The 288,358-nt window shown below is 44.6% G+C and overlaps 4 protein-coding genes and 3 long non-coding RNA genes across 11 annotated transcripts in view; 2 read left to right on the top strand and 5 right to left on the bottom strand.

The window, feature by feature from the left end:
• The window catches only part of PTK2 (protein tyrosine kinase 2), a 191,183-nt gene extending 173,739 nt beyond the window's left edge, over window positions 1-17,444 (bottom strand). Inside the window, exons 1-2 of one of the 2 annotated variants that reach the window (XM_064643988.1) lie at window positions 17,303-17,444; window positions 2,325-2,383 (exon numbers count right to left, since the gene is read on the bottom strand). The gene's annotated coding sequence lies outside the window, so the exon portion shown is untranslated. The remainder of the gene's footprint in view (window positions 1-2,324; window positions 2,384-17,302) is intronic. The other variant, XM_064643996.1, reaches the window with a different exon arrangement.
• A 28,786-nt stretch (window positions 17,445-46,230) lies between these two features.
• On the bottom strand, window positions 46,231-81,981 carry LOC135408803 (uncharacterized). Its single transcript, XR_010427864.1, has 5 exons — window positions 76,059-81,981; window positions 74,994-75,197; window positions 67,591-67,828; window positions 66,141-66,298; window positions 46,231-46,857 (listed from the first exon to the last, which is right to left on the bottom strand). It is a non-coding gene; the product is annotated as an uncharacterized LOC135408803 (long non-coding RNA).
• A 12,934-nt stretch (window positions 81,982-94,915) lies between these two features.
• On the top strand, window positions 94,916-126,746 carry DENND3 (DENN domain containing 3). The gene is made up of 23 exons (XM_064643515.1): window positions 94,916-95,109; window positions 100,055-100,319; window positions 100,872-100,987; window positions 101,495-101,634; window positions 106,879-106,990; window positions 108,090-108,209; window positions 108,955-109,173; window positions 109,467-109,588; window positions 110,071-110,226; window positions 112,363-112,459; window positions 114,473-114,576; window positions 114,857-115,041; window positions 115,638-116,159; window positions 116,651-116,913; window positions 117,379-117,549; window positions 117,719-117,848; window positions 118,326-118,433; window positions 119,254-119,393; window positions 120,545-120,705; window positions 121,658-121,791; window positions 121,956-122,071; window positions 122,179-122,316; window positions 125,259-126,746. Exons 1-23 carry the CDS (start codon window positions 95,026-95,028, stop codon window positions 125,457-125,459), a joined length of 3,804 nt encoding a protein of 1,267 aa, XP_064499585.1. The 5' UTR covers window positions 94,916-95,025; the 3' UTR covers window positions 125,460-126,746.
• Window positions 126,747-129,076: 2,330 nt separating this feature from the next.
• Window positions 129,077-216,450, bottom strand: SLC45A4 (solute carrier family 45 member 4). Of its 4 annotated transcripts, XM_064643636.1 has the most exons (9): window positions 193,726-193,824; window positions 191,961-192,096; window positions 165,978-166,598; window positions 141,166-141,354; window positions 138,635-138,814; window positions 137,447-138,522; window positions 137,246-137,345; window positions 136,032-136,243; window positions 129,077-135,215 (listed from the first exon to the last, which is right to left on the bottom strand). In XM_064643636.1, the coding sequence occupies exons 3-9, from the start codon at window positions 166,219-166,221 to the stop codon at window positions 134,853-134,855; spliced, it is 2,364 nt and encodes a 787-aa protein (XP_064499706.1). In that variant the 5' UTR covers window positions 166,222-166,598; window positions 191,961-192,096; window positions 193,726-193,824; the 3' UTR covers window positions 129,077-134,852. The 4 variants fall into 4 exon arrangements, with proteins under 4 accessions (XP_064499706.1, XP_064499736.1, XP_064499649.1 ...); XM_064643666.1 differs by lacking the exons at window positions 191,961-192,096; window positions 193,726-193,824 and adding an exon at window positions 216,259-216,450; XM_064643579.1 differs by lacking the exons at window positions 191,961-192,096; window positions 193,726-193,824 and adding an exon at window positions 215,669-216,177.
• LOC135408751 (uncharacterized) lies at window positions 193,869-196,530 on the top strand. Its single transcript, XR_010427827.1, has 2 exons — window positions 193,869-193,975; window positions 195,767-196,530. It is a non-coding gene; the product is annotated as an uncharacterized LOC135408751 (long non-coding RNA).
• A 31,075-nt stretch (window positions 216,451-247,525) lies between the features above and the next one.
• Window positions 247,526-248,896, bottom strand: LOC135408161 (uncharacterized). The gene is made up of 2 exons (XR_010427327.1): window positions 248,584-248,896; window positions 247,526-247,766 (listed from the first exon to the last, which is right to left on the bottom strand). It is a non-coding gene; the product is annotated as an uncharacterized LOC135408161 (long non-coding RNA).
• Window positions 248,897-262,715: 13,819 nt separating this feature from the next.
• GPR20 (G protein-coupled receptor 20) lies at window positions 262,716-273,481 on the bottom strand. The gene is made up of 2 exons (XM_064643716.1): window positions 273,316-273,481; window positions 262,716-264,092 (listed from the first exon to the last, which is right to left on the bottom strand). The coding sequence occupies exon 2, from the start codon at window positions 264,070-264,072 to the stop codon at window positions 263,011-263,013; it is 1,062 nt and encodes a 353-aa protein (XP_064499786.1). The 5' UTR covers window positions 264,073-264,092; window positions 273,316-273,481; the 3' UTR covers window positions 262,716-263,010.
• Between the last annotated feature and the right edge of the window lie 14,877 nt (window positions 273,482-288,358).

Below are 288,358 nucleotides of genomic sequence, written 5' to 3'. Positions count from 1 at the left end.
GCCACCACTATCACAGCCAACTTAACAGGAAAAATCCATCCTGTAAGAGGAGGGCTTGAACACTGCCATGAATAGACAAGGATATTTTGGGACCAAACAGGTAGTGGTTCTGTGGAACAAAGTATGTGATTGCATAATGGAAAGACTACCGTGACACAGGTAGGAGCTTGAATTTTTGCAATACAAATCCAAGGCTTAAAATAACAGTTTATAAAGCAGCTGAATAAGCAGGAGATTCAGTACACTTTTTCTGTCATTTCCACTGCAACTGTCATTCCAGTATTTGCATATACAACACCACTTTCAAAGAATAAGTAGCACTAATCTCTTGGTCCTACCAAATCCCCAGCCAGAAAAAAATTCACAGATTTAACATAAACCTGACAAGTCAGAAGTACTTGCAATTTATATTTAAGATTTTTCACTGTTTCCTCTACATTGTAATTCACAGCCTTGTTGTGAACCCTGGGCTGGTTTTCCATAAAGTCTTATCTAGGCAGGTAGTGCAAGGTATTTACCTAACAAACTAATAAATACTTGGTTGTCATGGTTTGACCAGGATATGACTCACTTGGAACCACAGATCCCAGAGAGCAAATGGCTACAGTTCACAAAACATACAAGTGTGCTTTTTTGCTTATGACATCACAACAGTCAGAGCTGTTCCTTTTAAAAGGTCAAGCAAAATTAAAGGAAGCACCAAAAAAGGCCTGAAATCACAGGTCTGATTTGGAGGCCTTTATATATGATAAAGTGAAGAGGGGCCTGTCTTGCTCCCACCATCCCCTTCCTTGTTTTCTGGATTTCCCACGTTATTAGTCTTTCATGTTGAGAAAATATTTTTAAAGTGTCTGGGTTTCCATACGAATCATAAGTCAATTAATATGAGACATAAGGCAACAAATTTTAGTCCTAATTGATAAAAATATCAGTACTGGAGCTTTTTGTTCCAACTGAAATACTTTGGGCTTTTTCCAATTTAAATGACAAACAGAAGATTTTTTTAAACCATTCAGCTTGTTCTTTGGAGTAGTGACAATAGATGGAATTTCTTGGAAAAACTAATTGCATAATATAAACAATCATCATCCCATATCAGAAGAGAAAAATTGGAAAGGAGAAACAATTAGTCACCATAAACTTGAAAACTGAAGTTTAAGAAAGGCTGACTACATCCAGAACACTCCTGAAGTAAACTACCGAAGAATAAAGATATCTCCCCCTGCAAATTTAGATACTCAGGAAACACTAAGTGACCCTCTGCTGATTCCTGAAGATGCAAATATGGGTCCAAGACCACAGTCTGAAGTCCCATTAGGGGTCTAGTCTACTTGAAATGCAACTACATCTTTGTTCTCAAGTGCACTATACTCCAGGCAAGAACATTAATGAAACTAAAACAGGTGATATCAAAGTTTTAAATAAGGGTAATCACATCCACAAGTTAGATTCAAAAGTGCACTTGAAGTAGCAGATTTTGTTACCTGTCAAAGCCTCAGCAATAGGAAAACAAGTAATGTAATAGAGGCTCCCAAACCACCAACCACAGGGAGAGCTGTAGAAAGGGGGGAAACCGAACCACAAACAAACAAAAAAATCCAACAAGTTATTCTAGCCACACTCAAATGTAAGAATATTCCAGACATCCACATATATCAGCAGCAATAAAAGCAGAAGTCAGAAATACCAACTACAGTGAGGAACAAAACTGAAGTTTGCAAATATAACCATTCCCCCTGGGAGAAAGGGGTGGGGGGGTGTCAAAAGCAATCAATAAGGTAGGGAGACCAGAAATAAATTCCTGTAATACAAAAAATACTGTGGCTATAACTTCTTTACTCCTGCTTACAGCTAATTACTTGAGATTAGGCCAAGTGCCCCTACAGCCAAGATGTGGCTTAAGACAAACTTTTTATGTGCTACAGAAAAGCAGAACACGAGATCAGATAATTATTAACATTCTGCTTCAAAGGCAGCAGGTGGGACTGGTCAGACAATTTCCAGCTGAGTGGTTTTGGTAGGTGAGCAAACACCTCACAAATTCCTGCCCTGCACTGTAAATGACTTGCTGCACAGCTCTGCCCACCTCTGTACCCTGGGGCTGAGGGAAGGACCAGGGACAGCCTGGCAGGAAAAGGCCAGCTCCAGGAGACCCAGGGAAAAGACAAACCAAGAAATCCTGTTATAACACCCATTGTTTAATAATCAGGATTTTCAACAGTAATAACAAGGAAAGAAGAACAACTACAAAAAATCTCAGCTTGACCTGTTTTACCTCGAGTAAAACTCCGTGTGACAGTGAAATCATTAATTGCTGTACATACCCTAAGTAGACTTTCCAGCTCTCAGCAGCAAGTGCTCAGTACAGGGTAAAACATGAAATCTGAAATAAACATTTAGAATTTATTAGGATATTTTCTTAAATAATGTCAAAGTAGTCAAATATCCAAGAAACTGATATCCAAATAACTGATATTCTTGTTATGAAGACAAGATAACCTTCCTAAGGAACAAGCTGCAGTACACACCTTACTTTAAAAGGGCAGATTATTTAGCTGAAAGTCCTTAGGTAAAAACAAACAAACAAATAAGCCCCATAAAACCAAACACAAAAGACGTTCATAGAAGCCAAGGACTAACATTTGAACTCAAACCAGACATCTTAAAAAGCAAGTTGCCTGAAATCTGGTTTCATGTTTGCATGAAAGCAAACTAGAAATTTCACAAGTTATATGGATTTGTTGTTTTGAAGAAGGAGAAGGTTTAAAGAAGGATTCTGAAGTGAACCTTTAATAAAGTTAATATACACTTAATGGCAATAACAATTGAGCTAGCATTGAAAACCCTGATGAGTGATTCAGAACGTTAGCAGCATCCAGATCTAGAATTAGAAAGTGCTTCCCTGGAAAATAAAAAAATGTGTGGGAGGAACTAGTGAAAAGCATTTATTTCCTCAGGGCATGTGCATCACAGGGCAGCCAAGCCAGTTTTCAGATGAAGTAACAAATATACACAGATATTGCTCAACACACACGTAATACACCGTCCAGAAAGTTGTCATTTTGTCCCTTAAAGGAAACAATTGATCTGAAAGAATTCCAGAGCCAAATAATCCAGAGCTGGGTTTGCTACCTTGCTAGTTGTTTTTGTTCTTTTGCCTTTCAAACAAATATATACTATAGGGACAAAGGCAGCACCAGGAGAAAGCTCAAGCTTACGTATTATGCACTTAAAACTGGAGTTCTAAGAACTGTTTCTGAACCTTTATTCACTTTAGCTACTTAATTCTCCCCACACACAAAGGCCACCAAAATACTTCCACAAGAGAATCTGATGAGATAAAGCGAAACAAAAAGTTAAAATAATCTCTGCAGGGTTTCTTTTAAGAGTTCATCTAAGCTATAATAAACTGAAAAAAAATAAGAAAGCCAAAAAACTTGAATTTCTACATGAAAGCAAAAGAAAAAAAATGAGTCACAGACACCTGAAACACACATCCATACCCTTGGGAAAAATATTACTTGCTTTTATGGTGGTACGCCAGATGAATGGCACTGCCTCAAAATACTGATTTTACAGTTAACACAGAATCTGCTAGTTCAGACTGCTGTCCCATCCCCTCTGCCAGAGCGAGTGCAAAACGACAGCTTTCCCCAGAATCACGTCTGCTCGGAATGTTTTTATGGAATTAGTCATGGTTTGGGACAATTCGTGAAAACACCAAGGATTAACACAATGGGGATGATATCATGACAAGTCCTTTATGGAAAGGGAAATTGCTCATGAGACTGTTTCTCAGACTGAGAAACCTGTGCAGTTTCTGATTTAACTAAAGATGTTTTCTGATAAGGCAAAAGCTACTTTTAATTTCCAAGGCCAATAGTAATGATCTTTCCCTGCTCTGGGAAGTCACGTCATTAGCACCCTTAAAACATTTGTTAAAATAATTGTGTGTGTGACATCAGGGGACTCACACACAACATCAAAAATGTACCAAGCACAAATAATAGAAAAATATTATTTTAATTGCTGAGGCATCAATAATGCAAACACTTACAGGCATGTTAAATTTTCCACACAAGTTATCCCACTGATTTTCAATAGAACCACCCATGTGTGTAAAATTCAGTGTACAAATGCATGGCACTGTGATTTGATTTGATGTTGGATGGCAACCCCAGAGGACAGATAAAGGGCCTCTCGTTTGCTCATTAGAGAGTAACACAGAGATGATCCAAACACAGGATCATTTCATCTCCTTGATACCAACAGCCATTTCCAGGCACACCTTCCCAATATTTGTTTTCACAGGTTACTTACTGATTTCTTTCATTTATCAGTTACTTAGGAAGCAAGTGGTGACAAGAACTCTCCCATGCTCGACTCAAGTTCGACCAGTTGTAACACTTCTTAAAAAAAAACAATTAGTCTCATTCTAATGGGGATAAAAGCTGAGAGATTGGAAAGTGGTCAAAAGGAGAGTAAATGTAAAAAGTGGTTTGGCTTAAAGTATTGTGCTTATTTCAACTTTTTGTAAAAAAAAAAAATCTATATGTATTACAGGTTTTTTTTAAAGTAAAAAAATCAAATACATCTGCTCAGAGGGGGGAGGATTTTTCATAGCTTTTGTAATTTCTCTACCTTTCTCCACATGGGAAAGGTTTTCAGTAAGGTCACAATATTTAATCGTTAAATCTAATACATTTTTTTTTAAACTATTCCATTTGAAACTGGCTCTAAGTACCTGTTTGATGCAGTTTGATTTGTTTCCTTATCTTGTCCTAGCTGTATTTCAGTTAAAAGATAAAGCATCTTATCTGGAGATCTAAATGCCCGAAATTCTAAGTTTTGTCCTCCAGTATCATTCTATTCCCTCTCCAGTTTGCTGCCTTCACCAAGCACACTGCTGAGCCACAAGCTCATGTCTACTATTTGAGAGTAAAAATCTTAAAATATCTTCTAGGCATGGAGCTCATTCCTCAGCTTCCTTATGTTTTTCTTCAGCTACCTTTAAAGCTCCTCAGTCATGCTCTTCAAGAAAATTTGTCCCCTTCACTCTTTTTTCATCACTACATTAATTTAGTCTTCACAAATTCCTCTCCTCCCAAATCCTCCTCTCCATTTCAACACAGAAATTCTTACAAAGAATTCAATGTAAATTCTTACACCTCAAACCTTATAAAGCTAAAGATGGACTACTAAAGACCAACATTATTTGTTTCACTTCCCTCTCCTAATTCTGATTCTCAGCAACAAAGCAAATAAAGAATTTTATGCAATGCATCCTTTTTATCCTTATTTTATCCTTTTTATCCTGGTCTCTAATGATGCCCCCTTGGCACCACAGTAAGTCACAGGAAAACTCCATAAAGATCACAGTAGACAGGAAAGACTTCAAGAGCTTTGCCAGAGCAGAGACAGAACAGAAACAACTGCTGGACAAGTAATATTTTCTTTAGCAGAGATGAGACAACTATAACTAAGTTATCTGCAGTTATTATTCCTGTTAGCTGTGCTCTCTTGTATCTTGCACAAACAACTGAATCCAGTGAACTTTGGCAGTCACGGAGCAACCACAAACTTAAATCTGTATTAGGGAATTGTACACTGGTCATTGGGAATTATTCTCCAGTCACCTGTTTTTAAGAGGCAGAAAAGATCTAAGCTTTAATTTTTTAAGAAGATAGCAAGGGAAGCATCCCATAGGTCTTTTGAGAAAATGTAGTCTGGATGAACATATATATTTCAGACACAAGGAAATGGGAAGAAGCAGCATTAGAGCGAGTTCAGACTGGACATTAGGAAAAAGTTCTTCACAGAGAGGGCTGTCAGTCACTGGAACAGGCTCCCCAGGAAAGTAGTCACGGCACCAAGCCCTAGTTGGACTCAATGATCCTTACAGGTCCCTTCCAACTTGAGATATTCTATGATTCCAGGTATATACACAGCTCCTCTACATCTCAAGCAACGAGGGCAACGGATCTGCCCAGAGCACTTTCAGCAGCAGCACCAAAAACACACCTATGCCAAAGAATAATACACCACAGCCCTGGGTACCATCTATTACCAAAGGACCTCTGCAGGAAAAGCCCCAGAACTGCCACTGAATTGTAGACTAACTCAAAAGCATGGTTTGCATGGACACAATGCTGTGAAGATTTGATAATCTTGTTTCAGGATAACTGGTACACAATTACTGACTTCATCTTAACATTGCTTAGTGGCCTGGACACCAGAAGAACACAGTCCATAAAGCAGAATTTGGTACAGACTCACTGGACCCAAACACAGATCCTAAGCATGTCACCCCAAAACACACCCACATGGCCACCATCAGCTGCACCACCAGTAGTTCTGCAGAACCTTTTAACCAAATTGTTGTAATTTAACTGGGGAAAGTCAAACTTCAGTAAGATATCAATTCTTTATCATACTAAAAACACACACACAAAAAAAGGAGTCCATACTTACTCTCACCTCCTATTCGTAAAACCCATCACACAAAATCTGCTATAAAGACATGGGTTTAACAGTGCAGAACACAAGTTTCACATAACACTTAAAACTGCTGTAAGACAGACTCAGTCCAAAAAACTATCATATTTCAAGCAACAGCTGTGCATTAAGTACTCACATTATATGCACATGGGCACTGCTCTCCCCCTCCCCACTTCACTTTGACTGTGCTCCAAATCCTCTCTCAAACTCACCGCTTTCATCTCGTCTTTCCAAAACTGAGCTGGACTCAGCAACCCACAAGGTCTTGCCTTGTTTTACTCCTTCTAACAACGTCAAGAGTAAGGTATTAAAGGAAATGTGCTTTATGTACATTTATTTTCACAACTTGCTGCAGCCCTCACCCTTTCTGTACTTCCACTCTCTGATCTCTTCCTTGGTATAATATGATGAATGTTCCTGCTCCCACTTGAGAATACTGGGGTTCAGTATCTATTTCAACAGAGGTAACAAAGGCTTTTGAAAGAAAGAACTTCAATGCAATCCCCATTCACGTCCAAAAAGCCACACAGATAAATATGTTATAGAACTCCAAAATTTGTTTCCTAGGAAGGGAAGTTCTGCTTAACACTCTCTTCAGAGTGTTAAACTGTGGAACAGTTTAAAGGTTTTGTTTGCCTTTAAGAGAAGAAAAAGCTGATTCAGTTGTAAAATGAAGCCAATGATACACGCTCCTGTCTTGAAGAATTCCCTCTCCTCCTCTGATGAAAGGAGAGAAAGGCATAAAACTGGCTGTTGAAAGCCCTGGAACAGCGTGAGACGAGCAGTTCTGCCGTCACACAAAGGAACTCCCCCCTTCTGCCGAGGCTGAAGGAGCAGGGGTTTGTAGCCTGTCACACAACTAAACTTCTGCTTCACTTAAACCCGCAATTCCTCATCTGTGCTGCACACCATCTTCTTCCAAAGGGGCCTAATCTTCTGAGGAAATTCACCTGGTTGTTTAATAAATTCATGTAGGTAACAAATTTCCATCAACAAGAGAATAAAATCCAGAATCCTAAAGCTCAGTTTCTTATATAAATGAAGCACTGACATGAACGAGGCAGGAAATGGAACAGAGGTGTATTCCATGTTATACCCCACTCCTTCTTTTGACTCCATTCTTTGACTAAGTTTTACAGAGGTTCTGACTGATATTTTTGTTTCCATCCACAACCCAAGACATACAAGTACTAAACTTAATCTAACATTCACAAAGTGCTCAAGAAGAGACCATGCCAGAATAATTCCACACATGCCATATACTTTTTTCCCCCTATTTCTCCTATAAACTTTAATCCTTAAACTGTATCATCAAAATACATGGGCAAAATAAAAAGAATATTATTCACTTACGTAAATTTTTCCTGATAAACACTGATTAATTAATATGTCTAAAACAATCTCTGTACATAAGCACTGAGGAATGCAATAACACTGAAATCCTCCTCCCTGAAGGAGATCCACCCCTGTCACCAGTCAAAATCCCACAATTTACAAAGAACTAAACAAGAAGTCCATGTAAATCTGAAATTATTATCCCGATAATGAAGAGTTAATATCCAGTCTGATTAGGTGTTTTTATAACTGATTAAAGAGACTTTAACACAAATTACAACATAGGCGTTTTCTTAAATGTTTAGTTCCCCAGACCACAGCAAACAGCTTACAGAAGTTCATACACATTGCACAGATTCTTAGCTTTACATTTTAGCTTAAAGGCTCCTTGAAAACTCAGATGCAGCACTGTTAGTTTCAGCAGCTTCGACCCCTATTTTTTTTTTTAACATAGTGATTAAAAAGCTATCAGCTCCATCCATTTACTCTTTCATAAGGATCATCTCAAATGCAGGCTGCTTCACTGGTACTGGTTGCCAGCAGCAGCTGGACCAGGTACAGCCAGCCATGATTACCACATTTTGTCTCCATACACATTTCCACTAAAGATTACTTAACTCTGTTTCCCAATCTCAGTAGTGACTTACTCCTTCCGTGACAAAATGCCAAGAAACAAACCTTAAGTCTGACTTACTTTAAAAGAGATTAATTTGAGTTATGATTAAGAGGAAGCATAATCATCAAAACATCAAAATACAAATTATCATATTCAAGAGTGAAAGACTGTCAGAGGAAGAAAGTATAGAGTCACCAGAAGTTCCTATTATTCTAAAGCTCAGTTTCTTAATATTTAATAATATATAGTTATTCATATTCCTTTGGTAATTACCAAAAGGAATAAGAAAAGTCATCCTAAGGCCACTTTATTAACTTGCTTACACGGTTTACAATTCTTGCATGTTTTCTGCTGTGAAATTTGTAAGCATATGGCAAAATGGCAACTAATTGTTCTAATATCAGTAACCAGTTCATAATTCTGTTTTCCAAGCCACATCCAGGTAGCATCTGCATGTACTGAAGAACATGACAGTTTCATGTACAGAAAAGTTCTTCTCTCCGTGACCTTTACAGCCTTCCACAAAAAGGAAAACAAGCTACTTTGACTACAGCAAATTCACATCAAAGCTGCACAATCTCAGGCAAAACCTGCCAAGATAACAGATAGGATGTGGTTGCACGAGCTCCGAGAAAACTCTCAGTTGCTGGGGATACTGTCAACCACCTTCTGATTATCACCATCAACCTGGAAATAACAACCCCACATTCTTTACCTGTTCACATCACTAAAATCAGTGGATAGGACTTCAGAGGTCACCTTGTCAAGCTGCCCCTCCTGACGCAGGAATAAACAGCAGGAATAAACAGCATTCCCTTCCTGACAGATGTCCAGTTTGTTCTTAAAGACTGTCAGGGACGAGTCCCTTCTCTAATCTACAATGGTCTGTTATTCTTAGCATTAGAGGTCTTGCTCCTTAAGTAAAGTAACCCAAGTCTTCAGTCCTATTATTTAAATCAACTAATTCTCATTTTAGTCCCCTTAATCCTTTATCTTCTTCATCCTTGTAGCAGCCTAATGCATGTGAATAACTTAAAGACTACAAAGAGATAAGAAGTTAACATCTTAATTTGTTCAATTCTTGGGTGTCATATTCTCAGGCATCTTCTGCTACTAAAAGCATCCAAAAGAGGAAAACCCTTCCTCAATGTCCAGTGCCCCAAATTCACAGAATTCTTACTAAATCCTACCAGTATTGAATTCAGCAGAACAACTACCTAAAGTATTTACCCCCTTGCTATACCACAGCAGAGTACTTCTTTTTCTGCCCCAGCAGAACAAGGTTAACCACAAACTGAGCACCCATCAATGAATAACCTGCACACCCCAGTCTACTCAGCTCTTGTACAACTTCAAAGGCATGTTTTGAGCAGACATTTGAACAACAAAATTCAAAACGCACTAAACAGTAGGAACAGAGGCTGCAGAGCTGAACAAGTACAGAAAACAGCCAGCTTTGTGATTTATACAAACTGAAGTGGAAATGACAAGATAATTAATAAACCAATTGAAATCTAGAAGCCTCTAGGATACAGTGCTTAAGCCTGGAATAGAAAATGAGAGCTGATAAAAATTCAGAATTACTTCTTTAGCCATTAATTAACAGCGTTCCCATAATGGAGCTGTTAACACCAGAGTAAGAACTGAAAGTGTAATTTGTAACATTTGCAAAGAGCTTCACTGAGAGTGAGAGACCAGCACATGTCGGCAGTATGTGAGGGTTGGCAGTGGAAAACGAGTTAAAAATGTAACAATATTAAATAGTGTTCAATACAATTAAAAATGGAATTTAAGCGATTAAAACCCTCCAACTTGTGGTTTATTACCTGGGACTTACATTTTTCTGTACATGTTATCAATCAGCCTTTTTTCCTTCCCTACCTGTGAAATAAAATACCTTTTATTTAGCAAATGCAGCTCTGAGTGAGGCATCATGAGCACAATGACCACGTGGATTAACTGCAGTGGCCATGCCAAGGTTCATTCCAAGCAGTGAGATGGCACCTTAAATTAACAACTCAAATCCAACATCATGGGTTCTACTTCTCCTTGTGATGGGCACTTGAAACCCCTTCCCAGAAAGCGCTTCAGAACTGACGTGTTTCTGTGCCAGGGTTCACTGTCCTTATTTTAAAGGGGAATAAAAACCTGCACAGCAGCTGAATTAGTTCTGCCATCAAAAGGAAAAGGAGAAGCCACAGAAGAAATAGAAACAAAATTCTTGTCTCAACTTCCGATATTGTGGTTGTATCAGTGTTTCTCATCTCTCTGCACCACTGGTTGACAAAACCAGTGCTATCAGGCATGAAAGGTCCTGGGCAGTGGCAAAAACACAAGAATACCTCCATCAAGTCCTGGAACTTGCAGGGGGAAAGGGGGAAGAAAGGGAGGTAAGGACTAATAGAAGATTAAAGCATGAAGTTCATCTCTTCACACAAAGTTAGTTCCAACAGCTGTTGGAAGGTACCTGTTACACATTACTTTTGTGTGCTACTGTCTAGACTGTAAAATCCATTGTGAACCTCTGCCTTTAAACAGCTTCCACTACAGAAAAGCATCAGTAAAGCAGCAAAGAGGATAAAGGAGGAGACTGCTAAAACCTGAGGTACACACAGGCATAAAAGAACCACAAGAGCATTCAGCCACCAGCAAAAGGAATTTCTGCTTGAAAAGTGTATTAGAAACAGCAGGGGGAAAAAAACTGGTAAACAACTTGGTTGGTTAACCAAAAATAAAAAGGAACTGTACTCTTTTAAACACTAACTTTATTTTTCTTCTTTCTGTATTAACCTTTACTTGAAAAAAGTGAGCAATAAAAATTCCAGTATTCTAAACCAGAACACAGACAATTTTCCCCTCAAAGGACAGGAAGATTAGAACTGCCTAGTTCAAAAAAATGGAAATCAAGAAGAGATACCTATGTGCAAATAAGAAAATGGTGGTAGATTTTATGTTTTCATGCTATCTTTCATAGAAAAAGAATTTAAGAGATTGCCTAAAATCAGTAAGAGGAAATTCTCTTTTGAAGATCACAGAATTTCTCAATCTCAAAGCTACAGAGTATTACTGAGAACAAACTTGCCTCAGCATTCACACTGAACATAAAACCTACAAAAGACAGGATGAAACAGGTATTGATTGATGTAAATCTCCACCACTGGGTGTAATTCAGACATTGGGATTTATAAGTCTCTCACTAGTACCTTCAATAGCAGTAATGTTGAAGGCACTGCTAGGAAATTATTTATCAAATGCTGATGGAGCAGAAACCTTTCTGGCTACTGTACATCCCATGGACTGTATCAGTAAACACTCCATGCAGTGTTAAAGGCCTGGGAAAAGAAGTAGGTACCTGCATTCACAGCTGCAAAATGTTTCATTTAACTCATTCTGAGCTGCTCCTGAACTAGACTTCTGGTACCCCCCTGCAACCCCATTATTTGCAGCAAGAAAACAGGAAAGACCAGCAGCTCCTCCTTCCCTTATTAAGGAAAAAAAAAAAATCATCTGCTGCTTCGAATCCTTCCCAGGAACTTCAGTGGGACTAAAGGAAAAGTTATCTCTGCCTTCCAAAGACACTTTAGAGGCTCAGATGGTTTGCTCCCTCTGCCCTCCCCCAAATCAAAATAAAACAAAAGCAGGAATTGCACATTTTCATGTGTGGATAAACAATGCAAGGCCCGGGTTTGGCAGCAGGAAGCAGGAGCAGCTCAGAGTCAGCAGAGCCCTCTGACCTCCTTCTCACTGCCCCAGCTCTGGGAACAGCCTCAGTCACCTCTACCTCTGCAAAGGCAACAAGTGCCTCATGCAAGGACTCCTGACATACACACTGGCTAAATGCTTCCAGATTTATTGTTCAGTGTACCTGGAACAACAGCATTGGCACAGAACATGTCATGTGTCACTGCTGTCTGCAGGACACTGATGCCCACATTTTGTTTATACGTTTTTGGGACAAAGGAAGGAAATTAGTCCAGGGTCTCGGAACGAGTTAAATTATGGTTCCATGGGCAGGGAAAGGGTCAAGATTAATCTTAAGGATTAACTCTAAACTGACCTATATTACATTCTATCAAGTTGGAACCCTGCAGCAAAAAAGACACTGAGCTGAGTGTTTGTCAGGTCCCCTTCCCAGAGGGAAGCAATAGGAAGCTAACAAAGGCTACTTAAACGTCTTCCTTATGCCCCTTCTGCACTGAACACGACAAAAAAGGGCAGAGGAACAGTGCAGAGAGAGAGAAGGCAGGGAAAAAAGTCTTGAAGTTATAGGGGACAAAGGAAATCCAGTCCAGGAGAGTTTTACCAGCTCAGCCATGGACTGCTGCAGAGCTGAAGAAAATTTAAATGCACCCAAAATTCACATTAATGCAAGTGAGTCAGATGTTCTCTAACAAAGCCTGTTGTCTTCAGCATTTGTTATTTACTTCTTCCACTCTGATTTTCACTTGACAGAAGTTGCATTCAAACCTTTTAAATCAGATTTCAGAAACTATTCTGAATTTAATCCTAACTGACGAACCACTGACACCATCACTGATCTGCATCTCCACATTTCATCTGGCACCTTCAGAGCCACAGAGCATCAGTTCTGTGGTTCTCCTGCCACCTCTGATGTGCTGAAAGGTGTATGAACTGCTAAAATTTGCAAGGGGATATTTGGAAAGCTCCCACACACCTGGGTAATCACAGCTGTCTCTCTTGTGTCTGCTTTAAATACAAATCCAGAAAAATCAGATCAAGCCAGCTAGAGTTTTTTGTGCTTTTGGTTTTGTGATTTAGGTTTTTTTTTTTAAATAAAAGACCTAACACTCAGAAGTCTGCCCAAACACAAGACTTGCATCCCAGTACCAGGAACACTGAATGCTGAATAAACAGCAAACACCTATCTTAGGAAGCCTACAAGTGGATAGAACACAAGTTACAAAGAAATGGGATAGGGAAAATAAAAATTGAAGCTTACAACCCCAAATCTGCAGGTTTTAAAGCTGTTCAGTCCTGAAATAGCCACTTTCTTCAACAGCTTTTTTGATTAGCTACTAACCATTGCCTCAAGATGGAGAGCAGGACATGAGTAACGAGAGCTTTCAGAAAGATCTACTTGATCATCTCCACAGAAGTTCTTCCTCTCCTACACCAGAAAAACCTATTTAAAACCAGAGAGTTATCAGGTTTTCCACTTAATTTCCCTTTCTTTCAGCTTCATGTTTTTGTAACACACACAATAAACCACACTCATGGAATACTGTGGTAGAACACACTGGATTTCCAAGGCTCCTAAGAGGACTCACTTGAAATTGCTAACAATTTACAAACTCTAATCTTGCATTAATCTGCATTCAGTTCTGGGGGCTTTTTTTTTTCATTTGGAATAAAAAAGACAGCTTTTAATACACAACTATCCTGCAGAAGTTACTATTCAAGGAGACAAGAATCACTTTAGCTCAGGTGCTAAATAAATGCATTCAAAACTGACTTTTAGAGTGTTCCCGTACCATTTCTGCTCTTATTCAATACAAGAGCTCAAAGTCATACAGTAAGGGTTTGTTTGTTGCAGTTTTTAAAATCCTGACCTCTAATTAAAACCTTCCCAAGAAATTAAGTCAGTATGTCCATGTTTTCAATGGTACTTGAAACTTCAGAATTGCACTAACGCAAGATAAGAGGAAACACACATTTAGTCTGAAAACCACATCTGATGGAACTAAATGTCAGTCAAACTTCACTGACAGCTCTCCCAAATGAGGACTCAGAAGCTTTCTGGTAAGAAGTAAATAAATCCCATGTTTTCACTGCTACCATCCCAGAGTGGCAGCTGTAACACAAGGAAACAGATACAGAAGATGAATTCTAGCACAAGAGTGTCCTTTTTAATTACCTTCAGCCCATTTACTAAAATTTATCCAGAATACGAAAATACACTTTTTGCAGTAATCTGCATCAAATGTAAAGGTACAAATGTTCAATTTAAGACAAAAAAATATGCAAGACTATTCATGTCTTGTGTGGTTTTATATAGATTTAACAGCAAAATTACAACTTATTAATAGTTACTAGCATTCTTCAAAACTGCACTTTGAGAAGACAGAAAGTTCTCTCTCTCATAGTGAAAAGAACTTTTCCATAAATCCCAGAAGATATAAAATGAATGGGAATAGCCTGTACTGTTACTATGAATGTTATATCAAAATAAAGAACATATTGCTACACACAGCAATGCCTACCAGGGGAAGAAAAATATGATCATTTTGTTATACAAATGGCAAGAAATAAAACTTATTGATTCTTGAGTTACTCTCTTACTGAAAAAAACCCCTACCACATTTATAGATGCATTTAAAAAAGAACCACCAAAGCCACCTCTTTTACTACTTAATCTCTAAAAAGCACTCCTGCTTTTCTCTCCTGTCATCCCCCAAAATATTAGCTTGGTGGAGCTCACAAAACCAAGGTCCCCCATTCATTAGTCATCACGTGGTAAACCATTGTATTAGCAAAAATAAGCCCTTTCCACAACACGTAACATATTTTGGAGCAAAGTCACATCACCAGATACCCAGAAGTTGAAACCATTTTTAACACTATTTCAGCAAATTACACATTCAAGACACAAGAGTGCTATTCTAAGAATATTCCTTTCTGGATGAAGTATTCCAATACACTACTAGTTGATTGCTGTGTCACTACATATACTTAGTATCTTTAATAATACCCAAGGCTGAGGCCAAATAAAGCTTAGAGCTTTTGACAAATAAGCACTATGTCATTTTCCTTTCATGTGTACATTTTAACCTTCCTGAAAAATAAAAGGTCAACCAACACAAACATCAATCCCAGCCATGTTCTACAAAAACTACATTTAAGACATAACAGCACAAAAGACAAATTAATTTCAGGACTCTTTTCTCTTGTTGAATTGCCTGTAGAGTTTACAGTCCAGTTTACAGTCTCCTCCTTCTTTGGTTTTTTTTTTGTTTGTTCTGTTAACAGGACACCTGATTTTAGGTCCATTAAAATGGGGCGATTTCAAAGGTACACACACACACATTCTGTACAGAATCTCAGCCACAAAACTTGATTTAAGAACTCCAAGGGCTGTGGTCCCCATCCCAAATCACACCACATAGGCAAAGGTGTTCCAACAAAGATTGGAGGTAGGATAACAACCTGATTTCAGGGGGTAACAAAAAAGGGGCCAGGTGGAAAAAGGAAGTGGTGGAATTTTGGACAACATCAGTGAGATAACAAACTGTTCCAAATAAACAATATAACTTCTAATATTTCTGGCCCCAATCCAGTTGTGCTCTTGACCTTACCCAAGTTTAACAGAACCAGAGACGATAAAGGCAGATTAGCTTTGAGGAATGTGGGACTTTCCCAATTAATACAGTGGAAATAAAAAAAATATACCAAACAACCAAATGCCGAAGGAGTGTGAATTTTAAAGGGACACTGCAATACCATTTCACTTTTAAGCTAACATTTACATTAAATAATTCAATATGAATCTCCAAGTGTTTCTCCTTTCAAGTGAACTTTTTATTCAGTGCATTTACTAAAGCACAGTATCTTACCCCAATGAAATTGCCAAAAACTGAGCTGCAGGCTGATGCTGCTCCAGTGCCAGGGCCTGCAGGATACACTCAGCACTGGAACAGGATTGACTGCAAGCCAGCTAACACAGAAACGATACAGGGAACAGCGCTTCAGCCAGCAAACAACAAAAAAAGAACGGGAAATCAAAGAGAAAAGACTCCCCCTTGTTCCAAAAAAGCATCATCTGAGTACAGGAGGTCTGGGAAGAGAATGGATGTGAGAACTGGCAATGTACAGCACATGCTTCAGAATTAGTCGCGGGGATCTGGAGGAGAACGATTCCCTGTTACAGCTGCAGGAGCGCAGTTCTCACTGTACTCCAAAAATCAGGTTTACAACCGGATAAAGAAAAAATATCAGATTTCTCCAAGAAGTGCAAAGGCTCCTCCATCTGACCCAACTTGTGTGGCACCAGCGAGTCGCCCAAAATCCACGCTGAGGGAGCACTTGCTCCCCTTCCCCGCTCCAGATGCCGGAGGCTGTGCCTGGGTTAAGGGTTGGGGACCAAAGCGCTGCCCCCGATTCCCTTCGGATCACACCGTCCCAGCGACAGCAGTAAGAGAGCAAACCAAAAATAAACCCCCAAAACCCCCACACACCTAAAAAAAAAAAAAAACCAACCAAACCCCCAAAAGAAGGAACCTCAACCACTTCCCCTGCGCTCCCACCCCGGCTCCGAGCGGCAGCCGCGGATTTACGCGCCCGCCTGGGGAGGGGAAGGGGCAAGCCCGGCACAGCCCGGCTCCGGCAGCGAGGGGACACCTCCTCCTCCTCCTCCCTTCCCTTTCCCTTTGTTTACTTTGCGGACCGTCCCGCTCCACCTCACCGCCTCCCGACACATCCGGTGGGACCGGCCGGGAATGCGGGGCGGGCAGGGCGGAGGGGGCGGCCGGGTCCCCCCCGGGAGGGGGACGGGACAGGCGGGGCACCACTGACCTCTCCCCGCAGCCTCCTCCTCTCCCATCCCCTTCCCAGCCTGCCCTTCCCGGGCAGGGAAGCGGCTCTGCCCGGAGACCCCCCAGCCCACCCTCCTGCGCCCCGGTGTCCGCGGCGGCCCCTCCCCGGGGACACGGGAACGGGCGGCACCGGGGACAACCTTCCCTTCCCTGCGGAGCCGCCGCCGCTCCACGAGCCCGGGTGGGTGGAGGGGGAGACAAGGAAGGAGCCGCCGCTGCCCCCGCTGCGCCCCCTCCCCGCGATGTAAAACCGGGGCCGCTCCGCCCGCCCCCTCCCCGGGCAGCCCCTGCCGCCCGCACTCACCGCGCTGCGGGCACGGCCGCCTCCGGGGCCGCGGCCAGGAGGAGAAGCAGCGGAGGAGGAGCAGGACGAGAAGGCTCCGGAGGGTCTGCGCGAGCAGTGCCGCCTCCCTCCCTCTTTCCCTCCCTCCCTCCTTCCCTGTCTCCCCGCCCTCCCGGCGCGCTGCACCATGGGATGCGCCGCTGCCCCCCACAACATGGCCGCGGGGGGGTCACGGTGCCGCCCCTCAGGGACCGGGGCGGGGGAGGGTGAGATGTCCCGTCCCCCGCCGGCCTCATGGCTCTGCTCTCACATACTCCCTCCCTCCTTCCTTGCTTCCCCGAGGCAGCGCGGATCCTGGCGGGATCTGGCCAATTCGCTCGGGAAGAGGCGAAGTTTAACCCCTTGTCCTCGCTCAGTGGCACCAGCTGGCTCAGTTGTTCTCTTGTTCCTAAGCTGGGATGTTCCAATTGTGGAGTTTCCCTCGTTGGAAATATTCCAGAACTGTCTGGATGCAATCCTGTTACATGTGCTCTGGCATGACCCTGCTGGAGCAGAGAGGTTGGATCTACTGTGGTCCCTTCCAACCTGCCCCATTCCGTGATTCTGTAACTTCAGACTTAGGTTACTGAATATACTCGATGACCGATGAGCACTCAAACTTTGTGTTCCTATTTAAGTAAATTTTCCTTGAAAGAAAATATCACAGAATCACGGAATGGGTCAGGTTGGAAGAGACCACAGTGGGTCCGACCTCCCTGCTCCAGCAGGGTCATCCTGGAGCACATGGCACAGGATTGTGTCCAGACACTTCTGGAATATCTCCAGTCAGGGAGACTCCACACCTTCTGTGGGCAACCTGTTCAGTGCTTGGTCACTGCACAGTAAAGAAGTTCTTCCCAATATTCAGGTGGAACTTCCTGGGCATTAGTTTCTGCCCGTTGCCTTTTGTCCCATTGCTGGGCACTGCCAAGCAGAGCCTGATCCATCCTCTGCCCCCTCCCTGCAGACACTGACAGACATGGATGAGGTCCCCTCTCTGTCGTCTCTTCCCAGGACTGAACAGGCCCAACACCCTCAGCCTTTCCCTGTAAGAGAGATGCTCCAGTCCTTTAATCGTATTTAGTTGCCCTCCACTGGACTTGCTCCAGGAGCTCCATGTCTCTCTTGTACAGAGGAGCCCAGAACCGGACACAGCACTCCAGATGAAATGTGTGGGTTGTCCTCTTTTCTCAGGCAACCAGCAACAGGACAAGAGGAAATGGCCTCAAGCCGCATCAGGGAAGGTTCAGGTTGGATATCAGGAAGAACTTCACGGAAAGGGTTGTCAAGCATTGGAAGGGGTTGCCCAGGGAACAGGTTGGATGTGTTCCTGGATGTGTTCAAGAAACAACTGGATGTGGCTCTTAGTGCTGTAGTTTAGTTGCCAGTCACAGGCTGGACTCGATGATCTTAGAGGTCTTTTCAAACCTGAATGAGTCTGTGATTCTGTGAAATAGCCATTGAAATGTCTCAGTCTATCGCTTACCTCTAGAGGCAGCTGAACTTGGGATTTGTTCTCCTGAGATCAGGAGATCTTCTCAGCCCCAGGCTGCTGGAACTTGGGCGGATCCTGAACCTCCACCTCTGGAAGTTACAGGGTATCTGGACACTGGAGGGACCCACCAGCATCATAAAGTCCAACTCCCGGACTGCATCTTGGTTTGGTTTAAACCCATCTGCAGCTGAGCCTACTGGGCAGCCTTAGGGTTGATGGAGAATTAGTCAATATAATCGATGGCACTTGGGATGTGATTCCACTGATCAAACATGGGCAGTTTACTTCAGGGTAACCAAATCACACTCCTAAACTTGCCTATGTTTATAAGTTTTCCAGGCACTATAAAGAAACTCAAGGTAGAGATCCAAAACAGGTAGGGATCTGGACTGTGAATACAGATTTTCAGTTGAATCCCACCTAAAATCTCTCAAGCCCCTCCAGCAGCGAAACCATTGAGTAAGCTCTGGATGTGAAACAAATGCATTAAGCACCATGTAAAAATAATTCCTAGAAACTCTCTTTTAAACAGCAGTACAGTATTCCCATCAATCCTTTATGGAAATGCTGGGCCATTAAAGGAGGGGCCTCCAACCAGCAGGCTGTTGGATATCCTGGAGACAGGATAGAAAATACACTCTACCCTTTCTACTGAAGCTGGACCACTGTGCAGAAATGAAGGAAGGAAGGAAGGAAGGAAGAATGATTTCAGTTATTTTATAATTATTGGTCTTGGGATCACTATTGATGCTCTTGCCAGAAAAGATAGAAATGTGCTAATTAAAATTACTGATGACAGAAAGTTGGGAGACATCAATAAAGAGGATGTTCATGGTAACACATAGGAAAAATCAAATGCTCTTGAGGACTGGGATAGCAAAACTGGGAGGAAATGCATGAGTAAAACAGGAGCCTGTGTTCTGATTAATATACAGGGAAGGGGTGGTATAAATACTGGAAATATAAAACAAATAGAGAAAGTAGATGGGAAAATGGAGTTTCATAAATTTTTATGATACAGTTGTTAACAACAGCAGGGAATTGCATTAAATGATCCTTCCCAGCATTTGATCCCAATTACTAATCATTTCTCCTCTGTCTCAGCCTTCATCCAAAGATGTCAAGCCTCTGAGCAAACTTGAGAAGCAGATAGTTGTCCCCATTTTTCACAGTGGAAGGCTGAGACAGTATTGAGTTGCCAAATTCACACATTACTCAGTGGATGAACAGGCCTCCTCTCCAGAGCTGTATCCTACACATTCAGGAGGGCAGCAATACCTCCTTTGTGTCATGCACAGTATGTCCTATTGATTTTATATGCAGGTTTACTAAACATTCTTCATTTAGGTGTCTTTTCAAATGTCCTTTCTTTAATAAATAATTATTATTCCTGTGTTCTTAGAACTTCATGCTCTGCAGTTTCTCTGGGCAACATCAATGTACCAATTCTCTCCAGTTTACAGGTGGAAAAACTATTCAGAGATATTTGGGTGATTTATGGAGGAGACAGAATAAAGCCAGAGCAATGGTAGCGCTGTGAATCTGATTCTTAAATTCTGTTCTGTCTTTTATATTTACAACATTTTCGTATGGAAAAGAAGGATGCTGTCTGAACTCCCTGGAATTCAGCTTTCCCATTGGTTTTAATGGGATGAAGGCAAGCCCAAAATAATCTATCAAAATGATGGTTTGTAGCAATTCCTGAAAAGTCTCTGTTTCAGGTCCTGGTGACAATTTTTCATTGGTTTCTTATTGCGTCCTTTCATCAGCAAAATGCTTGTAAAAGCAGAAACCTTCAGCAACACACTGATAAAAATGCTAGGGAATCTTTCTCATGTTACAGAATGTAATTTTTAGTTCCATAAAAGCTGATGATTTGAGCACTCAGCTGGGAGAGGCGAGCTGTGGTGATGTCCAGTGAAAAGTTACTTGATCATCCAAAATGTTAATTTCAGCAGAAAGGAGGTGTGAGCAGGATGATAGTCACGGCTTCTGGAAGGACTACCAGGCATCCAGATACAAAGCTCTGCCTTCTTTCCCCCCCTCCAACTTCAGGACCTCATCCAAACTAATGAAAAAGGCACTTCCAGTAGCTCTTCCATCTGTCCATCCATCCTACTTATTGAGAATCCAGTGAATCACTCTCTGATTACCCCTATTTTTCTCAATTAACTAAGGGAAAGCCTTGGTAATTAACCTAAATCTTTACACAGCTAAACTTTTATAAGTTGTGACTTGCCCCTTTGTCTTCCAAGATTCTTGTTTTCTTCTGATTCCTGAGAACCTGTGCAGAAAAGTAAAATAATTTTCTTGCCTGCCCTGTCTACACAGAGGTTGTTGGCAGGTGGAAAAGACAACTATCCCTATAATTTAGGATGGAATGATTAATATTAAGGTAAGACATTCAGTTTAATACTAGTGGTATTATTTGTGCAGTCCATGCCATTACCTCATTTAATTTACAGTGATTATTAAACTTGGGCTGTATTGGTATAAACAAAAAGGTAGGAAATTTCATTATAGTGTGGCATGTATTGTCTTTCCTTTTATTAAATGATGGGATTGGGGGTAATGGCTCTGAAGACATCGAGTTCTTTCCGGTGTTTGGGAGCACAGCTGCAGTCAGGCATCCTCCACTCTTCTGCAGGATGGTAAATATTCATTAAAGCAACCAGAACGAGCAGGTAGCTCTGAACTGCAGGGCTATTTCAAGCTATGCTGATGAAATGCAGGGGGATTTGGGAAAATTAAAAAAAAAAAAAAAAAGGCAAGGTGATAAATATTTCAGAAAATACACAGTAACATCCTTCATCATAAGAGGATTTATTTCTATTTTTTTTAAATAATCTGAATCAGCCTCAAATGAAGAAGTCAACTGCAAACTGCATATGTTAGGGGTCTACATAGCACTCTGGCACTGGTGAAGGAGAAGTATATAGTAAATACAATTAAAGGCACCAAAATATGAATGTTGATACGTCTCTGCTTCTCTTTGGATTTAGGAAAAAAAAAAGATTAAGCATTACATCAGCATTTCTGGGCAGTGTCTGGAGTAGGAGCTGAATGGAAAGTCACCAGTGGAGGTTTTTCTAATTTATTAAACAAAACAAAACACAAAGAAATTCTTAAGAAAAGTTCCAAGGGAAATCGGCAAACTTACACAGGATCAGGAAGGAATTTTCAGGTACAAAATTTGGTGTGGAAAAAACTAATTAGCAGCTGGGGGACCCACTTGATGAGTTGCTGTTATTAACTAAGACCTCCAAAGCAAATGTTAATGTGTTAATTAGAAGCAGGGTAATAACCTCCTAGATTTCCCAGTGGGAAACAAAACAAAACAAAAACAAGGCAATTTTTGTTCTGGATATAACTGGCTAAAACCAAACATGGCAGGAAGGGAACCCTCCCAGTGCTGCATCTTCATTTTCTGATGTGGGTTTGCAGCATCTCTGCCCTAATGTCCCCTGACTTGCCCTACAGGATGGCGACCGGCTCGAACCATGGGATTCAGGAGTTTATTTATCTTTCTGGAAAATCAAACAAAATCCTTGTCCTGACTGCTAGCTTTGATTTCTAGAAAGAAAGGAAAGATCCCACATTGACTTAGAATTGTCCCAAGGAAGAACTGAAGTCAGGACACTCTCAGATGGAGCCCTGGTGTGATGGCATGGGAAGTAAGACTCGTGATCTATCCTACAGGGCTGTACTTCCCATCAGATAGGCTTTTCTTCTCATTTTATTTTGGCCTCCAAGATTAAAGTCAACTTCTTGGATGTTTTTTCTTTCCCCACCACACCTCAGGCAAACTTGTTGCTGAGCCAAATCAAACCATATCTTTTAAAATTGCCTTCTCTTGAGACCCAGCAGCATAAGAGACAGACTTCTTAAGGACATTTAGAAACACTTGAATTCTTTGACTCACCTTCTGCTCTTTTCTACCATTTTGCTGCACTGAGCCGTGGTGCCCACTGCTCTCAGAAAGGCTCAGGAGAGAAGGAGGGTGTTGAGGATGCTCAGGAGTGTGCACTGTCAGTGGGACACACTCCTGGGACATCCAGGGTTGGAGCTGCAGGGCTTACATTCCAGGAGTGCTTTCCCAGTAAAGACACAGCCTTTAGGCTTGTTCAGTTCTGAGCCAACTCCAGATCCTCTTATTTTTATTTATTCAAACTGGTATTGAATAAGCTCAGTTTTGTTTTTTTTTTATTTTGTCCTTACACAGTTCCAGTTCTTTGTCTTTAATCAGATCAAGCTTTTTGCAGGGACTGTGACAGTCACATCATCACTCTGTTCCCTGTCAAATCCCTCCCAAAATCCCTCCAGCTGCTTTGGAAGCTCCCGCTTTTCCGTGGAGTCCCTTGATGTGTAAAATGTGTGCGATGTTTTGATCAAAGGAGTTCTTGTACTTAATGCAAATTTCAGCACACGTATAGCAGTCAGATGGGAAGGTATGGATTTAATCCTCTGGATCTTCACTGGCCCCCCGGGACACCAGTCCAGCAGGCAAGGAGGGCAGGGATGCCTGGGGAGGAATACTTTCACTTCCTTATTTTTAAGACTGTGTTAAGGTTTCTCCATTTATGATAATTATAACTAATATTCTGAACACCCACCAGCTAAAAGGTTACAATGACCACATTTAGGAAAACTTATGTTTTTTTCCTTTCACATTTTTTTCAACATCTGAGCAAATGGAAAAAAAAAAAAAAACACACAAAAAACCCACCAAAAAACCCCACCCAAATCATCTTCTTTCTGCAATTCTTTTGGCCACTTCAAATGACATTTTAGTTACCAGAGAATCATTTTCTGAAGATTTATTTTCAAACACAGACCCAAATACATTGAGCAGGGAGACTGTTATATGTGGGAATTAATGGTCATTGCTGACCAGTCTCATATTCAGTGAATGATTTTGAATGTATGTGAATATTGATTTTGAATGTATGGGAATATTGATTCTTCTAAAGTTTTCTTTATTTTCCAGTCTCTGTCTGTTCATCTGTGCTATCTACAGATTTGTTATATACCCAATTTTAATTCTAGGTGTAAGGAGTTCTGATGAGACAAGGTGACAGTCATTTTGGAATCTGCCCTAAAGTCATGAAGACTTTGATACTACTTTGATTTGGATGTTAAGAGTGGGATACAGGACTATTCTGTGTATACATCAGATTCTTTCACAGAATCACAGAATGGTTTGGCTTGGAAGGAACTTTAAAGCCCACCTTGTTCCAACCCCCCTGCCATGGGCAGGGACACCTTCCACTATTCCAGGTTGCTCCAAGCCCAGTCCAACCTGGCCTTGAACACTTCCAGGGATGGGGCAGCCACAGCTTCTCTGGGCAACCCGTTCCTGTGTCTCACAACCCTCACAGGGAAGAATTTCTTCATGATATTTAATCTAAGCCTGCCCTCTGTCAGTTTGAAGCCATTACCCCTTGTTCCTATCACTACATGCCCTTGGAAAAAGTCCCTCTCCAGCTCTCAGGGGTGAGTCTTCCTATCCTGTGTCCTGTTCCAGAGACAATCCTCTTGCATTCCATTTCCCTCCTGGCAAAAAGAGTTACTCTAAGTTATAGGCAAGATACTGCTGACCTGTATGAATTCATTTTACAATGGCTGCACAGAGAGTCCCTGCTGTCCACATGAAGTCATTCCTTGGGAACCACTGAATGAGTGACCTCAGAAATTTAAGTCAGCCAGGAGGCACAAAGCTTCTGGCATTCCTCTGATTTGTTCATCCTGTGCTACTTTGACAACTGGAATAAAAATGGAATAAAAGAGGATTGTCATTTTCTTGAGCTCAGGTCTTTGCTCTTTAGTTGCCTAATTAAAAATTCATTGTTTGTCTATATTTAGGATTCTGCAGAAAAAGGATACTACTCTTGCACCAAGTTTTTTGAATAGAGCCTCTGGAAAGCGTAAAATATGGAGGTAACTACCATACCAGGTATGGTTAGAAGACATGGTCTTCTTTTCCACGTTGCACACACTGTCCTGCCCTGCTTTTCTCAGTACAGGCACAACAACTCTGTGTCTCTCAGGTGTTCTGTGAAGTGCCTTTGTATCTGGCTGCCTCAATACCTCACCTGAGGTTATTTACTTTTTAGGAAGAATATGCACACCAAAGAAGGTAAGAGAGAAGACCTATGATTTGACTTAGAATCGTAGAATGTTAAGGCTTGGAAGGCACCTTACAGATCCTCTAGTCCAGCCAGGTGCATTTCAGTTTGCCCTGAATTTTTGCACTTTGTGGCAATCTAACATTCTTGCACCAGTGTCACTACTGGCCACTGAAAAGTGAATTGACAGCAGCTGAAGCATCTGTAACACAGCTTTTAATGGAATTTGTTCTTGAAATGTTACTCTATTTATTTAGAAACATTTTTTACATATCACAATATTAACTTTGTAAGAGCTTTACATCTCAACATAACACATATACAGGATATTTAAGTCACATCATTTACAAGTTAAAGCAGCAGTGCACTGTTAGGTCTGCTCTGAACTTCATTTGAGATTTGATGTCATTTAGTGTTTTGATGCCTCCGGTTCTAGTCTGTAAAATCAGTGTAGTAACGTGACCCTATGGGAAGATACCAGGAGTTACAATAAGGAGAGGTTCAGAAAAGAGACTGAAGCTGCTGAACATTGAAAACAAAGTGTACAAGCCAAGTTTTTTCTCTTTCTTCATACAGTTGTTGTTTTTCCAGCCCTCTTATCTGTATCCTAATAAAAACCCTCCTACAGTTTCAGAGAGGAACTGAAGTTGTGTGTAACAGAGAGGCAAAATTTCCTTGCTGTTTTGTTTTGATGTTGCTAGATCAGCTCTAGTGTCAGACTGTTTTGAAAATCTGTTTATGTTGAGCTAGTTACAGGCTGAGCTGCTGTGTTTATTTACCAAGCAGGTGCAGCAAGTGTAGAGATTTCTCAAGCTCCTGTTAGTTTATCCCAGTGCTGTCTTTGACTGTGATTTAAAACAGATTAATGTGAACAAAGTGTAATAAAAAGAAGCAATAAATATGTTACAAAATATGTAATAAAAAAGGACTGTTAAGACATTTGACAGATTTCACGCTTAAAAAGCAAATTGTTGTCTGTAGAGGTGTGCATTCATAAAATCATGGAATGGTTTGGGTTGGAAGGGACCTTCAAGATCATCCAGTTCTAACCCCCTGCCATGGGCAGGGACACCTTCCACTATCCCAGACTGCTCAGAGCCCCATCCAACCTGGCCTTGAACACCTTTAGGGATGGGGAAGCCACAGCTTCTCTGGGCAACCTGTGCCAGGGCCTCACCGCCCTCACAAGTAAGGAATTTTTCCCTAATATCTAATCGAAACCTGCTCTCTGTTAGTTTAAAAACATTCATGGTAAGTTAATACTCTTATTATATAAAACGTTATCTTTTCATAAAATTAGTTACTAATTTTATAGTTGTTGCTATTTTGATCTCGAATGCATGTGTTCAGTCTTACCGTTGGATTTATCTTTGGGGGTTGGAAAGTTTCAAAACAATTATTTTATTTTTTTTTCTAAGTGTGTTCTATCCCCCCCAAAAAGTCTATTTTGTGCACAGAGTTGCTGTCTTACACTGCTTGCTTTAATGTGGTACCTGAGAGATTTAACCACTGAGCTATTGGAAAGCAGTGTTGTCCTGGAAAGATAAAAAGGTGAATTTTAGATCCATGAAGTTTGGCAACAGAGCTCCTGGAATTTCAAGTTTATCTGTATTTTCCCTGCAGTGCAGACTACACCCTTTCTCTGGGGCTGGTGAGGAGTTGCAGCAGTTTTATTTATATCTAGTGGAAATTAAGAGAAAGTTCTCAGCACTAGTTCTTCTGTGGAGAGATCCAGTCCCTGTACTCTTCCAGTCAGTCTCTGCCTAAGAAATAGCCCACAGGAAACAAAACCAAAGAAGAACAAATTCAATAGCAATAGGACTGTTATTTTTAAGCTACTGTGCTGAACAATGTCCCCCTCAGAAAAATAACACAAATGCATGACTATTGACCACAATAAATGAGGAATTGAGGCCGCTGTTGTCTTTCTTATGCTGCAGCTGTAGTGTGAAGTGCTAGAATTACCGGAAAGTCACCTGTGGAATATCTGACATCCTTAAACACAGGCTTGATGATGTTTATTTTTAAGTACACAGAGCAACAATCCTTCATTATTTTGCCTTTTCACTCTGAATTAAAGCATTTGTCTTGAATTTCAAGAGACAACTTGATACATTCATTCATGAGCTAAAATAAACTGCAGTGAGCCCACAGAGGAAGAGATTCTATAGGAGAATGGCTTTTTCTCTCTTAGGCTGGCCAAATATTTGCAGCTTTGCAATGACTAATCCTTTTGCCTCTCTTCTTCAGCAGAATTTTGGAAGAATGGGCTAAGGAAGGAGCTAATGGTACTCCTAGAGCAAAAGATCAAGTCCTTTTTTGGTGCTTAATTTTATCAGAACCAAATCCTTCACTGCCGTAGTGTGGCCACAGAAGAGAGCAGAGCTGCCCCTGTTCATCCCACTGAGGACCAAGCCTTTTATCTTCTGCTTTTATTCATATTTATTATTTATTTTACAGTAAATGTTACTCTTTAGCATCCATTATTATTTTTATGCAAGGAAATACTCAGGCCTGGGGATATATCCTGATAAAAGTTTGCAAATATATAGATTCGGGTCATCCTGAAGGTTGGGATTAAAAGGAAGCCCCTGAGTCCTGCTGTCACCAACCACCTCATGAGCCTGATCCTGAACTGGTTGAATTCAAGCACAAAACTGTCTGCGATGTTGTGTTTGCCTTTTCCCCCAAATTGTACCATAGGTTAAACAATTCTTTTCTTTCTCCTCCCTTCTTTTCACCTGTTCTGCCCTCCTTGCATAGAGATCATCTGCTGTGGCAGATAAATTTCCCATCCTTAGAATTCTCAGGGTTGCATTTTCCTGATGAAAGAGAATCCTTTGGAACAGGGTTTTAAGATGCTGAGTCCTCAAAGCAATGGTCAATTAAATGCTCATTCCTGGCTCTTCACTCCAGTCCTGTGCACTACAACAGTATCAGTAAAGACTCCTGAAGGGCTGGGTTGAGAGCTGGACTATGGAGCTTGTCTGCCTTAAAAACACGTGTTTGGTTCTCAACCATTATACGGTTCTTAAATACGATTAAAAGTTGTAAGAAAAATGTCCACAAACACGCAAATCAGTTGTGGAAACCAGAAGGGAGGAAAAAAACCCTTCCATTTATTTACATTTTGTCTTAGTCACAGTTAAATGGAAGCACTGTTTTCTAATAAGATAAAAGAATATTCATAGAACTGTAGAATGGTTTGGGCTGGAAGGGACCTTCAAGATCATCTCATTCCAACACGCCTGCCATGGGCAGGGACACCTTCCACTAGCCCAGGTTGTTCAGAGCCCCATCCAACCTGGCCTTGAACACTTCCAGGGATGGGGCAGCCACAGATTCTCTGGGCAACCTGTGCCAGGGCCTCACCACCCTCACAGGGAAGAATTTCTTCCTGATATCTAATCTAAGCCTGCCCTCTGTCAGTTTGAAGCCATTTCCCCTTGTCCTGTCACTGTAAAATAAATAGTCTCTGTCCATCTTTCTTGTAGCTCCCTTCACATATTGGAAGGCCACAATTAGGTCACCCCAAAGCCTTGTTTTTTCCAGGCAGAACAATCCCAGTTCTCCCAGTCTTTCCTCATAGGAGAGGGTTCCATCCCTCTAATCACCTTTGTGGCCTCCTCTGGACTTCCTCCAGCAGGTCCATGCCTTCCCTGTGCTGACAACCCCGGAGCTGGAGGCAGCACTGCAGGTGGGGCTCACCAGCGTGGAGCAGAGGGGCAGAATCCCCTCCCTGGATCAGGCCACACTGCTTTTGGTGCAGCCCAGGACACGATTGGCTCTCTGGGCCATATTTACATATTCGGGGCCATATTCTCATTGCTGATCCACCTCTGCATGACCAAAAGAAAAAACCACATTCAGCCTTTGTGTCCAGGGTGTGCTGAGGACAAATCCTGCACACAGGCAGTTGAGTCTGTGAGCATCATTTCCAGAAAGATGTTTTCATCCATTGCTTGTACCCGCGTGTTTCAATAACAGCTGCAGTTCTGGGATGTTTCATCTAAAGGGCTCAGAGCATGTTATAGGTTCAGGTTTAGCTAATTGATAGCGGTCACTGAAAGGCAGGAAGGATTCCCATCTGCAGGCACACCAGGAGGCACCTCAGTGGATAAAACATCCTGCTCAAGGTCAGAAAGACGAGTCGGTGGCAAGGCTGGAGGAGAACTTGGAGAGGTGAGTTAATACATCCTGATGGCAGCCAGCTGCCTCACTGCAGCTGTGCTCAGAACATTGATCTGACTCTTGGTGATACCAGGGAACTTCTCTAGACAAAGAATCTCACAGAAAATCAAACCATTTATCAACCCTCGACAGAAGCGAACTGTGAAGGGTTGGGCTGTCACCACTCTAGTGCAGACAGCAATTGCTAAGCACTAAAGTGCTGATGTTTTCCCTCTCCATCCTTGATGCCTGTTTCCATAAGACCTTGGTCCTGTGTAAAACTATTTGCTAGACTCTGAGCTTGGTGAGAGAGTATTGTGATCACAGCCTGCAAACCCTCACTGCTCAGGCTTTTTTAAATGCAGTATTCAAGGATCTCTCCATTTTGACTTGCTAGTCATGTTTCTGGAAGCAGAAGCACCTAAATTAAAACTCAGTCCCTAGAGGCACAGCTTCAATACCTGCAGTGGAAGTGCTGTGCCTTCAGAGCAAACCTGCAAACTTGGCAAACTAGAGGTAAATTAAAAACCAGTGAGTTAAAAAACTTTGGATAGTGTCCTTAAGATAGGCTTTAACATTTGGACAGCCCTGAGGTGGTCAGGAAGTGGGACTAGGTGTTCATTGTAGGTCCTCTCCAACTGAAAATCCTATCCCAGGTGGGTAAATATAAAAATGACTGCAGGAAGGGGTGAGCAGTATCTCACTGCCCAGAGCCAACCAGAGCAGAGAAACCCCAACCTTCTCTAGCTCCAGCTGACAAATGAGTCTTCTTGGCAGAGCCAACAAACCCCATCCCACCGTGGGGTCATACAGGGGAATGTATCAAAATGAATAGATCATCAAGTCTGGTGAAATACCTCAGACGGTGAAAACTTATTTCCCCATGGCTGATCCTTGATTTTATGTCATCTTGAGGTGCCTTTTTTCCTCATCCTTTCTTACACAAGACCACAAGTAGCTTCATCTTCCCTGCAGGGACCTGAACGTATTAAAAGGTCACTGCTAGATCAAAATGAATATGCTTTTAAAAAGAAGTATTTCCCTCAGTTCCCAGTCCTGTCACAGTAAAGCTGTAATAAAAACATGCACAGTTTACCTGCATGATTTTTATAATTTTTCAGAGCACAGTGAAAACCAGAGTAATTCTTCTCCCCCCTAGTCACTTGTTCTTGCTAGTTTTATACTCACTGAAGCAGCAATAGTGCCAAAGCTTGCAAGAAAATATTTAAACACTAATTAACTTCTTAATTCTGTGTGTGGGCAGGCCCCTTGTTCCATGTGGAGCACAACTGATTTTCGAGATATTTGTTTGGGATTTCAGAGTGTTTGCATATTGTGTATGGCTCCTGTGTATGTGCTGGTATGTGTGTGGGATGCCTCTGGCTGTATTTGCCTGCAGCTGAGCCTGCACCACATTCCCCTTAGAACAGGCAAGTTTTCCAATATGAAAGTTTAAAAAAACCCCAACCCTTTCCTATTTTATTTCACTCACTGGATAAAAGGCAGCAAATTCCATGGAGCTGCGTTGCAGTGGCACAATAAATGCTTGTCCCTCCTGGCTGTGGGGTTCCTGGGGAGATCAGTTTTCAGCATCTGTCCAACAGCAGACCAGCCTGGAGCACTCACTCTCCAAAGAGGTTTTCCTTTTCAATTTTTCCAATAAACAGATCTGCATGGTGTTGCTGCTAATGCCAACCTGATTTTCTCTGGGAAGTGGTTAAGCATGTGGCTAGGAATTTTATTAATGGTGACTAAAATTGCTGGTGTTTCCATACTCCCTTCCCACTCCGCTTCCTCTTTGCAAGTCCTGGTCTAGTAGGAGGTGTCCCTGCCCATGACAGGGGATTGGAAATGCTTGATCTTTAAGGTCCCTTCCAAACCAAATAATTCTAAAAGTTACCTCTGCTGTGGCACATCAGAAATGGCTGGGAGAGCAATATCAAGACTCTGCACTGAACCTGCATAGCAAATACACCCAGGCTGTGTGTTTGTGTGTGTTACATGAGAAACCTCCACAGAAAGAGAGTTCTTAATGCAAAACTCACCCCCCAAAGCATTAAAAAATACTGCTACTATGAAGAGACTTTAAAATGGTTAGTTTTGAACAATTGTGGCAATGGCTGAGACTCAATAATCCAGTTCATAATGTAGCCCTTTCTTCCCCAAAGCTGCCTGGACAGAGCAGGGGTGAGACACAACTTGTGCACACCCGTTTGTAGCGGTTTCTTCTCACCATTAAAGACCAGGGCACTTCCAGGTCGAGAAACAGGCCAAGGCTTTGTAGCCAGAAATCATGGAGAAGCCAGGGACATTAATACACAGTTCAGGTGGAATTGCTGTCACTGAACTTCAGTGCAATAGTTTTATTTCTCAGTATCGGGGGAAAGATGTAAGTGCTGTGGGGACAAGAAAGCCATGGGGGGCCCTGGGCTGCAGACAGCTGAATTTGGGAGAGGTAAGTCTCACCCTTTGGGACTGAACCCTGTTTCCAGCCCCAAGGAATGCCTGGGTAGCACTGAAGTACTTGTTGCTTCACGCCTGCCTGATGGGAGGCTGGAGGCACATGAGAGTAGATTAAATCAGCCCAGCTGTGTTATCTCCTCATGCTTCCCCTCAGAGCCCAGCTGGTGTTATCTCCTTCATGGATTCCCCTCCGAGCAAGAGCGAGGTGCTGCAGGGACTCTCTGTGCTGCAGCCTCCAACATGCAGCCTCCTGCAAAGAGACTCACCCAGATGTTCCAAGGTACAGATGTGCCCTTTGCAGGGGAGAAAACACCCACCTAGGACTTTTAAATCAGTTTTCCCTTTGATTTGCTTCCTTCTGTGGGATTTGTCTTAACACTTCCAAGAGAACTGTGTATGTAACATGGGTAAAGCCAAGAATTAACCTTAAATGTTTTTTCTCCCCATTATGTTGCACTTAACAGTGCACAGTTACACTTCCCATGTGCCGAGAGAGCAGGGAATTACCCAGTAAATGTTAGCAGAAGCCAACGTTTAGGCTTTTATTATCACTTGATAAACCCATGTAAACCCCATTAAGGCTGAGAGGAGTTCTGTGTGTGTATCAGGGGAAAAAGGGACCATTTGCTCTCGAGTGCATGTAACTAATTAAAAATTTAAACGCATATAGTACATAATTATATTAGACTGTAGGTTAATGCTCCTGAATGAAAAGTGCCAGATGAGCTGAAATACTGGTACAGAACAGGAGAAAAACCCTGGCTGCCTCTGTGCAGTGAGATTGCGTGCTCTCCGTGAATAGTCCCAGTATTCCCTGCTCCAGGGCTAGGGGCTGACGGAAACAGCCTGTGACCTTGGTCAGGATCTGCCAGGCAGGAAACAATGCAGGGAAAGGCAAGAAGACAAGTCCTGGCACCTATGAGCCTGTTTCACATCCTCTGCTGAGCCTGTTTCTGGTGGTGTCTTACTCTCCAGTGCCAGCAGCAGTGTCTTACTCCCCACCTTTCACCATGGACAGCCTGTTGTAGCCATCAGATAAGCCCAGGTTTAAGGCAGGCTGCTCCCTTGGGAAGAGCCCAGTGCCATCAGACTCTAAATTCCTGTTGATACCAACCTCCAGAGCTGCTACAAAAATGTGTGCCTGCAGGAAGGGTGTCCCCTCCCTGAGGGCACAAAGCCACCAGCATGGTCCAGATAGGATGCTTATGAAGGGCTCACCTGGAGTAGGGAAACACAAATCCATACCTTCTGCTTCCTGTATAATTATATTTCAATGCACAACACTATTTTAGAGCCATGTTAGAGTTAATGTAACTGTAAGTAGCCAGTGATCTTTGTTAAAGACACAGATAATTGAAACAGTTGCAGCAATTACACAAAATCCCTTGTCCTTGACTAAACAAAGGTGTGTGCAGGATACCTGGATGGAGAACGGCTGCATGGAGCGAAAAAAGAAGTCCCAGCCTCTGGCACAAAGATGATAAGTACAGTCCCAAGGAAAAAGACCATGAAAGAGATTTTTTTATTGATTCTTCTCCAGATTAAGGAAAAGAAACCTCCAAAGTTTGTGTAAATAAAGAGAACAGGACCAAAGAAATACCCAGCTCTGCTACAGGTTTCCTGTCCACCTAGAGAAAACTCACAGGGAATTGAAACCTCATATTTCAGTTAATATGCATTTCTGACAATCCTTACATTTTATGGCAAGATGAAAGTCCACGGGCCAGTGCACAGCCCAACTTTTTAGTGTGACTATCAGCTTATTCCCATTTCCTTATAATCCTTCTATGGGCTCAGAAAGCCCCAGCAACACAAAAAACCCCAAACCTTTTAAGTTTCTGTCATGTGATTTACACCCTTACAGCTGCTGCTGGTTTGAATTTCACATCCCTTCTGGAAGTGAAAGTTGAGCTGATTTTTTTTTTTCTTTTCCTTTAACGATAAAAGAGCAGCCACTGAATTAATAGTGGGTCAGTGTGAGATATATTAGAGCGTGGTTTGGCATTTATGCTGGGAATCTCCTGCCGTCCCCACCACCACCCACAGACGCCATAGCAACCACGGCGCAGAGGGGCTCAAACGCCACTCGCAGTTGAACGTGCTGGTACATGAATGCACTTCTTGTTTCACCATTGTGATGCTGAATTCATCTCAGCTGCAGTCGCTCCTTCGTGGAAAGCTTCGTTCCCGCTGAAGGGAAAATAAACAAACAGCTCAGATTCTGCCTTTTTGGAATGTGGCTGTTGTGTAGAATTCAGCTGCGTGGGCAATTAGCGAAAGAGACCTCAAATTATGCGTCGCATTTGCACTTGCATGGAAGCTTTTGGAGGTGCTGCAAGAAAGTCGTCTTTGCAGGGACCACAAGGTTCAACCAGAAGAAGCAACAGTTTGCTGAGAACTTAATGCAGGACAATACTTGTTTATTCACCAATGTTTGAATATTAAAGTAATTCGTGCAATTATTCTGAAGTATAACGGCCTGAGTTTCACCAATGCTGTGTAAAGCTTGTGCAAGTCAATAATTTGCTGCAATTAAAAATATGAGCTTGTAAAAGGCAGGAACATTGTTTTTAGCACATTCTTATAATGTGTTAAGGACACTTTAAAAGTGTGCTAAAGCATCCAACTTGTTCTTCAGCACATACTTTCTTCACAGTTTTTTCCCCCATGAAAAGCTACCTCCAATGGTGTGGGCTTTTCTCAGCTGCTGCTGTGATCCCACTCTGTTCCACCCACTTCCAACTTCCCCATATCCCTCTGTATCACTTCCAGGCACTAATTACTCCATACTCCTTGTAGGGATCATTAGTCAAATATTTCACTCAAAACACTGCCTTACATACTGTCCATAGACAGCTCTAAATCCAAGAACAAATTGTTCCTGTTACGTATTCACCATTTTTGGTTTTTTTCCCCCTCATTGTACTTCCAGCCATCTCCCAGTAGAGCTGAGAAGAAAACCCCCACACAAAGGGAGGGGCCGCACTCCAGGCAGGATCTGCATCCAGATGGATCATCCTGATGTGAACCACCCCTGTCTGACCTTTGTGCAACTGTCTTTGGCTACTGGCCTTTGAAGTGATGAGATAAGAGGTCTCCGAAAGGGCCAGGTAGGATGAGGGAAATAAATGCTGCTGATATATGGACCCAGCAAAAAGCTTATTTTTAATGTCTTTCTCATGTACAGCATTCTGAAGTGTTGCTGCTCTCCAGCCTTTCCCTATTTCTCTTGCTCGAGCTGGTCAGTACATAATCCTTCCTTCCTTTTGGGGGAAAAGGCACAGCAGTTCCCTGTCTAAGCTTGTGATCTCTGTCCCTTAGTTTAGCCTCTCTCTTGAGAGATCAGATGAGAGCCTTGGAAGAGCCTGTCCTGAGACAGGCTATGCCACCAGATTCACATCTCTCAAACAATGCAACATTTCCTTGGCACTGGGATCAGAACAGAGACAGAAACCACAGAATGAAAACAGAGCTGGAGGATCCCAGCCCTGAATTCTTTGGCCACATTCACACTCAAAATCTGGTGCACAACAGGCTCCCAGTCCTGGCTTTTCTGGCTGGGAGGACCTGCCAGAGCTGCCATAGCTCTGGTTGGGCCAGGCACCTGGATTTCTCCTCGAAAGAAAGGTCAGTGTGTTCCCCACCTAAGGTGGCAGGACATGACCAAGGCATGTACCTGGTGAGGGAACTTGGACCAAGGCTGGTGACATGGGACATTCCTGTTGGCAAGGATGAAGACAACTTTGGATACTGGATTTCTCCCTGGAGGTTCTTGGATGTGTTCAGCCACCCCTTAGCTTTCTTTTGACATGCTACATGGACTAAGCTCCTTAAATCTCTCCCTGCAAATCATCTTTCTCAGACTTGTGTACATTCTTGTGCCCCTTTCTTGAATTGTCTCCAGCTTTTCAACCTCCCACTTGCTTTGTGGACATAAGATCAGGGCACAATGGGTTGGCAGCAGTTTCAAGAGACGGGGAATACCCAGACAACATTATCATCCTCTTCTCCCTGGATTTCATCTGCTTATACATACAAAGATTAGGGTCAGTTCATGGACAGTTGATTACTCATTTTGACTTGCAACCCTTTTTTTGGTCATGGCTTTCCAGTGTAGAACCACCACAGCCCCCACCAGGCAAAGTTCTTCTTTCTCCGATCTTGTGACTTGGTTGCACTTGCTTACCTTCAGATTGCCAATTACCTGTTTGTATCAGTGACCTGATTTCCTTCTTTTGACCATTTTCCCAGCCTTTTTCATCTGAAAAATCTGTTGATAATGATTTAAAGGTTTTTTCCTAAGTTGTTGATAAAATACAATAGTGTAGAGCCAAGAACCAGTCCCTGCGGGATCTATCCAAACACACACCCACTCAAAGAAAATTTCTCTAGTTATAATTGTATTTAAGACCTGAAGTTAGCCAACTCTTAATCCATTTAATATGTTTCACAGTGGTTTTATATTGTTTTGGTTACTTCATCAACATGCTGCACTGTTACAAGACACATTTCTTACAGAAGCCCAGCATCAATTCCCTCATCAGCCGGACTGGAAATCTAACACAGAACTCCCCCAAGCTGCATTAAAAATGGGGTAACGGGAGATACAGTGTTCAACTGCCACATTTGGGTATCAGCAGCAAGGTGGGCACACCAGCACAGCACTACCTAAACTATCTTTGCCCCCCCAGCCTTGCTCTTGGCAAGGTGAAAAGCTGCTACAGACGGTGCTGGTGTTTCAGGCTCTCTCTTCAGAAGGTGGTTATACGATCCACTGAGCCATGTCCTGGAGGAGAGTCTGCTTTTTTGCCACCCCTTTGAAACCAGAGAATCTCTTGTTTGTAATTCCATAAAGGATTTGTAAGCTGAAGGTGTTAAAAAAAAATTTCTGGTGTGTTGGAGGTAACCTCAGCCTTCCGTTGGGATATCGACAAAGTGCAGTCCCTCTGTGGCTTCTCGAGCACTTGGAGGGCAACGTAGGTAAAATGAGACTTTGAGGCAGGATGTTTATCCTTTCTCTCAGAGTGTTTGGCGCGATTTTTATCAGGGAATAAGGTTAATCAGACTGTCTTTCCTTTCTCCAGCTACAGCAGCATCTGCACAATATGCTCCGAATGTATTTGCCCTGTTAGGAATGGATGGAATGGGGTTTAGGTTGTGGTACATACTTTAGTGACCTGTACATGGTATGGTCAGTACCAATTCAGTCATTTTCCTGGATGCAAAGAGGGTAATTAAAAAAAAAAGTCCTTTTCAAGTACGCCTTTTAACCTCAAAGAAGGGACCTGTGGAAGATGCTGGTCTGCTGTGGGAATGAAATTCATGTATTTGCATTAGCCTTGTATGTCTTGACTTCACCAAAAGGCAGACAACCCACAAATTATATATACACACAAAATGAAACAATTGTTATCTGGATTTAGATTTGAGAATGAACAGGATGTTAATGAGATAATGTCTAGGCATGATATGTTCTCACACCTTGGCACAAGAATGTATAACCATGTCTTCTACACTGCCTGTTTAAGAGGAGAGACTCCAGTGATACCTTTTCAGTACTCCATACCTATTCATTTCTGTACTTGTATTAGGATTAGATTATTTATAATTCCAATGTTTCTTAGTGTAACTAAATTCTGATTTAATGCTTACAAATAAATGTAAAGCTTCAAAGACAATGAAAAAACAGGAAGCACTGGGAGAGGGAGGTAACTCAGCAAGGGCAAGCTGTTCCACTGGAAACTGTATCTGCTGCCTAAAATGGACTCGTTTGTGGTGCAGCCCAACACCACTTTCAGGTTTGGTTTGATCACCAAAGTGGGGATTTTTCAGCAGCAACTGCCACAACAGAAACCATTGCAGGGATGAAACAGGGAAGCAACATCCCTGCAGCCAGGCTTTAATTCATGCTAATGTGCAATTAGGGGAGGCTGTGATTGCAGGACCATGTGCCCAACCACATGCAAATCTCATTCCCACCGTGGCAGCCGCCTGACACGAGGCGGGTAATGGATGATCCGAGTTCTTATCTCCCAGCAAACTGTTTGGGGAGGAGTTTATTCATATAAATAGCAGAAAAGAAAAGGAAGATCAGCTCCAAAGGGGTGGGTCACTTGTGAGATGGAGCAAATCCTCTCCTGGTAATACTCTCTGCTCCTGTAGCTCCCACTGGTGTTCCAAGAGCCCAGCCCTGCTGAGAGCACGGAACACGAGGCAGAAATTCTGACTGAGCTGCATTTTTTCCCCTCCCCTGATCTTCAGAAAGGATTGAAAAAAATTGTGGCTGCTGCTAATCATTAATCACTCTGAAACCAAATCTGGCCTTGCAGAACTAACTGTGGCAGTCAGAGCACTGGGGAAACTGGAGTGAGGAAGAAAGTGTTCAGATGGTTTCTAGATGTCTCTAATTTGGGGGTTCCTGTATTTGGTTTGTGTGCTTATTTTTTAGTGTCTTAAATTACACTGTTGAGAAACTTTTCTTTTTGCATCATCTGCATTTTCCTTTGGACAATTACATCTGAAATTAAATTTACCATTCCCTGCTCACCCCTGACTGTAATGATGTCCTTCTACTGCCTTGTCTGTCTGCTGATTCAGTCTGTTCCAGCAAGGACTGAATGAACCTGCATTGTGCTACCTAAACCAGGAGAAAAGTCCTGGCTGCAAAGCCTCCATGCTCACCACCAGCACTGAAGCCCCTTCACTGGGGCAGGCAGGGAACCTTCTAGAAAGCAGAAAGTCCCAGTATAAACTGGTGAATGCAAACCAAGGATGACAGTCAGATGCTGAAATTTGTCTCTGAACCCTTGGGCTTTTTACACACTTTATGTCCTGTGATTCCTCTGTAAAAGTGTCACTTAATTGGAGCATGAGGTTCCATTTGCTGATCCCTATCCAGGCTCCTGAAGGTGGGGGTAAAATCACCCAGGTGGTCAGTGATGCTGAGAAATGTCCACGATGCAGCCTGTGCATGGCATGGTCCTGTTTTGATCCCACATTTGCTGTCAGAGGGAAGGTGCTGGACCCTCAGGACAGGGGGCTCCAGGTCCTTCCAGACCCACCTTCGGGGCACACTCCTCACCTCCACACTCAGCTTCAGGCTCTTTCACTCTCTGAGGTTTTCAAAGTTGTGAAACCAAATCTTGGCAGCTGAGTTTTCCTGACACTAAAAACTCCTGAATCATCTTTTTTAAGGCCCCTTTAGCTGTCATTTTTATACATCTTTTATGCATCTTTTTAGTTACTCCTTGGGGTCTTTGCACTGGTGTAGTGTTGCATCAACCAGCAGTCGTTTGTGGCTGGCACGGGCATGTGTGAAGGAAATGGAGAGGAACCCTTGTTTGGAGAGGAAATAAAGGTGAACAATCACATGGACCTTACAAACATGTTGGAACACAATAAAACACAAATGGTTTCAACTTTGGCAGTGAGGGAGTAGCATTGTTTAAACACAGACATTTAAAGACCATACAGATAATTTCCAGAGAGGAGAAGGACAATCCTGTGGTTTACTTTGCAGCTTGGACATGCCTAAGTCTAGCAGCAGCCCCTCCCTGTGTGTAGGACTGCCTTGCTTTTTGGTATCTGGCAGGTGAGTCGCTCCCTGCACTGGGCTGCCTGTGGGATTTTCCCAGCTGTAACTTTGAAGTTGGCTGTTTTGCCCATTCTGTGATGTGGTGATGTATGTTTATAGTTTGTGAAGCACCTCGGGGTGAAAGGCCTTCTGTAAATGCTGTTATTCATCAAGAAATAACGGGGCCTGTCCTTTAACTGTGAGCTGGAACCGTTCCCAAACCCCACCACCACACTCAGCTGTTTATTATTTTTCCTAGAGCGGTGCCCAAGAATGAAATGGGAATGGGGGTGCCTTGTGCTGAATGCTGTGTGAATGGAAATGTCATCTTCTCACCAAACAGAGAGGAAAAGGCTGTGGGAAGGGAAGTGTTTTACACACTGTGCCTGAAAGTCTTTCTTTCTCAGCTCAGCAAGGATGATCAGAGGCCAGAAGGTCTCCACATTTTTCCTCAGACCGAACCTAAAAGTGGGCCCCTACAAGCACAGCCCCATCCGAGCAGCTGGACAACCCTTTCCACTGATGATGGCAGAGACTCATCCCGGGGGCAGTTCACCCAAGCAGGTTCAGACACCAAATTTAAGATGAGATGAACCACATCCTTCCTGAACCTGTTTCTCTCCCCTGACTAAAAAAGCAAATCATAAACCAAATCCAGATGTAGGCACTCACAGGCGATTTGCAGGTTGGGATGAGAGGAACACCCAGGGAGAGAGACTGGATGCTCCCTGTGGACAAACACCACTATTCCACTCTGTACAAATGGAAAGGTCCCTCGAGATACCTTGCCCCAACTTTGGGGCTGAGCCACACACCAATCGATCTCCAGCACTGTCCCCTTTTCCTTTCCTTTTCAGGAGATGAAGGAATCAAAGAAGATATGAACCCTCCCAGCCAGAAGGAGTAGTGGAATGGTTGGGAGTGTGTGCATCCAACCAGAGTGGGACAAGTAGAAACACTGCAGTGAATTAGATGTTGTACGTTTGACAAGAGACCAGTCAAAGCTGCAACAAACCTCCATTTATGCCCCTGGGAATGTAGCATGTCTTATAGGATGCCAAGGACAGTATTCATGTTAAAAACAAATAAAAAAAGGTCTTCTGTGTGAAATTCATACTGAATGTGTTAGTGCCTCACAGAGGGATTTGGACTCTCTTAGGATTTTGGGCTGTGGATATCTCAGGGCAATTTGTAGCCTTGGTAAAAGTGCACCTGCTTAAAACTGTGACAGATCATTATGGGTCTAATGCAGATGATTAGGTAAAATCCAGCTTCCAGAGCCTGCACTTTGGGGCTGGAACTTGTGCATGAACAGAAGTGCCTGTGGCTTCCCTGCTTCCTGGCTCCTACTGACTCAGAAAGGTTTCAGCAGAGCCTCTCCTCCTTTTGGCATTTTAACATCCATTTTTGGCAGGGCTCCACTGTATCAGTGGTGTATAAAAATACAGAATAAACCAAACCTAACAGAAGGAAATAATTTTGAACAGCACAAGAGGCCCTCCCCATGAAAACACTGGGAGGGACACCTTGTTTAAAGATCTCACCTTCAACTCTCTTACCTGGCCCTGCTGCCCATTCATTTGGGTTTCACACACGTCCAAGCCTCTTCACTAAATTGAGACCAATTTCTTTGGAGTTGAGCCCAGCCCAGCTTCAACAAGAAGCTGGTTGGAAAAAATGAAGATATTAGATAGGTATTAAATATTAGGAAGAAATTCTTTACTCAGAAGGAGGTGAAGCACAAGAACACGTTTCCCATAGAGGTTGTGGCTACCCCATCCCTGGAAACGTTCAAGGCCAGGTTGGACAGAGCTCTGAGCAACCTGATCTAGTTGATATCCCTGCTAATTGCAAGGGGGTTGGACTGGATGAACTTTAAAAGTCTCTTCCAACCCAGCCTGTTTCATGATTCTGTGAACTGCAGTGAGATTTTAACTCTTCCTGGGTTAGTCAATGTTTTTTTCTGCCAAGGGGGAACCACTCCCCACCACAGAGAGGAATCCCAGTACACCGTGCAGTGCTGGTTTGAACTGGTCCCAGTCTCTTCTTGCTGTGTTTATGAAGAGTGTTTTCAGAGACTTTGAGGAAGTTTTGGTTATTTTAGGAATGGCTGCCTCCTACTCCTGGAGCAATTACTGGCTATGCCTCCTCCCTGGCCTGTTTACATCTGCCTGGACCAAAAATCTGTCATTAATAAGGTGGTGTTTTGTACCACCATGTGTGTCTTTCCTCCTCTAAATCCCATGGACCTGCCAGTGCTCAGCTTTGTGAGCAAACACCACTGCACCAAGTGTATCACCAGGCACAGCCTTGCCCTGTTACCCACTAGCTTTGCAGCACTAAAATTTGTTGCATCAGTACAAAGTGACATTACCTTATTTTCCCACCATAGTAATTTATTCTTGGGACTTGGTGCTGATATTTAAAACACCCAACAACCCAATGTAAACACACACTCTGACTCAGTCCTGCTGTACTTTAAAAGACACAACCTATAAACATCCCTTCCTGCTGACGCCCAAACAAAGGCAGAGGGCTTTCCTCCAAGCAGGAGCTGCAAGGTTGGCTTTGAACATCTTCTGCAGATGCTGCAGAGTCCCCTGCAGCTCCCTGCTTTTATCCTATTTCTTCCATGAATTTTATTTATTACTCCCCAGATGTCTGACTGACAATGTTTAATAGCACTCCTCCATCATGCTGCCTGGTGTAGCAGGGCAGAGGCAGTGGTTTGCCTAAGAGCACCTTCCAAAATGCCACTGGCAGATTTGTTTTATCCATCGAGGCAGATCACAGGCCCAAGCAAATTGTTTAATTTCCGGTGGCTGTATGAACACTTTCCTCCTTCATTCTTCATGCTTCTGACAATGGCAGGAATTGAAAATGTTTGTTAACTAAAAGAAATCTGATACAGTTGCCAAAATGGAGTGAGGGGAGGCTGATTTGTATGACTGAAGCATTTAAACTGCTGAGTACAACGTGTGTGTGAACAGCAGTGTGTGCCCAAGAGAAAAGGCAGAGGGGAAAAGAGACCGTGACCCGTTTAGCTGTTAAATACAGAGATATTAAAGCTCTGACTATAGAAGTTGGGAGGTATAGAGAGAGGTGAGTGTGTGGTGCCTGTAAAGGGGATTACAGACCATGGGTTCACATTAAGAGGTGAGCTGCTTTTGGAGCTTTTATCCGTAATAAATGGAAAGAAATACCGGGTAATGGGAGATTTCAATCATAAAGATGTATGCTGGGAGTCTCATATAACCAGAAATAAATCTCTTTGAAGTTTCTCAAATGATGTGTGATCATTTTCTAGCCCAGGAGATATTACACCCAACACGAGATAACAGTATTTCAGATTCCATCCTGACAGATTGGTCTGTGTGTTGGAAGCTGACAGTGTCTGAGGAGCATATGGCTGGGACTCGGATTCAATAGAGGCAGGAGAGAGGATAGAGGATGGACCAGCACAGTAATGAATATATTGGGTAGCTCCAAAGGGATAATTTCCCAGGACTGAAGCAGCATAAAAAGAATGAAAGCTGGGCTTTCTATAAGAGGATTTTACCAGCTGACCAACCACCTTGATTTCACAGTGATGTGAGAGGGCAATTTCCATTAAAATCCCATCCTGCTAAAAAGGGAGAATGTCACTCACTGCAAGACACACGACTTAATAAACTGATTTGAGCAAATAAAATCTACCTTAAAGTGGAGGGATGCAAAGCTGTGCTGTCCCCCCACCGCCAGGGCAAGCTGGGGGGCAGCCTGGGGGGGAATTTTGGCCTTTGGTGGTTGAAGCGCTGCAATCCCATTGTGTGTTCAGGTTTAGAAAATGTTGGAGGCTGGGCTGAGCTGGTGTTGGTGGGAGGGAGAAGCTGGAGACAACCCAAGGACTACCAAAAAATATTTTGTAGCCAGATGTAGGAGCTCTGTCTGTTGGGTTTATCCAAAGAAGACCAAGGGGTGACGTGGTGCCTGTGCCTGTGGGCTTTGTGGGGGAAGCACCAGGTCACTGGGTTGAGAGCAGGGCTAGAGGAGGAGGCTGTGCTGTGTGCTGTCAGAATTGAGCTGGTGGTTCTTCCTGCCTTTAAAAAACCTCTGAAGCTGCAAGATGCTGGTAAGGACACTGATTATACAAGTGGTGTTCCACACCATTTTCTGGAATGATGCAGCGTTGTCTGTCACAGGCAGCAGACTCAGCGGGGTGCTGGGAAAGGCTGGTCCCTGCAAGATACACTTGAGGAACAGTGTTCAAAGGCTCTCTGCTTTTGGATGGAGCCTCATGAGCTATCAACCCCAGGCTTGAGCCAGTAGATGGGAACTTTGGGTCCTGGAGTCCTGGCATGCTAGCAGGAGAATGGGAAAAATAAGTTCGAAATCAGAATTACTGTGAAATGGCAAAATATTGTGGAAAAGGCTGAAGGTTTCATGCAAAGCTGACTTTAGCTATGCCAATACATCCCCCTCAGGGGACCCATCTCCTCCTCTTGCAACAGGCGAGTCACTACCTTCTCATGTGTCCATTGCCTTGGCTGCAATACAGTATTTCACAGAGCATATTGGCACCTCCAGTGCAGAACAGCTCTTTAAGTGCTTGCTGTTACAATTATATTATGATTCCAAAGCAGGAGAAAGTAGTTTCTTTCCCTTTGCACCAATAATTGAGCTTATCTAGAATGACAAATTGATGGGCTCTGGAAAGACAGCAGGAGTGATGTCTAAACTGGCCTGAAATTCAGTCAACAGCTTGTAGCATCTCTGAGAAGCCTCTGAGTACTTGTTACTGTGTCTTCTGTCTTCCAAATCTTGAAGGAAATCAAAGACAGAAATCTGTGAAGTCTTTGCAAGTGGTCAGATGACTTTATTTCTCAGGAGTTCTCTGGTAACCAAAGCTTTCCTACCTTTTCCCCCCCAAACTGCAGCCCTCTTCTTGAACTCACATATGAGACTGGATAATCTATCTCTTATTGCAGTGCTTTCTTGGGGAAAGAAGGGATAAAAAGACACTTAGGATCTATCTGGCATTTCAGAAGGACCGTTTCTCAGTGGGTTGACAGGTCTATTTCAGCAGAAAACTGGAAGAAGAGCCTTGACCTTGCTGAAACTCATCCATCTGCAGAGCTCTGTTCCTGCAGGTGTAGGAATCAGACCCCCAGTAAGACCTTCTGTGCTCACAAATCCCTCATGGTCCTCGTGCAGAAGGGCCACTGTGATGAGGGGCAATGAAATCCTTGTTCCCAGCCCTTCTGCAGCTGCCCTGGATTTGAGAGAGAGGAAAGAGCCCCAAAAGACTGAAAACACCATGAAGTGCAGCGGGGAAATAACTCACAGAAAAAGCTCAGCTGTGGCTGTGAGATTTAATCCGTTTGAACTGCCAAACATGTCCAAACTCACTTATTTTGGCCCAATACCACTTTTTTAAAAATTTCTAACTCGAGAAGGGCACAGGGACTCTTTGTCTGTAGTAAGTATTATGAAAGTAGAAATAAAAAGGAGAAGAAAGACCCTTTCAGCTCCCCGTGGCTAATCAGGTATTCACCTTGAGCAAGTACTAATGAAACCAGCACCACATCAAAGGGGAAGCTGGCTCTCCAGTCGAGAAGGTTATTAAAAAATTGAAGAGTACCAGGTAGCCCCCAACCAGCATCAGTGACTGCACTTCCCATTCTGTTTTGTACAGAAAAATGCAGCCCTGTGCTTGTCCTCTCAGCTGCCACCTGCTCAGGGGTTATGGCCATCAAAAAGAGGCACTGGGGGAACTGTCCTTGCAGGCAGGGAGGGTTTTGTGTTCAGGGACTCGGTATTTCTATTCCATTCTTCACACGGTTGAGTTACCAGAAGGTACTAATGCGAGCCAAACCCACCAGGTGCTGACTTGATTTTTGATGTAATGGCAATAGCAAACTCTTTTCTGTCACAAAAGTTAAAATATGTTAAATATTCTGAACTAGGAAAGAAACCAAAACATCCCAATTGGGAACATAGCAGAAGAAAAATACACATAATTTTGTGATAGCAATTCACTGGGAATGGGATGCTTCCAGTTTGGCCCCCAGCTGTACACAAGTGTAAAGGGTGAAGAGGGAGTCCCAAGCTGGGATGGAGCTATTCCAGTGCTTGTAGGTGGCTTTGCTGCCACAAAATGGGTGTTTATATCAAATACTGCCGCAGGCGAGGACCCCAACCTGCCTCTTTTCCAGAGGCAAAGACAGGGCATCTCCATATCCCTCTATCCTGAACTGCAGGATCGTGCTCCAGACCTGTTCTTTTGATGACAAGACCATTGAGATTTCTTGCTGTATAGGCATAAAGGAATCTTTTTTCCTCCCATCCCAGAGGGATTTTCCACTCGACTTCAACAGCATAAACACTTACCTACATGCTTGAACACTTGCAGATGGGGGTAAGAATTCTTCTCACAATAAAGACTTAAAATCCTTCATTTTTCTACTGTTTTGGACTCCTGTTACCTGACATGAGGCCCTTTGAGTGCAAGCTGAAAGCATCCAGGGTTTTATCTACAAATTATGGCACAGCTACCTGCAGCTAAAGTGATGCCTAACATTGGGCTATTCCTTCAGCCAAAACCTCCCCTGTAGGTCATCAACAGCCAGATTTCAGAGTAAGCTGATGCCATATGAATCCACAAGAATCTGCTCCAGTGCACATCTGAATCATGTGATCTTACAAAATGACAGAATTGAAGCAGCCAAACACCTCTCAGCTCCTAAACAAACCCTCTGACATTGCTGTTTTAAAGGGACAAGTTCTGTATCTGTGGAGAGAATTGGGGTTGTTCAGCCTGGAGAAGAGAAGGCTCTGGGGAGGCCTTATTGACCCTTCCAGTACCTGAAAAAGCTGGAGAGGGATTTTGGACAAGGGCATGGAGTGACAGGGCAAGAGGAAGTGGTTTAAGCCAAACCCATTACTAAGCCACCACTGGGGAAGATGTGTGTTGCCACATGAGTTCAAAAGGGGGTAAAAAGAACATGGTAAGAAAGAGAAAGTGGGAGCTCTACTGTAAATGGGGAGGCAGAGAGAAGTGCCTTGCAATGCTGTTTGCAAGAAGAAATGCCTTTGGCTCTTGCTGAACTCCCACCATGGAAGATTCCAGGGACTGAAATGATAGTCTGAGAGTGTGAAGTCCCTCCCAAGTTACACAGCAGGAGATGTCTCTGGTTGTGGTGGCTGGTTTGGGGGTTCTGCTCACTACTATTTCATGACAATGTCTGTGCCTGTGAAAGGGAGGCAGGAAGGCTCCAGAGCAGCAAGAGGAGGCACCAGGCACCACCTTTGGGATGGACCAGACAGAATTCCCAACAAAAAAGGCATTTTGGTACCAGGTGACAGGGAGGAAATAAAAATAGAGAGAGCAATGACAGCCTGCCAGTTTTGTCTCACCTTGCCATGGAAGATAGGAGTTTAACTCCACAAATACACTGGATTGTGCCAGTTTTACCTGGCTCTGTCATCAGTTTCTTTTCCTGAGTTTCAATAACCACGTGGTTTGTATGAGCTGAGCATTAGCTCACTTCAGTCTCCCCACGGTGTTGTGGTTTACGTGGTTCACTGATTTCCCAGAGTCTGGCTGAGGTGCAGATATGCTGATGTTCCTGACCAGGAATAAACCAGGCCAACGTGCTGCAAAGCAGTTAATGTATTCATCCACTCAGTATCCAGTGAGGTAGACAAATGGGTTTTCCATGTTAAAGAGGGGCTGTGGAGTCCAAAGGGGAAAAAAAAAAAGTGTTATTGAGTGGTACAGAACTGCACACAGAATATATATTTGTGCATTTCTGTATGTGTGAGCTTTCCTAAATTGATGGATTTGGCTCAGAAAATGTTGTTTAAAAAATCCCCACTCAGTCAGGAAGTTGAAAATTGTGGCTTAAAAATTACTTTTAAGCAGAGGAGTCAGATTAGAGCGGTGGAGGGAGTCCCTCAGCCCAGGGCTGGCACGGGCCTTGGTGGAGGCGGCCTCTCTGCAGCACGAGGGGCTGAATCCCAGTGGTCTGAGAGCACTGTGAACCCCATCCTGCAGGAGATCTTGTAATTCCTTCCCCCCTGGGCTTGGTGAATCAGTTCCCACAGGCTGTGCAGGGTCTCACCCAGGAAAGCAGGACCAGCACAACCCATGACACTGACCTCACCGGGGGTTAAGGAAGGAGCCCTGACCTCAAGCGTCCTTTCCCCAGCTGTGAGACCTGCCTTTGTTTGAGACCTTTATTGTTCAAGTCCTGCAGAAGAATAGGCTGTCGCCAGGAGCAAGAAGAAGAAAATTGCCACACAGGCAAAAACCATCCTCGTGTCCTTTTTCCAATAGAACTGGAATTTTTTTGACTGCCTGGTTTCAATAAAAAGCCCAGAAAGGAAGAATTGAAGGGGGCATTGCTTTTCATGGAATGCCAGCAAATAATTGCAAAAAGTTGCTTGTTTTCAAAGAATTGCACGACTGGGGACAATGCAGGGAGCCCAGGGCTGCGCAGACACGCCACATTTGCACCAATCCCGGGTTGAATTCTGCTGCTTAACTCTTCTCCTTGAAAACTCCTGATCTGGGAATTTATCTTCATCTCTTAAAGCTTCTCCTGCTGTTGGCTCTAGCAAGGACATGGAGAGTGGAAGCATTAGATACTGCTCATCTGCTCAAGGGAGTGTTGAGCCACAGTGGTATTTCTGTATGAAGACTGATCCTGGCACTTGACACATCACACAGGCATTGGGGCCAGTGCTGATTCCCTTTGGCCACTGGAAGGTGATGCTGTGTTTGGGGTGGAATTGCACCAGCAAACCTCCACTTCCACTTCAAATGTCACCCAAGTTGGGCACTTTCTGTCTCTAACAGCCCCAAAATAACCCCAAGACAAAACATTGCCAAAACATTACAGAAAGTCTTGAATTTATGACTGTAAAAGTACCAGGCATACAGATCAATGTTATACATAAATCATATTGAGTTTTTTTCTCATAATTTACCCTTTTTTTCCAGGGAGCACTGTTTGTTTTGTACTTATCTGCTGTATTTGTACAAGGTTAAAGCATTCTGGGTTTTGTAGTCACTGTCACTCAACTAGCAAGCCCCTCAAACTTTTCTGCCTTGCACCCCATGGTAGCTCTTCCCAAATTCCATTTCCATATCTATTCATGCCACAGAAAGTATCACACCTGCTGGCCTCTGGAATGTGTTGGTCATGATGTTAAGGAGCTTAGATTCCTCAATGTAGGATTTTTTTGTTTGGGTTTTTGTTTTTTTTTTTTCATTTCAAATGCCACTCTTTTGGAGCTCTTAGTCCAGACTTTACAAGCTATAGACAATGTGCTGACACCAGAAGCATTGGTGTGGATTTTTGCCACTGAAATTATTCTGGTAGGTTCACTGGCCCTGCTGGTTCCCTCAAAGGGTCAGCAGGTCCCACGACACTGGCAGTGCCAGGACAAGGCAGGATGTTGGACCCCACATCCCACAGTGTGTCCTGCAGGGTGCCCTTGCATAAATGTATGATATGGTTTGAAGCTGGCTCCCTGCCAAGTCTCCAAACCTTACCACAAGAATTCCCCCCCGCCCCAAACCTCAGGGAGAAGAGGGAAAAAAATAACCAAGAAAACCAAAACGAGAGAGAGAGACAGCTAAAGCAATATATATATAAGTATATTTACACTTATGTTACAGTTACATACAATTAAAATATATATACAATTTTCACAAGGGAAAAGGAAGGGGGAAGGGAAAAGGAACAAAACCAAAATAAAAAATATATATATCCTGATTAGTAGCCCAATATCTAGCAACTAAAAGAATTAGCAAAGAAATATCTCACTACTCTCCTTGGGACAACTGAGAGTCGCTCCGGAACGATCACTGGCAACCTTTGTCTCCCAAGGTCGACAAGGCCTAACCAGGCCTCGCTCCCCAACACGGCAGACTCAACAGCAGGGAGCCTGCACCTCCAAGTCGCTGGAAGGAAAGAGAGCAAAGGCCTTCCCTCCTTTCTTCTTATAGCCTGGCTTATGTAAAAATCGTAGGGAATACTGGGTAAATCTGGGCCCTTCCTTGGTTACAAACTGGTCACCAAGGAAGGCCCAGACCACAACGTATGAAAAAATTTTGGAGGAATTTTCCATCAAATCTCTCTGTTTCATCCTACAGCAGCTCTGTTTTTGTGTTGTTCTTCCACTTTGCTACAGAGGCCTCGATGTGGAGTGACCGTCTGAGAATCGTCTGCATTGTAATCCCAGGAGAACACAGTTTCTTCTCAGCAGGATCAGCTGGGAGGGTCCTGAGGGCAATGACAGGAGAGCCTACAAATACCACAGGCATTTTCCCCAGTTTGGGGCCAGATGGGGTAATGCAACCCCCTCAGTGCCAGTGCAGCTCTTCTTCCTCTGAGTTCAAAAAGCTTTGTCAAAAACCCCGGAAAAACTTTGCAGAGGCAGAGGAACAGAGAGCAGAGGGATTGCTGCTGGGGGCCTGCAAAACTGCTGTTCCCACTTGGTGGGGAATTGCAACAAAACATACCAAAGTCAGTTGTTTTGAGGAATCTGTAGCCACAGGTGCCATTCCAGCTTTCCCACCCACGGCTCGTGGTTTCCCACCCATGATTCCATCATGAACCACCCTACAAAGCACACCCTCTCTTTAGAACAGCACAGGGGGAGTGGGAGGAAGACTCCTGCTGTGTATCCTGGACCACAGATAAATAGAGATTATAATAATAGTGATAAATAGTGATAAAAACAGTGATAAATGGCAAAGAAACTGGGCCAGGGGTAGGTGGTAAAAGGCAGCAGAAGATAACTCTGCGCTTGGCCTTTCCCACCCCGGACACAGAGGAATGTGGAAAGCCTTGAAGGCAGCACTGCTTCATCCACCACTCACAATGTGCAGCCTCTGGGTGTTTTTAACCTCCCTCCTCAGGAAGGGGAGGGCAGATTGCAGGAGCTGGGGTGGAATATTCAGGATAACAAATTGCTGAGCTTCTCAGAGGCAATCGTGGGCTCATACAGAAAAAGAAGACGACACATGAGGGAGGTTTGTGACTGGCTGGACCTCGTCCTGCTGCGCTCCCAAAAACTCTGACTCCAGGGAATGGCGTGGGAAGGTGTCCTGCCGTAACGGGAGAAATAAGACAGCTCTGCCTTGAAATGTCTGGGCAGAGATTAAATGCGACTTGCTGGAAGAAGACATCGCTGTGATATTGTGCCAACGGGCCGCAGAGCTGTTCGTGTTCGGATGGATTCTCCCTGGGAGCGGCAGGGGCCCCGCTCCTGCCAATTAGTGAGTTTGGGGAATGCATCCCGCGCTCCTCCCCGCTCCTGCAGCAACGCAGCTCCCTGTGCCGCTGCCCCTCCTGGGGCTGGAGCGTGTTCTGTTCTTCCAGGGGCCGGGAACTCATCGCTCCATTTTTTTTGTAACATGATTTTCTTAGTTCAAAGCAACCAGTGCTTGTTTTAATTAACGAATATGTTTCTCTTTTCTTGCTTCCTGGCTCCCTGCCTGCTCCTGCGTTTTCGTGCCTCGAGAATAAAATGTTTCATTCAAAATAGAATCCTCTTTGTCCCTGTATGGCCGCTGCTCAGAGAGGTGAGGGAGCTGGGGAGGCGGCAGCAGTTTCGATTTTGGGGGGTGGAGGAGCAGGGAGGGAGAAATGGGCCGGGTTACAGAAAAACTGCCAAGAAAAGACAAGTTTTGTAGCACTCATCTCACTTAACTCTTCCCATTTTTCCAAGAGCCGTGGCAAATCCCATTTATGCAAATCCTCACCTTAGCAGCTTTCAAATATTCTTAGAGCCACTGGTGTGAACGAAAGTGAAAATTGGAAGTACATAATCCCAGCCAAACCCTACGTACCTGTGGAGCTCACTGCAAAATGTGTGAGTAATGATGTGGCACATTTCACTGGTGTTTGCTGACCGCTGCCCCCGGCACCAGCTGTTTTTTCACCGCTCTGCTTTAGCTTATCAGCCCTCCCTGATATTGGGCTAAATTCCAAATAAAGCAGGGGAATCAGCTGGCAATTCATTTCATGTGTAGCATTTTTTTCCTCCACACTTAATTGAGCATTCCACTTCGAGTAATCCTTGGCATTAGATTAAATCTCTATTGATCTTGCTTTAATGAGCTCACCACTGTGACCAACAGCCCCTTCTCCCGCGGCAGATGGAGACGTGGCCATCCAAACGTGTGGCAGAAACACCTTGTTTAAGAGGACTGACACCTCCTCTGTACAGCTATCCTTGGCACCCCTTTGCCCTGGAGTCTGCGGACCCAAAGCCAGCAGATATGCCCTGTTCTTTGCACCGTGCCTTTGTGAGACTCCTATTGCAGGGAATTTCTGCATAAACACTGCCAAGAGCTTCCTGCCTAGAGATTTCACCCCTGAGCAGGCAATGTCCATGTCCATCAGTGTGAGGGCAGGTAGCTGGAGGCTCTGTGTGAGCTCTCTCCTGTACCACAGGGAAACCAGGAATACTGCAGTGCTTGCAGCTCTCACTACCTGCTTAAGGGGAAATATTGCAAATTCAGGTCTGGGCAAATCAATCTTGTGAGCTGCAGAATTGATTCCAGTCTTGCATTTAAATTTCTACTTGAGGTTAAAATATAAAAAGAAGGAAATCTCCCTTTCCTCCCCTGTGATGAAAAAAAGAAGTGATTAATGAGTAAATCCTAATGACAAACGCATCCTAATGATCCAGCACTTTATGATTTGCTGCACTGTAGCATTTTGTAGACTTCATGGCCCAGCTGATCTTTAGGGTCAGCTAATTGCACCTTCTACCTGGCAAAGGTCATGGGCATTTCCTGGGTGATTTTTGCATACAGCCCAACAGCCTGTGTTGGAACTGAACAGTTTAACCCTGTTTGAAAAACCCTGATGTACAGATGGCAACATGGGGGTGTTCTTGGGGAGGGGGTGGGGACCAGTATAGTGCTATGGAAAAGACAGTTTAATTGAAATCTCATTCCCACATGGTTTAAGAGCTTGTATCATCAAAAGATGTCATATACTAAATAATGCATTAAGGCTCTACGCCCAGTTTTGGTGGTTTTGTGACAAGTGGTGTTGCTCAAGCACAGCTGAGATGCAGCCACCAAGGCAGGGATGTTGTCTCATCTATTTTAACATGGAGTTTGCAACGTGAATTTGCCAGCACTGCCCATCATCATTTTCAAGTTTGGTTATTGCTCACTTGCTTTTTTCCTCTTTCTTATCTACAAGACACAATATGTCTTGCATCAGCAGATTGTGATTAATAGTCATGATGTGTAATGACATTAATTAGCAATAGCTATTGCTAATGATTAATAACAGCAGCTAAGTGAAACCTTGGCTGCAATGATTTATTTTGGTACTTTTATTGAGCTGTGCATCTGGCAATATTGGGATGCCGTAAGGGCTTCAGGGGGGAATGTCTGTGTGGGGGTGTGAAGAGCTGAGAAACACGTCGAGTAAAGCAGATGTGTGGACTTGTCCCTCCTTATCCTTATGATCCACTGGGAAATTCAAGTGCTTCAGTGGGATGGAAGATGGAAGTTCATCAATGCAATGAGGCTTCAGCACAGGTCATAGAATCATGGAATGGTTTGGCTTTGGAAAGGACCTCAAGACCATCTGGTTCCATCCTTCCTGCCGTGGGCAGGTACACCTTCCATTAGACCAGCTTGTTCAGGGCCACATCCAACCTGGCCTTGAACACTTCCAGGGATGGAGCAGCCACAGCTTCTCTGGGCAACCTGTGCCAGGGCTTCACCACCCTCACAGTAAAGAATTTCTCCTTAACATCTGATATAAATCTCTCCCCTTTTCATTTAAAACCATTCCCCCTTGTCCTATCTCTATGTGCCCATGTAAAAAAGTCCCTCTCTTTTTTATAAATTTCATTTATGTCCTGTAAGGCACTCTAAGGTCTCCCCAGAACCATCTCTTCTCCAGGCTGAACACTCTCAGCTCTCCCAGTCTGTCCCCATAGCAGAGGTGCTCCATCCCTCTGAGCATTTTTGTGACCTTCTCTGGACTCGCTCCAACAGGTCAATGTCTTTTTTGTGCTGGGGGCTCCAGAGCTGGATGCAGTGCTCCGGGGGGGGGGGGGTCTCACAAGGGCTGAGTAGAGAGGGAGGATCACCTCCCTCAACCTACTGCCCACCTAGGTCCCCTATTAACCATGAACTCCAAAAGTGGTCAGGGAGAAGGCTGTAATTACTCATGTTGGAATGAGAGATGGGATCACCTCTTATGGGGTGTCACAGGATTTTTAAGACACAGAAACCCTGTCTGGGCTGTAGGAGCTTTCGTCCTGGTGCTGAATCTCTGTATGCCCACCTAGAGAGGAATTGCTCTTTCCTTCCATGAGATGTTGAGGCCTCTCTTCAGGAATGATGAACTGGAGCCAGGTTTGGATTCCTGATGAAGTCCTGCCTCAGAGACCAAAATGTAAGTTGTGTTGTACAGATTTTATGCAGCTCCTTCACAGGGAAATGCTGTTTTAATGCCTGTAACTTTGACATTGGATGGGAGACAAGCCAGAAGCACAAAGCAATAATCTCCACTGTTGCTAGGAAGGACCTGAAGGAAATTCCATCTTGAATATCCCTGCACTTTGGTAAAACAAATTGGAAACCAGAATTTGCAATATGGGAACATAATTGTTGTTTATTACTCAGCTGAACAGAACGGGCCCCTCTTCAGCATGGCCTTAGTGCTGGTTCCACCTTCTGGGACAACTAACTAGCATTTGGATTAAATACAATTATTCTTTTTTTTCTCCTGCTTCCTATTAATTATATGCAATTTACCCTGAAAAGATCTGTTACTGTGCTAATCTTAGCAATCGCTGTACTGCAAGCGAAAACATTGCACAACCCTCTACGTCTGTAAGTGCTTCCAGAGATGAAATTTCAAATTAAAAAGCAGCAACAAAAATATCCTGGACCACTGCTACAGTTTCCTTCTGTGGCACAAAGGTTTCTAAGAGAAACATTTTCCTTTATTTATAGCCACTCCTGCTACCGCTGCAGTTGTTCCTGTGGTCTATTCTTTCTAATTTAAGTTGCAGTACCCGGTTATTTGATTTGTCTCCAGTGAGCCACGCAAAGGGATGATGCAGGCGGTGTAATAATAGTCTGTGCTGGGCAGGGACTGACAGTCTGGGTTACACAGAAACGTCCCACAAGCCTGGAGGAAGTGTTGGGCAACTGAGAGCTGAGGGGCTGGAAACCTTTCAGTGAAGAGCTGATGGCTGGAGTCCAACTCCAGGTTAAGTGTGATGGAAAGATGGTTTCTGAGTGTTGAGAGATTCTGTAGTGCCTTGAAAGGTGCAGATGAGAAAATGAGTATAGAATGGAATGTGAAGGGGTGAAAACCCATTCACAAAACCCCCAGAAAAAAAACCCCAGAGAGCACAGCTGCCAAAGTTTGACTGACAGGAGTCAGAGGTGGCTCCTGCACCACAGGCTGACTTTCTCTGCAGGCTTTGTCAGAGCTTACAGACAAGGCTGCAGGAGGGAACTCTGATCTCCTGTGGGCCATGTCAGAGCATTTTCAGGAGCACTGAGCTGGCAGTGGTCAGGTAACTGCCACCCACAGACATAAAGGGCCAAGATGACCTTCTCCTCTGACGTCCAAGGAGCAAAGGCCTCTACACTAGAACCAGTAACTTGCAAGCCAGTTCAATCAACTATTTTAGAACAAGGCACTGTCTTTGTAGTGATCTTTGTCAAGTGCTTTGAAGCCCATTACAAGAAACATCCATTTTTATTGCCATCCCATCTCGTGATAGTCTGTGACCTGGAAGGTCCAAAGGATCAAGCCAACAATGAGATGAAGTTAGAGCAATGATCCTGGTGGAGTTGCAGTCCAGCCAACCTGCTTAAGCAGCTACCACATCCTGAAAATTCACAGGCATGGGTTCACAGAATCCCAGAATATACTGAGCTGGAAGGGACCCACAAAGATCATCAAAGTCCAAATCCTGTCCCTGCACAGGACAGCCCCAAGAATCACACCTTGTGCCTGAGAGCATTGTCCAAATGCTTCTTTAGCTCTGGCACTCTTGGTGCTGTGACCACTGCCCTGGGGAGTCTGTTCCAGTGCCAGGATCCGTCTGACAATCTGTGGATGTACAGTGTGGGTCCTGAGAACTCACTCGGGTCACTTTTGTAATCAGTAGGGTGAGAGGCACCTCTCAGTTGAACAGAGGGTGTAACTAATGTCCATTTTGCAGCTCACGGGCTGCACAGAATAGAATGGGTTGAGTTGGAAGAGACCTTAAAGATATACTGGCACAGCCACTGGTTTTGTGTTTCCTGTTGGTTTATTCCAGCCAACCCCCAGGTCAGTGCCTGTGGTGTCATGTTGTCCATACAAAATGCCTTGCTCTCTCCAGGGACTGCAGAAGGGTTTTGGCATCCCTCACTGGGCTTTTGCACCCATGGTGGGACCAATTTTGCTGAAGGTTTTGTGACACTTAAAAATAGGTTGTGCCTGGAACAGGGCTACAACTGGAGTGAGAGTCCGCGGGGCAGAACATTCTCTGATCCACGCCTGATGAGACTTTGCACTGAATTTCCATACCACAATGTGTCTAGTTGACCCACAGAAGTAATTTGAAACCAACTTTCAAATTTATTCCCTTTTGCTTCTGGTGCAGCCTGGTGTGCAATTTTTCAGCGGTAGCACTGAGCTAAGTGGAGTCAATGAGGGTTAAAAGGGCTTTAAGAAGAAAGAAAGGAAGTCATGTTTGGTCAAGTTATTATTATCCCATATTGATCCCTGCAGGATTTATTGGGCAGCCCATGGAAAGTTGTACTGACACAACTGAGTGGGCAGCACAAGGAAATGTTGGGATTGCTTGAATTGACGTAGTAGCTAGAGAAAGTGTTTGACAGCCTATGCATGAAGAGAAAGGATTCCTTTAAAGTGAAACTCAGTGGAGTGACTTATCACTGACATCTACTACTGACTTACCCACCCAGAGCACCACCCCTAGTGCAGTAAAACCAGACTAAAAATAGGAAAAGACCAGGTATTTTTTAGGTTTTGTTTGAAAGAACTCGATGCGCAGAGAAGATGTTCATAGAAATGCATTGAAGACTTTTTGGTGGATAGTATTGGAAAACTATCAGTAAACTTTTCAGCACCGTTATTGTGCACAGAGATGGAAAATGAAAGGTGGGAATGAAAGGCAGGCAAAGCAAGACAAAATTAAATACCTTAATGATTAGTAAAGCTTCTGTATCAGAAAGAATAAAGCTCGTGATTGAATAACTGAGAAGTCAGAACTCAGCTGTTCACACAACTGAGACAGGCTGAGAGAGATGGCGTCGTTCAGCCTGGAGAAGAGAAGGCTTCAAGGAGACCTTAGAGCCCCTTCCATACCTAAAGGGGCTCCAAGAGAGCTGGAGAGAGACTTTTCACAAGGGCATGGAAAGATAGGACAAGGGGGAGTGCCTTTAAGCTTGCAGAGGGCTGGGTTAGATTAGATAGTAGGAAGAAATTCTTTACTATAAGGCTGGTGAGGCCCTGGCACAGGTTGCCCAGAGAAACTGTGGCTGCTCCATCCCTGGAAGTGTTCAAGACCAGACTGGATGGGGCTTGGAGCAATCTGGTCTAGTGGAAGGTATCCCTGCCCATGTCAGGGGAGTGGAACGAGATGATCATTAAGGTCCCTTCCGACCCAAACCATTCTATGATTCTAGCTGAAATAGGTTATCTCACATCATGGGGAACTTCTGGGAACTCAGGAGCTCATGTCTGTGACTCTCAAGGGAGCTAAAGAAGTAGTTTGGCATCTCCTTTTTCCACCAAGCAAAGTGCTGAGCCCCGCTGGCTGCTGTTAAAACCTCAGCCTGTGTTTCTTATTGCCACTCTCTATGGAGTGTAGCCCCAGTGTAAGTGTAATACATTGAGCTTATTATCCTCATTTTCCAGCACAGTAGAACTGAATGCAGTTACAAAGCCTCTTAGAGGTGATTTGACTATGCAGATGCTCTGCAGCCTGCTGCTTTTGCAGCCACATTTAGCGCCTGTTGAAGAACAGAAATCCTTCTAGGCTGATATTGCAGCCATCTGGTGATGTCTTTTTCAGTCCAGTAAACACTTCTGGGTTCAGTTTAGAGGATGTCAGTATGTAACACCTTATTTAAGAACCAGAATGGATGAATAGAGACTGGGTGACTATGAAGAGCTCGTACACCTTGGGAATGATGCAAGTGATTATTCCTAACATTAATGATAGACAGGAGAAATCTCTATTGTTTCTCTTTGAGCGTGGGTTAGGGGATTGAGCAGAATTTCAGTGGCATCTCTGGAAATGTCAGTAAGCCTCCTATTTTGTGGGATGACTTGAATGTAAAAGTGTATCTGCATTGAGTGGTATCCTGCTGTACTGCTTGGAGCAGAGTAACACCACAGACCCAGTGGGCTGCAGAGGGAGATGCAGCACGTAAAGGATGCATAGTGTTTGTTATACACATGATTATACACATTGCTCCCCTGGAGGTGGTTTTTATCACCACACAAAGCTCCTGGCTCAGCACCATGTCCGATGGAAGCAGGTCACCCAGTCCACCTTCTTCCTACACCCTGGCTTTTCTTTAGACCATTCCCATCCATCATGGGACCAGCCTCACTCCACGGGACTGGCAACCTCTCCTGAGCTCGTACTGGCTTTGACTTTGGCAGCTCCTAAACTGCCTGTTACAGGCCAAGGTAATTCATGCAAACAATATGACTTGGTTTGGACAGTGATTTAGAAACAACCTCTTTGGATGGTGTTTCCGAAGAACAGAAAGGTCTTTTTGTTACTGGGTTTTCTCTTCACTGAAGTGCCTCTCTTTAACTTGTATTGCAACTGTGACGGTTCCAGGAGCCCGTTCACTAATCGATAGGATCCGTGCTCATGCATCCAGCTGCTCACATCCCTCCCTGTGCCTCCAGGTCAGTTGTTCAGGCAGCAGATGTGTCCCTGTCACCCCTCCTTTACAGACTGATTCTCTATGCTTTGCTTTCTGCACACCTGCAGCAGCACCAGGCTGTGCTGGGAGCCAGGAGGGTACTGCAGATTCCTCCAGATTCCTCTCTAACAGCTGCCTTTTCCCCACCTATATCCACAGGGTGAAGCAATAGGGAAAACTTCCATCAAACTTTCAAACAGATACTCCACTGGTCCCTTCCCTGCCAGACATGAGAGGTTTTCCATCCTCCCTGTCCAGCAGATCCCTCCACTGTGCCCATGACTGAGCCACATGGTGGTACCTGTTGCCATCACAGCTTCGCCTGGTGCCCTTCATTTTCTCTTTTCCCCACAGTGGCCCTGGTGCTGCCAAGCCTTAGTGAGATTGCAGGTTCCCCTGGTGGCAGCCCTGCCTGTCAGGCTCTGCTGCAAGGCATTTGCTGCTTTCAGGTGGTGTCAAGCCATAACTAATACTTTTAAAACCAACTGCTAGAGGATGAAGTTTTGAGATGGTTCACAGACATTTCATATTATGAGCCATATTTTATGGCAGAAATTAATTCTCACAGTCATTCACAAGTGCATGTTTCTTCCTCTTACAGCCCTTTGCTTCTTCCCTGGCATTCACTGTTGTTCTCTGCATGGCTCAGTGGTATGAGGAGATTGAGAGTGAGATTTTATCATATTTTTGGTCGTAATTAGTGGGTAGGTGTTGTTGGAATGGGTGGTCAGGCTCACCAGACTGCACATTTCCACTGTTGCCCTTTTTGTTGGTCCTGCTGCATTCTGGCGCTGGGAACTACACGAGCGAAAAAAACCTTCCAGGGCACAAAACCTGGAGGGCTCAGTGCTGGTTTAGCTCCCTGGGCTGGCACTCTGTGGGTCAGGGACACAGCAGTGAGGTGAAAGGGAAGTTGCAGGATGCATGCTGGGGTCAGGGACAGCGCCAGGGAGCCGGACATCCTTCTTGGCAATGCTCAAAGGTAGGTTGGCTCCACTGTATAATAAAATCACAGTTACCCAGACCCCTGTGGAGCTGCATATCCTGTAACAGCTGCCCTTCAGTTCCATGTGAGAACTGAGGTATTGGAATTTGTTCAACAAATGCAGTCTCTTTTCTTCTTCAGGAGCTGATCAATCAGATGGTGTTCAGGATACCTCTGCCCTTCTTAAGGGAATGAGATAAGCAGTAAAGGCAGTCTTGAGGCTTGCCAGCCTTTATCTCCCATCTCTCTCACAGCCTCCCATGCTTGTCCTGATCTCAGAAATCTTCAGAACAAATCAGAGGCTTCTTGATTTGGTAATCTGGGAACACGCCAAGGCTGCTGGGAGAGAGGTAGGAGGCATGGTGGGCAAGCATGCCTGGCTTCCCTTGGTGCAGGCAGGTGGAATCTCTTCTCCATGACAGGGGACAGTGGTTCCCATTCAAAGTACTGGGAAGCCATAACACAGATGCCTGAGGTCACCTATCCAAGGACACAGGGGGTTGCACAACCTTATGCATCACACCCAACACGTCTGTGCCTTCAGGTGTCGCCTGTGATCACCTGAGTTACTCAGCCTGACAAAGGTTGGCTTCCTGCACATCTGTGCTCCTGCCAGAAGCACTCTGCAGAGTGAGTCACTCTGCAGTGTGGCAGCAGCTGGGTCCTACTGGTGTCTGCTAAAACTTTTACACCTCTTGAGATTTCCCAGAGAGGTCAGCTTTGTGCCGTGAGCCCAGTGCAATATGTGGGAATGGGTTTTGTGAAAACACTGAAGGCATCATGTTCTTTGGGGTAGCTTAGGGCTCCAGAAAGATCTCTGCAGTCAATGGAAGTCCCAAAAGTGCTGGTGTTTCACTTCATTCAAAAACTGTTCAAACCTAAAGAGGGATGAGATGTACTCCTCATGAGAGGAGAGCATGCTTGTTTGCCTTTTGATGGTTTATTTTTGAGGAAATGACCTTTTTGAGCTGTTCAGCAGCTGCTCTTTCTCCATCATTTATTTTGCTTTCAATATTTTCCAAAATGTAAAGAAGAAGTCATAACCCCACCACCCCAAGAAGAAGAATGGTATGAGACAGCTTAGATGATTTAGCCAGTCCTCTGCTTTTCCAGGCAATCAGTGCAGATAAATTGATTGATGAATCTGCGCCCTCAAAACCAAAAATCATCACTGATGTGATCAGGGAATAATTCACTTTGTCTTATTCGATGAAGCCAGACTGTTGCCTGCGTGAAATTCCCTCTGAAAAGGGAGGGAGGGGTTCGTCTGTCTGGGAGTTGTGACCGTGCTTCTGATTCATGGCACAGACTCATTCCAGCTCACTCCAAATAACATCTTTCCCTGGGGATTGACTGCAACGGGCAGCTGCCAGCAACCAACTTGTCTGGTGCCTCCTCCCCTCCTTGGCAGGACTCCCACCCCCAGGTTTTTGGGAGATGTGTGAAAAAAGGGGCATTTCCTGCCCCTTGGAGATGTAACCAAAAGGAAGTCAGTGCTTCTCTTTCAGTTCTGACAACATGGAGGGGGCTGACCAGAGCAGGGAATTTTGCACGTAACATTTTAGAGTAGGTAGAGGAATCCTGACTGAAACAACAGTAAACACCAAGAGGAAATTCTGGAAAAAATATCCCAACTCCTGCTCTTCCGGCACCTGAAAGTCACGATCTGGAAAATACAGGTCCAGTGGGAGCACCTTTGTCCCAGCCTTTCAGCTTAATGTGAGGTCTCAGCTCTTCCAGCAGTGTAAGAAGCTCAGTGCAGGTTGGTATTGTGCTGTTGCTTTGTAGAAAGTTGGAAAAAAAAATAAAAAATGGAAGTTGTGGACCCAGAGGTAATTGTGATGTGCTGTGAAAGTCAGCATGGCTTTTATAAAGGGAAGTCCTGCCATATGGTCCCACTGGAGTTTTCTGAAGGTGTCAACAAGCCTTTGGATAAAGGATATCCTGTTGATATAACCAGCTTGTATTTCCTGAGAGCTGCAGACAGCATCTCTCACCACAGGCTTTTAAGGAAAGACAAGGCGTAAATGGGAAGGTCCCTGGATGAATAAAAAGGGAATGAATAAAAAACCCAGGAAACAGAGAGTGAGAGCTCATGGTCAGGTCTTGTGGTGGAGGTTGATCAGCAGTGGTGTCCCCTGGAGATTTGTGCTGTTTGCTCACAGAATCCTTCATGAGCTGGAAAGGAGGAAACAGTGAAGTGACAAGGTTTAGTTATGATTCAAAACTACTCTGGGTATTAAAGATGAGGAAAGACTGGGAAGAATTGCAGAATCTCAGTGACTGGACAGACAAATGATGCCCAAGGGGAAAAGCAGCCCTCAGCTCACAAGTAGCTCTGAGATGGCTGTTACCAGCCAGGAGTGAAGAGTTAGGGCTATAACAGGTAGTTCCATGGAAACATCAGCTAAGCATTAAAACAAATCAAATGTTGGGAATTACCAGGAAAAGGACAAGAGAGAAAAGCAGAGAATGTTACTACACAACTGTATAACTCTATGGCTTTTCTAGCTGGAATCCTGTGTGCAGCTCTGGTCCTCTCACTTGAAAAGGAAACAATAGATGTAAAAAGATTCAGATGAGGGTTAAAAGGCTGATAAGGAGTCTGTAACTACTCGATGTAAGGGAAAACTAATAAGTTACTACTTCAATTGTGGTGGTTTGAACCACCACAAAAATTCAATCTCTAAGCTTCCCCCACCTTCCCACAATTTTACCTCAACACTGAAGAGAAACTTTCAGGCAAGCACACCTCTGTAGGGGGAAAGGGAAGGGAAGATATAAATCTAAATGATAAATCTATAACATCATGAACATCATGGGGAAGGTGAAGAGATTGATTTTTCATTGCACTTTCCAATAACAGAAGAAGGAACCAGTGATTTTAAGTAGGAGAGGACACGCTCAAAGCAAACGGAAGGAAGTGACTCTTCATGCCTGGAGTTAAACTTTGGAACTTCCTGCCACACTGTGTTGTGGGAACCAAAAACTGATGTGGCTTCAAAAGCATCCCTTCAAGCAGCCTCTTTGAGGAAGAGAGAGATTGAGTGTTATTAATACACCAAGCCCACCTTTTCAGGAAGGGCCTGAACTGCAAATAATTGCAAAATGGGAGTCTGCTTTGTCCAGTTCTTACTCCCTTCCTGAGGCATCTGCTTTGGCTGATGTCAGAGAGAGATTCTTAGAGACAATGGAGATTGGTCCTTGGGCTGCACTGAATCAAGGAACAAGCTCATGCACTGACCATCAGCCCCTTCACAGTGGTTTGAGTGTCGCACACTTTTCTCAACATTGCTGTGTATTTTAGACCTTGTCATGGTTTAATCCTAGCCAGGAACTCAGCCCTACACAGCCCTTGCTCGCTCCTCTCTGGTGGGAGGGGGGACAGAACTGGAAAAGTGAGAAATCTCGTGGGTTGGGACAAAGACAATTTAATAGGGGAAGGAAAAGCTGTACACACAAACAAAGCAAAACAAGGAATTCATTCACCACTTCCTACAGGCAGGTGTTTGGCCATGCCCAGGAAAGCTGGGCTCCAGCACATGTAACAGTGACCTGGGAAATCAAACACCATCATGCTGGATGTCCCCCCTTCCTTCTTCTCTCCTCAGATGCTGAGCATGATGTCCTACACTCTGGAATATCCCTTGGGCCAATTGGGGTCAGCTGTCACAGCTGTGTACTCTCCCAAATTCCTGTGCACTCCCAGCCCACTCACTGGTGGGGTGGAGTGAGGAGCAGAAAAAACCTTGACTCTGTGTTAAGCTCTGCTCAGCAATAATGAAAACATCCCTGAATTACCAACACTGTTTTCATCACAAATCCAAAACACAGTCCCATACTTGCTATTATGATGAAAATTGCCTCGGCCAAAACCAGCACAGACCTCAAAGACCCAACCTAGGAAGCAGACAAAGCAATGATATCAGACATTCTATCTCATTTTCATGAGCCTGTGCCTGCCTCACTGTCCTTCAGCCTGTTATCTGCAGATTTTCATTTCTCCTCTTATGGGAACACCACTTGCAGTCATTATCAGTTTGAGGATTTTGCAACTATCCACTGCATAAAAAGGTAGAATGATCACAAAAGATGTAGATTCTTAGTATATTATTTTAAGTGCTATATTTAACTAAATTACCCCCTCTTTTGGAATTGTTTGTTATTCCTTTGGTGATAGAACAGCATCCTGTTTGCCTGCACATACTGCAGCTGCAGATTTTTAGTGAAATCCTCATGGGTTTCTTGAAATAGCTTTAGAACTGAAACCTCCCAAACACTGCACTGCACTTCCAATTTATTTAACCAGATCCTAGAATAAAACAACTGTTCCTATCCTATTGTTGTTCTTCAGAAGGCATGGACACGGTGTTTGTTTAGTGCAAGTGCTTAAAAATACCCCTGGAATTATACAACTTTATCTTTATTAAGCTATATGACCTCAGATTGGGAAAAGTCCAGAAGGTATGTTTGCTTCCATAACCTTAACTCAATTATGCTGCACATCCTACGTGAATAATCCATTGTCAGCCACAGGAAATGCAGATCTCGTTGAACTACCACAACCTGATTACAGACAATGATCCATAAACTGGTAGTTCTGAGTAATATTAATGACTTTCCTGAACATTTGATTTAGATATATGGCTAAGTAATTTAGATACATGGCTAAGTAATTAATTCAGCACTATAAATTTGGAGAGTTTGTAAGTGTTAAGTTGTGCTGCTGTTAGGACAAACAGCTATGTGTTCCAGCAATATTCCTTGCTTTCCAAATTCTACAAGTATTTCTCTTCCTCACAGGGAGCTGGGATTGCTAATTACTTTTCAAAGAGGTGATCTTCACATGAAGGTTTTGTTTTGTAAACACAGAATAGGACTGAGTCCAACCTAAAGGAGGCTTATGGATTAAGGTTCCTGGTGTTAATTATGCCTAATAACAACTGTGTAGCTTTGGAGAATATTCAGAATCTGAACATCTGCTGCTAAATAACAGCCGAAAGCAGAGTTGAAAACCTAGCTGGTAAAAGATACAGATGAAGTAGCCCCCAACTAATCCCTGGGAGATGAGAGACAGATCGGACAAACTGCCAGTGCCAGAGGTTTCACAGTCTTCCCAGGCACCTATCCACTGTCTGTCCTCTAACAAACAGGGTTCTGCCATCTTTAACTTAACTCTTTGGTTTCAGTTTAAACTCCTTATACCTGACCCTCCCCAGGGGACATGGAGAGTAGTTTACAATCTCCCTTTCAACAGGCACCTTGCCCACTGTCATATAAGATTCTCTGAGCAGGTCTGGGCAGGAGAACTTGCCTTCCTAATAAAAAGAGAAATGAGGATGAAGATGTTGGCTGCAATAGAGTGACTGTCCAGTATGTTGCACAGATCTGCAGAGTGACAGCTTGTGGCTCTTTGGTTAATAGTGTAAAGCTAAAATTAAAAGCACAGGTGTGGCATATCTTTTATCCAGACTACTCTCCTTACCCAAGATGATGTTCCTCAAAGGTATCTGGACACTGGAATGATCTTCATGCAGAGGTTCAAAATTACATCAAGAATAAAATTAATAAAATAGCAACATTATCTGCCCGAAGTCCAAAAAAATGAACAGAGGCACTGGAATTTTGAAAGTCACCAGAGAGCTCGCTCCATACTGGCACCATCATGGCAAATCAACATTCTGGGTTCAGTGGCAGCGTATTTCATCCAGGAGAGCAGAAGGGCTTCCTAGAAAGGGGAACTAATGATGATGCCTTCTGCATGACAGATGATCTCACATATGGAATCCATTTGGCCACAGGCAGCACCACCCATGGAGCAGATTACAATGATCCTCTCGGCTCCGCGGCTTGCGCGGCTCCAGCCTCTCCGCCAGGACAGACGGGTTTGCACCGAGCACTTAAATATTCATTACCCTCATCCAGCAGATTAGAGGAAAAAGAGCAAACCCTGGAGATACAAGACACTAAAGCAGCAGCTGACAATACAGGAGATGCTTTGCTTGGTGCATCTGTTGCACAGATTATGGATAAGGAGCTGTGCTGCCGAGCCACAGCTTTTCTAGAAATTCTGTGTTTGGGGGACATTTCCCATGTGACAGGACCAAATCCTGCATCTCTTTGGGAATGAGGGAGCTGCCTCTCTTCCTTCTGGCACCCTTTTGCAGTGCTTAAAGATGTTGTTTGGGGAACAACAGTGAAAACCAGAAAGACTGAAAAGGGTGCTAGGCTTCTGCCTGGAGTCTCATTGCACTGTATACACAATCAGGGCACTGTATATATGACATATATACAATATATATACAATCAGGCACTGTATATATGATTAGGGCACCATACCCAGCGGAGATGGGCTTCTCTGTGGTTTTGTATATAAATCTCTTAACCTTATTGCTCGTCTTACCCTGCCCCTTGTTTTTCTCAATGACGTTGTGTTGAACTTTGTGTTTTTCTGCATCTAATACTTGGGTTTTTTTCCACCACTGACACCAGTGTTGCAGAGCAGGAAATCCCAGTGAGTGCTGACTAATCAGGATTAGGTGGCACCTTTAAGAAGCTGGTAGAGACAAGGCTCAGACCAAACACATCTGCTCAATAATTCACTCTGCACACAGGTGCTGCCCTTGCCTCTGACTGAACTTCTAATGAACCGCAAATTGCAAACAAGGTTACCAGCAGCTTATCACTTGCTGAGGATAAAGAAGGTTGCAAGGAGTTGCTAAAAATACAGGAAGAGACAGGAAAAGTGTTCCATTGAAACAATTTAAGGGCAAGGAGAGACTGTTGGTTTCTGAGGTTACCCTAAAGGGTTTTGATGAACTGCAGCTCCTAAGGGGTGGTATCAATTATCTACTTCTTGCCTGGGCAAACTGGTTGCTGTGTCAGCTCAATGCACAGACAGTTCTTCTGATGTCATCTTAATCCCCATTAGACCAGTCATCTCTTCCTTCTCCTCTTCACCTCACTCCTCTCCTCCTCTCACCAGCACAAACCTTTATTTACGGTCTGGGGTTTTTTTGACTCATCTTTAACATTTCTCTCTTTTCTGATCCTCCCCTTCCATTACCTCTGTACACTCTCATTCCTTTCAGCCATCTTCCTCCTGTCCTCCTCTTTTGGTCAAGCTGTCTCTGGAATCCTTCCTCTATCACAGGCCATCTCACAGCTATCTGAGATAATTTTCCATCTCTTCAAGTCTTTAATACCACATCACCTCAGGGAAAGCTGCCATTTGTCAAAAAGGGAGAGGGCAGCAGGTGAAATTTAAGGGTCGTGCTATACAGGACATAAAATCTAGTGGTCATGTCTGACTCTATTTCTGGCACCTTTCTCCCTCCACTTTCTCAGAGGTCTTGTCCTCCTCATCTCACAGTTTTTCTCTTACAGGTACTTCCTGCTGGCACTCCCATCTTGTATCAGAAAGAAAAGTGTTCAACTTATTCTCTACCTGCTGCCTTTAACCCCCCTCTTTTGAACTCCTCCTCCCCTTGATACTCTTCTCCCCCCACCTTCCATTAGTTTTCTTTTTTATCCATTAAGCTTGTCCATAGAACTTATCCATTAAGCTACTTCTTATCTGTAACTGTCCAGCTTCCCTCCATCACCCTTCTTCTTTTATTTAATTTTTTAATTTCAATTTTTTCTATGTTCCATTTTTTCCCTTTGTTTCTTTCTCCGCAACCCCCCCACTTGGTTCTCAGTTAATTTGTTAATTTAGATGGGGTTTTTAGGCCCAGACTTTCTAGAGATACCAAAACCAGGACAGCCACAATCTATTTTTTCTTTTTCTGATGATTTTCAGAACAGATGTTCAGTTCACTCCTTCCTCATATTGATTTCCTCAGCAGCTATTCACAGGGTTTATTTTGTGAATTGATTCAACATTAGGGCTATGTTATTTCCACCTAGTTGGAGAAGTAATGTGATGCTGTTTTCATTCCCTGCATATTCAAGGGCAGAAAGATCAAGCATGAATATATATCTGATCTTAGCCATTCATCCTGAATGTGAAACATGCTCCCTATCAATGCTTTTACCTGAAAATAACCTTATAATTTTCAGAGATATTGTCTTAGACATTAAATATAAACACTGACTTTTCCACTGTTACATCCAACATTGATTAAAATTGGAAAGAAATATTCAGAAGCAGTTATTTTTCATACTATTCCCTCAACTGTAATTGCTTCTTTCTCTACCCAGTCAATAAATCCACAGCAGAGATGAGAGTTTCATGATTTTCAGTCCACAGACACTTCCTTCCCATGTGTGTAAAAGAATTAATAGAAATTGGAGAAATTTTGTGGCTTTCTTGCCTAAATCAGGTAGGTATGAGGTATTCTTTGAATCTTGAGTTGTTTACCTCATACATAACAACCTTAACTATCCTGACATATGGACTGGTTACTAAGGAAACAACTGGGAAGCCCGGGTTGGGTCGGACAGGTTGCGAAAACAAAAATCTAAACCAAAGCTTGTGTTTAGTCCTAATGACTACTTGGTCTGAATGTGTTTACCAGAAAGATCTCTGTGGAAACCTTGCCTGCAGCCAGTCTCCAGTTCCACTTTGCTTCTGGGTTCCCTCAGGCTGGGCTGCCACCGTGGTGGCCTGACAGCAAGTGTGGGGCACAGTCAAACTTCCAGCTCTGGTGCTTTCTTCTACCTGTGTTTCCTCCATGAGTCTCTTTGCTTGGATACTTAATGGTCTCCAGCTTCTTCTAAGTTGGACAACCCATAATCTTGAATAGCATCCTCCTGCCAGTGAAACAGGGTGTTCTTATTAACCTCATTCTATCAATGTGAAAGTTAAAGTGACTCTCCTGTGGTCACAGGTTTCACATCCCTCACAGAGCAGGGACATCAATTAAACCAGTGCAGAAAAACCTTGTGGGGACTCTGAAGTGGATGGCACTCCATAGAGAACAGTAATTATCATAATTAATGAGGGTGGTCATGCAGAGGAGGCTGTAACTCTGCCAGCTTGACCAGTGATCATCCCTGTGGGAGTGTGCCCGGGTAGTGGGACTCCTCCACTCGGTGCCTGAGCTCTGGGAGGAAAGGAGGATGTTGAGGAGTATCAGGGAGTCTGAGAGAGAGACAGACTGCTGGAATCACACCCTGCCTTCCCTGGGACAGGCCCAACAGGCAGACAGGACACAGGACACAGAGGATTCCCTGTCCTCACTCTGCCTAGCTGAACTGAGAGACTCAGGGGACAAGGGGCAGTGGCAATAAGCTCCTGTCTGGCGTAGCATGTGCATCTCCTCCGTGACTGCCCCACCTCCCCAGGCACCCCAGAGTAACAGGTATGAGGGTCTGCAAGGGGAACTGAACCCCCAGGTGCCCCAGAGTAACAGGTAGGAGGGTCTGCAAGGGGAACTGAACCCCCAGGCGCCCCAGAGTAACAGGTAGGAGGGTCTGCAAGGGGAACAGAACAATGACGAGGGTGATGGTTCCTCTAGGTTAGAGGTGTTGCTGAGGTTAAGTCAAAGGTGCTTCCATAAAGAGATTAAGATGGGTCATTGTCATAGGAGACTCCCCTCTGAGGGAAGCAGAAGGCCCCAAATGAGAAGTCTGGTAGACACAGTCCCTTGGGAGGCAGTCCTGAAGGGCAAAGGGGACCAGGACATTCTTCAAGAAGGAAATCTTAAAAGAACAGGAACAGCCATCCCCATATGCCAAAAGACAAGATAGCAGGGAAGAGGACCATTTTGGCTGGACAAAAAGCCTTGGCTGGAACTCAGAGGGAAAAAAAGTTTATGACTTTTGGAGGTTTTGTAGGGAGAAAATTTCTAATTTGGGCCAAAGCCCAACTAGAACTTGATCTGGTGGGTGTTGGTCTCTTCTCCCAAGTAACAAGCAACAGGAGTAAAGGAAATGGCCTGAAATTGCACCAGGGGAGATTTAGATTCAATATTATTAAAAATTCCTCCAACAAAGGTGGTCAAGTATTGGAACAGGCTGCCCAGGGCAGTGGGTGAATCACCATCCCTGGAGATATTGAAAAAATGTGTAGATGTGGCACTCAGGGACAAGGTTTAGTGGTGAACTTGGCAGTTAATTAGGTTAATGGTTGGACTCTGTTATCTTAAGGGTCTTTTTCAACCTAAATTATTCTATGATTAATCCCTATTATGTCCCATAATCTCAGGACTTAGATTGTGGTTGCATAAATTTGTCATTAGAGTTTTGTAAAACACCTTGGGATTGAGGGAGAAACTTGGCCACTAAATATCATCCCTTAGAGCAGGATAAAATGGGGTTCTGGTCCGAGGGGCACCTAGCACACATAAATCTGAATGAAATCTATAATTGGTGCAGTTTCCCAGCTTCATGTAACTCACAATGCAACTGGAGAGCAGCGGTGTGCTTGGTAGCAGAAGTGCTTTCAATGTTCACTTTCTTCTGGGATGGGTTTGAACTGCCTGAGTTCCCTCTGCCACTTTGTCAGGGCAAACCTGAGACATCCACCTGGGGGAATGAGGGACCCACAGCCAGGTGCAGCTGCCATATGGCACAGATGTGCATCTGGACTAAGAAAACTCAGCTCAAAAGGTCTGGGCTGGATATGAACCAATGGTAAATCCAGGAAGGAGCAATCTGACCCGCCCTGCAGTTGCTGAGTCAAACTGATGCTCTGGTTGGTGTCTCAGCAAGGGCTGCAGGGGCTGAGAGGAGCCTGAGGAAACCCCTTGGAAAAGCTGCTCTGAGATGAGGTGCCTTCAGCATCTCAATGTTTCCAGGGCAACCAGAGATAGAATTCAGATTTGATGAAAGTTCACCAAATCTGAGCTCCTTCAGACATAATATTTTTCACTGGCTGAACTGACATCTTTGGAAGTTGTTTGTGAACAGTGGCTCCAGTGTGCATGGCCATGGCAAGTATCAGCAAGGGCACAATAGGCAGACGTTACACGTTCCTGGAAATAAGAGGCAGCTCCTTTGCCTTCAGTGCTGTTATTGTTCCTTGGGAACACAGACATCACTATACTGTTGGATCCATGGTCATTTGGTGGGATTGCTTGTTTCTGAGAGGGTTTAGTAATGGAGACATCAGTAGAGGGTGGAGGCAAGCCTTGATATCTCTTTTTCCCTGATGGTGTATTATCAATCCCCTATATATAACAGATACCAAAGCATTCATCTCCCTTCTCTTTTTTGGGTTTTATTTTTTAGCTTTCAGTGTTGCAACTGTATACGTTCCTGTTACCACATCAAGATTTCCCATGTTCTGTGTTTTCAGTAAATTCCAGAGCTCTGTGGTTTGTAAGGATGTCGAGGCAAGTGCTGCTGTAAAACTGTAATTTGCTATTTCTCATCTCTTCAAATGACACTTTGCTCTTTTATTTTATGAAAGGGGAAAACAAGCATTCTTAAGCCACATGTCCTAGACTGCTCATGGTTTGATTTATTGCATCTTACCCTTCCTTCCCAGATAAATGGCTCCAATCCTTTACTTGTTTTTGTTCATCGCTGTAAGAACGCCGCTCGTCCCTGAACTCCCCAGTCCTGTTATTTATTTTTGAAACAGACTAACAAGCACTGGAGACCATCTTCCGCTGACAGCAATCACATACATTGTGTAACTGAATTATATAACCCTTCAGCCCATCCTTTATATAGCCTTGTCTACGTTTGCTTTTTGGATGCGGACACACAGTGAACGCAGTTCTCAGCTGACCTTTCTCCAGTAATAGCCAAGGACTTTTCCTGAGTCAGTGCTTGTACTAATTTATTGTGGCACAGAGGCACAGTGAACTATGACAGCTCTGTGGTGTAACTCCCAGCTGTGCACACGGATGCCACAGCAAGGCTTTCCACAGAGAGGAGTTACCCCAAAATCTCTGGAACAGTCTCCCATGTAGATAAGTCCTAATTTAGGACTAATTTAGGACTTATCTATACATTCCAGTCTCTAGAGTCAGTTTGGGAAGAATCATGGAGCTGAGTCAAGGAAAAATAAATGTGTGAGCCATGAAGGTTGCCATGGATAGTGGAGCAGGGAGAGTACAAGGCTGGTGTGACAGGGTGGCTAAATAAAGTGGAAGTGACACAGTCAAAGACCTTGAAACATGCAGCACAAAATAAAATATTTCCCCAAAAGACAGATCACTCAATTAAAAAAAGAAAAAAGCCTCATTTCTAGGCAGAATGAGCTGTAAATCTCTGTGAGAATAGAGACAGCAACGTTCTTCTCAAGTTACAGTGAAGGGTAATAAATCTGCAGGTAATTCTCGGAGCGGCCGTTCAGCACGATGACGGACAGAGGTCTGCAGGGCTCTGCAGCCTGGCTTGCAGCTCCTCCTGCTCGTGGATTTAGCTTGGGGAATTATATACCAAATCAGGCTACTGGGATTGCTTTAGGGATTGCAGGCTGGAGACTGCTGCCTTGGCAGATGGGGCCTGTGCACTGAAGATGCAGGTGATGACAAACATTTGTGCCCTGCCAGTCCCAACAGACCGCTCACCAGAAATTGAAGAACTGAAGGTTTCAGCTGAAGCATCTCTGGTGAAACCCAACAGAGCTTTGACAAGCACTGTAGCTGCTTTCACAGCATGTTTAATTATCAGACGTCATTTAAATGTCTGGGGAGCTGCAGCTGGAGGAGGAATCAGTGAATCTCAGGCAGACAATGGGGTGTTATTGCCTTGGGAGCTGCTCAGGACTGAATTTTTCTTAACACTTGTTAAACATGCTGGAACTTAGTGTTACCACACTCCTCTGTGTTGCCCTCAGACTCACAGCAGGACAACCCTTTCTACTGTAATTTGGAACCTGAGTGAAAATTTTATTCTCTTGGGAAGATGGGAATGGTGGGGTTGGTCCCTTACATTGCTGTAAACCAGAGGTGGTCTCTGGGGCTGGGAAAACTCCATGTCTGAGTCCAGAGGCCCTGCCAAAGAGAGAGGAGAGGAACTGATGAACCTGGAGGGTTTCTTTCTATTGGCCTTGCTTATTGGGAAGCTCTCGGTACAGCAGCATGTCCTTCAGCAGCTGCAGTAATCCTGTCCCAGCCCATATCTCCAACACAATCTGCTCCCAAAATAGCCTGTTTCTCTGCACAGAAGTAAGAGGTCTCATTTTCAAAGCATTTCCTCTGCTGGTAGTCTCCCAGCCTTTACTCACAGCGCTGGTATCCAGTGCTGCTGCAGTGGATGGGCAGCGATGCCTATGCAGAGGGAGGAAGGGAAGGGACCTCAGAAGAGTTTAAAAACTGCTTCCCTCTGTAGTATGGGAAGCAGGGAGAGGCCACGTGCCAAAGGGCCACAACACAAAAGGCAAGAGGTGCTGCCTTAAGAAGGGTGAATGTGGGGGCAGATGGTCTGGCAGGTACCTCAGCACAGCCTGTACAAGGTGCTTCTGCATTTCGTGTGGCAGTTCACAACCAGGAACATCAAGTGCTGCATCCTCCAGGACCTGTCTGAAAGCCACACGAGAGGGGAAATGGGGTGCTGCAGGCACAGAATTGTTCAAGGTGTGTGGAAAGAAACACATTTGCCACCAGGAATAAGCCCCCATGCTTACCGCAACAGCTCAGGCAGCAGACTGCCATCCCAGCTGCAATGGAAAGGGTAGTCATGCCCAGCCATGAAATCTCCCAGGTCTTGTCCTGATCCAGTATCTTTTCAGGATCTCTAGCTCAAATCCTTACTTTCAGTCACCTTACTCAGAGGTCACCTTACTCACCTTGGTCCAGAGTCACTCATCCTTGTGCAGCCCATTTCCCTCACCTCATATTTTCAGTCCACTTCATTACAAAGTTTAAGCAGTTTAAGGCTATCACAGACTGTGATTGCCACCTCTCCAAAGTGTAAATCTTTATATATATATAGCTGTAGATTCTTGTCTATATGACCACACAGTTCCTGATTTCAGCCCTGAATTTCAGGAGCGAATTCCCCAGCACTGCACAGGACTCTGGTAGATACACCCCAAACAGCATTTATCTCAAGCCCCTAAAAAGCACAGGGACACAAATTAATATTCATTACTAAATTAATGTTAATGTTCTTCCTCTGTGATGATTTATCTGCATAGACCTGGGTTTGGCACTGTCCTTTTCCCTCACTCTGGGATCCATCCCTTGTTCTCCACCTGATTAATGTGTTGATATGAGGCTTCAGGTAAACGGCCAAACTTTAATTTATCTGTCCTTAAAACTAATTGTTCCTTCGTGGCTATAGTTCTACTTTTATTATGAAAACTTGTGGTATTCTGTGCTTTTGGGGCATCACTGCTGGCTAAGCATTGCCTTCATACATCATAACACCAAAGAATGTGCAATCTTCCTTCTGCATCTCAACTCCCGTGTCCTGGTCCATCAGGACCTCATCTCCTCCTTTCCCATCCACCTGCACTGCATGTTGTAGACAGTGATGGATTATTCTCCATGGGGAAGACAGTGTGAAATTTTGAGCTGGCCTTTTTTCTCACTTCCTCTGCTAGAATGATCATTTGAAATATTTGTATAAAAAACCAGCCTATTTCCCCAGTTGGGTTTTTTTTGGTAGCAGAATCACTTTGTAGTAAAGCGCATCTTTAAAACTGAGTTAAGGTTTTGCCAGGCTGTTTAAAACCAGTCCAGCTGTCAGAAAACAAACCTTTAATAAAACTATTAAATCCACCACCTCCTTTCCTCCTTCAGAGTCCCTCTCTGAGCAGCATCTGGAAACAGTCTAATTACTGGTCCTGAACATAACTCAGTGAAATCCTTCCTTGGCAGGGTACTAGAGCTGGACCATGAACTGGTTTCCTTGCTGGAGCCAGATCCTTGCTCATCCCACTGCCTGGGCAGGGCTGAGAGAGTTGCCCAGCAGCGTTTTGCTCCCTGTAAAACCTGAGAGCAGCCTCAGCAGTGAGGCTGCTGATGGCACTGGAGGAGGATGAGGAATGGCGTAGGAAGCAATGGGACTTTTGTGTCACACCAGAGCCATCTGCAAACCAGGGGAAATCCCACCGGGGGTGAGAAGGTGATTTCCTTCCTGGCAAAATATCCTGCTCCAGCTGCAGCGGTGTGGCACGAGCAGTGAGAGGTGGACACCTCTGGCACTCCTGTGAGTCCTTTCAACCTCATCTGTTTTTGGCTCACAAGGCCTCCCCACAACCTGCAAAAGGGACATTTCCCTCTGGGTTTCCTTCCCTATTGTACCTTGGGAGGTAAGGACTTTGTTGCAGACCCACGCAGCAGGAAAATGTTTTAGTGATACAAAAATAGACTGATGCATAAAGAATATACCTCAGATCCTCAAAGATTCCCTACGTTAGAGGTAGACATGGGCTTGAACTGAATTTTCCAGAAGAGAAGTGATTAGTGTAGAAATCATGGAAAACAACTGGGGTGTGAAGCACTCCAGAGCTCCTGGTTGAAGGGAATATCCAGCAACTCTGGCTCTCAAAATGTAAATAGGAAACAGCCACAGAATCTTATCTGTACTTTGCAGCTAATGAAAACACTAGTCTCTCCTGGGAGCCAAGTCTTTGCTCTAATTTTAATGCATTTTCTTAGGTTTTCCTTAGCTGTGACTAATTTCTGCTGTCAGGTGTGCTTTTTTTTGAAGTTAAAAAGCATATCTGAAGTGCTACAACCTCTAGCCAGAATATTAAATAGCAAGTGTCCACATCTCAGAGCCTGTCAAGTGAGAGGATGGCACTCAGCTCCCCTCATGCTCTACTGAGCCATGGATACAACCAACCTCTGCTCCCATGGGAGCCTGGAGGGAATTCTTTCCAGGTGAAGTGTAGTGTGCTCTGCTGGCCCCTTGCACTGTTTGGGATGTGCACAAACAGCATTTGGACTGTCAAGCACAAAAATTTCACAGCTGGATCTTAACAACCTCCTAGAATGAGTCTAAATATCTATAATTACATATATTTAATTATAACTCTATTGTAACATATAACTTTAAAGACTTCGCCCACCTGCTTACTGTGGCTGTGTTCAAATCACGTATTAAACCTGGCCCTGCTGATTACACCACAAGGTACCCTTTAGCCAAGGGTCCAAGGCTTTAGGAGACCCTGGGGTCAGAACCTTGTCAGGAGGGCTGGGATGGCACTGAGCTGCTCCTAATTGCTGTTCAACTGCTGCTTCCTCTGGTTTAGCTGATCCCTGTGCTCAGTGATCTGGGGACAGAGAAACGAGAGGGCTGGAGAAACCAGCAAGCAGACTCCAGCCCCAGCTGGGCAGCTCACCCTCCATGGCAGGCATAATGTATAGGGTGGGCATCCCTTATGGTGTCAGTGACAGATGGAACAACAGGGTGTCCTGAGTTCAGGAGGGCAATTCAGGCCACCTGCTACCCATGACTGCTAGCCCATAGGGGCCAGGCTCTGCCAAGCCTGGCAAGAGGTATCTGAACTGTTTTTAGAAGTAAAGATGGTCTGGCAATGTGGTAAGATGCTTAAGTGTGCTGCCTTCTGAGAGTAATTTGGGACCAAGAAGGCTTTTCCCACCTGTGTGCTGGCAAAGACCAAAGTGGTCCTTTACTTCAGTAAACTAAAGAGAGTTTCAAGTGGGGTAGTCAGTGCGACCTAATGCTGTATGTTTGGATATGGGAGGGAAGACAGGGATTTGGACAAGGGCCAGAGATGAGATTGCACATGATTTACACTTAATGTCAGGCATGTGACTTGCTGCCCACAAGAGGAGGAGTTGTTTGCACATAACTGTGTCTGCATTGTCCCTGCAGCTGAGCAGAAACAAATGATTCTGCACTTGTCTGCAGACATTAACCCTGCAGAGCAGGGAGGGTTCCACCAGAGCTGGGTCTGCAGCAGCCAGTATGAACTCCTGGAAAAGCATAGGAAGGTGTGGATGTGTGTGGCACAATTAATATTGTGACAGTGAATGTTTTTCTACTGAAAATGTAGCCAAAGGAGGCTTCGCGCTGTCTCCAGAAAGTTGTCAGCCCTTCTCTCTGTGCCCCCTCAACAGAATTTATTTTCTCTAAGCAGGGAAATAAAAAGCAGATTTTGCAAATTTACCTGTCTATTCTTGCTTTTTTGCCACGGAGATCAGATAAAGACCTAGATGCTTCCTGAGTACAGCAACAGTATATGCAAACTGAGCAAAAAAATCCAGAGGAAAGGTTGCATTTGGATGTTCTGTGCTGCCTGGAAAGAGACCTGCACAGAGAGTGGAAAAGTTGTTATTTTTTACTGTCAGAGCATTTTCATTCTGTCTGATGACAGCTGTGCCTTCCTGTCTTTCTCTGATGCTGGCTGGAGTTTAATTCCTTATTTTCTGATTGGTTTCATATGGAGACTTGCAGAACTACGGCACCTGATGGATTTTCTCATCCTTTCTTCTCTTGCTAATAACATTTAAATCTGTTTTCAGTCAAATAAGACAGAAGGACAAAATCCTGAACAGAAGTTCATGCCATCTCTGTGAAAATAGGAAGACAGGTAGAAAAATAAAGCACCTGTAAGCAAAGCTACTGAAGTAATGGCTGGAAACTCATGCATCATCAGAGAATTCTGGGTGGGAAGGACATCTTGTAGGTGCTGCTATTCTGGGAAAACCTTCACTTGGTGATTTTGCTTGGGATGCAGTCAATCGGGGTACAAGGCTCCAGGAAACAAGGATTCACTGGTGCTGGTGCTCAAAAATTGCTTGTGCAAGTACATTACAGGTTTTACAGGTTGCTCCAAAGTCTTCTCTGCACAACTGGTTTGAAAAAACCTGGTGCACAGCCATGTCACTGCTTCCTTTTAGGAAAGGTCATCAGTGTGTCAACACCACATGCTACAAATGCAGACTCATCTTCGAAATAAATCACATACTACTTAACAGAACATCCAAATTTACCCCCTCAGCCTGAGGGTCTCAAAGCACTTTGATTCAAACCCACATCCAGACTGCACACCCTTGTGCCACACACTTCACTAAAGATGCTTTCAGTGCTACTTCTTCTCACACATGTTTGGCTCACACCTGTTGAACTCTAAACCTCATGGGACCAAATTTCATCTGTAGGTTATTCAGGTGTTCATCAAGTTCTGCTTCTTTATATGAGAAGTGGCCAGCACTGCAATCCTGTGGCATCACACAGAAATAAAATACCTCTCAAAGTGTCAACTAATTAATCCTCCTCGTTCACATCTGTAGTAGGCTGGGAAATATGGGATGATGGGTTTCAGCTTCCAGGGAGGTGGCCAGTGGAGTGAGGCTGTTGAAGCTGCTATAATAAATCACACCTATAACATCTAAAAATTTGTATATGTAATTTTAAATGAAGATTTGTTTATTATTGACTTTCTTGGATAGTGAAAAAGTGAACAAGAGGTTTGGCTTCTAAAGAATTTTCAGGTGTGTGTGTGTGCAAACTGGTTAGACTGGACAGAATTTGATTGAGGAAAGTGGAAAAGATCAGCATTTTTTGCATTAAGCTCCTCATATTTTCAGCCTGTTTGGTAACCAGGCAGTGGACAGACATTCCAGTCATTCTGCAGCAGACCTGGTTTACTTTTCTAGAGGCATTTGGGATATCTGAGCTTTTAAATGGTGAATATCACAGGAGTGCAAAATGCTCCAAGAGACACATTTCAAGCTTTGCAAGAACAAATATTTAAAACAATCAAATACCAAATGTCATCAGGTTTTCAGGCAAATCGAAGGCAAAAATGTATATTAACTCAGCAATTAACAATCCCAGCCAAGCCATGTTTGCCCCTGCTCCAGAACTTTGTGGATCCAGAGCTTTGTGAAAACAGGATGGGTCGTTGATGAGAATGGGCCTTTCATCCGAAGTGACTTCCTGAGAAGTCAGCGTTGTAGCTACAAACCCCTCTGGAATCAGAAATGCCTACAACCCTCTTTGAAAACATTGTCAAAAGTTTCTGTGTAAGATTCAGTAGAACCACTTCCCCTCCCTCCAGCTCTGTCAATACTGGCTGTCTGTGCAGGGTGTGATGGGATTGCACTGGGACAGCAAGGAAAGCCAGACTGGACATAGAGCATGAGCTTTAGACTCGGGTCAAGCTGGGGCATGTTGATCCTTCCTGGGCATCTGGAAAGCTCAGCAATCCCAAACGCAAGTATGGATGAGGTGTAGGTGACTACAGCATCTCGCAGCCCTGGATGATGGAAGATCTTCACAGCTTGGACTCGACTTGGAGGTCTTTTCCATCCTAAATGATTCTATGATTCTGTTCCCCTGACCTAAATGCTAAAATTTGCCAGGTCCGTTACAGGCGGGAGATGGTCTGAATACGGCTCCTAGTGGTTAAAGACACCCATGACACGTTTTAGATGAGCTTAGCTCATTTTCATAGGAGCTTTTGGAAAACTGGAGGAGTTACTCTTCCCCTTCCCTAGATTTACCCCTGGTAATCTTCCTTCCTTTTTTTAAATTTGATTTTTCATCCTTGCTAGAATGCCTGGAATTCCCCTTTAAGGAGAAGGATGACAACTGTGAGCAAAAGGATGCAGACACAGAAAGATGAACAGTGCCCTGACTCCCAGCTTTCACAGGATATTTTGAGCATTTTGCCTTTCCCTATCTGTCTCCTCATTTGTTCACTACTGTGCACGTTGCATGTTGGATTTCAGTCACAGAAAATGATCCCATTGTGACTGAAGCAATAAAAGTCTGAAATGAAAAGCTAATCCTGTCCCAAATTGCTTCTGAGGTATAAGACATGAAACAACAGATGGGTACAGTCACGGAGGGGAATTTAAGGCAATGGTGAAGCAATCCTGATGAGTGTGATAGGCAGCCAGTACAGGGCAGGAGCTGTTGCCAAGGCTTCTCTATTGTGGCAAAAGAAATTTTAATGAAGGATTTGAGAAAAGCTAATGAGAGAGCTCTGTAAATATTTTTGTAAGCCCAGAGCATGAAAGAAAGTGTGAAATTGATTGTTTGAACATCTAACAGTAACTAATTTGTGTAGTAAGTATGACACTCATGAATTCGTAATGGAGGTTATGAAGGTTAATTCATGAGCATGTCTAAGTGCCTTTAAATACCATTGAAGAGTGTTGTTAAATGAATCAGTCCAGGGAAAAGTCTTAGAATCATTTTAAAGAAAGGCAGCGTGACTTTAGACAGGCAGTGAGTGCAGAAATTGGAAGCTGCCAGGCCATAACCTTCTGATATCAGCAGAGGAGGTCATTAAAATGAAAATTGCCAAAGGGATTTTTTAGCGATTGCAGCTTCTGCCATATCAGATTGGGTTTTATTTTCATTTTCAGTGGCTAAAATACTGATGGTGGCTGCTCTGACTTCAGCACAGTGTGTGTTGATTTCGGGAAGTAAAAAACATTTCACTGGGGGCGAGAAAACTCCTTATGTGTGTTGGCATGGGGAGAACTAAAATACACAGCAAGACTTTGAGCCAGCACGTTCCTGTCGAAGCAGTTAGCCCATCTCAGCACAAGTGGGGAACTGTAATGAAGGAAGCATCATGGCTAACCCCACATAAAATTTGATCTTGAAACTATTCTTTGGAACAGAAAATAACTTCTAAAGTAAAAAGAACTCCAACTTTTAATCTCACAAAGCTCCTCAGAGGCAATTCCTGACACAGCCCACTGACCCTGAACACTCTTTGCAGTCTGCAGTGAAGACAACTGGGAGAACCACTCTGAAAAAGGCTTTGTATGAAGTTACAGTTATTTGTGATATGCAACAGCAGCTAAAGTGTATTTCCTGAAAAACAGATCCTCTGGGCTTGTATCCTTTTGAACTACTGCAAAGATTTTATCTATTACAATTTTGTAAACTTACGATATTTTCTCTGTCCTAGTTTAAAGAGTTGAATTTGAGGTTGTCATATCTGATCTCTCTCAAGAAGCCTTTAGAAAGATCTTTCTAATGTGATTTGGATGAGATGATTCAGGCCTGAGCAAATGTGACCCCTCTGTGCCCTGTTCCTGCCTAGATAGAAGCAGTCGCCTGCAGCTGTGTCCGTCTTGCCCTCAAAGGGTTTTTAAAGTGCCACTTGACACACTGAATGTATTTGAATGAATATTTTCTGTCATTATCAATTGAAGTGAGTCCTGCCTTCTCCTCATGACCTTCAGAGCTGGAGCCTGTAGAAGAACAGCATTGTTCCTCTTTCAGACAATTATGTGTCTGATCACCCTATACCAAAAAGGAAGTTTATGACATGGGAAGTATTTCCCTGTCCTTGAGGGAGGTGGTGGTCTAGATGATCTGTGTAGACTGATGTTAAACTAATTTAACAAGTCCTGAGCTCTAGTTTCAGGTAAGCTCAGACAGCAGCTCACTCTGTGGCTGTGGACACACGTGTTGGGGTATTTTATTAAGTCAAATTTTTTAAGTCTCTGTGAAACCTAAAATAGGATTGTTGAGTCTCAGTGAAAATCAAACAGACAGTTTTCCTGGGGAATCTGGAACTAGGCCTACCAAAAGTTAAGTGGCTGTGGACAAAAGGAGCTGGGGTTTTCTCAGCTGGAAGACACTGCACACAAAAAGGAAAATAAAAGGAGTACTTTGTGGTGGGGGAAACCCCAAGCTCAGTTATAGGAAACAGTTCACTCCAAATAGGTCCTTCGGGGAAGACAGGATTTTGATTTTACACAGTGGCAGGAACAAATAATTATAGCTTTTTCTCCTCTGTTATCAGCAGCGGAAGAGAAGGGATGGGAAGTCCACAGTTCACCAGCATTTTATCTGACTTCTGTTTTTCAGAGAAAGGGTAAGTAATTTTTCCCAAAGCTTCCTGAGAGGTGTCTTTGGCTGCCAAGAAGCTGTGATGGCCATACACATCCAATTTATATTGAATACAACCACAGAGATACAGCATTGCTGAAAATGTCTATTAAGCTACTCCAAACTCAATATATAAAAACATAGTCAAAATGAGTAGCTACTTCTGAAATTCCTTGCTTCCATTTGGGATGTTCTTATATTCCAAAGAAAGAATGAAAGAAGGAAGTATGCTCTTCATCTGCACCCGAAAGAAGTCCTTGTTTATTAAATTTGAAGATCAGGAGTTGAATAAAATACAACAGAGGTAATTACCTCTGTATACATCCAGTTCAGCCTCTCACCTATCCCGTTCACAATGTTTGTTTGCTTTGAACAGATGGAGCAAGGTAAATAAGCTGGTTAAAAATAAATCCCGTGGAGCTTCTGTACCTGCTTTTTCTGCACAGAGGTGAAACAAAGGAGGAGGGAGTTCAGGTCCTGAATGTCAAGGCATGATGGCAGCCGGCACTGTTGGCCTGACAGAGAAGAAAGCAGTGCACTGATTTCCCCATGTGGTCTTACAGAGGTCGGTCATGGGGAAGAGAGGTGCAGATACAAATATTTTATTTATAAACCAGAGGAACCAAATAACAGCATTACTGTGCATCACACAGAAAATGCTGCTGGAACTATTCAACACAAGTGGGCTGGCAGGGAAGGGAAATCCATCGTGTTGGTTTTTTTTCATCTGAATTATAAACTTGGGACTAATCTTTCAGGCAGAGTCATTTGCCACCCTTAGTAATTGATATCAGTCAATAAAAAGCTGAAAAACCCCTCCATATCACCTTCTTAATCATTTCAATGACAGTCTAAGCAGTGAACGTGCAGATGACATCGAGTGTGGGATTTTTTTGCATCAGTTGTAACTGGAAAGATGCAGACATGCAAATGCTTCTTGAGAAATTTGCAACTTCCCATATGTATTTATTAGTCATTCTTGTGTTTCTGTACTCTTATTACAACAATTAATCTGAGGTTTATCACATCAGTCTTAAGGTACCAGCTGAAATACCTAAGCCGAAATCCAGTGTAAGCTCCTTCTGTTCTCAGTGGTGTTCTTTCTCACCATCCATCTGAACCCTGGTCTAAGTTTCTTCCTTGTTACGAGCAGGAAATACACTTTCAAAAGCAATTGATCATCTTTATATACTATGTCCTATATCCTTATACAGATATAGATAATCTATCTATCTTATATAGAGATAATGCTTATATCCTGTAAGCAGTATCTACAGGCCTGAAGCATGACGGGCTGGAAGGAAGACTTGCTGTGGCCTGCTAACATAAAAAATTAGTGGCAGTGATGCTCTCTGTATTCCCAAGACAGCCAAAAAATCACTGAGAGAGGTTTTGCAATGACATCAGCTAGTTCTTGGAGGATTCTAGAATGAATCCCATCAGGCCTTATAGATTTGTAGGGATCCAGCTGGAGCAGCAGATCCTGTACAATTTCAGGGTCTGGGAGTTCATTCTCACAGCCATAGTCCTCCAGCTGAGACTCCCTTGGTCTGTCATCCATGCTGAAGACAGAGGCAAAGAAAGCATTAAATACTTCTGCCTTATCTCTGTTCCTGTTTGTGAGGTGACCATCCTCATCCTGTAACAGGCCAATGACATTTCTATACTGCCTATTGCCATTGATGTATTTGAAGAAATTCTTATAATTATCTCCCACATATCTGGCAACTTCAACTTCCAGCTGAGCTTTGGCCACAGGAATTTTCTCCCTTACAGTCGGAAGCAGCATCTTGAAATTCTTCCCATGTCACTTGACCTTGCTTCCAACTGGGCATACACCTTCTTTTTTTGCCTTATTTCCAAGAGAAGATTCCTATTCACCCAAGCTGGCCTTCTGCCTTGCCTGCTTGACTTCTGACATTTGGGAATTGTTGCTCATGTGCCCTTAGGAGGTGCTGTTTAAAAACTGAGCAGTGCTGATGGACCCCAGCAGTTGCTTGGGAAGTTCGGTATCTGCTGTTCGGTATCGGGTTTGACCTTGGCTGGCTGACAGACCCCACCCAGCTGCTTTCCCTCCATCTCAAGAGGATGGGGGGGAGGAATGAGACGGAAAAGCTCAAGATGAAGATAAAGGTCATGATAAAGACAGAGACATCCCTTCTCAGTTACCATCATGGGCAAGACAGACTTGGAGTAAACTAATTTGATTTTTCGCCAGTTAAAAATAAGCTGGATAGTGAGGAAAAAAGATAAAACTAAAAACACTTTTCTCCCACTCCCTCCTATTTCCCAGACTCAACTTCGCTTCTTCCTTCCCAGCTCTTCTACCTCCCCCCTCTCCTTTCAATGCAGGGGAATGGGATTAGGAGTTGTGGTCAGTCCATAACACTTCCTCTCTGCTGCTCCTTCCTCCTCATGCTCTTTCCCTGCTGCAGCGTGCAGTCCCTCACACAGGATATGGCCCTTCACAAACTCCTCCGGGGTGGGTCCTTCCCATGGGCTGTAGCTCTTCAAGAACTGCTCCAGTGTGTGTCTTTTTCATGGGATACAATCCTTCAGGAACAGATGGTTCCAACATGGGTCCCCCACAGGGTACAGGTCCTGCCAGAAACCATTCTCCTGAACAGGTTCCTCTCCCCAGGCTGCAGAGTCCTCTAGTGTGGACTCTCCATGGGTTGTAGGTTCCTTCAGGGCACATCCACCTGCTCCAGTGGGGTTCTCTATGGGCTGCAGGGGGAAAATCTTCATCACCATGGTCTTCTCCATGGACTGCTGACTCTGAAGCAGGGGCAGCCCCTGGACTCTTCTCTCAGAGACCACTCCTGTGGTCCCTCCACTCACAACACCTGGACATGGACACCCAATGAACCTGCTCTTATAAAATGTAGGATCAAAGAAAAACTCCAGTTGGAAGAGATCTCTGGAGGTCTCTAGCCCAATCCCCTTCTTGAATCAAGGCTAACATGGAAATCAGATTAGGTTGTCCAGGAATGTGAATTTCACCACCTCTCTTTATCAATTAGAAGAAATTAGGACAGGATGGATAGATGATTGCAGGAGAGGAGACTAGGACCTACTTGCAATTCAGACTTAACCATTAGTGAGGGTGGCTGAATGTCCTGAAATTAGTTCTGTGAAGAGAACTCAATGTTGGCATCCCAACAGTTTGCAGTGGGAAGTGTTCACATGACAGCAATCATGTTACAGGTACCACTAACTGCTCCCATTCACCCTTTGGGGCAGAATATGAAATGAGGGTAAGCAAGGGTGGAGAGAAAACATTCCCTAGGGCAAAGACTTCAAGTTTATATTGAATTTAGCAGTCTGGATCCAGATGGCTTTAGGTACCACTGGAGTACAAGTACTAATGACTTCTGTGGGAACCATTTTGAGCTCCATTGCCAAAGGTAAGGGCCAGGCAGTCTATAAACTCTGTTTAATTGAAAAACCTGATGACCTCAGCCTCCTTCCTGACCTTTTGTTTTCACAGAAACCTGGCACATTCCCCTGCTGCAAATTAGAAAATGTCTGGTACATGACAAAAGGAAAAATGATTCATTGGGCATTTCCATTTCAGTGGTGCTACAGCCACAGGGTGAAAGCAACATGAACAAATGTTAAGCACTGAAACCAGAGGATACCAATAAACCCCCTGTTTTTCAGGCATAGACAGTTCAGGATTGCTGTGGTCACAGGCAATCTGGACCCTGCCATCCTAAGGTGTGAGAGCAGATGCCTGACTGAGATTAAGCAGGGAAACGGGATGAAGAGGTGAAGGAGAGGACCTGAGGTAGAAAACTCATGGGAAAGCTGTGAAGAGCTGGGCATGCTCTTTCTGCAGTGAACAGAATGGGAAAGCAGAGGTCAGTAGCTGTTGCTTATGCACTGACAACCTCATGAACCTGCTCCTTTTTCCTTGCTGGGTAAGCACAGCTTTCCAGAGCTCTGCCACAGACTACAGAGGTAGCCATGGATGTTCTGTTATCCCAGAGTTGGCATGTGTTGGAGTTGGCTTTGCTGCCTGAAATGAGACAGGTAGTGAAAGATAATAAGGAGCAAACACTGCCTGATGATGTAACTGAGATGCAGTCAGAATTAATATGGAAGCAAGGACACAAACTCTGCATATTTATGCAATCGCTTGTCTGGAGGACATGGCTGTTATATTTAAGTTCTGATATTTATTTTAACTTAGCAGAACCAAACGCCATCTGTACTCAGAGAATAAAGGCAAAACAAATCCATGCTGCTTGGCTGTGGGTTCTGTGAGCTCTTTGGAGAGAAGACTGGGGCTGGAGGGCACCAAGCATCCAGGGTGTTACAAGCCCAAAGGGGTATTTAGGTGTTAGGAAAAATAAATTCAATAGTTGGCTCAGTGCTGAATTAAAAATTCCACTTAGTGCCAAAGCTTTAGTGCTGTTTATGTTTAAGGTTTGCTTTTTGGCTGAGCTGAAAAACAGAAGGCTTGGCTGTTGTTATTTGACAAGATTTAGAAAGGTCCAGATCACTTGGAAACTCGAGTGTTGCTTTCTCCCAAATAAAATTTACTGCTTTTTAAAGACGTTAATTTTGAAATAAACGCAGCCTTTATAGCATATTGTAACTACACACAGCAGCACAGTGGCCTGCAGCACTTTTCTTGGCACTGCTTTATTAATAACCTCTTTGATTCCTTCCTGCTTAACTGATTGATCTTGTTACAGTATCTCTAAAGACTTCCATATTGAGATTCAGGTTTTGCTTCACAAGAGACTTAATGTTTCTGGACAGTATGTAAATAAATTACCTTCTTTCCTTTGAAATCTTTATCATAATTACATGATTTGCAGAGGCAATCATGCATGTCATTATGAAGAGGTGATCGTATCTTGTTCAAGTCAGTCAGCTCTCTGGTGCTGCAATATACTGGCAGCAAATCGCTGTAAGAAAGCTTCTGTGAAAAATCTTCTTAAACCTGGGAGAAAACCCAGGGAAATATGAATTATAGAAGAGGCTTGGCAGGAAAATCTGTTCATAGATTCATTTATGAACTCGGCTAATGTGCTTTCTCAATTAAACAATGTTGCTTTCGTGTAACTGCAGCCAAAGCAAGACACAAGGAATTTTGTTGAACCAGCTTTTACAAGCAGCGTGTACTCTGGTCATCAAAGACACATGGATTCTATCAGTGTACGATCACTTTTTCACCTCTGAGCAACTTAACCTGCCCAAAGAAAGGTCTGAAAGGAAACGCCTCACATGGTTGTGCAGAACTACACATTCCTAACATGCTTTGAAAATCACCTCTCCTTCGGTGCAACAGGGACGGCGCAGAACGCAGAACGAGGTATTTCCCAATTTATATTACCATCCCGTCCAGCCATGTTCGGTGAAGGGGCCAAAATGCAGCCTGCTGAGAGATGTAAACCAGCTTCCCTCTAAAACAATGGAGAACTTCAACAAGGAGATGTCAGAAAGCAGTCGGTTATTGTGCTGCTTCCGCAGCCTTGGATCGGTGCCTTGCTCTGCAGGGTAACTGCTCCACACTCGGAGAAACGCCTCCCGCCCTCGGGCATTCCCAGTCTCAGGTTGCAGTGCGATAATGAGTTGCGTGGGCTTGATCCTGAGGAAAAAAAATGAGGAGCTGAAGGCTTAGTTTTAGAAAAGATGCAGCAAGTGAAGTTGCCGATTAAAAAAATATAGTTAAGAACAGAACTAATAAGAAAACGTTGTTGTTTAAGCCTTCAGTCTGCATAACAGGAGAACTCAAAAGAACCTCTCTGTTTTAGCCAAGACTTAAAAGTAACTACTATTCTCTGTGGAAGTACTAATAAATTTGTTTCCAGCTCAAGCTTAGGCTATATCTATTTTTAGTTTTTCACACAAATGTACTGAATACAAACTCTGAAAATTCTCTCTGTATTTTATATTACATCCTTTACCCTCAGTAGGTGAACCGTTTATTTATTACAGACAATACTATGGAAGCTGTGAGCAGTGTTTTCTGAGTCACTGCTTCTCTTAATAGGAAGCTTTCCCAAATCACATGACAAACTCCTTTTCCACTCCAATAATTACCTTTTCCTTCGTAACAACTCTTGATAAAAGAACTCTTTTTTTTTTTTTTTTTCACAGTCACCATGAGCACTCCTGTAACATTATAACAGTACTTGGCAGCTGACCAAACTGGACTCCTGGTGTTGTGTGAGCTCTGCAAACACAGAAAACTTAGAGCCACCCTTCAGAAGGATCATCTTGCACTAGGAAGGCCAGATGTCATAAATGGTTTGCTCTTTCTGGCACTTGAAAATCAGACATAAGGTTAATCTTTGTAGAATACGAACCCACTTTTATAATTTCTGGTCATTTCCATTTATGTCAGGTTATGTTACTTCCCCAAGCTGAAAAGTTATATTTTGGTGGGTTTCTCCTACTTGAAGATTTGAGATGAATCAATCCTGAAAAATTCTCCAAACACCAAAGAACAATAATTGAAATAAGGAAAGACAACATTAGATTCAGCTGTGCCAGAAAAGAAAGCCTAAATTGCTCTAAAAACTATTTCTTAAAATATCTTTGATGAATAATTCACCTTGTAGGTGTGATATTCTCTTTGCTCTTCAACTAACTGGATGCCCTCCAGAAAACTGAAACAGCCATTATGGAGGAATAAATAAGAACCATAGAAAGCAAAACAGTGGGGGCACGCTGTCAAAATTAAATTTTCCAACCCAAAATTTGGTAATTTTTTTAACATTAGGAGAAGTGCAATATGGAAAACAAGCACAGACTGTTGGGTGGTGTTTGTATAAGTGCCCTTTTCTCTATATAATCAGCTGTACAGGATCCTCCTTGGCCTGCCCTCACAGCAGAAGCTGGCCATGATTAAATAGGAGTTAATGATTTATGAGGTTATTTTCTGTCCAGTTTCAGTCATACATGACACAGCAACACGTGCCTAATTACTGTATTTGAGATGCCAGGCAATGTTTAAATACACTCCTTTTATAGTGCAATAGCAGTACACCTAAAAGTAAATGATATGTTTAGCCATGCAAATGGTTGAACTTTGTTCTCTGTCTGCTGCACTGCTAAATCTCTAAGGGCTCTTGGATGCAAATAAAGCAATATGGGTTTAATTAATTATAGAATCACAGGCAAGTGTTGTTTAGAAGGGACCTTTGGAGGTCTCTAGTCCTAGTCTTTGCTCAAAGCAGCAACAACTTCAAAGTTAAATCCGGTTGCCCTGCTCCTCATCCAGCCAAGTTTTTTAAAAACCTCCAAAGGAGATCACATTGGCTCCCTGGAGAACCTGCTCAAGTGCTTAATCACTCTCAGGGGGAAAATCTTTTTCCTTGTAATCAATCAGAACATCCCCTGTTGCAACTTTCAAGTGTTGCCTCTTGTGCTCTCACTGTGTGCCCTGAGAAGAGTTTGTGTTGCTCCTCTTTACAAACCCTTTTCAGGTGGATGACAGTTGGATCCCAGCTTGGATACAAGGATGGGGGGGTTGTTCTGTGTCTTCTGTGCTTACAAATGGTTTTCATGAGGTTTTGCTGCACAATGTAACAGTGCCTGCTGGGGAATGAGGAGCACCAGCATGGAATGCTGACAGGTCAGGATGGTCTCATGTTATCTGCAGCCCTACTGGCTCATGCCCATGGATTCTCTACATTAGGCTGCTCCAAAGGATACTCTCTCTATGCTGCTTTTTTGTGGTTCTTCTTTATGCATTTTTTATTCTGGAGATAAACAGAGGTCATTTGGAAGATGGTTATTTTATGTGGTATTCTGGCTGGATCCAGGCCTGGATTAATCTTCTTCAACAGCCTTGTAATGTGAATATTTGAAAATGAACAACCTTTTCATATATAAACAGATCCCAGCTTAGAGAATATTGTTTCTTATATAAAAAAGCTTTTTTTTTTTTACGTACGCTGTTTTTCATAAAGAGAGTGATGTAGGGGCAGCTATAAAAAGATCAAGAGGGAAAGTTTTTGTCTTTTAATTAGTATTTCACTAAGCTAAAATGAGGAATGAAGTTTACTATACTGTGCTTTTATTGAGCTATGAACTTATGATAGATCTTTTCTGAATACAGTGGAGCATCCTAAGAGAGTGTTCAGATTCCAGGGAGAAAACCAAGCATACTTTATTAAATTAAGAAAAAAAAAAGCAGTTCATAGTTATGGATGATGATATCTGTGCTGATGTATTTTAAGGTTTCTTACAGTGATGTTTACAAGAAGCTATTACACAAAACCTGTTCTATCTGAAATTTTATTTTCTGCATCTGACTGTCCATCTTTGTGCAATAACTGCCCTCTCCTCTCTCTTGTCCCATCACTTCATGAATTCTGAATCTGCATTTCTTTTACAGCAACGCTGTAAAAGAACAAATGTTATGAAATCTTAATGCTGCTATAAAAAGCAGCTGCAAAATCTCTTTGACTGCCTGAGATTGTGCCAGATGGTAAATAATTGGAAGTATAATAAATGTCATGTTAAGCCAGCCAGATTTGAGGGGCATGTTATGCATCCCACATAAATAAAACACTGCTAAAACTGCCCCTAGAGTGATGAGATGCAGGAATAAGCTCTTCTGTAGCCTCAGGAATATCTCACAGCTTCTACAATGCAAAGTGTTTCTAATATTCGGAGCACTCACATTAGTCTGGTTCTTTGCCAAGACCTGACAGCTCAGTGTTGCTACATTTCTCTAGATGCAGGGGCTGTGATAAAGCTAATCTCTCTTTTTTTTCCTCCTAGGATTTTCAACATACTATTTTTTTCTCTGGAAAATAAAACTACAGCCAGCCTTCTTATCAGAAATACAGAGATGATGAGGAATAAGTGTTGCTTTGACACTCAAAGCTATTTCCTTGGGAATCAGTTATCCCATCACAGAAAAATTGTGTTCAATTGAAAGGTCATTGACTGTACAACTGGCTGGGGATTGCCCCTACTTTGTTGGCTGTAATTCTAACATTTTGTTCCCTTCACACACAAATTTTTAACCCTCTCGCTGTGTTTGTACACAGAGACCCTGAGAATGACAGAATCATCCAGGTTGGAAAGGATCTTGGGAGATCTCTCGTCCAACCTCCCGCACAAAGGATGTTCAAGCTTCGTGTTCAAGGAGAACACAAATTCCATATGCTGACATGTTAAATGCTGGTGTTTAATAGGTGTATTTTTAAAGAGATACATGATAAATGACAGTTAATGTTGCAGAAAATTTGTATCCTGTAATACCTTAAATGGTGTCAGCACAAACCAGACAAGCCAAGTGAAAAAGAAAGAAGATGCAAATGAAACTGTTAATAGACACAGATATCCCTGAACTGTCCTCCTCCCCCTCTGACATGTTTATGCTCAACCTGGTGACCTTTCATGGAATAATTTTGGGGCCAAACCTGCAACAATAAAGAATTCTCGTAGTAGGTTTTTGTAGCATTATTAAGAGTGGGAATAAATTCCTGAGACACACTGAGAGAGGAATTTTAAGTCTGTGCAGGGCCCTAATTTGAAAATCGTTATTTGATTTGCATAGTCAGTGGTTGCTTGGTTGCTAATATCAGTATAATTTTAGAAGGTGAAGTGTCCTGAATGAAAGAAATGTTATGTCTGTCAGCAAAGATCTTTCTCTGCAGATTCACAGAACTCTCCTACTTCATTATTCTGGAAGACGGAATATGAAATAAGAAATGCTGAAGTTGGAGAGAATATGTCAAACTGACTCCCTGAGTTTTGTTCAAAATAAATCCTCCTCCCTGTGAATGACCTTGATGACAAGAACTGCGCTTAGAGACAAGGGGTTTAAAATCCTGAGTTGTGGTGCTTTTTCATTGACTTCCAAACAGCAAAGAGTTGTCTGATACGTGTTAGAGCAACACAGTTCACGCTGTATGTCCTGTCTTCTCTTTGGCTGGAGCACACCATTCTTACCAGACAGAATAAAGACTTCTCTATGCAGTCTTGCTTAGCACAGACACAGAAATCAGAATCATAGAATAGTTCGGGTTGGAAGTGACCTTTAAAAGTCACCCTGCAATGAGCAGGGACATCTTCAACCAGATCAGGTTGCTCAGAGCCCTGTCCAACCTGAACTTAATGTTTCCAGGGATGGGGCATCCACCACCTCTGTGGGCAATGTACAGTTCTGTGAGCCAGGCAGTGGAAGGAAGCAGTGCTCTGAGTTTCAGTTCTCACCTGCAAATACTGCTGTGCCACAGCCTTAATCATAAGCCAAAGACACACTATGTAACTGAGCAGCAGCATCAATAAACCTGCAGAACACAAGTGATGTCTATATCCAGCTTCAAAAGGAAAATTCCTGCAGTCCTTACACCCATCATGGTGAAACTCTGTGAGAGTTCATGTACAAGCCCTGAGTTGGCCTGTGTTTAGTTCTCAGCTCTGTTTGGAAGGGTGCACAAGCAGGAGTGAAAATTAGCCCTCTTCATGTTTTTCTCCAGCTGTCCTGTCTTATTTATCTCTGTGTGTGTGTGTGTGTGTGGAATCTTTCTTTAGTCTTCCAGTTTTGGCCAACATACCTGTAGAAGCCCTTACTATTCTTCACAGTCTTTGACAAATTCAGCTTTCCTGATCCCATCCCTACATATCCAGGTAGTGTCCCTATATTCTTCCCAGGATATATGTCCCTTGTTCCACTGCTTGTTCCATTTCCTTCTTACAGTTTAGGTGGACCAGGATGTCCTGACTGACCCCTGCCAGTCTCGTCCCGTCCTTGCTTCATTTCCTACACATGGGAATTAATCGCTCCTGCACTCTAAGAATAATGTCCTTAAAGAGTTGCCAGATCTTTCCAGCTCCTTGAATGTAGTTTCCCAGGCAGTCCCATTCACTCATTCCTTAAAAAACTAAAAGTTTGCTCTCCTAAATTTCAGGGTCCCCACTCTTCAGTTGGCCCACATCCCTCAGGATTGGGGTGTTCACAGTGGAGGCATCTGCGACTCAATGAGTCACTCAGAGCTATTTTATCACATCAAAGAAACACCACTTGTGAAATTATTTTCTCCCCTTAACAGAGGCGGTCTGGCTAAAACAGGAACACTGCATTTGGAAGGTAAATGAGATTTCTACATCAGGGGAATCTTTAATTATTCAGATACGGCCCTGCAGGTCTGATAAAGCCTTTCCTCTGTTGAGGACATATCAAGAACAGCAGTTTTTTTCTGCATAGATCTTTAAGCAGCCCAGTACCACTTCAGATAGTGAACAAACAAACATTTACCGTATTTGTGACCTTAGAAAAAAGAAAACACACATTAAAAGCTGGCATTTCTTCCTCAGATGACAATTTTTCCTAGGAAAAAATTACTCAACCTCATGAATCTTTTTGTAGCACAGAGGGATTCTTCTCACTGTGAATTACTTCATCTCTCACAGTGACCCCCATATAACAAGTTCCCCACTTCCAGGGTTCTTAAGATTCTATCAGATTCACATTAGTACCTTTCATCTTGTAGTTCTGTTTTGATAATAACTTCATCCTTGCTTTGAGGGCTACATTAATTATGAACAAGAATAATCCAGTATTTATCATTGCATATAGCAGAGAAATCAGAAAATAATCATGATACAGATTAATTAACTACAAGGGTGACCTGAACTGCTTAATGGCCTCTGTTCATTTGTAATTTTCTTTTAATATGGTCAAATGCTCAGTCACAGTCATAGGTCAAGCAATGTAAGATGTAGGACTGTCATGTTGGAAGTAATAACCCTAAGAAAACCATACAGGGTTGCAGTGGATAACTAATTAAACACTACACCCTTTCTGAATGATTCATGTATCTGTCTGTCTCTGTTTTAATTAGGTGGGGATATCAGTCTGAAACAGCAATGTGATTTACCACTGTATATTCAGCAATAATAAGGCTTGGTTTTGGCATTCATAATTCAAAAATAATATTAGAAAATTCTGAGAAAGGATGCACACAAGTGATTAGGAAAGGAATTTTAAATGTATGAGTTGTATAATCTTTTAGAAATAGACATTAATAATCTTGAACTCTGCAGGGAGAAATCTTTTCGTAGTAAAGAGTCTGTTCAAGCAGCAGCCAAAGTAATGTGATCCAGTGACAAAGAGCTGAGCTAAAAACTTGAAACTAAAAATGAGATGCCCAACTTTTAACAGTGAATGTTAACAATTCCAATTGCATGGCCTCAGCCAGAAGTTACAGAGTTAACACAGGAATCACTCTGATTCTGGGAGCTGGGCTACACAGGCCAAACAAGATCATTTTAACAATCCCTTATGACCTCAACATTCATGAACATAAATCTTTGAGCCTATGTTCTTCTACCACTTTGAAGAAGTGATCTCTGAACTTCCAGGTTTTCAAGAATTTCCTTCTTTTAGTTACTGCTATATAAAGAGTTTCCTACATTCTGCATGTGTGTCTTCCTCTAAATTTGAGAACACCAGAGGCCACATAATCCTGAGCTTTAACACCACAGGAATTCAGATAATAAAATCCCCACCTGCTTTGTGCTTTTTTGAGGAAGTCTATTCTAACCCCTGGCCTGAGAAGAAACCTGAGAAAGCCTGGAACCATTAATACTGGGATTTTTTTGCATTTAAAATACGTGAACAACTAGTCCACAAAAAACCATATCTGTGACTGTGATGAAACTACATCTTGTACCTTCATTTTCAGAGAAACCACTCTCTAGTTTCAGGTACTGGTCCCAGAGGAAACACATTCTCTCAGTGAAGGTCTGCAGAGAGCCAATACATACAGAGTGACTCACAGTGTGTTTAGATTAAACAGCTCAAAAAGAAATCGTGGAGTTCCCTGTGCTGTGTCTCTGCTGTGCAGGCAGCCCCATTGCTCTGGAGGGGAAAGGATCAGCTCTGTGCCTACAGCCCACTGAAACTGTGACCCATGGTAACATAAATAGAAGACTCTCACGTAGTGGCAGTGACGCAGTCCTGCTGAAGTGACACAGTCCTGCTGAGTCACCCGGAGCAAACAGGAGTTTGCTACACTTATGCAAGTGCCAGACCGTGACTTCACCCATGTCTGACAGGGCGATCGGCAGCCCTGAGGCACCTCAGCTTCTTGGGGCCAACATCCCCTCTGGGAAAACAGCCCATGGAAAAAAATTAACTTGCCCTTGGGTCAGGAAACTTCTTTCCCTGGGGCTGTCCCAGTGGGGCAGTGAAATGCGGTGCAGAAAGAATCACGGAATGGTCTGGGTTGGAAGGGACCTTCAAGATCATCCAGTTCTAATCTCCTGCCATGTACAGGGATACTTTGCACTAGGCCAGGTTGCTCAGAGACCCATCCAACCCGGCCTTGAACACTTCCAGGGATGGGGCAGCAACTGCAGACTCCTCTCATTCCAACTTTGGTCTTCAACTTGTTGCTTAAAACTAGCAAATCTTATAGTTCTTGGTCATGCCAACCTGTAAATCACATGACTGTAAATCACGAACTACATCACTACGGTCTTTAACAGGGCTGACAGTGCCTCAGCCCTGCACCCTCAGCCTTCAGCCTCTCAATCCCCATCCCCTCATCCCTGAGCCCCTCAGCCCCCAGCCTTCAGCTTAACCTTCAGCCCCTCATCCCTCAACCCTGAGCCCTTCAGCCCTGAACCCCTCATCCCCCCAGCCCTCAACTCTCAGACCTCAGCCCCCAACCCTCAGCTGAGCCCTTCAGCCCCTCAGCCCTCAACTCTCACTCCTTGGACCCCGGCCCCTCAGCCCTGAACCCCTCAGCTATCAGCTCCTCATCTCTCAGCTCCTGATCCCTCAGCACCTTATCCCCTCAGCGCCTCAGCCCCTCAACTCTGAGCCCCTCAGTCCTCAGCTCTCAGCCTCCAGCCATTAACCCCTCAGCCCAAGCCCCTCAGACTTCAGCTCCTCAACCCTGAGTCCCTCAGCCCTCCATTCTCAACCCCCTAGCTCGAACTCTCAGTCCCCGCTCCTCAACCCGTCCTCTCTCAGCCCCCAGCACTGAGCGCCCGAGGCCCCCAACTCTCATCCCTCAGCCTCTCCCAAAGCCCCGCCTCTGCCCGCCCCTCCCACGTACTCCTGTTCCTATTGGCCGGAGCTCCTCAGAGCGATGGGAGAGGAGACCAATTAGCGTTCGCATCGCCGTGACGAGCTGGGAAGGGCGGGCTCTGCCTCCGTTCCGCCCGCGGCACGGCCCGGGCGCCGCTCAGGGCGGGACGGGGCGGCCGTCCTGAGGGACAGGCGGACGGAGCCGCCACCGCTGCCGCCGTCTCGGGGGAAGGAGCTGCCCTGTGCCCGCCGTGCCATGGAGGACTTGCTGCCCTCGGGCCTGCTGGAGGTCTGCCTGCTGGTCGGTGCGCCCCGGGAGCGGGTGCGGGCGCTGCTCCAGGTGAGAGGGGGTTCGGGTGTGCAGGGCAGCGTCCGTGGGGCAGCGTCTGTCCGCGGATGGGGCTGAGATACCTCAGCAAAAACTTGTTTTGACAGGCGGACGTCAGCAGAGCAGGGGGAGTTTGGTAGCGGTGTGAGGTGATCTCACTTTTCCAAAGGTCCGAGTGTAGATGGAGAACTCACTGTAGCTTTATACAAGCAGGGACAGCAAAACGCGTATCTTCGACTGGATGATAATCCACGTCCCGTCTTCCGCTGGAGATCCTGAGGAAAACACGAGTTCTAAACACCCGTGAGCTCAGTGCTCTGAGTTTGGCACAACCGGCGCCGCTCGGATGCGGTGGGAGCCGATGGGTTGGTTTCCGCTTTGAATGTGCGGTTTATAACTATATAATTATTCACGTGCGAGTTCACAGTGAAAGCCCTCCTCCTGATTCTGCTGGGTTCGGATGTGCAGAGGGCGTTGGTTCCCGTACCCACGAGCCGCCCCGCTGTGGGAAGAGCGCTGGGAGAAGCTCCGGGAATTGCTGTGGGAACTGCCGCGGTGCCAGCACGTGCGGAAAAGCCAAAACAGCTCCCAGGGATCTCGGCGCTTATTGCTTGAACTTGAATTTGATTGCGCGCTCTAATAGCATTAGATAAAGAGGTCTTTGTTGGGCTCGTTCCTTGCTCGCCCGCTCAGGAGGCGACTTTTGCTGATGTCAGCCTCTTAAGCGATAACAGCCAAGCAGAGCTTCGCATTCCAGGGTCTCATTCATGTGTACATTCAGCATGGGAATACAGTTCCTAAATGTCACCACCAGACTTGTGAAATCGGGGGTGTATGTGGTGTTTCGTCATCTGCCTGAGAAGTGAACCCATAAGAAGGGGAATTTCTTATTCGTTCCAGTTTGCTCAGTTTGATCTCGTTGCTCTCAAAAAAACCCCCGTGGAACAACAATAAGAAACTGGCTACCGAAAGTAAAGGCATTCTGATATTCTGATCACACAACAGGTTTTGAATTGTTTCTTTGCTCAAGATACAAAAAGGTGTCAGAAAAGAAAGTAGTCCCTGTTGTTATCAACATCAATTACAGTAAGGTTCCTACAAGCTGTTGCACTGCAGGCATTTCAATCACTGTCTTAGGGCAAGCTTATAGATTTACTCCACTTCCTTTTCCTTCTGCAACACTATCTACACGAGGAAAGGGTGGAATATGTTTTATGTCTAATTTTAGTGAATGCAGAAAGAAGAGACCTTATTGACAGAAAATGAGAACATTTCAATGGAGAGTAGTGGATCTCTGATGATATTTACAGTAGGTAAAAATCTTGATCGTGCTTCAAATCTTGGTCTTGAAAGCATGTTGTGCATTCTTAACTTTATTGCAACACGGAGTGATAAAGTCAATGAGAATATTACAGATCTCGCTTCCAAAGTAAGAAAAGCCTTCTATGACTGGCCTGTTGTCAATGGGGATTCCAGGAAAAAAAGTACAGTTTTGCACTGAAGCTCATGAAACAGAATTTTCTGGGCTGTCATCCATCAATTGTCCTTATTGCCAAGAAGACTGTCACCCTGAGATTTCAATTTGAAGCGATCAAAGGCATCTGTTTTCAGCTGGAGGTTTATTTTTTAGTGTTGAAGGTGTGTATTTTGTAAGAATGAAAATAGACAATGTGAAGCTTCTTTCCCTTAAGTTATCTGCAGCTCTAAAGCTCGGTTTTGATTTGGCAAGTATCATGTGCAAACTGTCTGTGACTTGTCTCAGATCTTCCTGTCAGCTCCACCGTTGGGTTCTGTATCTACCCACCACAGTGAGTGGTACAGAGCTTGTCTCTGAAGTAAAGGAGGGTCATGAAGATGATTAGAGGGGTGGAGCACCTCTCCTGTGAGGAATGACTGAGGGAATTGAGACTGTTTAACCTGGAGAAGGTTCTGTGGTGACTTCATTACAGCCTTTCAGTACATGGAGAGGCTACAAGAAAGCTGGAGAGGGACTTTTGACAAGGGGGGATGGTTTCAAACTGGCAGAGGGCAGGTTTAGAGTAGATATTAGAGAACTGCTGACAAGCAGGAGTGACACCAGCATAAACTGAGCTACGTGAGGGCTGGGGCATGAGAGGGGAGTAATCTCCTTCCTGAGAGACTTCTGAAACTTCACTATATGAGACCCAAAGCAACCTGATCTGACTTCAACATTATCATTGCTTTGAGCAAAGAGTTCCACTAGAATCTCCAGAGGTCCTCCTAGAGTGGTTTGGATTGGAAGTGACCTTAAGGATCAGCTTGTTCCAACCCTTTCTACTTCCACCTTCCACTAGACCAGGTTGCTCAAAGCCCCATCTGAGGTGGCCCTGAACACTTCTGGGATTGGGGCATCCACAACTTCTCAGGGCAACCTGTTCCAGGGCCCCTCACCACCCTCTCAGGGAAGAATTTCTTCCTAATATCTAATCTAAACCTGCCCTCTGTCAGTTTAAAGCCATTTCCTCTTTTTCTGTCACTGCAACCTAATTGTCAAGTCTAACCTAATTTTTATAAGTCTTCAGACTTTTCCCTACGCAATTATTCCTTAAAGAAGCTGGTTCTTTCATGACATTCAAAGTGAAATCAACTTCTTAAGTCATGGGAAGAGGAGAATGAGATCGAGGAAACACCAAAAAGATGAGGTCATGCTCTGATCTGTGATTTCAACACACTCCTTCTTGTTTGTGTCTAAATACTGCAGTCACTGTAAAAGTCTGTCTCATGTCCATGTCCTTTACGGCACCATTGTTATAGGAACACAGCCAGTAAATGGCGATGGAATAAAATCCTTGACTTGTGGGATTGTGCAGACTCGCGGGAAGGAGAAGGCATTAGTGTTTATGGGGTGTGTGATGCAAGGAGATTTGATAGTAGAGAGCAACAGAAGAGAAACATTTCAAAATGAAGAAGTAACAGTAGAAGCAGAGACAAAGAATAGCAAAAACAAGTGGATATTGTTCTGTTGCTGCCCATTCACTATCCCTGAAGTGAGGGAGTAAGGAAATGTGACTTTGGCCGAGACATTAATATGAGCTGGCTTGAGTGCTGGTGACTGAGTCACTGGGTCAGAGACTGTGCTGACAGTGCTGTTCTGTGAGAAAAAAATGGTGTTTAATGCCTCTGTTGTAGTTCAAGACATCAAGGACCTGCCATTTCAGGAGCTGTTACACTAAGGCCATTAAGTTGCTGGCTGTCATCCAGCACTTTGGAGCACAAAGATGCCTTCAGTGTCAGTCAGGGATTGCCCTGTCAAAGCAGCTCTGTGTGAAAACCTCGGCGGGGCAAATCTGCCAAGCTGAGATTGCTCCTGTTTGAGTGGGTCTGTGCTTTTCTTGCATAACAGCCTCGGGGGTGAGCCTTAATTCTGAATTTCCTCCTGAAATATTTAGCTGCATGTTAGTTTGAGAGTGATCATGTTGGATTTATCTGTGTTTCCAGACCAACTAAGGAAAATGACACCTCAAGTTTTTAGCATGGGAGGATGTGGATCTCAGTACCCCAATTTGTGACGTGCTTTTAAAGGTCATTGCTAACTTCTGAATATCCCAGTGGATACTTATCTGAACTTTTATCTTATTCACTCCAATTTATTTCTAGTTCACGCTCTATGTGTTCATTAAAGAGTATTTTTTCACTCCTTTTTTTTAGTCAAGTAGTTTCTTTTGAGTATTCTATTATAACTACGGTGGAGTTTATGGAGCTTAAGGTACAATAACTAATATATCATGAAGTATTCCTTCTCATTTTTCCTATGCTGCTCAAATGTGAAAAAAGCTATTGGAGGACTCATCTGTTAAGATCTATGAGCTGAGACTTGGACAGTGGAAGACTGGCTTCAGTGAAGCAATACAGCTTTGTATGTTGTAGCTATTTTAAAAATTAGGGAAATGATGAATGAGGCCAGCAGTGGTTCTCAAGGAGCATCTTGCATCATGTCTGAAGGTAAAAGCAGCACGTAGGCTTCATCTCCTCTGATTTTGGAGCTGTTAGCAAAAAGCTGAAAATGAAACAGCTTTTTAGCCACAGTGGGACTCGCCTTTCCTGTTTCCAAATATCCGTTGGCTAAGCAAAGCTTTTATTTGTTGTTTTGACCTTGCAGGAAGAATTACAATTGCAGTGAGGTAATTGAAAAGGCAACTACTTGCCTCTACTATATGGTCAAGAATACAAAAAGTGCTCCCAAGCACAAGGAAATCTCTAGTTGCTTCCTCCACAGGTTTTTCATTGCAAGGCTGTGGGGGTTTTCTGGCCAGTTGTAAAAATGCTGTAATTTCGTTCATGCTCTTGGGATGCCTCTTCCACTCAGTCTTCAGTACATGGAGAGGTTTTCATGGCTTCATGTTTTACAGTGTCTTAAAATTGTGTTTATTGTTACAGTGATTGTGATTTTTAATTGCACTTTCTTTAATTGCCTTATAAAGTTAAAAGTTGTCTTGTGAAATCCTGTGTGGGTTTTTTTTCCCTTTTTTTTCCTGTAGGTTATTCTGAGTGAAAATGTAGCTTTTCCTAAAGTTGAACAATGACTTATCTGGGAAGTTCTGCTGTTTTTCTCTATTTTCATGTATTTGTTGCCTGTTTTCTCTTACTGCCAGTATTTATTTTAAGTATAGCTTAAGTATATCCCAACACTGCAAAGGAGGAAATACCGTATTTCATATTTGTTAGTTTCTTTTGCCCAAGGCATAATGTTGTTATGGTCCATTTTGAATGATGAAAATGATTCCTTGCCTATTGAAAATTCAGAGTATTCCCCTTGCATTAACATACGTAAAGCAAAAAATTAGAAGGAAAAATTAATTATTTAGGAAGAAGAAAAAGTGTATTCTAAACCCACAGTTTTAGGAGTAGAGAGAAAACAGGGTTAAAAGTCATTTTAAAAAAACCTATCAGGATGAGCGTCAATTTAGTTGTTGTTTGTTTGGTTTTTTTTCAATAGGGCACTCAAAGAAAACCCAGAAGCCTTGATCCAGAAGTCCTCTCTGTATTTGTGCCTCCATTTATCAGCAGAGATGATGTTCAGGTGCTTCATGGTGGCAATAACTTGACTAAAAGTAAACGCAGGTCCTTCCGGAAGAAGAAGGAGAGACCCAAGATGGAAAACGTCAAGAGCGTCAACGGGGAGCAGAAAGCACCTGACACAGAAGATGTTCCAGTTCCCAAGGACATTGATCTTGTTGCTCTGCCACAGCTGTGCTTCCCAGGTACATGAGGGCTCACTGAGAACTGTTTTAATGTATAGATTTGTTTTACCCATAGCACAGCCAGCTGTATTTTTTGGCCCTTATTGGGAAATCTTGCTTTGAGTGAAGTGCACACATGCACACACTTTAAAGATTATTTTTTTGCCCCCCAAATGGCTGAGAACTCCCTCACTTTTCATTTGGTATTTAGGTATATCTGAAGTAGTGAATGTTCCCTCCAGGTTTAATTGCAGAAATTTTAGTATGCATGTCACTATTACAGACCTTATTAGCATCTTGAAAGGAAAGAAAAAAAGGGGAAAAAGCCCATTTATTGTATTTTGCCACTGAAAATGCAGAATAATTCTATTTTTGCTTGTTCAGTAGTGTGCAGTTTGCAGCCTCTGTAACAATCCTTAGATCAAATGGACTGTATATGTGCATTTTAATCCCTTAAAAATGAGATATTTCTCTTGAAATGAAGTGGCCATGTGCAGTATTTGTCTTTAATTGCTTTTCAGGCAGCTACAGTTAAATATGCAATTAAAAAAAAGGTTTCTGCTTTCATTTCAGGAGGACTTTATGTAACTTCTGAATCAAAAGAGGACCACATTCATTTCCTGGTCTTCACTGACGTCTGTGGTAACAGAACATACGGTGTTGTTGCACAGCACTACCAGCCCATGCAAGTATGTTATTTAACTCCTGCTTTTGTCAGAACATATGAAAAGATACAAAATAAAACAAAGCAAAACACTTGGAGAGTAATGTTAGGTTTAATTTACGAAATTGGTTAACAGATATGTTTTTATGTTAGAAGGACTACAGGGCAAATCATACTTTACATTGCCATTGTGGATTTAATTATTTTGGAACACACTGCATTAGGAAAACCTTGTTACGGATTTCATTTAGGAGATTTGGATATTTAGGAGCAGACTTTATCCCTTGGATGTTTTTTTGGTGAAGACTGTACCCTGTGTTCTTTCTAAATACATTTTGTGCTGAAATTCTTTTTAATACTTATGTTTCAGTCTTGTAGGCTGACGTTTTTCTGAAGATCTTAAGGGAGACAGACATCCAAATCCCTTTGAAATTTAGAGGGAATTGGGTATCCTACCTCTAAGGTTCTCAAGAAAATATCAGACATAAATTAATGATTGCCATAAACCCATTAAGGTGTAGTTTCCTTGCAGGATGGCTGGATCTCCTGGAACAGGCAGGCCCACCGGGAATCGGCACAGACTGGGAAGGTGCCTGTCTGTTTTGTGCCATTTGCTGTTTGTGTTATATCCAGATATCCATATTTTAATGCCCTCAAGGATTGTCTCTCTAGGTAAGATTTGCTGTCCTGTGTGTTTCTGCTGGAAATGACTGGGCAGGTTTTAATGCATGAATTTGCATGATGTGGTCAGGAGAGCTGTGTAATGCTAGAGCAGTGGTTAGTTTTATGTTAAGGTAGTGTGGGATGTGTGGGAGAGAAAAAGAAGAAATTCTGTGTGAATATTGTCCAGACAGAAAGTGAAAATTTTGAATGTTGTCTCCACGTTCTTTGAGGTTTTTGCTAAGTCTAGAAAATACTAATGTGCAGGGAACAGATTTCTCACAGATACTGTTTTTTGGAAGAGGATTAACTGTAATTTTCACACACTTGTGAAAATCACTTTCAGTGCACAAAAAGCTCTTTATAATGCACCAAATAAATGTCATAAGAACATGAATATCTGTATTAGTAAACAGTTAATGACACTTTAAAGAAATAACCCAAGTCAGTTGAGGAAATACAGTGGTTACTTGGAGAGAAATTCTTGGGATACACTGGTAGAAACATTCAAATACTCTGCAGTGTAGATGATTTGGAAGGTGAGTGAACATGGGTCTATCTTGTTATTTAGTAACTTCACTTACTTTGAGGTTACTTTATTGTTAAATTGTTAAGATCTATGTGCATCTGTTATGGATTAAAACCTCCTGAGGCCAGGGATCTTGTCTGTGTGCATTCGATACTGGGTGTCTTAACTTGGAGAGGTTTTCTTCACTAAATTCCAGTCAAGCTTTCTAGAGTCAAATTTGAAGCCAGGTGTTCTCTTTCTCACAGAATATGCTGAGTTGGAATTTGTTCTTATACATAAGTTGAGAGATGTTGGGGTTTTAGGTTGGAGCTTGTATATTCCCGTTTGTTGTGCCAGTGATCTATCCAGAGGAGATGAGCAAGGATGTGCTCCCTGGCTGCTGGCTGAGGTGCATCACTAGGCCCTAACCTGGCTCCACTCCAAGATGAGACCTGAGCACTCATTTCCCCCCTCCACACACTGCTTCTTCCCCATGCTATGGGCTTGAATCTGTTGGAGCACTGACTGGCTTTCCCTGGTGCAGAGAGCCCTGAGGAACAAAGCAGTGCCTTTCTCTTGGGCAGTTGGGATGTTGCCTCTGGAAAAGCTGTGAGATCAGGAATGAGTCACTCTGGCAGCCCTTAAGGGCTTGGACCTCTGCTCTCTCATTTTCAAAGCATTAGTGCAGGGGTTTGATGTGGACAAAGGACTCCAACAGGATGGAACATTGATATGTTCAGTGAAATAAAAAGGAAATATTTGTTTTCCTTTCTCTTTTCCCACCCAGATCACTTTTTCCGGTCTTTATATTTAAGTCCATTACATCAGCCCTTGGTATTGCAGGAACTCATTCATTACCTTTTTATAGTCTCAATTCCCAAGTAAATGCTGCTCTGCATGTGGAGCTCTTTCAGCTGTGTACCTGCTTTTATTCTGTGAGCTCAGCTGTGTCAGGGCTCACCTCACACCAGCTTTCCATTGGGTAGGAAATAGTATGGATTCAGCTTTACAGTTCCAGTGCTCATCAGTGGTTTTTGTAGTATAGTCATAAATGAGCAATTTCCTCTCTGAAGTGAGACATCTCTGAGCTGGGAGAAGCAGTCGATTGGCAAATGGGTTTTTTAAGAGGCCGCTGAAGGAGAAGTGGGAAAATATTCAGGAGAAGCATGGAAAATTCCAGAAATTATAAAAATGTTTCTAGGCCTCGTATCTGTTTAGAGCAGACAAGAAGCAGGTGGAGTTAACCCTCTAGAGGGGCAAGCTCCTGCCTCTGGGTGGGTATTTTAAACATTATAATTAAACACCTCTGCCTTGGTCACATATAGTAAGGTTTGGCACCTATCTAAGGCGTTAATGTCCAAGGTTACTACCATGGATGGCTTTTCCCTTTTAACTGAATCTGTGCTTTTCCCTTTTAACTGAACCTGTGCTGGACTCTGAGGGGAGCTCACACTGATCAGTACCCTGCCATCTCAGCTTTGAGTGATCTGTAAATAGGTGAATAATTATAGGGGAGTTCAACAGGACAATAACCTTCTGTGTGAGTCCTGTGTGTTGTCCTGGTCTCTTAACAGGGGAATTTGTCACATAGTTGCACAGCTCTTTTGCTTCTGCATCTGTCAGATGTGTGTGTGACTGGGAGGAAAGGGAGAGAGTGAGTGACAAAGCTCATTTGGTGTTGCCATTTCCCACTCTACTGGAAACTCAACTGATGAAGTTTCCATTAAATTTTCTTCTGGAATTTTTTCTAAATCTCATTTTTCTTGATACTACTTAATGGACAGTTTCAGAGTGTCTGCCCTTCTGTTTTTAGTGTTTGGTTTTTGGGGTTTTTTTTGGAAAAATATTTCACTGTACACTTGGGCAGAGGGAAAGGAAGGGGTGAAGAGGTACCAGTTTTCCTTATTTTGGTTGTGCTACTGAGGTTCTTTCATGTGTTATGAAACAACTCCTGGGATGTGTGGATGTTCTGAATGCAGTATAAGCAATTATAGCAAAGACTCTAGGATGTATTTTGAGTGTAGTGCCCTGTACAGCTGGAAATGTTTCAGCTTCTTGTAACATGACAAAGCATCGACGTTTTGTCTCTGCAAAGCAGAAAGGGAGTTACTGTGTGTAATTTGGGATTCCTTAGCTGTAATCAGGTGGCCAGTGGGTTAAAAATCTAATAAGTGTTTTCATTGACTGAGTGTCCTCAAGTAGCAGTGCCTCCTGTACTAAACAAATAATAACACCTCCAAGAGCACACTGGAATCCTTGGAATGCTGCAGTGGAGTTTTGCAGGATGCTTCCACTGATTACCCATTCCTAAGTCAGGGGATTTGAAAACACTTGCTGGTGAACCTCAACTACCTAGTGTGTAGCCCTTTCCTTGTGAGAACTAGTGGAAGAATGCTGCTGCTCCTGAAGACCTGATGTTGAAGTAGCAATTAAAGGGGTTCTGCTTCCATTCAGGACTTTTTTTTGCAGCAAAAGGTTTCCTTTTACTTTAGAATTCTGCTGTTCACAGATTATTTTCTTCAGGACCTGAGTGCACAGAATTGCTTGTAAAGGGGATGGTACTTGTTTTCAGTCAGAACAGTCATCAGTGTTATTCTATTGTCATAATTATTCCCAGATAAAATCCAGGTTCCTAAACTTTTTCAAGTGGCAAAGTATGGTAGAAATCACAGCTGAAAACTGAGATCAGACTGAGATTAAAAACTGAAATGCACAGGCAACATCAAACTGTAAATCCATGTAGGTGCTTTGAATTAGAAGGGGATCTTGCAAACTATCATCATAGTACCAAAGGTCTTTGTATTCAGTGCCAATTATTTTATAACTAATTCCCATTTTACTAGCACACAGTGCTTCCAAATCCAGAACAATTTGAATGGAGTGTGTCTGCATGTCTCCAAAGCAAGCAGATGTGCACATAGACCATTTCACAACCCAGTGGCTGTTGGATTATTCTACATTATTTGAAATGTTCAGTTTTAACTTGAGAGGTTTAGGCACTTTGCACAGGTGGTTTTACCTCAATTTGTTACACTGCATGAGAAGTGAAATATTCCTGGCAGTAATCTCCTGGATGAACTCCTGTCTTGGATGGATGAATAGGCTCCATTCAAACAGTAAATCTTCCAACCTGTGTATTAGTCCTTGCCTTCAGAAAAGGTGGGAGTGTGCAAATAGCTCTCAGCATTGAGGCAGCAGAGGGGGCCTATTCTGAGCTGTTCTTGCTTCCTGAAACACCTGTCTGTGGACAGTTAATAGCAGTAATGACAGGTTCATAAACTCCTTAGCTCTCCACTTGAGTGTTTCAGAGATGACTTCATTTATTTCAGCAGAAGTTTGCAGTGCAGGGCTGTCAGCTGCTGTTAAGTTGCATTAATGGGCCCCGTGTCCTGATTAGGGAGCTCTGACTGCCCTCTCTGTGCATCTGCTGCTTTTTCAGTCACATTAATTCTGTTGTGACATTTACTGGATCTCTTGATACCAGATTTTTGTCTCAAAAGAAAAAAGCCAAAACAGGTCTACCTATTCTCTTAGGTCACACCTAAGGCATTACCAAGTGTGACAGAGTATTTGTTTAAATTGATGAATCTAGTGTCTGTTTTTCTTTGATAATTCTTAAATTCCGCTTCTCTGCTCCCTCTGCACCCGTGAACAGCTGATGGGCTTTTTGGGGATATATATAACAGCTTAGTACTTAGCCCAGGGCTTTTTCCAAATAGGAATATAGTGAATTTCAATATCTCATTTAGAAGTGCAGTAATATATGACAGAATATCTTTCTTCTGGAATCCAAATGCTATACACTGATATGGTGTCCTGGGTTCACATATATCTTTTGACCTATTCCGTTACTTTCTAGACCACTTTCTTCCTGAAGAGCAAGTATTCTGCAGGAAACCAGTAAAACTGCAAACTGAAGTAAAACCTCAAGGGAGAAGATAACCATATTCAGTTCCTAGTTTCTGTATGTATAGGTTTGCAGGCCTAGGTTTCCCATTTTGTAAAGATTTGGGTTTTTTGCTGCTAACATATCCCTGAAATTTATATTGAATGAAATGCCCTCTCTGACTACAAATATCCTACTTGTTAGTTGTTACATTTCAGAAATGCTGTTGGACTTAAGTTTGCAGTCTTAATAGTTTGTATGTTTAGATGCTCCTGAATTGATTTGGTGCATAATATAAACCTTGATAATATAAAAATGACCTTTTTTAGGGTAATACAGTTCTGAAACAGAAACATTTGGCAGGTTTGCACAAATGTTCTTCTTTGTGTGAGCAGGAATGACAGCAAAGAGCAGGGTTCATCCAGGCCTAGGCCTGCAGCTAAGTATGGCTCTTGCTTCACATTCCTCTGCAGTCAAGCCCATATCCACAACCTCTTTTCCTCTGGTGCTGTTTTCCATCCCAGAGCTGGTGTCTGATGCTTGGGGATGAAGAAACACCAAGGCACTGTGTTGCAGCTGTGGGTGTTTGGTTCCTCAAGCAACCTCTGTAAGACACTTCCTTTAGATGCAGCAGTATTTTGTGCATGGAAGTAAAAAAAAAAAAAAACCAAAAAACTGCTTCTGACACAGCAGCATCATTAAAATTAAATGGAGCTGCTCAAGTATCTAATAAATTAGAAACTAATTAGTTGGAATAATAGCTTCATTGCTCCTAGTATTGTTTTTCTAGATTATCAGCAAAAAGGCTTTTTTGTGTTTGCATGTTACTATTGATAAGTAATTTCTTATAATTTAATTACAGCTTACTGGTGCATCTACGACCTTTCAAGGATTTAGATGTTGAGGAGCACATAAAAGAATTTGCAGCAAAGCTGTTTTTAATCCCCAGCCCGCCACCAGGACCACTCCACTTGGTAACTACTCACCCTGAATTTCATAATCACTTCAACATTATGTCTTATAAAATACCAAGGCGCTGTTTTCTATAAACTGGGCAACATTCTTGAGTGTCAGGTCAGAGATTGTACCTGTTGATGTGAAACTGATGTTAATACCTGTGCTTTAAAAATCAAGCTGTGCATTATTAGGTCAGAAAACAACAGTGTGGCCAGGGTCAGGCTTGAGCACTGGCATACCACTCATGTTCTTTACTTTGCATTATTCCTCTAGGGAGGATTTGGCTCATGCCAACTCTTTGTGGTCTGAGATGATGCCTGGGTAGGTCTGGGAACAGCAGAACAGTGTGTGGTGGATGAAGTGTCCTGGGTTGGCTGCTGAGAGGGGAAACTCACATCAGCATTTGTATTCAGGGCTGGCTGTATTTTCTTCTTTCTGACCCTTTGCAAGTCAAGCCAGAAGTCAGTGATATCAGCACACACTGTTTTATCTGCTGCAGTGGGGAAGCAGTGCTTTGGCCATGAACTTCTCCTCATCTGCTTTCCCTGACCCTGGGATGAGGGGTTGGGAGTGAAGGAAAAAATAGCATAGTTGGACAATTGCCTGCGTGATGGGCTAAACCAGCTGGCAAGTGCTGAAATATGCAGCACATGCAGGATCTGACCCCCAGAGGTCTGAGCTGGAGAATTTGAAACACTGGCAGAGCTCATTCCTTTTGGCTTGTTTTATTTCCTTAGTGTGGCCACCTAAACTCACTTATTTTGTTCATGCTTTTTCTATTTTCTGTTTTGGATTCCCAGTTGTATCTACAAATGTAAATTCAATTATTTTGTTATGCTTTACAACAAAGCAAGTTTAATTCTGTTAAAAGATTTTGTTTACTGACCAAACACCCCTTGAGAAAGAGAGGAGACAAGTCCATATTAATCTTTCAAACCAGTTATTATGTTTTTTAATATTTCCCTCTTTTTATTTCACTTTTCCGTGGTATGCAAATGCCTGTCTTCTTGCTCTCAATTAACGTTAACATTTTGTAGTTGGAACTAAAATCCCAAATTAAATGTTCTGTGGGAACATTTTCTTTAAGGAGTAAATGGAAACCTTGTGTTATTACAGGTATTTAATATGAAACCACTTCAGATAATAATTCCTTCACGAGAGGATCCGGACAGTCCAATTATTGACTTGGATCTTCATCTTCCATTGCTTTGTTTCAAGGCAGAGCAGGTGCTGCAGGTAAAACCAACTGATGCTTTAAAATGTTTTAGAGATTGACAGTACTGGTAACTTGTGGTTTAGGAAGAAATCAAGATGTTTATTTACCAAAAAAACTTTATAAACCCAGGAATTCATAATAGTCTTAGTTCTGAGATACAGCACAGTAAAATATACTTATTATTAAGAAGTTTTGTTATTTATAGACCAGATTGGATTAAGGCATATTGCACTCTTTTCCCCTGTGGTTTAGAAACAGGTGCTAAATTTCTTAAGAATATATTTTAAAATGTAAATGCCCAAGCTGATTGACAGGTTTTATTTTGAGTTCTCATTACATGCATTTCATGTGTAATTTCGTGTACTTTCTTCGTGTGTGAGAAAGGGACCTGTAGGAAGGATTGAAAACAGTTGGCACTCTCATACAGATAAAGTGTAAATGGTGTAGAAAGACAGGAAAATAACAAAAAGCTGTTTGCAAAGAATTTTTTCCAGTGCTTCACAGAATCTTACAATAATTTTGGCTTGGAGTGTCCTTTGTAGGTTTCCTGATCCAATTCCGTGCTCCAAGACCACCTGTGGAGTTAAATTAGGTTGTTTAAGGTCATCACTGTTATTGGTGCCACTTCTCCTGAAGAACCTCCTCAGCCTTTAGGTAGCTCTTAAAAATCAGAATTTGTGAGGCTGAGTTTCAGAAGCAGATGCAATATTTGTGTGTTCCAGATAATCCTTTTTAAACATTTAACATTTTGGGTTTGTTTTTCAGATTATGACCTGTATTTTGACTGAGCAGAGAATAGTTTTCTTCTCTTCTGACTGGGCTCTGCTGACACTCGTTGCTGAATGCTTTATGTTGTACCTTCACCCTCTGCAGTGGCAGCACACTTTTGTGCCTATTCTGTCTCGTCAGATGCTGGATTTTGTGATGGCTCCAACATCTTTCCTTATGGGATGTCATATTGATCATTTTGGTGAAGTCAGCACAGTAAGTTTTAGACCATTACACTCTTGCTGTTCATTTGCAGTGCATTTGTCCCCTTACATGAGGTTACTAAACATTTATGTGCTGAGATTAAAATCTATTAATTTAATGACATTATTTTTCTTGGAAGTAGTTATTTATCCATACAATCTTCAAGTTGTGGAAGAAATTTCCATCCTTTTCTGGTTTAACTCCTTGATGAAATCATCAACTGTCTGAGGAGTATGCAAATGAGAAGTAAATATTTTTTACAATATAAGTATGTTTACAGTCATTCTATTTTCTTTTGTTAAAAGGAAGGTGAAGATTTAATTCTAATTAATATAGATAATGGAGATATCAGCCATTCAAAAATGGCTGAAGAGGAACTTGAGATTCCAGATGTTCCAGCACAAGCAGCGGAAACTTTCATAAAAAGGTGACAAGATTTTGAAGATATTTTTATCTTAGTGCCTAAATCTTTGCTAATGCTTTTTCTAAGGTTTTTATTTTGCATTATTTATTATTATTTCCTTCATATAAACCCCACTGTATTTTGTAAGGGCAAATTGAAAATTTCAATTAATTAGTATACAAGTAGTCATATTGCATATTACAGTTAGTAATTGTCACAAGATTTTTTTTTTTCAACACCTGGAATGCTTTGTTTCTTTTTTTTTATTATTGATACTGATTATTCTCTGAACTTTACTCTTCCTTACAAAGGAGACTGAGTGCACTGTGATTTACATGCACTAATGGGGCTCCAGGGATCTTGTGAGCTTGTCAGCACTTGCAAATCAATCTTGCACTTCTCTGGCTGTGAGATGCACGGGGCCTAAATGACTTTTTTTTTAAAAAAAGGTATGAAAACAGTGGTTGGTGTTAGGATGTAAGGTGATAATTTTCTCCTCCGTGCAGAGTGGAGAGTCTCCAGCTGCATTATGATCTGGAGCTCTGCCACCTCCGAGCCAGCACAGACCTTGTTGAGCTCCAAACTCGCAGAAGGGCTTGGCAGCAGAAACTCAACATGGAGGTTCAGCAAACCACCCTGCAGTTAATTGTTAATATCTTCAGGTGAGTGGATATACTATTTTTTATTATAAGAGCATATGGTACTGATTAAGACCCTTCCCCTGTTACTCAAAATATTTTCGTTTTGTCTTATTTTAGAGATATTTTGCAAAGCTCTTTGGTTTTGTGAGGGAATATGAGAAGGAGGTATACATTGCTGGAACATCTTAGATAAAACTATTCTAATGTTGAACTTGCCTTTTGTGTGAAGATTCCAGGCAGAGAAGTGCAGTCCTTGGAAAAGCTGAAGGCCCAGTAGGGATGTCAGTCAAGGACACAGCCTTGGCCACTCTTGTTAGAGGAACGTGAATTCAAACCAGGACAGGGTAGAAGAGCTGAAAGCAGGATCTGGAGATCAGAACACCTGGATGTGTTTTGGCTAATTGAGCAAATGGCTGAGAATGGATGAGGAGGGAGAGGAGCTGTTTAAGCTCAAGGACAAAGTGTTCGACCTGATCCTTGTGGGTCCCTCCCAACTCAGGATATTCCATGATTCCATGATAAGAGATGCTGGGTGTTGGCCGTGTTTGGGACTGACATTGTAACAGTGATGTGGATTAGGTTTTGTTCTTTTTTTCTATATGCTAATTTTCCTTGCTCTTAATCTAATTAATATGTTGATACCCACAGCTGCCTTATCTTATCAGTCTGAGTAATGGTTGTAAATCCTGCTGTTACTTGTTTATATCTGGGGAGAGAATGAAAGTGTGCTGGGTGGGTGGGTGATTGCTACAAAAAGGTGCAGAAAATAGGTAGCTGGTTTGCATATGCTTACTTTCTTTTTGCATAGATAGTAACATACTCAACCACGACAATGAAACTGCCTGCCTGGTATTCCTAAAGAATCTGATTACAGGGACAAAGTTCTGCAAAGAGCTGGGCAGAGTAACCATCCCCAGCTATTCCTTGCCTCCTCTTGCTGGAGATGGTGCTGCCCTTTGCATGAGCTACCAAACTGCTCACATGGATTATCCCTGACATGTTCAGTCAGAAGGTGCTGGGTTAATTGACTGAGAGCAAATATCAGGTGTGTGTTATTGGATCAGCTTAGGGAGTGCTCCTACAAGTGGCTAGGCCCTCCTGGAAGGACAGTAGCTGCTGGATGTGGGGAATAGAACACACTTTACAGACAGCTGAATGTGGAAACTGAAATGCATTTACAACCTGGTGTGTTTCTGCTGGGAGATTTGGTGGATTTTAGTGTTTGGCAACAATAATTCCAGACAAAGATGAGGAGAAATGCATTTTGCTCATAACAAACTTGAACTCTTTAATACACTAAACATTTGGCTGCAAAAAATGAACAGATGCTTTGCTCTCTTAAGAGATAATATGTGTCACAAAGGGGTTGATTCTTCTCTTGCTTTTTTCCTCCTTTCCTTCAAACTTTCTTTCTTTGTTCTCTTTTTCAGCCTTGTTTCTTCTATCTTCTAATTCTGCCAGCGTCCAGGAGGGAAGGAAAGTAAATCTCTGATGCAATTGTGCTGCCAGTTGTTCTGTCTTCAGCAGTGATTTTGTGTGCATGGAGGTTCCATGTTTAAAGCAAACAGTGCTAAATGATGTGGAATTACATAGAACTATGTACTTTTATTAACCATCTTTTTCCCTGTGCCCCTGTGGCCTGATAAAGTGCTAATAAGATGTAATAAGAAGAGCCCTGTATTTCATGTGCCTGTTACAGATGCAGTGTGATGGGACAGTGTGAGGTCAGGTCACATCTTTCAAATGACCTGTGATGGGTACACTTGTCCTTTTCGTGCTCCAATGGGTGGTTTGTGATTCAGGAACTGTGTATGTAAAAGTAATTCCAGGATTGGAGCCTAAGTCATGATTTATGGAGTCTCCTTCATGGTCTCCTAAATCCCACAGAATCTAAGTGAATTTGCTGATTTGAAATGGCAGTGGCAGCAGGTGGCCTGCCTGACTTCTTATAAGAATTTGAATTCTTTTGCTATGATTCAGTAACTCAGACTTGTTCATTAAAGCTGAGTTTTCCTTCTGATACTGCAGGAGATTTCTGTTTTGTCTTATGATACTGCAGCATATTTCCAGTAGTACCAGTGGGCTGCTGCTGCAAAGTACAACTTGCTTACAAATCTCCAAGCAGATTTATCTATTTATTTTTTTTTTTTATTCCAGGGAGGTGAAAGACCATCTAAATTATGAACACAGAGTGTTTAACAGTGAAGAATTTCTGAAAACAAGGGCAATCAGAGACCAGCCATTTTACAAAAAGGTAAATGCAGTGTTGTGGTTCTGTTATTAATAAATCTGTATTTTAGGATTAAGGCCAAATATTGATAGAATAGTCACAGTCTGGTCTGTGTAGTGGTGTTGAACAACCAGCTTTCACAGAATGCTTTACCAAATTTATTTGCTACAAACAGATAAAATAGTAGACACAGTTTTGGAGAGCAAGGTACTATGTAATTCCAGAGCAAATTAAATAATTCCTAAGGGGTGAGATTATCCTATGGCAGATGGTCAGTAAAGCTACATCTAAACTGTATTTTAAGCACAGGCACTTGTCCAGACTGGACCGAATTCCATTCATAGACATGAATTTTCAGCAAGTCTGTGCTTTATTAAGTAGCTTCTTACTGTAACCAACAGAAAGACATGTGGTGCTGTTACTTCAGCTTCTCAAAAAATAAAATATTAGTGTTTCTTCCCTTTTTTGGTGATACTGTAACTTGTTTAACAAACCAGTGGGTCAAAGGAAAGGTTTAACAAGGAATGTAAGGAAATGCATCTGCTGTTTTATATTTGCTTTTAATTATTTTCCATGGGTGCATGGGAAAACTACAGAGGTTTTCTTTGCTCTCCTTTGGCTCTCTGGAGTAACTGTTTTATTCCTGGCAAAAAGATCTGATCATTAACATCAACTGCTTGTGGTTTATAACACCTTTTTTGTTTCCTGCTTGAAACATACCCTAAAAATTTCTAAACATACATTTAAATAGGATGTCAGTGTTTAAGGAAATTTTAATTAAGTAGTAGTTTCCAAACTTGGCAGAATATCTGCCAATTTAAAGGTTACAACCTGATGAATCCTAAATGGGAAATAATGTTTGTTGGATAAAGCTTCCAGCACTAGCAAACATTCTCAAAAACAAACAAAAAGGAAAAGTTAAAAAGAACCTATTAATGTGTCCTCAGGAGAGAAATTAATTGGAAATGTTTTGACTGGGATTTCAAATGAATAGAAGTAATTAAAATATTTTCAGTAGCAATTTCTAATGCTATAAATGAAATGGTGGCGATTTTATGAATTGAAATTTAAAAATAATTTAAAACTGAGATGTGCATCCTTAAGAAGAGATGTGTATACTTAAGAGCTTTGAGTGGTTGACTGACTTAAATATTAAACAGTAAAGTGGCAGGTTTGCTTTCAAGTAAATCTTAGAAAATAACACAGTATGGAGTAGTTACTAGTGGTATCTGGAATTATACGAAGAGAACTCAAAAAAAACATTAGAAAGAACTAAAATTTGGCATCTCCTGTACATACAATTGCCAGCAAAATCTGCCATCTACTGGAGAAATACTGAAAATCAGGAATCTTAATGCTTTGGAGATGCTGTTTTACACAGTACATTGCAAATGGATTGATAAGAGGCATTTGAACATTTATAAAATACATGTTGTATTGCCACAAATCCCAGCTTTTACCTTGTTTTAATGTATAGAGGTGGAAGATGGTGGCTTTCCCCCCTTTTTAAGTCATACTTGGCATTTTTTTTATGGTGTCCTAAAAGTAGCAATTTGACCTTTTAGAAATTATTTCTGGATGACACCACAATAATTACCTGAGCAGGGAAAAAGTTTTTGGGGTTACCAGGGGAAAAGATGACTCACTTGTCTTTTCAGTATGATGGCATAATGTTAATTTAGAGTGCCCCAAACTTATTTTTTCACACTATAGACAATATTATCAGCACTTTGTTTAGGCAGAAAATATATTAATCTCGTAGCTGTGTTTTGCTCAGTACTTCTCTTCTGTGTTTGGTTTCATGTATTGGAGGGCAGTCTGAGATTACTGTTTGCCACTGAGCAAATACCACCAAAGCCTGGAAGGTGAATGGAAAGTGAGTTAGTTTTCTGTTGAAGCTTTCCAGTCCTTTTGTGTTTGTGATTGCTAAATTGGAAGTTCTGCTTTGCATATGTAAAGGTAATAAAAATGAGCAAAACATGCTAATAAAAAAGTAATTTATGAAGGATCCACAGTTAACCCCTTTGTGTCTCACAGGTTTTAGAGACCTACATGTTTCACTCTTTCCTGAAAGCTCGTCTGAACAGGAAGATGGACGCCTTTGCTCGACTCGAGCTGAGCATCCAGTCTGAAGAGGACGGGTAAAGTTTTCTCATTCCTTATTCTTTTTTTCAGTCTTCTGTTGGGATCACTGACAGAAGTCCTTTTGACTATTGGTATGAGATGAGGTCATCTATAAATAATAGTTGTCTAACTGACAACTCATTTAATTAAGATTATTGTAAGAGAGTGACATGAACCACTGGCTGTTGACATGGTAGATTTAATACTATTACACAAAAAAATAAAACCAAGCACTAATTTAGTGTGTGTGTGTACTGAGTTCTAAAACCAGTTCTGTACTATTTTCACTTTTCTCAGGTTTGATTTGGTGTTTCACACCCCCAGAAGGCTGACGATGGAGAAAATGGCTTCCAAACGCCTCACTCCGGAGCAGAAGATCAGCCGGCGCATGGTGATGAGTTTGCCCAACCTGCAGGACATCAAACTGCCAGAGGGCCCCACCAGAAACTCCTCACTTAGAAGAACAGGAACAGGTGTTGTGGGTAAGGGAAGAATGTGTTGAACAAATACAGTGTTTTTTTTCTGGTGTCTCTTTGAGTGACATCAGTGAAAAAAATTCATAGAAATGGTGTCAGATGCTGGGAGGAAATGGTGAGCTGGGTCACTTTGACCCGGGGCCTGTCCATGCTTGTGAAATCAGTCTGGGGCCTGCTGTAAGTTTTGCTACACCATAAAAGAGTCTTTGGTCCCAATGGGATTGATACTGGAGGAAGGATTCCTGAGTCAGTAACCATGCCCTGTCCTCATCCACCTTATGTCCCGTTCTCCACTACCTTTAATTTAAACACAAACTTAACCTTTCGCTGTTTAGAAGAAACTGAATGGGGTTTTTTGAATCTTTTGAATCCTTTTTCTTTCCCAGGATTGATATTTTCAGATTAGAGAATATTCTGATAATAGGGACAATGGACACAGAACTGTACTTGTGTCCCTGGCACAGCTGTAATTTTACCTTTTTCCTTGCAATTGCTTGTTGCTGTGGTGGGGTGTTCCTTGTTTTCCGTGTTACTTGTTATGAAGGTACTCCCACTTTTACTCCTTACCCTAATCAAAGTACTCTTCTGGTGTTTGTTTCTAGCTGTGAAAATGCCCTCCAAATCCATCAGCACCTTCAAAATCCCAGAAATCCACTTCCCTCTGATGTTCCAGTGTGTTCACTCCTACTACACAGACTTCTACAACCACCTCAGCAAAGCCATCAACACCTCACCCCCCGAGAACTCCGCGTTGCTGGCAAGGTACTTCTACCTCCGGGGACTTATTAGCTTGATGCAAGGGAAACTACTAAATGCACTTTCTGACTTTCAGAACCTAGAAAAAACAGACTTAAGAATTTTCCCCACTGATCTTGTAAGAAAAATAGTGGAGACCATGCCTCCCTCGGAGTGCTTGCAGGCAGACCGCAAACCCGAGCTCAAGAGGCTGATAAGCCGAGTGATGGAAAAACAAAGGGAAGTTCTGAAAATAGATGACCACGTGAAAAATTTTGAGTTGCCAAAAACACACATGCAGCTGGATGACTTTGTGAAGAGGATCCAGGAATCTGGGATTGTCAGGGATATAGACACTATCCACCGGTTATTTGATGCCCTGACAGTGGGTGAGTGTAAGATTGGTGTTTTCCTTTTTTAATTACTGGTTAGCACTGCTCTGTGAAAAGGGGATATTTAGTCAAACCCTTGGTGTTTGATTAGTCTGCCAGTGCCCCAGAAAAACTGAGACCCTTGTGACTGACTAGTCTGTGAGTGTCCTCTTGTGGGGACTCTTTGCTGAGCAGCTGCTGGATCAGAAGGTGGTTTGACTGCCCTTGCTCAGGGTCATGTGCCAAACAGAGAGACCCCTCCTGGGTCTCCACACCATCAGCAACTGCAAGCACCCTTGAAGGACTCACATTATCAGTTTACAGAATTTATGGACCCTTTTATTTAATTAGGATAATTATGGAGAATAGGTTCTATGTCTAGAACGTCTCTAGTTGCATGTGCAATAAAGAGGCACAATTTGAAAGTTACTGTCTTTTTTGAAGCCACCCTTCTGTGCAAATCTGTATAATAGTTTCTCATGGTAAAAGGGTATTCAAAATTTTTTTAGGACAGCAGAAGCAAATTGATCCTGAAACATTCAGAGATTTCTACAACTACTGGAAAGAAACTGAAGCGGAAGCTCAAGAGGTGAATCTGCCACCAGCAGTGATAGAGCACCTGGATAAAAATGAGTGTGTCTACAAGTTATCCTGCTCAGTGAAAACCAACTGTGGGGTGGGGAAAATAGCTCTGACCCAAAAGCGCCTGTTCCTGCTGACTGAAGGGGGGTGTCCTGGCTATGTCCAGATTGCTGCTTTCAGGGATATAGAGGTGAGCATCAACTTCCTGCTCTCTGGCATGACCATGGATATTGGCAGTGTTCCTTTCTGCACGATGATCTGGCTCTCAGTGTAAAGTTTCAGTAAGGAGAGTAGGAAACATTGCTTAAGTCAGTAATGAGTGAGTGATTACATAACCAAAAATTCCATGACCAAAATTAAGATGTCATAACCTCTGGATGCAGAGAAGTGTGCAAAGTGCAGTACATCAGATATGGAGTAGAGAAGTTTAATAACAAAAGCATTAAGTGTGACTGAGGTATCAGCTTGTATCCACTGTGGAACAAAATCTGTGTGATGCTGTTTAGAGCTTTTATTTTCATAAAACCATCTCTGCTTAATGGTGTGTATGGACAGTTGAAATAATCAGCTATAATTAGAGAAAGTTGCCCTGTAGGCTGAGTGCTGGGATTGCATGGTACATCCCACTTGTTTTCTCTTTTCCATACCTTTCCAGGACGTTAAGAGCACGACTGTAGCTTTCCTTCTGTTGAGAATACCTACTCTGAGGATTAAAACATTATCTAAAAAAGCAGTCTTTGAAGCCAACCTTAAAACTGAGTGTGATCTCTGGTACCTGATAGTGAAAGAAATGTGGGCTGGAAAGAAAATGGCAGATGATCACAAGGTATTTGTAACCAATTAAGTTTGAAGTATGTGCTTTCTGTCTCTGTTCTAAATAATCCATGCACTGGCTGGTGTTTGTGCTGGGCATGACAGACATTCTGACTGCTGGGCATGATGACTTGTAAGAATAATGAGCAACAGATAAACTACAGTAAGGCTTTTGTCTTTAGGATCCTCAGTATATTCAGCAAGCACTGACAAATGTTCTCCTGATGGATGCTGTGGTTGGTGCCCTGCAGTCCTCCAAAAGCATCTATGCAGCCTCTAAACTGTCTTACTTTGACAGGATGAAAAATGAAGGTCAGTCACACAGAAATGCTCCAAAGCCTTGCTGGTGTGTCATCATCTGTCTCTGCTCTTTCTGCTCTTTTTCAAACTGGTTATAGGTAGAAATACAAAAAGTATTTTTTGTATTTTGTGCCTAATTGCACTTTCACATTATGTAGTTTATTAAATAGTGTTAATAGAAAGTTTAGGGTTTATTAAGGTGTGTGTGGGGTTGTTTTGGTTTGGTTTTGGTTTGTTTTTTTGCTTCTGTGCATTGGAACCTTCTGTCTCCATGTTGGCTGCTGTGTTTTTGTCTTGCTTTTTTAGTCTCCCTGGGTGGTGGATCCCTCTGCTACCAGAATTCATACAAATGGTGTTTGGGCTCTACTAGTCAGCTAAGGCTAGAGGGAGAGAAAAGTGAGAAATGGGAATAAATAGTGCAAAATAAGAACCACAGATCTATTTCAGGCATAAGTGTGCATTTCATGGCCTTCTGAAAATCTGTTTTAGTGCCTATGATGGTCCCCAAAACAACTTCAGAGACATTAAAGCACAAGATCAACCCCTCAGCTGGAGAGACATTTCCACAGGCAATAGATGTGTTGCTTTATACTCCAGGTAAGGTGATGTATTGCTCTCCTTAGGCTGGCCCAGCTCTAATTAGCCCAAAAAGCACATTATCTCACAACACCTGGGATTGTGCCTGCCTGATGGTTCCCATTCTGATGTGCTTTGGTTGTGTGTTGAATACTAAACCAGAAAAGTCATTAAAAAAGAACAGCAATATTGCAGATTAAGGCACTCCAAGGCATAGTTTTCACAGCCTTAATTTGTCTTTCTGTGTCATATGTGCCATATCATAGACTTCAGTTCTGTGTTAATGTGCTCATTAAGACTTCTGCCTCACTTAATTGAGCAGGGTGGGTGGGTGGGTTGATGATGCTCCACCCTTCATCAGTGTTCACTGTTATGTTTTTATTTTTCAGTGGGGTCATGTGGGAGTTTGAACCACATGTTTGGTTGAACCACAGTGCAAGGAATAGTGTGGGGAGTGTTGGATTCAGTGGTGTTTTTTCTCTCTTCATAGTATGAGGCTTCCAAGAGAAGCTCTAATGGAGCAGACACAGAGTTGATTTATTAGTTGAGTTTCACAGGGCTTAAAATAGCCTTCCTGCAATCCCAGTTAGCTCAGCACTTAGTCATCAAAGAAAGGGATTATCCCTGCTCTGAATAACTTTGGAGTGTAAGATTAAATCATTGGCTGAACTCAAAAAACAGATGAGAACTTGCACAAATTCACTGTGCCAGCTGTGTCAGTCAATAACTGGTGATGCAAGTCCCAGAACACACATGTGCTTCTGCCTCATAATGGTTTTCCTGCAGGTCTCCAGAAGTGCTTTTTCTTCTACCTCTCTCATCTTCTCTGCTTCATTTCTAGGGCACCTTGACCCTTCAGAAAGACTTGGCAACGCTCACCCAAAACTCTGGTGTGCTTTAAATGAGGGGAGGGTGGTGGTCTTTGATGCCTCCACCTGGTCTATCCAGCAGCACTGCTTCAGGATGGGCCGCTCTAAACTGGTAAGGCTGGCACAGGTACCACAGTTCCTGCTTTGGCTGGGTGGGTTTGTTGCTGTGGCCCTGAATCACATTGTTCCTTAAAAGTTGTTGAGTTGTCTGGGCTTCATTTAACTTGGAAAGATGGAGATTTTTGAGGAAAGGAGAAAAGAGAGGAAGTGGATTTGTAGTAAAACAATTCAACTGGTGAGAAGTGATGGACTGGATCTGGGAGGCCCCGATGGGTTCTTGGGCCAGGAGGGCAGGTTTGAAACAGCTCAGGAGAAGGAATAAAAGAATCAATGTGAAGAGAAAATGAGAAGAGGAATCCTAAGAATAGACAAAAATGTGCAGAAGAACTGCAAATTAGGGAAAGGTGTAAGGAGGAAAACAAGTAGATGTTACTGAAAGAGATAGAGAGGTAAAAGAAGGTGACTCAGCCAGCTGGTGAAAGAGTCGCTTGTGAAAGATCAGCTGAAAGAATAACTCTTGATGAAAGGGAGAACTGAACCAGGAGTGCAGCCTGAGTGAAAAACAGCAGAGAGAACACACAGGAAAAGGGATTGGATGTGTCACTTGTGTGAAAGATGAAATACATCCCTGTGGATGAGTTTGAAGGAGAGTCAGAAAGGGAGAGGTAAAGCTGATGGTGAAGAGAAAGGATGGAATTCCAGAAGAGTTGGATACTGAGCTGTCCTAAAGAAGAAAAAAAAATTGCAACTGATGGGACTCTGGAGGGAGATAAATGAAGAGCTTGTGATTAAGGGAAGGACATTCCAGAGACAGTAGAGGAGACAGTATTTTCTTAGACACTACTAACTAAAGTAGGAAATAGGGTTATATCAGGCAGGTAGCTTGACTTCCAGTCCAGCTCAGAAGCTGTGGTTCCCCTGATGCCCTTTGTAACTTGGTTTGGGCCAGGAAACACACCTTTGAGTCAGTTCCCAAGAGAAATTATTAATCCTATTTTCTGAAGGATAGATTTGGCAAAGAGATCTGACCTCTCACATTATTTATAGAGCAAAGCAAAGGACAGAATACTGGAGAGCCAGGTCTTGATCTCTTGCTGTGATCACCAGAAAACTGTAGCATCTGAACACAGCCTTTTGCCATGTTATATTAAAGAATGATTTTTTTTCTTCCAGACTTTGTTTAACCCTGCCTTTTCTCCCCAGACTTGTATGGTCATGGTGGAACAGAGCCAAGTGTGGATTGGTTCTCAGGACTCCATTATTTATATAATCAACACCCACAGTATGTCCTGTAATAAACAACTGAATGATCATCGCTCTGATGTTACAGACATCATTGTGGAGAGCAAGAATGGAACACCCAGGTACATCTAATTTGATTTTCCTAGATATGGAAAGAATTTATCGTTTCAAACAGGGAGGCTTATTCTGCTAACATAAGCCTTCATTTAGCCCATTTTTGTATCTCCCATATTGTCCATGGTCAACTAGGAATTTCCTTTTTAAATAAGGAGCACTGTTTAATGTGGAACAAAGGGGATAAAGGAATGCTCTTTTGGATGAGGATGAGAGCATCCAGGAATTGGCAGCATCCAGTGATGAATCAATACAGATGCAGTTTGAAGGCCACTTCACTTTTGCTTTGAGCCCATCATTGCCCAGATGTTTACAGCAGGCTCCTGGATTTTTCTTGCCTGTTTGTAAGAGAAATAATACATTTACTATTCTGTTCAGGCAAAGTGATTTTGATATTTTGGCAGCACTGGGGAAGAGTGTTGGCTGGAGGCCTTACCCTGCTGTCTTCCCATGGGAACAGCAACTCCAAGGTCAGGCACAGTGGTCAGCCAACCCATGGTGCAGCAGGTGTAACTGGGTTTCAGGAAGGATTTGTTTAGGTGTTCTTGGAACATCCTGAAACAGGTTTTGTCATCCTAAGGCAACAAATGATAAAGGTAAAAAGAAAAGAGATGCTATAATTTGTTTTCTGAGGTGCAGTAGCAAAGAAAACCAGTTTTGAGATGTTTTTGTCTTAAGAGAAAAAAATCCCATCAGGCAACAACATTCAGAAGAATTACAGGGAATGTTTTGTTGTAATCAGCTGCTCATGCACGATGTAACACGAGCTCTGAGTTAGCTTGCAGTGTTTCCAGTGACTCAGAGTTTGTGAAGGATAATCTTGAGAAGAATTAAAAGGGAACATTAATTTATCTTACTGTAAAATTGTTTATTTTGCAAGTATGTCTCTTCTATGTCTGCACTCTTTTCTAAACATGAATGCACACTGTACTATTATTGTTTTTTAATCCATGCCAACAGTGAAGCTTACTCCAGCAGTTTAGATGGAACAGTGATTGCTTGGAACGTCAGCACTCTGAAAGTGAACCGTGTCTTTCAGCTGCCCTGCCAAAATCTCACCTCTATCAAGCTGCAGAATGACCAACTGTGGTGCTGTAAGTCCATTCCTCAAATAATTAAAAAAAAAAAATCATCTTCAGATAAAGAAATAAGACAGTTGTTAGGTGCATCCATTTTATTTTACCTTTTATCTCCATGTTTTGTGGAAATGAAAGAAACAGGCACCTCTGTTACTAACTCTTTATCTTTAATGTTGAAGGTACCAGGAGTTGCATTCTTGTGATGTCAACTCATGAGTTTCAGCTGCAGATGAAAATCGAGCATCACCTGGAGGATGTGTGTGCCTGTTTTCTTGGCTTCCAGCTCTTTCCTGAGGTATTACCCTTACAGGAATCATGGCCATGTAGCTTTACAAGCCCTAGTTACTGCCACATATTTCCTGTCAGCAGTGCTCATGTCAAACATATCTTTCTGTGCTTTAGAGAGATGAAATGTGGGCATTTTACTCAGGGAGCAGTGACCTATACATTTGGAACACCAAAGACCTTTCAAGTACCCCTGAGAAGATCCATCTTCAAGATTGCTCTGAAATCACTTGTATGATAAGAGTTAAAAATCAGGTGAGAAGACATTTGGGCTTTTTTTAACCTGTTGTGGATTTCTTGACTGGAGTTTTGTTTGTTTGCAGCTCTTGTGGGCTGTAATTGCTTCCACACTGGGGGTGTGTGTATGTACAGGTTTGGAGTGTTCATTACTCTTTGAAATCAGAGGAGTTAATGCCTTGTCCAACACAACTGGCTATTACAGATGTACCCCAAAATGTATGTCAAGCCAGAAGCCTCATCAGTAATTAAATGCATGGTGGCATTTATCAGTCATTGACATTTCAGGGAACTGTAGAAGCTGAAAGTTTACATCCTTTGATATTTCATCTCAGGGCTCCTCAGACTAAGCCTTGAAAAAAGGTTAACAGACAAACAATAAATGCCAATTAATTGGCCTGTTTTTGTACATGACCTTTTCCTTGGTTAGTTACCACATTCCTAATTCAAGAGAGACCAAAGGAGCCAACAGCTTCCTACCTTGGCATCTGGTGTCCATGTCACTGTGGGCCTCTGTGTACCTGCTCTTTGTATGGTACCAGTAGCTGTGCAAATGATTGTAGTTGTGCTACCACATGGGCAGGTGCAGGGTTGATATTCAAATAAATAGCTAATGTATTTATTTATCTACTGGGAAAGCAACCTTCAGAATCTTTTTCTTAGATTTACCCTCCTTCCTTCCTCAAAAATGACTTTTTTCATGACATGCCTAATGAAATAGGGAAGCTTTCTCTGTATTCAGCCCTTGGTTAGATTTGTGAACTAAAATGGAAAATCCTTTTAAGATACTGTTCCCCAAAGCAGAGATTGATATCTTTAACCTTTGCTTTAAGGGAATGAGAGGATTGTTTGAAACCCCCAAGCCATTAAATTCTCTTTTTTGTTCTACTGAAGAACTTTGTTCCTTTTCCCTTACACTTACTCCTCATTCAGCTTCACTTTAACTAACTTTGTAGTCCAGCTCATTGATACAAAAGTAAGGACTGGAAAATATCCCTGTATGCTCCATCTCCTGAACCTGTGTTCACTGTGCCATCTTTCCACCTGCCAACAGTTTGGCAACCCTGTTTGTCCACAGGGGGAGTTGGTGGAGTAGGTGGAGTACCCATATTCCACAGAATCACAGAAGGGTTGGAAGGGACCACAGTGGGTCATCTGATCCAACCCCCCTGCTCAGGCAGGGTCATCCCAGAGCACAAGGCACAGGATTGTGTCCAGATGGTTCTGGAATATCCCCAGTGAGGGAGACTCCACACCCTCTCTGGGCAACCTGTTCCAGTGCTCAGTCTCTGCACAGGAAAGAAGTTCTTCCTCATAGTCAAGTGGAACTTCCTGGGCATCAGTTCCTGCCCATTCCCTCTTGTCCCATTGCTGGGCACCCCTGAGCAGAGCCTGGTCCATCCTCTGCCCCCTCCCTGCAGACCCTGACAGACATGGGTGAGGTTCCCTCTCACTGTCTCTTCTTGAGGCTGAACAGCCCCAGCTCCCTCAGCCTTTCCTTGTGAGAGAGATGCTCCAGTCCTTTAATTGTATTTAGTTGCCCTCCACTGGCCCTGCTCCAGGAGCTCCATGTATCTCCTGTACTGAGGAGCCCAGAATTGGACACAGTACTTCAGGTGTGGCCTCACCAGGGCTGAGTGAAGGGTGGGATCATCTCCCTTGTCCTGCTGGTGATGCTTTTCCCAATGCACCCCAGATACCATTGGCCTTGGCCACAAGAACACATGGCTGGCTCGGGGACACCTTGTTGTCCACCAGGACCCCCAGGTCCTTCCTCACAGAGCTGCTTTCCAGCAGGTGGGACCCCAGTTTGTCCTGGTACATGGGGTTATTCCCCCCAGGTGCAAGACCCTGCATTTGCCTCTGTTGAATTTCAGACAGTTCTTCTCTGCCCGTCCCTCCCACCTGTTGAGGTGTTGAAGGGCTGCACAGCCCTCTGGAGTTTCAGCCACTCCTCCCAGCTTTGTGTCATCAGCAAACTGGCTGAGCAGGCATCTCCCCCTTCATCCAAGTCATTGATGAACAAGTTAAGCAATACTGGGCCCAGTATTGACCCTTGGGGACAGCACTGGTGACAGGCCTCCAACTAGACCCTGTGCCACACTCACACCCCTCTGTGCCCTGCCAGTCTCACTCCTCCACAGCAGTGCAGTCACTGACTGTGAATTTGCAGTCTGGTAAAGGCTGACAACAACACTGGTAGGGCTGTCAGTCACAGGCTTTAATTAAAGTGTTTTAATTAAAAGCAAGCCATTTTTCATCTTTAAGGCTACTACTGAAGTGTGCACCTCAGCCTCGCTCTTTCACTGTCTGCCCAATCTCTGTGGCTCTGATTTAATTTTCAACTTGCTGGTGCCCCAGTTTCGTGGAGCAGCAGGTTCCTGAATTTCACTGCCAGCCCTGTACAGAGAAGTAATTTCTTCTCAGTGAAACTGAACTCTTACTGGTTCCCACACATCCCTGACTTCCCTCATTCTGGGACGTGTTGAGCAGTGCTTCTATATTCTGCTTATCTGCCCTTCTGTGATTTTGTAAACCTTGATGAGATCCCTCCTTAGATGCTCTCCAGCCTAAGGAGTCTTGACTTTTCTATCTTTCCTGTGAGGGTGGTGAGGCCCTGGCACAGGTTGCCCAGAGAAGCTGTGGCTGCCCCATCTCTGGGGGTGTCCAAGGCCAGGCTGGATGAGGCTTGGAGCGACCTGGTCTAGTGGAAGGTGTCCCCGCCCATGGCAAGGGGGTTGGAATTCTATGACCTTTAAGGACCCTTCCAACCCAAACCATTCTGGCATTCCATGACCTCTGCTCACATGACAGCTCTTCCTGTCTCTGGGCAGTTTTAGTTACTGCAGAGGAGTAGGTAAAACCCTCACTGTACCAACCCCACATAAATCTCCTCACCCGTGTCCTGGACTGCAGTGCAAAGCAGTGGAAGTGACTGTGGGTTTGTTCTGTTCCCCCAGCTGTGGGTTGGCAGCAGTGGGAAGCTGCAAGGCAAGAGCAAAGGGAAGATCTACGTGGTCAGTGCCGAGAGGAGGAGCGTGGAGAAAGAGCTGGTCGGCCACGCGGCCGCGGTGAGGGCGCTGTGCTCGGCCGAGGACAGGTACGTCCTCAGCGGCTCTGGGAAGGAGGAAGGCAAGATTGCCATTTGGAAGGCTGGATAGACAAGCTGGTCCAAGTGTGTCTGCCTGTGCTGGGAAAAGGCGAAGACCTCGGGCTGTGTTTACTCCAGCATTTGGCGTCTCTTTCAACCACCTGTCAGTGTTATTGTGTTGTATTTATTGAGTTATTTCAGTCCCTACATTGTTGTGGAAAAAGGAAATCGAACCAAATCTCCCCTCACACCTGGTTCTGCTCCTGCACGTTTGATAAAGGAATGGAAGTGTGAGCAGGGGGGTCACTGGCTTCAGACCAGACACGAGGTGGTGTGGAGGGTCAGGGTTCCAGGCCAGACTGCCTGGTGCAGGTCGTGTTGGGAATGCTGGAGCCAGCTCAGCAATTCCATGGGAGCTCTCTCTGGGCAGTGCAGGGTTGCCTAAAAATGGGATTTGATGCTGGCTTCACAGCCTGGAATAGCTGGAAATGGGCACTGAAAGGCAAAAACCAAGTGCACTTGTTGTACTCATGGAATTGCTGTCAGTGCTGAGCTCAGAGCTGTGGCTGGGCAGAGCATCCCTACCCTTGGTGGGATTTATGGGGCTGTTTTGTTTAAAATGCAGACACTGACGGGCTCTCCCCCACAGCACTGAAAGCTCCTGCAGCTGATACAAGATACTGGGATATTTTCAATGACTGTTTTACTTCTTAAACTTGTTTTTCCTTTAAAAGCAATGCACAGCACTTGGTGTTTCTAAAAGTTTGTGAAACTGAATATTTTTATCTGGAGCACTAATTTATTTAATTCCTGTATATATTTGCTTTTGGAAGCACCTCTCACTCCCTATGCAAACCAACCCCTGCCCCTCCTCCCTTCAGTCCCTCTTTCTGCAACTGGAGGAACTGCTGTTATTTTGGGTAGAACCTGCTTCATTTTTGAATTCTGCAGGGTCCTCAAACTCCTCCTCCACCCCTGGAGTGAGCACCACTGGGCTGCATCCTGGGGGAGTCTCCAGAGCAGCGTTCCCTGATCCCTGCCTGATGCACAGTGGTTTTTCCACGGATGACAAATACAAGTAAAACAATAAATACGTGCAGAGTAGTTTTACCTGTATCAGTGCTGAGTACAGTGGAAAACAGTGTTTAAAATATTGTAAATAGAAGGACAAAAATGGGCTGCTACTTTTGTTAATACAAATAAACCACTGTAGGGCTAATAGAAGGGTAAATGACTGGAAATGTACTCCATGTAATATTTCTGCTGATAAAAGTTTTTATCATATGATGGTAACCTGAAATTCTACTTTTTTAGGGTTTTTTTTATCAATGTAAGAATATTAAACACTATATTGATACTCTGGCCTCTCTTTGTACTTTGTTCTTTTTCCTGTGTAACTCCATACCCGAGTGATGATTTTAGCACTGACTTTCATCCTCTGTGTGCTGTGAAGAATAATTGCCTGGTTTTATTCTCTGCATATTCTCCTTTCTGAAACAGCTTCTGCTGTAACATGTCCCCTTTGAGCCCCACATCTGTGACTTCCAGGTTCCTTCTTTCCTCCCCTGGTGCTCTCTGGCTGTTGGGGGTGACAGGAATTATTTACCGAGTTCAGAGATTTCTCTGCACAGACACACGGGGGCTGTTAATGAACTTTCCCTGGCTGCAGAAATGAACCAGGAGCACCAACCTGCCGCCTGCCTGTCGCTGCCTTCATTGGTTTTTATTCCTGAGAGAATTTTTAAACCTGGTTTCGCTTTCTCAGATGGTTCGTGGGTTGATCAGCCTTGTGCCACTGTGCCGCTGCCCATTTCTTGGAAGCCTCAAGGCTAACGTTTGTTCAGCTCCTTTTTGCTGTTGATTTTTTTTCCTGGTCTCCTGAACTGGGGGAACCTGAAGGGAGCCCACGACGCTCTTCATCATGTGGTTCAGTTTTTGGTAGTGCTGTGAGGGAGTTGGGACTTGATGGGTCCCTTGCGCCTTGAACTGTAATTCTACTGTAATTCTACGCTCAAACCAAGGGATGGCAGTGTTTGCTTCCAGAAATAATCCGGCTGTGGCGATGGAGCTGCTTGGAAGTTCAGGCTGTCGTGTGCTGGCTGTGATCTCCCCGCCAGGGCCGCCAGGACCGTACAGGGAGGGAGGAAACAGCCCCTTCCTCTGCTTCCCAGCCCGCGCTCCCGGGCTGCTGGGGGGGGTCTGTTCGTGGGACCAGGCCCCTTTTTCTTTCGGCCCGGTTGAATCCTGCCTGTCCCTGTAATCCTTTCGGAGCAAAAGCCCATTCTCGCCCCTTGCCGAGGACTTCTTACCCCTCTGCATCCACTTAATGTGCCACTGTCACCTGCAGCATTCCCAGGGATCTGGCTCCCCTCTCCATGGGGAGTTTTCCTCTCCCACTCAGGTGTCAGGACGGGGATGGTGCTGCACAAATCCCACTTGGTGCAGCCCCCTGGAAAGGAGGGAAACGCTGCCTGCTCAGGGCTGGAAGCTGGAGGAGCACATGCCACCCTTGCCCCCAGGATTTGGGCCACTGTCCTGCTGCCCCTCCCCTCGGTCCAGACTGGGAAGTGGGGGCCGCGCTGGAGCAGCTCCGTCCCGGGCCGTTCCCAGCCGCTCCAAGGCCCTGTGAGCTGTTCTGTAACGAACAGCTCAGGGAGTGACCCAGCCCCGCTGCCCTCACCCCCTCCCCGGCCAGCCCAGACCCAGCAGCTGCTCCCAGCCCCAGGAGGGACCGGGTGCTCCGGACAGGGATCGGTGTCCCTCTCCGACGGCCAGGCATGGGTCACATCCCCTGAGCCGAGCGGGGGCTTTGGGCTCTCCAGGTGGAGTTTCCCCAAGATGAGGAGGAGCCCAGGGTTTGCTGGGAGAAGTGGGGCCAGCAGGGGAGGCTCTTGCCCTCGTCACTTGCTCACTTCCTAGTAGCCCTGTAGTAGGTACTACAAAGTAAATCAGCTCTATCCACTCAAAAGCAGCCTGGTCTGGGTGTCCTGTAGGAATCTGGAGAGGCTCCTTCCCGTGCTCTTCCCTCGGTGCTGGTGAAAAAGCAAGTTAATAAATCGGCTGAAAGCTGGATTTACTTTATGTTTTCAGTTCTTCCTTAACCTCAGTCCAGTGACAAGATGCTGGCTGAGCCGTGTTAAGTCAAAAATAAACCAAACTCTGGGTAGGCATTGACTTGGCACTGAATTCTTGGAGCTGCCGATACTGATTGTGAGGAATTTCCTTCAGGAGAAGTCACAGATCAAATCTGTCACAGAAAGTACGAATCAAACGGGACAACTGAGCTCTTCACTGCAAGTTTAACCCTGTCAGCTTGTGATCTCATCCAGGGGTCCCTCCGGCTTTCCCTTCTTGTCACTCCCAATGGCTCAAGAGGTTGATCAGTTTGGATGGGAACTGAATTCTCTGGAAGCTGCTTAGGGCTATGGAATCATGGACTTGCAGATGATGCTTCTTTCCTCCGAAACACTCCCAGGCCGTCCTGTGCCGAGGGACCCCAATTCACCAAGTATTTGTGAACTGTGACACTTGATTTTTTTTGCCAGGCAATGTTTGTTTGGCAGGAGCGTTTTTGGAAATATCAGTGAAGCTTTGGGGTGCAGGTGAGTGTTGTTTTGGACAGCTCAGGGACCGGGTGTCCTCCTCCTCCCCTTCCCTACAAACACCACAGGGACACGAGCCACCAACTCTTACTGAAATGTTTATTAAGATCGAACTTCGGAACAACAGATCGGAACACAATGTCTCGTGGAGTAGAATATCTCTAAATTGATTTGTTTTCCTTTTCTATGCGTAAATGAAAAAAAAAATCAAGATTATACAAAAAAGAACAGAAAGTGCAGAACACAATAAAACAGTTCTCATGCAACAAATCTTTTTTTTTTTTTGTTTTAACCTTAAAACAGAAAATAAGCTCAACAGTGTAGAAATAAAAATCATACATACATTATGCCGTCTACGCACTCAAACATTCATCTGTGACATCACTTTTCTTTATCCCTTTTTCCTCATAAAACAACATTATGTGTTTAACACATGCTTATAAACATTGCTAAACTCAGCAAGAGCTATTATAGTGCCCCAACTTAATAAGTTGATAAAAAAGTAGTTGTCATATGGCCAGTTCACAAAGGAACTAAATATTCTCTTTTTTTTTTTTAAGTTTTTTTTAATTTTATTTTTCCCCGCTATGAGATGCCTATATGCAGCTTTCTAGTAATATGAGGCATTTAAAATAAGCTGGTCATTTGGCTACCGAAAGGGCTTAGTGTTCATGTTACATCAGAAGAACCAAATTCACGTGGGGAACTGCCAATTTGTTGAGAGAAAGGTCTGGATTTTGGGGTTATTTATTACAATTCGGCTCTTGCCAAGGACTGAGAAGATCCAGAGTTTGGCTAAACGCGCCCAGAGCTTCACCCCCAGCTTCCAAGTTTAAGAATGAATGTGCCAGAGCATGTCAAATTGAACTGTGTCCTGGGTTTTCCCTAAAATTTTTGCAGGTCACAAGGGCATCAAAAGCCCTTTAATTATAGCAGATGCTTCCTTTTAGGGGGGATCGTATTTGCCCCTCCTGGGCACCCCTCGCCCTCCCTGGGGCAGGGAGGGTGACATTGGGTTTCAGGTGAAGCCACAGTGCTACTCGGGATGAGGAACCAAACCAAATCAAGTTTTCCAGGAGGTGATTTCCAGGAAAACCTGGAACATCTTAATGAGCAGATCGGTGGGAGTGTGTTAGGAGAAGGAATTGAGCCTTTTTGTTGTTTTCTAAGGCAATTTCTGAACTGCTGAGCCTCAGAATCAAACCCCAGTTGGTATATGACTTCTGCAGCTCCTTTAGATGCAACATGACAAGACAAAAAACTTTGGGTAGCTCCCCTTTTTTTCCAAATGACCTTTTTTTTTCTTTTTTGACGCACTTTACAAACGTTCAGCTTTGTCGTTTAAGGAAGGAAAACAGCTAAAGGACTCTCTGGAACCATAAAGTTTCTGCAAAGAAAAATAAAATTTGGTATTTCTTCCACACAGTCATCAACAACATTTCTGTGCAACATTTGGTGTCCGTTACATTTATTTGGCCTATTCAAAGGAAACGAGGACAAAACAGCTGCAAAGAAAACCAACTTCTCTCTCACAACAGATACTTCAGATGCCGAAGCTGCTACATGTGCTTGGAATATCATGCAGGAGTTTACTTGTTCGTTTAAATAGGATACATATTTATAGCTGAGCATCAGACTGGGATGAGGGGAAACCTGGAAGAACTCAGTTGAAGTCATTGTGGAGTGGTGACAGTGAGCACACAACCCCCATTTTGACTGAGCAGTGTGTCTGCAAATGTACAGACACACAGGAACAGACACACACACACACTTCTAAAACCTCAGATCTCAGTGACTGGACTATGGTTCAGGGACTCCAGGAAGGCACCTGCCCTCCCTGCACTTCCCTCCTGCCCAGATGTGGGTGCAGCTTTCCCAAGAACAAACTGACTTTCTCCACCTTTACCCCTAAATGTGACTCAGCCTGCAGGGCTGTGAGACCTGCCAGCCAGGAAAATCCTGCCTTTTGTGGTGGATGCTGGAGGAATCCAAGCTCACCCAGGGAACCTGTTCCTAAGGATGGAACCAGGTTTTAATGAGGTACCTGGCAAGAAGCACCATTGTTGCCACTGTCATTCCAAGTGCTGGGGGATTCAGATTAGATGGGAGGGAGATAAGAAAGACTCAGTCCTTGCCTCTGTGGCAAACCCCACACATCCTGCTCCATCCCAGGGTCTGTGTGCCACCATCCATTGGCAGGAAAACCAGGAGGGTGAATTTGCAGCCGCCTCCTTTTCAGCCCAGTATTTCAGAGCCTGGAAAGAGGCTCCAAGGGAAAGGGGAGAAGGACCTCTGTTGGCTTTACTGGCTTCCTCCCTCCTGGTGATGATCAACCCCAGTCTTCCCATAACTGCTCACAGCCAGCGCCAGCAAAACACCAGATTCCTGTTATTAAAAGGCTATTTAGGCAATAAATCTCTATAAAGTCATCAAACCAGCAGGAAGAGAAACATTCCTAAGAAATTATTGCTTCTGGAGTCTGAAATTGCCATCCACGAACAGCACAGATCTGACTGGACTCTTGGAATGACCCACCAGGGCCAAACCCACACTCTGCCTTTCCAAGGGGTGGAAGTTAAAGCTTCTCTGCTCTCACATCAAACATCTCCAGCCCTGGAGACTCTGAGCACAAACGATGCCTCGTGTCTGAGGTGTCACTGCAGCAGAACAGGTTCAAATTGTTTATAGTATCAAGCAACACAGAATTAAACCACCAAACCTCAGTCCTACTGCAGTGAAGGTCCAAGGGGATGACTTTGAGTAGACAGTGATATCCACAAACAAAAAGTGGTGCTTGTTGTCACAAGGAACAACAACGAAAAAGCCACTTCAAATCTCTCTTCCCACAACTTCTGCAATAAACACTTAAAGTTGTATTACTTTACTTTAAATTGTGCCAAAAAAAAATAATCATTTCTGTATCAAAAGATAAGGTGAGGGACAGATGAAGAAATAAATTGTTGCCCACTCTACCCTGAGAAGTGCTGGGGTGAGACAGAAAACTCAAATCCAAGGAAAAGCCCTCAGCGGGTAAAGGTGGCGTGGGGGTTTCCCAGGCTGGCCTAGGGACAGGAGGAGATGCTTTGGCTGGGGCTGCCCAAGTTAATTCTTCTGGCAACACTACAAATATTTCAGTGTGTTTACAATGAATAATTATTTCCTTCACTGTTACTGGGGAGTGAAATCAGCTTCCTGCTACGGCAGCTGCGTACTCCTGCCTTATGAGCCCCACAAACAACTCCAGAGACGGATTTTGACATCCAGTTCTTAGAAATGAGGCTGTCCCAAGCACTGCCCAGGACAAAACTGGCCCTGTCCCGCCTTTGCTTGAAACCTCTGGGTTGGAAACATCATTTGAAAGGTCCTTCCTCCCTCCTCGCCCTTCCCTGGCTGAGAAAGCTCAATAAACGTGGGTGAGCTCACCCCCAAAATGGTGTCATCGTCCCTCTGGTGGGTGTGAAGTCAGAGGGAGCTTTGACCTCTCCTCCCTCTCTGCAGGTCCTTGGTCAGTGGGATGGTGCAGCAAAATAGAGCTTGGCTTAGAAGGTGCAATGTGGAGTAACCAGGATTTGATCTGGGCTGATCAATGAAACTCATGGGAAAAGGGTAAGGCTGGCACTGGTCAGAAGATGCAGGTTTTTAAACTGCTGAAGACCCTTTCCAGCAGGAGAGATTAAAATGAGGAGTACTTGACAGAGGTCATTTAACAGAAAGCAGAATCTTCAGGGAGCTTCAAAACTAAGACATTAAAGCCACTTTAAAGTGTGTAACTTACACGAATGCCAGTTCTAGGGTGGAACACAACACTCGTCTCTGCAACAGTGAACATCACCAGAATATATTAAATGTAACTGAGATGATAAAATTCATGGCAGAAGTTCAGTTCAAGGATTTCTCACGACTGATTTCTTCAGTAAGGTCTCACACCCTTCAGTAGTATCGCTCCCCTGGCTGAACACAGTTCACAGTACGTGTTCTGAATAAAAAAATATTCACCCCAAAGGGGAAAAAAAAAGAGTTTCTCAAGATACTTGTTAAAAAAAACAGCCCCTACATCCTGTGTGATCACATGTACTTCAGAACTTCGTGATGTCACCCTTGACAGCAGAGGCCATTGGTGCTGACTGGAAGCCTTCAGCTGAGAAATCCATGGATGCCACCAGGAATTCGACAGGGACGCCAGCCCTCAAATACACCCAAACATCCATTTCTCAAACACATGGACAATTCAAGTAATGTATTAAAAACAGCTTCTCATTTTGAAATAGAGCTTCTTTGCCTGGATTGCAGCATGATTGACACAGGCATTTGAAAGTCTTGGAGCAGGAGGAGTTTGAGGCAGCAGGAATGTCACACCGCTCTCTGTCTGTCCAGCACATGGATTGAGGGCAGCCCGGGGGCCCACCCAAAACGAGTCCAGAGCATCACAAACTCTTCTGACAAAGGACAAACTAAGTTTGGTTTCGAAAGTTGCTTTAAGTGGCTGCTGGATAGTGATCCAAACCTATTTTGAATCAGACTAGCACAACTCTTGCAAGCTCTTCCCAGAAGAATGTCTTTGCACTGCAGCTGTGTCCTGAACCACGGAAGGGGGCAGGAGGATGTGTTAACGACACTGGAACGGCAGCTCGGGAGAGCTCCAGCCTACAATTCCTCTAACACAGGGACTGGAGCAGCAACACTGGAATTTTAAGGCCTAAAAAACTGTTTCTGACAGAGATTTTTACAAACCCAGACTATGCCATAAAGTGACAGAGGTAGGCCTTGGGCTCACCTTGTTGTACTGACCCCGTGCCTTCACCTCGGCTGCGGCGCTCCCAGCCAGGAGGTTAAAGGATCATAAAAAGTGCAATTAATCCACGACTTCCTTTCCCTATGGAAGAGAATCTGCATGCCCCCTCCCATGAAGCTGACACCAGAGACCCCTTTCTCCGTGGCAGCTTCATCCAGAGATGATCAGGTTTAAATGCCAAGAAAACCCCCCCGAGTTCACCACAGCACATAAAATTCCCAGCTAAAAATTGTCACAGCGTATTCCAACGACATTCATAAAATGCAGCACTTGTGATAAAAAAACCTGTGAGTGCTGGTCACCTCTCCCAGCTGCTGCTCCTTCCATCCAGAGCTGAAATCCAGCACACAGTGTCACCCTCCCCCGAAGAGCAGCAGATTTGGGAGTGGCTGTGAACAGTTATGACTAAAGAAGAATTCATGGCAGTTTCTCAGAAACCGCAGTAATTGCTTTTGCTTTTCTTGAAAATAATTGCAAATCAAAGGATTCTGTAGTAATTGCACTAACAAAAACATGAAGTCTAAAATTAAAGTAGCTGTCAGACCAGTAATACCATGCTCCTGAAAAAAAAAAAGATTGTTGTCTGAGCGTTTGATTCGGGTATTACACTAGTGAAATCTGAAATGTTCAGACAAAAAATGGCAAGAGACTAGAGGTGGAGATCGCTTCCATTTTTCGTTAGTTTAAAAACAGCCGAAAACTTAAATTTTTTTCTAACTGCTAATTGTATACACTGTGAGTCTCATGCAGATTAATAAAACTTACTTGAAATCTAAATGTGTTCTTAATAAAAAGTGTTCAGAAATGACGTCTCTAAGTTGTAGAGAAAGCAATCAGCATCCGAGCGACCCGCTCAAACCTAGAGGAAGGACTACAGAACTTCATTTACACTTTTGCACGAAACTGCCTTTTCTCCTGCAGATTTTAGTTACGAGTAGTGAAGGTCCTAATTTGTTTTTTTTTTTCCTGAAAAAAAAACCAACAAACAACCAAACCTAAAAAACCAAACCAACAAAAGTTCTTGATCCTGCACCTGCACTCCTTGGAATGTGGGTGAGCAGCGAGGGGCTCACACGGCTGACTCGCCCTCGGGCTCGGCCGCCGTGGCTCCTTTGCGCGTCAGCTTCAGCACCGTCGGCTTCTCCACGCCCGCGCCGCCGCCCTCGGCTGCCTCCGGAGGACCCAGTCCTTTCTGCTCTTCCTTTGGCTCTTCGTTCACTTCGGGGTAAATCACCAAGAAGGTGGCTGTCAAAAACCCCAGGAAGGACCCCACGGAAGCCACCATGGGGATGACTCTGACGGTGCCGACCGCGTCCACCACGCCGCCGAGCGCGGAGGCCACGAGGATCTGGGAGATATAAACTTGGCATGACAGGATGGCACAGTCTATGCCGAACCCTCGCTTCGAGTTCCCAGGGCTGTGGTGAATGTACTGTGAAAAGACAAAAAATGTGTTAGGGGAGGTAAAACAGTGGCTGAAGGCAAACACTCAAATGCCAGAACCTTCCTTGAACTTCTCAGCCCTGTGGGTGACTTCACGTCATCCTTGTGGCATCACAACTCCAGAGAAACAGTCCCCTCATCTACTCATCAACAGCCTCCTCACCTTGCAACATGAGGCAGGTATTTGCTGGGTCACTTGTGGCACAAGTGAGCTCCAAGATTAGGTTTTTTTAAAAAAAGATTTACATGAAACATTTGGTGGGAATTATTTTTATGATTATAAAAAGGAATCCCCCTCCCGATCCCAAAGTAGAGACATGTTGTAATAAATGATCTTCCTGTAATATGCAATCCAAACAGAATAGTGGTAAAAAAGAAGTAAACCTGTCCTTGTTTCCATTAGAATCAGTTTGCCTTTTGTCTCCCCAAAATTAAAGCTGCATTTCCACACTCACCTCAATATCCAAGACTGAGTAACGCTAAAGCACCACATCCAAGACAGCAGTAACAACTATGTACATAGTAAATACTCCAATAATAATTTAATCTCTCTTTGTCTACCATATGCACCCAAATCCTTTTATACCTCAGCACAGGGTATGTGCAGTCATGACCCCCTGAGCCAACTCGATGCCAAGACCATCTGATTTCAGTACCAGCTCCTGCTATTAACTATCCATTAGAGTTTTGGCACACATCCCAGCAAAGCAGGTATCTCCAACAATGGGATTTAGTAAATCCATTTTGCCACTGTGTTCTTCAGGGAAACAAGAATGCTCTGCCTTGATTCAAATATTCCACATACCTGTTTAATCTCATGGTATTGTCCCAGAAGCGCATAGGGGCAGTAGGAGATGCTCATGGACACTATTCCCATCGTGCTGATCATTATCATGGTGACGTACACGTTGGGGAACATGGCCATCACTGCAGTGCCAAGGGAAAAACCCAGCGTGCCCAGGATGTAGATCACTTTTATGCTCAGGTCATAGTTATCCAAATATTTCTGCAACAAGGCTGCAGAGATAAAGAATGAAACAGAAATCATAGAATCATAAAATTGTTTGGGTTGAAAGGCACCTTAAAGATCATCTAGTTCCAACCCCTCTGCCACGGGCAGGGACACCTTCCTCTAGAGCTCAGAGGCCATCCAACCTCTCCTTGAACACTTCCAGGGATGGGGCATCCACAGCTTCTCTGGGCAACCTGTTTCAGTGCCTCACCACCCTCACAGTACAGATTTTTTCCTAATACCTAATCTAAATCTACTCTCTTTCAGTTTGAAGCTATTTCCCCTTAAACCCCAGTTTAGTCACTGAAGTTTTAGGGTGTTGATGTGGCCATGGCAGCTTGAAGTGCTGTTTAGGACGTGGATGCTCAGTGCCTATTTGGGTTCTCTGAGCAGCACAGCCTGGTCCTCACTGGGAAAAGGATGAATTCCTGCTTCAGGAAGAGCCCGTCCCCACTGAGTTGTGCAGACGTGCATGCACATGTGCTGCAAAAGGCAGAATTTAAGTTTGGCAAAAACTCTCAATTTTAGAGTCTAGTCCAAGTCCAAATTATCTGCAGAATGACTTTCAGAAATACATATTTATAATTTTGATTTAAAAACAATCTTTGCAAAAACCCTCTTAACATATGCTTGAATCTTCTACCAAGCATGATTTCAGTTTCCTGATGACTCGCTAAATGCCACTCAAGATCCTTTGATTTCATTTTGTACTTTATGCCACTTCACCATCTGCTCATTTTTCCACCTACATTTGGAGGAACTTTTTCACACTGATTCTTAAAGAAGCCCTTCCCCTTATGACCATGTGAAATGCTTTTCCATGATATCCTTCACTCCAAACAAGGAGGTGGATGCAAACTGAAGCAAAAACTATTTCAGGGACAAGAGTTGGACTTGATGATCCTCGGTCCCTTCCAGGTAAGGATATTCTATGATGCTAAAATTCACATATTCTAATAAATACATGTTTGAGGTGCATTCCACTGTGAGATTGTGCAGTCTCCTACCCGAACAAACAGCAGCAGTAGCGGCATAAATCACCAGCCCCCAGCAGCCCATCTGAACCCCAGCGTTGTAGGCGTGCAGCTCAGTCGAGTTGGAAGGGGCCTGCAACAGACACAAACACAAATGTTGCTTTCTTGTACCCAGCACATCTCAGAAACGAGGAACCCCAAAAGCAGGTCTGCCCATGGGAACTGTCCCCTTACCTTTGGATCGCCCTGGAAGATGACCTGTCCCATGAAATCTGTGTAGAACACGGCCTCGGCGATGATGGAAAACCAAGTCAAGAGGTGACAGACGCAGAGCCTCAGCAGCTCCTTCGGCATCTTGAGCATGGACAGCCACAGGAGCCTGACGGTGGTCTCAGTCTCGCCCTCCTCGCTCTCGGTGTCCCCGCTGGAGTTGGTGGTGCCGCTCTGGTTGCGGTGGCGGCACCGCTGGCGCTGCCGTTTCTGCATGTCGTAGATGTCGTTCATGCTGCGCGACGACTTGATCAGCACGATGGCGTTGGCGCGGCGGAACCGGTACCGGTGGGAGCCGATCTTGCCGTAGTAGGAGAAGGTGTAGGACGGCTGCCGGTAGAACATGTGTCGCCGCCTCCGCATGGAGTTGGAAGTGCTGGATTGCTTCATGCCTATCCTGGCGTGCCCGTTGAGGAACTCTTTTGGTAGGGAGCCGTTGATGTTTGGGACTTTATCTTCGTTTAAGCGATTATCGAGCAACATCTCCTCCTCCTTCTCACTGTCCCTGAGGAAAGCAGAGAGGTGGTTGAGTTTGGACTTCATGATCTCCTGGCTTGTGTTGTGGGGAGTGTTTGGATATGAAGCATCCTGAAAAATGGAGGGTTCGATGTCGTGCAGGAAAAGCAGCTCTGATTCGATCTCCAGTGTGGCATCAGGCATGTGCAGAACCGAGTCACTCTTGCTTCTCACAATGTTCACCTCCAGGAACTCCATATTGAGATCATGCTCTGACTGAACCTCATCATGGAACATGGAAGTTCCATATGGTTCTTCCTCACTGATTACATTCAGTCGATTCAGAGGGGGGAGACTGCCACTGAATTTGACACTGGACAGCGTGTCTCCTTCCTCATCGATCCTGTCCTGCTGAGGGTTATATTGCTCTTCCTCAATGCTGAAAAGGTGGAGAGCAACGGAGACAGAGAAAATAATAGCTGCGAAGAAGAAAAGGACTTGCTGTTGAGATTTAAAAATACCACCCAAGAAGGTCTGTGTCCAGTCCAGCCCTCCTAACATATAACCAATTGCTCCTCCAAGGCCTGTGGAAGAGAGAAAAAAAAAAGAAGTCAGTTCAGGAAAAATCAATTCAGTCACAACTTGGTCATCAGGAAGACTGATCTGCTGCCAGAAACATCTCAGATAAGTCCATACCAGCTGAAAAGGCATGGATGTTAAGGGCCATGTCTTGCTCTTCACTGTCCACCACATCCAACAGGTAGGCCCGAATCGGCCCTTCGGTGGCATCAGCGCAGAAATCCAACACCACCACACCGAGCACCGTGAGGACTATTCCGATGGGCTGCTTGTCCGGGACGTCACCAATAGCCAGACCTGAGGGAAAACGGAAGAGGAATCTGGGCATGTCATTCAAAAAGGGAAAACTCCTAAGAGAAGCTTAACTCCTTAAGAGAGAGGTGGCCAACAGGCTTGCTGCAAACATTCCTTTACAAAGGAGCAAAATGGCAATTTCAGCTCTTTGGCGTCATGGAAGGTCTGGGACAAAGAGTATGTTCTTATGTTCCTAAGACTGATATTTATTTTTCAGAATGTTATTTCTGCAGTATCTCTTAAATTATTTCATATTCCTCCCATGTATTTCCCTTCAGCTGCTGAAGGCTGTTTTTATAAAGACATGGTGGGAGAGGGGAACACCAAAAATTAGATATATCACCTGTTAGTTACAACCACAGGTAATTGCACTGCTGACAGCATTCCTGACATGGTGCTTTACATGCAAGGGTCACAGTACCCCAGGATAAACTGAAATTTAACCCCTTCGCCTCTCTCTTTGCTTTTCTTAAACATTCCCACTTTCTAGATCCCTTTTTGTAAGCAAAACTTTTAAGGATGAAACAACATGAAGGTATTTTGCATTGCAAAAGGCATCAGTCAGCTTCTGTTGACAGCACGGGATGACATGCTTTTTGTCTGCAAAGTAGAAAGGCAGCATTAGTGTAGAGCTGGATAATTTGTCATGAGATGAACCAGTGACAAAAGCATGAAATTACTTGAATCAGAGAGATTTAGAAGTTACGTGTGCAAGGCTCTGATAAAACCATTAGTGTAACTGATGAAAATAACTGTGGAAGGAGATGAACTGGCTAAGCCACCAAGAATCATTTAAATCTCAAGTGCTGATTCCTGCATATTCAATCCTCATTTATACCAAGTGCTTTGAAGGCTGGAGAAGGTTATAAGTGTTCCAGGCTCAGCTAAGCCCTACAGCAGAAAACACCAATGGTGTCAGCGCTTTATATCTGCTGGAAATCCGAACAGTGCAGGAGAGAGCAAGGGTTCAGTTGTCCCCTGGGACATGATTGTATCATTATTGGGATTAGCAAACCTCTGTGCTCCTTGTTCCCCTCCCTATGACTCCTACTGCCAAAAGCCACAGTAAGGAAGAGGGTCCAATACAGTGACCCCCACGGTTTTGAAGCATCTCCTGTTTCCCCAAATTGCAATTAGGATTGGAAGTAACTGCAGACTAAGGGTAGGAAAGTGAACAAGAAAAATAAAAGATCAGCACAATATTTTTTGCTAATTTATTAAAAGTCTTGAAAATAAGACTATAAACTGAGCATGAGGTTTGCTTGCAGGTATTGATGGCACCTAAACCCAAAACTCCTGTATGGAACTGGGAGCTTCTTATCACTTAAAATCGTGTAAGAGGGCTACATCTAACACCCTGCAAACATCTGGAGGGGGAGGAATAAGCCTTTGAGACACCACAACAAAGTACAATTGATGCCATATGATAGCAATTCAAATAAATAATATTTATTGCTTGGGTAAATTAAAAAAGCATAAGCTAAATGTCATTTATCTGAATAGTTTGTTCACTGCACTTTGCAGAAAATTGAAACCCATCATATGGCATCCCAGTCTGGCTTTAACAAGCTGAGCCAAGATAATGTTCCACTCATTTCCCTCAATTACTTTAACTTTTTCACAATAGAGCTGCACCTAACCCAAAAAAAGAGAGCCAAGAGGATGTTATTAGGTGCTAAGTTCCTTTCATTTGCATCAGTCCAACCGTGATGTAAACAATTCCCCAAAGGTACTTGCTGTCACCTCTCCTGCACTAAATTTACAAAGAGATTGTAGATTAAATTCCGTAGTAAACTACGTTCAAGGGAAACTATTTTTACCAGCTTTGATGGGGGTTCAGGAAAAATTATTTTCCCACATGGTTTTTGATAAACAAATATTAACTGTGTTCTGGACTATTTCAATACTGAGTCTAAGAAAAGCACAAGAAAAAGTGAAAAGATAATTTTTGAAATAATGCTGGAAACAGGATGTGTTGCCAGATATGCATTAAAGGGAAAATGGATCACAACAGGAAACATTTCCCTGTGAACAGGTTGCTACAATTTTCCCATGTCAAGGATTGACCAAATTCGTCTCAGCGACTGCAAACATTATTCTGGCAATCGCTGTATTAATAACACTGAGCTACCAGTAACAGCCATGATTGCACAACACTCAGCACAGCAACCTGTGAGTAAGAATAAAACCACACAAGGTGGACAAAGCTAAAGTGCAGGGTTGTGGAGATCTCTTGTGATTTTAACATTAAATATGACTTACACCAACTGCAGAGCACTATCTTTACTTCCTACACTAAAACCTTAAAGCAGGTGTGTTAGGAGATACAGGCAAGGGGGTTCCTTGTTATTTACCTATAACAGAACCATTGAGGAAAAGTGCAACTCCAAAGAGGACACCAATGCAGAGGGCGAGGATGAAAGGCCGCCGGCGGCCCCAGCTCAGGGTGCAGCGGTCACTGGCCGAACCGATGAGCGGAGTGAAGATCAAGCCCAGGATGGGGCTGAGGAACCAAGTGAGGCTGTAGTATTGTTCAGGAAGACCTAAAACAAAGACAAAAACGACTGAAGGGTTATGTGGTGCACACCAAAGGTTTCACTTTAAACAGGAAATTTAGTCATACCTTTGAAAACTGTAAATTGAGTAGTAATTTAACTACAGTGACTTCTCTCCCAAATTAAAAACTCAGCTGAGATTTCTTAGCAATGGTTAATAAAACAGCTAAGGAAAGCACAGATCGTTTATCCTTCAAATACCTGGGCAATAAGAAGGTAACAATCAGAATATTTAAATTACTGTATCCACTAACCATTTGTGGAGTATAAAAACAAAGATTCTGGGGTGCTTGGAAGCTACCTGTTTGTCATATACACATATCCCCTTCTCAACAAAACTTTCAAGATTCAACAGTTGAACATTATAGTGGTGCTGTTCATCTAAGGTCATCCCCATAAAGAGTCATTAAACATTTAATGGACTGAGAACGATGGAGAGAATTTGATTGTCATATGAAATGTCCAATTTCTAAGCACAAAAATTTTTTTTATAAAAGTGAACAACAGACAATAAAAAAACCAATTAGCAATTACTCATCAACTTCTAGAGAAGGTTTGTTTATCTCTACTATCCTTGGTTGTGTTTTTTTAAGAACAGAGGTGACTACTCATAGGATCGGATGGGAAAAACTTGGATTTATTACATAGCATTTATTAGGAAAAAACAACTTGTTACACATAATTTCTGGAAACTAAAGAGCCCCCGGAGCCCTGCTGTCCACGTCCCCAGCATGGCAGCAGTGGCCTGCAGATGGCAGGCTGGCCCACAGCACCAGCCAGCTCCTCTGGGCTCTGCCTCCCTCCCGTTTATCAGCACAGGGCAGGTAACCACTCTGACGTGTTTCTTAGCAAAGCATTAAAAACAAAACAATCCATTTCTTGCAGTCCAGCTGATGCCAAGATAGAAAAAGTCAGTGTCTTTATCCCAGGAAGGAAAACCATTTATTATTCAAACCCATATATGGTGAGAGCGAGCAGCATTTGACCTTTGCTGGAGAGATCAACCTGTACCTTGTGCTCCCTGTTCAGCACACTGAGGGCATCCATTACCACGCAGGATTATACCAATCCCTGCCCAGAATAGCCTCTGCTGCAAATTTGGAAGTCTAATCTCCTGCTGTTTAAAGGACCACCAAATCTTGACTAGCAATGCTGACTTCTTCCACGAGATAAATCAGATTTTCCCAAGAGTGCTGCATGCTGTGTGTGATACACAGATTAAATGATAGGAAAATAAGCTAGTTTTTGGCATAAATAACCAATTTCACCATCAGAATTTGAAATCCAGGTCTGAGGCTAAGGTCTGTGTGATTGGACTCAACTTTGGCTAATGGACAAGTGAATGGCCACAGCTGCCCTCATGAGTACAGAGTTTTTGGAAGAGATTTGCCACTTCTGAAACTGCCCTACCCGTGTTTTCGGACCAAACATGCCACGTTTGGTCCAAACATTCCCCCCTGCCACAGGGGATGGTACCATGATTCAGCCACCTTTCCTTGTTCCAGGCCTGTACTGGTCAGCACTTACCATTAAAGTACTGACTCCTTTTGCACAGGTTGGGTTTGTACATGTGGCACCATGGTCACATCATGGTTCAAACCACTCCTGCTCAGCTTTTCCTACTGTTTGGTGATGTCTTGGCTGACACAGAAGTTTCAGCTGAGACACAGGCTCTGTCTGTGTGTCCATATTAGGTTTAAAGCTTTTGTTCAAGAAGACACAAGTGTTGGCACTGTCCCTCCAGACCCCAATATTTGTTGTCACCACCCAGCTTCTCTTCATGAGCACTATCCTCATCAAAGGTGCAAGTCAGGAAGCCAGTAGTTCCAGTAAAAGTGCAGGGAAAACTTCCATGTCCCCATGTTTTTAACATTCCTTTTAAATTTCACCAAGTTTAACAGCGTCCTAAGCCCAAAAGCAAGTTCAGGCACTGTGTGTTGAAATGGCCCCTCACCTGCTCCAGGATGAGGATGACGATGCTCATCAATTCCTGAGCTGGCACAATTCACAGGCATATTTAAATAATAAATATTTAAATAATAAATATTTTAAAAAATATTTAATGATGGGGAAGAGGAAACATTTGGTTCAAGGAAAGTAAAACTAAATGGTGGGCTGGGTATGATTCATTTAGGGTGAGTTATTTTTCTGCAGGACACAGAAAAAAAAAGCAACGTGTAAATATTCATCCCACTTTGCCTCCACAAAGCCATCCTGGGAGCAGTGGTTAAGCACCAGAGGTTGCTACTGTGTGAAGCCAAAGTCACTGCAGAGTCTGTTTTAAACAAAGTGAGGAGCTGCAGCTGAACCAACACCAGGGATCTTTCCTGTATGGATCACCAACATCTGGAATAACTCGATGTTGTATCACTGCACAAGTGCTGTGTGCTGAAAGCAGACATTTCTTTGCTGAATTATGTTGTGACTTGTGAATTATGAGCTGGGGCGTCTCAATCGAGCTCATCCATCAGTAAACACTTGGGAGACGTTGGGAAGGTTTTGCAGTAAATCACACAGTGGCTTTAAATAAACACAGGGGTGAGGGCTGGCAAGAGCTCTGTCACCCACATTACAAGCCTCATCCTATCTTACATGAATAAACAACCTTAAATAGACAGATTTAAGAAAAATGAACATAATTAAGAGATTCTCTTTTAACATTCCAACATCCATTGAGACAACCCACTCATTTTAATGGAGACTCTGAGCAGAAACAACAAGGAAACTCTGGTATATGAGGAAGAAGCAATAGGAGAGGGCATATCCAGGGACACCAGGGGCTGGCACAACTCCCTGTCCCTCTGTCCTTGAGGCCACCACTTTGTCTCCAGTCTGCAATGACACTTCCTTGTGGTGTATAGAAATTTTAGAAAAAAAAGATCTGGAAACACATAATCCATTTGAAATGATGATTCAAAATGACATGTGCAGAGAATTAAAAACTGTTTACAAATATTTGTCCTTCAACTGTAAAACCTGCACATTTCTAAACTGGACAGATAGGTATTTTTTTATGCTTTACAGCCACAGTTAACTGTCATAAAAATGTCCTAAAATTATTTAAAAACACTCCGTACTTGACTTCAAGTACTTACTAAAAATGTTATAACTCAAAATCAGATTAAGGTATGCATTCTGCTTTGACTTTACAGGCCAGTAAAAGAAAGGAAAGAAGGGTTTTTACCCAACCTCTGTTACATGCCTAAAATCAAGGATTTTTACCTTTCCATGTATGAGTCGGAGGAGAGGGACTGAAATGCTTTCTTGGGAAGGCTTTATTTTCACTGACTGAAAGGGGTGATCTTCCTAACATCTAAGTATTATAAATAAAAGCCTAAATCTAAATATTTACAGTGAAAATGGCTTACTTTGCAAGAGGTGTGAATCTCAGTGATCTCAGAATAGAACTATGGATGTAGCTTTCATGGAAGGGCAAAAAGGAGACTTAAAACCCCACAAACATTATGTTTGGAGTCCCTTCTTTAGACAAACCACTTTGATATTTTTTTACTGAACTACTCGTTAGCAGCAGTTTCTATATCTAGAAAAAAGAGGCCACAATAAAAATCTATACGGGAATTAATAGCTCCATGCCAAGAAAAATGGAAGAATTTCTAAAAAGTTTTTGAGTGCTCCCCCAAGTAAACAGGAAAGGGATAACTTTCAAGTGAAACACGAGCCATTCCCACAGATTGTGTAATGGGAATCGTCAATATGAGCACAACCTGCTTTCTCTCCTGCTGGAGAAGCCATGCCATGGGACTGCTTCCACAGCCTAAGTGGCAGGGCTCTGACAAACTGCATTCCAAGTGTAAGCCAGCAGTTCATAAAATCATCACGTGTGTTTTACATACAGTGCTGCAGAATTCAAAACAGTTATAATTTATTAAGTGTACGGCTTTACTGTAAGTATGTAAACTGTGAGGTCCTCACATCAGAATTTAGTTGGTTACTTGAGTGGAAAACTACAGAGTGGGGTTAGAGAAGATTCCTGATGGGAAGGGGTGCTCATGAAAGCTAAACTACAGCAGTATAAGAAAAATTAATTTGCTGGCAGAAGAATTCCCTCCCGAACCTGTCTGAGACTCCTCACCTGAGCAATGTACAGGCAGAGCAATCATTTTAGCACTTGGCAGTGAAGTGAATTATCCAGGGTTTCCTTTAATGTTTGCTTCCTATATCTAGAAGTTGAGATGTGTTATTGATATGCTCAGTCTGCCCAGTCCACCAAAACTCTGAGAGTTCTGGTGCCCAGGAGAGCCTTTTCTCTCTGCACAGATTTAGGTGTCACCTGATGTCTGTGCACTGTTGCTGTGGGAAGTCAGACTTTTTTAAAGCTCACAGCCTTGTTCTACCATGAGATTTGCAGGAAAGAACATTCCAAGGCACTGAGCGTGACCCCCACTGCCCCACAAAGTGAGACTTCAAAACGTACCCCGCAGATGTTCTTCCTAAAATTCACACTTCGTGCTGGCAGAGCCTCCAGGACCTTAATCCTTTCAACAGCAGCTTTAGTGCTAGACATTCTCATATAAATGAGAAAGTTCCAGACAGACAAGGAGAACTCCAACCCCAAAATATTTTTTTTCCCTTAAAAGAGGCTGTTCTGGTTTTAGTACCTCGAATGTCTGCGTACATGATATGCATATTTAGGTTGGCATGCGTGGTTTGGCAGGAGAAGCAAAAGAAATAAGACTGAAAATTGAAATACTTAAAGAGATTGTGTGTGTGTACATATATATGTGTGTGTATGTGTGTGTGTGTGTGTGTGTATAAATAACAGAAAAAACCCCAAGTCTTCCAGAGGTTTTCTGCCTCACAAGAATGAGCTCCAATAATGAAACTTGATAGAAATTCTGTCTGTAAGGGCGTTAGAAAGTTGTGGAAGGTAATTACTTGTCCTTTCTCTGTATATATATGCTGCTACACCTACAGAAATTCATAATTTTATGCAATATTTTAAAATAGGAAGACAGTTCAGAAGGCAGCCAAGCCAGTACAAGACAACAATAAACAGAAATGTGGGGATAGAGGGAATGTTTTGACACCAAGAAGTTCCTTCTGACGCCCCCATCCAGTGGCAAGGACTCAGATGGAGTGTGTATTTTAAATAACTTGGCTACAGGGATGTGCTGGGCCGGCAGCTCTTCAGCATCCAGGCTCTGACGTGCACAACAGATGCAGGGATGCTGCTTTTGACTGGATTTCAGGGCAGCACTGCCCAGCCAAGAGCTTGTCATCCATGTGACAGCCTTGCCACAGCCTCCTGCAGCCAAATGTGAAACGTCCCAACTGCTGAGAGCTGCTGCATCCCCCTGGAACAGGCTGCAGCTCGGCTGGGACTGATTTTGTATGGCCAAGAGTGGCTCCACGCAGCATGTGCCTTCACCAAAGGCTGCTGAGACTCACATACTGACTGGAAGGCCAAAGCAGCTGCATCCCATTACCAGTTTGATGCTGTTCCTTTATTTTGTCTGTAATTTTCCACCACCACACTTGCCTTGCCAGGTAGCAGCTCTTACAGCAAAACCACTATAGGGCAGCTTGGAAAAGCATCCATCCCAGTGGCCTCACGGGGGAGGAATTAAAAAAAAACCTTGAGGATTATTATTTAGCCTTTTACTGACAGCTAATCTGAGGAAACACCGAGGAGGAAAAAAACATATTGGATAAACAAGGTTAGTATTTGTGAACTGAATGTGGAGCAGGTCACAAGGCAGACTCCAAAGTCTCATACAAATCAGTGAGAAAAAGAGCAAAACACAACAACAGCTTCTGTGAGCAGCGACAACTGCCACTGAGACCCTTGTAATATGGCATTTCCCAGCCAGCTACAAACAAACAGGACACTGGCTTCTAGTAAATAAGGGTTTGTTTTTTCCCAGACAAAAAAAGTGCCCAACAATAGTGGGACCAGCACTGCTCACGGTTCACAGGAAATGCTCACTGTGTCACCATCAGTCTAAGGGCTGCGTGAGGTCACGAGTTACATGGAAGAAAGATTAAGTCACATGCAGCAGTTTCTATTCAAAACCTCTTTTTGATAAGTTCTATTGGGGGAAAAATAGTTCTTTATAAGCTTAACAATAAGATCTGATATGGGAATAGGATGCTAAGGTCCTATTTTCATTTGTCAGAAATCATCACCTAGAGACTTTGTTTATACACTTTAAGTAAACACCATACAAATTTCTGAACGAACACAAGAAGTTGTTCATGCCCTGCAAATACTTTCTATTCCACAATTTCATTCCTGTATAAAATACTGTGTGCTACTAAAAATGTTTCACATTGATCTGCTTAAAAATGCATTGCTTATACAAGCTGCTTTGGTTAAGGCTGGGTTTTTTAGGAGTGTAGCAAGCAGAACCAATGCTTGTCAAAGAGCTGTGGAGAAGTTTGAATCCCGGTATCTGCTTTTCATCTTATACAACAAAATTGTAGAAACCACTGCAAACTCGAGCAGTTTAGTCTATATGAGGCATGGGGGCTTCATCATTACACAAAGGCACCCAAATATGCACTCTCTTATATTTAAAATAAAAATGCAGAGTTGCCACACATTTGGGTCATAGAATAAAAGTCATAGAATGATTTGGCTTGGAAGGGACCTTCAAGACCAGGTCATTTCAACTCCCCAGCCACCGGCAGGGACACTTTCCACTAGAACAGGTTGCTCAGAGCCCCAGGGCCTTGAACACTTCCAGGGATGGGGCATCCAAAACTTCTCTGGGCAACCTCTCTCTGGGTCCCCCAGAGAAACTGCAAACAAGCTGCAATGCCTATTTTGACAACTTCATCACCATGAAACTTTGACCACAAATCCTTTGGTTCTTGCTATCTCCCCTCAGATTTTAGGACTTCTAATGGCTTAGAGCTTGTGTGGGACTTGGAGCTGCCAAAAAAACCCCATTCCTGAGCCAATATATGTTGAATCAATGCACTGGGAATAGGCTTGACTGGTGGTCTGAGCACTACTGGTGTACAGTCAGCAATTGTACATAGAGTTTGTTGCACCCATGAGAAACCACCTTTTAACTTCTGGATTGAAATAGGAATTCTGACCAACAGGGAAGGGATATGAAAAAGCACAGTAATTTCTCCTGGTGTCCATTATCATGATTTGAGTAGTGTCAATACAAGCTTTTAGGAAGGAAATAATTTTAAAGTGCTACTTGAAATCAGAGTCTGGTAGCACAGGAGACAAGGCAGACTCTAATTTGCACCCCAAATGTTACAATATCTTGCAAAAGAAATGAAGCCTTATACTGGACTTGATTTTTATGTGGAAAGTTTTGCTTTTCATTCAGTGACTCCTGCTCAGCCTGTGTAAGACACTTCCTCAAGCCAAGCATTTGCTCAGAAGCCACTCGGAACAAGCAGCAAACAGCACAACAACATTGGAGAAAAATTATACTGATCAATACTTGTGATCAAAGGCTCAGTTTATTTGCACAAGCTCAGGAGGAAGAGCTCAGAGCAAAAATGAAGTTTTTCATTGCTGCTGGCTTTGTACATTAAAATGATTGCCCAGCAAGCTGTCAGGCATCTTTATTTGCTCAGTGTTTTGGGAGCGACCTACTGCATAAACATCACATAAAACAGGAGCAATATCAAAACTGTGGCTTCAATCTTCCCACTGGTAAAATTCACATCCTGAAATTCCTCTTGTGCCTGTCAAATCTTCTGCTTAGCCTGCAACATTCACGAGCTGTCAGCACATTATATGCATCTCACAGGCAGGAGGATGTGCACCCGGCAAGCTGAACACACTTTTCTGGAGCACAAACATCACCCACTTGCAAGAAGTCTCTCCTCTCCCTCCTCCTCCTCCTGCTTAGCTCTGTGCAAAAAGAGGAATTTGTTCTGGGACATGAGAGTGAAGGGATAAATGCCTCCATTTGGATGGGGTTATGAGCACTGAGGGAGTGATAATCAAGAGAACAGATCATTAATAGGAATATTACAAGGACACAAACAGCATAGTACTTCAAAAGGACTGAAATCCAAAGGCAAAATGCAGAAAATTCTTCCCAAAACAACCATCACAGGTCAGCTGGAGCCCACCTGGAATGCTTGGGGAAAAAACCACAGGACCAAAGAGACACTTTGCAAGGGAGAGGACCAGGGCATGTCTGTCATCCTCTTCCAGGACAGGAACCTGCTCCCTGCATTGCTGTGGCATCCAAACCTCTTACAGCACATTCAGGCCTTTAAAATGCACTCACATGTCTGCTTTTGCTACTCCTTGTCATAAGGACAAGATTATAGACAAAATCTGAATCTACATTAGAGATACAGGAACAAATAATTAGGAAAATTAAAATAATGACATTAGGTTTGAGATGCAGGAAAACTGCCCGACATTTCCTTAAAACTTGTATTTCAAATTTTAAACTTCCTCAGGAGTTGGATGCAAACAAGTCACACTGTTACAGCAGAAACAAATTCCAAAAATTTGGAAACTATTAACATGCCATGTCTGCACTTAGACTAGAGCAACCCATTTTGAAAGACCAACCAAACTGATAATAAAACAAAGCTCTTGCTCTTCAACAGCTTCAGTACAGAAATATTAGTGTGGTGTTTCACATACAGAGTTCTGGAGGTGCTTTTAAGCTGCAGAAGAGTAATATCTCCTTCTGGCAAAGCTCTTCTGCCTTTTGAAATCCCCCATGCAACAGCACGCCAGCAGCAACCACGGTGGGTTAAATAACACTTCTGGAAAATGGAATTAAGGAAATAAGTGACAGGCCTCTTAAAGGATTTCATCATCCAGCTCTCCCATTTTCTGTCTCTGCTCAATTAATGCTTCTCAGCCTCCTACAACTGTCCTCCCCTTCTCATATTTGGCAACCGTGGGAGCCGTCAGTGTTTCATTAAGCTCTGCTCCTCCTCTGCCCTTCTGCCAAAGTTGTAGAAAGGTTTATGTGGCTTCCCTGACAATCTCTGGTTATAACCCAGTTTTATGGTGCTGCGTCAGGAAAGAGAAGCGTATGTTAGGAGAAGGGAGCCAAAGGTATGTGTGGAAGGGGGGAAAGGGGAAGCAAAAGCCTGAGAACAGCTGAGGTTTGAGGCATCAGAGAGAGAACACCAGGGCTGATCTACAGGCAGGTAAATGTGGTTTTCCTCTTAGCATGATCACAAATGCTGCCAAGTACAGCTTTTAAAGCTTCAATTATTTATTTTAAAGTTTCTAACCCTCCTACTAACCTACTTCCACGGGAGTAACCTGCAGTAATTCAGGTAGAAGTAAGCTATTTCTAGTTTACTGCCCTTACAACAATCCAGCTTTCTACTTCCTTATCCAGTATTGGCATATATGTCTGTTACTTGATTTATTTGCTACTCCTGCTGCTGCTAAAGAGAAGGAATCAAAGGCAATGCCTATGACATGCCTTGCTCAAGGAAAAAACAAAGAATCAACTGCTGTTGTTGATTTTTTTATTACAGCTAATTAGCAATTCCTATAGGTTCCACGGAATTATATCCTTATCAAACCCATGGTATTTATTTTTGCCAGGGTACATTCAGACCAGTGAGAAGTGCCAGGTTTACTTAAGCCAGAAGCTGAACGTTTTAAGCACAAACACTGAGAGTGCCAAACAAGCTTTCCCAATGCTGCAGCAGGTAAATAAGCTCCAGAGAGAGTAAGGAAAAAACATTGCCAAGAGCTCCTATCGACTGCTGAAGCAGATTCACTTGAGTTTTCTAGATTATCTGTGCCATCCTTTTTGGCTCTTGGGAAACTTGTTTTTAACTTTTCTTCCTCTCTCACTTATTAACCAATATTTAGAAATATATCACTTCAACACTAATAAGAAATTTGCATCACAGTGCTTTAATGAGCTGAAATGGAATATAGATTAAATTTGATGCAACTTCTAATGTGCTGAACCAGCAGGAATAAAAAAATTTCGTTTTAACCACTACTGCAGAGCAGTTTTAAGGGTATAACAGAGGTGTTTACATCAAATAAAAAGCTGAAAACTTTCTTCCCTGTTCCAGAAAAACACAGGCTGTGTTCTCTATAATGTAACCACCCGAGGCTGACTTCACAACGTCAATGTATTTATTCCCAGCCTGTCTCTCCTGTCACTGGCCAGTTGAGCAAGCTGCAGATACAGAAGAACTGAAAGGTCACGCACACAAACATCACCAGCATCCATTTCCCATCACTCCCAAGGGTCTTAATGTATGCAGCCCCGTGTTTGAAGGCAGCAATCAATAAGCCCTTTCCCCACACTGATCCTTCCCTCGCCCTTACGGGATGTAATTAAAATGCATCAGCTGTGCGTGATGCCCCAGTTCATTACGTAACTCTGCAGCACTTCCCTGCTCGTCTCACTGCAAGATTACACATCAATTACTGTGACATGTGTTGCCTGAAGATATGCAGCATCCCAGTTTATCCAAAGCTCAATAGGGCTTTTCGTCACCACTTCCAGAGTATCGGCACATTTATAAACAAAGGCACTTTGGGTTCAAAATGCCTTTAGAATTCCCAGACTCAAGAGGCTCTTACATATACAACAGAAAATCTGTCAGCATGACTTCGAGCAACCTGTGCTGTGAATTGACATTGGAGCTTTTGTTGCAGTGATTAACACGTTAATACCCTGGGATATGACCATCTACTTACACAACTGAGTCAAATCCTAACCAAAAATTCGTGTTAATACCTATTGTTTTTCTCCAAGTTGATCCAAACCTGACCTATTAACTCTGGGTACTCAACCCAGATTGAACCAACCCTCCCACTACCTAAAAAAATCTGGTTAACGAACAAAGTTTCACCTTAAGAACAAGTTTTCAATTAAAATCATACTTGCTTAACAGAGACCTATTCAATAGGGGGCTGCACACAGCACTGCGAGGCAGCAGCAGGTGCAGCCTGAGCCCCTGGAGCTCTGGTCCTGTTCTGCTCCACAGGGCAAGCAGTTTGTGTCCAAGGGAAGCTTTGACTGCCCTTCCACACTGCTCTATCCAGACCTGAGAGGAGGTGAAAGCCTGACTGACAAAACTGAGCAAGGGCAAGGTGAAGAGCACGGCTCAGACATCCCAAATTTTCTGAGACTCGCTCACAGTCAAGGCTTTTAAACCACTGTTGTAGCAAACACTGGGCTGGAAGGCATCACCTGGATATTAATTCCCATTCACTGCAGCACAAGTTTACCCCTGACGTGTCCATTCCACCCCACTGACCCCCGAGCCCTCGGGAATCATAAAGGATCTGGTTCACGCTGCCAAACAAATGACTGGCATGTACACAGCCCAGCATGGCATCTGGGCAGTGTATCCAGGAACAGAACTTGGAAAAGGAAGGCAAGCAGACTTGAGGGTAGCCAAAAAAGTATTTTTTTGTTGAGCAGGCAGCCAGATGGAGTCGGGTCAGTACGATATTTGCGCCCTTGAATTGCAAACAGCAAGGAAAACAGTTCATTTCCAGCCTTGAGAGTAAAACCCAAGGAGCTTGTCTCTGCACATTGATAAAAGTCATCCTCTCCTTCCCCAATTTTTAGGCTTGACTACACTCTTGGAAGCTATGTGAACACAGTGACCCAAGGAGGTGGTTCTTGGCCTGTGTACCCCTGCATACACCATCTGAGAACCTTCATCTTCCCAAGGATTACTGACCAGACAGTTGATCTTTACCTTTCATCCGGGATCACATTTTCATAGTCCTTTTAAGGGTCAGTGGATGGTATAAGCAACTCCTTCTATAATTACCCTGCCTGAACTCAACACAAAAAATAGCTAATAAACATTATAGATACACAATAGACACTTCATATTCTATAAGTAATTTTTTTATCCAACTAGAAATGCCCAAACTGCCAGAGGGGGAAAAAAGCTGAATTGATCCTACCTACGCTCCTTAGGCCATTGTCATCATGAGGTCTCAAAGTGCTTTACTCCCCTTTTCAATACTCAAAGCCTCCCAAAAAGGCACCATTCCCATAACAGGTTTACAAAAAGTGTATTGTTAATTGTTACCATGCTGAAAAATCAACCTTCTGGCCTTTCTAAAGGCTTTTGGACTATAGGTTTGTTTATGCTGGGAATAAACACTCTGCCTGGGATCACTTTAGTCAGAACTGTGCTACTGGGAAGCTCTACCAGCTAAAGGTTCAGCAGAGAATGGTAGCACATTTCCTTTTAAATTATTTGCTGTTTTAAAAGTACTGCTGAATTATATGAATGAATACATAAAGAAACACGCTGATTCCTCTAACACATTATTCACTGTATGCTTAAAAAACCCAGCAACAGAGGAATTCTGCAAATAACCCATACTAAGCTCCTAAAGAGAAACTGCATTCCTCTACACAGTTGCCTTTATTGAGGTTAATTCCTCATGTGGCTATATCAAGCAGAACATAAATCCTATTAGTGCTTTCCCTGTTTGCTTCAACAAATGAACTGCAGGTTGGAGTTTGCAAGCAGAGCTTTCCATGTAGACCATTGCTCCAGCAAAAACACTGCAGTTCACCAGTGGTTTTAATCTCTGGATGTAAAAATGCGGGAGAGGACTATGAGACAAAGAGTTTTAATCAACTGAGGGTGTCTCCCCACAAAAAATGTGTATTTCCCCTATAGTTATTCGTGCCATCAACCACCCGCGTTGTGGGTGAAGCATTATAGAAAATCATCCTCTCAGATGAAATTTTGGGGCTGATTAGACAGTGTTGGTGTTTATGGAGCCTGTCTTTAACTTTCAAACTTTCCTACACCTGGCTTGAACATTAACTTACATGGAACATGTGTACAGGAGAGATTTAAAAGCAGAGCTGCTTTCACATTGAAGTCTTCTAAATTCTAGTTAAATAAAACCCTTGATCTTAGTATTTTGAGCTTGCAGGGTCATACTACAAAGTTACATACATGGGAAATTTTGGTAACTAGAGCAGAGTCTCAGGCATCACTCCAAATAACTCATTCACTGTGTCACAGAGAAGTGGCTCCTCCACTCTCACTGAGCTGTTTCAAAAAATTATACAACTGGCATTTCTATGTGAAGGGTAATGAGATCCATGGAGTCACTTTGCACCAGATAACTGGAATTGATAGTAATAAAATCTGAAGTCAAACAAGCAGAGCACACTAGCCAATAAGACAGCAAACATTTCCTTTCCAAATGTGCAAATTATGAGAGTTAGGCCCCACTGGGGACAAAGCAGAACAGAACTCTTTTCCAACAACCATACAAGTGTTTTTATCCTATTGTGAAAAGCAGTTTTCATTTACATCACTCTGCTCGTAACCTTTTTCTTGTCATTTGAACTTACAAAAGAATGGAATGAGTTATATATTATATATGCATGTATATATTATTACATATGTATATATTATTATATATGTTAAATATATGTCACATAATATATATACATATATATATATATAAGTTCTATAGGTTACAGGTGTAGTCAGCAACACAGCATTATCCAGTCATGCGACAAAGAACTCGAATACTTTTTAAGATTGAAACCGCAATAATATTCAAGACTGAATTTGGCAATCCTTTCATATCTGATGAAGGGAAAGTTGTACCAAACTCCTCTCCTGAAGGTTACAGCTTAAAAACATTTAAAGACATTTTCCATGTCAACAGGGTAAGAAAACACAGTGCAGAAAAATAACCTTCCTCTTCATTTATCTCCATAACCTCTGGCACACGCTGTGATCCAAACCAATGGAGTCCTTGGCACAAGATTTATGACCCATGACTTTGACTAACTCAGAGAAGGGGGAGCACTTGTTAAACTATTCCTTAATTAAATTACAGAGAAAAAGCCACCCTCAGCTTTTCAACTGATACATAATCTGATTTTCTCATACTGTCCCCAAATATCCTAGAAGCTCCCCCATGCACTCCGTGAGCTTCTCCACAGTTACAGGGTGTCTGTACTGGGTGGACCCAAAGTCCCTGGGGAAGGGGTGTCAACACTGCTGCTCTCCACAGGTCCTAGCGATGACCTCTGAGATGTTACCCTCTGTCTGGGTTTGAACACTGTGTTTCTGGCACACTTCTGTTTGTTGTAAAGGAAAGAAGAGGAAAAAAATTCAAGTTCAATTTTCATTTCAGACCGATGTCAAAGTTTCATTCTGCTCTTATTTAAAGTCAGTATTAAGAAAGCATCGCTTAGTTTGTGTAAGAGGGTAGTTTTAGGTTTGATATTAGGAAGAAATTCTTTACTTATGAGGGTGGTGAGGCCCCAGCACAGGTTGCCCAGAAAAGCTGTGGATGCCCCATCCCTGGAAGTGTTTGAGGCCAGCCTGGATGGAGCTTGGAGCAACCTGATCTAGTGGAAGGTGTCCCTGCCCATGGCAGGGGGGGTTGGAATGAGATGGTCTTGAAGGTCCCTTCCAACCCAAATCAATCTGGGATTCTGTGTTGCAAAGGCACTAATATCAGGCCTATGCCCCTTACTGAAAAACCTCTTTGTATAAGCAGATTTTCTAAAAAGGCAGATGTAGTGCAGAACCTCTACAGAGGTGATAAGCTGACACCAAAATCTAGCAACCAGAAACCTATTTTCGTAAAGTTTTACAGAATAATGACTCAAGGGGAGAAAAAAGGAGCAGAGCATGAGGCATCTGCTCTTCATTTCTGTGGAATAAAACAGCAGTTCAGACATTTCCAAGGCTGCAGCGACCACCCATCGCCGCATCAATTGTTTAATTTGCATCTGAGTACGATAAACAATCATTCTGAAGTCACCTGATGCAGGCCATGTAGGACAGCAGATATGCCTGTAATGACTCTTCTTTGCCAGAAAATGTCTGGCTTGGTAGGACACTATGCCTGACTTTCCAAATCAGGCAAAGAAAACAGTGAATGCTGCAACTGTCTCCACTACAAGTAATTAACCCCGGTAAACAATCATTTATCTGAATACCCAAGGCGCTTTGCTGGGCTTAGATTTGTTAAGATTTCTCCTAGAGTGTCAAAGTTTAATACTAGCTCTGGAATATGTAATTTAATATTTATTTTCCTGCCACCTACATGAACTCTGAAGGGCATGAACTTGATCTCCATTCTCCAAAGAAACACTTTCCAGAAGTGTCCAGATATAACATTTGTAAGAGGTATTAAAACACTTCCAGATCAAGAGCTCATTTAAAGTCAGCAGGATATTTTTGGAATTTGCAGATTATCTGGGGGGGGACCTCAATTCTGATAGACTGAATTATTGAAAGACCATTGTTTACAGAGCAGCACAACTGATAAAAGGAGGAAATTCATGTTTTTATACCGTCTATACATGAGAACACATAGAAAATGATCCAGCCCAGTTTATCACTTGAGCCAGAAAGAACAGACAGTGGGATCCAGGGGAGGAGAGAAATTCAAGGTTAAGATGATGTGAGCAGAATTTATACAAAATGTATCAGCATATTAAAGGCAATTGCAGTGCCTCATGGTGGGACACTTGCCAAAGACAGAGCTGACACCAAGGACAGAACCAGGCCACTGCAGTGACAGAGCCCTTCTCTTCACCATTCTCCATATCAGCACCTCCATAGGCAAAAGTAGTCTGCTCTGGAAGTGTGTGAAGGCTTCTGGAACTGAGTGTGGAAGCTCTGTCCTCACCCTAAAAGCCTGGTGAGATGGCCCCTAACTTTGCTGCAGAGAACTGTCATCCAGGAGTCACCATTCCCTATAAATAACAGAAACTCAGACTCAAATCCTTCTGTTTATCCAGGTTCAAGAGGGGTTCAAGCATCCAAATCTTTATTTTTCAGAGCAGCACATGGACCAAGGGGCATTTCAAGGCTGGAACAACTTCATAAAGCACCTACTTCACATTGGGATTCACCACAAACAGGGACAGCAGCTATTTAGAAAACGTGCTTTCACGAACTTTGATGCTGTTTTACACAAAGTGGAAGTTTCCAAGGACAGCTGCTGGAAGGAGGAAACCCTCTTTGCTGGACATCCTCCCCAGCAGTGGGAATGGGGATTAGTGCTGTTCCCCCAAATGAGGCGTGACAATAAGCAAAAGACTCAAATCTCTCCTCAGTTTCAAAGCACAGTTGGAATCACCTACCAGGTTGAACAGCATTCACTAAGTATTCCAGTGCTCTCCCCAGCCACTCCCTGCCCAGCACTGCCACCAAATAAAAGACTTTCCCTCCCCTTTGTCATCTACTCTTTGCAGAGTTTAGGGTTCCAGGCCATTCTGATTATGGCCTGGTTATACTCCCTTGTCTGATGAAACCCTCTTAAATTCAATTTATTTCTGTATAAACTCTGCACCTACTACACTGCAAAAAAATCCACCTTGAGACTCCAACTAAAGATCACCAAGTGTTAATACAGTGTTGGTTTATCTATTTGTGGAAAAATCTGCACCTGTGCAGCTTTGTACCCAGTCACTCAAGACTTCAGAGAGGTGAATACGTTTATGGAGTGACCTGAGCTATAGGGGATTTATCCAAGCCACTGTAAATACACTCTATGACATGAGTTTCCCCTCTTTAGTTAAAATGGACTTGTATTAATTTTATCATCAAACTGAATCAGTAGCACAAAACGTTTTCAATAATTTCTTGCAAAACAGCCTGCAGGAAGCATATCTGAAAATTCCTCAACTGTTGTTTGGTGAAAAGAGGATTATTAAAGGGGATCCCAACGGGGCATCACAACAGAATGACTGTTGCAATAAGCACACAGGAGACTGAGGAGAACATAGCTCACAGGTCTGCAGCTCTGACAATCCTTTATTAAAGCATTACAGGAGTTGGCAGCAGCCTGTTGACATTCTTTTCATTTCATTTTCAAAGTGGCTTTAATTTTGTTTCCTTGGAAAGTAAGACTCCTGTTCACTGAGGAGTTCTCAGCCATTCCCTTTTCATAACCTGTTTCACAATCCATGTTCAACAGACACCCATTTATTTGAGTCTTGGAGCTGCAAGTTCCAATGTTGGGCACCCAAAGCTCAGCTCTGCATCTGCCAAGTCTCCACCATCAGAACCCCATCCAAGAGCTGAAAGGTTTCTTTTTATAGTAAAGAACAGGCAATTGCCTGCTGGAAAACTGCCCTGGTGGCAATTACTTTGTAATAAGGAGCATGGAAGCACTATAATTTCTTGTGTTATTTCTACGGCAAAGTTACCTCTCGGGCAGAATCGAGGGTCAAACTCAAACTCTGAGCAGAAAAACTCGTGCAGGTGCATTCACAGCTTCACTGACATCCTGCTCTAGGTCAGGGTCTTGAGACAGGAATATAAAGAGATGTGGATGGAAAGCAGACTAAGAGGACGGGTGTAGGCTCAGGAAAAAGTTGCATAACTTGTGTTTAAAACCATTCAATTTTAGCACATTTCCAGGAGGTCAAAGTCTGTCCCTACATCTCCCATCCTTTCCCTACTACTCAAAGGAAATCTTAGTAAAAATCCAAGGATCCTGCAGTTCCTTGACTCCCATCTGTGCCCATTTCCACTCTAGAACTGCCCTTGAAAGCAGCAGAAAACCTACTGGCTTGCCTTGACTGAAACAAGGTGGGTCCACTGTGTGTGGGAGGAAAGAATTTCAAGTCAGTTCAGTGACTCAAGAGTAAAAGAGAAGTCAAAAGCATGTTTACAACAGAGTAAAAAAAAAAGCTATTGGCTGATATGCTAATTAAAATAAAAAAAATATTTTAATATAGTCCATAACCAGTTCACCAGTATTAGCTTGTAGCAGTGTTATTAAATAGTCCTTATTTCTGCTGCTTTACTGGATCTCCTTGGGGCAGGAGAGGAGGGATTTGGGAAAAGAAGAGAACACAGATCTCAAAGTATGCACACCTAAGTCATTCCAAACAGTTTGGTCTCTCCTAAACCCTGGCTACTCCAGACAAAAAAGAAGCAGCATGCTGGACAGGGAAGACTTATTGGTAGGAAGAGGAAGATACATAAGGATAGAAATGTGCACTTCCTTTTCAGAGAGTGATTATTTTTGGAGGCCTCAAGCTCTTCTGACAAATCACAGACTGAGGAACAGACAATGAAATAAAAAATCTGCTTTTAAACCCCCATCCTTTGCTAACAGTCTCTGTTTTTATACAGTTTGCTTTGCCTTGGAGGGTGTCCTGCTTCTATCAGTCCACAGGTCTCAGACCTGTTAAGTGTTTCCTGTGTCATATATTGGTCATGTGCTCCTTTAAAGGAAAACTTCTGAGGATTCAAAAAAGTGTTCACACACTTTTCACTGTGAGCACTCTATGCCAGGGGGAAAAAAAAAGCATTAACGTTCCCATTGTACACACTTAAAAGATCAAGGACTTTTGTTAAAGATTTGGAAGGGGAAAAAACAGCACTGTAGTAAGCATGAACCTTATTTTAGAAGTAGCTTCTCCAGCAGACCTTATTCAGCCAAAAAAAAGAAAAAAAGGGAACAAAAAAGTCACCTACTGCTAAGGAATATTTCATGCTATGGGAGAAGCCTCTGAAGTCGTTTGCACTCAACTTCCCTCTCCTAGAAAGGCTTTTCATCCAAAGTCCCACAGTCTGTATGACCCTACAGCCAGCCCGAATCCTCACGTTAGCCCAGCTCAAAACCTGCTGTGTGTTATCAGTGGTGCCTCCGAAGGCCAAATTCAGTGTTACTTAAAGAAAAACAGAACATTATATATTAAAAAAAGCTGTCAGTAACGGCTATTGCACAACTGCCAGAACACGTGGTGTTTGCCTTGCTATGAAAATAAAGCACATGCTCCCAACTGCCCTCAGGATTAAAAATCTGAATAGTTCCACAGCACCTTTCTTTTACAGGTGCTTTAAACAGATCTTTAACCAAACCTTCCACTTAGGGCTATCTGTGTTCAAAATCTGTGATGCTATTACTTTGAGGTCAAAACATATTTTATGTAAGAGTGATACATGATATGAAAGCCTGACATGCTTTTTGGTAAAAAACCAAAAAGGACAGTAAAATTAGTCTTACACAACCCCTTGGTGGGCATAAAATTAGTGAATAAGTAAAAAATGATGGGTGGGAAGGTTTTACAGAGCAATTTACATGTGCCTCAGGCACAATATTTGCAGTCTTATGCATTTCACCACATGAGATCTGAATACAAACTGGACATGATCTTATAGACTAACTGCAAAGCTAACAAGGCTGAAAAATGTATTTAATTGTTGATTATTCCAGGTTTTCTGGATCCACTGTATATTCAATTCTTGCCCTTAGGTGAGCCATGTTACAGTCCCCTCTTGGGACAGGTCAGCTCTCAAGCCACTTATTCTTCCCAGGAGGATTTCAGATCCTGCAGTTCATTCTTGGCATCAAATGCAGCCCAGATGCAGCTGGACTGAACAGGAATTTAACTTTGGGAGTCAAACAGCAGTTTACAGCAACTCAGTTTCTTCCTGGTAAGACAAGGTAAGGTAAACCACAGCTGCAATGGAAGATGCAGCTTTGCAGAAAGACAGTTATAAATACATATAACCTTAATGTAACCTCTGGCAGGGATGAGGAATAAACTCGACTACTTGAGCTGAGCTGAAATAGGGTCAGTGCTGCTTTGTGTTGAAGAGCTTCCTCCATCTTCGAGACGTTTTCCAGCCACTCAGCCCTTTTACACTTGAATTATAGGCAGCCTCTAACAGCCCATCCAATCCCTTTGTTCCCGCCTGCCCCACCAGATCTTTAAGGATTTCAGATTTCCTTTGATCTCAGGCTTAGCCTTAGGAAGACTATCCCCCTTCCACACTGAATTGAGTCAGCAGTTGATACCTTAATTCCTTTGAAGAAACAGACCTAGGAGCTGATTTATCCGTAATATTTCATGCTTGGTTTCTAAATACATCTCCATAATCTCCCCTCTACCTACACCCATTCTTCTCAGGCAGGTATCAACACTAAATTTCAATGGGGATAGTCACCACTTCACACTAAAAGAGTTCACTCTGTAATATTCAACCTCTTCAGCATAATGAGTTCTCAGCTACCATAGAGATTTCTCAGAATCAGCACTTTGAATTATTGCTTAATACACTTTTTCCATACTGGCAATTTCACATGAACTAGATTTTCAAGACCCTTTAAGCACGGTCTGCTAAGCTTCAGGCTGGGTGAATTTTGAATATTAGATAATTATTTTTTTTCTGAGACATTATATCTAAATGCTTTAGCTGTAAAATAACAGCCCAAATCCCTGAGCAGCTTTCCTACATATATGAGATAGGAGCAACTATAGTATCTTGTTGATTTGAAAGGACCCAATGAAAGAAATAATTTCTTTTCCAAACAAAAATAATCTATGTTATTTTGCTCTGCTTAGCTCAGCCTTTCTCCTTAGTAAAATCTATTAATTAGCACTGAAATACACAGTTTGCAGCAATGCTACTCCTTAGTGTTATTGCCTAAAAACACCACCATGCTCAGGGTTAAGCTTAAAATGACCAACTTCAATATTTAATGCTAGACTGGCCTATGTTCACTACAAGAACCCATTAACTCTCACAGCAAAACAAAGTAATGCCATCACATGCAGGCACCCAGATTTGAAATGCAGAAAACCCACGGCTATTCCTGTACCACACCAGGGAAACAACCCTAAATTTAAGCGACACTATAAAGGTAAGCAGCACATGTAAACTGATTTACCTTATGTTCCCTCATGAAACAATGTAAATGTACATGGTTTCTTTTTAAAAGCACTGGTGTAATATATTTAATTTATGCAGGGGAATGAGGAACAGCTCTGGTGCTGACAGTCGCTTCTGTGCCTATTAACTATTCATAAAACACTCAATAGCATTGAAAGAGCCTTTGAAGCAACAGTAAAGGTTTGACAAAGCTTTTATCATATTAAATATAAAACGTGAAACTTCATGTTTACAGCCACCACTACTCATTAGTCAGACAGTGAGGTTTTCATGCTGAAAGCAGCAGCCACCCCAAGTCACAACATACAGATTTTTTTCTTCCACAGTCCTAATGAAACAGGCACATGAATCCCACCTTTCAGAAGAACTAAAAGGGATTTACTGCTTGCATTACAACCCCAATTTTGTTTGAATTACAATGGAAATAATATGAAATTACCAAATTATTTATTTATTAATGGTTTAAAGTGTTATTAACAGAAATCATGTACTGCGATTTCATTGAACCAGTTTCTTCAAAAAAATAACAGTTTCTCCAAGTTTACACCACACCAGTCATCAGTTTCCCTTCCTTTTGCTTTTATTCAAGCAAAATCCCTTCCAAAATAATTTTATCATGTATCCAAATCTTCCATGAACTTATGAACTGAAAGTAGTTTTAGAGATTTAATCCTTAGAAGCCAAGTTCAATGATGGAAGAAAATACACTGTCATTTATAAACAATAGCAGGGATTTTAATTCCCTCTCACAGATAAGCAGCACTAAGTACCAGATGTTTCAGAAGACAAAGGCCTCATCCTGCTCCTATGGAATTTGTAGTAGCTTATGTGGAGGGGAAGCAAACAGCAGAGTTAATGCACAGAGTATATCCAAGGGTAACACGGAATCAGTTCCTCAAAACCCTTGGGCTGCTGAACAAGTAAACCTCGAGTGCTGAAGGTTTATCTTCTGGTAAAGTTTTAACGCTGGCTGGGACAAACTGCTCATTGAACAAGTCTCAGAAAGGTTAATGAAGATTTTGAGAGATTATAACTTCTGAAAGTGTGAACTAACATAATTTCATCTGGACTGAGGCTGCCACTTCCCATATTTGGCATATTCTTACATCCTCTGAATTCTTCCCAAAAAGTTTGCTGCTTCATTTTGAATTCTTAAGATGCAGGCACTAAGAAACCAAAGAGCAAGTTAGAATTAAAAACAACATGTAATATATATTTGGCTTGTTCTTGTTGCTAAGCTACTAAAGCCCAGTTATGACTACAAGGCTGTTATAGGTTTGTAGCTGCATTTATTTCTGACCTAAACACAGCAATAAAAACAATGATTGAAGTCAGAAATCAGAACTTCTTTTGGTATGGGTACAGCAACTCAGGCACTTCATAACCTCTCCACAGTATCCATTGATTCAAGCAGCTTTCAGTGGTGCCTTTAGTTCTTCTGTTAAGATTTGGGAACTTCAGGAAATTTAAACACAATGAGAATTCAACCACCACTGAATTGGAAAAGGAGCATCCAAAGGACCATATCTCCTTCAGCTAATGAAATTTCGTTGTTCATCTGCCAAATCATAACTACCTCTCTGATCCAGGCTCCAAAAACTGCAAAGGAAGTCAAATACCTGCAAGCAGAAAGTGTGTTACACCAGACTAAGGTGCCCAAGGTTTTCATGGCGGCATCTGATAAGAATCTCAAATGATTCCAGTGACCAAAGTTTTCTCTGAGGTACAGAACACACTGTAAAGTTTAATTGTTAATATTCAGCACACTCTGTGAGGAGGCTTTGGGGTTTTTTTTGGATACCCAAAAGGCTTCTTGTTCTTCAATTTATTATAAATAAAGTTGGTTGAGTCACCACACTTCCCCAGGTGCCACTTCTCAAATATAGTTGCTTGAGCCAATTTAATCTCATAGAAACTGAACGTTGCTTTTACCAGAACAAGATGCAAAGGGAATATTACAGCAGTTCGATGGTAATATTGCAACCCCCTCCAGTGAGGAATAAATATAGCTCATGCTGAGGCAGACAGATGTTGAGGTTGATAAAGGTAAACAGACCCATGTAAGAGGTAATTACCAAACAGGCCAGATAAGTCACCCGTGAATAACTTTAACCCTTCAGTGAATCCAACATTGTTTATTCCCTGCTGAGGGAACATGAGCCGAGCACGAAAAATTTCAATTAGTTCCCAAAGCACTAATATTTGTAACAGCCTCCTCCATTTCTTATCTCTATGGCATGGAACATCATCTGCATCCCCACAGCCTTTGGCATCACTCTTGTCGATTTGCAGCTTTTTTGGAAGTGAGATCTCTCTCCTTCCCTTCCCCCAAATCCCAACATTATTTTGATCACTGGGGTTAGGGAAGGAAGGGAAGAGATATTTCTCAATTATCTGGAGGAAACAGCTAGAAAAGCTCACAAAAGAAATGTAAACTGGTAGAGTGCTCAGTAATTAAGAGGATGGTTTATTTATACTGTCTGACCTTACCCTATGGTAAGGTAAAGTCAGCTTAGCCAGACATGCATTCATCATCCAGCACAAACAAAGCCAACAAAAATGGACAGGACACTTAAAAAACTCAGGATCATCTCCATGCAAAGCAGGATGCAAGTTTGAGTTTAAGGCAGACAATGACAGAACCAATGCTGCCAGTACAAATGATTTAAGTCTCTAAATCTCAACTTACCCAAACCACGAAACCTCAAAACAAGTTATGGACATTACAAACAATTCCTAGATGAAGTTGCTTGTGTTTTATTTAGCAAGTCAGGTCGATCAGAAAAGCTATTTGGAGCTTTTTAATGTCTATTTTAACTATGCCACCAATAGATCCATGATGAGCTCTGAAAAGGAAAATTTCCAGGAAAACATGGAGGAATAACTCATCAGCATCTCCCATGGCACTATCTGCACTGATTATTCACTCCTTTGTTGATTCAAAATAAACCAAATAGCAATTTAATATGAAAATACATTTTTGACTGCAGGAAGACTGCATGAAAGGATTTGTTCACAAGCTGAAACTATAATGCCCTTTTCTCATATCAAATATAAAAATATGGGTGTTTCATTCAAGGTGCCAACCTTGAAATTTTTTAATGATGTTGTAAATAGTATTCACTGAACATTGTTTTCTAGTTGGTTGAGTGCTTCTGTTTGGCCACAGCCGAGCAAGCTGTAAGGCACAACTGCACAGATAAGCGCAAACAAACATATAATATACAAATATTGTATATACAATTATACAGTGCACACACATGGTTGATTTATTCCCTCATGGAACCACGGTCAGCCTGGTATTTCCATTCAGTGTCATGTAATATTTTATGATGTCTGATTGAGAAAATGAGTTCCTGGATTTGATAAAGGTAGTACCAGATACTGTTAACACTGTAAACAGTTTATTGGAAAGCTAATGACAGGACTCACCACAAAGTTTAACACTGGCGACGCCTATTCTAAACCTCATCACACCCCCCATTATCATCTAAGGCTATTGGTATCGTGGTTTATTCATATGTAGTCATGTGTTATAAACTAGACAGATAAATCACATAAAACAAGACTCACTAGTGGATTGAAATAAATGCAATATTTGACTAGTAGCTCGAAAAACAAATTTATCCAACCGCTTATTCCAAAGTACTGCAACCTAAAGCATTTCTCCATAAATTAAAAAAAAGCTTCACTTCAATCCTTTATAGCCTAATATTGTTTCTAGTTTCTAGGACACTTACCTTGTAGTAAAGAATTATAGATTAAAATCAGGTTACATTTTTTACAGAGGGAAGCAATATTAGACAGAAGATGAATGCCTATAGAAATCCTTCCCACCTAAACATGTTTACACAGTTGAACCTGTGGCACAGATAATAATGAAAAAAAACCCCAAAACCTTTTTACCTTGTGTACTTTGAGCTGGCAGACACCACTCCCCCCTTCCTCTGGCTTCAATCAATGCAAAAATACACAGAAAGCTTTGACTAACAGAAACGAGGATTACTTACCAATTTGTAACAACACAGGTGTTACCAAAGCTGTCTCCATGGCATAACAAAACTCCCTGCCAAACATTACTGCACCATGCATCACCCACAGGCGTATTGGTATCCGGTCTATGGATCCTTCACTAATGGTCTCCTCCCTACTTTCATTCTCCTTGTTCTCTGGTTTCTGAAGCTGTGCCACAGGTAGATCTTGAACTTGCATAGATTCCGAGTCAGCATTCTGAGGAGCCATTTTCATTACCATAAAAATATATATATATTTGTTATATCTATATAAATAATACTACCATAACTCCACGAACAAGTTAGGGTGTCTTCTCTTTTCTGCTTCTGTTCCTCAGGCAAGTAATGCTTATATTCCTCTTGTACAAACAGGTATCTTGCAACTTCTTGTATAGATACGAGACATCAAGAACGAAAAGCTATTTGGTAGGAATTTCAACATATGGCTTGCTGGTTTACTGTGAGTTAGAGTTAAAAATCCATAATTGCCATTCAGTTAATACCAGTTTCATAATTATTATTGAAGAAGTGCTGAAGTTGTTATTCGTGCTACAGAGAGGTGGAAAGGCGACACAAAGAGGTGCTCCACTGTTAATCCCCATCGAGTGGCTGATTAATCTGCAACAAAAAGCAAGCATTTAAAAATTTCAATAGCATTTTTCAGGATATTGTGCCCCCCCCCCCTTAACCATATACCCTATTTCCTGCTTTCCATTGTCCTTGCCTAGCACAGGGTCTTTTATCCCACGTTCCCTCCTACCTCTGCACTTTCCATTGAAATGCAGTTACGCCTCGTATTTAAATGATGCTTTACTGTACTCAAGTTCCTCTGGTTTGTGGTCCCACACAAAGCCACAGGAGAATATCAGGGTATTTGTCTGAGATCCTCAGAACACCGAGCATAAGACAAGTTCTGGGAAATTTAAAGCAGCTTCCATTTCAGAAACAGCATAGGATATTCCAGCACTATGCCAGGAAGATGATTCATCAATTGCCATGGTCACACAGACATCTCCATTTAGGCTTTTGGAAGTTGCCAATTATTTTGCAGTAACCATCACACCATCTTATACTGAAGATATTTCTCAAGCAAGCATGAGCAAAACAAGCCATGATGAATATAACTAAGGAGCGATATTTAAATATTTCAACTTCTAATGAAGAGATATACAGCATATGAATTCATCTTTCTGCACACAAGACCAGAGCATCTTACTCCCACAGCCTGTGAGGCTGCTGAAATTCATGAAAGCAGAATGGTACAGTATCTCCCACCATACATTAAAATTATTCAGATATATTCCAACCAGGTAAGACAAGCTTCTCCTGTATTTTCCATTCCTTTGTGCCATAGACAAAACCTTGGCAGATTTATATACTGTGGCACATCAATCAAAATGAATTCAAGCACTTATGAGAAAGAGACAAAGCATCTTATGAGAAGTCAGATTACATGATGTTTGTACTAGAAGGAAGCATATTTACATCTATGCACACTGTGTGACTGAACTATCCCAGGACAAAACCCCTCAGGGAAATGGTTCCACGAGATGTGGGCTCTGGGAGCAGAGCTGGCCTGAGAAATCCCCACACTGCAATTCCCAGTCCCTTAAGCTGTGGCAACAAAAACTCTTTGTGGGCTTGAGCACAGACCAGATCATTAAGTGGTGAGCCTAAAAATGAGCCTTAGGACACAGCTGACATGCTTGGTGTTTAAAGCACATCACAACACCAGCTCTGTTCCAGTGTGACCTGAGATACTGTTCTACTAGAAGTCCATCACAGGAACATCATCTTGAGCACTCTCTCCTGCTGACACCTCCTTGAGCTGTTTATTGCATGTATTTTGTTCTTCCTTTCAAAATCAGCTTTTTTGGTGTGGGTTTTTTCATCTTTCAGGCTCCCCAGGATTACCGGAATTCTTATATTTGATCACCTCATCAACAAACTAACATTAAAATTTTCATTCGAGCTCGATAAACCTTTAAATCACATGAGAAAGTTAAAGTAACTTACTAAGCAAGTTCTATAAACCAAGTTTTGAGTTCGAGGTTTTAATCTATAAGCATTTAAATAACTCAACAAAAAGGACTCAAGAAAGCATTTCTCCACCCACTCAGAATTAACAGAAGATGCAAGTAGTTTATCATAAATACAAAGTACTCTAGTATTAAAAAGCACATCCACTTCACATAACACAAGTTCTGAGTGAGAAAAGCCTACAAAATACATGTTCTGAAGTAGGAGCAATTATTTTAATTATAGACTAGTGACAAAATGTTTAATTGCTGGCAGACCCAGGTAAAATGACATTCAGTAGAATTTGAAAGTACACGTTAGCTCTTACTATTCCGAAATCACTCAGAACGTGTGTGTTGTATTACAGACTAAGGGTCATGGATTACACTCCTGTACGAGATGGCTTTAAGGTCTCCACTGTTCTCTCATGTCTAATTTCCCCTCCTGTCACTGCCTATGAAGGATTTAATTCCCTTTCCATTAACACCTCATTCCATATGCAGTGACAGGGTAGCAGGACAAGGCACAGAGGATTCATCACACCAGAATATTCTGTGATGCACTGGGGCAGCCTGCACACACAGGAGGGATGACACCAGGCTGGGAGCATTTGCCCCTGGAAAGGATAAAGAGGCAGGACAAATAGGATATCTGAGATTCAGCCCATTTGAGCCAGGCTCTTAAGGGATGACTGAAAAAGTTATTTCTGAAGTGGAAGATGATGGGAAGTGATCAGATAATTTAGGAGCCAGGAATAATGGCTGGTGGATGGAGGTAACTTTGAAGCTGTAATTGACACAGATAAGAACAGCACACTTTAAACATGCCAGAAAAAGCGGTTACAGTGTTCAAGTGCAGCAGCAAGAAGCACAATGGACAGGTTTTATCTAAAAGAACAGAGAATTACTGTTCCATTATGTCAATTTTGTGGTAAGCACAGCGCTAGACTTCCTGCAGCACTTTCATCTGACTCCAAGTGCACGTCTAATACAAGAGCCAGAGAATAACAAGAGCCTCTCAGAAAGGTCTTCAGTTCTTTCCTAAGCCCTGCTCTGTTGTGTTCATATTCATTTTAGACTGATCCAGATTCTGCCACTGCTTTTTCCAAGTTCATTTTGAATTTGGCAAGTTTGAAGAGTGGCATTCTTTCTTACCCAGGACAAATTCATTTACCTGATGGAAGTAAACATTACAGAGGCTTTTATGCAGCAAAGAACTTCAAAATAAATGGCATCTGAAGAGGAGCTGGATTAAAACACCAGAGAGCGTTTCTCCTATATCTGCATCCAGCACAAATTGTTTTTCATGGCTGGTTTTGAAGGGCATTTTCATGATTAACAACAAATAAGGCAGTAGAATGAAGAATTTCAGCCATGGAAGAGGTTCATGTTGGGCATTGTACAGAGGTTGGTGTGAAGAGAAGTTTAGATACAGATACTGATCTTGCCAAGTGTTTATGGAAGGAGGGGCCTGATCACACTGGCTCTTCTTCAACTTAATGCACGTGTTTTACTTTGACCTTTGGCCACATTGAGGCAATGACAAAATCTGTAAAGCAATAGTTAATATTTCAACAAAGCAAGCAAGTAATATATCCTGAAAACTAATCTATAACCATAATTTTATAAAGCTGTTCAAATTGCTTCCAATCTTATCTGTTACACTTTTACTCTCTATCTTCCACTGAGGCCTAAGTCATGACTAAGTGGAGCACAAAACATGTTACAGGCTCGACAAGGCTGTATCACAATAACCCTGTGCCTCAAACAGGTTGTGTTTGCAGAAAGAAATGTGTGAACCATCAAAGAACCAGAGGAAAATTACTGCCTTTCTTTAGGGTTTTCCGAAGAGGAAGTGTTATATAGGTCATATTTGTGGCCCACAAAATTCAGTGGTTTTCTTTTCCCTAGTGAACACTAAGAAAGATGCAAAAAGCCCACGTCAGACAATTATACAACAAGATGCCTCAGGCAAATGACTTCTATCACACTTCTGTGTCTAAGTTCAGGACTTGAGGGTTGACAAGCAGTGCTGCTGCATTTGTGATACCATGACCTGGAGGTCAGCAGACTGGCAGCACACCCATCTATACCAAAATAAAGGGGGTTAACAGTGATCCTGCCCAAATCTTTAAGACTGAACTATTTTTAATGCATGTTTCCAGATCTCTCTTGCTAACAAGGAATAGGAATGTACTGTTTGAAAAGAAACCAGATTCCCTGAACCAGTGCCAAAGCATGTGACTGTGAGCTGGGGAGTACACAGCAAGTCTCAGGTAAAATCGCACACGTATTTTCTTGAGCAGTAATAAAGCTTGTCAAGTAGATAAAGTTAAATGGGTCCAACTGAAGACAACGAGACAATTTCAAATCTTTTAGAGGGTTTTCTTCCTCTGAAGCCAGTAGGCAATCCTTAAGGCATTTATTGGTGTAAGAAATAATCTCAACAGGGTAGGTGTGCACCAGCTATAAAACCCCAAGGCACTGTAGGGAAAATAAGCTGAGCCCAAGAAACACTGGAATGAGCAAACCACAAAGGATTGAGATAATTCTGTTCAAACACTGTTGACTATCTAAGGGAAAAAGGAGAGGGTTGAGCTGAAGCAAACTACCCATTCTTTCATCCTGGTCTTTAAAGTTTATTGCATTAGCTTCTAATAATTTATTTAGTCATCCCTTGTCTTCAAGATCTGCCTCTTACATTATCATGACATTTTACATGGGAGAATACATTCTGACCAAGGTTGTCTCAAATCACAAAGAACTGCATTCAGTTTTGTTCACAGAGATTATTATCTAGTGATGTAGGAAATAATCTAACTCCAAGATTCTACTGTTTAAATGAATTCCACCTTCTTGATGCTGAAAGGAAGGGTGAAGAAACAACTTGAGCCATCATTGCATACAATGTCTCTTCATTGTTTACCACTAACTTCATATGGGAAAAGAGCTAAGAACCAATTCTTACAGAATTTAAGTAGCTTTAATGGTTCTGGTCACAGTTGTCATTGTCACATTAGGACCTGTCAGTGATCCATTTTGCTCAACACATCAAAAAGCCCATAAACAACAAAAAACCCAAGTAAGTGCTTCTAACTCAAGAAATATTTAAATGTTTGTTTGATAAAAAAGTGTAAGAATCCAGATTTCTGTTCCTCACAGAGCCTTACACCTCACCCTCCTCCAATTCTTCACTGAGTGCATCCCAAGACATTCATTTTAATAACCACACTATTTCACCTGTGAATCATGTCAGTCCAGCAAGCCTCAAAGTGCCCAGTCATTTGCCAGATACTTTTCTGCCAAGCTGGTTTATGCTCAGCTTTTCAAGTAATATGGCCATATCTTGAAAAGTTATCTAGGCTGATTTAAGTTTAGCTTTAATACTAGCATTGGAAAGAAAGGCATTCTGGGTTTATCTGGCTTTTCCTCAGGCTAAATAAATGTTTGGCTGAACACTTCTACCCCCACGTTGCAGACAAACATCACTTATTATTCCTTCCACAACTCAACTCAAAGTGGACACTGGGTTCTGCTTCAGCATCTGACTGGCTTGCGAAACGATGCATCGTTTGGGCTTGTGCCTTTTCCAGAGTAAAATGGCACCTGGCCAAGGATAATTGCTAATGTTTTGAGTTCAAATGCTCTGTGCTCCACCACACCAACAGACAAAGAGAATGCTGCTGTGAAAAAGCAGCTCTTAAAGGCAAGGCTGACCTTCACCCCTCTGCAAGTGTGGCTACAACACCACCTCACAAAAACTCGTCAATTCTCAAAATACATTAAAAATTACTCTGTAAGCAGCCAATGCAACTGATTTTGTACAGAAATATCACATAGAATACATTAGTCGCTTATTATACTGCTGACACTCTGGGTTTCTCCATCACTTTGAGATGGTATAAACAAGTACTTCCTCTAAGAGCAGCAGCTCTTCCTTTTCTCTGCCCCTGGTTCCTTACTCCCGCCATTTCCTCCGCACAACACAAGTGGCTCAGCCGTGAACTACACACTGTAACTGAGTTGGGCCGAAAACTAAACTGACAGAAACGCATCCAAGAAGCCAAAAGAAATCCTTTATAAAGCCAGGTTGGTTTTACCTGATTGCAGGGCCACACAGATCCAGCCCATCACAACAGGGAGGAACAGGGGCAGCTAAAAGTGCTCCTTTGGGCAGCAATACCCAAAGCCAGTGTGAAACTGCAGCTCGCAAAGTTGTTGATGCATCTCTGTGGCTACAAGGTCAAAAACTAATCTGCCCAGCTCAAGACCTGTTCAGAAAGCAGAAGGATCCCGGGGCATGCTGGGAGAGCTCTCCATGTACTCTGCCTCCTTGTACTCACCAGATGCAAGGCAGAGCACCACTTACTCGGCCAAGAGGCAGCTATTTTCTGCCCGGTTGTTTTGTGGCTCTGTTGCTAATTATTAGCAGCTGTTTATAGTAACAGAACTGGCCACAAGGGAAGTTTTTCTGGCCCATGTCAGTACTCAAGTGTTCAGTCACTGCAGTAGGAAGAAGAGTGTCTAGAAAACATGCCTGGAGTTTTTGGCCCAGCTGGACAAATGTGCTCAACAGACTTAGTTGAAGTTCAGCGGAAGGGCTGAATGCTGCTGTGATCTGATTGAGTTGTTCCCTCATAAAGGTGTAGACTCAAACTCTGTGACTTTGTAGAAGCACCATCACACAGGTGAGTCATGAGGCCTTTGGTTCAAAAGGGCAGCAATCACAGGTAGGTAGTTGTTTAAATTCCCATTAAGGCTTCTGACATAGTCAAATGCAAACATAGAAAGGTTTTTAGCTACTGCTTTCTAAAAACACAGCTGTATTAACCCCATCAAAGGGAGAAGACCACACTTGTTCAGGAATAATTTTTAAAAATCAGTTATACCATATGTTACTTGACAGTCCCATATGTGAGCAATGTTACTCCAGATCCTGAAAGTCAACGTCTCATTTTAAACCAGTCTTACATTAAACTGGCCTGGCCTGTTGTGAATCACTAAAAGCCTGCCAAAGCAAAAGGGTTAAGGCTAACTGGGTGCAATAAAGAACCACATTTGACATGTCCTAACATCTAATTCAACATTCAGGTAACCAAAGGCATTGAAACACAACAGCATAAGCCAGCTTGTTGTACAAGGACACCACGCCTCAACAACCCTACGACTGACACCGACTGCAGGCTTAGATGAGATTTTTAGCAAGTTCATATTGAAACCTGAGATTTAAAAAGAAAAAAAGCAACAAAGAAAAAAGCCACTGGAAGCAGCACAGTGCTTTTGCAACATGACCTACTTTCGAGGCTACAACACAATTTAGGCCACCGAAGCAAGGTCTGGGCGGGGGTAAGTCATTCTGCAGCACGTTGTGAATTAAAATGATATGGAGCAATCCACCTCACACGGAGAAACTGCATTTTTTCCACTTCTTCCAACACAAACTTTTGCCTGCCCTCAGGACTTTTCACATACCGTAAGACAGTTGTTGTCTTTTACAACCCCTGCCCTTCTGTTTAAGCCAGGGCACAATGTTTGAAATACATATTCATCAAAGAGAAGCAGATGATGTTGGCAGATTTCCTACTATTAAGGCTGAACATCTGATATTCTCAACTCCCTCAGCAAATAAATATCTAAACCACAATCCAAAATCCAAAAAGCAAGGGTGTGAACCTCTTCATTTCAAAAGGGTTAATGAAGACTTGTTGCACCCTTTCCTTGGTATGGATGCAAACCTGACATATACAGGCTTACAAACTCCAGCCCTGCCAATGTTCAATCTTCCAGAGGGTTTCCTGCCTACTTGTTTAAATAAAACATGGCCTTGACTAGAAACCCCTTGGCTTTCCTGGGACCCTCCTTCCACCCCCTCCCAGCTTATTCAGAAAGTGACCAAGAGTAAGATTTTGGCTCCTGCTGGAAGCAAAGCAGTCACAGATGGCAATGTGGGAATTACAAACTCCCTCGATGGGCTTTTTCCTGCCCAGACACATGAGGAGGAATGGAAAGCTCAAGAGGTAAGGTGGGGAGATGGAGGTGCTCGTGACATCTTTGTAAGACAACACTATTTAATCATTCTTTGTGTTTTGGAGGCCAATGTAATTTCTCCATTCATTACTGGGAAAAAGAGGTAGGAAATCACAGGTCTTTATGAAATTACTGAAACAATTCTGGGAAGCCATCTTTTTAAGAGGGATCCAGAATTTAATGTGAGACAGACTTTATTCAGTGAATTGGATATTATACTGCTCCCCAAAGGCACAGTGTGTTACTAATATTGGATCAGATTACATTGTTAAATCACTGCTGCTGCTGTTTTTAGTAGGAAATACTTCATTTTGTTAAACTGGAGAGGTGACATTATCTGATTAAACGTACTTTTTGTTTTACTGATGGTTAAAAACTTCATAGATGCTCATGTTACCCTCATGTTTATTAATACAGCTACATTAAACAAGTAAACAGCTAAGGGGGTATGGGCATAAACAGCAATAGAGAAGCCTTCAGAGCTTGTGGCAAACGTAACAGCTGGGACCAGTGATGCTGGAGAAAAAACAGGCACAAAGAAGCAGTTTCACAGCACAGCAAAGACAGGCATATCTCATTTGTGACAGCTGGATCTCCAGTTAGCAGGTTCTACCCTCAAAATCTGGTAAAGGGCAAGATAGCAAGCACTAACAGCCAAGAACTTGCAAAACCAAAAAATAACAACTGAGTCATCACAAAAGCACAAAGAACTAAAAAACTCATGCGACAAAGATTATTCAGCCCAGTGTGCAAATATGCTGTTAAGGGCTGACATTGCTGCAAATAATGACTTTCACTAAGAAAACCCATTGATTTGGTCAGATAGGCAAAAACTTTAGTCTGGCTCAAACTAAATATGGCCCAGCTTGCAATGCCCTACAAGAGGATCCTTAAGGTTTTAAACCATGTTGAACAAGAGCATTATCTCCCATCAGAATTAGAAGGATTCATTCCCTCTGTCTCTATGAGGTAGAACAGAGGAAAAGAATCATAGAATCAGTTGGGTTGGAAGGGACCTCTGAGATCATCAAGTCTAACCCTTGATCCACTACCACTGTGGTTACCAGACCATGGCACTAAGTGCCACATCCAGTCTCATCTTAAACACCTCCAGGGACAGTGAATCCACCACCTCCCTGGGCAGCCCATTCCAATGCCTGATTAGCCCCTCTGTAAAGAATTTCTTCCTAATATCTAACCTAAACCTCCCCTGGCAGAGCTAAAGACCGTGCCCTCTTGTCTTGCTGATAGTTGCCTGGGAAAAGAGACCAACCCCCACCTGGCTACAACCTCCTGTCAGGGAGTTGTAGAGAGTGATGAGGTCTCCCCTGAGCCTCCTCTTCTCCAGGCTGAACAACCCCAGCTCCCTCAGCCTCTCCTCATAGCACTTGTGCCCCAGTCCCTTCCCCAGCCTTGTTGCTCTTCTCTGGACCTGCTCCAGCCCCTCCATGTCCTTCCTGAGCTGAGGGGCCCAGAACTGGACACAGCACTCGAGGTGTGGCCTCACCAGCGCTGAGTCCAGGGCAAGAATCACTTCCCTGGACCTGTTGGCCACACTGTTCCTGATCCAGGCCAGGATCCATTGGCCTTCTTGGCCACCTGGGCACACTCTGGCTCCTGTTCAGCCTCCTGTCTATCCAAACTCCTAGGTCCCTTCCTGCCTGGCTGCTCTCCAGCCAGTCTGTCCCCAGTCCGTGGGGCTGCAGGGGGTTGTTGTGGCCAAAAGTGCAGGACCTGGCACTTGGCCTTGTTGAACCTCATCCCGCTGGAATCAGCCCAACTCTCCAGCCTGTCCAGGTCCCTCTGCAGAGGCCTCCTGCCTTCCAGCTGATTGACACTCCCCCCCAACTTAGTGTCGTCTGCAAATTTCCTAATGGCTAGAAAACTAAGGCTATCAATCAGAGAACATCTTAATACATTACCAAGTGGATTAACTGCAACAGTCCCACTTTCCTGCAGGAGGAAGGGCAATGTCCAACCCAGTGGGGCTGGTGCTGCAAGAATAATCCTATCAGGACATTGTTGGCAGTAGCATTTTTTTCAGCAAGTTCCTTTAGCAGGGCTGTCCCCTCCTGACTGCAGTGTGGGAAATGAAGTACACCAGAGCGACCTTTGCAAGTTACTCTCCAGAATGAGCAATACTGTCTATAATAGGTTGAGAGTAGTGTTTTGCATGAATATTCATCCATAAAAGTAGTCAAGCTGATTACTTCATCTGTACCTGCAAAGTTAGACATTCCTTGCAGATGTTACTGTACCTACGATGAAAAGCACATTATTTTCACATACTGGCATTTAAACTAATAATATTCTCTGCTCTAAAAATTCACAGGCTGGTTTCTTCATGCTGCAAATGCTTAAGAAACCCAAATACTGCCAGAATATGTATTAGACAATTACAGAAGCTATTCAGTAGATCAAGACAAAAAAAGAGCACAGCATAGATCTTCATAAGCTGACTTCCTCTAGCATATCATTAACGTCTGTAAAGTCTAATTCATTGGAATTATCTCCAATTACCAGTCCCTAAACGCATTACCATCATTCAATCTCAGAAAACTCCATTAAAGGAAGGTTTTGAAAACATCCCTAGAATTTTGTTCACCCTCCAACAAAGATGGAGAAGACAGGTTTTGACCGGATTTTACTAAGTCTGAGGAAATAATTACTCCCTCAGAGAAAAACCAAAACAAGGCAGAAGAGGGTTTCTCACATTTCAGATTCTCCGAAGGGCTTGTAAACAACTATATATAACCGGTTATATCATCTTGCACTAAGTGTTCTCATTTTGCCTCCTTTGAGCGGACTCGCAGATCAAACGGGTCCCTCATCACTGTGATGGCTCGGTAAAAAGCCACCGTTTACAGCCTAACCTGCAGTTTGAGCCCACACAGGCTCATCCTGATTGCTGGAAATTGTCCTTGTCAGCACAAATGAGAGAGGTCCCTTCCCTTCCCCACCCAAGCCTCGCCGAGCTTCCCTCCATCTGGGCCAAGGAAAATATTCTGACATCCCCTGGTGAAGTATTAAATGGAGCTGACTGCTGTAGTACTGAAAGAAATGAATAAAAGGTGTTTGGAGATAAAAATTTATTTCTTACTTACTTCCTCCCTGGCATCAAAGGAATCTCGCCTCCTCCTAAAACCACGTTGCTAAGGGTGTGGTGAAATAGCTGCTTCTCACCCCCTGCCCCACACCTGCAGTGCATGAGGTGGTGCTAATAGAGAAAACTGCAGTTTTAGGGTGCAGCACCTTCGGCAAACACCTCCAGTGCCTCCCTTTAGAAGTACAAATAGTTACAAACACGCGTTGAGAAAGCACACTCCATAAAAAGCATTGCTTAGAGCACTTGAGCAGATCCCTGCTCCAGTTTTTTAGGCTGTCCCAAATACCAGCGTGACAGACGTGTTTATGTATACTGCCATGAAGCAGAGCTATTTGATTTAGGTCCTCAATTATTTAAATAAACATTTGAACTGACCTAGCAGTGATGCACAGCCCGTATATTTTAAGTAAGGTGTAAGATAAACAAAATTAAGAATCCCCTCTTAAACCCAATAACAAACAAACCTTAAGAAAATCAGAGAAATACTGTTTGGTCACTAATATGGTTAAATCAGTCCTTAGAAGGGTTGCATCACCACACTGATTTCAGCCCATATCCAGAGCATTTAGGCACAATACAGTAAGAACTTCGACAAACAGTACTTCAAGTAAAGTAGGTTACACCTTATAGGGGACAAAAATACAGGTAATGAACAGACAACACTTGGGCTAATTTACAAACCATCCATTTTTGGCAGTTTTATTGCAGATAATGTGCTTTAGCCTTAGCTGGTTTATCAGCAGCCCTGTAGAAAGCTGGTGGCCACATTTAAGAGCAGCTTGATCAGGGCATATTTTGATTTTGGATTATGAACGAATGGTATTTTAGCAATGTGTTTTGCCAAGCTGTAACCCTGTTAGAACTGGCAGGATGAGTTATTTACTGACACGTACACTAAAATAATAAGAGGGTACAAGTGCTTGGCAGTTGGACTTGATACATGAAGACCAGCTAGCAGGAAAATATTTAGAGGACACAGATCTCTTCCATTTGTGACTCCGTAGAACTACGAAACACTTGGCAAAGGCTTGTCACAATTTGGCATTTTTACCTAATTTGGGAATGACTGTCAGCTGTTCTTCTCTTATAGGATGCACAAGCTCCAGCATCCATGCCACTTTAACAGCAGACATCTGGACCTCTATGGGATGAGACCTGCAGCAGATCTGCACCAAAGAAGTGTTTATATCCTGCTGTTCTGTCAGTGCAATCACTACAGTTCTTGCAGCTGAGTCACCTTCAGCAGGTGAAAACGAAAGTAAACACATCTCATCTACGTTTGGTCCTGTCCCTTTCAGACAATTCAATCATGCTCTGTCAGTCCATCAACTCTTCCTGTACAATATACAGCTGCCATCCTCCAAGGAAAACTCTACATATCACCCAAGGAATCCTTTAGGGACAAAGCTGCATTGTGAGATGGGGGCAGATCTCATCCATGCAACTCTTAAGTATCATCACATCATCTAAAGCATAGAACTTGCACTCCTTTAAATCCCCACAGGGACAATTTTCCAGGGGCAGAGTGGTTAAGAGGAATCGATGGTTTCATCAGCTGCACTATAACTATGTTACAAGCCAGCTGGGGCTACCACAAGCAGGCTGCAAAGGCAGTGAAGATGTTAATGTACATTTACCTACCTTGAATATTGGTTGCCCTTATAAACCATTAACCTCTCTCCAAAAAAAACCCAAGAAAAAACAAACCCAGAAACCAAACAAGAAATAAATGCTGTTTGAAAAGCATCCAGTCTCTCAAAAGCGTTTTCTGTTCAAAGTTACTATCAGATAATGCAGCTTTGAACTACCTAAGACATCCTCAGTGAATTAATCTTACACATACTAAAGCAGCTTTTCCTGAATATCCATAAGAACAAAATATTGTTGCAATACTTTCTACAGAACTAGGCAGGCTTCTTTTAGGAAGGAGAGAGTTTCTTTGCATAAAAATGATATTTAAAATCAACAAGTCCTAGCCAATGTAATTTACCTGTAAGATTCAAAGCAGGGCTGCTGGCATAAAGAACAGGGCAGTGAAAGGTTCAGCCTATACAAACATGATTGATTGTCTAGAAAACAAAGCTAATCTAGTGGTTGTTTCTTTATGCAAGGCTAATTGCATACCAGCTAGAGTGCCTTTCCAGATCATTCTCAGAGGCAGAATGAATTTGTGGTCAGATAGTATCACCGGCATTTCTCTGAGCAGGCAGAGTTGCTTTAATATTTGCAGGCAGTGCATGAAAAGAGCAAAACGAGGGAAATGCCAGAATTCCAGAGCACAGAATAGCACAATACTGAAATGTAGCAGTTGAGCTGGCAGGTTATCCTACTAGACATCTAATATCCTCAGAAAGGCATGGGATCCTCTCTAAGAAGTACACTCAGAGAACAAGCAATCTTTGTTGCTCATTCTAATACCCTGGATAGATCCTGAAATCTCAAGCCGAGTGGGAAATCCAGAGAAAGAAGCAACAACCTGAACACCTGACAAGATAAGTTTGGTTTTGTGCCTCTATTGTTTAAGGAGACACCAAGATACACATTGAGTCGTGTAAGCCATCTTCCGAGGAAGGAATATAAAAGGGACTCCACAGACTACGTGAGTAGGTGCAAATTACAGCTACCAGTTAAATCTAGGATCTGAGAACTGGTCAAGTGAATACAGATGAAGATTTTGAGTATCACCTCTTTAAAAGGCACATCAACTACAGTTTGGTAAGTGAAATTTGGTGGGGGTTGATTTGAAGGATAAACAGGAACAGAATTGTCTTGCTCAGAGAAGTCTTGAGATTAGCCTAACAAGCACCTGACATTAAAAGACCTCCCATCTGAGGGCTGTAGAGCTGTTCCAGAACGTAAGAGGAACAGCTGACCAGATTGAGAGCTGATCCATGAATGCTGCCTTCAATGCACTGAAGATACCTGCTTATGAATTTCAACAGTTTGATAGGAGCATTCTCTACACTTGAGTAATAACATCTAGCAACAGTGTGGGCTTCATGAAGAAAGTTAAATAGCTCTCATTCATCTTCTGTCATGCACACACCTTTATTAAACTGCTTAAAGTTTGTGGTTGCATCACTGACTTTTCCTCATCCTGCTCCACTCACATTCAGTTTGGATTCATCTCTGCTGCTCTGCTCATGCAGTAGAAGAAATACCAGTACAAGATTTTTAGTCTCTACTCTTTTCTCTGGTTTAATCATCTTTGTGGTCCAGCAGCAGCTGTTGAGAACAGGCACACAAGGTAGGGCATTCACCTCTGTAAGCTCTCAGTGCTTTCTCTTCTCTGATCTTAAAAGTATAATGGACACAGTCTTCTCACTGTTTCTCCGGAAAACTGAGCCTGACCTTACAATATTCCAGATGCTACACTTCCAGCTCCCTGACCTGTCACTCCTAACCAACTTACAACTTACTATTGCAAGCTTCTATTTGCAATAATATATTAAATTGTTCCATTTTCAAAACTGATTTGATGTTCATCTTCCAGGAGATGACCACTGCCCACAGCAGCATCCCAAGCAAGGAGCATCACTAATGGCAGAGCTCAGACCAGGTATGATGTGAACACACAAACACCTGGCTGAGGCCGTTCGGTGTTTTTGACTAGGTGAATTTCAAAGAGGTGTTTTCTTTCTGTGCTGCAGAGGAAATCACAGGCTTGAACCTGTGGGAGAAAACAGCAGGACAGTTGTAATTTCTACAACAAAGGCATGAGTAAAAGTTGCAAAATTAAAGTAGTCAGGTTGAATGAATACTGCACATAACATTACCTAATCTCAACTTCTCCAAGAGTTTTAGGTCTTCAGACTATTTCTTTAAAGAACTGCTCTACTTTTAACTGAATGTATTCTCTTATCAGTTTATTCTGGTACAAGATATTGGCTTGGCTTCCAACCCAGTTCCCATGAAGATAGTTAACACTTGCAGATTCCTTTGTCTAACATTTGAACCAGCTAAATCCATTTATCACACATGGAGTTGATAAGGGATAGAACATTCACCCCTGAATTATTTTGCTGCTTTGGGCTGGTTCCCTCAATGTCTGCAAGGTGTTTATAGGCAACAGTTTGTGGAAATGAGCAGACTTATCATTCAACTTCACCACATTCTTGGCCAAGTCCTTGAAAATCAGACAAAAAGTTGTTACCTTGACATAATGGTGTGCATATTAGTCCTAAGTATTTGAGCTGCTACACCTGCTTAAAGTATAGGGGTGTTAAGAGCAGGAAAACCAAAAATATCAAGGCTTTGAGCAGTTGGCAGTAATCCTGGTCACGCTGTGGTGACATTAATTTTCCCTAGAATTTCTAAAAGCCTTTGTAAGCACTTTGGCATATTGGATAGCTTGTTATAGACCTCTAGTTCCAATTAAAGATTTTAGAATTGATTCTGGACAACTAGAATTGCCTGATTTGGTCACTCAAGAAGTCTTCCAGGAAAAACCCTACTCTGAAACACTTGCAGGTTTTAATAAATTAGCAGTCATGTAGGATTTCACAGGTTTTACTAAAAAGCTGTAGTATGTGCCATGTATGTCTATTTTCAGGCTCTGTCAACCTTAGATGAAACCAGTGTGGGTAGGATGCTCAGGTGAACTTAGAGGACATTACAACAGCAGCTTCCACAACTTTTGCTGTGAAGAGCAGCTGACTCCAAAACAGTATTTCCAAGTAGGGTTTCAGGAGCTTTCTGGTGTTGGTCCAGAAGTATTATCAGCTCATGCACTGAGAGCAGGTGTAGTGAACAGAGATCTGTGAGGATTGCAAAGGATAGTGTGAAATAACAAAAACCAGCAAACGTTTATGGAAACACTGCTCCTGAAAGCAGGTCAACTAGAGAAGGGATTACACATTTTTCAGAAGACCTGTGGATTACAGCAGAGAAACAGAACCCAAGTCAGTAACCTGTTGAAAGGAGATATTCTCACTTTTATCCTGATGTTCTCTTAGAGAGAGGAGCACCTCACATGACTAATAATTCCTCATCAAATCACAACTTTCAAGCCAAACACTTCAGTGAGCAGAGCATGCTGTACAACCAGAAAAAACTGAGAGAGGAAATAATCAAAAGGACAGGAGCCAGAAGACATGACTACAAAGTCTGAAAGGCATGAGATTATTCTACTTATCTAAACAAAAGCTTGACAGAGGGTTTTAAGTGTGAAAGCTGTTGAAAGGACAACATGAAGTGATCTCTTCTTCATCAGAAAGGTAATGATTGGCCCAAGCTGTAACTAGAATTAAAGCATATTTTCTACACCAGTAACAGAATTGTTATCCATCATGAGGAAGACAACAAGCAGGTTCACTCCTTCATTGCCACACTCATGGATCAACATCCCATGGCTCTACCAGCTGAGGTTGCTCCCTGCCATTCTTACATCTTCACTTGTGAGCACACACACAGTTTCCCACCTACCAGGACACACAAAGGCACAGACATTTGCAAGTGCTGCATGTGTAGGTGTGAGCCTTCAGCAGTAACACAGGAAGCTGAAAAAGAAAACTCAATTTCTTGTAGCTTGTGAACAAGAAAGTACATCTACTATTTGACTAAAAAAAGATCTTAAAGTCGATGCAAGTCACTGGTCAGTACATAGAGGAATTTGACATTTTACACTTTAATTGCTTGTCAGAGTGAGGAAGCCCTTAGGGTGATAAATTTCATGGTTATTGAAGCTTATTTTAATGAAAAGCATGGCTTGCCCTTCTGGGCTGTATTTTATTTTGGCATCTTTACTGAGAACATTGTGCTTAGTCATTTTACTTTTTCAATTACAGGACCAGCTTATGCAATAAACTAATGTGTTTACCATTTGAACAATCACCTGCCAGATTTTTGGGAGGAATAAGATTTGATTAAAGCAATCAGCAGTTAAGCATAAGAAATCCTTAAATGTTTTAGGTTAAGAGCCTAAATAGACTTGAAATATTTTAATGTTGCTTTGTATAGCAGTCAAAATTTAATAGATAAAACAGGGGCACCACATCCCTCTTATGTCATTTAAGTGAAATGCATTTATCATCCTGTAAGAGCTTTAAGTTTTTATTCTTCCAGCAACAAATTTCAAAGTTCAATGTATTACTTCTACATAAATATTTCTGCAAAACACATTCTCTAGAGAAGTACAGATGATCATGTAGTAAACCAGTCATAATTCGAAAGGTCACTTCTATTTTGTTTTAAACCTTTCCTTTTAAGCAAAAAGATACTTAAATTTAAGCTTCAGTTCCACATTAAAACAGCTGTGATGTGACATCACTATGCTTATCTTGCATCCTGGTTTGAAATCAAACTGTGGAGTGAGTTTAAGTTAATTTGGATAGACAGTTAGGGGATAACAAATTCCTAGTTTAGCAGGAAAAACTAAATCACAGAATATTCTGAGTTGGAAGGGACCAACAAGAATCATTGAGTCCAAATTGTAAGTGAATGGCCCCTATGGGGATCAAACCCACAACCTAGGCATTTTTTGGACTGTGCTCTGACCAAATCCTGCAGGAAAAGAGTTCATGTGGTGCCTGTAAAATTCTTCCTACTTACACACACTGCAGTTCACACTGACTAGAGATAACTCAAACAAGTCTTGGCCAGGAAAGCTTTTCCATCTTCCTCTGAGGACTTGGTGTGCCCTTGCTCACCACTCACATGTGAAGTCTGGAGAAACAGGATGAATATAAAATGTGCAACTATATCCTGTGTTTTGCCTGATGGAAGAGTACTTGCCCTGTACCAATAAGCATCATCCAGGCTTAAACCTTCACTGGCATGGAGACCAAAACCCTGCAAATAAAGCGTTACCAGCCTTCAAAAGGTCACATGGAATTAGCATAGACAGGTCTCCCAGGTACAAAATGTAAATTCCTTCTGAAAAATAATGCAATCAAAACAGACTCCAGTTTACTTTAGGACACACATGGGGGAAGTCAGCCATCTGGATAGGATCTTGAGTGGCCTGATCCCAGATTTCTCTGCTGAACAGAAAATAAACTGCACACATGTATGTGCCTTCTCACATGCTTTTTATTAAACACTTCCTACCAGGAGGAGCAGGCCTGACTACCATTTGCTGAGATGACACTGATTTCAGAAGCATTGGTAGCTCTGCACTGGAGCCACACTTCGAATCCCACGAGACTGCGAACAGTGACACTCGTCTGTCACTTCGGATACATCCTGCCCACATAGTCGTGTGTGACACTGCACCTCAGTGATCAAAAGAGCTACTCAGACCTTCAGGCTTTGCCTGCACAATCTACAGTTTAATTCTGTGTCTAAACTCCTACTTAGCAGTCTGGGGAGTGGAGATGTAACATTATATTACAGGCTCAGATATAAGCAATGTGAGATGTATTCATCACCCACGTAAGCCTGCTGGATTTTCATTCCTTCCTGCAAGGCTGGAAGGGTCACAGCATTACTACAAACCCAGGCCCTTTCAGATGCAAAAAGTCAGATTTGTGTAGCTGTAGTCTTAGCTGCTCACATCAAACAACTTAGAGCTCCAGTTTGCCGTGTGAGGCTAACAAATAAGGAAGGAAAGTTCTGGGCTCTTGCTTTATCAGATAGGACGGAGCAGAGAATTTTCCAGCCTTGGCTTCCTGCTTTGCTCTCAGTCTAGTCCAACATTTTAAAAATTTCTCTGGTGAAAGCAAGAGTTGGCCAGTGTTCTTGTTATTCTCATTCTTTGAAAAGATATGACTATTACCCAGACAATGAGAAAGGAAGTTATTTAATCCCTACATCAACAGCCAGCAAGAAAATGAAGCATTATAATGGCACTGGTGTAACTGCACCAGGTAAGAATTAAAAATTATGCTGGACAGTCATTGATGCAAAAGGAAGGAACCCATTTTTATTTAATATTTGCCACAGGCAGGCTTCCAACTCATTTTCCAAGTTACAGGTATATGCAATATTAATGAACTGAATGCTGCTACTGGAGACAAACAAAGTGTTGCTTTCATTTGCACAGTACTTCCACCCTGACCACACCAATTTAAATGCAAGACTGACAGTAAATTGCATGGCAATTTTATAAATACAGAGCTGAAGTATTTAAACATAATGACATTAGACTCTGCCCTTATTAGATAATATACTTTTAGTATTGAAGTTTGGGAAGCCATTACCAACACCTCTAGATGAGACTTTTTTTCACATACAAGGCAAACTGAGAATGCCTGAAGCACAGAATTGCAGCAGCTTTCTTATCCTGTTTCCTAAGGTGAGATTTCCAAATCATTTGGACAGCAGCAATTTCTGCATGTGAAGTTGAAATCTTATTCCCTACTTACTTAAAAAAATTGTCATCTTTGAGCTATGGTGTGTGTGTCTGTATATATATATATACATATGTATATATATATATATCCAGTCAATACCTTAATTACTATGTGGGGACTTAAAGCTTTCTCCAGTAGGAATGTTTGACCACTTCCCATCAAGTGGCTGTAACCAGGAAAGCCCCTGAACTTCAGAAATCAGCAAAGACCTTCAGGGACACATCAATCACTAAATTCCAAACAGGCAGAAGGAGGTTGTGATCCACAATCAAGGCAACTTGTCAGGTTCATTGAAGGATCCTGCAAGTGATAATCAGCAATACACAGGCTCCTCACAGAGCCACGCAGACAGGAGTCTGTTCACCAAAAGCTCCTGAAAGAGGCTGAAGTGCAGGAAACAGTGTAGTCATTATTGTAGCAATGATAAATTCACACATTAATTACAACCAGTTATTCAGTAACCAGCATTAACATGGCACTGGAACTGACCTCTTGGAAAGTGTTAATTTAGAAGCATAGTTAATGAGGAAGAGAAAGCTACTAAGTGCAGTTCAGGGAAATACTGTGTAGGTTGGGCTGCTGGAATGACCTGGAAGTTTGTAGGCTGATGAAAGTACATGTTTAGTAGTTTGCAGTTATTGAGCATTGGAAGTTTTTTGTGTAAGCCTATCTTTCCATGAAGTGACTTGTACATAGGTGGGATGATGCAAGGAAATCTGTTCAAGGAGTACAGAGTCAAGTTTATACTGAACACCCCTAAGACTCATTAGGTTTTACGTAGACAAAGTGATATTACTGAGATCTAGCCATGAACAGGCTAAGAATATGCTGAGACAAAGCAGTGAGGCTTTATCTTAAGCCATCACATCAAAGACTATTACTTGCCCACGAGTATATCCTACTGTTCCTAACTAGTAAGAGATAACTAACCATATAATACCAAGGTCACTAGATGAATGGCCACCTGGGGAAGATGTTAGGACAAAATTCACTGTATGGGAACTCAAACCCTTTTATATATAGCTTAACTGGGGGCCACTACACAGTTGAAAGGCCGTGGTAGTGTCTGGGTCATATGCATACAAAGAAGACTAGAACTTACTAGTACTATAGGGTCAAAAGGCTTATTTTCAAAAGGCACCCTGAACTGTCACACAAACTATTGCAGAGCAACCATCTGGAAGAGGACATACCTTATCTGATTCAGTTCCATTTCTCCTGTTGACTGAGAGATCTACTCCTGTGCAGCTTGCACATGAAAAGTTTTGAACAGACAAAACGGGAAGATGACAAATTGGGAATGTGATTTGAAAGCAAAGCAGCAAAACAAGCTCCTAAGGCCAGAAATAAATGTGGGAACATGAAGGGGACAGATAAGGAACTGCCCATTCACTCTTTTTAAGCCCACTGAAGAAAATGCTTTGATTTTTAGGCAGGTGGAAGTGCTACAATGTTAAGAAACAATCAAGATACCTCCAGTGCTGAGAAATGCAAGCCTATTCCCTCCCTACACACCACAGTTAGAAGCAGCACAAGAGCCAAGAAAAAGAACAAGCCCATAGCACAAGCTGATTCCCCCAGATACATTTCAGGCTGCAAATGGGACATGTGCACTAGATGTGCTGGTGTTAAAGCAAGTTTGTGCATTTGTTTTGGGTTATTTTTTGAACTCTTGGGAGTTAGCTGGCCAGCCACACTACTCCAAGGAGCAATAGTTCAGACTGTCAAATCACTCCTCTGGGAGTACCCAGAGCCAGACTGCTCAGGCCAGTGTACTTGCTCAGATATTCCCCTCATAAAATGGGAGGAGTATTTTTTACCCAGCATATGTGCCTTCTCCCCACCCAACAAATCCCTGAAACTCTCATTACCTGGAAGCAAAGAACCAGCATCAAGACTATTTAATTGTTAATTCCTGTTCCTGCTATTTGTACTCCTGTATGATTGATAAGCAAGTTGTAGGTTAAACAGATTAAGTGTATTCTGGAAGATTGTTTTCTGAGCATAAGTGATGATAGGAAATTAAGTGGCACAGAAATCTGACTGCTCTGCGGTCATCGCTTGCTGGGTTAAGCCACTGTTTTCTGGATGTGGTCCAGAAAGACTGATCATATATTCAAGGACAGAATGCAGAAGATAAGTGTGACATGCAGTTGTGCTTTTGTAAAAGAGCACTTTGGGCTCGGCCCCCAGTTAGATCATTTATTTATCTGGCACCAGAGGGTGATAATGGCTTGTTTTCAAGTCTCCAAAATAAATGAACTATACTGCATGCAGAAGTAGTCCAGGCCAGCCAGCAGAGGATAGAAAATATGCAGGGTCAGCATAACACTGGTTTCAATTTCAGTTACAAAAACATTAGAGCTCTCATTTAAAACAAGATGAGGAAACTAGGTCCTCTCTCCACTCTGCTGAGAGCACCAGCCTTACTTTCCCCAGAACACTGATAAAATCCACCTCAGACTTCAGCAAAACAGTTTGGGGTAATGCTTTCCTGCTGCCATTTACACACCAAGGCTTTCTTAGAAGCATCTTCGGTCTATTCCTTAAGACTAAGCTTTATCTCCTGCCCTTTTATGCCTTGCTACACGAGCAGCAGCTATTGACTCACAATTGCAATCGTGCAAGGAAAGTATGTCTCAGTCCATTCCCAGAGCACCTCAGGCCACCAGATTAGTCAGTCTTCATATAACACTGCAAAGGAGGCTGAGTCAAGCCTAAAGTGTTGGGTCAGCCAGATCTCCTAAAGCTAAAGAGATCAATTTAATAGTCTGTATCCTTCATAGATAGGAGTCCTGGAAATCAAGTCTTCCCCAGATTTAACTGGGTTTAAAGTTTTATTAGTTGTCCAAACTGTGGAGACCAACTTCCCATCATCTATACATTGATATTCATGTTGGAGCAGACTACGTGCCACTGAGGGAAAACCAAGGTCAGGAGCAGATCCTAAGCCAAACCCCATCATTACCCAACAAAAGCCCTGTGTCCTGGTGCTTGCCAGAGTCACTTGCCAAGCACAAGTTTGATGAGGAAACCTGGCTGCTTGTCCCAAGTTGTTATAAAGCCGTATGCCAGTGGCAGTCTAAATGACTGCACAGCACTTGTTGGAAGTACCAGCAACAAGGGGCTTTAGTTAATAGCTCCCGTGTGCCAGTTCAGAGCACAAACCACTCCATGGCTCAGACACTGCAGAGCTCTGAACCCATCGCTGAGATGCCCAAAGTTCAGCTTTTAACTCTAGGCAAATTCAGTCTCAGGCAACTCTATCTGAGCTCTAGATTTAATAGTATGAACTCAGCTCTTTTTCATGCAGAGTGTCTTGATCCACGTGGAGGAGTGTTATGCTTCTGCACCACACTTCAGAGCAATCAGTTTATTCAGAATAGCAATAATTATCCAGTGCTTGGATTCAGGAGCCCCTAACAGTCCCAGATGTAGCACATGATATCTGTTACCAGTGGAAGTTTTGGGTGGTTACTCCAAGCAGGGCTGTGACCCAAACAAGATGTGTGGGTGACTGATAAGCTGCTGACTGTAAGAGTCACCCGACCAGCAGCAGCTTACCAAAAACATGCTAAGTCTTTAGTTCACAGCACTCCACAGCTGAGCAGGGTCTGCTTCCAGGCTTGGTTTCTGGGGTCTCCAGGATCTCCTGTCAGGAAGGTGACTCTCAGGCTGAAACATGAGCTATCTGTCAAGCTACACATGTGGTATCACTCATCCTGACAGCATTCTGCTTCAACTCTGACAACTGGACACACCAGAATCATTTGTCTTCTGCTTTTGCATGGAGACCTAAACACACAACTCCATTAGAAATTTATTGGACTCAGTACAGCAGTTACCAGGCAGGTGTAATGCTCTGCTTAGGAGAAGGATTTTTTCAACCACTCATACCAGTTTCGTGCTGTTATATTAAAGTAAGCTATGACAGCTACACTCTGTAATCCTCAAATCAACAGATTATTGAGTGGAAGTGTTCAGTAAGGCTGACACTGAATTGAAGGACCAGGAGCTCCAACAGAATCTGTATCAAATCAGTTAACCCATCTCTGAGGGAAACGACTGCACACAAGGCTGTTCCATTGCAGTTTTGATGAATCTTATGCCTATAGTTGGAATAGGTCACAGCCTGGGATCTTGCAAGTATTACAGATATAAAGGTCATGGGAAATGACCTTTGCAAAACTAAAATGCAGCACAAATAGTTCTTCATGTTACTTGTTACTCTGCAAGCTGCTAAAGCTTCCCCCCGTCATGACAGCCCCGTTGCTTCCACAGCGGGTCTCTTGGCAGATCAACTGGAAAGCTCCATTTCAACTCCAACAGCCTTGACACTATTAAAAGTAGCCCATCACACTGCAGTCAGTTTGAAGGGCAAGTGAAGCTTGTTTTCACTTCAAACATGACACCAGCACATGTGCACTGCTGCTCAACACACATGCTTGATCATTTGGTGTGAGTATTTTAGGGAGGCTTGTGCTGTTCAGAGGGACAGACCCCTGGCTAAGCTCAAAAGGACCTGCCAGCTGCAGCCTGTGATGGGCAATGTGAAGGATTGCACTGGTTTTGTCTAACGTTCAAGTAAAGGTGCCCACAGACTGCGAGTGAAACAGGCTTCCCACTCCAGGAATTGATGCTGGGAGTCATGAGGTATTCAAGTAAGGATGACAGCAGTACATCACAGGCAGATTTTACATACTAAGCTGGACAAGATCAAATGCTCCTGTGTAAAGGAACTGTTTATAGCTTAAATCAGTGTCTACTGGAAGTACTGAAGTGTTACATGCAGCTGTGTTCACAACTGCAGGCAGTACCTAGCAGCTAGCAGGTCATTCCAGCCATCATCTTTCCACCCAAGAATTTATAAGATGCCTCTCAAAGCCTCAACATCTTTTCTAAGCCACTCAGTTGGCAACACATTTTAATTTTAAGAAGATTTTTCAAACATTAGATGCAGTTTCACTGGTGACTTACTCTGCAGGTACCATCCAGCGTTAATATTCTCATTACTTTTATAAATGATCCATTTAAATTTATACAGGGATAGAGGCAGAGTCCACACATTCCCACCCCAGCACACAAGCAGAGCCCCATTAAATCACCAAGTCCTAACTTTGTAGCTGTCAGTGAATCCAGGACTGGAACGAGTGTAAAGGTAATTAACCTCGGAGGTCACAGCCCTGTAAGACGGGTCCAACTTCAGCCTGCTCTAAGCTCCTCAGAGCCTGCGTTTCCACATGGAGGAATAAAGGCAGTTACTTCAGAAAGCTCCTCAAACAGGCTCCAACATTTGCTTCAGTGTGAAAACTTAAGGTCACGTGCACTTGGACATACAAGCATGTGCATTGTTTCAGTCAGAGTTACACCACGCTTCACTGGATGCCATGAAAATACTCCACTTGTGCTGCCCCACTGAGAAGGCACATGAACAGAGTTGCACTCCATGAGTTTTGTTGTAACATGACACAGAAGGGGCAGCAAGTTCACCAGCTGTCAGTCAGTGTTCTTGCCACCTTCTCACCACTAAAGAAGGACACCTCCAGCAAAAGACAACCTCCCTTGTCAGCATAAGGCAGGACAATACAACTGTATTGAAGACTGACTGAATTTTTAAGGCACATTTTGATTTGGAGGGAGGGGATTGCCCTCGACTGCAGGCAGTCCCCACAGCATCCAAGCAAGATGAGCAGGTACTGCTCATTCCTTTCTCAGCAACAGACTTCCAAGGAGCAGCAGGGTCCTGCAGGGGTTAACCCACAGTTACACAGGAGGGTTTATCCATAGAACCATTACATTTTCCTTTTACTGAAGATGCCTCAGTCATACATAATTGAGCATGAGAATTGCTATCATTTACTTGCTTGGAGGGGCACAAGCCAACTTGTGTAAACCAGCCCCTGACATTACAAACAGCAAACTAAAATAGAAGTTGTTCCACTGATCCCATCCATTACATCATGGAAATTGTTATTTTGTCATGAAAACTCCCTTAAATATCCAATTTAATCTCATTAATAGAGGAATGAAGCTCTCGCTTCCAAGACAGCAGCTGCCTCTACCTTTGACAGACACAGGAACTCAGATATGTTTTTGGATGCCTCAGAGACTACTGGATGCAGTTTTAGGAGATTAAGGTAGTGTCATCTTTTCAAACTTACAGTAAAAAGCACTTCTGGAAGCATTTATAGCCAAAGCATTAAGTAAATACCTTAATCTCTTGTCTGAAACCTCTTATTTAGGAAGGAAAAAATCAGGTCTGTTGGACATTTCATCAATCCAGTACAGTCACTAAACAAACCAAGCGAGGAGGACCTTGTTTTCGCAATAGTGGTGGGAGGGAGGAAGGCACACACAAGCCATGTCAGTGCAATCACATCACCAACCACCTCTGCCAGGTATTTACAAAAAAAGTCTGACTTCTGAAGGGAAGCAGGAAAAATTCACCTGCTCAAGCCATATTTCATTAAATATTTTAGCAGCACTGTCTGATCAAGGCAGTGGAACATGACACAGCTCACACTGGAGCAGTTCTTACAGAGCAGAAAGGATACATCCTGTAACAGTGCAGTTCCTTCCCATGGATCCTCATCATGCTGCAGTTATTTGTCTGTGCTCTGCACCTAGTGCTGCCTGTCCCTGCAGATCCACTTCTTGCAACATCTTCTCCTTTCCTGAAGGAGAGAAAATCATCTCCCCTGTCCAACATTCAACGTCCTGCAATATATTTCCCATCCTCTCCCATTTGTAATTCCCTGCATTAGCCAAGCTCCAGCAACGTTGATTCACTCACAGCACCCAGTGCCAAGTCAGAGCCTTGGCTAAAACTCTTCCTCCCCTCCTTTTTCCCCTCTATACATAAAGAATACTGGAGGCAAATGACTCCAACAGAAAACTGCCCCACAGGGAGAGGATTTCTCAAAGCCAAGCAGTTTCTGCACCTGCTAAAAGTGCTAAATTAAGGCATCTTAGAGCTGCAAATCACTGATAACATCATCTTAAGGAAAAGTGCTGCTGTCATGAGAGATTTAAGAGTTAAGTGCTAATTTATTCCCCCAGTACCCTCCCACCATCCTATCAGGCAAGGGAGACTGTTTTATGATAAAGCATTGAGATCAGGTTACAGATTAAGTGTGGAATTATTCAAATGGCAAGCCAGTGATGCTTAATAGTCTGAAAAACTACACTACTTTCCATCTTTGGTCCCTTTGTCAGGTCCTCCTTCAGCACAGTCTCCACCCAACACAATCCCAAAGGGGCAACAAGCCACCTCTCTCATCCTCACTCTGTAGGACTCACTATCACAGACACCCCAAAGAAGTCTCTCCAACCTCACCTTACTCATCCCACCATTCACTCCTTACCCCTTCCCAATCTCTGCAGCCCAGCATCTCCTTTGGCCCAATCCCTCACCACAGCACATAACATTTCCAGTTTCCACCTCTGTAGCCCCATATCTTCTTCACCCCCAAGATCCTCATCCCCTTTCCATCTTTATGGCCTCACATACCCCACATCCCAAAGCTCCTCACTGCTTTCTCACCTCTCCAGCCCCTTAACTCCTTCATCCAAAAAAGCTTCTCAGCCCCTCACCCCAAACTCTTCCTCACCTTCAGCCCTCCACCTCCCTCCTCCCAAATCCTTCCTCACCTTCACCCCAAACTCTTCCTCACCTTCACTAGCCCTTCATCATCCTCACCCCAAACCCATCATCTCCCTCACCCCAAACCGTTCCTCACATTCAGCCCTTCACCTCCCTCACTCCAAATCCTTCTTCACCTTCACCAACCCCATATTTCCCTCATTTCAAACCCTTCCTTGCCTTCACCAGCCCTTCACCTCCCTCACCCTCATCCCAAATCCTTCCTCACCTTCACCCAAACCTTTCATCTCCATCTCCCTCACCCCAAGCCCCTCATCTCCCTCACCCCAAGCCCCTCATCTCCCTCACCCCAAGCCCCTCATCTCCCTCACCCCAAGCCCCTCATCTCCCTCACCCCAAGCCCCTCATCTCCCTCACCCCAAGCCCCTCATCTCCCTCACCCCAAGCCCCTCATCTCCCTCACCCCAAGCCCCTCATCTCCCTCACCCCAAGCCCCTCATCTCCCTCACCCCAAGCCCCTCATCTCCCTCACCCCAAGCCCCTCACCTCCCTCACCCCAAGCCCCTCATCTCCCTCACCTCAAACGCTCCCTCACCCTCACCAACCCCTGACCTCCCTCTCCCCACCGCTCCCAGCCGCCCCACTCTCCCACACCTCCTCCTCGTTCCAGTCACCTTTCACACCCCGACGCCCCCCTTACCTGCCCCCGGGTCTCCCCCAGCACCCGGGACCTGCTCCGTGCGGCGGAGGGGGGGGGTGAGGGGGTGAGGGAGGGCGGCGGGGAAGGGACGCAGTCACGGGCGGCGGCGGCGCGAGCGCGGCGGCTCCGGGGCAGCAGCGGCCGCTTTATAACCGGGACCTGGGGAACCGGCACCGCTTCCGCTTCCGCTTCCGCCCCCTCCCGCCCCCGATCATGAATATGCAACGAGAGGCGTGGCCTCCCCGATGGGGTATAGGGGCTGCGTCGTGAATATGCAATGAGGGGCGTGGTCTCTCGGAGGGGTGGCACGGAGTGGCATGAATATGTATGACAGGCGTGGCCTCACTGGGGAGGGGGCGGGGGGCGTTGTCTAGTGACGGGCGGGGGGCTACGGAGGCGCCCTGGCGTCCCCCCCAGGGGCGCCCACCTGAGGGGAGCCGGGGAGGGGGATGGCGGGACAGGTGTCACTGAGCCACAGAGCCACAGAATCACACTGAAAATTCACAGGGACCATCGAGTCCGACCGCTGGTCCTGCACAGAATCCCACCAAATGCCTGAGAGCGTTGTCCAAATGCTCTTTGAGCTCTGTCGGGCTTGGTGCTGTGAGCACTTCCCTGGGGAGCCTGTTCAGTGCCCGACCACCCTTCTGAGTGAAAAACCTTTTCCTAATATCCAACCTAAGCTTCCCCTGAAACAGCTTCATGCCCTTGCCTTTGGTCCTGTCACTGGTCACCAGCAAGCAAAGATCAGTGCCTGCCCTTCCACTTCTCCTGACAAGCAAGTTGTATCTGCCATGAAGTCTCCCTCAGTCTCCTCTTCTCCAGGCTGAACAAGCCAAGTGCCCTCAGCCACTCCTCATATGGCTTCCCCACAAGGCCCTTCACCATCTTCGTAGTGCTCCCTTGGACACTGTCTAATAGCTTAATATTTTTCTTATATCACGGTGCCCAAAAGTGCACACAGTACTCAAGGTGGGGACGCTCCAGTGCAGAGCAGAGTGGGACAATCCCTTCCCTGGCCCGGCTGGCGATGCTTTGCCCTGGGACACGGTTGGCCCTCCTGGCTGCCAGGGCACTGCTGACTCATATTCAACTTGCCATCAACCAGGACCCCCAGGCCCCTTTCCATGGCACTGCTTTCCAGCACCTCATTCCCCAGTTTGTGTCAGGGCTGTTCCCGCTGCGTGGCGGGGAAGGATGAGCCTGCCGGCACCGCTCTGGGTTTGAAGAGGGGTTCTTGGTTGGAAAGGGAGCCCAAGTGGCAACTTGAGGGTGAATGGAGCCTTCCACCTGTGCTGTACCCACTGAGGTATTGGGTGTTTGCACAGAAACATGACAAGGAGTCCCTTGTCCCTGTCAGGTAAAGTTGTGCCAAGCACAGCTCCAAACCAACAGCTTGGAAAGTGCAGGAATGGGTGCCCTTCTCTACCTGAGATACTGCAAACACTCTGGCCCAAAATTGCCAGAGTTGTCCTTCATCGTGAGGAAAAATAACACCTTTCCTCATGTTTGGCCACAGGGAAGGTTCCCATCCTGCCACATCGCCTCACCCCTGCTGCTCTCCGGAGGCCATGAGGCATCTCTCATGTCCAGCCTAGCACTGCAATGGGATGTGTGTGCCAGGGCACCATGGCGAGGGTGACATGTGGCATTTGTCATGTATTTGTCACATCTGTGGAACACAACCCTCAACACACAGCGCCCAGCGACCCCCAGGACATTAAAACGCTTCATTCCCTCTGGCAGCCACGGCCCTGCCACATTGGAAGCACCCTCTGCAAACTTGCCATAAGAGACCATGGTTCTTTTTATTCCCAATTAACGTCTTCTAGCCTTAATTGTGCTGACTACACTGGGCAGAGTAGCATGATATTTAATTTTCATTACTTACATAAACTGGGGAGGCATAAAGCAGCATGCGAGCGGCGTGTAAAAATGCACGTTACGTTGCGTAAGTGTAATTGTTTTCTGTTTCTTGACACGCCGTTAAGTATATATTCCAAAACAATTTTTTTTTTATGGTGAACTTCTTTCTCTGCAGCTCATGAATAAATAAACCACGAAGCATACCAGACTTCAGAAAAGGAAAACCACAGAAGGCAAAATGGAAGAACTGTACACATCTACGCGCTATTAAAAACCAAGATGAATCTGGAGTCTAACAAAGAGACTCTAGTAACAAGCCCTAAAGAAACAAAAACTGGCATTAATAATTTATTCTACAATGCTATTATCAATATGTATTTATTTTTAGGCTAATTCAGCTGAAAAGCTTGCATGACCACAGTCATGCACAACTCAGTAAACTATCCATCCTCTGGTGAGGATTCCCGAAGTCTGTTAGAAGAATGATTGTTTTTAAGACATGTTACTGATGTTTATAGATACAAAAAGTGGCAAAATAATTATCTTAATTAGCCAAATGGTGAAGATAAAGCTACCACACTGATGACAACCCAGTGTAACACCTACTCTTGACAGTAGAACAACATCCTTTGTATCACAGCTGTGATATTGCTTAATAAAACAATGCAGTTTATTCCATGGAAGAAACAAAATGTACCGTATTTATATACTGTATTTATAGAAGTAAAAAAGCCTAATGACTCCGTGGTGAGAGAAAAGACTTCGGCGATTTTAGTGGAAATTCTATGAGACCCTAACACACCTGAAAACACTGAGAAGGGATCTCAAGATGTAGTTACAACTTCTAAGGTGTGCTTCTTGTTACTCATAGGTTTGTGGCAGACTGGACTACCTAATGTTTTGACACTCTGCTTTAAAATAGCTAAAAAAAAATTAAAAGTACTTTTTTTTTTTTTAGTCCTTTTGTTGCCTGCTTTTGTGGCAAAGCGTGATCCTTACCCCACCCTGACATTTTAGACCCGTTCTGGCAATGTCCGGACATGTCCGGACATGTCCAGATATTTCTCCATTGTATTTCCTCGTTTTATTTTTGCTCAAGAGCTGTTAATTGTCAGCCCTTAGCTGAGCCTAAAGTCAGAAAGAGTAATTTTCCATAAAACAAACATTTTAGTTTAAAAAAATCCAATTTTTTTTATAACAAGAGTGAGGGGGTGGAAAAAAAATACCCAAGGAAGCAGACCCACCTTTTCCCTCTAAGGTTCTTACTCAACTCCAAATATTTAACCCATAATAAATAAACGCATTCTCATGTCTTGGCAGGGGAGAAATGAGTGTCAGTCAGGAGACTGATGTGCTGTCCAGGCGTGTGCTATGTTTGCCTGGGAGAGGGACTGGGAGAAAAGCCCCTGAACTGTGGTTTAGAGGGAATTAGAGACACGTTCTGCTCCCCGGTGTGGGTGAGGGTCTGCCTCTCCTCAGCAGGGTGATGAATCCCGTTCCTTGGAGCGTCCCTGCGCAGTGTGTAGAGATTTGAGGCACTTCAGAGAAAGCTTTCCCTAAAGAAAGCACCCTGAAGTCACCTTAAAATCTCTGTGACTCTTCTTATGCACATATCCCCTTTGTGAGTTGGGAAGTTGGAGAACCCCCCAAGGTACCAGTCTCTCGCTTCCCCTGGTTTGTTTGGCATGGAGTGCCCGAGAACTTTAAGAAAGAAATAACCTACGGGACTTCAGAACACTAGGGAGCAATATCGTGCTCGGAACGCCTTGCCTTGTGTCTTGGCGTAGACACTGGAGCGAGGGGTCTTCCCTATTTAACGAGATATGTTAATTAACCAGCTGGCAGGATTGTCAACAAGCTGCTGTGAGTTCTCTGTACTCCATTTCACAGGTACTTGGCTTCCCAAATTGTTATGAAAACTCACTATCCAGCCAAGCCAAACAAACACCACCCCCAATATTATTTTACACACGTGTCAAAAGAAATAACTTTGCTGCGGGCCAAGCGGGTGAAGGAATTTTACAAGGCTGCGTCTGATCCTCCCTCTCCCCTCCCTCAGACAGTTAAAGAAATGTTTGTATGATGAAAGGGGTAAGGGAGCAGAGGACAGCTGGTTAGGACTTAATGAAATGTTTGAGCATTATCATGCGATAATGGATTTAGCTGACTGTTTGCCAGTGTTCAGATCTAGTGTGAATTGCTTTATATGAAACGCATCCAAACCTCCTGAGACTGCTGCTGCTCCTAAATCCTTTCAAAACTGTGACTTTCAAAAGAAAAAGGTAATTCTTCATGTGGATGGACAGAAGCCTTCGGGATTGTTTTGACTTGCTTTCAGACGTAATGGTGTTTGACACAGCCAGCTCTCCGAGGTGTCTCCTAATTGGGAGTGGCCATGGGTTTGGGAAGCCCGAGGCTACGCTTGAAGCAAATCTGAGCACCCAAAGCCCAGGTGAGGTCTCTCAGCCAGGATACTTGTAAACAGGACATGAAAAAGTGAGTCTCAACTTTTACACATTTGGCCTGTAATTTAGCCCCAGGGTATCTCTCACCAAAGGTGAAATATCTGACAGGAAACCCAGGCTCTGAGCTTGAAACTGCTCTTTACCCTTCTCCCTGCCCTTCCCCATGAAACTCTGTCATTACGCTGGAACTTGAATGGCTGTATAAAGTAGCGTGTGTCCCTTGATGCCTTTTTTCCCCCCCTAAAGACGTTGGGATGCTTCTGTTTTCTACAGATGCAGACTTGTGGCAAGTCAACCAAAGATATTTTGCCTGATGTAGATGAGTCTCAAGAAGGTTTTATGAATGGCAGGAGACCCTGTGAATTTTTGACTGGGACCCAGATAGGCAGATTTGCAGGTCAGTTCAGGTGGCCTGTGGTGGCCAAAATTGACTTTGAAGTCTGAGAGCCAAATGGCTTCCAACAGGACCTGCAGGTATAGAGCGTGACTCAGCCCTTTGCCCTGTCACCAGCCCAAAGTCCACCCATCTGGAGCCAGTTGGTTCATGTCACCCCAGAGCAATGTCAACAGTCCTGAGCGAACAGGATGGTGCAGATGTCTTTGCCTTCCTCCAGAGCTGGAACATGGAGTCTCCCTGTACACCTGGCACTGGTGTGGTCCCTCCTCGAATCCTGGGTTCAGTTTTGGGCCCCTCATGACAAGAAAGATACTGAGGTGCTGGAGTGTGTCCAGAGAAGGATAATAACCTGGGGAAGGGTCTGGAGCACAAGTCTGATGAGCAGCAGCTGAGGGAGCTGGGGGTGTTTAGCCTGGAGGAAAGGAAGCTCCAGGGGGGACCTTCTCTCTACAACTACCTGAAAGGAGGGTGTAACCAGGTAGGCGTTGGTTTCTTCTTCAGCTAACAAGCAGTAGGCTCAGAGGTAATGCCCTCAAGTTGCACAGGAAAGGTTTAGATTGGATATTAGGAAAAATGTCTTCATAGAAAGAGTAGTCAAGCACTGGCACAGGCTGCCCAGGGAAGTGGTGGAGTCACCATCCCTGAAGACATTTAAACAACATGTATATGAGGCACCTGGGGACATGGTTTAATCGTGGACTTAGCAGTGCTGGTTTAATGGTTGGATTTTATGATCTTAAACGTCTTTTCCAACTGAAATGATTCTAGGATTCTAAAAGCAGTAGCTATACCTTCCCATACCATCCCCATATGGAAAAAAACCAGCTCATGATAGCTGTTACATCCCAAGAGGCCCTTGCAGGCTGTAAAATGGGGTTTGCTGCTGCTGCCGCTTGTGAGGTCTCATCATGAGTTCATGCCTTGAAGAATAAGAGTTCCCTGTCATTATTTTCCTGGTTTGCACAGCTAAAAGCTGGTATTAATGGCTGCAAAAATTATCCTGCCTCTCGAGTTTATATGGTCTATAATTATCTTCACAATAAAACTGTGAGGAATTAAGCTCCAGAGCAGTTTATAGGTGACAAGGGGTGACTTGACAGTCCTTCAAGAACTGTGGCTTTCAGTCCTCAAGCGCCAAGAGCAGTTAAGATGCTGCTAGACAGCACTTGAGAACTGCATGGTTTGTTCAGTTCAGTCACTGCTTCCCTTGCCATGGAGAGACCAGAATCTCTTTTTTTTTAAATGCTATTTACTCATTCTGTTTCTCTCCGCTTGGGCAATGAGCTGAGATTAGTCAGTTTTCCTTCTGAGCTGCCTCATGAAGCCACGACTGGGATGTTTATGAGGTTTCCATTGCAGCACAGGGATATTTGTATTTCGGTCGCTCTACTTTTATTGAAAAACAGATACATTTTCATCATATTGGATGTGCAAAGAACCAAAATCCTGAACCAAAGCCTGAAATACAGGAGGGTGTTTAAGTCTGAGATGATTTTCAAGTTTTCATTCGTATTAGCTTTACCCTGGTGAAAGCTGACTGGTATTATTGCCAGTTTACACTGGTGAATATCTAAAAAAGACCAGTTAGTTTTCTGTCTGCACAGGCTTCTGCCACATGCCAGAGAGTCAAATTTGCTGAACTTTCACCCAAGAGATCTTAGAGCCTTTCAGTGCTTAATGGGAGCTTATAAAAAAGGTGGAGAGGGACTTTTTATATGGAAGTGGTAACACAAAGGGGAAGGGTTTTAAACCAAAAGAGGAGAGATTTAGATTAGATATAAGGAAGAAATTCTTTATTCAGAGGGTGGTAAGGGACTGGAACAGGTTGCCCAGGGAAGCTGTGGATGCCCCATCCCTGGAAGTGTTCAAGACCAGGTTGGATGGGGTTTGGAGCAACCTCATCTGGTGTTCCCTGCCCATGGCAAGGGTTTTGAACTAGATGGTCTTGAAGGTCCCTTCCCAACCAAACCATTCTATAATTCTTGGTTACTTAGTGCTTTCTCATAACAACATAATGTTTTGTGGATTAATTAATAGTTGTTAATCTGTTGGGCTAGCCCAGAGCAGAACAAAATACTGCATTTTATCTGATCACAACACAAATGTTTAGTTTTAGCTCTAGACACTAAATGATGACCTCTAGTCAACTGAGCATTTATCCCTGTTCACACTGCCTGCTTGTTTTGCAGCCTTATGGCTCCAGCTGGATCCAAACTGTGCAGGTGTTACTGGGCACATCTGTTTTGATCACCAGGTGGGACATGAAGCCTCTGTAGCCTTCCTGGAGGACTCACTTTACTCTTTGCTCTGCTAAGGCCTGTTACAACTACGTGCTGTGATTTATCTCATCTCTTCCCTTGCCTAATCGGTCACATACCTAATTGGTGTTTGCAATATTCTGGGTCCCAGCATAAACAAATTGTTTAGCCCTGTGTCATCAAAACTGCATCTGCAAAACCATCAGCCTTCTCCGTATTTTTGGAAAATCCTAGGAAACAACTCTGCAGCTACACCTGAGCTAGTGGCTTCAGCAGCTATGACTCAGTGTTAGCAGAGGTCCATGAGCAGTCGCAAAAATAGACACTGTTGTGCTGACTGTATTGAGGTGTTTTTTTTTTTTTCACATTTCCATGAAAACATGAGTAACACTCACCTGGGTGATGAAAAAGCAAGTTGGATTGGCACTGGTTGGCAACGGGATGGAAAATTAGTATGTAAAGAAACTAGTGATTAAGATAATCAAAAACAATGTTAAGAGTCTTAGGTGAAGCCAAGTTTTGTAGCCCTCGAGCTTTTAATTGTGAAATTGTTGGCTCTCGTGTTGTTTCTGAAATAGAAATCTATTTAAATGACTTAAGCAACCCAAGTTTCAAGAATAACCCCAAGCAGGCTGTTTTAGTTATGACTGAGAAACTGAATTGACTGAATACTTTTTATTCTAATTGCTTGAATTTCCAAACACAACCAGAGAACCAAACAGCTGCAGACCCTGAAGTGTTTCATATGAAAGTAATTTCCAACTTTGAGGAAAAAATAAAATGCCAGAGTTGATTGGAGTGGCCATTAAAATCCCCTGCAAAATACTGAGATTTTTTTAGGATTATTTTAATCACTCCCCATGCTGCCCCTAAAAGTTGAGTTTTTGGAAAATTCAGTTTTTGGAATTAACTCAAAACAGTTGTTTTGAATTAAGTATATTCAGCAATTTTCCCCTTGTCCTAGAACTATCAGCCCAGTCATTGATTTTCATTCAGTGTTGGGCTTGTGGAAGTCTCTCTATCTGAAGCACAGTGTGGATACTGCACATTGCTGTTCTTGGGCTCTAGTTTCACTTTACAGCTTAAATAATTTTAAAGCTGCTTGCTCCCAAAAGGAGCAACTTTTCATCTGCTGATCCTCTGTAGAATCATAGGATATGTCAAATTGGGAGGGTCCCTGTTCCTCACAGGACCTGAAACTAAACCATATGACTGAGAGCATTGCCCAGATGCTCCTTGAACTCCACAGAGGCACTTTATGAAGGCCCACACAAATACAGTGCTCTCCATAAACCACTCTACTGGACAGAAACATTTTGGAATCCAGGATAATTAAGGCAATTTGCAGACATTTTTGGGTGGTAAATACATGGCAATGCACTGTGGGACTCCAGAACTCTGCTTGAGGAATTTTAAAAGTTTAGGCTTGGGATGGGTCAGTTCATGTAGTTGATTTGGTGGGAAACCCTGCATAAAAAATGAGTAGTTTTCTGTTGAATACACCTCACACACTGACTGGTGTGACAGTCCCACACGTTGTTTGAATTTGCTGAGGCTGGCAGGTTGTGGTCAGGCTCTTTCACAGAACAAGTCACCCTCCAGTTCTCACTTCTGACCCCTGTAAAACAGCTACATTTTCCAGTTCCATCTCAAGCAAGTTCATCACCTTCTTCAAACACTTCCCAGATCTTCTCAGGACTACACCACAACCTCCTGGAGGGGGATCTGGAGGTGGCACTGCTCTTTTGTAGAGCTGTGTGCATAAGCACTGTGCCAACAGCAAAAAGACCAGAAACATTTTAATGGAGACTTGCTTTCCTGCTGCTCTTCTTTACTGGACAATCCTATTAGTTCAGCAGCTCCTTTCCTTGGTTTTACAGGGAGCCTGGTAACTAAGCTCCTGACAAGCACCTCAAAGACCCAGGGCTGCTTTGGTAGGACCAAATGTTTTGTATTACTGTCACAATAGGAATAAAGGACCTTTCTCCTTGGGTGGGTTTCAGCCCATTTTCCTGGACTGGAGGTGTATTTATGCTGGGCAGATGGATGCTCTCTGTAGGGATGTCTTAGCCCTCACCTGGGCCGGAGCACAGAAAGGCAACAGATGATTTGAATGGAGATCATTTGCAACCTCAAGAGCAGACTCAGGAGGTTATGGCTTAAGATAAAGAAGTTCATAAAAGTGAGAGGAGAGAAAGTTCCTAGCAATGAGGTTGTCTGGGAGGTTTAACAAGCTCCCCAGGGAACCACTGTTGCTGCGGATAACTTTGAGAAGAGATGAGGAGAAATGGTTTTGAGGAGTTTGAATTTTTCCTGTCAAGTAATTAGCTATATTTCTGCCAGAAAAGTCCCTCCTCAGTCCCAATTAAACAAGACCTGGCCTGAGTGGATTGTTCCAAATTCAAACAAAATGTTTTTTTTTTTTTCCAGCTGGCAAAAATTTCATTTATTTTCCTTGCTCTTTTTTCCTCCCCCTGTTAGTGGTTTTAGTCAGACCAGAAGCATATGCTGCAGAATCTGCCAGAAAAAATGTATTCACAATTGATATTTACATAAATGCTTTTCAAAAATTGCCAGTCAGTGTCCTTGGAGGCAGAAATCCTCTCTCCAATGATACAACAGGTACAGTACAGACACCAGTCACCTCTTGTTTATTCTTATCTCTCAGACTCACACTGACAGTGACACAGTTCATTTGGTCTTTCACCTCCCTTCTGAGATGCCCAACAAGCCCATGAAAAGGGGTTTATTTTTCTTGTCTTGGTAAGCAACACTGTTCCCCATAAGCTCTCAGTGTGGTCTGGTGGGGCTATGGTTGGAGTGTGGCTTGAGAAGTTCAGAGAAGTATTCAGGGTCTATGGAACACTGAGCTGAGCTGAAATATAGACAGTTTTCTCCTTATAGGTAACTTACTGCTAACCAAGTATTCCCCCAAACCATTTCTTCTTACAGGTCTGTGCCTTGCTGCAAACTTCAACCTGTTTTCCTGTGGTTTAAGCAGATACAAGGTCTCTCTACCACGTGGATTTACTTACATCAAATACCACAGAATCCATATTCCAGATGAGCTACTTGCAAATCTCTTCCTCTTAGAGCTTATTTTAACAAACTCGCAGCCTTTCATCCACTCTGTGGTTTTGATCTCCCTCTGAAATGCAGCTGAAGCCAAGACATTTAAAACTTCTCTGAAAAGGGGACACACTGTTGGGCCAACCTACTTAGAAAACTGGCATGAAATTCACAAACAGGGACAAGCCAATGAATTGGAGTCCCCAGTATTTCCAGGGCTTGGAGGCATTTGCATACCTGATGCCGTGTTTTGCCCCAGCCCTCTGAGCTCTGCCTGTATCCCCCAGGAAGACTGACAGCTGTTCAGACCTTTGCCTTCCACCTGTAGGTGACAAAACCCACCCAGCTGGTTGTAGCAGAGCCCTGGCAGCCGTGCTGTCAGTGACAGGAAGAAAGCGAAGCTGTTCAGCTGATCCATGACCATCTCCAACTCGATATATTATTTGAAGACAAAAAAACTTCAGAAAGATTTCATGCCTTGTAGAGACGGATGTTCCACCACTCGTCTCACTGGTGGTTTGCAGGATTTACCTTTAAATAAATCAGAAATAGTGCATAGGTGCAGAAATTCCTGTTATTTTCAGAGTACAAAATATCTTCCCTTTGTGCCTGTGTGTGTTGCATTCCTGGACTTCACTTTCTCTGGAATGACCTATGAGTATCTCTTGTCTCATGGAATTGAGTGTTGTTTGCTTGTTCACAGTTTCCTTTCCTTCCGTTATCCAGCAAAGAAAGTTTGCTTAAGTGGCTTTTGTGAACTCTTTCAAGATCCCCAGAAGGATGATACAGGAAACAGAGAGTTTCCTTTCTGTACAAACTTCTAGGGTGTTCCCATAATAGCCTGAAATTTATCTGCCCTCAACAGCCTGCAATTGGACAAAAAATTAATGAACTGTCAAGGGATCAGGCCAAACACAATTAACATATCAGAGAGGAGAATTTGCAGTAAGAAAGAATCCTCCCCTTACACAGCACCTTTTATCCCACGTTGCCAAACATTTTCCTTTCTATGTTTCCAATTACTTTACAAGTTGGCTTTAACTATCCAGCCTGAAAGTTTCCATAATTGCTCCCTGCCTCATGTTGAATACATTTTTTGGAGGGGGAAAAGTTACAGAAAAAAAAACCCTCTTAAAAAATTGCAGTTATATTGCACTGAGCTCAAAGCTTAAGAATTAGTTTTAGGGATATTTAAGCTTTCTCCCTCTTTATTTGGAAGAGCACGTTTGCACCACGAGAGGCTGGAATGGGAATGAGACACTTGGCATAACAGCAGTGCCAGGGTTGAGAGTCTGTAGCCATCTCTGTGAAAATTAAGGTTTGTCCAAAAAATAAAACACTATTTGAATATTTTAGAGGCAGGTTTGTACCTCAGTTTTATGCCTTCTGACTGCTGTACCCGTAGTTTCTGCAGCTCCCCCCCCCCCCCCAAAAAAAAAAAGCAGCCCCCCCAAAGCAGAACAACTGGACAGGATGCCACAAAATGGATTCTCATCCTTCAGGATTTCACCCTGGGTGACCTGGCACCGTGGGTGAGATCTGGGAGGATTGTAGCACTGGGAGGGAGGGCAGGGCCCGTGCTGAAAGCTGACAAGGTAGAAATGTGAGTCATTAAAAGGCAAAGACCAATCTGTAAAGAAACAATTACTTACATCTTTAAAAAAAAAAATCAGATCTGGAAGGCACGTTCGCCTGGTGGTTGACACTCCCTACAAAAGCACCGTGTTGTTCCAAAAGTCTCCCATGAGATGAACAAACGTTGCCAGGAATAATCACAGATCTGGAGTTGTATAATTGCTCAGCTGAAGGCAGGCAGAGAACAGATAGGGAACCTGTGCTTTGCTTTTCCTGCCCACTTCCTTGCTTTCAGGGCTGTGTGGTGCTCCGGAGCTCTGGAGCTTATATTGGCCGGAGCACTCAGGACACCAGGAAAAAAAAAAAAAAAGCCTCTTAGCAACAGCTTCACGGCGTGTGTTGTTTTAAACTCCATTCATAAAAGCAGTTAACTGGGCTGTGTGAGGCGGGCTGGGGCTCTGAGTTCTCGTGTCTGCTCGGAGCAGAAAGCTCTTGACGTGCTCGGAGCCGAGCGCCGGCAGTTTCATACCCTCCCAGCACTAATCCAGCAATAAAGAAAATGGCTTTAAGCCACTTCAGACCCATTAGTGCTCTCCAGAATGCTAATACAGCATTGAGATGAAAGGGCTGCAGCGAGGGGAACGAGAAGATGTGGGCAACAGCTTCGCCTCCCCTCTTAGAAGGGTTTAGTCCGTTTTCTCAAGGAGTAGAGATCCAATTTGGGGAGCAGATGACACGGGCACTCCCATATCACAGGACTCTGGGCATTGCATCAGGCAGCGTTAACGGCAGGGCTGGGGTGCCTTCATTTTAGTGATAATTCACGGCCAAACAAGAATCTGATACCTAATCTGCTGCAGCCTGGGATGCCGATTCCATATGTGTGACCTGTATCTGCGTGGTCACAGGCAGGAGCTGATGAGAAAATTGGCTGGGTAACAGCAATTAACACAGCAATAGTTTTTCTTAATTTTCAAAATCTTCTTGGAGAAATTAATTTTTTTGTTTTTAATTAAGAAGCACTATTTGTCACCTTTAAAATCAAAAGCCTCGTGTTTACTGAAAAGGTCTGTCTTTAGTGATGAGAGCCTATATTTTTTTTCCCTGTGAAACAGCACCATTCAAAATAGTCTCTGAGAGAAGGTAAAGGGGTTCTGCTGCAAAACCTCAAGATGCAGAGAAAGAAGCTCAGGGGGATAGCTGATCTGGGGCTTCACAGTTTTGGAAACAGTGTGGTGGAGCTGCGGGATGTTTGCCATGCAGGAGGGAAGGTAGAAAGGGATTTTGCCCAGAAATACCTGCGGCAGAAGAAGGTGCCAGGTGTAAGCAGGCTGTCTCATCTGTTAGACAAAGCACCAGAAGAGCTTTTTGCTGGAGATGGAAACAAGAGGTGTTCCTGCTGGAAATCAGGATCAGAGGTTAATTAACTATAGGAGCGTCCTACCAAGGAAGCCATCCTGTGAATTCCTATAGGACAGCCTGGGGGCATTGCCATCAGGTGCTTTAGGTGTCCTACTAAGCTGCTCACCACGTGTTTGTGGTGATAACCTGCTTTTCCACTGATTCCAGAGGGATGCCAGGGCTCCTGCCGCAGGTCCCCAACCTCAAGACTATGGATACCCCAGGGTGGCTGCTGGAGGACTGTGCCCTACTTTTGTGTTTCTCAGTGAAAGAGCCACATCAAGTCTCTGGGAAACAAAAAAAAAAAGCAAAACAAGGACAAAGTTCTGCCCTTCCACTACTCTGTTTTCATTTACAGCCAAATTCTGCCAATCTTTCAGTGTCTATTTAAAACTTTTATTTCCTTCCCAATGGCCTGTTTCCGTGCTGGGGTGCACGTTCCATTTTTTTTCTTTTTCTTCTTTTTATTTCCTTTTTCTTTTCCTTTTCTTTTTCCCCTTTCTCTTTCTCTTTTCCCCTGTTGTTTCACAGTGCACCTGCCGATACGCTCGTCACTCTGGGCACACCAGGACCCTGATCTGAGCCCAGTCTGTGTGAGGTTTCCGACCCTGCCTCATGTCCAGGGGACAAGGCAGAAGGCTGCGACTGACTTTCCTTGGCTGTGACGCTGTGGCTCAGCCTGGAACTGACAGCTGTGGAAAATTAATGGATTGGCCCTGTTTCCAAGCAATGACCAGCAAGGTCGTGGTCTTGAGGCTCTAAGGGCACAGCCCTTTCCTCCTTGCAGACAGTACACATGCCAGCTTTGCTGTCCCCTCTTCAGATGTCACCGGATCGCTGTCACATGAGGACGCCGTGGGAGAAGGGATGCCATTGGCTGCCCAGCCTGTTTTTGTGCACGGGGATTCTATGAATACAGACTGACCGTGCTCCAGGTGTAACTTAAACCCTCTCTGCAGAGACACAGCTCCTGGCTGAACTCTCCCTGCCCCCTGCAAGGCTGAGCTGGTTTGTTTAAGCCAGCCTTGAGGACAGGGTTGCCCTGTGCAGGGAGGTGCACGATGCTGCCTCTCTGCTGAGGGCACAGCCTGTTTAGTGCCCTCCTGCAGCTGCTTGGTGGTCAGCCCGCTCGAGTGGAGCCAATTTGGATGCAAAGAAATGGAATTTTTCCCAGGCACAGAAGCCAGAGCTGATTCCTTTTGGGCATGAAGGGCCTGGGCTTGGCGTACACTGAGCCCTGTCTCTGGGCAGTTTAATCTCGCCAGCCAGAAACCTGTATGGATTTGCACTTCCATATGCAACCGTTTGATGATCATGTTGCCATGGCTACATTTGAATCCTGCAGTAAATGTGTAATTTCACACATTTACATCAAAAGGAACTTCAGAACATACAGCTGCCTCACAAAGCAGCTGATCTCTCTCCATAAGCACTTTCCATTTTTAACACCATATTATTGTACTCATTGGGGTTTTTTTGGGGAGGGGAGGAGTGAGGTTTACAGAGCAGGTTTGACTGTCAAGTTCTCGAGGTCTGATCCTACTTCCAGTGACTCCTTGTCCCACAGACTCCTTCTCTTGATCCTGTGGGCAGCTCTTCCCTTGGTCCCAGCCTCCTCTTCTGCCTCTGACAAGAAGCAGTGGCAGGTAAGGGTTATTTAGAGAGGGGCAGGTTGCAGGGGTGGTAGGGAAGAGGCTGTACCAGGATACAGCTTCAACCAGTAGCAGTGGTGGGTGGCAGAGATGCACCCACTGAGCATCATATATGGAGAGAAATTTCATCCAGACTCTGTCCCTGATGATTTAAACAGATTTTTTCAGGAACTCAAAACTTGGACAGTTCTGCCTTTGTTTTTTTTTCCCCTATAACAACAGCAGCTGGAACAGTGTTGGCACCGAAGCAGGGCTGCAGCTGGTCTCCTTCTTGCTCAGAGCAAAGAGGTGCTGGGGAGTCTTCGGCACTCACAGAGTATGGGCAAAGCAAACATTTCCCCTCACTCCATGAATTTACTGTTGTGTTGGGAGAGAGAGGAAATTTGTCTGTGACAAGTGCCCAATACTGACAGTTTCTGTGTGAGAAACTGGAAAAGGGAAAAAATATTGGAAAAGCATAAGATCCTGTTTTTTTTTCCTCAGTTGTTTATACAATTGGAAAAGTTAAGTAAGCCTAATTATTGAGGTTATTGGTTTTAATGAGTCATCATCTTGCTGTTATTATGCTGGTTTCTGTTGCCATAGGACGAGAAGCTGCAGCTGGGCTAAGCTGTGCTACGCAACAAACCCTCACTTGCCATTACAAGATTAACACATAGGAAAATGGGTGGGCTCAGGCAAGCGGGAATGTGGAGAAGGAAAGTGATGTTTGCCAATGTGTTGTGTGCCAACATGACCATTATGCAGATGCTGGGAGCAAAGATGTGTTTCTACCAGAGACTGGTGGAGTTGATTTTTGGATGTTTTTTGAGGAGCACTTCCAAAGACGTGATAGAAAGTAGGAGGGGGTTGGCTACCCTTGGGGGCTGGTTGGTGGGAATGGCTACAGTTACAGACATCACAGGACTTTGAGACTGAAGACCTGAGTTTAGTGTTACAAGAAGGCATGAAACACTGAAGGGACACAGACTGGGAAGCAAGGCAAAATAAAGAAATTAGGAGAAAAATCTAGCAGTATCCCAAATGAGTAAGAGTGAAGTGTGATCAGGGTCCATGGGAGGCCCCCAGGGAAGTGGTCACAGCACCAAGCCCGCCAGATCTCAAGAAGGGTTTGGATGATACCCTCAGGCACATGATGTGATGGGGATGGTCCTGGGCAGGGCTAAGAGTTGAACTTGATGATCCTTGTGAATCCCTTCAAACTCAGCATATTCTGTGATTCTATGATTCTGTGAGGTAGGAAGAAAGAGGTATGTGAGACCTGTGGGGCTGGAGAAGCTGAGCTTGAAAAAATGCACAAGGTTTAGCTGCAGCCTAAACTCATGGGCTTGGATAGAGAGGTACAAGATGGCATTGAGGAGCCCTGCCTGCATGGCAGATAACCCATCATATTGCCCACTGTGTTCAGAGAATATATGGGGAGAAGGCCTGGGAGGAAAGGGTTGTCAAACTCCATTTTATCCAGGCTGAGCTTTAGATAATAATACTCATGGGAAATCCCATGACCGGGATGAATGCTTTGAGCTGGTCTTTGCTTTCTCAGAGCCAAAACAAGCCTGCAGGAGGACTTGGGATGTCCCTGGAGGATCTGTGCTTGTGTGTGCTCCAATCTGCTGCTCAGATCAGGCAGAGCCCATGGGGTGGAGGCAGGAACACAGCAACCCACAGCATTTCATCGATTGGTTTCAATTGATCAGTTGTGTAGAAACAGAACAAATGAAGTTTCCGGTCTCTTGGATGTTGCAGAGGGTGTTGGGTTTGCTTGCAGCCAGTTCAGCTTTTTCAGCTGATCCTGTGCTTTCTTTTCTTTCTCCAGGATGGCAGAGAAAAGTCTTTTTTGAGATGGGCAGCTGGGCTCAGAAACAGAAGAGAAGGTCTGCTAGAGGAATGGGCTGTCAGACAGATTTTCTTTCCCTCTCAAATGCACCAAAGGGTGTCTACTGAAAATGCCACAGGAGCAGGCTCAGGATGGGTAGGCACCGCCATGAGCTGCCTGTGATCTTCAAGCCATTGGCTTTTCCCCAGTCTGGTCCCTCAGCTTGACCAGAAGGGTGGCACAGTCTTTTTTCACACAGACTGGACACTTGTGTCCAGTCAGTTCCAGCATCCAAATCATGGGAGGAGAGGGAAACTCTCCCCTTTCTCTTTATGGCATGGGTAATGTGTGCCTTTCTTTTTCTCAGCTACCAAAATCCGGCATTTCCTGCTCTATTATCCATTTCCCAATATTTCCCAGAGCTTGAATGCAGGACTCAGCCAAGACTCCAGAGAGGGATTAGCATGGACTTGCCTTGGCCGTGGATGACTTTCATTCTGTTTTGCATTTATTCTTTCTAGAGGATCGAGGAGGAGAAGGAAGGGGAGGATGAGCTAAATCCTGTGCTTGGATCTCCCTTCAGCCACGGAAGAATGAGCTGAGTGCCCAAATGAACCCAAAAGGCACCATGGGATGAGGCACATCACATCCAAGCCGGATGTGGTGGCCTCTTCCCAAGTGCCTGAGCTGCCACACGCTCCAGCCATGCTTCAGCAGGGACCCTGGGGACTGTGGCAGAGCTGCTGCCAAGGCTCCGAGCTCCCCTCCGGGCGGCTGGAAAACAGCAAAGGCACAGGTCATGAATGCTGTCTGGAGCGAGTGACCTGGATGTGTCTGCCCAGACTCCACACAAAGAGCCAACGTGTCCCGTCCCCGTTGCTCCCAGGGCTGTGTCCCGGAGGCTGGAGTGGATACTGTCCCATGTGTGGAGAGACACAGCTCCTGCCCAGTCTCAGGAGAGGCTACTGTTCTCCGTGGTGCCCAGTGCGGCTCTGCGGACCTGGCTGCACAACAGGCTTGGCAAAAAGGATGCCAAGAGCATCCAGCCTCTCCACTGTCACTGCCAAAGCTTCCTGATAGCAGCCTGCTCTGCAGCCTAAGGGGGAATTCAGATGCTCAGAGTGCTCAGAAAACTGCAGAATATATTGGCAGTTGTCCATGTTTTTCCACTTTTGGGGCTACTTAATTCTTGGAGGAGAACATGCCAAGCCCCCCTGTGCAGCACTGCTGCTATGGCTTTCACAGGTTGCTAAAGCAAAGTTAAGCTGTGTTTTATTTTGTGTGTTTATCATTTTCTCTGTTGACTTGTGTGTGTGAGAATTGTTTTCCCAAACTCCTTCGCCTCTCTTTCAAAGCACACTGAATCCTCTGGCAGTGGAAATTGGCCCATGGATCACAAAAAACCCAGCTCATAACCCAGCTCATCCTCTCCCTCTCCCAACAGGTACTTGCTTTATTATGAACACAGGAATCACACCCAGGAGTCTGCAGCTAATGGCACAGTCATGATCCCAGACAGAAGCTGCTCCTGTGTCTGAAAATAAACTAAGAATGATCTCAAATACTCTCAGATAGATCTGACAGGACAAGTACAGGAGACACTGGAAGTTACTCAGTCTGCTTCCATTGCAGAGAGACAGGGCTCAATCCACTATATCCATGGACTCCATGACTTGGATTTCTTCTTCTCTCCCTTGCAAAACTGTTTGATTAATGATGAAACAATTTTCCCCAGGCATTTGCCACTTCTGAGCATTATTCAGTGCGTCAGATTACAAGTAAAGAAAAATACTCAATTTCTGCTTGTTTTTTGTTGTTTAGGACTCAAGTTTTATATCCTCCGGTCCTATTTCAACAGGTTAAAATTAATGGACTTCTCAGGGTGATCAAGATCAAGGGAGAACTGGAATATCAGTCTGCTATTGAACGAGACAACACTGGAAATGTGAATTAGATCATCTTGGGTAAATACCTTTTTTCCCCTGCCCTTCTAATCAGGTCAGTGTGTGGGGTACCAGGGGCAGACAAGTGGGAAAAGCTGTGCTGCTTTTGCTTCCTCTTCCCTCCTGCATACAGAAATGAAGGACCTGATGAGATTGCAAGCCCAGATCAAAAAGGAGAGTCTACCAAGAAACAGAGCTGCTCCCGTAAAAACATCCTTCCATCTCTCCCATGTGGGAAGGGGGAGACTCCGGCCATTTCATTCTCTTAGCTGTGAACAAATAGCACATGTCCATCACTCACCACTAAGTAAGAAGGCTAATTAATGTATCTGGTGATACACCCTGGCTGCCCCGAGGTGCTGTTGTGCAATGGAAGTTGATAAATTGGGCCAAAAAATGGCTTAAAATCTCCCTGTTTTCATCATAGCTCAAACTCCAGGTCAGACACTATACATTTCTCTCCACATCTCTCTTTGTAGCACAAAGAATTCAGCTAATACGGTAAAATATCACGGATAACAATAGCTAGTGCCAGTGCTGAAGGATCAACGCTGCTCTTGCAGTGTAATCCACTGCATGCCAACTGGAAAGAGTCAATGTGCCCTTCCTGGGAAGGCTGTTGTGATGATGAGAAGAGGAAGGACGTGGTATGTGTGTGCCAGGTCAAAGGCCTCAGGTTTCTGCAGAAAGGTGGGACTTTGTCTGACTTTGGGTTGGAACTAGGTGATCTTTTAAGGTTTCTTCCAACCCAAACCATCCTGTGATTCTATGATTTCAGCACAGCTGGTCATATGAAATGGTTTAGTGCTGGATTTTTCATGAGGATACGCCCCTCAGGCTCTGTACCCACCAGCACAGAGACACCAAGTGTTACGTGAGAGCCCTCCCAACCCCTACAATTAGGAAAAAACCAAGCTGGCAAGAGATGGCAAATGCCGCTGTGTGGTGTTCAAGGAAAACCTGTTTGCGTGGGATGTACTGGAAAAATTGCTCAAGAATGGTGCATTCTCATAAGAAAAATGATCTGGCTGCTGTTCCCTCAGTCGTTTTGTGTCAGGGCTGTGGGCTGTGTAGTTGCTTCAGTGTACGATGCAGCCACTGGCAAGGGGTTTGCTCTGCATGTGATTTAATCCCCCTCACTCTGGGCTGTTGGAGGTCTTTGCCCTCACCTAGTTTTGGGTCTGGATCCATGTTCTCAGAGCAGCTTGCACTGACACATGACTCCATGGCAGAGGCACCCTGAGGCTGTCAGCCCAGGAGAGCAGCTCAGCCTGGGGCAGTTTGCTGGTGGGGCATTGTCCCTTCAGGTGGGAGGGATAAAATGCTGCGCCCATGTCAACAGCAGGTTCTAACTAAGTGTCCCATCCCTGCCAAACAAAGCAGTGCCTGTGCTCCAGAGGTGGACAAAGGGATTTCTGGAGATCCAAATCATGAACCAGCATTAGTTGCTGGAGGAACTAAATTACAGGAATGCCCAGGTGTTAACTGGAGCCTGCTTCCAATCCCTGCTTGACAAACTGTCAACAAGCCATGAAACGACAGACTTCACTCTGTCTCCTTTTTCACCTGAGGTGAAGGCTGAAGGTAAAAGGCAACTGAAAGGTCTCCTGCAAGACAGGGAGCTGTGAGCCTTCCCTCATGCACCATTCTTGCTCTCCTACCAGCAGACCCCCAGCTTTTGATAGCAGTGCTGTTGGTCTGTGCTTGGTTCTTGTAACCTTCAAGACTAGTACCCGCAGCAGGACTGCCCCCAGTGCCCACAGCAGCCAGTCCCTGTGGTTTCATGGGGTGAGGTTTAATAGGCATGTTTTAACAGGGTTGCTCAGTACAGAGGACCCTTTGTCCTCAAGCAATAGACAAAACAATACAGGCCATAAATTTAGTGCAAAAGCTGTAGTGAAAGAAAATGAAGTAGCCATCCAAGGCAGGCTGCTGCTCCTGCAGAGGATGTGCCCTTACACTGCTGAATGGTTTGCTTATGGTCAGTCCTGAAATCAGCCACTGGGAATTAGACCAGAATTATGCTGGTAGAAGGTTGTGCTTTAGGTTTCTTGTCCTATTGCTTTTAAAAAAATGAGCCTTCACAGTAACTGCTCTTTTCCCTCTGGAAGGAGAGCTGAGGCAGAGTTTGCAATATGAAGTTTAATAGAGAAGTGGGGAAGGAGCAAATTCCCCTTTTCTTGCAAACGTGCAACATCTCTCATTTGTGGCTTTGTGCACTCACTGCCAAGCACAGACAGTGATGGGTTAGAGCAGGGAGCAGTCCCTGTGTCACCTGAGTGTGTATTTACATACCCTTGCCCACTCCACATCCCAGAACTGTCCCAGCACACACCAATGCCATCTCTCTCTTTTGATCCCTGGTCACCTCCTCTCCAGGAGGATTCACTGCTATTTACCCGCCTTTCCAATCTCCATCCTGTCCAAATCAACCCTGCCAAGCTGCCCTCTGTGGCATTTTCACTATGTCACCCCAGCTGGAGCTGCATATCAGCTCAGACCTCTCATCCTTGCGGTGTCCATGCAGGAGGTCCCATGGGAGCACTGGGCATTTGACACCAGCTTTTGAGGAACAGGAACCAGTTTTAGGTACAAGATGCCCAAACCCGTGAGCACTGAAAGCTCCAGGAAGGATCACCATGTTCAACCCAGCCAGGCTCTGCTTTTAGAAGCACAGCCCTGCGTAACACCCACCATTCCAGCCACAGTAACTCCATGGCTGCACAGTCAGGTTTGGGGTACAACGAGCAGTTCATGCCTCTTCCCCCCAAACACGGACACGCGAACGCACCACGCGCAAAACCGGGGCAGTAAAAAACTTCCCTGAGACAGAGCCTTCACAAGCTGCCTTTCTGGAAAGGCCTGGCATTCAGAGGGAAGGCAGGACAGCTGGTATCAGCAGTGCCCATCACTGTGGGGTCTGGGCTTTGCAAAACAGGCTCTATATTTCAAAATCTTTTTTTTCTATTTTATTAAGAGAAGCCCTCTAAGCTAAGGTCTCCCTGCTCCTGACAATCTCAGAAGATAAATCACAACAAACTCTGCCTTGGGATTATTCTACCATTTCAGAACACCAGCCTGATCCGGTAATTCTGCATCTTAACCCCTCTGCCAGGCTGCCAGCAAACATCCTCTTCTCAAATTAACCCAACCAAAATGATTTGCAGCAGAATCTGCATAATTGCTCTTTTTGCTCCAAACACAGCCCGACTTACGAAGGGGACATTTTCTGCAGTAGCCAGCCCTGCAATACTCATTTTTCCTAAGCCAAGGGTCTGCTCTGGTGTCTTTATGCTCAGATACCGCCTTTAATCTCACACGCTGCTTTCAGCAGCACCCACCGGCTGCAGCAGCCTCGCAGCATGCCCTCTTTCCATCCTTTCCCAGGTAAGCAAGCCAGGAGGCTCCCGATGGAGCCGGCAGTCACCCGGCAAGAGCCGCATTCCCCCTTGGAGACAGGCATGCAACTTCCACCTGCCCTGGCAGGCGCGGAGCACTCACGTTGGCGGCAGCGCGGATCCCTTTCAACAGCTTAACTGCGGCTCATTTTTAACCCCGGTCAGCGGATCTAAGCTGCTCTCCCCAGGGCTCAAACGGAGCTGCCTGCGTGACACCGAGGCATCCAGGCGCCGGCTCGCCAGCTGACATGTCAAAGCAGCGTCGTGGCTGGCAAACACACGGACAGACCGACTGACAGCCCGCACATCGGTGCGAGCGGCTCGCTCGGGGGTCCCTGCGGTTCGGGCGAGCTGTCGCTGGTCCGGGGTTTGTGCAGCCCCGTCGAATTCGGTGTTGCTAAGCCGGCGTTTTCTGCCGGTGTCTAAAATAGAATCAGGAACGTTCCCCGTTGATTTCCCCGGCAGTGCTTGCAGAGCCTCGCCGGGAACCGCGGCTCCCGCACAACCTGCCTCCAACGCAGCGCGTTCAAAACGTTTTCTTGTTTTCTCTCCTTCCAAGGGAAGTGGAGATGGGGAGGAAAAGCCCTGCAGATGTTTTTTGCCCGGCTACTAGCAAATCCCAACCTGAGCTAATTCTGCCATGGCTGAAAGCATAGGATGACTGCAGTGCATAAAGCTGATTTGCTGACTTACCCTTCATCTCTCCCAAGAATGCCAGGTGAAGGAGCCGGCCTCTCGCTCCGGGAATGAGCCACAAGGAGCCCGGCAGCAGCCACTGCAGAGCCTGCTCAGAAGTTCTCTCCCTCTGTCACAGTGTGTGCAGCTTGCCAGGTATAGCCTGGATGAGAACACCCCGTGCTTTTCCCAGGATGAATGAGATCAGCACATATTCAGTTGAGGGAAAAAAAAATTCCCTCTTAATATATGTGATGGTTTAAGACCTAGAGGAAAAGTGTTGGTTTATAAGTTGCTCTGCTTTACAACTCATGATTTTCTGGGATGAATTTCACAGGAACGGGAGTTTCTCATCTGCATTGGTGTTATTAGACGTGTTAAAAAGCAACCAAATGGTGTATCCATGGGGTAGGCAGGAACCCCACCCTCAGCAGCACAAGGTGGAGGGCACATGAAGGGCACCCTTACAAGCAGCAGAGGTGGCTTTATAATGTGCAGGTTGATGCTTTTTGACTCAGACCAGTACCTTGCTGTTACAGACTCCACATGGTTTGTGCAGATCCCGACTCTGCTGGTCCTGGCTTTTCTAAATGAGGTTTTTTAGATGAAGCTTTCTTCCACCTGGCTGCTCTGTGACTCCCCAGGCTGACAAAGTGCCTTTCTGCTGCCAGGTCCTTCACATCAAGTGTCTCTCTGGGTTCATCACCTGCTGTTGGGGAGGGGGGTGTCGCTGAGCTGAAACCCAGTGGTGACAGGGAGGTAGGGAAAGGGCATGAGCTACTCAAAGGACTCAGGTGGGCCGAAACATTTTGGTGCTGATGTTATGTCAAAGACCATCATGTACCTTGTGCTGGGGGGATCATGTGCTCCAGTGCAAGAGGCCCATAGCATGGCAAAACTTTTAATGTCTGCCTTGGCCTTAGCCAAGGTTGGGAACCTGTGTGGCACAAGAGTGTGGGATTTTCCTTTAGTCTTGGAACTAAAGTGACTGCATTGGAAGAAAAATAGATGATTTGCTCAGGATCAGGCCTCAGGGGTTGTGTGGCTGGGAATCCCACTCAGCATTCTGAGTCCCTACCCATAACTTTAGCTAGTGCAACCCCCTTCCTTTCCCTCTCCCAAAGTCCAAGCACTGACTTCTGCCATGGACTCTGCATAACCTTGGGTGCATCTCTGCACCTCCCCATCCCGCTCATCTGCACGAAGCTCCTGTGCAGCTCATCCACGCAGGGAATGGGTTCCCTGCCTCCTACGCCCGGCCTCATTCCCTACTGACAGAGAGACAGGGATGTGGGGTTTGATGTGGCTGAGACAGCCCTTGTGAACAGGCTGTGGGGAAGTCCTGGCTCCCCCCGGCTGGCGCTGGAGCAGGGTGCAGCAGGGCAGTTGCTGTGCTCTCCTATCGCTGTCCGAAGGCCAGGTTTGCTCTCCTGCATCAGCAGGGCTCATGGATGGCTGCCAGCAGGACCCCAGGGAAAGGTTTTTCCCACCTGTGCTCAAGGTCTGGCAGAGCCTCAGGCAACTTGTTGCTTGTCCCAGCAAGTTGGTTTCAGCTGCTGGCTGTGCAGGGAGCCCCCCCTGGGTGGGGGAGAAGGGAGTGAAGCAACTGTGGAAGGCCAGAGAAGATGCAGGAGAAAAGCCCATTTGAGGGCAAGTTTGGCAAGAGTCCTGGGCCAGGGACATGGTCCCCTGGGCCCAGTGACCTCTGAAGTCACAGCACAGAAGGTCAGTGCTGCACAGGTCTCCTGAAGGGGTGGCCAATGCAGATGGTGGACCTCCTATCACCTCTCTAGAGCTGCCTCAGCCTTTGACCCACGAGGCAGCCGTGGGCATGTTTGGAAGCTACACACAAGACTGAACTGACTTACCTCAGATAAGGCTTGGATTAATTAGTCAATACATGTTAAGTGCTGCAAAGATTTAAGGCTCTGCTTAATTGTTAAGTAACTCAATCATCAGTGGCTGCGTGGGATGCCTGAGGCAGAGCGGATGAATCAGCCAGTCTCTGGCAAGTGCAAGGTAAGGAGGGAGAAAACTTTCCAAGGCTGGGTGATGGCAGGATGGGTTGGTTAGGGGACAGCAGCAATTACTGAGGTCACTGGGGCTGCATCAGGTTGCCCAGAGAAGTTGTGGATGCCCCATTGCTGGAAGTGTTCCAAGCCAGGTTGGATGGGGCTCTGAGCAACCTGATCTAGTGGAAGGTGTTCCTGTCCCTCCCACCCTCTGTCAGGGAGATTGGAACGAGGTGATCTTTAAGGTCCCTTCCAACCCAAACCATCCTGTGATTCTATGACTGGAAGCATTTAGGAACACCTAAAAGAGAGGTCAGGCCCTGCATGGAGCATCCTGCTCTAAGGGAGCAGGGGTCCCATAGGCTGTGGAGGGAAAGTCAATGAATTCATAGAAGAAACAGCTGAAAAGACCATGAGGAACTTCACTGAGCTCTTCAGGCTTGTTTTGGCCAACCCATTCTGAAAGAGGTGGATTGGGGCTGAACTGAAATGCTTTAGGGGATGTGAGACTGATTTGGGTCAAATGGGGAGCACTTGGGTGCCATGACTGGCCCCATGTTTTAGGCTTGGGTGGGCCATGATGCTGATGAGGAACCAACTTGCATCCTACAGGTCAGTTCTCCATTCGGTGACACAAGCCAAGAGGAGGAGGGTTCCTCACAGGAACATTGGTGCAGTCTGGTCATCCACCAGCCTGAGACATCTCTACTCCTGCCACCACACAGCATGTCCTGTCACTCAGAGGTGGATTTCAGACCTGGACCCATGGCCTTGTTTCTGTGCCAGCAAATTCCAGCTCCCACAGTCTCTCCATTTGCCCTTACCCTTCCTGCTGAGCTTTGCCCCTTGCTCCTCTCCATGTGGGAGCTACCAACACATGCCATTTAATCTGCTCCTGGAGACCTCTGCACGAGGCAGAAGTGCCCTCAGAGTGAGCCAGGGTGTTCTCTACTTCCTTGTGAAAAAGTGTCCCCCTTGAAGGTGCAATTCACTGATACCGAGGCTTTAATCCCAGGGTTAAAGGAAGTCACCCATGTAGAGGTGACTTCCAGCCATCTATGACCATGCCTCTGGCCAGGTAAGGTGAGGGACTCCTTGGCACTGTCCCTCATCCACAGACACATTCCCAGTGCTTTCTGTGAGGCTGGATGTGGGAAGGACCTATCTACCTGGCATCACTCTGGATGGAAAAAGCCTCTGAGCACTGCCCTGGTGAAACAGTCATATTTTGGGAAATGGGGAGCAGTCAGGAACAGCCTGTACTGTTGTGACAGAGCTGCTTGCCCGAGCTGAACCTCACTGCCAGGGCTGGGATGGTTGCACGTGGCTCATGTGGGATAAAGGTGTGAGCTCTGGAAGGAGGCACAGCCAAACACAAACCCTGGGAAGGGCCAGCAGGACAGCATGGAGGCCTCAGAGGAATGTCATAACCACTGCTTGCTGTCTTCCCAGCAGGACAAGCATTTCCCTGCAGGCTCCTATACCCCGATCCTAATCCTTGCCCTGCAGCAATCCGTACAGAGCATCACTGCCAGAGGCAAGCAGCCCTGCCTTATTCCTGGAGAAGCTGGCATCCCCAGCAGGCAGCCCACTGTCCCAGCACCAGCTGCGGGGCTTGGCGTAGGTTTGTAAGGCGCCCCTTGACCTCAGCCATCGCCCACGTCCTTACAGCCAGCTTTAATCCTTTTTTAATTAACTGCAGAGGGGTGTGATGGTATCAGGAGGGTGGGAGGGGGGTGGCCTGGGGTGTTTTGGGCTCGGTGTGTGTGCCAGCCAGCTGGGTTTGTTATGAGCCTGTCAGATCTCACACGCTAGCGCTCCCTCTCTCGCTCCTCTCCAGATCCGGCTGCAGCCCAGGCGTTGCGTGGATCATCCCTGCGGCTCTTCCATTGCTCAGGGATCCTGCGGTGTCCCACCTGGCAGGTGCTGACATATCAGAGATGACCGTGAAATTCGCAGCTGAAAGGCAAAGTGGCTTCTCTGGCAGCACTAAATGCTGAGAAGGAAGTTCAAAAGCACCGCTGATGAGGGAACCAGAGCACAGCCGGAGCGGCCGCAGGGAGTGGCTGCAGGGATGTACGAGGCAGAAGTGGGGGTGGGGTTTGCAGCTGAGGTCACTGAGGTCATGCAAAAGGCTCTTAAGAGGTTTGGGTTTCTCAGTGCTTGTCAGATTTTCACATGGGTTCAACAACCCACTTGCCTGGGGGTTGGACTCAAGGACAAGGCAGATCCGTGCTTTTCCACCCTCCTACACTTCCATCGTGTAGTTGCCCAGAGTGCCTACAGGGATCTGACGTACCTGGGGAGAACAAGCTGCACCCTGGACCCAAGTGCCATGCAAGTGTCTGTCTCCAGGCTGAAAGCAGTCTCTGTTGGGAAGGATGAGATGCTCCAGGGACAGATTACCTGCCTCTGCCCATGGGCCTGCGAGAAGGCAGGATGACTGAAACTGAGTTCCCAGGCTGCTGACACTACCAGGTCACCGAAAATGTGTGTGCTGGGGGTCAGTAGAGATTCTGAGAGCACATGATGTTGAGTTCTAGTAAAAATACCCCCAGATATTAACATCCACAGGTCCTGTGTGTCTCTCCTGCACCCCCACTGTTATTTCTTTGAGAGAAACCTGCCAGGCAGATGCTGGTTTGGCATTTTCCAGCCCCTGGAGTGGCTCTTCTTTTTTTTGAACATCTCTGAGAAGATCTTGTGTAACATTGGCCTTGAGGGAAATCCAGGGGATTTCAGAGCAGGATCAGAATAGGGAACAGAGCATGGCTGTTCTTAGCCACCAGGGATGACAAGTCAGAGCTATGCCCAAAGCAGTGGTGAAGTGCAGAATGGAAGGAGCTGACCTGGATGAAGTAGATGCAAAGAGGTGCCAAGGGGTGAACAACACTCCAGCCCCACTGAGAAAACCAAATCATGTCCTGTGGTCTGGAGCAGAGGCCAGATATGTTCAGAGTCAGTCCAATGCCCTTCTGGTTTTAAGTGGTGGAGGCTGTTGACCACTGTGAACAGCCACCTGGGGTAGCTGGTGCACAGTAGGTTCTCCATTGCTGGAGTTCTCCAAATCAACACAGCAAAACTATTGCTCAAAAGGAAGTTGTGGGCTTGGCAGAGGCGGTCAGTGCTGGGTTTTGCAAGGGGGCAGATTGCTGAGCTCTGTTTGCTCCGTGTGCCTTGAACCCTGTGACTCTGAAACAGCAGCTGGTCACTGGTCCCTCTTAGCCAGAGTCATGAGAAGCTTTGTGGTCCATTACATGGAGCATGAGGTGCTCTGCAGCCTTGCTCACAAAATCTCTGATTCCTGCGCCCATAAATTTGTGGAGACTTTGGCAGGGAGATGAGGGAGCCACCCTCACTCCTTGATTTTGCTCTGGCCACAAACCGCTGAGTGAAAGAGGTGCCTGAAAGGAGGGAGGCCTGTGGATGTGCAATGTCTCTGCCTGAAATACACCTGTTTCCCTGCAAGAAAAGCTTGCAGGGGTCCTATGCTTAGCCCACTCCCATGTTTCCTGGACCCCTTCCTGAGCCGCTCTTTTGGCACTCGTATGAACATACACAAAGCAGAGCAGAACACCAGAGATGTGCTGGTGAGTGGAGCCTGCTCTTCAGGAAGATACTGCTTAATCAAAAGAAATGTGACCAGAAGGTCAAGGGAGGAGATTCTCCCCCACTACTCCACTCTTCTGAGTTCCCATTTGTAGTGCTGTATCCAGCTTTGGAGTCCCCAGCATAAGAAACATGTGGAGCCGCTGTGGCAAGCTCAGAGGAGGCCACGGAGATGTTAGAGGACCTCTGCTCTGGAGCCAGGCTGGGATAGCTGGGGTTGTTCAGCCTGGAGAAGAGAAGGCTCCAGGGAGACCTTAGAGTACCATCCAGTACCTAAAGGGGCTACGAGAGAGCTGGAGAGGGACTTTGGGCAAGCGTATGTAGTGACAGGACAAAGGGAATGGCTTCAAACTGAAAGAGGGTAGATTCAGATTAGGTATAAGGAAGACATTCTTCCCTGTGAGGGTGGTGAGGCCCTGGCACAGGTTGCCCAGAGAATCTCTGACTGCCTTATCCCTGGAAGTGCTCAAGGCCAGGCTGGATGGGTCTTGGAGCAACCTGGGATAGTGGAAGGTGTCCCTGCCCATGGCAGGGGGATTGGAATGAGATGGTCTAGAAGGTCCTTTCCAACCCAAACCATTCTGTGATTCTATGATTAATCCTGGTCAGCCCAGAAATTTTCCTACTTTGCAGTGCCATGGCAACTGCTCCAATGCCAACTTGCAAACCATGGCCAGGCACCACAGTGCATTGGAGAAACTTTTTTCCTCTTAATAACAGGAGCTTCATTTGCTTCTTGGCTGAATGTGTGACCAGGGTGAGCTGCTGTGCCTGGTGGGTTGACTTGGGCCCGGATGCCAGGAGGCAGCTCTCTGTTCTTGAGAAGTGGATGCATCCTGCATAAATTCTCCTTTATGCCTCATACTGCTGTCCTCTGTCAGAGCTGGGAAGTTTGGCAACAGCAGGAGCCTTGCCCCAGCAGAGGCTCTTGGATGAAAAGAGGCTGCTCATGGCAGGGTCACTCCAGAATCTGCTTCGTGGGAAGGGTTTTGGAACTGTTTGGAGCTTGTCTGGATGAAGGTCCCTTTGACTGATGAGATTCCTGCCCTCTTTTTGGTTATGTTAGGATAAGATTTAAAAGAGTCCTGTGGGTCAAGGCCTAACGAAACATCCCTGCAACTATGGGAATGCTTCACTTTGAGCAGCAACACCCAGCAGCAGCTGGTTCAGCTGGTGGCAATATGGAATTTTGCAGGTACTGGGCTGTGTGAGGGAGCAGAACTAGTTCAGAGCTCACCTGCCTGTCATGCCTGGGGGTGAATCCATGGCACTGTCTAAACTTCAGACAGCAAAGAGGGAGTGGAGCAGGGCAAATGCAGAGTCACATGAAATAGGATTTCTTCATTTCTCGAACAGTAGTTCAGCTGTGCAGACCCGTGGTGCTGCTTGGCTGCTGCTTTTCTGCATTCACAGTGGTTATTGCCCACGGGGCTCATTAAAACCACAGTGTTTGTCCCCATGGAAGTGTTGGCTTGGTGAAATGGCCACAGCTCTCTGGAGAGGCAGAGTGGAGCAGAGCAGCATGTGCTTGCTGTAGTTTGTGGTTTAGAGAAGGGGTTGGAACAAAGGGAAACATGAAGGGGTGTTAGCTGGGAAGAAGATTGAGATATGATGGGAAGGGAAGCTCTGCCAAACATAGGACATGGCCACAAAACCAGAGCTCCTGACATACCCAGTCTCGTGGGGCTGCAGGAGTGACCAGTGTGGCCACACATGGTCTGTCTGGTGCTTTCTACAAACTGTGCGCGTGTTATACCCTGACCTGTGGCCACACAGGAGAAGGGACCTGTGGGACAGGGTAGCCCAGCTGCAAACTGGCAGCTCAGAGCAGACCTGGAAGCGTCAGGAAGTGCTTGATGGATGCAGACAGCGCTCAGCATGAGGAATGAAGAACCCAGTGGCACCACAGCTGAGTCAAATGAGATGTCCCTGCCAGAGGCGGGTCCTGGCTTGGCTTCGTGCTGTTAAGCCAGTGCAGCTCTTGGCTGGCCACCCACGAAGGAAAGGCTGCTGCATTGCAGAGGGTGCTCAGCCAGGCTGCCCTGCACCCACCCAGTGTGGTGGCACTGGGGTGTGGGTCACCTGTGGTGCTGTGTCACTACTTTCAATTCCCCCTCACAGTGTCTCAGTCAAAGGGAATTAGTGCTGCCTGCACTGGCCCAAGTGCAGTCTGAGGAAGGCAGGGAGAGCTGGTGGGGGTGAGGGGCACTTCTTATGCCCCAGGGCTGATGGCCAAGTCAGCTTTGGGGATAAGGATGTTCCTCTGATCATCCAGAGTGGAGGTTGGGCCACAGAGGTGCTCTGAGGGCTGGAGCACCTCTGCTCTGGAGACAGGCTGAGAGAGCTGGGATCGTTCAACCTGGAGAAGAGAAGGCTCCAGGGAGACCTTGAAGCACCTTCCAGTGCCTAAAAGGGCTATGAGAGAGCTGGAGAGGAACTTCTGACAAGGGCCTGGAGTGATAGGCCAAGGGGAAATGGCTTCAAACTGAAAGAGGGCAGGTTTAGATTAGATCTTAGGAAGAAATTCTTTACTGTGAGAATGGAGTTGCCTAGAGAAGATGTGGTTGCCCAATGCCTGGGTGGAGAAGCTGTGCTCTGGGACCTTGGTCTGCAAGGGCCATCAGAGGGGAAGAGGCAAAGGCAAGCACAGGGGTCCTGGCAGGGCTTGAAAACATGAGAATTACAACTGCTCCGTGAGAAGGAAGAGCTGGCAGGGAACCTTTCCCCTCCCTTCACATCTGTCCAGTCCTGAGCAAACACCAACTAATCTTCCTGACACTTCCAGAAGACGAGGAAACATTAGAATGCCATAGTGGTTGGTCAGTGAAAACCACAGCTGCAGTGACACGTGCTGCACAAACCCACTGCTCAGGCAGGCTCAGCCCACCAGGAGCAGGGCTGAGCTGTGTTTCCCACAGCAGGTCAGGGACAGAGTCAGAAGGGAGCCCAGACATCCTGTCTTGCAGCCTCCTGCCCTCTCTTCTGGGCCACAATGAGCTCAACCAGTCGGGGCAATAACTTCCCAATTTGGGCTATAGGGGTGAGGAAATAATTAAAAGCTGATCTGGGCTCCTGCTTTGGAGCGAGAACCCCCCCTCACTTATTTTCTTAATGATTTAAAAGCACCCTTTCATCTCCAAACTGTCAGGAAACTTCTATTGTTTGTTTCTTTTAGATTTGCTCCTAATCAGTTTTTGCTCAGCAGAGATGGAGATGTGGGAACCAATTTATCAGGCAGAGCTGAGTAGACACATGAAATGGAGTGGAGAAAGTTAGTTGTCATCAGAAAATACTTAAAGATTTGCTGCCAAAAGTGCAAGAGCTTGTTCTTGCTGCTCACGCAGATATTTGACAAATAGCAGGAGGTATTTGTTGGGAGTTGATTAAATTTTAAACCCAATCCAAAACAAAATTTGTTGTCCCTCACTGCATCCAGACCTCCATGCCCACAAGCACCAGTGTGTACCCACCAATTAGGCACCAAAACACTTGTGTCCAAGCCATCTGTCCAGGGTTCCCTGCAAAGCCACGGACCACAAGAGATATCACCTGTTGAACCTCTCCATCCTGTCCTGTGTCTCCAAGTCACCAGGATTTACTCACTGGCCTTTGTGTCCTATCCTGGGTGTCCCAAGATGGTGCACGGAGATGTGCTGGGATCTTGCTGACTTATTCTGCCAGGTACCACCAGAATGTGCTGCTTGTGCAGCCCTTCCCTGCCATTTGTTCCTTCTGGGGCATCCACACAAAACATCCCCATTCCCTTCAGTCTGAACATTTCTGTAACAGTGCCGTGAACAGCAAAGGAAACTTTTTTCACTCAGAGAGTAGGTGCACAGGATGCTGTGTTATCTCCATGCCTGTAGATAATCAGAAGTCACATCTTAATCCAAGTTTGAAGATAACCCTTTTCAGAGCAGGAGATTTGGCTGGAGATGCCCAGAGGTCCTTTCTGACCTAAGTTATTCCGTGGTCCTCAGATTGCACATGAAACAGAAAGTCTTTGTTTTGAAAAGGCGAGGAAAGCAAGAGGAAGGGGAAGAAATGACTTCAGTGTCCTTCATTAACCTCACTGATAGGTTTTGAATCATCAGCAGCTGGTGTAGGTGGCACTGCTGCCCACTGGCTGCAGGAGAAACTGTGCCCTTTTCCTTCTCAAGGATCACGAGGACAGGCCTGTGGCGGCTCACGCACATCTCTGACTCCTTCAGTTGATTTCAGAGCCCAACATGGGGAAAGAGCTGTATCCTAGTTTTTGCCAGAACTGGAGGCATTAGGGAACAGGCAGCTTGCCCAGCTCTGCAGTGACGCACGGGCAGAAGCCAGGCTCCTGTCTCCCATCCCTCTCCATTTCCAGCCAGGCTGGATAGCCCTGTGCCAGACCGCAGATATGGTTCTCTCCAGCACAGTCTCAGTGTGTTTACCAGGGTCCCAGAGCAGGCACAGCAGAGGTGGTCCCCACCAGATGGGAATGCTCTCTATCTCCCGTCCACCTCCACAGTTAGATGTGTGTTGGCGGGTTGGCATCCTCCAGCTTTTTTGCTGAGACTGTCCTATCCTTGGTGTTATGGAGGGAAAAGAGGGACTGTGACCCCATGCTTTGCTTAAACCCTTTGATCCCAAACAACTCTCTCTCCTTGCCCACCCATTTTCACACCATGTGTAGGAAACACCTTTCTTTGGACTTCTGAAATTCCTGAGTTGGCGGGGTTGGGCAGGGGTAGAGTTGCAGTCATGCACAGTCATTGCACAAGGGGATTTCCTGGCCACTTAGGAAACCTGACTGAGAAATAAACCAGAGCAAGAAAAATCCTGTCTTGAAATCAGGTTCCTGAAAGAGCTCGGGGATGTGGTGGCTGAGCAGGATGGACATGGAGCTGGACCCTGCCCCAGCTCAGCCACCCCGGTTCCCTCAGGCACCCTCCCAGCCTGCCCTTCTGCACCAGCTCAGTCTTCGGGTCACAGCAGGGATTTATCCCCCACCTGCCTCAGAAAGTTTTAGTCATCACCCAGCTGCTGAATAACCCTCTTGTCTGAATTCCCCTGAAGGCCCAAAAGGACTCTCTGCTTATCTAACGCTCATTTGACCGGATAATTCCAAGGCAGTTTGCAAACTCTGTGGAAGTGACCTGCTCTAAAAGCTCAGCTTTTCAATCCCCTTGACTGCAGCATCAGCAGTTTTGCTTGTATTTTTCCTTCTGCCTGGTGCAGTCTCTGACATTTCTACTGTCCCAAGCAGCACGTTTACTCTGCTGGGACTCAGAGGATGGAGAGGTGCCCTCGGTTTTCACCATACCCTGTGCTTTACCTTCCCTGAACCCATGGAACCCTCACAGGGGATCCTTTGCAAAGAGTTTTTTCTTGTCTCCTCCTTGAGTGTGACTCCTCCTTGAAAGTGGCTTCCTAGAGCAGGTCTGGCCTCTGAGTACAGTATTAACAGCTTGTTCCTGCACTGTCTCTTTTTTGAGTGTTATTGATTAACCCCACTGCTGTTTGCTGTTTGCTGTTTTGCTGGCGTGGTTGTGTTGCTTTCTCACTGCTGGGGAGATAAGCTGCCACCTTCCCATGGGCAGAACACAACAGGTATTTAGTTCCAGGGCTAATACTTTCCAACAAAAACTTTGTTTTCTGTGACCAATCTCGTACCCGGCTTTGAAACCCCTTTCAATGGGTCTATTCACGGCACGGCCGCCTGTGTGAACTGTGAACGTATGTGAAAGTTACTCAGACAATCGCCTTGTGTTTACCCCCCTCCTCCCACTGCATGCCAGGCTTTTCCTGAAAATGCTAAGGGGAAGTGGCGAAATCATCCCGAACCTCTGAAATGACTGAGCCATCTTTTCAGAGCTTCTCAGGGCCAGTTCCCTCAATAGCAGGATATCACAGTCAATAGCTGAGGATGTTGATTTCTGATATACTGGAGATAAAAAGCTAATACTGTCTCACTTTCTCTTGATGTGCTTTCCCCCCTTCACTCTTCCATAGCTTTGAATTCTTTCACATTGCAGCCAAGTCTGGTGAAGTGCCAAAGATTGTAGATACCAAAGTTGCTACCACTTTTGCAAATATTTTGCTGGACTGAGGAAAAGTCTCTTTCAGTGCCTTCACTAATGGAAATACAATGCTATGAGGACACATACACATATACTCCAGAACAGTGTCTCAAACAATCTCCAAAATCTCTCAGTAAAAACCCTTCCAATCTCCTCAAAACACGTGTCACTGATCCACTTCTCAAAGGACAGCTTGTTCATTGCAGTGAATGATTTGCAGAGGTTTGTTAGGTCCTCTCTTGTTGGGCTTGTAGTTCCCCATACTGTGAGTCCTGGACTGGATGAGCTGATAGAGCACCCAAACTGTGACACTGCAGGAGGATGGCTTTGTGGCTGGGTCATGCTGGCCTGGGCCTGGGTGATGGAAAGGAGGACCACAGCCTTGGTACATGTCTCTGTGCTGGTCATATCAACTCCTCTTGCCACTCATGAGAACGAGCTGCAGCTTCAGAGACAGAAGTTTATTTGTTTGCTAGAAGAAAGTATTGGAGTTGGCTGGGTCGTGGTGGGGTGACATGGGGACAAGGGGGAATGGCTTTAAACTGAAAGAGGGCAGGTTTAGATCGGATATTAAAAAGAAATTTTTTACTGTGATGGTGGTGAGGCCCTGGCACAGGTTGCCAGAGAAGCTGTGGTTGCCCCATCCCAGGAACTGTTCAAGGCCAGGCTGACCAACTTGGTCTAGTGGAAGGTGTCCCTGCCCACGGCAGTGGTGTTGGAATGAGATGATCTCGAAGATCCTTCCAACCCCAGCCATTCAGGGGTTCTATGACATTGCATTGTTTTATCCTTGAAACCCAACGGACATGAACTGAAGCCAGAGAAATGGCAGTGAAAGATAACATGAGACTTTGAGATAAGAAGTGGATGAGCCTGAATATGAGGTAGGATCTTTTCAGAAATAAACTTGTGTGGTTTCATGTTTTTACTCTGTAGGGGAGATGGTCCCTTTAGGAGGCCCAGACACACCAGCAGGTCACAGATGTTCTGTGTGTCTGCTCCTGGTGGGAACTCTCTGGGGATATCCATATCCTGCTCCTCCCTCCCTGCCCCATTTTTTCCTGGTTCCATCTCTTCTTTCTTGTGCTCCTTGCCTTCCCTTTCAAGCTCTGTCTTGAGCTGTCTTGCAGACTCTGTCCTCCTCCCTGGAGACCTTGCTGTCATGGCCTCCTCCTCCTTTCTTCCCATTTGCCTTCATCCAATTATCATGTTACCTTCTGCTCTCTTAGAGGAACTCTGCCAGAATTCCCCCCTCTGTGCCTTTGCTTGCCAGGCCTGAGCAGGAAAATACTGTTTCCTGCTATTTCATTACCAGCTGTCAGGAAGGTTTCTCCTGCTGAGGGAAGGCACTTCAGTGAATTACATCCCTCCTCAGCTGCCTCAGAGGAGACCATGCATGTTAAATCCGGTCCTTTCTACCCCTAATTTTCCCCTTGGAGATGCACCATGGGAGGCAATAAGAAGAGAGACATGAGGCCTATCCCAACCCCTGATGGGTGTCCTCACAACTGCTGTACAATTTGGCCTTATCTCCTTTGAGGGCAATAAACATGTGCTAATCTGAGTTACCAGCTCAAGGGAAAGCCCCAGTGAGGGCAAGAGATCCCACGGCTTTCCTGTGAGGCAGAAAACTGGGTCAGAGCCCAGGCTCTCCCAGGGTGCCTTGTTATGGAGCAGACAGCAGGGATCTTTTATTCCAGGTTAGTTAGCACATTTGGTGGTTTTATAACTGGACATGGTCCTTCCGGACACGTATATGTGATGTTGATGTGATGTTTCCTGGGATAGCTGCTATGTGTAGTATCAGGAAGTGGTGACAAAGGTGCCCATTGCTGTATCTGTTTGCAGAACTCATGCACAGGAGTAGCTGGGGTGCTGCAGATTGTGGCAGATTCACCCTCCATAAATTGAGAGAAACGGGCATGACCAGGACATCTCATCCCAGGTGATGTCCCCCCATGGATGCTATGGAATCTGGATGACAAGCACACGTGCAGACACCTGCTCCTGTGTGCTGTCACCTCAAGATTCAGGCAGGAATTGCCCTGATTGCCAGATATCACTGAGGCTTAGGATAAACTGGGAACTAAGGGACCCTATGGCAGAGGGAGCAGCAGAACTACTGCTCCCTAAGGGAGCTTGGCTAAGCAGGACAGCATCTTAGTTCTTCAAAATTTTGGCAGCCATGTGGTGAGGTTTCTCTGGCAGTTCTGCACCTGCAAGTCTTTCAGCCCGAGCCTTGCTCTGACCCCTTCTCCTTTGCAGGTGCAGTCCTTGTTTGTTGTAAAGGATGGGGCATGTGTGACTGTAAGCCTAGTGCTTGGCATGTTGGGGACTGTGATTCATGAGTCAGAGCTAGAAATCAACTAAGGAGAACAGCCAGCAGGGATGAGTCATTGCAGAGTTAAAATCCTCTTTCCAGGTCAGTCAGGCAACGCAATCCAGCCACCTTCCCTTCCTTCTCATGGATGTGTGCTTGTGCACTTACACTACAGCATCTTATTCAATGAAAGGGATTTATTTTGATAGATGAAGGCTTCTGGTTATGTAATTGCCCTTGTAAGGAAGCACAGAGGAGAATTTTAACAATATTGCTGGCTCTTATGCAAGAGTGTTGCCAGTGTTTACTCTGCAGAGATGTGAATCTCCACTGTCATTTGGGCAGAAAATGATGCCTTAATCTTCTAAGACATTTATGAAACATTGGATTACGCCGGGATCACCGTGCTATCATCTGTAAGAAATTTACTGGCTGATTGGATTGCACAGAACTTTTCAAGGCAGGTTTTATATTTAAACTTTGCTTTTCCATGCCGGAAGAACAGCAGATATCAAGCTCTTAAGAGCCTTGGATAAATCACGAGGTCCCAGTTTTCAGCAATTACTATCAGTGGAAAGCTGGGCTTGTGCATCTGTCAAGAATAGAAGCTGTATGGCTGATTACTGGTCTCCTAGATACATTTTCATCATATTTTTCAGCTAACAGGAATTAAACAGACCTAAATTGCACAGTAATGCTGAGAGGCCATCCTGAGTCTTATCTGTTCCCCGGAGGGCTGTGAGATGATTTAATGACACAGGTTTAGTGTTCTAAGCAGTGACTGGAGCAGTGACTTAAGAGCTAAATTAGGAACTTAATAAGGTATAGGACACTGAACTGACTCCAGCTAAGTTTGCTCTGGCCTTTTGTCAGGTGCCAAAACTATTGTTCCAATTGGGGAAAAAAATCCTATTTAAATTTGCTTTTTTCCCCCTGGTCCTTTGGCAAATTGGAGTCACTGGAGGTTTCTGGGATGTATGTTGTAATGTATGTTACACTGCAGGAGAGCATCTGGGCTTAAAAGCCTGGTTTTCAGCCTCACTTTGGTTGTGGCTCCCCACGTTTTCCAGTGGAGGTGCAGCCCATGCATGGTTTCAGAGATCTGAAATAGGCCTGTGCCTGAGCCCCAGCACCCAAAAGGCTCTGGTACCCACAGCCCATGTTGAAGCCTTCAGCACCTCCCATCTCCAATCAGACTCCCTTCTTGATCAGAGACCTGGACCCACATTAACCAGCTTTGGAGGCTCAGGATGTCTTCCAGAGGAGTAGAGTTCAAATCTTGAGGATATCAGTGCCATGAAAATGCTGCCCTTTTTAAAATACCCTTTTGGGTGTACTTGCAATCATGTGCTCACATGAATGTCAGATATATGCAGTACTGGACCCAAATAATAATGATCCTCTTGCCACTTTCCTGACTAAAGTAGGATGGTGGCCCAATCTACCAAAAGCTGACCTTTTTTGGGAAGTCCAACACTGTGCTGTGATTCCCACAGTTTTCCATGCCAAATAGGATAAAAAAGCAAGGCTTGCTACAAGTTAAAAGGAGATACCTAGTACCCCTTGGAAACCTGGTCTCAACCCCTGCCCTGGGAACTCCTCTGCAAGGCAAATGCCCATGCTGTGCTGGGAGGAGCACAAGGAGAACCAAACGTGCACATATGCACTCCTGGATCATCTTGTGTAACTTTGTAGCTATATCAACATCAGCAGGTGTAAACACTGTAGGTGCACAACACTCCATGCTCATTTATTGCTTTTCACCACATGCCTGTGAATCATCAACCACCAGCCAAAAGTTTCCCTCCCCCCTTCCTTCATCTCCAGTAACCCGGCAATGGATCCACTGGTTCTATTAGTTCCTCCTTTCATAGGTTGGGAGACTCGGGCAGGGACTTGGCAGAGCTGGAGGCAACAGATGTGGGCCTGGATGTTCCAAGGTCAGGTTAACCTGGGAGCTCTCAGGGCTGGTTCAGGCGTGCTTGATCTTCCCTTGGGGCAGAGGGAAGGACAAGGTCACCTTGACATGTCCTTCCCAGTGCTTTGAAGATCCACCCAGCTACTTTGGAAACAAGGCCCTCCCACCTGTGACATACAGGTTTCTTTTAGTCTTCCCGTTTATGTGTTACTGATGCTCTTGTTCCCACAGTGTTTGCGGTGCTTGTGGCTCTGGGGTTGCGAGCGGAGGATTCAGAGAATGACAGGCAGAGAACTCCTTGGTCCAGGGGCTCACCCACCAGGAATGTGAATACCTCCAACGCATGGCACTGGGGATGGGGAATGCAGAGGTGCTCCTGACTCCAGGGGAGGGACCAGGCACCACTGGCACATTTTGGGGCTCAGAACGAGTGTCAGCATTGTGGCACAGAGATTGTGTTTGTTGGCAGGTCACCAGGTAACGGCCAGGGTTCCCTGGGTGTGACAGAGAGTCTCATGGGTGGGAAGGAGTTTGTTTCTCCTTGGGTGGGGAGGGCAAAAACTGGGTGTGTGTCAAGTAGGCACATAGTGTGAAGCAAAGGAATGGCATTACCTGAGAGATCTGTGGCTGGATGTGTTTCAAACAGCAGCTTGAAACCCCTCCAAATAACTCAGCTTTCCCAGAGGACCTGCCACAGCAGGGTTTGAGTCCCTGGGCCAGACTGGTGTGAGGTTGCAGAAGCAGGATGGGCAGGCTGGGAGACCTGACAGTGACAGGCACTGAGATCCTGGGAACGCGGTGTCTGTCCCACCTTTCCTCTGGTGTAAATGATTAAACAGGGCGCTGAGTAACAAAGAGTCCTTCCCGTGGCCCTGGGCCAAGAGGAGAAAATCACGAGCTCCATGGAACAACCATCACCAGTGTTAACTCCTGGTATAAGGAGGCAGTGGTTGTGTGGTCACAGTCCAGGGCTTCATCACCCTTGTGAAGCATAGAAGGAAAGGCAGCTGTAATAGAATCTTAGAGTCATCTAGGTTGTAAAAGACCTTGAAGATAGTTAAGTCCAACAATTAACCCAGAACTGCCAAGTCCACCATTAAACTAGGTCCCCAAGTGCCACATATACACATTTTTTAAATGCCTCCAGGGATGGTGACTCAACCACTTACATGGGCAACCTGTTCTGATGCCTGACTATCCATTCTATGAAGAATTTTCACATAATATCCAACTGAAATCTCCCCTGGTGCAACTTTAGGTCATTTCCTTTTGTCCTGTCACTTATTAGCTGGGAGAAGAGACCAACCCCCACCTGGCTAAAACACCCTTTCAGGGAGTTGTAGAGGTGTGGTCAGCACATGGAGCTGGGCTGTTTTCTCACCTACAGATGTTACAGGCTTCCAGGATGGGTTGAAGTGTAGAAATGCATGCAAAATAAGGATGTGGTGTTTGATTGACCTTGGGATTTCCACCCAGATGTGAGATTCATATAGAAGGCCAGAACTGAGTTAAGTCACGTGCTGAGCATTGTGGCTTTACCACAAAACAAAACTGTTGTGCTGTTAGTGATATAACTGAAGTCTATCAGTCAAGCACAGAGCTCTGGGCTCCTCTTGGCATGGAGGATGGCATGTCAGCACACTCAGCTGTAGAGGAGCAAGCTCCAACATCTCCATATAACTGGTGAGGGGCTGCACCATGAAGAGATTCTGTGGGTTTCAGTCAGAGGTACATCCAAGCATCTCAAATAACGTGCGGTGCTTTTGTTTAGGCAAGTGGGTCAGCTGTGCATTCACCCAGTTAAAATGCTAATTAGTCTCCACTGACAGTGCTGATCATCTCCTTGGTGGCTGTAATGTGAGATCAGGCACTAACACACATGGAGACACCAACAACTAAGCATTGCCACCTGCAGCTGCCTCCTGCTCCCAGTGGATTTCCCAATACTGGCTTGGAGGTCATGCAGGAAGGTTGTGGTGGAGATGGGAACACCTCTGGATCTCCTGGCTCTCTGACTTGCACACTAATGCCCATTCACTTGTGCCAGGATGATGACACATTTCGTGTCCCCACCTTTCCACTCCCATTCAGCATCTCCCCAAGTGGCCTCTTGGCTTGTGATTTGAGGCTTGGGCCGCCATGGCTGGCTTGGCTCAGAGGAAACCTGGAAGAGGGGCGTCCTCACCCATGACGACCACTCTGAGGTGCTTCTGGGTTACAGGTCAATGATGACACCATATCATATCAGCAATAACTCTATTATTCTAATTGCCAGAGGAATAACAACAATTACTATCATTAATATTAGTAACAGTGACAGTAAAAATAGGTGTCAATATCTACAGTTAATTACCATTACTGTGAGAGCCTCATGAAGTTCAGCAAGGGCAGGTGCACAGTCCTGCATATGCATTGGGGCATTTCCAAACACAAATACAGGCTAGGCATGGAATGGATTGAGAGCAGCCCTGAGGAGAAGGGCTTGGAGTGCTGGTGGATGATAGGCTGGACATGAGCCATCAATGTGTGCTTGCAGCTCAGACAGCCAGGGGCTACAAGAGAGCTGGAGAGGGACCTCTGACGAGGACATATAGTGATGGGATGAGGGGGAACGTCTTCAAACTAACAGAGGGTAGGTTTAGATTAGACATGAGGATGAAATTCTTTATTGTGAGCATGATGAGGCACTGGTACAGGTTGCCCAGAGAAACTGTGGATGCCCCATGCCTGGAAGTGTCCAAGGCCAGGTTGGATGGGGTTTTGAACAACCTGATCTGATGAGGGTGGTCAGACATTGGAACAGACTGCCCGGGGAAGTGGTTGAGTCACCTTTATTTAGATGGTGTGTTGCTATGGCACTTGGGGACATGGTTTAGTGGTGGACTTGACAGTGCTGGGTTAATTGTTGGACTCAATGACCTTTGAGGTATTTCCCCACCTAAACAAGTCTGTGAATCAATGATTCTCTGTGCAGAGATAGCAGGGACATGGTAATAGGGGCAACTTTGTCCACAGCGGAGGACAAGGGCTCTCTAGGCCTCCATTAACAGGTGAGTCCTGCAGGTGCAGGCAAGTCACTTCTGTGGCCGTATCCCACCCTGCCTGATGGTCTGTCACCAGTAAATAATATCCTGGGCACTTTGGAAACTGAGCACTGAGGATCCATTTTTAATTGTGTGGGGATTGTGCCAGCTCTGGGATTATACGTGAAGCTCAGCAACGTTGCAGCTTGCAAACTGCTCTACTGACATCTGCCACTTGCTGCTCCATTTCCTGAATGGATTTTGAGTGGCGCTGCAGGAAGGACTGGATGTGAAGGGAAACAGACTCGATTCTAGTCACCCTGATGCAGCTTGAGCACTATTATTGCCAGGTTGGTTGCTTGCTCTGCATAATTCATCACTACAGCATAAGGATGCTCTTACCATGCCTCTGCTGCACGTGCTGCCCAGCGGTGCTATATTTTGTAAAACTGGTGGATGTGGAGCATGTTACAGACCTGCCCAGGATGGGGCAGAGAGAGCTTTTGCTCTGTGGAATGGTGCTGGAGGGGAGGAAGGGAGCATTTCTGTTGTCTTAGTCCTTTCTGAGATAAATTTACACCAGTGCTCTACCAGCAAAGAGAAATGATCCACTGAGGACAGCTCGGTGTGAACATACAGCCCTGGCTTGGAGTGTTTCTTGGCTGATTACACCGAAGTGGCTAAAACCTTACAGTTGTTTCTAGTAAAGGCATTTGAAGAGCAACAGCCTGAATGTGTTGATCCTGCAGTATTTCCCACAGGAGCTTGGGACTATATTTCAAAAGTCTTCGATGTACTTTGCTGATGAGGTCTATATGTGCAGATTCCTGTGTAGCAACATCTTGCACCATCATGAAGGTGGTGTTGTGTTGTCAGTGGGAGAAGGGATCTGTGTGTGTGTTGGGGAGTTATAATGGAAATGTTGGGACTGGAAGGAATGGAATTTGGATGAAGATGGGTGTAGAAGCACCAGAAGTGACAAACAGCAGAAGGGCTGCCAAAATGGCAGGCATAGATGGCCCCTAGACGAGCAAGTCAGCAAGATCCCAGCACATCTATGTGCAATGTCTCAGGACACCCAGGCTTGGAGATATAAATCCTGGTGACTCACAGGATGGAGAGGTCCATCTCTAGCAGCTCCTTCAGGGATAAAAAGGTACATTCAAACCCAACACACTGTCACAAACCTGGGAGAGACTCAAGAAACATCCTGAGGGCTTGAAGTCATTGTCCCATGTGTCTGGAGCAAAGAAATAGCGAAGGGTGATGGATACCCATGGTTTAGGATGTGATAAGATCCCAAGAGGGTGCCGCGGTGGGAGTAAGCCTCATCCGTTCATATTTCTGTAACCAGTGAAAAGTTGTCCTTGGATATAAAATTGGATCTGAAATTGCCTTTGCCTCTGAGTCATTCCTGAAATCTCTCCCTATTGCTATTTGTCAGATGCAATCACTCCACATATAGCAAGTAGTGGCAGAAGCAGCAGCTGTGGCCCAGGGAATACACTGTAGACTTCAGGAAAATGATGTCTGTAATGTGCCCAGCTGATGCAGAATTAATCAGGTTTGAAAAAAGAGCATGGCTCTCACACAGTGGGGGACTGTACCTAAAAATTCCTGCCTATGTGGATCTTCCTGTTGTGCTCCTTGACATAACTTCTAAGAGAAATAAATGAGTTTATCTCTCACATTGCCCACAGACCTTTCACATGGAAATAGCGGGATTAAGCAGATTAAGATTTAGCTTCAACTTGGATAAAGAACAACAAAGAATGATTAACACTTGAAATGGTTCCCAGTCATTAGATCTGAACTCCAGTCTCTCTGTATTTCCTCTAGTGAAGAGTTTTTCTGTTGTGTTCATTGCTGTCACATCTGATCCCATAAGACAGCAGGAGTCAAATAAATGGTTCCCTATGCTGGGATGGGCTGGCTCTAAAACACCCAAGGTTTGGGCCATGGAGGTTGTAGAAGGGATGGAAGGAGACTGGTGAGGTTTAGGAGTGGATGCAGGGGAGGCTGCTCCTGAGAAGGACAGGGAATCAAGGAGAACGGGGTCAAGGAGATGGAGACCAGAGTCTAAGTGTTGGGGTCTTGGTTTCAGGTGAGCAGGAAGTAGAAGAAGGTAGAATTTCATAGGCTTGGAGGGGATCTGAATGATTGCTGGGAATTTTACCTTTCGGAGGAGATCCTACTTCTCCCTATGGGATTCAATCCTTCCTACAGAATTCAGGCTTGCTTCCTAAGCAGCTGGCTGCTCTCAAGTGGTGATGCTCAGTGTCTCTAACTGGATGCAGCATATAAGGTCAGGAAATAGCACATGAGCCCCGTTCCAGGTCTTGCATATCCTCGTACATTTTAACAGAACTCTGGAATCTGCAGAGCAGTGCAGACCAGCTTGAAGCCTTCCTCATCTTGGCCTGATCATCAGGTCATTGTTGGTTTCTTTGCAGAATAACTTAGTCCCTTTTTGTGCTGCTCCATATGTTAGATGAGACACAGATGATTGCTCTGACAGTGAGTCATTACCACAGCTGTAGCTGTCAAGAAAGCTGGTGTTTTTTTGCAGCTGGATCAGGGAAAGTCAAAGCCTTTAGCCTGCTTCAAACTGCAGAAGTTCATGTGCTTTTTTGGGAGCCTGGTGTCAGCCAGACTGATCAGTTCCAGCAAAGGAATCCCTGTCTGTGACTGTTGCAATAATAGATTTAGAGCGAAGGGGCTTTGAATCCCTTCTTCTCCTGCCCAACACTGCCTGTGTCAGCTCTGCCCTCTCTGCCCTGCCTGTTTATCCCTGTTGGGGTCAGGGATTTACCCTGTCTCCATATGACAGCACAGTGGGGCCTTGCTGGGTCTAGGGTCTCCAGGTGTCACTGCCATGGCAGTTCTAGGGTCACTCCTTGTGTGTGTGAGTTGCATTTTAAAATACATGAGGGGAAGGGATTGGGACTGTCACTGGAAAACCCATTTGTGCTAATGGTTTTTATGATGTGGTGACTTATCTGCAGGATTTGACCTTCACAAAGGTCCCTGGGTACAATTCTTGCTCACTGTCATCCCAGCTGTATTCTCATATCCCATTCCTATCTCCTCTGACACTCACTGTGGTTCTGGAATTCACAACTGTATGTCAAAAACAAATTGTGTTTGCAGACCATTAAAAATAATTAATGAACTTTTAAGTTGAGCAGACCCTGCCAGTGCAGTCTTTGCAGTTGCCACTCAGAGCCAGGCAAGACAGCATGGGAAGAAATGGTGCTAGGGAGAAGCAAAAAAATTAGATCTCTTGAGCAGAAGTAATTTTCCTGGTCCATTGCTGTCTTGCTGTCTGGCAGTGCAGATGTGGTTGCTCTTAGGGAAGAAATGAAGCTCCTGGAACACTTCCTTCTCTTTACTAGGAAAGTAGAAAAGAGCCTCTGGGGCTTTCAGGGGTTTTGTGTGTTTCATTTAGAGGGACAGCAGAGGACACAAGCAATGTCACTACTCTCTGCTATGGGTGTGCACTGAGACCTCACACTCTCATACAGGTGTTAGGAGCCCTAAAGTAAGAGGATAAGTCTGAGGATGTTGGGAAAAAGAAAGAAATATATATTGAATTAGAGCTGTGTTAGAGAAGTGAGGGAGAGTGAATTTCTGCCCTTGTAAGGAGGGCATGTAGGTCTCCAGGGCGAGAGCAGAGGAAAACGGCACGTGCCCCAAGGGATACTTGTGTTCAACTCTCCTGGAGAAATAGCCACTGCAAACCTAAAGAAGGGAAGTTATCCATAACCTAGAAAATACAGGGAAATATTTTCCATGCCGCTCTGGGAGACCAGGAAGTTATTTTTGGTTTCTGTAGCACAGTGAGTGTCTTTGGGAGCATGTGCAACAACAGAGTTTTCAGCAGCTCCCATTGTATTTGCTCCCATTGACCTTATCACTAATAAGTGCAGGATGTGAATTATAACGGCAAAGATGTAATCGGAGAGGCCTGGAGACAGCTCGTCTGCTGGGGACGAGCAGTTGCCATGACAGAGCCTCTCATGTTGCTCCTTCTCAAGTGGAACATCAGGTAAAACAAGGACTCTGCTCCTTCTGTTGATTTCAGTGTAATTTAGAGGATAAGTGACTTCACTCTTTCCCTGAATGTGGGAGGTGAGGACATTTTTATGATAGTGAGGGACAGGAGAAAGTCGTGTTGTTATGCTTGTGGTGAATTACTTTGATATTCTGGACAGCACTGAGGCTGGGAGGCTAAATGTTATTCTTAGTTATGGCTTATTAAGTCACAGCACATGCAGGGATGCACCAGAGGCAAAGGACGCAGAAGATCCATCCTGATTTACAGCAGCTTAAACACTTTTGGTGGTGCTATAATAATTTTTACCTGCTTAAATTCTGGACCAAAATTTCCAAGTGCAGCACCAGGGGTTTAAGAGGGAAAAACAGGCAGCCTCTGACTAATGGCCCAAATCTGGCATCTCCCCTGTGCTGAACAGCCAGGCCAAGTGAGCGAGAAGTGCCTGACACCGACATCCTCTCTTATAAACAGGCCAAGGGAAAAAGATCCGGAGCTCAGCAACATGTACTTTATGTCTGCTGGAGGAGCAGTTCATCAGTGCAGTCCCTCATGGCCCACAGCGTGGTTGGAGAGTTTAGCCAGGCAGAGATGTTGCAGAGGGCTCTGAAGGGCTTGGAAGCACAGATGTCTTCCAGATGTCTCTGTCTGATCATCAGGACTGTGGTCTGGGTGGCTGTTAGAGAAAGGAGTCTCTGGAAGTTTCTGTGAGCATGTCCTTTTCGTTCATCCTCCTGTTTTGTCTCTGCTGTGAAATCATGTTCGAAACAACAAGAACTGCCAGTGACTATGGAGCCTCAGAGCAGGCTGAGGGAAGAGATCTGGGCTGGTGTGAGTCTCTGATTTCTAGAGACAACTGAGAAAGGTGGTCTGAAATTTAGAAGCAGTGACAGATGTAGAAATTGTTCCAGTTCATAAAGGTTTGAAAGGAAAAAAGAGTAAGAAACCACCTTGCAATGATACATGTGGGTACCTAACTGCCTGCAGGAGGATTTATCATAAGATGGGAAAACAACATCATAATCTGCAAATATCCAGAAGGACAGTGGGAAAGGGGACAGATTGAAGGGAGATGAGCCAGCAGACAGTAATATTGTTATTGTCAAATATATCAATACCAATGATTCTTGTTTTAAAAGCAAGGGACACATTGTCATTTATGGGGACAGATTTTCATTCCTTGGCAATATCTGATTCATCTTGCAGCACCTGGATCCAACAGCAAAGACTTTCAGATGGGAGTGAAAATCAGCACAAAGGAAGATTTTTCCAAAGTGCTAAAGAAACAGAAATGTTGAAGGGAACTGGGAATTTCTTTTGGAATAAAAAAGCCCCGGCCTCTCCTTTTGACCTGAGAAATGCAGTTCAACTACCAGATGCATGGACCAGGTAAAAAGTCCCAGGCATCTCACTGTGTCTTTTGCCAAGACTCCACAATATTTCAGGAACACCAAAAGATCTTGAGGTGGATCTGACTGCTATTTTGTAAGGGAAGAAACAAAAGAGGATTTTGTCTGGCTGGTGTCTAAGCAGACATCTGCTGCAGCTCAGCCTGTGCTCTCCTCTGAGCCAGATTTCTGCCACCTCCTCCAGCCATTGTTCATTTTGTATCACTTTTATGGATTTTTATTTGCCAAGTGGATGTTATCCCCAAAAGAGGAGGATGAAAGCTGGTATCTCAGGAGAACTTGTTCTCTGTGTAGGCCACCTTCGAATTTTGGCCCATGCCTGAGTTCCTCTGGCCAGATCCCAAGGAGCCTTGTCATTTGTTGAAGTTTTGTTGCACGTCACTGGTGGGTGACAGGAAGGCTGTTCTCCTGCAGAGCTTGGTGGGGTGAAGCACAGGGAGCTGTGCTGAATGACACCCATGAGATCTGGGAAGGCACAAGGCACGACTCTGTCCTTGTCTGCACCAAGGCTCTGTCCTTTTTGCTGTGTGTTTTCTTACACCTGCACATCTCAGCAAGGTATTGCTGCCAGTTTTAGGGCACTGCAGAAGAGGTGTGGCCGCGATACACCACAGCTATATTTTGCAAGAATAAAGAGTTGTTGACAGTGCTACTTACACAACCCCCCCTGAATGTTAACCATTAATTCATTTCTTTTCATGATCAGCCTTCCCCAATACGTCCAATGTGAGAAACACCATCAGGCCAGTGTTTGTGCTGCTGGATCATGACGACAGGGTGGTTCATGGCCTGTGGAACATAAAAGGCCTCATCACAGTCAAGTAAGGGCTTGTGTTGATTTGCATAAAACTCAAGCTCTTTGGGAACTTCAGTGTTTGAGGTCTAATACAGCAGTCCACATGGGTTTGGGCTCTACTCAACATCAGGGTGCAACGTGGGACACTCACAGAGGCAAGGTCTGTATAAACAAACTGCATCACCAGCTCTTGCACCTGTTTGCAGTGAGCCAAACTCCCAGGTTCTCCAGAGCACCACTGGCTTTTCTAACTGCCTGTGTCTCCCAGTGGGGAAGGCAATGGGACTCCGTGGGTGAAACTAGATCCCTGAAGGCAGCTCCAGTGACCTCTGTGCCACAAGATTCCAGGAATGATGAGGGGAAAGGGAACAATTTGGAAGTATTCTAACTCTTCACTTGTAGTGACCATGTGTCACATGTGAATACAATCTCTGTGCACAGATAAGGTCTTGTCCTGTGCGTGGAGGGGCTTGGGTAGAATCCTAGAACAGTTTGGGATCAAGGGACATTTAAATGTCACGACTTAAAGTTTTGCAGCTGAGTGGCAGACTCATTTTATTCCTATAGCCTTAGTAGTTTATAAATAAAACTTATAAATAAACCTATTTATTTTGACCATTTGGGCTTTAAAAGCCTGTCAGAAACACTCATCACCGATTTGCTGTGGAAACAGGATGAAGGAAGGGGAGCTGATGGTAAATGCTCATATGTGCCTGTTGTCTGCATAAATGTTATGTGAAGTATGAGCTAAAACTCAAATGCAAATCCATGGCGCTTGATCCAGTGCCAAGGGAAAGCTTGAGTTCAATTGCTTCAAGGCATGTCTGTGTAGACAGAGGCAATTTGAGGTTAACTGAGATGAAGCCACTGCTAATTTCACTTATTGGTTATAACCTTGGGCAGACTTGAACCTTCTCCCAGAACCAGAATGTCAGCTGAAACACAGTGACTGCCTGTACTGCAGCAGAAGAGTGAAGTCTCTGAGCAATTTGTCTCAGCTGATGGGATTTTGGAGAATTTAGTGTCTGGAGTGCACAAAAGCTTCCTTCAAATGATGCATTTCCTTGGTTTAACAGAAGACTAAGCTTTTATGAAGATACAGATCAGTTTGGACATCCTTAGGAATGCAAAATTTTCAATCTGTGGGATATCTAATCTATACATACAAGCAGAGGCATAATTTACACTTTTAAAAATACAGTATCTCATTTCATCTTACTGTAAGCTTCCCTTTGCATGCTTGATAGTCCTCCTGAAGACATCCATCATGTTCTCTGCTTTGGTACGATCTGCATGCACCACAATATAAGAAAGGTATTAAGCCATAAGAGAGTGTCCAAAAGAGGCCCACGAGGATGGTGAAGGGTCTGGAGGGTGTGGTGGGGGGAAACAGTTTTCCCCCTGCAGTTACAAAATGGTAAAACCCCAGGGGGTGGTGACCCTTGAAGTTTTGAGGTTTCACCCAATGAGCGCTTCTGCAAAATATAAACATATCACAAGCAGAACGGAAGAGAAGGTAGTTGTAGTTTTGTTGTAGAAGAAGTAGCCATGTTGTAGAGCCACGAGGAAGGGGCTCGGAGCCCCTTGGGGTCTCTGGGCTCTCCCCAGCCCCCGGCAGGGGGGGCTACAGAGACTTGGAAAAGTGTTAAACTGGGCCAGGCATCTGTAGCTAAGAGCTGGGGGAAGTTTCTCTACTGTAAGAAGCAGCAGGAGCAGTGGCAGAACTGCACTGACCGAAGAAGTGGTGGCAGAGAGCCAGAAGAGATAAGAAGCAGCAGAGGCATTACAGCCAAGCAGGAGAGACACAGAGTTGTCTGAGAAAAGAGAGCCAGCAGCAGAGAGAGCAGAACTAAGCTCAGACAGAGACAGAGTTGGGGTAAGAAACTGAACCGAAAGACCCCAAACTCCTTGGAGACCCCTCACTTCCTAGAAGGGAGGGGTGAAGTGCAACATGCACTACAGAGAGGAGCTGAAAAGCTCCGAGAAGAATGCAGAGAGGGTGACCTTGGCCCCCTCGCTGTTGAGACAGAGCACAGAGCTCTGCAAAGGGGAATTTGAATCCCCTGAAAATACGGACTGTCACGAAGACCCCTGTACTTCGTGATATGACGTAGTGAAGTGACCCTTGTCCCTGTGAACACAGCCTACGGAAGAAGACCCTCGCTTGAAGATGAGTGGCCGAGAGGGCTTGGATACCCTCTCGTGAGTACTGGCAGAGATCCAACCACAGCTGCTGCATGCATGAGAAGAAGAAAGCCTGCTGCCTTAGAGACTACTGCTCTGAAAGTAGAAAAGATCATTTCCTTCTTCCCTCCTGGACTTTTATTTGGAGGGGAGAAGAGATTTGATCCATTGTAAATACTTTAATGTCATGGTAGAGATAGCTAAGATTGTATATAAGGTATTGTAGTATTTATTTTATACAGTCATTGTAATATATTCCCTTTTCCCCCATTCTGAGTCTCGTGTGGTGTCTGGAAAACCATCTCACACTGGGTTGAGATGTGGGAGGGGGTTTGGACTAGGGAATTGGATTTTTGAGGTTCCCTGTAGCTCTCAAACCATGACAGAGGGGAAGCCGTATGAGAAGCAGCTGAGGTCACTGGGTCTGTTCAGCCTGGAGAAGAGGAGACTGAGGGGAGTAGTTATCACAATCTACAGCTTCCTCACAAGGGCAAGAGAGAGGCAAGTACTAATCTCTTCTCTCTGGTGATCGGTGACAGAATCCAAGGGAATGGCACAAAGCCAGCTCAGGATATCCTATGGTTCTGTGATTCTAAGCTTTGCTGACTTCTAAATTGTCAGCAAAAGAGAATTTGAGGTGCAGCTGGGCCTCTTCATGAAAGCCACTAGTGCCTTTTCCTCTTCCTTGTCTTTGACTTGGGGTCATCCTCTACTGGAGAGATTGACTTGGATGTTGTTTTCTCTGGGAGTGAAGGTGGACCCCCTTCCACCACATTTCTGTGTGTACAAAGGATGGACTAAGAGTTTAGAATTAGTCTGAGCCAGAGTGTCCTATGCTATTGCTCTCTGAGCTGTTAACACTCTCCTTTTTTCAACCACCATGGCCTGAGACTTGTCAACAACCCCACAGCCTCAGAGGGATACCTGGTCTACCTAACATCCCTGCCCCATTTTCATGCCCATCTGGTGAGCTGAGCCTAACCCTTTAGATCTGAGTTGATACCAAAGCTGTGGTGTGGGATGTTAGATAGGGCAGGGATGTTAGACCAGGTGTCCCATTCTGCTCCTGCCAGCTCGTGCTAGCTCCTCTCCCTGGATTGCTGTAGCTGTATTTGCTCTTCTCCCCATGTCTCTCTGCCCTCCCATACTCTGGCTTTGGTATCAACTCACATCTAAAGGTTTGGGCTCAGCTCAGCAGATGGACATGAGTAGGAAGAGGATTAGTTAGGTCCTGTGTGAGCAGGTGGAAGGGAGAGTAAATACAGTCAACACTCATGTTGAATCATCTCAGCGTGGATGTAAATAGCACCCTACAAATACTATCCAGGTTAGTCCTTCCTACTGGGGTTTCCAGAGCTTCCATTTCCAGAACCAGGCTAAACTAAAGCTCGGAGAAGCCTGTGATGTGCACCAAGGAAGTAGCACAGAGCAGTTAGGTGGGACCTAATCTCTGCAGAGACATCTTTGCAAGCTAAACTGGACTACCGAAAGAGTTGAATTGAAAGCCTGTTCAATTAAACCAGGGCAAAGTGAATGAAGTTACTTAGAAATAAAGTTACTTTAGTTCTCGCAGTGGTGATATAAAGGCTTAATAGTGTCTAAGCAAGGTGTCAATATACTGAGAAAACCATAATATCTATCAGTGTAGGTTAATGTTTTAGGGTAGGGGGTATAAGAGACTCCAGAGGCCTGATGGACAACAGTGCCAGAGTGGTATCATTTCTCCACGTGGATATTTAGCCAGATGTAGCCACACGCTGCACTTCCTTCTTGGAGTCTACATTTCATCTGCAAGGCTGGGGACTCCTCTGCCTCTGAAATAGCAACACTGCAGAAAGGGGGATACAACACTGCAGAAAAGGGGGAAAGGAGGAAGGTTTTGGAGTTGCCTGGCAGCTGCACACAACTCTTTCTGACTGGTGCATCACCACACTTCTCTGCATTGATTTGTCACTGACACAGATCAAATGGCCAACCAGGCGAGCTGCCCCCCTCTTTAGGCTGGGTTGTAGAAGAGGTTGCTTATGTCAGAGGCCTGCTCTGTTTTGGGCCTGTACAATTTGCTGTGTCACCATTTCACTGTGGTTCTGTGTTTGGAAACAGGCTCTGCAGCTGCCGCTCCTTCTCCTGTTTTATTTGGAGCAAAGCAGCAGAGAGTTGTCCTGGGCCACTTTGAGTGTTCTTCCTTTGTGGCAGTTTGCCTGAGAATCAGATGAGTCACAGGCAGGTTACATGCCCTGTCCCCGTGAGTGTGGATTAGAGGGAAGGCTCCGGGATTACTGGTGATTGTCTCCCTGAGCACCCCATCGAATTGTGCATTTCACAGGGCTGGAGGCTGCTGTGGCCTCCTGGGTCCTTTGGGTCCTACTTAAAGGGGGATGAGCTCTTCTGTTCTGCTGTGACAGCTGGGAGCAAAACCTGTTAGGTCTGCCTGACCTGTCAAATTGTTAGGGTTCAAATGGATTAGGAAAGGAACGTCAAAAAATGTTCCCAGCATATGGATGCCTCACAGCCTTGCAGCAGGCTGTGTGTCATGGTACGTGCAGTGAGGGATGGAAGGGGTATAATAGAAATATTGGCTCCCTTGCTGCATTTTGAATCATTGAAGTTTCTGTGCCTAAGGAAAACCAAGGAGAAATTAAGCACTGAGGGTTACAAGCTGTGGAATTCAGCCCAGTCTCAGAGTCTACCCTTGGATCAGGGAAAGGGGAATGTATTGTTTGAGAAGAACGTATGGATCACCTAGTCAACCAAGCTTGAAAGGTGCTCTTTGCAAGCAAAGCCAAAGAAGTTTGGAGGCAAAAGAAGTATTTATGTTAAATATGCTGCAGTAAAAGGTATTTATGTTAAAAGGTGTTACCAATGCAGGATCAGGTGAGAATAAATTGGGCATCTTCAGCTAGGGAAGGAGAATAGTATTTCTAAGCCTCTGAGATTTTTTAGGACACCTTTCCAAGAAAGGCATCAAAGCTGTTTAAGCGTGCAACAAGTAAAGTTGAGGAAGGGACTGCATAGGAAAGGTGCAGGGGTGAGGGTGTGGAATTTGTCAATATTCTCAGGAAGACGTTGGAAGGAGATGATCATTGCTGTTCTCAGTTTGTCACATGCCATTTTGACTATGTTGAATTATTCCCATGTTTCAGGGTTTCTGCCAGAAGGAAGGAAACCTTTCCCCTAATGCAGAACTCAGCTTCGGGTTTGATTTGTTTCTGGGGTTTTTCCTTTCCTTTCCCAGCTAGCATTAGACTGGCCCAAGTGAAAATCAGCTTGGGATGAGGTCGAACACTCCACTCATGCTTTTAGAAAGAGAAAGAAATGTTTCAAGTGCCCAGCTCATCCACACACCCAAAAATGATCTCAGAGTCAGACCTAACGTCAGAGGGGAACAGGGCTGGGTCCTTCCTTCTCTGTAATGCAGAGGGTGGGTGACATAATTTGACATGGATCCATGACCTTGGCAACACGCTGTCTCCTGCCTTTTTTGCAATGGCACTTTGTCCTTGGAAGATTTTAAGTCCTTTTTATTTCAACTCTTTTCTTGACTGGGAACTGCTGAGGATGCCCATGGAGGGTGGTGATCGAGTAAGACCCTGAAAGGCTTTTTGGGGGCTCTCTCAGACATGCAGCTACTGCCTGGGGACAATGCATAAGGTGACCATGGTGACCTGGTCTGGGGCTCCACGCTGCAAGGTAAGTGGTTCCCAGGACTGATGTGTGGTGACTTATTTCCATCAGGACCTTTTCCTTCCGTAGTGACTTCGTAACCCAAAGGAAATTCCTGATGCAGGCATTGGCCAACCAGGAGCGCTTTGTGTTTGAGAATGGAAGGGATAAGTCATAGCTTTTTTTTTTTCCCTTCTGATTTAATAAGAAGATGACAAATAAATGAATTTCAGACAGGAAACTGTTAGAGGGTAATGCAGTGTATAACTATGCAGGTTTATACTGGAGTTGAACCGTTCCCATACATGCTGCCTGTGATATGACTGACCCAGAGCATTTCCAAGTCCTGGCTCCAGCAGTGCTCCCAGGCCAGATAACTGCAGTTCTCTTGGAGGCCTGGGCTTGGACCAGTTGTCCCTGAAGTGGATGAGTTCCAGACCATCACAGCAGCTCTAGACAGGTGTGTCTGGGACACTAAACACATCCTGGAAAACAAGTCAAGACACAGATAGTGACCCCCTCATGTAGCTGCAGGATGAAAGGGGTTATTTAGACCAGACTAGGGCTACAGCAAGTACAGAGGAGGGACTTGCAGTGGGAAAAGTTATCTCAGGGCTATCCCATGGTCATTTACACAAAAGTTTGCCAAGGCAAGAATGGGGGAACCTTTCTTATAAAGATGCCGCCACTACCACCTGAAGAGAAGCAAGGTCTGTAGCAGGCTGACATCCCTTCCGTGCTTGGCTTGAGGAGCTGCCCCTGCATATCATTACCCAAAGCCAATTCCCAGCTGTGACCTTGTCCAAAGACAGTTCTCAGCCCTGACCTTGTCCTGTGTCTGGCTGCCACTGACTTTGGGATCACTTGGGCAGTTCAATGCTCAGAGCAGCTGAGCACTGGGGCCAAACCCATGTTTGTTATGTGTTGAGGTGGGTGAAGAGAGGTGCATGTCCCATTTCCTGTGTCACAGGTTGAAGGAAACAGGGGTGTCTCAAGCATCTTTGGGCTCTCTGTGTTGCTGAGCCCTGAGTCCCTTACTATGGCCATAGTGCCAGCTCCCTTCCTCTTGCAAATGGCCATCAATACCTGGCCTGGGTCCCACTGGACCAGTGTCTGGAGAGCTCCAACACCCTGGCTCTGTCAGGGAGGGTACAGAGCAGGGAATCCTGACCTTGAGGGGATGATACCTGAGCACCTCACCAGGGGATGGAGTGGAGGTCCTGCCTCTGAGGGGTTGTGGTCTGAGCTCCACCACAGAGCAGGGGGGTCCTGTCTCTGAGGGGACACAGTCCGAGCACCCACCTAAGGGTCTGTGAGTCCTGTTTCTGTGGGGTCGAGGTCTGAGCCCTGCACTGAGGGATGGAGTGAGGGTCCTGCCTCTGAGGAGATGTGGTCTGAGCTCCACCACAGGGCGGGGTGGTCCTGCCTCCAAGGGGATGAGGTCTGAGCGCCAACGCAGAGCAGGGGGATCCTATCTCCGCGGGAACATGATCAAACTAAGGGACAGAGCAGGGATTCTCCCTCAGGGGATGTAGTCTGAGCCCCCCATCGTAGAGGAGGGAAGTCCTGTCACTGGGGGACGGGGGTCCGACCACTGAGGGGGCGAGGTCTGAGCCCCCACCAAGGGACCGGGGTCCTGTCGCTGAGCGGTCGCTGCTCCCCCTCGGCCTCTCCCGCAGCGCCATCTCGCGGCCCCGCGGTGCCTCTCCCGCTCTCCTCAGCCTCACCCGCGCTGCCCCCTCGGCCCGGCGAGGCCCCGCGGAGCAGCCATGAATCAGCTCCGAGCTCGCAGCTTGGGCAAGGCGTGAGGAGAAGGGGAAGGGGAAACTGCCCAGCCCGTGTTCGAGGCCCTGCCACGGTGCCGAGGGGCCTCGGGAGGGACATGCAGCTCCCCGCCACTGCCCCCCTCCCAAGGCATGGGCAAGCATCAGCCCCTTCCCCTGCTGTGCCCACAAGATGATTTGTCATGAACTGTGACACAGTTTTTTGCTTGTCTTCATAAAATCGTAGAAGGGTTTGGGTTGGGAGGGACCCCAAAGATCATCTCATTCCAACCCCTGTGCCGTGGGCAGGGACACCTTCCACCAGACCAGTTTGCTCAGAGCCCCATCCAACCTGGCCTTGGACACTTCCAGGGATGGGGCAGCCACAGCTTCTCTATGCAGTCTGGTCCAGTGCTTCCCCACCCTCTGTCTTCAGATAAAAGCAGCTCTGGGGTCCATTTCCAGCCAAGACGGAGGGCCTGAAGCAGGGATTGCCCTGGGGACAGTGGTGACTGACTCTCAGGGGTTTGGGGATAGGTATACAACAAGTTCTGACGGGTACAAGAAATCCCAGAATCATAGAATTGTTTAGGTGGAAAAGGATTTGTAACAACATCAAGTCCAACTGTTAACCCAGCACTGCCGAGTCCACTACTAAACCTCGTCCCTAAGTGCCACATGTACATATCTTTTAAATCCCTCCAGGGATGGGGACTCCACCACTTCCCTAAGCAGCCTGTGCCAGTGCTTGACCAATCTTTCTGCAAAGATATTTTTTGTAATATCCAATCTAACCCTCCCCTGGCACAAGTAGAAGCCATACCATCTTGTCCTATCACTGTTAGTTGGGAAAAGAGGATGACCCCCACCTGGCTACACCTTCCTTTCAGGTAGTTGTAGAGAGTGATAAGGTCCCCTCTAAGCTTCCTTTTCTCCAGGCTAAACAACCCCATCTCCCTCAGCTGTTCCTCATCAGACTTGTCCTCCAGACCCTTCCTCAGATCCATTGCCCTTCTCTAGACACACTGCAGTACATCAGTGTCTTTTTTGTTGTGAGGGGCCCAAAACTGAGCACAGGATTTGGAGTGCAGCCTCACCAGTGCTTACTGCCTGGGCCATGTACAAACGATGCTGTCTGTTGCCAACTGTAACGCAGGGCCAGGAGACCCCACCAGGGATTTCTTTGGGGTCCAGCACACCAAGGTGTGTGTGAGGAAACCCTCAGGGCTCCTGGGGCTCTCCTAGTGAGGGAAACTGAGCTCAGACTGTGCTAGTCAAGAGAGTGATTATTCTGAGGTTGAAGTAGGTATGAAAATGTGCCATAGAGATGCAATGGTACAGCAGGGATACACCACTTTGGCAGCTCACCTGAAGGAGAGATTCATGATCTAAGGTAGTAGTTTAAGTTTTCCCATCCTCCCAGCAAAACAGGATTTCAACCATGATTTTCTGGATGGGAGCTCTGTGGGGATTCTGGGCTGTGTTCAGCAGAGGGCAGTGGTTGGTTTGGTCACTACTTGGCTGGCAGCATCAGACCTCTTAAACTACTGCCATGGAGTATTTGCTAAAATCATTCTGTTGTGGAATATCCAAAAAAGCTGTAGAAAAGGATGTTACAAGCAGATCCTCCCTGCCTTCCATCAGTGCAGTGCAGAGGTATTGTGGGTCAGTGGGGAAATTCAGCAAACCTCCCTCTTCCCATCCATGCATGAGTTTACAGATCTAAAAAAGAGTTTCCAAGGAAAAAAATATGATTCCTTGACCTTGTTTAAAATTGCGGATCTACTGCTGTTTTTTGAGAAGTTTGGAATTTTGTTATCCACCACTGAAATAAATAAGAAGAAAGCTTAAAGTTGCTGTATGTGTTTATAAAATTTCCCTAAACAGTATCTGTATCCAGTGCTCATGTGAGTGAAGGATACAACACAGCGTCCCATCACTGGGGCATGCTGTTCCCGTGGGAAGGGAAGAGATGCGGGAAAATGGAAAGATTCCTTCAACGCAAGGATACCAGCCACCTGGACTGAGCTGTGTATCTTAAGCAGCCTTGGGAAAGTTACTTAAACACAGCAAAATTGGTGTGGAGCTGCTATGAGCTGCTTCAGAAAGCCTGGGAAGGGGATGCTGGGGGACAGCTCCTGTGATGGTCCCCCTGTGGATACTGGCATGGCAGATGCTGCTGCGGGAAGGGAGCCAAGGCCGGGGATTCCTGGCCGGTTGCTCTGTATGGGGCTGGTGACTTCAAATTTGTTGGTGCAGAGCAGCCTTGGAGTTGCTGGAGTAGCCCAGGTTTAGAATCCCACCTCTATGTAGGAAGAGCTGGATTGCAGTTCACAGGGTGCATTTGTGTAAGGATGGGTGAGAGGGCAGGTGTCATGGTTTGAACCTTGTTTTCCCCCAGAGGCTAAGAGAAGTGGTAGACCCCAAGGGGTGGAAACCCCTTGAAGTTTTGAAGTTCTGCCCAATGGACGCTCCTGCAGAAATGTAAACATATCACAACCAGACCGGAAGAGAAGAGTTGTAGTTTGGGTGGTTGGAGAGAGGTGGCCATGTTGTGAGCCATGAGGTAGGGGCTCTGAGCCCCTTGGGCCCTCTGGGGCCTCCCAGCCTCTGGCTGGGGGCTGCAGGGACCTGGAACAGCATAAAGCTGGGCTAGGTGCCTGTAGTTATGCTGGGAGATGTTTGTCTCCATGGGCGCAGAGCAGCAGCCGACACTGGCCGGAGAAGGTGGCAGAGAGCCAGGAGATAAGACCTGAACTGAAGAAGCAGCAGAAACAACATGCAGCACCGGAGAGAAGACTCCTGGAAAGGGAGGAGAAGAAGAGAGCAGCAGAGAGACAGAGTTTGGGGTAAGAGACTGTACCAGATCCCCCAAAACTCCCTTGGAGACCCTCTTGGAGAAGAGGGACATGGACTCCTATTTTAGAGGAGCCTTGGAGTATGCAGCACGAGAGAGAGAGGAGCTAAGAAGCTCAGGGCGTCCTGGAGCTGGACCGGGATGGCCAGATGGAATGCGGGGGGAGTTGACCTTGGCTCCCCCCCCTTGCACTGCTGCCGCGGTGGCAGCCTGAGAGACAGAGCACGGAGCTCTGCAAACGGGAACTTGAATCCCCTGAGGAAGGGACTTTCACGAAGATGCCCCGGCATTTCGTGATATGCCTGTGGTGATGCGAGTCTTGTCCCTGCTGGCAGTCCACAGGTGAGGCCTTCGCTTGGAGGAGGGCTTTGCCCCCCCCGCTGCCTGGAGACAGAGCACGGAGCTCTGCAAACGGGAATTTGAATCCCCTGAGGAAGGGACTTTCACGAAGATGCCCCTGCATTTCGTGATATGCCTGTGGTGATGCGAGTCTTGTCCCTGCTGGCAGTCCACAGGTGAGGCCTTCGCTTGGACCGAAGGAGAGCCGAGGGGCTTGGAGACCCCCTTGTGTATGTTGAACAGAGATCCAGCTACAACAACCCAGTTACTGCTGCATGGAGGACAGAAGAGGAGCTGCTGCTTAAGGACTGGAAGGGATCTGTCCTTCTTTCCCTCCTGGACTTTTATTTGGAGGGGAGAGGAGACCTGATCCACTGTAAATACTATATGTCATGGTAGAGATAGTTGTGATCATGTGTATAATGTGATATGGTATTTATTTGTACAGTCATTTTAATATATTCCCTTTCCCCCACTTTGAGTCTGGTGTGTTTTGTCTGGAAAAGCCCATCTCACACTAGGTTGAGATGTGGGAGGGGGGATGGAGTTAGGGAATTGGATTTTGGGACTACCTCAAACCATGACAGCAGGAGACTCTAACACGGGTATAAGGGCAGAGTAAAGCTTGTGAGGAATTGGAGAGACTGGGTGGATTGGAAGTGAAGTTCAAAAATAAAACCAAGCACTCAAGCACTCTGCCACAACTTGCCCACCAGGAGCACTTCATTCCGCCATGTGCCTGCCTTGGCCCTGTGCCCTTCCCCACACAGGACTTTTAAAAAGTGAAACCTAGGTCAAAATCCTGCTCAGAAAAAATTAACAGTACGTATTAATTTAATCAATATGCTATATATCATGTATGTTCTAGATGGGAGGAGCTGTGAAAGCATGGAAAGATGAAAGGACCAGGGACAAATGGGGTGTCTGTTCTGGTGTAATGCCCAGGAGAGATGTGATGCCAATCCTGCCTGGTGTTGAGCATCCTCTGGTCTGACTGCAGGCAAAAGGGATGAGCCTCTTCTTAGGATGAGGTCCGAGAACCGATGGGATATTTACGCCTATGTCCAGCAGCTTTATCTTCTCTCCAGTTGCTGGAAAGCCCTCAGGCAGGCTATTTCCTGTGATTTTATGCACTGCAAGCTGGACAAAGAGGCTCCCCTGGAGAGCCATTAAAACATTTAATCTGTGAAAGATTTTTGCTGATGGCGGGGCAAAAAAAAATCATTGCACCTTGCCATGTATGGGAAAGAAATTTTGTAATTGAGGTGGCTGGAGATAGAATGAAGGGATCTCCTTCCCCACTGAACTTGCATTAAAAGGCTACCCCCCCAAAAAAAAATTATCTTGTGTTTTGGATCTGCTCGTGTCATCTGCTGGTGCCTACAATACTGTCTGTTCTCCCACCACAGACACGACTCATGGGAAGGGGAAACTCCCCTTAAGGAGACCCGTGGGTGTGATGCAGATAAACTCCTGACATCTTTCACTAGAGGCTGAATGCAGAGATTGTGCCTCAGTTTCCTTCTTGCTTTCACCCCACACCTCCCTGCTGTACCTGTGTCCAGCAGACCATCTCCTGGGTCCCTTCACGGTTTTTGCCCTCGTGGTGGGGGTCTGTGAGTCCTCTCCCCAGCCACGTTGAAGTGTCTCTTTCTCTTGTCACATGCACACCCAAAGCATTGTTGCACAAACTTGTCCTTTTTGGATTTATAGTGCACTTGTTTTCCTGCTTTTTAGGTGTTTTTGTCCTCAGGTATTCAGCCAGGTGCTGGGGTCCTTGGGCAGGGGATCTTGCAAAGTCCCCAACTGCAGCACACCACTGGAACTGCAAGCGAGAAGCACTCCCAGGAACAGCCCCAGAACAGACACCAAACACTCCACTGAAATCCTCCCTGGCTGCTAGTGGGTGCTGGATTGGGACCTGGGTGAGGTCCTATTTGCATCACATACCAGGAATTTGCTGGTGTATTAAACAGGCTCCTGCTGCCTGCCACAGAGGAGAGGACTTCCCTGCCTGCAGCTGCCTCTGCCAGCTCCTTGACCTGTTTTTCCATCATACAATTGCTACTGCAAACACACACTCTACATTGCCACCCTTAGCTGCACACCTGGGCCTCTGTGCAGGTGTTCTACCCTCTTCTGTGAGTCTCTCCCTTTGGATTCTCCTGCTGCCTCGTTCAACATTGCTGACAAACAACCCTCCAAAAAACTCTTAGCAGAACTAATTGATTTTTCTTGCTCCCCAGGAGCTTGCAGGACAAACAGCTGCGCTATTGATCCTGAAAGTCAGGTTGCAAATGGCACTTCCCCATGCCTTGAACTGGCAGCTGCTGCTGGTATTAAACATGGCAGCTGTAGAGACAACATGCAGAGAACACCCTCCTGCGCACTCTTCCAGTCCTTGTGGGCTTGGAAGGGTTACACACATGGCTGCCAAATGCAGAGTACGTGGGTTTTGCTGAACAGGTCTAGCCACATAGTGTAGGGGCTTAAAGGAAGCCAAAAACATTAAGGATACCAATTGATGTTGGCAGATCTTTAGCTCTGGGTGGTGGGTACAGAAGGACCGTGCTCCTGTGTCCTTGAGCAGCAGCTGTGTCCCTCAGTCCATTTGTATCACTCCCCAACCTACCTGTGTACAGAAAGAGCTTAACCTACATTAAATCAACTGATGGACTAGCACCCCTCCCTTCCCCATCCCCATCTTTCTCTGATGCCTTGACCTGGAAAAGGCAGCTGAAACATCTGAAGAAGCTCAACAAATAACCACCAGAAAGTCTGACCCTGGAAACAGGCCTCATAGGAAGAGACTGAGCAATTTAATTTTTTTGGAATGCAGAAATGGAGTGTTGTTTACAAATACCTTTGCTGGGAGGAAAAAAAACGTCTGGCATCTCGGTGTGTAGTTATCTGTTAGACAACAGAGCAAATATCTGTAGCTTTGGAATGTAACACTGAAAAGATAAAGAAGGAGCTGTATCTTCACTAAACCACAAAGAGAAATTAGAGCAGAACTGTGGGCTTTTCTGAAAAAAGGACTCAAATTTAAAGGGATTCATGCTGGGATGACTGGGAGAGGCTTTCTCATCTCTGTGAGGCAAGCAGTAAAATTAACAAGAAGTCCTGCAGGCTTCCAAGTCCTTCCAGCCTTGGGAAGCAGCAGGGTCATGCCTGGTTTGATATTTGATGGGTTAATACACCCTACGGCGCCTTGCTGAAACCTTTGCAGGCCAGGTACAGCATCAGCAGTGGCAGAACTGTTAGGATTGTATGGATAAACCACCCAATCATTTGCTTTAATTATGACAGTACAAATCTGTTTGCTTTATGCAGTGTTTGTCATAAGATGAATCATGGTTACCAAAATTATCACATAGATTCCTCTGTATATAACAGCAGGCCAAGAGGTTAGGAGAGGAAGGGTTTCCGGGTTGGGCAGGAGGCACAAAGTAAAGCTACCAGATAAACAAGCCATAACTTCTGTCAAGAGCCTATCAACAGATTCCCACCACATGCTCTGCAAACGGGCAGCTGTGCAGAGGAGTCCGTCTGAACTGGCGTCTCCAGCGCACCGTGCTTTCCAAGCGATGCGGGCAGGACGGCATTTCCAACTCTAAATAATATCAATCAAGGGAGGCATTCCCTGGGAAGACATGATTTGGGCAGTCTCCAGGCTACCCAAAACATCAAGCGGTTGCATACTAGGCTTTGGTCTAGTCTCCTGTCTAATGAACTTCAGGAATTAATTTATAGGGGTCCTTCTCTGGCTGGAGAGATGCTGCCTGTGGGATCAAAGGATGGATGAGCCAATGGCTGGGCTCTGGTCCAAGGCTTTCATGCCATGCCTACTCCAGCACGGACTTCCCCTGGGCAAGTCTCTTGGGGGAATCTCTTTAACTGACCTGCAGCAATCTGCACTTTTCTCCATCTGTAGAGACAAACAAGCACTTCTAGGCCTATTTTAGAGGCCTCTTTTGGAGCAGATGGAAGTAAAACTGCTCTGAGTAAAACCCTTGCTGCTATTTTGCTCCTAGGTACTTGAGCCACATAGAGGGCATTTTGTTTGTTTGTTTTAAGGTCATGTCAGGAAAGTCCCATTAAGGTCTACTAAGGGATGAAAGAGAAGCCAAGGGGTCTCCTGCAAGGCCTTCAGGGCATCCCCAAGAATGTTTTTTTGGGGGTGGAGCTCAGACTAGTCTTCTCTTTGGCTATTCCCACTGAGAAGAGCAAATTTGATATGGTTGTTGGAGATATGTTTAGATCAGAGCTCTTGATTGATATTTTGACAAAATAAAAGAGTTTCTGGCAATTCTACCCATTCATGAAGCACTGTACTTCTCTACATGGCTGTCACAGAATCAGCTGGTGCTCAGATATACTTCCCTGCATGAGCCACATGAGAACCAAACTCTGGGCCACATTTACTCACTGAGGCACGGCACTGCAGCCCATTCTGACCTCTGCCTGTGTTTATCTTTCAGTGGGCAGCTGCAAGTCAGATCTCCCTTCTTACAAGAGGACTTACATGCTGTGCAGCACCTACTCCATCTCATCTTGCATTCAAGAGCAGAGTGTTTGAGGAAGATCAGCTTTTCATGTCCCCTTCAGCCCTTTTACAGCAACTGCAAGTCAGATGTGTTACATGAGAGAACTGGGCTGAGGGGGTGGTAGGACTGGAAGGAGGCTGGTAAAGGGATTTAAGTGTCCAGCTCAAACTGAGTCAAAAGGACATAACATCAAGAGTGATGGGAAGACCTCATCATGGTCTACAGCTTCCTCATGAGGGGAAGTAGAGGAGCAGGCACTGATCTCCTCTCTGGTTAGCAGTAATAAGACCCAAGAGAATGGCATGAAGCAGTGTCAGGAGAGGTTTAGCTTGGATATTAGGAAGAGATTTTTCACTGAGAGGGGAGTTGGGCACTGGAACAGGCTCCGGAGGGAAGTGGTCACAGCCTGAGTCTGCCACAGTTCAAGAAGCATTTGGACAACACTCTCAGACACGTGGTGGGATTCTTGAGGTGTCCTGTGCAGGGTCAGGAGTTGGTCTCGATGATCCCTGTGGGTCACTTCCACCTCAGGATATTTTATGATTCCATGATTCTGCTTGCCTTCTCATTGGGGTGGCAGAAGCTCCTCTCTGTGAGCTTTCACTGAGATTGCTGTGAGGTGAACAAGAACATTCTCCTACATGTAAACTCGGCTTTATTTCATCTGACAGGCTCGCTCTTGCTGCATAGCACTGGAAAGAAGAACCTCAGTCATGAGTTGGGCTGTTAGCTCTATGTATAGCCATGAAAGAAAAACAAAGTGACTTGTGTTAGAACTCAGACCCATGCCTTCGTGCCTAAATTATTCTGATCTCTGACACTATAGTCAAGAATCCTGAAGAAGGATTCATGAACTTAGTTTCGTGAAGTAAGACCTTGATATCCTGCCAGCACTGGCAGCTTACAAACACTTAGAAAAACTCACATCTCTGCCAGGGAAGTTTTGGTGCTTTTTGCAGCATCTGAAGAGGGAATGAGAAAGATGGGAAGTGGGTGAGTCACTGGAGATATTTAAAAGATGTGTAGATGTGGCACTTAGGGACATGGTTTGGTGGACTAGAGTCCAGTGACATGGACTTGTCAGTGCTTGGTTAATGGTTGAACTTGAGGAACTTATGGGTCCTTTCCAACTTAATTCTACGGGTCTATGATTGCAGTGGATATTCCCCCTTGCACCCCTGTTAGGTCCCAAAAGCCAAACAGTACTCACCACAGAGCACTGAAATACTGCAGTGAAATGATCAATCATTTCTTGTCCTTGGGGACATGCTGCCATCTCCCAATCTGCTCTACCTGGAGTGCCCTGCAGAGCATGGGACATGTGCTGTGATGTGTCATTTCAGGTGGCACCATCTCTTATAAGTGTCACCCAGCACTTCCCAAGACAATCCTGCTCAGTATGTGCCAACATACACAATGGGTACTACTGCTAGTCCATGAGCACCCACACCACACCAGACCCCTTCCTGCATCCCCAGCACCCTCTTCCCAAAGGTAGAGGGATGAAGACCCTATTCCTCTTTCCCAGCATGCAGGAGACCTTCCTGTCTTCTACTGCAAGACCCCAAAGCTCAGACGAACATGGGAGGGATCACTCTCGTCCCTCTCCTGGCCCTCACCATGGGAAGGGGATAAAGTGCTCTGCTTTTAGGCTTTTTCTTCCTAAAATGGGAGTCTTCCAGCTCTGATCCAAGCACTGGCATCCTCCCAGTGCTCCTGTTTTGGGACTAATGATGCCCAGAAGGGGAAAAGCAAGCCAAGCCCTCACTTGTTTTCCTGTGTCATCCTTTGCTGGGTATCCCTGCACAGGGTAGTCCCTGTGCTCCCTGGCCACTTTCCCCTGTCCTAGCTTCCTCATCCTTGTTCTTACAAGCCCTGCCCTCTGTGGTGCTCAGCTTGGTGTTCAACCCTCTCCTTTCCCTTCCTCCCTTATTACTTTCTGACTCTGGTTCCTCTCCAATGTCTTCCCCACCTTCCTCTGTCCCGGAGTAGCTGTGGAGATCAGACCTGTCTTCTCCCAAATCCTGCGCCAGAGCCACTCCTGCCCTTACACCTGGAAGACAGAAGGTACAGAATAGGCAGAGTGGCCTGTGCTGATGGTCCTAACAGGGGCAATTCCACTTTCCTCAGCCTTTCCCCAAGTGGAGCCCACACCTGCCAGCAGTACTTATTAATGCTGATTAACCTGACTAATGAGACTGCTATGCACACATCTGAGGGACAGCAAAACCCAGGGGGACAAGGAAGGAAGAAATTGCCTTTGCACGTGGCTGTGCAGTTTCCTCTTGGCAGTTACCAGATGGCTGTGGAGGGAGGGCAGGGCTTGCTCAGAGCCCTGGAGGAAGCTGGTCTGGCAGATAACCCCACGTGTGGAGTAAGAAGCTCCTTTATTGGTGCAGAATTGAAGATTTTCAGCCTTGCTGGACCCTAATTTGTTGGCAGTGTGACTGAGGCCTGGCTATTCTGCACCTCTGCCTTGCTACAGGTTTCTGGGCTTTAACAGGAAAAGCTTTGCAAAGACAACATGGGCTGTGCTGGATGCAACACAGGTGAGACACAGAGCAGGGAGAGAAAGAAGCTCAGCTGTTCCTGGATACCTATCCCCTGGAATGCCAACAGACTGCAGACATCCATGTGTTGTGACTCAGGCTCATGGTCAGCAAAGACCTTGTGTCCCAGGAGTGGCCATGATCCATCCCAAGAAATACCTGTGAGATTTTTCACCATCTTTCTTTGCCTCCCTCTGGGCAGCTGGTAGAATAGGATATTTCTAATTCACTTTATAGGATTTTAGATGCACAACAGAAGCACAGTACATCAAAGAGGAATAAATGCTGTAATTCCCTGAGAGGTCGTGGCTTTTTACAGAGCTCTTTATTGCTGTTAAGCTCTTTAGGGAACACTGTATTCTGTCTACCACAGGCTTGGTGGTGGCAGTGTGACATGCAATGCCCATCCATCCTGATTACTATTTCAGCCTCTGGGGAATGATACAGATCCTCAAAGGTTGTTAAGTGCTGGATTTAATTTGAAATCATTGGGAATTCAGTGTCTAAATCTTTAAATACTCTGCATAAGAGACTACCCTGCAACAGCTGGCTTGTGTATGCTTTGCCTTAGCAGTCTCTGCATGTATTTAATGATGCATGGAATCTCTCACCTTGCCCTTGGAGACTTCCCTGTGGTGTCATGTGTGGCTGTTCTCATTGGACAAAGGGCAGGTTGGGGCGGGAACAGGACTATTGCTATCCGTGTTGGAGATCACTAAGAGGCAACCCAAGGAGATACCCTGAGTGGAGGGACGGTGCAGGTCTAGGGGTAAGAGACTTTGCTCCAGTCTCCAGAAACACATAGAACTGAGGGATGCTTCAGCAGCAAAGAGAACTGGCAGGTGGAAGGTGCCCATTCAAAACTCTGCCTTTTGGTGGAGTATTTCTGATGGCAGATGAGTTTTCAGTTCTGAGTTTCAACTTTGTGCCCTGAGCACAAATGGGTGACTTTTAACAGGACAGAGTTTAGCAAGTGCTGCACCCTGAGGAAAAGCAAGATGTGTAAGCAGTAAAGATTGAACAGAAAGCACAAGAAGTCACAAAAAGTAGGTTAGTTTGTGAAGGATTTGGCCTCTTTCCAATTTTTGGAAACTGTGTCTGATAAGGGCCCCTGATTTGGAGCTGGTACAAAATGAAAAAGGACCACTGAAAGCTCTGGATAAGGCAATAGGCACTACAAAATAAGGAGAATTATCCAGTCTTGGGTGATTATTATGGGGACTGAATAATACACTGGCAGTAAAGGGAGTTCAGACTACCATAGGTGAAGTTTACCACAGAAAGACAGAGCTTAGACTGAGATGCTGTTTAGGAACTTAAAAAATCTGAGCAAATCATCTTAGAGATTTTTATACTGACCTCAAATGAACAACTGCACTGAACAAGATGTTAAGACATTGTTGTATATGGCAAAAATACTGTTGATAGCAAGAGAATGGGAGGTGTGAATCTGTGGGTTGTTGGAACAACAACCTCCTATTTCTCTGAGTAGCCTTGGCAAAAGGCAGTGCTGTTAACAGCTCTGTTTATGTGACACACTTTTTCATTACAAACAGCTTAGGAGGCATGGAAAGGTCTAAGACTATGCGGTGGGTTGGTGGGTATGAGATTTTGGGGGTTTGCAGGGAAGTGCAGACCTCTGAGGCATAACGTTATTTTCTCCAAATGAGGCGCTGGCAGAAAATCGTGTCAGAAATGTGAAGCGATCAGTCTGGCTGAGAAGGCAGAGCCTGGTCTGTGTGTGCTGATGAATCATTTAACAGAGGTGTTGGCTGTGAGGTGCTTATGTCAGAGGATTAAGGAAATAGATGAGGTATAAGGAAACAACAGTACAATTAGGTCCTGGGAAAGCTCACCATGGTCATGACCATGTCTAGAATGGGAAACAATGACCAGAACAACCATAATAGTCTCACCTCCCATGGGATTGTGCCACAGTGTTGATGTCCCTCATCACCACGTCTTGGAAAGAAGACCCTCTACAAAAGAGTAGAGATCCCAGCAGAAGGGCACTGAGTCAGCTGAAGTGCTGGGGAAGGAGGTCACAGTCCTGGCAATGGCAACTACTGTGTCCCAGGGCAATCAAGAGCCTGAGTTAATGGACCAGCTACAGCTGAAGGCGTCACTCAGCTGGGAGGTCTCTGATTCTGTGAGCTGAATCACTCCCCACAGACCCCACTGTCTGGAACAGGAACTGGAATATCCGCTGATATTGATTGGTTGGGGAAACAGTTTGGGCGAAACATATATATGTGTTGCAAGTGGCAAACTCTTGCAAACCCACTGCAAGAGGAAGTTTGAGGCATTGGTTGTGTTGTGTTCTTGTGAAATGGAGATGAGTGTCCCATGGTCAGATTCCAGGGAAGCAGAGTATTCTAGGGTGCCCTAGCTTGGACCAACGCCTGCTGTTCTGAATGGTACCAGTGAGTACCAGGAAAAGCCAGGTTTGATGAACTCTTAGTAGTCTTCCAGTTGGAGTGTCCATAGACATGGGAGTGGGGAGACTTGGAGCAACAACAGCTGTTATTCATGTTCATGCTGCAGGTTTTGCTGTTTTCCTAGGATAACTTTTTTGTATTTGTGTTGTTTCATTGGTACAATGTCATCTAAAACATTTACCCACCACTGTGGACAGAGTTTTGGGTCATCCTTACCTTCACACACCTTTTAAACATGGCTCTTAGATCATCCTAGTGACTTTGTACAGGAGTGAATTTCAGCCTATATACTTGAGATGGATCTTTTCCTATGCTTGGAAGTACCAGCATTTAAGTGACTGATTGGACAGACCGATAGTGGGAATTAGGACAGCAAGCCTTGATTTTACACATACCTGGAAGAAAAACCAAACCAGACTAGTACAGCATCATAGTCTGGTTCTGGGTTTCATCTTGGCTGTTCTTCGGGGAGAGAGAGCGAGCAAAACAGCAGAGTTTGCTGGGAAGCATGTTAATTTTCACAGATTTTTGTATGCTTGTCAGTAGTTTAGGAAATTTAGTGATCCAAATACAGGTGGGACATATCCTTAACCTCTACCCAAGCCAAGTAGTGTGTATGAAAACGTATACACTCACACGTATGTTTTTCTTATAGCTGAAACAGTGAGAGGAGACTTTACACCTTGACTTCATCTCCTCATCCCTGAGAAGGTTCAGACTTTTTCAGGAACAAATGAGTAGTTACTAGTGACATGTGGGTTAAAATACTTTCTTTCCAATTCCATTGGCATCTAAAATCTTTGCAGCAGATAGCTCTGGAAACATCTCTCTAACCCTTTATTCTTAAGCACATGCCCAAGGCACAAAAATCTTTCATTACAAACCAGAGATATCTTGTTTTCTAAGTAATCCTAGAAGTCCTGCATTACGATGTCAAACACGAAAAGAAAACCACAGTAAAGAATTTGTTGCTAGCAAAATGTCTGTATTAAAATACAAAGAAACCTTCCCTGTTGGGAACAGTCATTAATAGACTCTCTTTTATACTGGTACTAACAGCACTGTAAGTTCCATTCTCCAAACAGACCACAATGTTCTTGAGGAACAAATTCCACCACTGTTAGTCTGAACCTCAGCCTGAAAAACAAAGAGTTCAAAGACAATAGTATTGTGCATCCTAGTAATATTCCAGCACCATGGCACTGGCTTACTGCAGCATGTCCCACCAGATGTTGTTTATATCTGGACAGCACTTGGTGATGGCAAGCTCACAGGGCTCCCTATTGTGTTTGAGAAGGCGATGATTGCATTGGAGCCCTTGGAGCTCTTGTTCATGCCCAGGATGTCCACGTTGGTTTGCTCTGGCTCAGCTTTCCTGAAGATATTTTTCATGGTTGACTGGAAGTTGTTGGTGACAAAGCAGTAGACAATGGGGTCCATGCAGCTGTTGAGGCTACTCAGGGTCACTGTCACATGGTAGACGAGGATGCTGACATTATGGGGCATGTCTGGGTTGATGGAGATTGCGACCTGCCGCACGTGGAAAGGAGTGAAGCAGATCATGAAGATGATGAGGACGGTGATCAGGAGCTGCACAGCCCTCATCCTCCTCTCCCGGCTCTGGTGCATGAGGCTGGGCTTGGACAGGGCACACATAATCCTTGTGGTGAAGAAGATGATTATGATGAGGGGGAAGAAGTACTCGCAGACCATCAGGACCAGAATCTTGGAGAGGCAACACTCAGCAAACTTTATTGCCATGGTCAGGATGGAGAAAGTCACCACTGTGGCAAAGATCCAGATGAAGACGCAGATTCCCTTGGCACAGGTGGGGTTCCTCCATTTCCGTGAGGCCTCCACCTGTACGATGGCCAGGTATCGGTCAACACAGATACACGTCAGGAAGAGAATGCTGCAGTACATGTTGACAAAGTAGCCGAAGATGTGAATCAAGGAGCAATGCTGGCAGTCCCCTGCACTGTAGAACATGATGATCCGGACAGGCAAGGAAAAGCCTACCAAGAGATCAGTAACAATCAAGTTTATGGTGTAAATAACAGAGGTGGTTTTTGTCTTGGTACGGAAGCAGAAGACGTACAGTGCCAAGCTGTTCAGCACAACACCCACGAGGAAAATGATGGCATTGACTACCATCAGGACAATCCACAGGTTGTAAAATTCTGTGGACAGTTCTTTGTCTTCGTGGATGAACTTGGAGAACAAGTAGATGCTGGCGTTGGGTTGCTGGGTGGAGTTGATGGAGTCAACTGCTAGCAGTTGGGTGGAGGAGGTCGGCATGGTCGCTGACTGACAGCAATCTGGAAGAAAAGAAAGAGTCAGAATTCCTTAGGGCTCAAAATCTTGTCACCTAAGAACATTTCAACCAACATGTTTGGACATCCCAAGGAGTAGATCCCCATTTGCCAATATGGGATTACCAATAATTGCAAGGAAAACATCTGAATTTATAATTACTGTCTTCCAGTGGTGCCAGATGCATGTTTTGAAAAAGACACACAATCCTCACTTCAAGTTTCTCTTCCTCTTTCCTGTGCAAATTGGTTTTAAGGCCAGAAGACCTTTGCACAACCATAGCCCCAGCATCTGTCTCCTAAAATATCATATCCTTCCCCTGGGCAGGTGATCCCATTAGAGAGTCACATGCAGCAGCATTTTCAGAGACTGTAAGACTTTCCCGAAATCAAAGGCTGGCTGAATCTTCCAGGAAAGCAGAAGCAGATTGTGTGGCATCTTACAGAGATCTGCACTCACAGCAACAGCAGACGGGAGATTTCAAGCTAAGGGCGTCAGCCACTACTCCTGCCAGGGTTTGACAGTTTAATTTGCAAATCATTCCTGACTTATACACTATTTTAAACTGATTTGTATATTAAAAAGATTTTTTTAAAAAGAGAGTCACAATATATACAGAGACTTGGCTGGTTTAAATAAAAATAAATGGTTGCAAAATGTCTGGAATACTTCAAAGTGGCTGGGCAGGGGTTTGAGGTTAAAAAAATCAGCTTGAATCAGCAGAGAATGATGCTGAAAGACTTGATTTATGAGGGTTTGAAATCCCTGCTACCAATGAGCCAAGTGTGGAAGTACTAGGAAACAAGGAGCTGCAAACACAAATCCCAGCGCTCATAGAACTTCAGGGTGCCTGGTTGTATGTCTCAGAGTGGAAGACTTGAATTGCTGGGGAAGTCTGGATGTCCAGCTCCCCAAGCACACCCCATCCTCTGGCAGCTGGCTTTTCTCTTGCACTGATCATTTTTGCTGCTTATGGGGATCAGGAGGATGGACCAAAAATGTTCCTTCACCTGTGAGGTGCTTCAAGCCATTGGTGGCCATGGACAAAGCAGGGGAGAAAGCTACCTAGGACAAAAGTGGATCCTTCTGAGAGTTCCTGCTGGCCAAAAGCAAATGTTTCACAGGGAACAGTTCTAACTATGTCCAGAAAAACATCACAGCAGCTCTGAGCCTGCCCGACGAGTGCCAAAGCCTTTTCCTACCTGGCCACCAGAAGCTTATTTGTCGGGCTAATGAACTACAGATCCCTGCTAACTGTAACTCTCCAGCTCTCAAACTCCTCCACACCCCCTGACAAAAGCAGAAGGCTTCCAGCACTCTGGGATAGAGAGCTGGGGAACTGAGATTTAGGTGAAGAGATTCCCAAGTCTCTATGCATTTTCTGGATACAGCAAATGTGTCTCATCAGTGATTGGTCAATAGTAAATATTCAAGGTCAAGAGTCCTCAGGGGGTGCTACAGCCCAGTGGTGGTTATTCTGTATGGTTCATTCAAGCCAGGTGAGTGTGAAGCAGAACATTTGTTGAGGAAAAGCAGAGATTAGGACTGAGAATTTAGAAGACCAGGTGTGAAATTTCCTGTGGAAATTCTTGGAGAAGTGATTTTGCCATCATGATGAAGCTTGGTTTTGTTGGCCTGGAGTCTGGGAATTGCTCTAGTTTTCTCTTGCCTCTCACCTAGTCTGTGGAAGTGAAAGAAGAAGCTGGTTTTCAATATCCTTGAACTTGAAAAGCTATTTCTAATCAAATGGCAATTCATTCTGTTTAGGTAGCCACTCAATCAAGTCCAAGGAGTTGAATTGTCCATTGGAATGTCTGGTGCTCAAACATAAAGTCCTTCTGAGATGAAACCCAGTGGCAGAGTACACTGCAGGACTGAAATCCTGAAGCCTGGGTTCAGGTCACCTGTAATGTCCCAAAGAACTAGTGGGCAAATAGGAACAGTGGTAACTTCTGTCTACTTCTGCCATCAGGCCACCCCCAGCAGCAACCAGATGTTGGAACATCTTGTGTTTCAGGAGTGACCAGATTACCTCACCCTGCACTGAGCTGCGGTGGCAGCCAAAGTAGCACATGTTCACAGCATTTTGTCTGGGTCTGACTGAGCCTACAGACTCCTGGGGGACAGTCTTGTCTCTTTACATTTTGTGCCAACAGCTCTGTCAGTGAAAAACAGGAAAAGCTGACCCCAAGACTGGCTGAAGGTAGTGGATCTACGAAGTCTGGCACCAGAGAAAGATGTATGGGAAAGATGCAAAACCCTGGCCCGTTTTCTAATAATTTCCTAAAATTCTCGCCATCTGAACTCCTCCAGTTGTTTGTTTCACTCTTTAATTGCAAAAACAAACTGAAATGAGCAGATGCTTGGGTCTGCTCCCAGCTTTCTCTTTGCAGATGCTATCAAGAAGAGCGCTGTGGAAGCCAAGGAATAAGGACTTTGTTGCCCATTGAGTGCAGTGTGATCTTGTGTATCCGTGTTCAGACAAATAGATGAGCAAGGGGAGAAGACAAAATCACCCACCCCATCCCTTAGCATGCATTAGACTGTTTTGAATTGCATATGCATTTGTCTTCTCGTAATTCTGTGGCACTGGCTCTTTGCTCTGATTTTGCATCTCGTTAGTAGCTTGCCTCCTCTGGGAGATTTTTCTTCAGTTTCAGATTCTTTATCACAAACACCTGATATTCATCTTATTTTGCCTGTCCTGCCTCAGTGAAATCAGCAACTCCAAGTGCATTCAGATGTTTGTCATCCTCACAATGCCACGGAGGGATGTAGGTTACAGACTAATAGAAAGGGATCCACTATGAGTACTGTCCATGCACACGAGTTAAAATCATCAGCATGTGCAGTGTCCTGGTTTGTATGGTCACCTCTTCCACTGAGCCCCATGTGCAGTGAAATAAACTACAGATTTTTTACCTGCTAAAATCCAACAGGTAACATTTATTTGCCAAATTGAATACGCAGAGGAGGAGCTGCATTAGAGCTTGTGTCTTTTCCCAGTCCGTCACTGCCCTATCTGAACTCAAAATCTAAACAACTACATGAAAGAAGCCCCAGCCAATTTAATTAATCCTGAAGATTTCCTCCCTGACAAGCTGTGGAAAAGCTGCCTCTTGGGCAGTGGTGGGAAAAGTCTTCCTCTAATTGAATAGCTACTGATGGATGTTTGGGTGAATGGCCTCTTCCTTTCTTTGTGGGACTGCCCTCATCTCATGGCTTGCAAGCAGAAAGGACGGAGAACTAGACTAGCAAAGCAACAGAATTCCTCTGAGTGCTTTTTATGAGATGGAGCTGGACCAAACCCTTACAGCTACTAAGGATTTTTCCATTGTGGGACTCCAAGCCCTTGAGAGAGGTACATTGCCCCATTTTGTAGCAGGCTGAACCAGGCACAGAAAGGCAGCCTGACCTCGTGTTTGAGCAAAAGCAAACCTCTCCAAAGATTTTCAGTGCTTCCCCTCTCTAAGTCGCAAAATTACCCCAATCAGATCTCTGCCATCAGAAATACTCATGCAGGTGTTAGAGTCAGTTCTGCTACCCATCACCACGGAGTGGTGGCATGTGGAAGTTAGTGAGGGGCATGGCTAAACATATACGGAGCTTTGCAGCCTCTGCAAACCTTTATTTTGCTGTGTTTCACACTATTTATTACTTATAGCTATGGCATGAGCTCATGCAGAGCTGCCACAACCACCTTAACTTAAAGAGTAAATAGTTTTTGGGCTAACCCCCTTCCTATAATCCTCAAAGAGCTTGGAGCTCAACCTTCTTCGTGCCTAATTCAACTCTCAGCACCCCAGATCTTCATGCAATACCTGTTTTTTTGGAGCTGGCAGTCTGCAAAACCCAAGATGGGTAAACATGCATCCTTCTGAGTGCTGTCTGACCGTGCCAGTTATGCTGTTATATTATACCTCTCAGGCTGGATTTTGTCTCTCTGTCTGGGAGACTGTGGGTAGCATTTCCTTAAAAGTACACCAGACATCTGGGTAGACATGGGATAAGGGGAGGGACAGAGACTGGAGGTTGACCTGGTTTTCCTTGTTCTCATAAAGGTCCCTGCTCAGCACTGGGAGAGGGGACCGTGCTCTGAATTACTTTCTCATTGTTGCATGACACAACCAATTCCATCACTCTTGGGCCAAATAGGAAGCAGATGGTCACTGCAACCTCTTCCCTTGCTCACTCACTGCTTGGCATCACACTTTTTCATTTAGCATGGGCAGCTCAGTGCTACATCTGCCCCAGGAGGAGATCCCTGATCACCCCATATTCCATTTCTCCCAACTCTTTGCTTGGTGTCAGCCTTAAGCCTCATCCTCCACTTGCTGAAGTTATCAGGGTTCGCTTCCTTGGCCCATGGGACTTTTGGATCTGGCTCAGTGATTTAGGCAATGGGGTACAGAAGAAAAGGCAGGTCAGGCAACTGAGCTTTGTCCAAGAGGGTTATTTATTGTTGTGTGAAGATTTGATCTCTGTGTGCAGACCCAGAGAACACCAGAGCCACTCATTGGGATTGGAAAGTTGAAAAGGACATTAACAAGCCTGAGTGTTATTTAGTATAAACAGCTTCAGCTTTTCTCATCTCCCTGTCCTGAACCAAAAAGTCTGATATGTCAACCTGGCTCCTCTATCATCCCTCCTATCCCACTCACCCTGTCCTGCTTGCTGGTGTTACTCTCTGCCTGAGGTGGCAGCAGCATATGTTTAGCTTTGCTGCCTCCCCTTGTTTAAAGTTCCCTGGGTGATTTATCATCATATTTATAAAGGAAGGGTTAAACTTACTCTCTTTCAGTTTAAATTGTATGATTCTCCTTCTGGCAAGCTCTCAGTCAACTATGGCTCAAACTGGCCAAATATGGTGTTTTTGTGCATGTCGACCTTGCCCTATATGTGGTAGAGCTTGTTCTGTGTGCGTTGTGCTCAGCCCGGGGAGGGTGAGTTTGCTGACAGTGGGAACAGAGAGAGAAAGGGAGAGAAAGGGAATGAATCCAGCTGCTGAAAGGGAAAAGCTGGTGCCCATCTAGCCTTCAGGCTCTGAGAGGGGAGCTAATGTCTGGGGGAGAAAGATCCCACCCTGAAGCAGAAATGGGGTCATTCTCAGGGCAGGTACAATCCCATATTTGCAGGCATCATATCTCTGCTCTCACTTGATTCCTGGGCATTGATGTTTCTTAGAAGCCTCCAGGTCTGAGGATGGCTGGATTGAGTGTGTGAGACACCCAACTGCCAGGGAATTGCAGTTGGAAACACCCAAACACAGTCCAGAGCTGGATTATTCCTTCCCCTCTAATGCCATGGACATAAAAGGTACTTTGGAGACACAAAACACATAGTTCTGTGAGTGTCAGATTAAATGGCACCTGCTTTCTTACAGCCTCGTGTCTCGCAGCGGCTCGCAGGGCTGGGGGAATGCTCTGCCCTGCTTGAGATGCTTATTATAACTTTTTCCCATGTGGACACTTGGCTGCCTTAATGAGCACTCACATTCCAGCTCTTCCCTTGGCTCCGACACTTGTTTGACTTTCTCCTTTCTTTGCTGCCTAATTTCCTGAAAATTAAGGTGATCTTTCCCTTCTGCCAAATTTTGGTTGAAATTAGCCCGCAGATTGAAAAACATTAGGAGTACAGAGGAAATCAGAGCTGACAACCACACAAACAGGCACTTAGAGTGATCCTTGCTTCCTCTAATATGAACCTGCAAGGCATTTGCTAGCACTTTCCACCAGACATCCTTTCATTTAGGTTGTATTCCCTGCAAATTCACAATTGCTTTGGCATTGGAACACAGCAAAGAGGGCTGGGTGGTTTCTCTGAAAAGAGAGAGCATTGCCTGCTTCTCATTGTTTTCCTAAAGAGAAATTACTTCAGATTTGCACCAAATCATGGCAGAACCAGCCTGACTGGGAACAGGTCATAGCTATTTGCTGGGTGTGTTTTGCCCACCTGTCATGAAGATGGTCAGCAGCTCTGGCTTTGTCCAGTGGTTTGAATGGTCATCTGCTTTTGTTTGGAAGGAGAAAGGTGTGAATTTCCTTTGTAAAGAGGGGACATCCCCTCTTTTGCAACTCTAATGCTGGCCATGAGTATCAGATTTCCCACCTGGCAAGAGGGAAAACTTGTATGTCCAGTCCCAGACAATAGCCAGGGGTTGTCCTCCAAGTCATGCAAACAATCACTGACTGAGGATGTGTGGAGGTTGATGCAATGTGGAGGTTGTTATTCTGGTGTTACTGTTGTGCTATTGAGCTGTGTGACACCTGCCTGAGATGCCTACTTTGCCTATATGTGGTCCTTCATCTCCAAGGCCCTGCTTGGGTGGGTGATGGATATTGCTCTGAGTTGTGATCTGAGCTCCACCCACCATGCTGTGTTCAATCCTGTGTGTGCACATGGATTGATTCCATGCTCTCCAACAAACTCAAGGCCAAAATCTGATCCTCTGAGAACAAGGGACCCAGATTCCTGGCTCAGCCTGGGACAAGCAATAGCCTGTGGGTGCCCAAGCAATGATTTAGTCCAATAGGTTGCCCTAGGCCATGAGGGATCAGTGCCAATTAGAAGAGGAGAGCACAACTCTCCAAACTGCATTCCTCTTCTTCACGGAGCAAAGTGACCCAGATGGGACAGATACCACTTGGCTTGGCCCAGATACCAACACTCTGCTGCTTTAGACCAGGTGATGGATCACCAGTCCTGGATGGCCCAGAGACAATCTGCTTAAAACTTGGAAAGATCTGTGTGGTTCTCCTCAGCCCTGTCCTGACCATACATGAAAAATAGGAAATGAAACTCCCAAAGGTTCACAGAGCAGGAAATTTACATGCTGGCAGATGAGCTTATATCTCCTCTGTGGCTGTTTGCAACATCAATGCCCCAGCCTTTGAAAGAAGGAGCTCAGATGTATGTGTGGAAGCAAACAAAGAAGTGAGATTGTACATACATTGCCTCTCCAGACCTACAAATATCCACCCAGCAGCCTTGGGCATGCAGAGGTCCCTCAGTACATCTTTGTTGAGGCTTGCTAGTACTGGTCACCTATAATAAAGGTGCTAAAAAAGGCTTTTTGCCTCTTCTTCCCTGTTTATACCCCACTGTGTAGAAAAGTCCCTCCTGAAACATTGCCTTATCAATACCATTGTATTTTTCGTGTCCCTTTTTTCTGCATTACCAGATCTTGGCCTTGGAATGACAGAAACACTAAATGCCTTGGTGAAAGCTGTATAAATCACGCTGTCAGCATTTAAAGGACCAATATCTCATACCCTGTTGGGGCTCGTACCAAGTGCCATCTGTCACAAGGGAGCATGGAGTGACATCTCTGCAGTAAGTGCTGTGTGTTTTCAGCTCTGATACTTTTAGAGAAATCAGAGCATGACTTCCTGCCTGTATCCCTCTCTGTCCCTTGTGAACCTGTATATGTGAGGGGAAACCACGTATTTTTTGGGGAATTTTTTTCCAAGACGGTTAACATTTGTTTTAAAATCTAGACCTGGAATAAAACACATGGATTTGGATTCTTCTGGGTCCAGCCAGTAGAGATGAATTTGAGCCTGTCTTCTTGGGAGGTTGTAATAGTACAAGAGAAATGCGTTTGATTTTATTGGGATTACAGTAATCCATCTAGAGATTCAAGGGTGCCTGAGACAAAGTGCTACAAATGTCAGTTTGGAATAACAGCTATTGTGGCTGTGCACAAGGAGAACCCTGCAGTGAAAATTACCATATAGGCACATTCAGGAACTTCACAGACAAGTGGAAAAACATTGTGAGAGATTAAACTGAGCAACATCTGGCCCGTGCATTGCTGCTTGCTTTTGAGAAAGAAATTTTTAATTGCAAAGTCTGCAAACTTTGAGCACTTTCCCCCCTTTCTGCCTTCAGCTCCCTGTTTGCTCTGTGCCTTGGCAAGAAGCTGAAAAGGACAGGGAAGGAAAAGCAGCAGCAGACGTTTGGTGCTGGGGAATACCTGGGGTCCTGCATGGCCTGGGAATGCAGGACTGATGGAACATTGCTCACACTCCAGGGAGCACAGGGAATGAGGGTGACACTGATGCAGGCAGGGATAAAGGGGTGATGTGGAGGGGTCAGGTGCACCATGAGGAGCAGGCCAACCTGCCACCAATCCAGCTCTGCCTCCCAGCACCCTCTCCAAGTCATGCTGCTCTCTTGGCTGCAGGGAGAAACTGAGGCACAGAGCCATATGTGGGCTTGGCCCATGGAATGCAGTGAGATGAGAGACCCAGTCAGGGAGCAGACAGTTTTTGAGGCATCCCAGGATGGACAACCAGGTCTTAACCCTTTGGGAGATGGGTTTCAGTGGTTTCCTTGGCTAGGTGCATATGACACCGTGCTGTGCAAACCCCACAGCACCTTCATGGTTTTGCAAATTTTGGATTAAACAGGTTAACCTGGAAAAAGTCTGTGCTGTTGGTGTGTTGCTATGAAAGCAGGGAGCATTTCTGAAGAGGTCTGGTTAAGGACATTGGAAAGGATCTGCTTCTCTTTCAACTGACTCAGCAAGTGGATTCAGAGAAGGGAAACAGCACCTTTCCTAGAGCTGATTTTGCACCCTGCTGTGTGTCCAAACAGGTAAAACATCCCCACTTGCAGCTGACCCCATTCCAGGCAGTACCACATCTCTTCTCCTGACTTCCAAAACCTTCCTGAATGCTTTTTGCCAAAAGTTAATTACGCCTGGGAGTACACAGGTACAAACAAGACATCACACCCCTCTTCACAAGAGCTGGAACAGTGCTTTTCAATAACGGAAAGCCAGTAACTTTTCACACTTCTCATCACCCCCCATCTTCTTGAAAAACAACCAAATATCACTACACTGCCCCAAAACCCAAGAGCAGAGAAGCTCAGAGGGGAGAAGCCCCTTGCAGCCCCTCACAGCTGCTGTCATGACCTGGTTCTTCAGGTCAGGCACCTCCTGATGAACTTCCACACCTGCTGCACAGGCAGAGCCAGAGACTTCCCGAGCTGCTCATCCACCTGCTCAGCACAGGACCCTTCCCTCTGCCAACCCTGCCAGGGCTCCCTGCTGCATTAGTCATGCTTTCCACTGCAGGCTTGGAGTCCAGTCTCCAGCAAATCCCTCCTGTCCCCACACTGTCTCTTCTCCCATCCCATAACCCCCTTACTCTCTGACCAATATCCCAAAGCGTTCACTGCAAGTGACCTTGCAGTTTATCCCTCCACGGCAGACTGACTTACCTGTCGCTCAACCTCCTTTCTATGTTAGAGGAGCTGCTGGCAAGAAAATTTCCTTGTGGTTCTGAATGCTATCAACCCAGGAAAGAGACATCTGTTCTTACAAGCAGAACAACTGGAGTGACTACAGAATATGAAGAAATGCCTAATCTCTCTCTCGTGTTCTCTCTCTCTCCCCCTCTCTCTTCTTCTAAATATAGCCTTGCAACTAATGGGAAAAAATACACACTACCAAAAAAAAATAAAAAATATTTCCACTTGTCTTTAGTGTTCAGAATTTCTCCCCAAACATCTGGCTCCTTGCCCTAAATCTCTCTGAAATTTATGAAGTGCTGTAAATGCTAAAGAGGGCTCCAGCCTTACTCACAGTGCTAATGCCTGAACATCTCTAGTAAACTAAAACTGATGTTGCTGCCCCCAGGTCAATTTTCCTGTGTCTCTGTGGGAATGAAATCTCCTTGCTGGGAACTCACCAGCTCAAGGCCACTCTAAATACGTGTGACATGAGGAAAATACCCCTCTTTTCATCTTCCTGCTGTGAACTGGGATTAGACAGAGGCATCCCCGGCAGTTGCAGGAAGGTGCCGAACCAAATGCCACAAAGCCTATGACATGCTTTGAACCAACCCAGCTGTCCAGGCCCTGAGAAAAACTCTGGCATAGGCAATCAAAGGATGATTGTACACACTTTGGTGGTGCTGGCTGCAGCCATTTGGGAGAGGGGGTATAAAATCCATCTAGGGATTGGGATGAAATGGTTGAGCATGGGTAGCAATGGAGAGTCAGAGGCTCCACTGAGGAGCCCCCCAGCATGTTCCTCCATCCTCACAAAGCCCTTGTCCACCCTGAGGTGGTGGACTCATTGTGGGTGTTAAGTCCCTCTCAGAGGGGGGATTTAAGTATCTCTTCACCTTTGGCTCCCTGGGAAAAGATTGAGATTGGAACAAGTATAATGAATTATCCAATTATTGAGGTGGGTTCAAATCATGCGGCCAGAATGGCTTTCAAGATATCTCTGCTGATTGATGCTCTAAGGACTCAAATCTCCTAAATCCCCCAAAGTCCCACCTCAAGTCCCACTTCCTGCTCTAAATTGGATACCAAAAAAGACATTTTTTGTGGGGCTTGCACAGATGTTCTCCTCAGGAGGGTTTAGAGGTCCATTTTGGGAAAAAAGGCAGAAAAAAAAGTGAGAAGTTCCATCAAATTTAGTTGTTTAGAAAGACAGAGAGGATGGATGCTGGATTTTAGTATCAGCCCTGGCTTGCTCTTTTCCATCCCCCTTTAGATAAAGACAGTGCTGGTGCCAACACAATAAACATACAGGATATGGCCCGTCACAACACGACAGGATCAACTGAGAGGCATTGAATTCCAGGTCAAGAGGCCAAATCCATAAATAGAGGAGAGGTAAACTCCACACATGCATGTCTCACTGGAGCACAAACAGTAGCTATGGTTATTAGAGAAGGTTGACCTCATTTTCTGGAATTAGTTTTTCACTCTTGGATCTTTCCCAGGAAGACGGAGCTGATCTTTTTGGTCTGGTTATTTTATTGATTTTCTATTTTGAGTTTCCTCACACTGAGGGGCAGATTCTTCCCCCAGTTTCAGGAACATCCTCACAGACTTTATGAGACCTCTGATCCGGGCATCCAGCCTTCCACAACTGACCTCCAGCTCAGGCACGTGCCTGTGCTCTCATCTTCTTTTCACTTCCTTACGCCTTGGGAAGCAAGTGTGGTTGGAAGGTCTCCACGAGCCCTGTCTGCGTGATCAGCTTGCCTTCACTTCCATCCTGAGAGTTCAACAGGGGAAGAACAAAAGAGAAGAAACCAACCCATGGTCCAGCATTGGGCGGGGTGGGCGAACTTGGACCCTGTGGAGGCACTGGGACAGGTTACCCAAAGCAGCTGTGGATGCTCCACCACTGAAAGTGTTCAAGGCCAGGTTGGATGGGACTTGGAGCAATCTGGTCTAGTGGAAGGTATCCCTGCCCATGAGGGTGGAACTGGATGGTCTTTAATGTCTCTTCCAAGCTAAACCATTCTGTGATTCTATGATCTAATTATTCTTAATGCCCATGGTGGCAAATGCCTCAGCCTGTCAACAACATTTTTGTATTTAGGGAATGTCTCTCTGTAGTTACAAATGTGAGACTGTAAGAAAGAGGAGACTTTTCTCCGGGATGAGCTATTGGTAACTGTGCCTGTTCACCTGCTCTGGGACTGCCTGGCCCTTCTTATGTGAGGACTAGCTTGGTTCTGTACTTCCACATAATACATGTCAGCCATGTTCCCATCCCTGTGCACGGGATAATCAGTGCCCTGCACTCCCCCACTATCCCAGCCTCTCCCTCCTCACTGGATTTAGAGCTAGACTATGAGTGGCAACAGCTGCAAAGTTTCAAGTTGTGCCTGAGATAGTGCAGAACAAGCCATATTGGGAAGCAGATGCTGCTGTTAAGGTGGAGAAGCACATCCGGGCTCAGGGCCATACTTTGTCCCAGACCCAGTTCCCACACTTGGCTTCAGAAGGAGTAGCTGATAAATGAAGAGCTTCTATCATATCTTGATTTTCAGTCATTTATCACCCTCCCAGAGGGAGGAGGAAGGGCAGGAAAAAAAGTAAACTTTTAGTAAGTGGAAAATTTTCAAGCTTGTTCATTGAATATACAGTGGTATTAAATATTGGAGTGATGTTGTAGGTGGAAGAAGGTGTTGGCTCAGTCAAAATCAGCATGTAGGAGAAAGATTAATAGATACAGCAGGGAGGGATCCTACTATCCCATAGTAATTCCTAGGAATCCATTAACCTTGCCACGCAAAATAGGGCTCTGGTTAAAAGTCTTCTGTGGCATAGATCAGCAAAGCAGGAGACCAGGCAGCTCTTGAAGGAGGTGGAGAGAAAGCTGAACACCACCCCGGGGAGATGTCTCCCCTGTTTCTGTCAGGAGAAGGGTGTACGTTTCCAGTCCTATTCAAAAAGGGGAATTGAGTGCCTTTTCACCCCCTGCTGCAGGAGAAGAGTTTGGGTACAGTGCAGCAAACTATAACAGAGCTGAGATGGGCTTAAGGCATGTGGCCAGATCAGCTTTCAAGATGCCTCTGCTGACCAAGTTTGTAATGACCCAAACCAGAACCCCGTGTCTGAACGTGCCTGGGTTTATTTAGGAAGCTGAATTTCAGCTTTGTTAAACTGATCCTCACAAATGAATTATTTTCTCCAGCAGTGAAGGAGAATTCCTACCCAAGAGGGTCTTGGACACAGACATAACAGAATCAGAGTTCAGAAAATTAAGTAGCCTTTACCCATGGTTGTGACTGTGTGGAGGACACTAAAGAGTGATCCTTGCTGCATGGAGGACACTGAAGGGTGAGATCTTTACTGAGTTGTCCAGAAAACCTTTTTATTGTCTACTTCAGAGAAAGTGAGCTCACATGACCATAGGCCACCTCCATTGAATGTTCTCTTGAGGTATTCTATCACTGTTTTGGTCCTGTACCAGGAGGCAGGAGAGCCAGAAGGAGAAATTGAAGTGATTAAATGCCCACAGTCACAACAGACACACACAGGCACAAGCCTGTCCTTAGAGAACTGCTTGCAGGGGAAGTTGCCCTGCTGATGTAGCTGCAGGTTTGATGGAGAGGGAACTATGTGGGCTCTGCTCTCTGCCGGGTGAGTAACCCTTTGCCATGGCAGATAAAGTTAAGGGCACAGAGGAGAGTCTACATCCATTTTCCCTCTCCAACTACTCTTCCTTCTGGTATATCTGTCGCACAATATCCCCAGACCTTAAAAAGTGCTGGAAAACATTCATGTGTGTCTCTATGATATGCACTGCCCATGAGCCCTAAAATCTTAATTCTCCACAGTCTCCAGGGCTGGTGTGAGATGCTGTGAATCAGGTTCAGAATTGACCCAGAGAACTGTGTAGACTCCCACAGGTGAGCCAAGGGTGGAGAAGTTGCTGTGCTGGACCACCCTCCACAACCTCCACCTTTTACAGAGGTGGCTGCCAGGAAAGCACCAGACAGCATTTGGTTTAGGGGAAATCTGCAGACACTGAGGCTCTCCCCAGATGTGTAGGAATTTCCTTCCTTGCAAAGGGGCTTGATCAGGTGTGTTTCAATTCCAATCCCACCACACTTCCTTATCTTTGAGAAGTAAGAGGTACATTGCCTTGCCTTCAAATGAAAACCTGGGACAGCGGCGTGGGAACACACTCCCCTTTGGTGACTCCCGAGACAGTGCTTGGTGGAAGCAATAACATGGCAAATGGATGGATCCTGAAAGCAAATATGTTTTTTTTTCCCAGTACTTTTGGTAGAATGAATGGGAAGTCCAGTTGAAACAACCTTAAAGATCAAGGCTGACATCTGTATCCAGCCTGGCTTTTAGCTCATGGCACTTGCTCATTTGGAGCCAAGCAGAGGAATGTGAGGCTTCAGCTGCTGGGTTACTGAGAGGTCATTCTCTGCTGTTTTCATGGTAATTCAGGTTTGCTATACTGGGACATCTGGGAGATCCTGGGACCCCTTTGGGCTCTGAACCCTGAGACATTCATGGTGGTTATGCCTAAGGTGAGAGCTGGAGGGACTGGAGGAAAAGATCAGAGCCCTCTTCACTGATTCTTAGACAGATTCTGTCTCTTCCTTAAGAGACAGCCTTTGTCCCTCTCCTGCAATGCTGGGATAGAAACTCCAAAGAGGCAAAGAAACATCAACTACTCCTCCCTGGAGAAGGAGGGCTTGGACTTCTCCCCCTTGATCATGTTCAACACCCCCAAGGCCTTTTACCTGACTCTCAGCATGGGCAACAGAGGTTGTGGAGAGCCGTAAAAGATGGTCCAGCTGCCTCTGAGATGGCATCTCAGCAGGGGCCAGAGGCAGCTGCACCTACCTGACATCAGCAGCTCAGCAGGGTGGTGTCCTCTGCCAACTGCTTGGGATCATAGGCATGTTCCAACACCCACTGGGCTGTCACTCCCAGTCCTCAGAGGACTGCAAGGGCCAGAGACCACCATTGTTGTGTGTCCCTGCCTCTGGACAGGCTCCCATTGTGCAAGGAGGGAGATCAGACAGTCACCACATGAAGCCTCTGCTGATGGGATCCAGCAGCAATTCATCTGTTTGATGAGGGACAGGGAAAGACAAGTGTCGCCTAAATGACGGTCATGGCTCCTCTTAGATGACTCAGGCGAGGGGGAGGAAGTGTGGAGGAGCCAGTTTCCTGCCTGCCTGTTGCATAGTTGGGAATTGACTTTGCTGACCATTGCCTCCCCCTCCATCTTTCTTCCCAGGCTGAACTGGAAGAAAAATGAAAACCTCTGCAGGGCACAGTGCGAGCTGCTCCTGTGGGTAACTCTGAGGTCTCTTCTGAGTGGCTTGTTTGGAGGGCCCTTGGTTCTTTCTTTCACCAGTTCTTGCATGACAAGGGTTATAAAGTTAGATGTGCCCTGTCCTGGTATAAATGTACTCTGTGAGGGTGAGCCAGGATCACTTTCTCCACCCCAGTTTGCCCAGTTCACCACAGGTCTCACAACACAAGCGAGGTTTCTGACAAGGTTTCTCAGTCAAGGCACCAGCAAAAAGTGAGCCACTGAGACCCTCTGGCCACCCAATAAAGCATGTCATGTCTCAGCTGCCCCCAGATCCAACCCACATTGAGATCCTTTGTAGGGTCCTGCTCTGACCTTTCTGGCCTCCCAGCCCAGGTCTGGCCAGCAGCCACGTCTTGTTCTTCTCTTGATATTTTTTCAAAGTTTCAGAAATTAATTGCCAAGAACTCAATGTCCAGTGTCACAACCTCACTGCAGAGCTCTCCCCAATTCCCAGCAAAGTATTTCCTGTTGGCTTTGTTTGTCACTGGGCTCATAGGCACACTGATGCTTGGAGGGGAAAGCTACATGAGCTTTGGGCTTTGGCACTGCTTGGGCACCATGCCCTGGGAGGTCAGAGTCCTTCTCAGTGGAAAGGCTCTTGTCCAGCTCTGGTTTGAGGGCTGCAAAGCAGGAATCTGCAGTCCTGGGTGGTTCAGGGAGCCCCCAGGGAGCTCTCAGCACTCTGGTCCTGCGTTTGGAGAGGTGGGAAGCACAGTGTGACAGGGCTGAACTGGAAAACTTTGAACTCAAGGTGTGCTGTGCCCTGTGAGGATGCAGAGGACAGAGGGACATTTGTAAACCCATGGCAAGGAAGAAGTGGGGCCTTAGAGAACCAGTCTGGTATCTCTACCTGCTCTGATTTAGCAGTGACCACAAACCTGGAAAGGGGCAGCGGGATGCTCCCGGGACCATCTGTTGAATTTTTGAGGTCCTTTGCTGTGTGAGCAACCTGGCCAAGGAGGAAGGACACCTGCAACTCAGAAAATCTGGTATTTGGACCCACAATCCTGAAAAAAGGCTTTAGAGAAAGACATCCTCTCCCTGCTCTCTCTCCACAGACATGCTGATCCTCCCCTTTGTTCGCCTGGTTTGGAGAGATTTTGAATGGCTCAGGACAGGGCTGTCTTTTGTTAGACATGCACAGAGCTCAGCAGTGCTCTGATCTGGAACAGGGCAGCATAAGTCTGATGGATTATCGTAGGAAATGCCACAGTGATGAAAAACCCTATAGGAACAGGAAGAAAAGAAAGGGCCCCATTGGGGGAGGGAAAAAAAACCCAAACCCAACAACCACCCTGCTGCCTGGTTACAAGTGATTCCTGAAACTTCTGCCTCTGGAAGAGGCTGGTACATTTGCTGAATTTTTTTTCCCTGCTGTTTGGAATTAAATACCCTGTCCTTGCAGGCAGTCCCTGCTCCCACAGTGAGTTTCATGTGAGGGGCCTCATCAGAGACAAAACCCCCACTTTCTGGGGAGGTGCCTCAGTTTCCCCATGGTTGAAATGATCCCTCTAAGCAGAAGGTGCAAAAGTGCCCTGGGAAGATTTCAGAATGGGAAGGAAGGGATCATATGTGTGATTTAAAGTGGTTCCTTACTGGAAATTGCAATGCCAGAATAATCAATTTGCTCTTGAAAAGAAATGGGTGGGCAGCAGAATTCAGCAGGCACTGTTTGTGTTGTGGTGGGTTTTGCTACTGGGTTATGAACCCTTTTGTCTCTCACATGGAGTAGAGGGGACCTGCTGAGACCCAAGTCAGGCGGAAACACGATGGTTCAGAAATCCTGGGGGATATTTTCTCTGGCTCAGATAAGATTATAGACAGAATCAAATTGTCACTGATGATGATCAAGGAGACCTTGAACTCATTCAGGTGTGGGCAGTGGATGAAGGGAACACTAAGACCCAACTCCAGTTTGTGTTTAAGGCCTCAAAGCAATTTTTCTACCAGAAGCAAAAACGCAACCTGCCACTGCTGAATCATTCCTTTCCATAACTTCATCTTCTTACAGATAGTTTCAGTCTTTGTCATGTTGGGAGTGCTATTTGACATGCCCTTCATGTCACCTGGAGGGATTGTTTTCTACAAAAGCACTACTAGATGAAACAAATAGTGTGAAATGACTAATGAAGGGGGATGTGTCTTTGTCTTTAAAAAGGCCCAAACCAAAGCGGTGGGAATAACCTGAGGGCCAGCAAACCTGACCTATCAGGGAAGACCAGCAGAACTGGACTTGTTTAATCTAGAAAAGAGATGACCGAAGGCAAACCTGACAACAGGTGCAGAGATGTCTGTGGCAGCTTCTCTGGGAATGGTGCAAGGTGGGTTCATCGCAGGGTTTAGTTCATTAATACCAATCTGCACTAAATGACCAGTCCACACTGTGGTGGTCTCAGCGTAGAGGCCTCCTTTGAGTAAGAGGAATCCTATTGCTTGTGTCTCCTGGGACAGTCAGGTGCAATCAGCATCTCTGGCCTCTGTAATTCAGAGTTAGAGCCACAGCAGCAGCCAGGGCAGTGGGGGCTGCCCCCACAGTGCTAGAGCCACAGGTTAATCCCATGGCTGTAACACAATCTAAATTGGCACCTCCTTTGGGGCAAATTCTACTGGCTTCTTTAAAGCAAAAATCCAGCCTGCTGTGGTTGCTAAACTGGGCTGTGCTTCTTTGGGTGTCTTTCCATTTTCCAAGAAAAATAAACCACAGGCTCTGTATTTTTAGATATGCCATCTGATTATAATTAGTCATATATCAGTCCCAATACTGTGAGTCAAGATGCTGAACTCCACTGCTGAACTTCCTCGGGCAAGAACTAGTGGTTTGATCTATCCGGGGTGTATTAATAAATCAGCATGTTTTAAAAAAATTTTACTCTTTCTTAGGTAAGCTGCTCATGAGGAATAATACCTCTGGGATTTCTTGATGCCAGTGTCTTAGTAGCTCTGATTGTCTGGGTGAATATGATACTGTTGTGAGTGGGAGATGAACAGCCTTGGTATGAGACAGACCTAATCTGGGCAGGGGCCAGAGGCAGCACGACTCCTCTTCCTTTCTCTCTCCTGCCAGTGACTCTGATTCCTGACGTCTGCCCCTCGCTATTTCAGTCCTGGGTATCCTGCAAGGCGGTGGCTGCTCAGAGCGAGCTTCGTGATGGCCCCTGCTCAACCTGCCTTGCACAGCAGTCCACAAATGTTCAGTTACTGGAGTGTTTTAAACCTCTGCCCCTCACTGGCTTGCTCCAGCCTTCACAAGTCTGTGTCTCCGACACCACCATGGGTTGGAGACAATTTTCTGTGCGTTTGATCAAAGCAGCAGGAAGCCTTGAGGCTGGTGTGTGAAAAATGGGCTGCCTTGGTCCTGAAAGTTTATTTGTTGTGCAACTTCATCACTCTAATGACAATCAATTTATCTGCATAACTGGTAGCTGGCGACAGCATAACATGGCTTGGCAGCCTGGATTTTTCTCAGAGATGTATTGCTTGGCGTATTCAACGTGGGCAAAAGGAGCCAGCCTGGCTGCTGGGGAACTGCAGCTCTGTGAGTGCCAAGCAGGTGAAACCTGGCATGATAACCCATATTTCCCTCTTCATCCTGCCAGAAACAGACTTTTGGGATGAGGATGAAATTGCACCTGGCTAAAAGTCCTGCTTAAGGTCCCTTCCAATCCAAGCCATTCTTTGATTTTATGATTCTATGTCTTTCACATGGGCAGATAGTGATGGGACAAGGGCAATGATTTTAAATTAAAGAGGAAAGATTTAGATTATGTTTGAGGAAGAAATTTTACTGTGAAGGTGGTAAGGCACTGGCACTGGTTGCCCAGAGAAGTCCTTCTGGGTTCATCACTCTGGAAGGACTCTGGAGGGTTACAAACTCCTGCTGTGGTCTCTGTGTGGGTCTGGGTGCTCAGAGCTCGGTGACATTTCAGCTGCTAATGCCTTCCTGTGGTGAATGAGCTACTCTAACATAGGTTAACCTCATCCATGAGGCCAAAGCCTACTTCAGACAGCTTCACTAAGGGGCAGATCCCCAAAGTGACCCAAATCCACCTCTCCAGGTCCCATAGAGAGGGTGACAACCTCAGTGCATGTATGGACAGAGAGCTATCTGCTGGACTGGAATCCATACCCTACATTTTTAACCTAAGGGGTATTTCCTAGAGCCCCATCATTTTGGCAGGTATTTGTAGAGAAGGTAGCTGGAGCCATGAAGAGGAGGCAACATTTGACAGTAAATCTTTTTGCATCAGTGTGGAAGAAGTCATCCTTTCTCTTGTGTGATAATGGCTGTAAAGGTGCTTTTCAGGCTCTGATAGATGAGATGTACATCTTTTATGGATTATGTGTAAGAGATAATAAAGAATTCAGTTCCTCTGTGTCTATACACTAATGGTGTATTGATCCCAGTAAATATCATGCTGAGACTGAACAGCAGCATCCCTGGTTAGTGTCATCCTGATGGGTGACATCATTTCTCTGGATGTCACAGCCAGCTCAGCCTAATCCCATCCGACCCCCACAGCTTTACTGACCCCCTTTGCTCTGGCCTTCACTTTTCTATTCCCCTGATTCATCCTTCACCTCAGCACAACTACTGCTGTCTCTGGACTTTGTCATGCTCAGCTGGACTCTTCTGTGCCTCTCTGGGATTTACTGGATGGAAAGTGTTTCCCTGCTAAGCCGTCAATAGGATTTGCTTGGCTATTTGTGATCTACAAAAAAATTGTACAGCTAAAAGCTACAAATTAAAATGCAAGGATGAAAAATGGATGAGAGGTAAAAGAGAGAGGAAGAAGGGATGTCACAGTCCCCACACTATTTACAGATGCAGAAGATATTCCTTAGAAGGGACTGTAGATTTTACCTTGAATGCCACAGAACATTCATTAATGTGCATGTTTAGGTAATATAGTGTTTCACCTCTGCCTAAACCTGGCAAATGGGCATTTATAGAAACCTGCTATAACAGCCCAGGATGGAAAGGAAAATCATAGGCATTAAGAATGATAGAATAGTTTGGGTCAGAAGGGACCTTAAAGATCATTTAGTTCCAACCCCTCTGCTGTGGGCAGGGGCACTAGACCAGATTGCTCAAAGCCCCACCCAACCCGGACTTGAAGTCCAAACAACTGGAGATTTTTTGTCTCACATTTTAAAAAGGTGTAGGGAATTTGGATGTCTCTGTTTTTGGCGTCAGGACACACATCTCCTTAATGGGTGAGGTTTCCCCGAATGTGCTGAGCACCTGCCTGCTAAACATCCCTCTTTACATGTCTCCAGCCTGTTAAAACGTGGACAGCCAAAATCCCACAGCCTTTCTGACAAGTTGGAGTGCAAAGGGGATGTATGGCCAGGACAGTCTGTATCCCTGTGGGAACCACGTCAACCCAAGGGCACGATGCACAAAAGGGGGAGCAGAGCTGTGGTGGTGTTGTACGTGAGCCTGGTGGGATTTATTGCTCTGTTCAGCAGCCTCCTCTGTTCTGCTTGCTCTGCCGCTGGGAGAACGTGCTGTGAGAGATGTTTCATGTACAGTTCCTTCCTTGGCCTTTGCCTCCTGCTTGAAAGTGGGGGAAGGAAGGCCTGTAGGGTGCTTTTGCCACCTTTATGCTCTGCGGGAAGGAAAGAAATGGCTCCTTGTCTGTGTTTTATCTCAACACACTGGGGAGATGGGGAAGGAGGCTTAGGCAGAGTGAAGGAAAATGCTCAGAAATAGATAGATTAATGAAGTAGCTGCTCAATTTCATTGCTAAGTTGCCATGTGTCCTTGTAAAAAGGGATGGAGGGATTTTCTTTCTAACTGTGGGTTGGCAGAGATTCCTGTGCACAAAGAAAAGTTCCTCGGTAAAGAGGTTTCTGCCCTCACTCGTGCTGGTAGGTGCTACAACAGGTGGTGGGTATTTCTGCTTCCTTTTTTCCATGGCTGCCCAGCTTTTCCCCACTCAGGGAGAGATTTACATGGTGAGCTGAGAGGCAGCATTGCATCTGATCTTGGGTGACAGAGGCATTTGGCTGAGTGGTTTTCAATTGGGACTGTCACGCGCAAGTAATAGGGATTAAACTTGTATGCCCACTCTTTTATTTCTGAATGGGGGAGTTAGCTCTGCTGAAGGACCTATCACTTCAGGAAAAGGGCTGGGGTTTTGCTGAAGAAGAGTAATTGGCCCTGGTGTGTGAGAAATGTTAGAAGAAAAGGAGCCTTGTGTCACCAAAACACAGCTGAAATGAGTCCGAAGAGCCATGTTGCCAATTCATCACAACTGCCACTGAGTACGGTTTGTGTAAACACCAGGAGATGCTCTATCTGTGGCCAGACGTGTCTCACTTGGCAGAGACTTGCCAATGGAGCTTGTGAGGCCATTCATCCCTTTCACCCACCCCAGCTCTGACCCGGCCACTTCCCCCATCCGCAAAGTGAGGACATTTCCGTACTGTTTCCCTGGGGAAAGTTTTCTGCTTCCTAAGCTTACACTATAAGGTTCATTCTGAGCCCCCTCAGAACACATTTTCATGGCGTGAGTTTAAAAACCTTGTGTCTAGCTCTGCATCTCTATACAGAGACAGCTGTGGGATGCATAGGTGTGTTTGTAGCTGGGCTTGGCAGAGATGATCAGTATATGGAGGTTTACCAGCAATACTCAAGGTTTCATGTAGAACCCCTCAGATGGCTGTTTGGCATCCAAATTGATCAGTTCATTATATAGAAAACCCCACATTTCCCTCAATGAGGTGTTCTTTTCCTACGCACCAAACTCCCCAACCCTCCTCTACCCTTCCAGCACCTGGCATAGGAAACCCTGCTCTCCAGTGCTGCTCCAACCCACACGGAGCCAAACTGCATCCACACCCTTGTGCTTCGCTCCAGACTCGGCTTGCAAGGACTCCCATCCCCATGTCTCCAAAGCCTCAGCCCAGCCGGGACCGGAGCACTCCGCCTTCCCGAGCTGCAGCTGGTGAATCTCCCTCCCTCTCCCCCCTCACTCCCAGCCCGAAACACGCCGCATCCACTACTCACTCACACAGCCGGGATGAGAAAGCTCAGCTGCTGATCCCTGAGCCCGCTCCCAGATTCCTCGACCGAGTGACCGTGGGCTCGCTCCCCAGCGCTCAGCCCGGCGCAGGGATGATACAGGAATGATACAGGAACCAGACCTCTTTGGTTTACTTTTACGTTGACGTCAGTGTCTTTTCTAGTGCCTCCACGGCTCTTTTTGGTAAAAGGATGTCTTCAGGGGAGAGGGGAGGGGAGGGGTCGGAAAGAGACAGGAGTGAGGATGAGCTGGAGATGGATTTTTGTGATGTGAGTAGCCAGTGGTGGGAAGTTTTAGGGGCTAATGCTGAAAGAAGGGGTGCTTATGGAGACCAGGGGATCCTGGATGTAACTCATCAGCTGGACATGGGTATGCTGGAGACCTGACCCTCACACAGAAATCACTATGAGGTGGCCTTCAGAATCATCTTGTTCCAACCCCCCTGCCATGGGCAGGGACACCTTCCACTAGATCAGCTTGCACAGAACCCCATCCAGCCTGGTCTTGATCACTTCCAGGGATGGGGCATCCACAGCTTCTCTGGGCAACCTATGCCAGGGCCTCACTACTCTCACAGTAAAGAATTTCTTCCTGACATCTAATCTAAATCCCTCCTTTTTCAGTTTAAAACCATTCCCCTTGTCCTGTCACTAACTGCCCATGTAAAACGTTGCTCTCACTCCACGTGCATCTGCACAGGAAGGTGCTTTCCCATACCAGCACCCTGACTGGGAGCACAGACCCTGCTCCTCCGACCTTTGGCACCTCTTTGAACCTGGGTGCTGGTTCAGGGGGAATGTTGAGGGCTGAGGGAGGTCTAGTGCCCCTACACAGTCCTACGTGGACACAGCTGCCCATCTGTGCTGCCTCTGTGCCCAGACCAGTGTCTGTCTCCAGGGAATAGGGACATGGTAATTTGAATTGCTTTTACCATCTCAAAGGATGGTCTTAAAGATGCAGGCTCCATGGGCTGTGCAGTTGTAGGTAAGTGTTCACCTGTCTGTGCATCAGATTAGCCTTTTACAGGTCACAGAATACAGTATTCAGATTTAAGGACCTGAATAACTCACCTCTCCATAGAGAGGTTGGAGAGCACTTGCCTCCTATTGAGGTCCTGCTCTGTCAGGTTAAGGCTCAGGTTTTATTCTGGGGTTTTCGCTGCAAGGTGTGCACATCCCTCCCCGGCTCTCTGCATCCCTGTTTTCAGGGCATATGAAGGGCTGATGCTTGTGAGGGATGTGGAGAACACCATCAGAAAGTGGAACTTGACAGTGTGATCTTAATGCTGAATTATTCACAGCAGATTAATCACACCTAGATTTAGGGCTTCTTTCTGGCCTGGAGCAAAGCCAGATGTCTTTGCATGGCCAAACAACTTTCAGGAATTCCAAACTAAGACTTTCATGCCCTAAATGCTGATAGCTTTGTATGGGGTTTGTGACCATTCACTTGGGTAGTGTGATGCAAATCCTTGAGCACTGGGATCACAGAGTCTCAGATAATGGTGAACATGGAGCTACTGCACATCTGCAATTAAACTTGTGCTCTCTCTGTATCAGGGATCACTTTTCCATGGTGCATTTGCCCAGCTCTTAACACAACTGGCCTGTCATCAACTATTAGCGCATTCATACAATACCTTGATGCAAATCATTCATTGTGAACTCTTAGGAGTGAGCACTGAGATTAGACTGAATCAATCCAGGTACCAGCACTCATAAAGAGCATCAACTACCTGCTGACATTGATGTTAGTGGTTTGGATGACCCTTGGAAGCTGTAACAATAAAACCTTGCAGGGAGCATGGATTATTGACTAGGAGGCATCATCTGGTGATGCTGGAATGATTGGGCTATGCTGGTTTATTTGAAAAACAGTTGTCAGAAAATAGTTGTTTATCTCAGTGTACCATTGCTGCAGAGAAGAAGAGATACAGAAAGGGAAAGCTCTTAGGTTGTGCAGCACATCTATGGCAGAGCCAAGTAATAAGTCCAGTTTCTTATCCACTGGATCACACACTCCCTGTCATAAATAATGCTAAAGTCTCAAAGGTTCCTGATGTCCTTGTCAGAACCAATATGCTGTTCATGGCTGAAGAAAGACAGAGTCTTATAAAAACCACAAAAAGAGGTCCTTGTAAATCACCATGTCTATACTTAGAAATGTGTTAAACCTTCTAAGCTCCAGTTCAGAGCACACAAACTGTTTTTTTTCTTTTTCCGAGTTGAAAAATCCATCCAAAGGCCAGTCAGAAACAGGAATAAAACTGTCTTTGAAATCTAAAGCTGCTGTAATAGCATTTTTGGCAGTGAATGATAAACTTGAGCAGTTGAGATTTACATGGCAGTGAACATGTCTTTGTCTATACATTAAATGACCCAGCACTGGCCCTTTTTCATTTCTTCTCCCAACCTATCAGACTATTTATAGATTTTTACTACAAATGGACCTCCTGAACAGAGGAAGGCAGACCAACTAGGTCTGAAGAAATCATCCTGGTGGACCTGTGCCCATAAAGCCATCATTCCTGGGCAGGAGTCCCATTTTAGTGATAACCTCCCAGGTAGCAGGAATATTAACTCTTCCTTTACCTGGCAGGGATTTTTACAGTCTTTCACAGTTTGAAGGGCTGTTC

The sequence above is a fragment of the Pseudopipra pipra genome, chromosome 1 (assembly GCF_036250125.1).
Source record: "Pseudopipra pipra isolate bDixPip1 chromosome 1, bDixPip1.hap1, whole genome shotgun sequence".
In the NCBI taxonomy this organism is placed as follows: Eukaryota; Metazoa; Chordata; class Aves; order Passeriformes; family Pipridae; genus Pseudopipra; species Pseudopipra pipra.
The sequence above is the reverse complement of the archived record's forward strand: the minus strand, read 5'-3'. Positions and strand labels throughout refer to the sequence as shown.

Bases quoted from the DNA above. Each gene is read 5' to 3' on its own strand.
- DENND3 (XM_064643515.1), top strand. From the start codon at position 95,026: ATGGAGGACTTGCTGCCCTCGGGCCTGCTGGAGGTCTGCCTGCTGGTC. The intron at 106,991-108,089 runs GTAACTACTCAC...GTGTTATTACAG, and splicing joins CACCAGGACCACTCCACTTG to GTATTTAATATGAAACCACT. The intron at 108,210-108,954 runs GTAAAACCAACT...TTTGTTTTTCAG, and splicing joins AGGCAGAGCAGGTGCTGCAG to ATTATGACCTGTATTTTGAC.
- SLC45A4 (XM_064643666.1), bottom strand. From the start codon at position 166,221: ATGGTAATGAAAATGGCTCCTCAGAATGCTGACTCGGAATCTATGCAA. The intron at 141,355-165,977 runs GTAAGTAATCCT...TCTTTGTTTTAG, and splicing joins ACCTGTGTTGTTACAAATTG to GTCTTCCTGAACAATACTAC. The intron at 138,523-138,634 runs GTATGGACTTAT...TCTCTTCCACAG, and splicing joins CATCCATGCCTTTTCAGCTG to GCCTTGGAGGAGCAATTGGT.
- GPR20 (XM_064643716.1), bottom strand. From the start codon at position 264,072: ATGCCGACCTCCTCCACCCAACTGCTAGCAGTTGACTCCATCAACTCC.